Source organism: Lepidochelys olivacea, assembly GCF_965140295.1.
Source record: "Lepidochelys olivacea isolate rLepOli2 genome assembly, chromosome: 3".
NCBI lineage: Eukaryota > Metazoa > Chordata > Testudines > Cheloniidae > Lepidochelys > Lepidochelys olivacea.
Genome location: NC_140413.1, coordinates 184,821,768 through 185,110,125, shown reverse-complemented (window position 1 = coordinate 185,110,125; position 288,358 = coordinate 184,821,768). Strand labels below are relative to the sequence as shown.

At 44.2% G+C, this 288,358-nt stretch overlaps 2 protein-coding genes and 1 long non-coding RNA gene across 9 annotated transcripts; 2 read left to right on the top strand and 1 right to left on the bottom strand.

The window, feature by feature from the left end:
• Positions 1 to 73,321: 73,321 nt before the first annotated feature.
• FOXN2 (forkhead box N2) lies at positions 73,322 to 209,820 on the top strand. 4 transcript variants are annotated; one of them, XM_084623297.1, is made up of 7 exons: positions 73,417 to 73,538; positions 96,232 to 96,320; positions 135,312 to 135,862; positions 176,787 to 176,911; positions 196,087 to 196,151; positions 204,811 to 204,879; positions 205,447 to 209,820. In XM_084623297.1, exons 3-7 carry the CDS (start codon positions 135,326 to 135,328, stop codon positions 205,962 to 205,964), a joined length of 1,314 nt encoding a protein of 437 aa, XP_084479423.1. In that variant the 5' UTR covers positions 73,417 to 73,538; positions 96,232 to 96,320; positions 135,312 to 135,325; the 3' UTR covers positions 205,965 to 209,820. The 4 variants fall into 4 exon arrangements, with proteins under 4 accessions (XP_084479424.1, XP_084479423.1, XP_084479425.1 ...); XM_084623298.1 differs by lacking the exons at positions 73,417 to 73,538; positions 96,232 to 96,320 and adding an exon at positions 73,322 to 73,340; XM_084623299.1 differs by lacking the exon at positions 96,232 to 96,320 and having other exon boundaries at positions 196,090 to 196,151.
• LOC311517961 lies at positions 167,533 to 171,155 on the bottom strand. Its single transcript, XR_014710840.1, has 3 exons — positions 171,013 to 171,155; positions 168,643 to 170,728; positions 167,533 to 167,877 (listed from the first exon to the last, which is right to left on the bottom strand). It is a non-coding gene; the product is annotated as an uncharacterized lncRNA (long non-coding RNA).
• Positions 209,821 to 226,304: 16,484 nt separating the features above from the next.
• PPP1R21 (protein phosphatase 1 regulatory subunit 21) lies at positions 226,305 to 288,129 on the top strand. 4 transcript variants are annotated; one of them, XR_014710837.1, is made up of 23 exons: positions 226,305 to 226,421; positions 240,032 to 240,100; positions 240,562 to 240,708; positions 244,619 to 244,720; positions 245,965 to 246,129; positions 246,235 to 246,293; positions 247,537 to 247,631; positions 250,968 to 251,020; positions 252,252 to 252,401; positions 257,748 to 257,849; positions 257,936 to 258,024; positions 260,684 to 260,820; positions 261,652 to 261,744; positions 264,219 to 264,346; positions 267,114 to 267,266; positions 269,209 to 269,301; positions 271,646 to 271,882; positions 275,625 to 275,660; positions 279,091 to 279,207; positions 280,547 to 280,645; positions 284,190 to 284,315; positions 284,865 to 285,024; positions 287,501 to 288,129. XR_014710837.1 is itself a non-coding variant. In XM_084623295.1 (22 exons), the coding sequence occupies exons 1-22, from the start codon at positions 226,490 to 226,492 to the stop codon at positions 287,528 to 287,530; spliced, it is 2,340 nt and encodes a 779-aa protein (XP_084479421.1). In that variant the 5' UTR covers positions 226,350 to 226,489; the 3' UTR covers positions 287,531 to 288,129. The 4 variants fall into 4 exon arrangements, 1 of the variants encoding a protein (XP_084479421.1); XR_014710838.1 differs by having other exon boundaries at positions 226,350 to 226,549; XR_014710839.1 differs by lacking the exons at positions 284,865 to 285,024; positions 287,501 to 288,129 and adding an exon at positions 282,893 to 283,054 and having other exon boundaries at positions 226,350 to 226,549.
• The last annotated feature ends 229 nt before the right edge of the window (positions 288,130 to 288,358 follow it).

Sequence of the window (288,358 nt, the reverse complement as noted above, 5' to 3'; positions counted from 1 at the left end):
AATCGGGGAAGGTCCCAGACAATTGGAAAAAGGCAAATAAATATAGTGTCATCTTTAAAAAAGGGAAGGAAGAGAATCCAGGGAACCACATCTCAGTCCCTGGAAAAATCATGGAGCACGTCCTCAAGGAATCCATTTTGAAGCACTTAGATGAGGAAGGTGATCAGAAACAGTCAAGATGGATTCACCAAGGGCAAGTCATACCTGACCAATCTGATTGTACCAAAAGCTTTGCTAAAGTCAAGATATATCCCGTCCACCGCTTTCCCCATATCTCATCATAGAAGGCAGTCTCCCACAGTATTCTTGCCAGCAAGTTGAAAAAGTATGGATTGGATGGAAGGATAATAAAGGTGAATAGAAAGCTGGCTAGATTGTTGGACTCAACAGGTAGTGATCAACAGCTCGATGTCTAGTTGGCAGTCCTGAGGCTAGTTTTGTTCAACATCTTCTTTAATGATCTGGATGATGGGATGGATTGCACCCTCAGCAAGTTTGTGGTTGACACTAAGCTGGGGGGAGAGGTAGATATGCTAGAGGGTAGGGATAGGTTCCAGAATGACCTAGACAAATTGGAGGATTGGGCCAAAAGAAATCTGATGAGGTTCAACAAGGACAAGTGCAGAGTCCTGCACTTAGGATGGAAGAATCCTATGTACTGCTACAGACTGGGGACCGACTGACTAAGCAGCAGTTCTGCAGAAAAGGACCTGGGGATTACAGTGGACAAGAAGCTGGATATGAGTCAGCATGCCCTTGTTGCCAAGAAGGCTAATGGCATATTGGCCTGCATTAGTACAAGCATTGCCAGCAGATCGAGGGAAGTAATTATTCCCCCCTATTCAGCACTGGTGAAGCCCCCCACGACAGAAAGGATGTGGGCAAACTGTAGAGAGTCCAGCCAGGAAAATAAAAATGATTAGGGGGCTGGGGCATATGATTTATGAGGAGAGGCTGAGGGAACTGGGCTTCTTTAGTCTGCAGAAGAGAAGAGTGAGGGGGGATTTGATAGCAGCCTTCAACTACCTGAAGGGGGATTCCAAAGAGGATGGAGCTCAGCTGTTCTCAGTGGTGGCAGATGACAGAACAAGGAGCAATGATCTTGGTCTAGGCTGGATATTAGGAAAAATTATTTCACTAGGAGGGTGGTGAAGCACTGGAATGGTTTACCTAGGGAGGTGGGGGAAATCTCCATCCTTAGAGGTTTTTAAGGCCCAGCTTGACAAAGCCCTGGCTGGGATGATTTAGTTGGGGTTGGTCCTGCTTTGAGCAAGGGGTTGTACTAGATGACCTCCTGAGGTCTCTTCCAACCCTAATCTTCCATGATTCTATGAAAGTGTTTTATTGACTATCAAAAAGTGCTAAAAGAAAATTATCCACGCTTGGGGCTCCAGCATTGACAGAGCAGTGCACTGTGTGTAGCTATCCCACAGTTCAGCTCGCCACCTTCTGGTGCTTGGTCTTGTGGGAAGGTGGAGTGGATTGCAACACATCATGTATCCAGGCTTAATGTCCCATGATGCATTTCTTGCCGTTCTAGCATTGCATGTGCTTCCATCTTCATGGCATTTTTCAACGACCCTTGTTTGCTGTTTGCCCTGCCCTCTGTGTGAAAGAATGGATCCTGCACAATTGTCCAATGCTCTGCTAGCTGTCAGTAACCCATCACGAATGGCAGTGCAGTTCATGGTGAAGTTCCTAACTCAAAAGGATTCACAGTTGTCTGACATAGATAGGAGCAACATTAGATTACTTTTGGCATTCACTGAATAGCTGCACACGGTGGACCATCACTTTTGGGCTCAGGAAACTAGCACTGACTGAGTGCTGGGATCTCGTTGTCATGCATGTCTGGGATGATGAGCAGTGGCTACAGAATTTCTGAATGAGGAAAGCCACTGTCTTTAAAATGTGTGCAGAGCTTTCCCCTGCCCTGCAGCACAAGGACACCCAAGTGAGAGCTGCTCTCTTGGTGGAGAAGCACGTGGTGATCGCAGCGTGGAAGCTGGCAACTCCAGACTGCTACCAGTCGGTCGCAAATCAGTTTGCAGTCGGGAAGTTGATCACTGGGGCTGTGTTAACACAAGTGTATAGAGCCATTAATTGCATCCTGCTATGAAGGACTGAGACTCTTCGCAATGTGCATGAAATAGTGGATGGCTTTGCAGAAATGGGCTTCTTGGACTACAGAGTGGTGATAGAGGGCACACATATTTAAATTTTGGTAGTGGACCATCTTGCGACGGAGTACATCAATAGGAAGTGGTACTTCGATGGCGTTGCACGTGCCTGTGGATCAACACGGGGTGGTCTGGAAAGGTGCATGATGCATGTATCTTCAGGAATACTGGCCTTTGCAGAAAGCTGCAAGTGGGGACTTTTTTTCCCCGACCAGAAAATTACAGTGTGGGGCATGTTGAAATGTCCATAGTGATCCTGGGAGACACGGCATACCCATTAATGCTGTGGCTCATGAGCCCTTACATGGAAAACTTGGAGCACTTCAACAACAGGCTGCGTAGGTGCAGACAGACTGTGGAATGTGTGTTTGGCAGATTAAAAGGTGCATTATGGCGGGTTAGACCTCAATGAGGATAATATTCCTATGGACATAGTTGTGTGTTGTACGTTGCACAATATTTATGAAGTTAAGGGTGAAAAGTTTGCTCAGGGGTGGACTGCTGATGCAAACTGCCTGGCTGCTGATTTTGAGCAGCCAGATACAGGGCCATTAGAGAGGCACAACGGGGGGTAATTCAAATCAGGGAGGCTTTGAGGAACATTTTGAAAAAGAGAACTGGTAATGTATATTACTATGCTTGGTACTGCATTGCTTAATGAAATCAAGTTTTGCTAGGAAGCACTTGTGATTTTTGTGGCCTAGGATTCTATGTAAGCAAATGATTAACTGCTTGTTTATGTGTTGCTGCCACCAGCTATCACAATTTGCAGGACAATTTTCACACACACACACACACACACACACACACGAGACTCTTAATCTCAGCGTCATGGGTTCAAGCCCTACGTTGGGTGCTTGATTGGCTGCCATAAGTGTAGTCTGAGGGGGGGATTTGATAGCTGCTTTCAACTACCTGAAAGGGGGTTCCAAAAGAGGATGGATCTAGACTGTTCTCAGTGATAGCAGATGACAGAACAAGGAGTAATGGTCTCAAGTTGCAGTGGGGGAGGTTTAGGTTGGATATTAGGAAAAACTTTCATTAGGAGGGTGGTGAAACACTGGAATGAGTTACCTAGGGAGGTGGTGGTTTTTAAGGTCAGGCTTGACAAAGCCCTGGCTGGGATGATTTAGTGGGTGTTGGTCCTGCTTTGAGCAGGGGATTGGAGTAGATGACCTCCTGAGGTCTCTTCCAACCCTAATATTTTATTATTCTAAGGCTGGGAGGATCACAGCCACTGCTCCCAGGAGGAAATGTAGGGTAGTGGTGGTTGGAGACTCTTCTGAGGGGGATGGAGGCACCCGTCTGTCGCCCTGACATGGCATCCTGGGAGGTATGCTGCCTGCCAGGGCCCATATCTGAGATGTTACGGAGGGATTGTCAGGTATCATCCAGCCCTCCGACTACTACCCTATGCTACTCCCCTGGGATAATTTAGTTGGGGATTGGTCCTGCTTTGAGCAGGGGCTTGGACTAGATGACCTCCTGAGGTCCTTTCCAACCCTGATATTCTAGGATTCTATGCTTTGTGGGAGAGGAGGTACCGGGGAGGGCTGCCTTTTAGAGGTGTGTGTAAGTCCAGCTATCATTTCAAAAGGTGTCCATGGGATGGCATGAACGGGAAAGCGAGAAGTCCCAGAAAGTAGAAAGGAATACATAGGTGGAGTTTGGGGAGGGTATGGGAAAGAGTTCTGAATGTGCTGAAGAGGAGGGTGGACATGCATCTGCTGAGTCTGGAGTGTTATGAGAGACTTCAGCATCTTACTTTGCTTAACTTTAGTCATCCTCCCAGTAGCATTCTTAATGAAGGCCTCATTTTCTTTTCTGTCTTGCCATTTGGTTTCTCTCCACTGCACATGCTCCCTCTTTTCCACATCTGAGGATTGCAGCAGCTCCCGGAACACGTCCTCCTTGCTCCATCTCAGGCACTTTCTTATCTGGTGAAGGTGCTCCACTGGTGTGTAGGAGGTTCCTCCGAAGGCCACATCTTCAGAAGCACAAGGAACACCACAGAAGCGTACACAGCATTGAAACAGTATAGTAAAATACACCTCTAATAATATACCAATCACTTTCTCATTGAGCCTTGACAAGCACACGTGTTGGTGAACACCCCAAGCATGGTGAGTTTACCTCAGATCAGGGGCCATTCTGTTCTGCCGTACTAGTTAGCTGCACAGGGAAATGTCCAGCACACAGAAACACAGCCAGCCATGTACATTTTTAGGTCCTCAGCCCGCCTCTGCACTACACAAAGCAAAACCACTTACCAGGGTCTCCTCTCCTGCTTCTTGCTCAGAGTGCGACTGCCAAGACTGGCTAGACACCTCTGGAGTGGAGAACAGTTACTGACTGGATGCACCACCAGGCAACCCCGCCGTGGGCTCCACATAGCCATTTATCTCCACCTCTTCATCAGTGACTTCATCCTCTGGGTTAGGTCCACTTTCTCCTGGCTCCATCCCTTCCAAAGTATCCATGAGGCTCGTGGAGGTGGGGGTCACTGCTGTGAATAGCATCCAACTCCTTAGAAATGGCAGGTCTACACAGTGTCCCAATCATAGCCCTTTTCGCACAAGCTTCGAGAAATCTGCCTATAGGTATAGAAATTCCTACAGCTGGAGCGCAGCTGGGACTGCTCAGCCTCCTCTCCCCAAATACTGAGCAGACCCAGCAGCGGTCCAAACAAGAGAGTGTTTGCCGCCATTGTTAGCTAGGAAGATGTGATGTGAGCTCGCCATGCCGAGCAAACAGGAAGCGAAATTTAAAAAATTCCCAGGGCTTTAAAGGGAGACAGGTGATGGTTGTTTACCTGGCTGCAGGGCAGCAGAGTTGAAACTGCTGACCAGAGTGGTCAGGATGGGCACTGTGGGACACCTTCTGGAGGCCAATTAAAGCAATAAAATCAAGCACTTTGTCAACAAAAGTTTTGCCCCAAAAGCCATGTCTCTTATCGAGGTGGTTTTACTTTGTTTCTGGCTTAGTATATCTAATAATAGAATAACCACCAGTTTTGGGGTGAGCCTGTCCTATTTCTTAGCAGTTTGTCCTGAATCTGGTATTCTCAGCTGTGACCCACTCAGTCATGGCTGACAGTCATACAAAATCTTTAGGTCAGTTATGAGTTCTTTGTAGATGTCTCAGCATGCATCATTCTGGGATGTCACAGAAAGCAGAAAACAGCTCCTGAATTGATGGTCCCATTAATCCAATTGGCAACAGCACAAGGTGTTTGTGCAAAGACGCTCCACATGTGGGAATTCCAGAATAACCCCTTCCCTTTCAACCATAGCTTCAGCAAAATAAGAGACCTAGCTGGTCAATCATGGCTGCTGACCTGAGCACTTCTCAGTACAAGAAGCTAGCTTCCTATTTTGCTGAAAAAATGACTGAATTTAAGATAGTCCCACAAGTAGTCAGATTGGAGCAGAGAGAGGGAGGATCATTCCACCTCCCTTTGTAGAATTTGGCCCAAAAAGCCAGATGAGCGAGAAGAGCTGAAAGACATCCAAAACACCACATGTAAAGCAGACCGTTGTCTCTCTTAACTGTCGAAAGCCTTTGAAAAGCACCTCGGGCGTGGCCTACAACTGAGGAGGCTAATCAGACCAAACTTAAAGAATGTGAAAGTCCTACCTATTCTCTAGTAGTCATCAAACTCACCAGCTACCACAAACTGGTAGCAAACTCACCAGCTACCACAAGTCTCCAACCTCCCCTTCCTGGACAAACTCATTGAGAACATAACGGAGTGGAAACTTCAGCAACACCTGCTTACCAACATTCTACATTCTTCACTATCAGGATACAATAGCCTTCAACACAATCAATAGCAAGATGCTACTCCCTTGCATACCAAACCTCTCCAGTAGTGGACAATGCAGCAATAAGATGGTTATGCTTGCATCTCCTCTGCTTTTTTAATCACATGTAAGACCTCTAGGAGATGTCATGAGATATGAGCTCTCGTGCATCTATATACAGTAAAAGCTGTGTTATCCGACACTTTACCAACCCGAAAGCTCTAGAAATAGGCATTTCTGATATCCATAAGTCTGGTTGGTGCGGGGCCGGCAGCCTCCCTACGTGGCTCCGTGTGGCTCCCCAGAAATGGCAACATGTCCCTGCTGCTCCTATGCAGATGAATGGCCATGGGGGCTCTGTGCGCTGCCCCCGATCCAAGCTCTGGCTCCGCAGCTCCCATTGGCTGGGAACCTGAACCATAACTGCAAGAGGACAATAGAGTAATTGGTTTATCTGCAGCAAGGAGATCTAGGTTAGATATTAGAAAAAAGCTTTCTAACTATAAGAATAGTTAAGTACCAGAATAGATTCCCATAAAAGGTTTTGGAATCCCCATGACTGGAGGTTTTTATGAACAGGGATGGTCTAGGTCAGTGGTGGGCAACCTGCTGCCCGCAGGCCGCATGGTAGCCCATTAGGTTAATTCACTGGCGGCCCGTGAGACAGTTTGTTTACATTGACTGTCCACAGGCATAGCTGCTTGCAGCTCTCAGTGGCCATAGTTCGCCATTCCTGGCCAATGGGAGCTGTGGGAAGCGGTGCGGGCCAACTGCCAGCGGATTACCCTGATGGGCTGCAGGTTGCCCACCACTGCTCTAGGTATTGTAGCAAAGGGGCGTGGCCTCCCACAGAGACTGATCGAGAGAGAGAGAGAGCCAGACGCCCCATGGGCGGAACCAGGAAGACCTCGGCCACCATGCTGGAAGCAGAAGGGCGGGACAGGAATAGAAAGTATAAGAGGCAGCCCTGCAGCTCAGTTGAGCAGGAGCCACAGAGGGAGCCAGATGCCCCCAGCCCACTGCTAGAGCCAGACCACAGAAGACTTGATATCCTAAGGACACATTCAAGATACCAGAACTGCCAAACACATCAAATGCTGAGGAGCTGCTGGGATTACAGCTGGCAGTGTACCCCTAGGAGATGGAGGGCAACCCTGGGTTCAGGTACAGCCTGAAGGGAGGGTAGAAAATGGCACAGAGGGAGCCAACTCCTGTCTGGCTTTGTTGCTGGCTGACTCTAGGTCAGTGTGTTGCAACTGAATCCCTACTGACCCAGCAGACCGCTCTGCTACTGTTAGGGCTCTGGGCTGGATGTGGTGGAGTTGAGTGGGCCCACATCCTCCTACCCTCTGCCACCCCACCCCTGGGGTGGCAGCCTCCTCACCTTAGGCCAGAAGACCTAGGCTAGTCTACTGTCCAAAGAGCTAGGACCATAGATTTTCTTGGGGCTCAACCCCTCCCTGAGCCCTAGATGCTTTGTGTGGTGCCCCATCCTGGCTGAGGGCCAGGGCCCCTGAACTATTTGTAGCTACCCTGCCTATAGGGTTGGAGCCAGAGACTGCTCACTTCTGCCTTGCTAAGACTGTTTCATGAGTGTATCAGCAAAGGGGCATGGCCTCCCTCAGAGACTGACAGTGAGGGATAGCCATATCTGTCTACACAACTAGATGTGGTGGAGAATGCAGGCATCATCTGCCCCCTGATGAAAAGGGGATCACACTCATTGTTGATCCAGCAATAGCTGGAAGCCACCATGGATCTCGAAGTTGCTGAAATGGTGGGTGGAGAGTTAACAGCAACAAGCTGCCCAGCTCCAGCAGCAGCAACTGCTACAAACTTTGGGGGCCCAGCAGCAGCAGCTCATATGGCAGTTAGCAGCCCAGCAGCAGGAGGAACAGCAGTAGTATGTTCAGCAACTGGCCACTTTACTGCCTGGCACTTCTGGCACCACTACCACAGTCGCAGCGGAGCCAGCGACCCTCTTGATGCTGCTTTGCCTGATGGAACTGGGGCCCAAAGACAATCCAGAGGCTCTCTTAATTACATATGAATGCATCACCTTGGCCACAGGTTGGGACCCGACTCAGTGGGCCACCAAGCTTGTTTGCTTACCTCAGATCATGTAAGAGCAGAGGAATATCTGGCCACTAAACATGAAAAATAATAAAGTGGTCTTGGTGGTGGTTATAGCATGACAAATCTCAGGTTTCAGAGTAACAGCCGTGTTAGTCTGTATTCACAAAAAGAAAAGGAGTACTTGTGGCACCTTAGAGACTAACCAATTTATTTGAGCATGAGCTTTCGTGAGCTACCGCTCACTTCATCAGATGCATACCATGGAACTGCAGCAGACATTATATACACACAGAGATCATGAAACAATACCTCCTCCCACTCCACTGTCCTGCTGGTAATAGCTCATCTAAAGTGATCATCAAGTTGGGCCATTTCCAGCATAAATCCAGGTTTTCTCACCCTCCACCCCCACAAACTCACTATCCTGCTGGCAATAGCTCATCCAAAGTGACCACTCTCCCTACAATGTGCATGGTAATCAAGGTGGGCCATGTCCAGCACAAATCCAGGCTCTCTCACCCCCCCCCCCTTTTTTTCCCCTTTCTTCGGGACACACACACACAAACTCACTCTCCTGCTGGCAATAGCTCATCCAAACTGACCACTCTCCAAGTTTAAATCCAAGTTTAACCAGAACGTCTGGGGGAGGGGTAGGAAAAAACAAGGGGAAATTATGCAAGGTAGCCTATTTCCCCTTGTTTTTTCCTACCCCTCCCCCAGACGTTCTGGTTAAACTTGGATTTAAAAACTTGGAGAGTGGTCAGTTTGGATGAGCTATTGCCAGCAGGAGAGTGAGTTTGTGTGTGGGGGGGTGGAGGGTGAGAAAACCTGGATTTGTGCTGGAAATGGCCCAACTTGATGACCACTTTAGATAAGCTATTACCAGCAGGACAGTGGAGTGGGAGGAGGTATTGTTTCATGATCTGTGTGTATATAATGTCTGCTGCAGTTTCCACGGTATGCATCTGATGAAGTGAGCTGTAGCTCACAAAAGCTCATGCTCAAATAAATTGGTTAGTCTCTAAGGTGCCACAAGTACTCCTTTTCTTTTTTTATGACAAATCTGTTATCTGTGGGGATTTGGCAGAACATGGTCCTCAAATTAGACCTTTCCTTTGCCGAGGATCCCAATTGAATGATCAAGTCAGTCCTATGGTATGTATCTGAACAGCCTGTTTGTCTTGAACATTAGTGTTGCTAATTGCAGCTATTACTCCATTGTTATTTCAGCCAATTAGCTCGAGAAATTCCTGTTCTTAAAGTGACTTGGCCTTCCCAGGGTTTGTTATTGTACAAACACAGGCAACATGCACTAGTAAAAGCTGCTTTTTGTAGTAAGGTAGTCAGTAATGTACTTAATACCTTGCAATGATAATTTTCATTACTCAGCTATAATGCATTCTAACTCCTATACATTTCATCATATCAAAGATTTTTTGAAACCTTTATCGGTTTTATGCTTTTAATTGAAAGCTGTATTTTATTTATTTGTTTGCTGAGCATAAAAGACAATGGGATGGATAGGGCCAAATCACTCTTTTGGACACAAGATGCTAATTGTCTATAGACAACAGATCATTCAAGACCAAGGGAGACTAAGGAGAGTAACAGATGCATGAATATACAAAAGTGCCTACTGTTAAGGCCACAGCTTTAAGTGTTTAAAACCACATTCCCATGTGAGATTTAAATTTATAGAAAGAACATACACAAGAGTTCGTGTTTTATGTAAGTTTCATCTGACATCTCAGGATATTCATGATCACAGCATATTTGAGCCCAGGGAAGGAGCAACTTGCTTTCCCCACTATGTGAAACTAAATGTTAAAGTTTGTTTGGGTGGTTTTTTTGTTTTTGTACTGTGCAATAGTAAATAGAGGAGCCTATCATATCTAGGCTCTGGTTTTAAGATTGTGAGCTTAGTTCTTGGCTTGCAATTCTATTGTTGTTGGATCCTTGCCTCAAACTGATGGGCTTAGATGTGGAGAGGAAGAGGAGGAACCAAGCTAAAAACAAATGCTGTTTATCGCTATCGAGTAGATAACACTTTCCTAGATGCCTTAGCAGTAGCTTACTTGCAGACAGATATGACTAGCATACTTTGATTTCACAGGCAAAAATTATAATTTGCATCTTGTACTGTGTTCTTAATATTCTGATTTGCTTCTAACAGTACTGCTCAACACAGTCACAACATCAGCAATAGAAATGGGCTCCATTTTCCAATACACAACAGACAAAGAACAGCATTTCACAGCACAGGCGTAAGTTGCAGATCAAATTACTCCTTTGAGGTACTAAATGTTATTGGATGGGTGCTGTGATAGGTTTCAGTTGGTCCACCGAGCCACTGGGGGGCAGTGGGGAGCTACTGCCTCACCAGTAGGCCTTGGTCACACCTTTCTTTCACTAGGGGAATTAGCAGAAGGAGGTGTGCTGGCCAGAGTCTGCGGCGTGCCCCTCGGGCAGGGGAGCGCTGGCCAGAGTCTGCGGCGCGCCCCTCGGGCAGGGGAGCGCTGGCCAGAGTCTGCGGCGCGCCCCTCGGGCAGGGGAGCGCTGGCCAGAGTCAGTGGCATTCGGGATTCTGCTACCCAGGCGGGTTGGCCGGGGTAGTGGAATACAGGCCCACCCAACTCCACTGCGTTCCAGCCCAGGGCCCTGACAGTGGCGGGAGGAGAGGGTCCCGCCACTGGGTCAGCGGGGAGCCATCCGCACCATGCTGACCAAATACACCCACCCCACTGTGCAGTTCTGCCCCGGGCTACTTCCTACCCGGTCTCTCAAGCGGGCCACTCCGGTCCCTCCAGCTTGTCCGGGTATTCAGCTGCTGGCAGCTCCCCCTCTGGGTCAGGCTCATGCTGGCCCGGGTTACTGCCTGGCTCCTCCAGTTCCTCCAGGTATTCAGCGGTTGGCAGCCCCAGTCCTTCCTCCAGGTCAGGTTTCTCCTGGCCCAGGGCCTCCCCTAGGGTCTGCAGCAGGGTCTGGAGGGAACAGCCTGTGTCTGTTTCCCTCTCTGGTGCTGCTCTCACTGAGCAAAGGGCCCCACCCCTTGTACTTCCTGTTCCACCCCTCCCCTTCCGGGGGTTGGAGTAAGCTTGGTCTGGCCCCACCCACTCAGGCTGAGAGGGTGGGTCTTTACCCTCTGGTTCGGAGGGAAGCCACCCTGGCTCCCTACAGGTGCCCATTGCAGAATTATATAACTATTCTGATATCAGATGCTGTGTAGCATATATATATAGTCAAAGTATGCTAGTCATATCTGTCTGCAAATAACACTTTCCTAGATGCCTTAGCTGTAGCTTATCTACAGGTTATATAGATATGTCCATTATGTGTATATCTATCTACCTACATATTGTGGCAGAGCTCCAACTTTGTCCCTGTGGGTCCTGTGCTTCCAAGTGGTTTATGCTAGCCTCAGAGGCTCACTGTGACCCTCCACATAGCCCTTCTCTCTCTCTAGGGCCAGGGTTACAGTCTCCAGAGCCCTTTTCATCATAAGCCAGACTGTTGGTGAGAGAACTCCCACAGTCTCTGTTGTCCCAACGGGCTTATTCCAGAACAGTTTAGCCTCCTGTACTGACAGGGGCCTGTCTTCCCCTCCGAGGAGGTGTTTCTGTAGTGGCGAGTTGGGTAGAACCCCAGCACACCCTCTAATCCAGGTTCCAGCCCAGGGACCCTAATGGTAGCAGCTGTTGGCAGCCAGCCTTTCGTTGCCAGAGTTGCTATATTTCCCTGGGCCACTTCCCCACAGCTCTCCCACTTCTCTCTCTTAATGCCTTCTTCACCCTTACCTGAGGGCTCCCTTTCTAGTGGTTTGAGGGTGTCTTTATTACCCAGCCCTTCAGCTGTATTTCCTCTCCTCTGGCTTCCTGGAGTGAGCCCTTTTATAGTATCAGAGGGGCCTTAATTAGAATCAGGTGCTCTCATTAGTCTAACGGCTTCAACTGACTCTTTGCAGGCTAATTGGAGTAATATGTCCACCCTAGCCCAGAGCAGCCTCTGCTCTGGTCATTCAGGGAACAGAAACCTGTTCATCCAGTAGATCTGCTTTTGACTCCTCTGCTGAATCCAATTGGCCTGGAGGGAGGAGGGAGACTGCTACCGCTCCAGCTGCTCCCCTGGCTGGACCGGACACCACCCACCCCCCTTCTCTGCTACCTAGCTGGCTAGCTGCTGGATTCCCCCGCCCTTGGGTACTGCTACTGCTCCAACTACAGCCCCTTGGGGGGGGGGTGTTGGCCCACTCCCCAGATGCAGGGAGTGAGGGATCCCTACCCCAGCCATTGCTACTGCAGCTGTGGACACCACCACCACCACCTGTGAGGGGTCCTTTTCTGCCTGCCTGGCCACCCGGCGGCTGCTGCTGCCTTTGCTGCTTGGAGCTGCTGGACTCCAAAGGAGGAGGGGAAGAATCATAGAATCATAGAATATCAGGGTTGGAAGGGACCCCAGAAGGTCATCTAGTCCAACCCCCTGCTCGAAGCAGGACCAATTCCCAGTTAAATCATCCCAGCCAGGGCTTTGTCAAGCCTGACCTTAAAAACCTCTAAGGAAGGAGATTCTACCACCTCCCTAGGTAACGCATTCCAGTGTTTCACCACCCTCTTAGTGAAAAAGTTTTTCCTAATATCCAATCTAAACCTCCCCCACTGCAACTTGAGACCATTACTCCTCGTTCTGTCATCTGCTACCATTGAGAACAGTCTAGAGCCATCCTCTTTGGAACCCCCTTTCAGGTAGTTGAAAGCAGCTATCAAATCCCCCCTCATTCTTCTCTTCTGCAGGCTAAACAATCCCAGCTTCCTCAGCCTCTCCTCATAACTCATGTGTTCCAGTCCCCTAATCATTTTTGTTGCCCTTCGCTGGACTCTCTCCAATTTATCCACATCCTTCTTGAAGTGTGGGGCCCAAAACTGGACACAGTACTCCAGATGAGGCCTCACCAATGTCGAATAGAGGGGAACGATCACGTCCCTCGATCTGCTGGCTATGCCCCTACTTATACAGCCCAAAATGCCATTGGCCTTCTTGGCAACAAGGGCACACTGCTGACTCCTATCCAGCTTCTCGTCCACTGTCACCCCTAGGTCCTTTTCCGCAGAACTGCTGCCTAGCCATTCGGTCCCTAGTCTGTAGCTGTGCATTGGGTTCTTCCATCCTAAGTGCAGGACCCTGCACTTATCCTTATTGAACCTCATCAGATTTCTTTTGGCCCAATCCTCCAATTTGTCTAGGTCCTTCTGTATCCTATCCCTCCCCTCCAGCATATCTACCACTCCTCCCAGTTTAGTATCATCCGCAAATTTGCTGAGAGTGCAATCCACACCATCCTCCAGATCATTTATGAAGATATTGAACAAAACCGGCCCCAGGACCGACCCTTGGGGCACTCCACTTGATACCGGCTGCCAACTAGACATGGAGCCACTGATCACTACCCGTTGAGCCCGAGGCCATCAGCTGCTGACCATCAGCTGCTGGGGGAGAGCACAGGGACTCTGCAGACCACTCTGGAGGGGGCCTTAAGGCTGAGTAACATTTGAACTGTGCTCTTGTGGTGGGGGTCTTGTCTGTGTTTGTGGGGACACAGGGGGTGTGGCATGGAGCCTGCCCCCCAGTCCATCTGTGTGTCGTCCCCCCCAACCTCCACCACCACAGTCATCGCTGCCCCCTCCACCACCTTAGTGGACACTTACCATCTGCCTCAAGCTCCTGCCTCTGGGACTCTGCTGCTTGCTTGGCCTGCCCTTTCACTACCTGGTGGGCCTGAAGCAGTAGCCAGCCCACACTGACTCTTTGCAAGCCACGTGGGCACACGTGCCCCCTGCCCTCCCCCGGACTGGCCCCCTTCAGCAAGCCCCCAGCTTTGTCCCTTGCTACCTGCCCCATTTTGCCCCTTGCTGCCTTTTTGCCCTCCCTTTTACCCCAGCACCTCACTAGCTTCAGTTTGTTTGCCTGCCCTGCCCTGCCCTTTTCCCTTTGTAGCATTTGTTTGTTTGCCCCGCCCCGCCCTGCCCTGCCCTGCCCTCTGAAGCTAGCTCCTTGGTTCCCTGTCCTACCCCCAGCCTGGTTCTCCCCTGTCCCCACGTAGTACCCCTGCCCTGATTGGCCCCTTACTCAGTGCGCCCAAGCCCCCTCCCATTCGCTTGTGCCCTTCCCCTGTTTGAGTTTGCCCCTATCTCACTGCACCCCCCTAATGTTGTCATGATTCCCCTCCCTTAGTGCAGCTAGAGGAGCCAGATTTCTATCCTGAGTCGGTGACTGTCCCCTACAAGCCCTTGATAGCCCCCTGTCCAGCCCACCCCTTTTGGCGCCCTCCACCCCTGCCTGCAGCCTAGTGGGGAGGTGTGGTTAACCTGCCTCCCTTTTCCCCTCCCTCCCTGCTCATTATGGTGGGGGCCACAGCGGGTGGGGCCCTTCCAGCAACCCCAGATGCCCCTCCCCACCTGCCACTCCCTCACCCCCCCCAGCCTCTACCTCAATTGCCGCTGCCAAACCACCTGCCACCAGCCCCGCTGGGGCGCTGGCAGCGGTGGGCACCGGAGTAACCTCCACTGCTGCCATGTCCCTTGCCCCCTCAGATTCTGGGGGAGCCCCCCCAGCCGACAGGAAGGGCCAGGGTAAGAAGAAGGGGAAGGGCCCCGCCAAAAAGACCAGGCCCTCCATGGCAGGGACTGCCCCCGCTGCCATGGCCCCGCCACCGGCCGCGTGTCCCTACCCGCTGCTCCCTCCACCAGCTCTGCGGGTGTCCCTCCCCAGGCCCCCAGGGCGTATGCCCAGGTGGCAGCAGCCCCCCCACCTGCTGCTATGTCATCTCTCCAGCCCACCGCCTCTACTACCATCTATAGCGGCCATGTGGACGTTGGCGAGGGTGGTGGGGCCCACAGCCATTGTGGCGGCCTCCAAAATGTACGGGAAGGTGGTCTTCTTCCTGGCATTGGAGGCCGCCACCCAGGAGGTAGTGGAGAAGGGCCTGGCAGTGGGGGGCATGTTCACCCCCCTGGAGCCTCTGGATGACCTGGGCGTCCGCCTGGTCCTGACCTCAGTCCCTCCCTTCCTTCCCAATGCCACCCTATTACCCGCCCTTTTGACCCTGGGGAAGCCCGTTTCTGTCCTGAGCCCTCTCTCACTGGGCTGCAAGGACCCCGCCCTCCGTCACATCCTCTCGTTCCGCCGACAAGTGCAGCTTCAACTGCCGCCGGTGGCACACGACGGAGAGGCGCTTGAGGGGTCCTTTTTGATCCCCTACCAGGGGGCCCACTACCGGGTGCATTATTCAACGGGGGAGGCCCGGCGCTACCTCTGCTGGGCGATGGGGCACGTCTGGAGGGACTGCCCCTTGGCCCGGCAAGGAGGGGCATCCGGGACCCCCGAGCCCTGGCGTGGCACTGGGCCCATCATCACCGGTGCCCGGAGCTGCCCCTCCTCCTACTCAGTCCACCACTGCTCCTGCTCGGTCCCAAGGGGTGCTTCCTCCAGCCCGCCCAGACGAGCGGGAGAGCCCTGCCTTTGCTGCCTGCAATCTGGCGGGGCCCCTAGAGGAGGGTGTGGCAGGGATACCGCCGAGCATGGGAGAGGGCCTTCCCCAGGGGGAATCTTCCCTCCCTCATGCCCCCCCACCGCTGCCTCCCACAGGCCCTGAGCCATTGCCTCTGCCCCCCAACCTGACCCCTGTTAGCCGGCCCCCCGATGATGCCATGGAGGGCTGAGCCCTAGCCCAGGGGAATCAGGGCAAGCGGAAGGCTTGAGCTCCTCTCCTTTCCACCGATGTGGAAGCCCCCCGGAAAACCAGAAAGGGGGGCACCGATGCCAAGCCCTCTGCCTTGCCCGCGAGTGCGTTCCATCCCCTGGTACCAGCTGGGGAAGATGTGGCAGCACGGGAGGGCAGTACCGTCCCTCCATTGGAGTCCCTTCCCTCCAAGGCCCCCAATGGAGCCCCTCCTGCCCTGTTGCCATCCGGAGCTCCTGTGAGCCCCGAGGTGAGTGTCGCTTCGGGCACTGGTGGGGAGGCCTCCGGGGTGGTGGAAGGAGAGCTCCCTTCCATCTACGAGGAGATCGAGGCCCTGGGTCTGACCCCGGTCACCCAGGGGGAGGACGACCCTCTGCCAGCGGGCCTCGATCTGAGTGACCTCACCCCAGCCCCCCCTTCTCCATGCTCCCTCCCACTAACCGCTGCTTCCGCTCCGGCCTCCACGGATTCCCTGGGCTCCTCCATCTGCCCAGCCACAGGTGGCACCCTGCTGTCAGCCGCTGAGCCCACTGAGGCGACGGCCGGTGTCGTGTGGCTGGGACCCGAGCCCCATGGGCTGTCCCTCGTGGGCGTGGGACAACTGACCTCCTTCCCAGGCAGGGACCCCACTGAAGATGCCGTGGCTACTACACCGGCCGCGGTGCCAGAGCCCAGCATCATGGAGGGCCCACTTCCCACCCCCCAGCTCCCTGAGCTTGATCAAGAGGGGCCATTTCCCAGTGGCCTGGGCTACTGAGGCCCAGGATCTTGCCTTTGCCCCTCTCCCTGACTCTGCTCCCGACCCCTGCCCTGCTCCTACCCTGGATCCCTGCTCTGCCCCTGATGTCATCCCCGTCCCTGGCCCCTCCACCTCCTGTAATATCATTGCCACCCCTGGGGCCATCATCTCCTCACTCCCAGAGGATAGCCCCCAGGGAGAGGCCTCTGTATTTCCCAGTCCCGACTCACCAGGGGCTGCTATCTTCCCTCCACCGCCCCCAATTGAGCTGGGGTTTGAGGGGGGCTGCGTGGCACCAGCCTATCGGGTGCCACGTCAGGGATCTGTCCCTTGCCTGCCCGTTTCGGTGGGCCACGGGGCTCTGTCAGTGGTCCCTCCGGAGGAAAGCCGGGGGCTAGTGACCCCGACCCCCCATACACTGCGAGAGGAGGTGCGGGAGTTCCTTGAGGATGTCCGTGGCTCCTGTAACAAGGTGCAGCTCGCTCTCCAGCGATGGGGGGATTTCCGTTAAATCTTCCGGGCTGTGAGTGCCCTCGTGGGGGAGGGTAAAAGGACCAGGAAGCAGGCCGCCGTGGCCTACCAGTGGGTCCGCCTCTTCCGTGACTCCTTATGGGGTAGGTCACGGATTGTTGCGCGGCGCGTTGAGAGCCGCGAGCATCCCTGCCGGCGAGGATCCTCCCCAGCCCTCCTCATGGCACCTCTCACCATCGCAACATTGAACACCCGGGGCTGTAGGATGGGTCTCCGCAGGTGCCAGGTGCTCTCCTTCCTTTGGGGGGAGTACTCTGTGGTTTTCCTGCAGGAGACCCATAGGGGTCCGGCCGCCGAAGACAGCTAGCAGCTAGAATGGGGGGACAGGGTCTACTTTAGCCATCTTACAGTTCATACGGCTGGAGTGGCGACCCTGTTCCGACCGATCCTAACACTTGCAGAGTGCTGTGGGACGAACTCCCAATGGTCAGCACGGGCAACCGAGACCAGCTAGAGCTTCCTCTCACTCTGGCCGAGTTCTTAGAAGCCCTCCGCTGCATGCCCACCAATAAATCTCCGGGCCTGGACAGGCTGACCGTGGAGTTCTACCACGTGTTCTGGGACATTCTCGTCCCAGACCTCATCACCGTCTGGGCCAAGTCCTTGAAAAGCGGGGTCCTCCTTCTCTCATGCAGATGAGCCATGCTCGCCTTATTGCCGAGGAAGTTGGGACCTCTGCAACTTATGGAACTGGCATCCTGTCTCACTCCTCAGCATGGACTACAAGGTCGTAGTGAAGGCCGTCTCGCTGCGGCTGGGGTCTGTGCTGGTGGACATGGTCCATCCTGACCAGACCTACACTGTCCTGGGCAGGACCATCTTTGATAACTTGTACTTGGTCCGGGACCTCTTGCAGCTGGGGCATAGGGATTGTCTGTTGTTCACCCTTCTGTCCCTGGACCAGGAAAAGGCATTCAACTGAATGGACCATGGGTATCTCCTGGGCACTCTGTGGGTGTTTGGCTTCGGGCTCCAGTTTGTGGGCTTTTTCCAGGTGCTGTACGCTGGGGCAGAGTGTCTGGTCAGGCTCAACTGGACCCTGACCGAGCTGGTCAGCTTCAGGCGGGGAGTACAGCAGGGGTGCCCCCTCTCGGGCCAGCTGTATGCTCTGGTGATCAAGCCCTTCCTCTGTCTCCTCTGCCGGCAGTTGACGGGGTTGGCACTTGGGGAGCCGGAGTTGCGGCTGGTCTTGTCAGCGTACGCCAATGATGTGCTGTTCATGGTCCAGGACCCGGGCGACCTGGTGCGGGTGGAGGCCTGCCAGGCCATTTACTCGGCGGCAGTGGTGAGCTGGAGCTGGTTCGCACGAACTGGTTGTTTAAATTTTGAAGCAGTTTTAGAACCAGTTGTTAACCCGCTCCCCTGCAGGGGGCGCTGAGGCTTTGATGGGCTCCTGCCAGGAAGTGATGTAATTCCTCCTCCGGCTACTGGGGGCGCTGCGCTGGGGGAGCCATGTGGGCTGCCGCCCGGCCCTGAGCACAAGTCCTATTGCTGCTGCTGCTCCCCTGGCCCTGGGGCTCCTGCTGCTGCCTGGGGGGTCCCCAGCTCCTCTGCTGGGTCTGGGCTGCGTCCTGCTGCTCTCCCCGTGAGTACCCACCCCCCTGCCTGCAGCCAGCCCCTGCCTTCAGCCACCCCCGCATCCCCTACCCGCAGCCAGCCCCTGCCTTCAGCCATCCCCGCATCCCCTGCCTGCAGCCAGCCCCGGCCGCACCCCCTGCCCTGCCTGCAGCCAGCCCCTGTCTCCACCCACCCCCGCAACCCCTGTCCACAGCCAGCCCCTGCTGCACCCACCCCCGCACCCCCTGCCCTGCCTGCGGCCAGCCCCTGCCGCACCCCCTGCCCTGTCTCCAGCCAACCCCTGCTGCACGCAGCCCCTGCCCTGCCCGCAGCCAGCCCCTGTCTCCAGCCACCCCCGTACCCCTCTGCCCTGCCCGCAGCCAGCACTCTCCTGTCTCCAGCCAACTATGCAGCCCCTGCCTTGCCCGCAGCCAGCCCTTCACCCTCTGCCTCCAGCTAGCCTTACCCCACGCCCATGTCTGCAGCTGGCCCCATGTCCACTGGTGCCCTGCAGTTCCCAGGGCAGTAACCCTGCACACCTGCTTCAATGAGGGGGGCAGGGAGCAGCTGGGACCCACACATGTGCACACCCTAGGATGACCAGACGGCAAGTGTGAAAAATCAGGACAGGGGGTGGGGGGTAATAGGAGCCTATATAAGAAAAAGAATCGCCCCTCCTCCTTTCCAGCCCATCATTGCTCCCATTCAGGCCCTAGAGGCACCTCCCACAGCGCGCCCAGACTGTAGAGGTAAAAATCCTAAGGCCATCTTGGATCCTCTAAAGGACAACTAGGCATCCATTTTGTAAACCCTTCTTGTCCCCTCCTCACTCCGAGTTTGGCGCCTTTTTATGTTTAGGCAGGAAATGGTAGTTACGTCAATCAGCCTAGCAACCCAATGTCTATGTAAGGCGGTGCTCAGATTAGATCGGGGCTGCCCACCTGAGTGGCAGAGTCTTGTTGCTGTCTGTTTGAGACAAAGTAAGTGACTGAGGGTAGGTCATTCACCCCAACAGGGTCATCTTAGCAGGGGATATACTCACCTATACGCATCTAGGTGATTGCTTGCTCCACACACGACGATACAGGTGAAGGGAGGGGGAGGGATTCAATTACCTGAATACTCATATCTTACCCAAGAAGATGCTCATCTGCTCCTGCCCTGAGGTCCTATTCACATCTGAGGGATCCGGCTGCCCAGCCGTGCTGCATCCATCTTGAAGAAGAGAAGACATAATCAGATCAAGCTGCTAGAGATGGTAGAGCCATTGTCATTTTGATTCCTGTATACAAATCCCTATTGATACAGCCTGCCTTGTTTTATTTGTCTCACCTTGTTATTTGGGGAGTCCTTGCCACCCCATTAAATAAACTTCTTGTACCTTTATCCTGTCTGAGTCATATCTGGGAACATAAACCCGCCACTGATAGATACGGGAAGGGAGGCAAACCTGAGACCGAGACTCCTGCCATTGTTAATTCTAGCTCCTGTTTCGATCAACAAAGTGGGAGAGCCCCGCCTCCGCTGCATGCAGTCTGGAGGAGCCTATGGAGGAGGGTGCGGTGGGATTATCACTGGACATGGGAGAGGGCCTGCCCCAGTGGGAATCTTCCCTCTCTTGTACTACCCCACCGTTACCTCCCTGAGTACCTGTACCAATGCCCTTGCCCCCCGACCCGACCCCTGCTGTCCAGCCCACAGATGATGCCATGGAGGACTGGGTCCAAATACAGGGGAAGCGGGGCAAGTGGAAGGCTCAAGCTCCGCTCCTCCCAGCTGATGCAGAAGCCCCCCCGAAAGACCAAGAAGGGGTCCACCGACATCAAACAGCGGAGAGGCTAACAGAGGGAGTTTGCCTGCGATCTGTCCAAGAGGAGGTACGCTAAGTGCTGCATTAGGGGGTCTGTGGTGGTGAGTATCTGAGTGTCTGTTGCGGGGACAGTTTGTCAGTTTGACCATGTGCTTGATTGTTTGAAAAGTTTGAATTGGGAGTGCTTTGTTCCAGGTGAGCCTTGAGTGAACCTGACTGTAATAAAAAGCCAGTCAGCTGAACGGCGAATAGTGGAGAGGCTAACAGAGGGAGTTTGCCCAGGGAGAGCCCACTGAGGTTTTCATCTTGCTGGCTTCTCTGAGTAGTTACTACAACTTCTGAGGAAGCTCGTAGAAGGAAGGTAAGATGGATGGTGAGCGTTCAGCTGTTACCTGCACAGGATGTGCCATATTTGTCTCTCTTCCACAGGACAGAAGTGTACAAAGTGCAAGCTGGTCTCCATATTGGAAGAGAAGGTTCAAGGTCTGAAGCAACAGGTATCAACCCTGCGTTGCATAAGAGAAACTGAAGATTTCCTGGACAGACGTCAGGATATGCTTCTATGAACACAACATTCTGAAGATTCAGAGCAGGCTGCGCAGCGGGGATAGAAGGACAGTGAAGAAATTTGGCAGCATGTGACCTCCAGAAGAAGAAAGGGGAGCGTCCATATACCAGCAATGCAGATACAGGTAAGCAACCGTTTTCATGTTCTCTCCACAGGTACTAATGCAGAGAGTGGACAAGATGATACATCTGAGAGAATGGAGCAGAAGGAGACGCCGCCGATTGGAAGGCATGAGATGCACTGTCCTAGGGATGGGGATTCCACGACCACCGCTCCCAAGAGAAGGAGGCGGGTGGTGGTGGTGGTCGGGGACTCCCTCCTCAGGGGGACTGAGTAATCTATCTGCCATCCCGACCTGGAAACTGAAAGTCTGCTGCTTGTCAGGAGCTAGGATTCACGATGTGACGGAGAGACTGCCGAGACTCATCAAGCCCTCAGATTCCTACCCCTTCCTCCTTCTCCACGTGGGCACCAATAATACTGCCAAGAATGACCTTGAGCGGATCACTGCAGGCTACATGGCTCTGAGAAGAGGGATAAAGGAGTTTGAGCTGCAAGTGGTGTTCTCATCCATCCTCCCTGTGGAAGGAAAAGACATGTCGAATTGTGGAAGTCAACGAATGGCTACGCACGTGGTGTCGGAGAGAAGGCTTGAATTCTTAGACCACGGGATGGTGTTCCAAGAAGGAGGAGTGCTAGGCAGACACGGGCTCCACCTAACGAAGAGAGGGAAGAGCATCTTCGCAAGCAGGCTGGCTAACCTAGTGAGGAGGGCTTTAAACTAGGTTCACCGCGGGAAGGAGACCAAAGCCCTGAGGGAAGTGGGATACCGAGAGGAAGCACAAGCAGGAGAGCGCAAGAGGGGAAGACTCCTGCCTCATACTGAGAAAGCGTGATCATCAGCGTGTTTTCTTACGTGCCTATACACAAATGCAAGAAGCCTGGGAAACAAGCAGGGAGAACTGGAAGTCCTGGCACGGTCAAGAAATTATGATGTGATTGGAATAACAGAGACTTGGTGGGATAACTCACATGACTGGAGTACTGTCATGGATGGATAGAAACTGTTCAGGAGGGACAGGCAGGGCACAAGAGTTGGGGGCGTTGCATTGTATGTAAGAGTTACACTGTATGACTGCTCAGACCTCCAGTATGAAAATGCAGAAAAACCTGAGAGTCTCTGGATTAAGTTTAGAAGTGTGAGCAAGAAGGGTGATGTCGTGGTGGGAGTCTGCTGTAGACCACCAGACCAGAGGGATGAGGTGGACGAGGCTTTCTTCCGACAACGAACGGAAGTTACTAGATCACAGGCCCTGGTTCTCATGGGAGACTTCAATCATCCTGATATCTGCTGGGAGAGCAATACAGTGGTGCACAGACAATCCAGGAAGTTTTTGGAAAGTGTAGGGAACAATTTCCTGGTGCAAGTGCTGGAGGAACCAACTAGGGGCAGAGCTCTTCTTGACCTGCTCCTCGCAAACCAGGAAGAATTAGTAGGGGAAGCAAAAGTGGATGGGAACCTGGGAGGCAGTGACCATGAGATGGTCGAGTTCAGGATCCTGACACAAGGAAGAAAGGAGAGCAGCAGAATACGGACCCTGGACTTCAGAAAAGCAGACTTTGACTCCCTCAGGGAACTGATGGGCAGGATCTCCTGGGGGAAAGGAGTCCAGGAGAGCTGGCTGTATTTTAAAGAATCCTTATTGAGGTTACAGGAACAAATCATCCTGATGTGTAGAAAGAATAGTAAATATGGCAGGCGACCAGCTTGGCTTAACAGTGAAATCCTTGCTGATCTTAAACACAAAAAAGAAGCTTACAAGAAATGGAAGCTTGTACAAATGACCAGGCAGGAGTATAAAGATATTGCTCAGGCATGCAGGAGTGAAATCAGGAAGGCCAAATCACACTTGGAGGTGCAGCTAGCAAGAGATATTAAGAGTAACAGGAAGTGTTTCTTCACGTATGTTAGCAACAAAAAGAAAGTCAAGGAAAGTGTGGGCCCCTTACTGAATGAGGGGGGCAACCTAGTGACAGAGGATGTGGAAAAAACTAATGTATTCAATGCTTTTTCTGCCTCTTTCTTCTTGAACGAGGTCAGCTCCCAGACTACTGCACTGGGCAGAACAGCATGGAGAGGAGGTGACCAGCCCTCTGTGGAAAAAGAAGGGGTTCAGGACTATTTAGAAAAGCTGGATGAGCACAAGTCCATGGGTTTGGATGCACTGCATCTGAGCATGCTAAAGGAGTTGGCAGATGTGATTGCAGAGCCATTGGACATTATTTTTGAAAACTCATGACGATTGGGGAAGGTCCTGGACAACTGGAAAAAGGCTAATGTAGTGCCCATCTTTAAAAAAGGGAAGGAGGAGGATCTGGGGAAGTACAGGCCAGTCAGCCTCACCTCAGTCCTTGGAAAAATCATGGAGCAGGTCCTCAAGGAATCAATTCTGAAGCCCTTAGAGGAAAAGAAAGTGATCAGGAACAGTTAGCATGGATTCACCAACGGCAAGTCATGCCTGACTAATCTAATTGCCCTCTATGACGAGATAACTGGTTCTGTGGATGAGGGGAAAGCAGTGGACCTGTTATTCCTTGACTTTAGCAAAGCTTTTGATATGGTCTCCCACAGTATTCTTGCCAGCAAGTTAAAGAAGTATGGGCTGGATGAATGGACTATAAGGTGGATAGAAAGCTGGCTAGATCGTCTGGCTCAGTGGGTAGTGATTAATGGCTCCATGTCTAATTGGCAGCCAGTATCAAGCGGAGTGCCCCAAGAGTTGGTCCTGGGGCCAGTTTTGTTCAGTATCTTCATTAATGATCTGGAGGATGGTGTGGACTGCACCATCAGCAAGTTTTCAAATGACACTGAACTGGGAGGAGTGGTAGATACGCTGGAGGATAGGGATAGGATACAGCGGAACCTAGACAATTTAGAGGTTTGGGCCAAAAGAAATCTGATGAGGTTCAAGAGGGACAAGTGCAGAGTCCTGCATTTAGGACGGAAGAATCCCATGCACCTCTACAGACTAGGGACCGAATGACTAGGCAGGAGTTCTGCAGAAAAGGACCTAGGGGTTACAGTTGACGAGAAGCTGGATATGAGTCAACAGTGTGCTCTTGTTGCCAAGAAGGCAAATGGCATTTTGGGCTGTATAAGTAGGGGCATTGCCAGCTGATCGAGGGACATGATCGTTCCCCTCTATTCGACATTGGTGAGGCCTCATCTGGAGTACTGTGTCCAGTTTTGGGCCCCACACTACAAGAAGGATGTGAAAAAATTGGAAAACGTCCAGCGGCGGGCAACAAACATGATTAGGGGACTGGAACACATGACTTTTATGAGGAGAGGCTGAGGGAACTGGGATTGTTTAGTCTGCGGAAGAGAAGAATGAGGGGGGATTTGATAGCTGCTTTCAACTACCTGAAAGGGGGTTCCAAAGAGGATGGATCTAGACTGTTCTCAGTGGTACCAGATGACAGAACAAGGAGTAATGGTCTCAAGTTGCAGTGGGGGAGGTTTAGGTTGGATATTAGAAAAAAAATTTTCACTAGGAGGGTGGTGAAGCACTGGAATGCGTTACCTAGGGAGGTGGTGGAATCTCCTTCCTTTTGAGGTTTTTAAGGTCAGGCTTGACAAAACCCTGGCTGGGATGATTTAATTGGGGATTGATCCTGCTTTGAGCAGGGGGTTGGACTAGATGACCTCCTGAGGTCCCTTCCAACCCTGATATTCTATGATTCTATGATTGAGCCTTCTGCTTTGCCCCCAGGTGAATCGCATCTGCCAGAGCCGGCTGGGGACGATGTGGTGGCAATGGAGGGTAGTACTGCACCTCCTCTGGAGCCCCTCCCTGGGGTGGCACCAGATGGATCCCCTCCTGCTCCCTTGCCACCTAAGGCCCCTGCTAGCCCCGAGACGAGTGTCACTTTGGGTGCTGGCGAAGATGTCCTAGGGTGGTGGTTGGTGACTTTCCTTCCATCTTCAAGGAGATCGAGTCCCTGGGTCTAACACCAGTCATCCATGGGGAGTACGACCCTTTGCCAGCGGGCCTCGATCTGGGTAACCTCACCCCGGCCCCCTTGTCCCCACCCAACCATGCTTCTGCTCCCATCTCCGAGGGACTCCTGGACTCTTCCACCAGCCCAGCCATGGATGGCACCCCACTATAAGCCGCAAAGCCCATGGAGGCAACGGCTATTGCCACACGGCTGGGCCCTGAGTCACCAGGGGCATCCCTTGCTGATGCAGGGCAGCCGACCTCCTCCCCAGACGGTAGCCCCACTCCTGATTCTCCACGACACCTGCCATGGAGCAAGAGCCCGGCATCACCAAGGGCCCACTCCCCAGACCCCTGCACCTGACCGAGAGGCACCCCCACCTGGCAGCTTGGCTGCTAGGACTCCCGATTCTGACTCTGCCCCTCTCCCCGACCCTGCTCCTAAGCCCTGTCCTGCCTCTGCCCCTGATGTTGACCCCGCCCGCCTCCCCTCCACCTCCTATGCTGCTGTTGCCGCCCCTGGGGCTGTCTCCTTTCCCTTCCCAGAGGATGACCCGCCCCCCCCAAGGAGCGGCCTTCATGTTCCTCTGTCCTGACCCCCTAGTGGCTCCTATTTTCCCTCTACCGCCCCCTACTGAGCCGGGGTCTGAGGTGGGCTGTGTGGCACCAGCACATCAGGTGCCACGCTGGGGGTCCGCCCCCTGCCTGCCCGTCTCGGTAGGCCATGGGGCTTCAACAGGGGCCCCACTCGAGGATGGCGAGTGGCCTGTAACTCCGCCCCCTGATAGGCTGCAAGAGGAGCTGTGAGAGTTTCTCCAGGACACCCATGGGTCCCAGAACAAGGTGCAGCTGGCTCTCCAGCCATGGGGGGACTCTTATCAAATCCTCTGGGCAGTAAGGGCCATTCTGGGGGAGGGTAAAGGGACCGGGAGGCAAGCCGCTTCGGCCTACCAGTGGGCCCACTGTTTCCGTGACTCTTTGCTCACCTATGGAGTAGGTCACGGTTTGCTGTGCGGCCCAACGGGAGCTGTGAGCGTCCCTGCCAGGGAGCATCCCCCCAGCCCTCCCCATGGCACCCATCATCTTCGCAACGTTAAACACCCGGGGCTGTAGGATGGGTCTCCGCAGGTGCCAGGTGCTCTCCTTCCTTCGGGAGGGGGGGTACTCTGTGGTTTTCCTGCAGGAGGCTCATACAGATCCAGCCGCCAAAGCAAGTTGGCGGCTGGATTGGGGGGACAGGGTCTATATTAGCCACCTCACAGTTCGTACGGCTGGAGGACCCTGTTCTCCTCCGACCTATGGCCCGAGGTGCTGGGGGTTGCTGAGGCTGTGCCGGGCCGCCTGTTGCACCTCTGGGTCCATATGGAGAGGCTAGTGGTCAACCTCGTCAACGTTTACGCCCCGACATCAGGCCCTGAGCGGCTGCGCTTTTATCGGCAGGTGTCCGCCTTCCTCAGCTCTTTGGATCCTCGTGAGTGCCTGGTCCTGTGTGGGGACTTTAACACCACCCTCAAGGAGCGGGAGCCCTTGGGGACCGAGCAATGCCTGGCTGCCACAGACGTCCTCCAGTAGATTGTCGACCATCACTCCCTGGTGGACGTCTGGTGCGATCACGACCCAGACAACGTCTTAACATTCACCTTCTTCCAGTTGGAGGCCCATCAGTTGTGCCACTCTCAGTTGGACTGCATTTACTTATCACACTGTCACCTTTCATGGGCCCACTCCTCCAGCATCTGGCCAGCCCCGTTCTCAGATCACCACCTAGCAACTGTGATAGCCTCTCTCTGCGCGGAGAGGCTGGGGCTGGCTTATTGGCACTTTAATAACAGCTTTTTGGAAGATGTGGGGTTTGTGGCATCCTTCCAGGAGTTCTGGCTGGCCTGGTAAGGGCAGAGGAGCTCCTTTCCCTCAGCGCGGTGGTGGTGGGATATGGGGAAGGTGCACGTCCAGCTTTTCTGCCGCAATTACACCCAGGGTGCCAGCCGACGGAGGGATGCGATGATAGAGCAGTTAGAACGGGAGGTCTTAGAGATGGAGAGGCATCTGGCTGCCAGCCCCGAGGATCCATCCCTCTGCAGAGTGTGCTGGGAGAAGCAGGAGGAGCACTGGGCCCTTGAGGACCATCAGGCCCGGTGTGCCTTTGTTCGGTCCCACATCCGACTCCTTCGGGAGATGGATGATGGCTCCCGCTTCTTCTATGCCCTGGAAAAAAAGAGGGGGGCCAAGAAGCATGTGACCTGCCTCCTAACAGAGGACTGCACCCCCCTCACGGATCTAGAGGAGATGCGTGGGAGGGCCAGGGCCTTCTACACGGGCCTTTTCTCCCCAGATCCAACTGATCCTGAAGCTTGCAGAGTGCTCTGGGATGGACTCCCAATGGTCAGTGTGGGCGACCGGGACTGGCTAGAGCTGTCTCTCACTCTGGTTGAGTTCTCAGAAGCCCTTCGCCACATGCCCACCAATAAATCCCTGGGCATGGACGGGCTGACCGTGGAGTTCTACTGCGTGTTCTGGGATGTCCTCGTCCTGGACCTTGTCACTGTCTGGGCTGAGTCCTTGGCAAGCAGGTTTCTCCCCCTGTCATGCAAGCGAGCTGTGCTCACCTTGCTCCCAAACAAAGGGGACCCCTGTGACCTTCGGAATTGGCCTCCCGTCTCGCTCCTCAGCACGGACTACAAAGTGATAGAGAAAGCCATTTCGCTGTGGCTGGGGTTCGTGCTGGTGGATGTGGTCCACCCCAACCAGACCTACGCTGTCTCGGGCCGTACCATCTTTGACAATCCATATCTGGTCCGGGATCTCTTGGAGCTCGGGTGTAGGGATGGTCTGTCGTTCACCCTTCTGTCCTTGGATCAGGAGAAGGCATTTGACAGGGTGGACCACGGGTATCTCCTGGGCACTCAGTGAGCGTTCGGGTTCAGGCCCCAGTTTTTGGGGTTTTTCCAGGTGCTGTACATCTCCAGGGAGTGTCTGGTCAGGCTCAACTGGACCCTGACTGAGCCAGTCAGCTTCGGGCGGGGAGTACGGCAGAGGTGCCCCCTCTCGGGCCAGCTGTATGTTCTGGCGATCGAGCCCTTCCTCTGTCTCCGCCACTGGAGTTTGAGAGGGTTGGTGCTGCAACAGCTGGAGCTGCAGCTGGTCCTGTCAGCGTAAACCGATGACATGTTCCTTGTGGTCCAGGACCCAGGCAACTTGGTGCGGGTGGAGGCTTGCCAGGCCATCTACACGGCAGCCTCCTCCACCCGGATCAACTGGGTCAAGAGCTCTGGCCTGGTGGTCGGGGTGGGTGGCAGGCAAGCTCCCTCCCACCCACGGTTCAGGCCATCCAATGGAGAGTGGGTCCGCTGCTCTATCTTGGCATTTACCTTTCTGCCATGCATCCATCTCCGCTGGAGAATTGGCAAGGTTTAGAGGACAGGGTGGCAGAGCAGCTCCGGAGATGGACAGGACTACTCCGGTGCCTCTCGCTCCGAGGGAGGGCACTGGTGCTCAGTCAACTAGTCCTGTCCATGCTCTGGCTTTGGCTTAACACCCAGGTCCGAGCCCCAGGCTTCCTGGCCAACCTCCGGACATTGGTTCTGGAGTTCTTCTGGCCAGGACTACAGTGGGTCTCTGCAGGGGTCCTCCATCTGCCCCTGGAGGAGGGAGGACAGGGCCTGAAGTGCCTGCGCACACAGGTCCATGTCTTCCGCCTCCAGGCTCTACAGAGGCTCCTTTATGGTGCAGGCACTCCAGAGTGGAGTGTACTGGTACACACCTTCCTGCGCCGCTTCCACGGGCTCCAATATGACCAGCAGCTCCTTTATCTCCATCCGAGAGGTATTCCGCGAGACCTCTCCGAGCTGCCGGTCTTCTACCAGTACCTCTTCCAGACCTGGAAACTGGTTTCAGCCACCAGGTCCGTGGCAGCCGCCGAGGGGTTGGATCTCCTCACAGAGCCCCTGCTACACAACTCCCAGCTCTGTGTGCAGGTGCCAGAGTCCCCCTTGGTGTGCCAGAGGTTCATCCTGGCAGAAGTCACCAGGGTCGGACTGGACCTCCTGGACTACGACCGGGGAGACTGGCTGGATCCCCTGATGCTCGCTCAGCACATGGGGCTCTCCAGGCCTGGTACTTCCTGGCATGTACTTCAGGAGGTGAGGGTTGCTTTACCGCCCACTGCTTGGGTCTTCCTCCACCAGGTCCTGCGAGAGGTCACGCCACACCCATCCTCCACCCCAGGCCCTCCGGACCTTTTCATTGGGCCCCATGGACCTGCCAGGCCATCCCACCCCTTTACTGTGAGCTGACTGCACAACTTGCAGCCAGTTCGGTTCCAGACCATGCCAAGAAAACATCTGTACACACTCGTGCGCCTCGCTCTTGTGTCCTGCCCTACCCTGGTCCCAAGGCCCGCCAGGGACATCAGCTGGTGGCTCTTTTATAGAGCTGTGAGCACAGGTGTGTACTTGGTGCGGTTCACTCCCCTCCTGGACACCTGCCCCTTTAGCGGCATGAGGGAGACCTTGGTGTACGTATATCTGGAGTGCGCCAGGTTGCAGCCCCTATTCCGGCTCCTCCTAGATATATTATTATGGTTTTGGTTGCACTTTTCCCCTCACCTTCTCGTCTATGCACTCCCTATCCATGGCCTCACAAAGTCGAGGGACCTCCTTCTCAACCTCCTCCTAGCCCTGGCCAAAATGGCCATTTTCAAAACCAGGGAGAGGAGGTTGGCCGACGGGGTTTCCTGCGACTGTGGGGCCTATTTGTGCTTCTCAGTCTGTTCACGCATCCGGGCAGAGTTCCTCTGGGAGCGTCTGCTGCCTCCCTTGACACCTTCAAGGAGCAGTGGGCGCTGTCCAGAGTTCTCTGCTTGGTGTCCCCATCCGGTTCCCTTCGTTTATCCCTGTGACCTCACTCCCGTTCCTGTTATCTCCTTAGCTGTCCCCTGTAATTATTGTAATCCTGAACCTGTAGATCCTCCCCTTAGGCTGGGGGAGGTTCTTTAGCAGTGGGCGGGCTTCCACCTGCCCACTTCCAGGATCCCAACAGGACTACTCTGCTGTACCCAACTGGCCTGGGTCTATCACTATATACATATATATGTTAAAGGTGTGTGTGTGTGTGTGTGTATATATCTATATAGATATATCCAAGCTCTACCTTGGGAAACTCCAGTCATTTTGTTTCCACTTTTCTTTTTCCTGGTTTTTGTTTTTGATTCACAGCCTGTAGCTGTAGCAATATGGATCCTTTCCTCTGCTCACTTATGACAGACTCCAGCTAAAATTCTAATTAAATTTATATTTTGTGTGTGTGTGTGTGTGTGTGTATACATACATATATGTATGTTATAACAGGTTTTTTTCCTGAACGTTAACTTGTAGTTAATTTTGCTAAGAAATCCAACACTTACATTTAGGGCTGGCTAAATAATAAAAAAAATTGTAAATAAACTACTCCACTGATTGCCAAAAAAAAATTATGAATAATTCAATTAATAGTTTTTGATCTTCTAAATAGAGCTGATTGAATAGGGGAAGGTACTGATGACTAACTAGACAATCAATGGAAAACTGTCTAACTGAAGACTGTTATTCAGTCAGATATATTTATGTTGTCCAAGAAAGTTTTATAATTTAAAAAAAAAAACAAGTTTTAGAAATTATTTATGGTTATGTGTTTAGAATATAGCAGTTGTCAAAAAGCAAACAATAAATAAAATGGTATAGAAAACAATAAAGATTGACATATTATAAATCACTGGAACACCTTCAACCTGAGTGCTGTGATCAGTTCTGGTCAAACCAGCTCAAAAGAGACAACAGAAATTAAAGTGATCAGCAGCTAGGTAATAAAAATTACTAGCCACATTGAAAGGTTTCTGTTTGAAGAGAGAGAGAAATAGCCTGGGACTTAAGTTTAGAAAGGAGCTAAAATAAGAGGGGACACAACAATGGGAGAATGTAAATGGCCACTATTATTTAGCTGCTCCTATATACCCTTTCCCATCCAATGAAAGTTAAGGGCTACAAATTTAACACTGATAAAGGAAATACTTTTTTTACACAAAACACAATTTGCAGAACTCATTTCCACCAACTAACATCTGATCAAGAGCTAAGCAGAATTTATAAAAGGATTAGGGCCCAATTTTTAAAGGTATTTAGGCATTGCTGCTCTCAGCATAGCAATACCTAATTGATTTAGGAGTCTAAATCTCATATTCAAAAGGGATTTAGGTACTTGGGAATCAAAATCGATTGACAGTCAATTGGATGTAGGCTCTTAAATCAGGTGTTGCAATGCTGAATGGAGCATTACCTTGAAAATACTTTTACAAATCTCAGCCTTAGACATTTATTTATATGGATAATAAAAACATCCACAGTTACATTGGACAAGATACATGTGAGGGGGTGTCCACCCCACAACAACCCTAAAATAGTGAAAGAAGCTCAAAAAGGGCCAATTAATATGATAGGGCCCACATGAGGGGATTAGGCTGGCGGTACAACTCCTGATTGAAAGATGAAGCTCACCTGAGCAGGCATGCGCTGGGCTAGTATAAAGCCAGGAAGCTAGCAACAGAAAGGGCTGAAGTGAGGAAATCTGCAGCCATCCTCTGTGCATTAAAGTGGGAAGAAGGGATCCCAGAAAAAGAGTAGGAGCCTGGCCCTGGGGGAAGGGTATACCTTAAAGCAGGGGTGGGCAAACTTTTTGGTCTGAGGGCCACATCTGGGTGGGGAAATTGTATGCAGAACCATGAATGTAGGGCTGGGGTTGGGGTGCGGGAGGGAGTGCAGGGTGTGGGATGGGGTGTGGTGTACAGGAAGGGGCTCAGGGTAAGGGGTGTGGAGTGTGGGAGGGGGCTCAGGGCAGGGGGTTGGGGCACAGGAGGGGTGCGGCAGGGGGCTCAAGGCAAGGATTAAGGGGCTCAGGGCAGAGGTTTGGGATGCAGGACGCAGGAGGAGCTCGGGGCGCGGGTTCCAGCCCAGTGCCACTTACCTTTAGCAGCTCCAGGGTGGTAGCCGCGCGCAGCAGTGCCAAGGCAGGCTTCCTGCCTGCCCTGGCCTTGCACCGCTCCTGGAAGTGGCCAACATGTCCGGCAGTGGCCCCTGGGTGGTGGGGTAAGGCAGGCAGCTCCGCCGCATGCTTCCCTTGCCTGTGGGTACCACCCCTGAAGCTCTGATTGGCCATGGTTTCCTGTTCCCAGTCAATGGGAGCTGCAGGGGGTGATGTCTACAGGCGAGGGCAGAGCAGGGAGCCCTCTGGGGGTTGGACTAGATGACCTCCTGAGGTCCCTTCCAACCCTGATATTCTATGATTCTGTCCCCTGTCCGCCACCAGGGGCCGCAGGGATGTGATGCCGGCCACTTCTGGGAGTGGCATGGGGCCAGGGCAGACAGGGAGCCTGCCTAAGCCCCACTGCGCCAGGGGGCTGGCAATCCTGTGGGCCGGACTGAAAGCTCTGACAGGCTGGATCTGGCCCGCGGGCCGTAGTTTGCTTTCCCCTGCCTTAAAGAGAGAAGGGTGGAGAAGAGAGCCTGTGGGAGGTGAGTAGGAAGCAGCCCAGGGCCTGAGCAGCAAGGTTGGAGACTGAACAGACCTTGGCTTCATATTTCAGGGTCCTTGGACTGGAAGCTGGAGTAGTGGGTGGGCCCAGGTTCCCCTACCAGCTACTGATGGAGAGGCATTGCCTGGACATCAGGTCCAGTGAGATGCTGTACCCTGGAAGAGGAAACCACATAGTGACCTGGCTGAGTCATGAAGAGGAAGCTGCAGCTCCTGGAGTGAAAGGGACAGGAGAGAAAGACAGAGGACAACAGGTTGAAAGACCGCAATTGGCGGAGGGGTATGGCTCTGGAAGAGAGCTATTCCCCAGAGCAGCCAGGCGGAGGTGTCATCTGTGGGAGTGACTAGCCTGTGACAATACAACATATAAGAGATCAAACCCTCATGCTTCAGGACATAAGGCAATTGCAAACTGTCAGGGGTTAGGAGGAAAGTTCCCCTTTATGCAGGCTATTTGACAATTGTTCATTATGGGGGTTCTTGCACTTTCCTTTGAAGTGGCTACTGGCCACTTTCAGAGGGAGGGTACTGGACTAAATACACTGGGTTAATTCAGTGTGGGAAGTCTTATGTTCCAGTAGAGATACAAATGAATTTACAATTGATAGATAAACGTTTGAAGCTCTAAGCATTTAGAGTGGAAGCAAACCAGATAGCTCTGACCCAATATAAATGTCCATCAACAGCCATACAACTTTAAAGTCCAAGTTCTGCACACAGGTATAATGGTGGCCAAGAGACGCTCACGCAAACACATCCTCTGCCTGTCGAGTCAGAACCACAGTGGGGCTGCACTGATGAGATAGTGAAGGAGATTGCAAAGTTTCAAAGAGCTGGATTAGGGGTTTCTTTTGGAGATATGGTCTTATTTTAATCATTGTAAATATTTTTGTGCACTGTAGCTAGCATGTTACATCTTCAATTTATTGAAATAAATGTAATAAACATTTCTAACTCAAACGTACTTGGAAAACACTAAAAAGAATAAGGCACAGAGACTCAATAATGAGGTACATACATATACACGTGAGATTATGTACAATTATTTCTTCTCTGTGTGAGTCAATATACATCACTGGCTAAACGCCTATATCTTTGTCCCAATATGCACTGGCCTTAGTGCATAAACTGGGATAGATTATATGTCTCTGGTGGCCGATCGGTGTATTTTAGGAGGACTAGAACTTTACCGTGCATTCTCATTTAAATGATTGTTTAGGTTCTGTTATATTTTTGCTTTCAGAGTAGTGTATATAGTATTTTAATGGCAATAGTGGTGTTGCCCCTGTCCAGGGCCTTGCAGGTCAATTTCCCTTTGGAGCAGTCATGCAGCCAGGTATTCTGTGGTGTAACCTGTTTGTTTATAAAATGCACACTAGTTCTGTTTCCTTAAACAAGGAAGGAAACCTCAACCAGGGACTGCTGCCCCACACCAGAAGCAGTTGTGTTACCCCACTAGCTTTGTCTTCACTGCCAGAAAAGGGGTGTGTGTGTGTGTGGGCGGGGGTGTGTGTGGGGGAGGGTTTACAGCAAGATAACTGTGTGCTAGCCATCTCACGTAAAATCCTAAATCGAAAGCACTGGAGTTTTTACCCTGAAAGAGTGAGGCAAGCTCTATTGCAGGTGAGCTGTCTAATCTAGTTACATCTCAATAACAAATACATGTGCATTGTCCCTGCTAGCATCATCTATTATATGGCAAGTGAGTTGATTAGCAACATTCAAATAACCAAATCCGAATTAGTGAGCCAGTGACTAGCTTCAAAAGTGGCTTTGTGTAACTCTGAGATGCCACTAGCAAATGATCAAAGCAGAGACTGATTTACAATGTGGTCTCATCTGGAGTACTGTGTCCAGTTTTGGGCCCCACACTACAAGAAGGATGTGAAAAAATTGGAAAAAGTCCAGTGGAGGGGAAGAAAAATGATTAGGGGACTGGAATAGATGACTTATGAGGAGAGGCTGAGGGAACTGGGATTGTTTAGTCTGTGGAAGAGAAGAATGAGGGGGGATTTGATAGCTGCTTTCAACTACCTGAAAAGGGGTTCCAAAGAGGATGGATCTAGACTGTTCTCAGTGACAGCTGATGACAGAACAAAGAGTAATGGTCTCAAGTTGCTGTGGGGGAGGTATAGGTTGGATATTAAGAAAAACTTTTTCACTAGGAGGGTAGTGAAACACTGGAATGCGTTACCTAGGGAGGTGGTGGAATCTCCTTCCTTAGAAGATTTTAAGGTCAGGCTTGACAAAGCCCTGGCTGGGATGATTTAATTGGGGATCGGCCCTGCTTTGAGCAGGGGGTTGGACTAGATGACCTCCTGAGGTCCCTTCCAACCCTGATATTCTATGATTCTATGAAAGTGTGGGCCCCTTACTGAATGGGCGAGGCAACCTAGTGACCAAGTATGTGGAAAAAGCTAATGTACTCAATGCTTTTTTTTTGCCTTCACTAACAAGGTCAGCTCCCAGACTGCTGCACTGGGAAGCACAGCATCGGGAAGAGGTAACCAGCCCTCTGTGGAGAAAGAAGTGGTTCAGGACTATTTAGAAAAGCTGGATGAGCACAAGTCCATGGGGTTGGATGCACTGCATCCGAGCATGCTAAAGGAGTTGGCAGATGCGATTGCAGAGCCATTGGCCAATATCTTTGAAAACTCATGGCGATCAGGGGAGGTCCCGGATGACTTGAAAAAGGCTAATGTAGTGCCCATCTTTAAAAAGGGAAAGGAGGATCCTGGGAACTACAGGCCAGCCAGCCTCACCTCAGTCCTTGGAAAAATCATGGAGCAGGTCCTCAAGGAATCAATTCTGAAGCCCTTAGAGGAAAAGAAAGTGATCAGGAACAGTCAGCATGGATTCACCAACGGCAAGTCATGCCTGACTAATCTAATTGCCTTCTATGATGAGATAACTGGCTCTGCAGATGAGGGGAAAGCAGGTTATTCCTTGACTTTAGCAAAGCTTTTGATATGGTCTCCCACAGTATTCTTGCTAGCAAGTTAAAGAAGTATGGGTTGGATGAATGGTCGATAAGGTGGATAGAAAGCTGACTAGATCGTCGGCCTCAACGGGTAGTGATCAATGGCTCCATGTCTAGTTGGCAGCCAGTATCAAGCGGAGTGTCCCAAGGGTCGGTCTTGGGGCCAGTTTTGTTCAATATCTTCATTAATGATCTGGAGGATGGCGTGGATTGCACTGTCAGCAAGTTTGCAGATGACACTAAACTGGGACGAGAGGTAGATACGCTGGAGGGTAGGGATAGGATACAGAGGGACCTAGACAAATTAGAGGATTGGGCCAAAAGAAATCTGATGAGGTTCAACAAGGACAAGTGCAGAGTCCTGCACTTAGGACGGAAGAATCCTATGCACCGCTACAGGCTGGGGACTGACTGGCTAAACAGCAGTTCTACAGAAAAGGACCTGGGGATTACAGTGGACGAGAAGCTAGATATGAGTCAGCAGTGTGCCCTTGTTGCCAAGAAGGAGGGAAGGGCTAGCTCAGTGGTTTGTGCATTGGCCTGCTAAACTCAGGGTTGTGAGTTCAATCCTTGAGGGGGCCATTTAGGAATCTGGGGCAAAAATTGGGGATTGGTCCTGCTTTCAGCAGGGGGTTGGACTAGATGACCTCCTGAGGTCCCTTCCAGCCCTGATATTCTATGATTCTATGATGATTCTAAGATGACATGGTACTTCTGTTACATGTTGTTGATTAGCACAACAAATGTCATCAAAAGACTACTGGACATCAATTTGTCACTCTCCGGGTATGATTATCAACACAAAATTTTAGAGTCCCTGTCTGGGACAGCACCAGAGAACCATAGGACCAACTCTACGTATTTACCAACCCAGTGTTGAAGCTCTCAGTCTGCTGCAAGCTAACTGTAACTATATTTCAAGAGTTCTTAAGGTGCATAACATTGACTTTATTGCTCTACAAGAAACACATTCTGCAGATGATAACACTACTTAGGATTTTACAGTGAGCTCATTAGCACATGGTAATTATCTCACTGTAAAAGAACATCTTTTTTGGCAATGAGGACAACTCTTCTGTCTCTCTCTAGGACTTCACGTCATACTGCTTAACAAACTGTGCCCCTTTTCCTCCCAGACCTGGCACACTTTACCTGGGGCTGCTCACCAAGATCACATGACCTAGTCAGGTGGCCCTGGGTATCTATCCACCTTTTGTGCAGCTACTATGCAACACAAAAGAACCTCAGCTTCAACTCCCCAAGAAGAGAGCTCTAACCCACCCAATACCATTAATGGCTTAAAGCTCAGAGCACTTACTGCTTATTATTTTAATCCCTTTTATGGGGAGAAGGTATCAGAGGGGTAGCCGTGTTAGTCTGGATCTGTAAAAGCAGCGAAGAGTCCTGTGCCACCTTATAGACTAACAGTCGTATTGGAGCATAAGTTTTCGTGGGTGAATACCCACTTCGTCAGATCCGACAAAGTGGATATTCACCCACGAAAGCTTATGCTCCAATACATCTGTTAGTCTATAAGGTGCCACAGGACTCTTTGCCGCTTCTATGGGGAGAGTCATTTTGGGCAATCCATAACAATAGTTACATGCAACAAAGGGAGATGGCAGAATCTTAAGTGGCTCTTTTGTTGTGGTTGTGAGGGATGCAGGTGTGATGTTCCCCTCTGGTATTGTCTGGACCGGTGATCTGCTATGCCACTCAAATCCTTGATTCTGGGAGCCAGCCTTACCCTGCTCTGCTGTGAGAACCCCCTCTCCTGGGCTGTTCACACACAGCGTCTAGCATGTTAGCTGCTCCCAGCTACTAGCAAGCAAATGTCACTAGCCAATATCTCCGGTCCCAGGAACAACCCGAGGAACCTCCGTCTTGCAGTGTCCAGTTATGCCCACTGGATGCTGCAAGCTTATATAAGTTAATCAATTTAACAAAGAAATTGATATGTACCAGGCTTCTTCTCCCAAGGGGAGTCTCTGACACACTGCAAACCAAATGCACTGCTTCAGGTAGAATAAACAAACAGATTTATTAACTATAAAGATAGATTTAAGTGATTATAAGTCAAAGCATAACAAGTCAGATTTGGTCAAATGAAATAAAAGCAAATACATTCTAAAATTATCTTAACACTTTCAATGTCCTTACAAACTTAGATGCTTCTCACCACAGGCTGGCTCTTCAGCCAGGCTCACCCCTTTGATCAGTGGTTCAGTCGCTTGGTAGTGGTGGTGTCTGTAGATGTACGTGGAAGAGAGAGAGCATGGCAAAATGTCTCTCCCTTTTATCATGTCCTTTCTTTCCTCCTGGCTTCCCCCACCCCCCCTTCAGAGTCAGGTGAGCATTACCTCATCGCAGTCCCAAACTGCCCAAAGGGAGGGGGTGACTCCCTCAAGGGTCTGACCGATTCTTTTGTTGCTGTCAGTGTCCATTGTTCCTGTGAGGCTGGGCTGGGTTTGTCCCATCCATGTCCTGACAAGATGTGAACTGCCTCTCAGTTCTTGGAGAGTTTTTGCATGGGCTTGCTTTAAGCCACGAGGATACATTTTCAACCTCATAACTATATACATGAAATTATAACCTATAACCTTACTATAACATCACTATAACAACCATGCTCAGTGCATGTTGAGCCTTCTGAAGACACCCAGCATGATAAACTTTGCATTGGATACCACACAATCATTTTATAAAGATGAACATGGGGGTGTAGGGTGTTCTCCTGAGGTACCGAGTGTCAGAGCAGGTTATATGGTTAACATCATCAGCACACCACCCAGGTAAGATGGTTGGTAGCTACCAGAGGATATTTCTAAAAATGGAGCTTGATTCTGATCTCTCACCGGCCTTACATTCTTTTATCTCTATTGAATACAATGGAATTACTCCTGATATACACTACTGTGAGAGGAAAAGCAGGCCCTTTGTTATCTAGGGATTAACCCTAATTCTGAAATTTGAATTGATGTCAAGAATTGGGAGTAGTAATTTAGGGCCAAATCCTTAGAGTATATAAATTATCAGAACTGCGATGACTTCAGTGAAAGTATGCCAGTTTATATGTGTAAGGGGACTGTTGCCCCCTTACTAACATTCAGTGGGGGTATTTTAGTTGCTAGCTCCCAGTATTAAAAGGGGGAAGGGTAGATGGGGAATCAGGACCCTGAGACTGACAGCCCCCAGGAACACTGAGGAGAGGCCAATGCTCCAGGTCAGCCTGAATGATGGGTGGGCAGGCTAATCAGGGAGTCAGGAGGCCAGGGAGGTCCCATACTCCCTGTGAGCTGGAATTTCCTGGGTCAGACAGAGTGGGGCCCAAGCTGAGCTGGGGAGCAGAGCTGTGTCAGATCCAGAGGGACCAGAAAAGCAGCCCGGAGAGAGCAGACCCTGTCCTGGGAGCAGAGCTGCAGCCCCAAAGCCAGAGGCACAGCCCAGAGAGAGCAGACTTGCCCTGGGAGCAGAGCTGCAGCAACCAGAGCCAGAGGGGCCAGAGAAGCAGCCCAGGAAGCAGGTCAGTGCTGGGAGCAGAGTCACAGAAGCAGCCTGCAGAGCAGACCTGTCCTGGGAGCAGAGCTGCAGCAACCAGAGCCAGAGGGGCCAGAGAAGCAGCCCAGGAAGCAGGTCAGTGCTGGGAGCAGAGTCACAGAAGCAGCCCGCAGAGCAGACCTGTCCTGGGAGCAGAGCTGCAGCAACCAGAGCCAGAGGGGCCAGAGAAGCAGCCCAGGAAGCAGGCCAGTGCTGGGAGCAGAGTCACAGAAGCAGCCCGCAGAGCAGACCTGTCCTGGGAGCAGAGCTGCAGCAACCAGAGCCAGAGGGGCCAGAGAAGCAGCCCAGGGAGCTGGAGGCAGAGCAGCAGCCGTGCTGGGGCAGAGTGGAGCTGGGGCTGGGGCTGGAGCAGTCCGGAGCCGGGTGTCGTGAGCAGCCGAGGAGAGCGAGGGGGGACCCTGGGCAGTGGGCCCAGCACAGGGAGCTGCCTCAGCCAGGAGGCTCTGCAGGCTGGACTCGAAAGGGGATTGGTAACCCTGACAGGGTGGGGGCAACACTTGGAAGAAGGGCCCTGCCACCTAGAGCCTGAGGGCATGTGGCCACCACCAGAGCGAGTGTCCAACCCACAGCATCCCTGCAGCACAGCCAGGGCCTGAGCAGGAGGCCTGGGACTTACAAGGAACAGACTGTGAACTGCCCTGACATTCGAGAGATGCTGTTTGTGATGTTCCCTGCCACGGAGCGGGGTGATGTGTTTCCTTTAACCTTTCTCATTTTCCCATATTCTTTTTTAAATTAATTGTTGATTAAATAACTTGCATTTGCTTTCAATTGTATCTAATGATCAGTGGGTCAGAGAAGTGCCTAATGCAGAGAGAGCACCCCGGAGTGGGGACACCCTAGCCCCTGTCCTAGGTGACCACAGCAGGGTTGGGGGTCGAGCCCCCCAGGAATCCTGGGCCCAGCCTTGTTGGGGTTATGAGGACTCTGCCAGACAGGAGAGTGGAAGGGGAGTCCTCAAGGGCAGGGAGGCCCCGGGTAAAGGAAGTGGGAACGAGGACTCAGATCCTTTCACTAGCCCACTTCACCGGGGTAGTGCAGAAGCCAGGAAAGTTCCCCACAATAGTGGGACTATTCCCCCGCTTACATATGTACTAGGTGAGGATCTAGCTCACAGCTTCTAATCATAGGTTGGTATAGGAACACACGCTCCTCATTGCTTCATTATGAAAGGGAGAAATTGTATTTGTTTTGGTTTGTTTTTTTTAAACAAACACCAAACCCAAACCAAAAATTTGGGCCAAGGTCCTGTCCAGACAAGAAAAGTGGCTGCACATATCACCCCTCCAATGCTCAATAATCTCTAGGATTTTTGGGGTCAGAATGCACAAACTGAGCTCTGCACAGTCAACTGCAGTGTAGCCTGGTATGAAATGAAGTAGTCATTGAATAGCCACTCCATGACGCATTTTCCCTACATCTTAAGGCTGCTGCTCTGGGGGAAAGACGCTAGCTGATTGGGCCAGCTAATGGCAAGGAAAGCTTATACTGACTGATCTCTTTGACATGGCCAAATTGTTCCCTCCAAACTTACTTTCTGTAAGACTTGGCGGCCAGGTTCCTTGACTGTTTCTGTGTCCAGGAGAGATAACACATTGGAACAGAAGTTGTCTAAGAACCACAGGTCTTTTTAAAGTAAGCTCTCCTCTTCTAGGCATTCTTGTATGGGAACAAGGGAGGTATTGGTTATAGTTCAAGTGTGATAAAGTTTGAAAATGTATGCTGCACCTCTCTGAATTGCCCATCATATGCTAAATTCTCAGCCAGTGTAAACTGGCATAACACTGTTGAAGTCAATGGAGCTAAATTGATTTACACCAGCTCAGGATTTGGCATAGCACCTCCTAACTACTCCTACCACAAAGCTAGGTACCATGAGCCATTACAGCACTATGGGCCAAACCATGCTGCCCTTTCAGGAATGGCTAAGAACTTCATGACCCAAAAATAAAATGACTAGGTTAAATTCATCCTTAAGACAACTCCATGGCTTCATTAAATCCATTGCATTATACACCATGGATGAATTTAGCCCTTTTTTTTTATAGCTGTCCGCCTCCACACAAAAAGACTGATACAAATCCCAATGTTTAATTAAATATTGCAATGTTGTTACTCAAATTAGTACTTTTTCCCTGAAGTGACTGTATTAAAGAAAAATCTATTTTTCCATAATTCTTCTTGCTCTCCTTTCAAAAGGGAATCTCATCAAACCTCTTCCTTGTGTTTTATTATAAAAATGTCATTACAAAAGGTGATACAGGATTTTTAACTGGCAGCTACAAAAATATCACTTTTAATACACAAACTGTGTGGTGAAAATCAAGAGTACATTACATTAGTTGTTTGCTCTGCTTGATTTGTGTGGCATAATTAATATAATAACAACTTAGCAAATACATTAATTATGACTGTGCTTTGTGTTATAGTAACAGTAATAAAAGCTATTTTATCATGTCAAAGCTGCAGTTTCTCATGTTCTGTAGTTTGCAATGTTCAAACCAATTATGCATATCAATGAAAACATTAACTTTTTTGCTTGTTTCAGTCATTATTGAAAAAACATGTTAAATATGCTTTCTACAAAGCCGTTAACCCACAGTTTAGTAAATACAATAAAGATTTGTTCAAAGGAAACCTTGCAAATTTCTTGAAATATGCAATAGCTAGTCACTACAATGCTGATGTTTATAACCATGTGATAGGCAAATACTTTATTACAGATACAGATACAGACTAAGGTCCCATCTACACTGGCAAGTTTGTGCGCAGTAAAGCAGCTTTGAGCGCTGTAACTCCCAAAGTGTAGACACAGACAAGCCACTTAGTGCACAGAAACTGCGCAGATGCAGCGCTCTAAAAAAACCACCCCAAAGAAAGGCGTACAGCTTTCTGCACCGGGGCTACAGTGCTGTGTAGCCTATAGTACTGTGTAGCCAGTGTAGACACCGTGGTGATTACAGCGCTGCAATTGGCCTCCAGGACACAATGCCTGTTCTCACATCTCTGGCCATCAGTTTGAACTCTACTGCCCTGCCCTCAGGTGACCAACCGTCAGCCCCACCCCATACATTCCTTTTCAAATTTGAAAGTCGCCTTCCTGTTTGCTTGGTGATGCATGCATTGGTCTCAGCACATCTTTCCAGGTTATCCCCCACTTGGAGCAATGCCGACCTGCTGGACCTCATGGGCATTTGTGGAGAGGAGGCAGTGCAGTTACACCTGGGCTCCAGACATCGGAATTATGGTACTTACGGACAGATTTCTAGATGCATGATAGAAAGGGGCCATGACCAGGACACTTTGCAGTGCAGGGTCGAAGTGAAAGAGCTGCAGAACGCCTACCACAAGGCATGGGAAGCAAACCGCTGCTCCGGTGCTGTGCCCACATATTGCCGGTTCTACAAAGAGCTGGACGCGATACTCAGTGGCAACCACACCTCCACTGCGAAGGACCCTGTGGATACTTTGTTGGCTTGCATGCCAGTTGAGAGTGCACTGAGCCAGGAGGAAGCAATCTTGGATGAAGAAGGGGAGGGGGACCCAGAGGCAGAGGATGACTCAGAGGCCAGAGATGCATGCAGTCAGGAGCTCTTTTCTAACCTGGAGGAGCCTAGCCAGTCGGAGATTGGCACAGTGCAAACAGGAGAGGAGGCCCCTGGTAAGTGGATCTGATTTGGGGAATTGCTGAAGCGAGTTGTTGGGGACAGGAGGGTTGCAGAAAGCAGGCTTGTCTCCCACCTCATGCCTAGCCTGAGTGGTGGAACAGGCTGTTGACACACTCCCGCACTTCACGGGAATCTCCCTCAGAGATTTCCAGGAAACTCTTGTGGAGAGACTGGGCAATTTGCTCCTTCAGGTTCCTCGGCAGAGCTGCTTTGTTTCTTGCCCCATTAACGGTAACTTTCCCGCGCCACTGTGCCGTTATGGGGAGGGTGAGGAAGGGGGGACCATTGCTGCACACAGGCTAGCCACATAAGTGCAAGGGTGGAAGCCACAGGCTTGGAGAAGACCCTCCCTTGAATCCCTGCTCACCCTCAGCAGCGAGATATCTTCCATAATGATCACCTCCTGTAGCAAGTGTGGGGACAGGAATGGTTATCAGACCCCCCTACAGTGCTGGCTCTCCCCAAGTGCATAAGAGCCACGTTCCCAGTGTACAGCAGGTCCTGGAACAGTGATTTACCCTGCCCCTACGACTACTCACCGTTGTGGGGGTCTTGTGGCTCATGTGTGCTTGCCTGGGTCAGCCAGTTAGGGGCAGGTGTGTGAGTACTGGCTGTGTTTTAAAGCACTGAAACAGTGTTGTCTGTGTTGCAAACAATACCGCTTCTGTAAAATGTTGCATTTAAACTTCACAGAGATTACTTTGGGAGCACAGCCTCCCTCTTTGTTATCGGTGGCAGAACAGCTGCGTAGAATTAGAAAAGGTCCAAGAAAAACTGAGGAGGACTTTATGCATGAGGTTATGATGCACTCCGCCACCAAGAAAAAAGAATTGAAGGAGTGGCAGGACAGCAAGAAGAGGGACTGAAAGGAGAACACGGCACACCAGAAAGAAGCCACGGAGCGGCTCTTAACAGTTATGGAGCGCCAAGCGGACACGCTCCAGGCGATACTAGCTCTTCAGACCGAGCAGCTCCGCTCACACCATCCCCTGCAGCCGCTATCGCAAAACTCTTCCCCCAGCCCTGCACCAACACACTGTTATCAACCTCCTGACTCCACTCTCTACTCGCAGCATTCCACTACTCCTCCTCACAGTCCAGCACTATGGATTCCCACTACCCACTGCACTCAACACCCATCCCTCTGCAGTTTGGCCCTGCTGCATCGTACTCTAAAGGAGAAGTTTGGGTATGATCCCTGGACATACACAAATCTTTAGCTGTCCCGGGACCTTCCCTTCCTCCATCACCCTCCCTGCTGATGATTTTTTTGTTTGACTCCCTCCTCTGGTTGTTGTCTTTCTATACAAGAATTAGCAAAAGGAAAAGGAGTACCTGTGGCACCTTAGAGACTAACACATTTATTTGAGCATGAGCTTTCGTGAGCTACAGCTCACTTCATTGAATGCATCTCTAAGTCTCTAAGTTAGTCTCTAAGGTGCCACAAGTACTCCTTTTCTTTTTGCGAATACAGACTAACACGGCTGCTACTCTGAATACAAGGATTGTGTTTGTTTGAAAGCAATCTTTATTCTATTAAGTGAAAGCAAAAAGAGCACTGCAAAGCAACATACAACTATGTTAAGGGCCCTTCTTGCATCATGTGCACCAATCACTTCTAGCATTACAAGCATTGCAATCCCGAACATAGCAACAAATATTCGTGGCTTTCAGCTTCAAATTGCTACCTCAAAGCATCCCTGATCCTTACGGCCCTGCGTTGTGCTCCTCTAATAGCCCTGGTCTCTGCATGTTCAAACTGAGCCTCCCAGTGCTGAGCCTCTGTGGTCCAGCCCTGAGTGAAGCTTTCATCCTTCCCTTCACAAATATTATGGAGCGTACAGCACGCAGCTATAAGCATAGGAATATTGTCATTGGCCATGTCCAGCTTCCTATAGAGGCATCACCACCAGGCTTTTAAATGGCCAAATGCACACTCCACAGTCATTCTGCACTTGCTCAGGCTGTTCAACTGCTCCTTGCTGCTGTCAAGTTGCCTTGTGTATGGTTTCATGAGCCACGGCATTAAGAGGTAGGCGGGAACTCCCAGGATCACAGTGGGCATTTCAACTTCCCCTACGATGATCTTCTGGTCCAGGAAGAAAGTCCCAGCTTGCAGCTTCCTGCACAGGCCAGTGTTTCGAAAGATGTGTGAGTCATGCACCTTTCCGGACCAGCCTGCGTTAATGTCTGTGAAACGCCCACAGTGATCCACAAGCACCTGGAGAACCATTGAGAAATACACCTTGTGATTTATGTACTCGGTGGCTAGATGGTCTGGTGCCAGAATTTGAATGTGCATGCCATCGATCACCCCTCCAGAATTAGGGAAGCCAATTTGTGCAAAGCCATCCACAATGTCACGCATGTTGCCCAGAGTCACGGTCTTTTGGAGCAGGATGCGATTAATGGCCCTGCACACTTCCATCAACACGACTCCAACGGTCAACTTTCTCACTCCAAACTGGTTAGCGAATGATCAGTAGCAGTCTGGAGTAGCCAGCTTCTACAGTGAAATCACCACACACTTCTCCAATAGCAGGGCAGTTATCATTCTCATGTCCTTGCGCCGCAAGGCTAGGGCGAGCTCATTGCACAGTCCCATGAATGTGGCTTTCCTCATCCAAAAGTTCTGCAGCCACTGCTCATCATCCCAGACGTGCATCACGATGTGATCCCACCACTCAGTGCTTGTTTCCCGAGCCCAAAAGTGGCATTCCACTGTGATCAGTACCTCCGTGAATGCTACAAGCAATCTCGTGTCATAGCTACTACGTATGGCAATGTCGCACTCCTCTTGACTTTATAGTTTAAGGAATAACTGCACTGCCACTCGTGATGCGTTGGTCAGTGTGAACAGCTTTCTGGTCAACAGCTCGGGATCCATTCCTGCAGCCTGAAAGAAGCAGGGCAGGGTGTGCAGTTGAAAGATGGCGCCAAATGTGGATGGAGGCACAGAGATTGCTGGGATTCGAAGCAATGCATCATGGGGCATTGGGACAGGACCCAGGATGCCCCATGAGCTCTTCTGCCTTCCCACAAGTCTTAGCAACAAAAGAGAAAGAGGTGCTCTGTGGGATAGCTGCCCAGAGTGCACCGCTCCAAATAGAGTCGCAAGTGCTGCAAGTGTGAACACACTATTGCGCAGACAGCTGTCAGTGTGAACACACAACAGCACTTTTCCTTCTGTGCTCTTTGAGTGGCGCTGAACTGTCGGTGCTGTAACTTTGCAAGTGTAGACGTGCCCTAACACGGCTACTCCTCTGATACTTGCAAATACTTTTGTTTTCCATGTTAGAGGTTCAGTCCTACTCTGTTACACCAGCGAAAATCAAGAGTCTCCATTGACCTCAAATGACTTTCTCCAGGTTCACACTTATGTGAGAACAGGATTTGACTCAATAGGTGTGAAAACATATTTAAACCCAAATCCTGTCCCATACCTGCACTGTTGTATAAAGAAGGTAAGAAGCGAGAGGTATAGAGAGCCTCTTTCTTACCCTACAAAACCAGGGGCTGAATTTCAGCAGAACATTCATGAAAGTGGTGGTAGAGAGGGTCACTGCTTTCATGCCCCGCGGTATTTTCTGTGTTTTAGGGAGCGTCCAGACCCATAGCTGACTGACAGCGCTGTCAGCAGAAAGTGCTGGCAGAGGCATATACTGCTCCCCTTCAGAGGAGCGTCCACGTGCATTCCAGGGTGCATTTTCACTCAGCCAACCCAAGGTAATCCAGCTGTGGCTGGCAGGCTTTCTGTAGCAGAGAGGCTGCACTATCCAACATCTGTTTGGTCTTGCTGAGACCACCAGCACAGAATTTAGCTCTTAATCTGCAAAATATGCTTATTGATAGGATGGATCTTAATAAACCCTATTCTGAGTATTACAGAGAAATTCAAGTACTTTTTCTTAGTAGCTTTAGGTTTGTGCTTTTTTTAGTTCTTCATTTAAAAAAAAATACACAGAAGCTGCTACCAAATAAGATAAAGTTCCTTTGAGCCTTTTTACAATTAGTGTAAACCACCGTATAAGAAGACATTGCATATGTGGTGTACTGTTAAATAACTTAAAATGCTTTGCACTTATATAGAATTATTTCACCTGAGAAACTCAAACGTGACTTTAATGAAGTTATTGTGGCTTTACATTAGTATAACTGAGAATGTGGAATCCTGTGGTTCAAACTGGATATTATTTTAACTATAATTAAGGGTTGCACCTTGTTTTACTTATAAAACTTAATGAAACATTGTTAGGTGTTGTCATCAAGGTGCTATAGGGCTGCTGCTGGCCTTCATTGTACTATATAAAATTTTAGAATGCTTCTTCACATTTAAAACTTTCATAGGGAGAGTCCTAAGAGACCTGCCTCCCTTGTAATAGTTAATTGTTAAGCACTGACAGCAGGGTTAACGCTGTACAAAACATGAAGGAAGTCAAGATGAAATTGAGAGGTGACATAAATAGGCGTATGTTATACATTGATCAGAAAACTGGTGCAACTGGCAAAGAAGTGACTTGTATCCATTCTGTGGGTGTACAAAATGAGTCTGACTTTCACCAATGGCAAATTATGTTCTCCCTGATCTTAATGGCAAAACTCACATTGAGTTCAGTGTTAACAGGATTTGGACCCAACTCTCTATTTTGTAGAGAGCAAATTTAGCCTCTGAAATTATTGGATGCAATTCCCACTGATGTATGGAGATGTCTACTTTGATTTTTCTCTGTAAACACCTCCCCCTTTATTTTATTTTTCCATTTAAAATGATACTGAAACTGAGTTAGTTTATTTTAGGAAGGCTCTGGGATGACGATGCACAATGCTATGGGAACCATTTTATTGACACTAGCTCTGAATTTGGTCCTATGTGTCTAGTATTGGAAACATTTCTGCTCACTCCCAGTTTATATAGAAAAATGTGTTATTTTATCAGAAGGCTTGTTCTAACTATTTATAGCATATGTAGTACACAATATACAAACTAACAAGTAAACATGTTCAAGAAATTAATTAAGGAACTTTGGAGACATAAACATGAAGCACTCACTCCATTGACTTCAGTGGCATTACATACAGCATTTACGCCAGCAGGGAATTTGTCCATCTGCCTTTTGTTCAGAACAGCTGCTTTGCACTGGTTGCTGGCAGCTTGTTTTTAGTACAAAAGCTCAGTTTCTCTTCTCAGTGTTCAGACAGTAGATGAGGTATGAGACCCAGAATATATGAAGGCCATGTCTATGGTATAGACTTCTGCTGGCCTATGTTGATCATGGATATCAACCTATGTTCAACCTATGTTGATCATGGATATGAAGAGATGTGATCCCTGACCAATGTAGTTGTGCTGGCAGATGCCCATAGTGTAGACACAGTAATACTGGCAAAACTGCACTTTGACTAGTCAATCTTGTTTCATTCACAAATGTCACAGTATGGACAGTATCGTATGATGGCCCCAGAAGGAGCAGGAGGAGAGCTGTGGTACTCCTCACCTAAGGTGTTGGTGCAGGGGAGCCTATGGGAAGTATAATGCACAGGCCTAGACAGAGGGCTGTGGGATCCCTAAATCAAGGGGAAACAAGGGTTGGACTTGTGTGGCTAAAAACTAACTAATATTCTGTAAGAGTCTTAATAAATGAAACTCCTTACAGGGAGAATCTCAGTTTAAAATATTCTGGCTTGGGAGTGACAATAGTGTCAAAACTGTATGCTAATTTTGAGTGCCCAATGTGAGATATCGATTGCCTGATTTTTTCAGAGAACTTTAGCATTATAGGGTCCTTTATATATTCAAAGCACAGTTCCCATTGGCTTCTGTTGCAGCTGTGAGTGCTCAGCACTTTTGCAAAGCAAACATGGTGTCTCAAATTGGGGCACCTAGAAAATGAGTACCACACAATCAATAGCTACCTGTGAAAAGTCTGAGTTAGTAGTTTGCGTAGCATCACATAGGAACCCTTTTGCAAAGCCAGATTAGAATCAGTTTTCCAGTTTCCCCAGAAGACTGTCCTGTAAGCCCCCTCCTTGTTCATGAAACACCTTCCAACTTCTTCAGGTAGTGATTCATGAGTCCTACAGACAATAGCCTCCTTCACTACGCAACCCTGATTCATTCCATGCACAGGTCTATCCTGTTCAATGAATGAGGCAGGGGGTCCTGTGGAAAAGCTAGTATGTGATGAGTGTCTGATTTTCAGTTTTAACTGATAAAACACCCCCAATACAAAAAAGAAATCTGTGTCTATCCAATAAACATAGGACAAACATGAGAAAGATACTTTACTTGTATCTAAGGGCTTGTCTACACACAACAGCAATGAAGACTACAGAGATATGGTTTCTAAAGCACACTAATGTATTGTGCATTAACAGGTCCATGTAGACCTTGTTGGTATGCACTAAAGTTCCCTAATTTGCTTTAATGTGCTACAGTGCACTACTGAACCTTACAAAGAGATTACTTATTATGGTAGAATAGCCTGTAACAAGTAATGTTACTCATCACAGCATATATAAAGAGAGAACTCCAAAACTCCCTGATTTTTTGACATTTACATAACACTCAAAAATAGCTAAAAATAAACCCCAAAAAACAAATTTAATATCCTAAAACAGAAGCCCTAATCATTATACATATGCACAAGGGGGCTAAATTACAGGTACATGGGCAACATTAATTCTAGCATGTCCTAATTTTTAAGTACTTGACTTTGCAACCTTAACATTGTCTTAATTTAGGTTTTTTGTATGTAATATGGTATATATTAATCTGTCTTTATTAATAACCTAGTGTGATGGGTATACAAACTAAACACAAGAAGTAGTTAAGGAGCAACTATGGACTCAGGCAGCCCTGCCCTGCCAAACCTGTGAAGCTTGCCATACCTGGATGAAATGCCTTAGAAGAGAGAAGCCCAGCTAAAAGGGCAGTTCTAGGAGGTGGACAGACCTCTCATTTGCTGCTCTCAAGCTGCTTTAGGTATCCTGCAAATGCAGAGCCATAGTACAGATGACCAAAGGGCCCTTGCGGGTCAAAAGGCCTAGTGCAACTTTTTATTTCTGTTGCTTGTACTTTTCTTTCCTTTGCCACATTGGACCCAGAGACCTGGCACAGAACAGAGCCCCGCTGACAATGCATGCTTCCTGAGGAGAAGGTGAACTGACATATGAAGTAGCCGAAGAAGAAGTAAGAGGGCTGAGGCAGATGTTAACTGCTTGCAAAAAGCCCATGGTAGAGGGAGGGATTTGGTTCTTCTACTGCCTCACTGAGAAGGCTAGCATGAAGACGCCAGACACAAAGACCAGAGGGAATATCAGGCCTTGATTCAGGCTGATGACCTAACATACAGTCATGGGACTACTGTTGATTTGAATGCTGGTTTACCTTGGAAGGGGTGGGACTGAACGTGACCTGGCTGGAGGGCTAAGTCACAAGACAAAGGTGTGAGAAAGTGGGAATTTCTGTAATTTTTAAATGAAGCTGGTGTTTCCCTCAGTTTCCCCTATGTGCTGCAGTGTTACCTAGGGGGTTAAAAGGGTTGTTTATTCTCTGCAGATGATCAGAAACTCAGGTGTGAATGGCTCCTAGCTGTCTGGGGCCTTAAGTCCCACATAGTGGAGCTCTTGAGAAGACAATGGCAAATCCAATTGCCTGGACATGGACACCTAGCAACCAACAACCCAGAGAGAAATGGATTTCCCTACCTCTCAGCAGGGCGGCTGAGCCGCATCTCCTCAACTCAGGAACAAAGGACTGGGGAGTGTGAGGTGGAAGTTAAGTGTTGGCTTTGGGAAGCAGTGGGGAGCACACCTGAACTTGGACAGAGAGGTCAGAGGGCCAAGGCTTTGGGCTCTGTGTTGACCAGGATGGACTATGCTGTAACTTTCTTTTCTCTATGCTAACTACAGACTTCCTGTGCTGTGTTCCAATCAACTAATAAACTCTTCTGACTGAATGTCACCGCAAATGCTGATGGAGGAGGTGCATTGCTCCCTAAGGTATACAAGTCTCCCTGGAGGTCTGCCTCAGTTGGACTCATTGATCAGAGCTCACAGTGTGAAGCAGGGGTGCTGAAGGATTAGAGAACCAGTGTACATTGGCAGTGAATCTCCCTGGCTTACCCTGGAGGAAGAGTGAGGCCCTTAGGGGGTCTGGCACACTGAAGGGGTCCTCCCAGAGGCTGTTCCAAAGATGGGGCCATAGCAGCAGTCCTGTGGATCCATGACAGAAGGGGACTGTGATGTTACACCCCCATATTCTTCATTGAAATATTGTTATGATATGAATACGGCATAACTAATATATGTTTTATGCAAGATGGGTCCTGTCAGGTGTAAGCAGAGTCAGGATGAGCTCCACCCTGACATCTGATGGTGAGGTGTGGCAAGTTGTGGAAAAGAACTTCAGGGGCCGATCTCATTTGCATAGGCCCACCCTGCCTAGAATGAGGCCATAGCTGCCCAAATGGTCACTTTGGCTGCTGTGGGATCCCCAGTGTCTTTGTTATTGGGGCAGGAAGAATAAATTGTTATTACCCTGATTATGGGAACTGTGCTTGGAACTGTACTTAGCCTTTTGTTATGATGGAGGGACTCACCATCAACTAAGTAGCACTCGCTAGGCAAGGGTCATAGGTTACAAAACTCTGTGAATTGAGAGACACTGGGGATAAGTATTAATATTTGGTGGCATGGGCCCCTTGGTGAGGGTCTTACATGCTAATTGCACTTCCTCCTCTCTCCACTGTGGGATATCAGAGCTAATTTTGATTCTATTAGGAGTCTAGTCACAGGCTGCTGAGCTCACTTTGGGGCTAATGGTGCACTAGCACTGAGGCTCCCCTATTACAAGCTGAATTCACCAAAGAGCTGAACTGACAAAGAGCTGAAATCACTGAGCGTTGTGTTAAGTAGTGGGGAAGCCTGAAGATATATTGTGGAGCAGTTTGCGGGACGGCTGGAGTGCCTGGTGGACAGGCTGGTGGAGCAGTTCATGGGACGGCGGGAGCTGCTTGTGGGACGCGGAGTAGAGCAGTTCGTGGGACGGCGGGAGCTGCTTGTGGGACGTGGAGCTGGTGGAGCGGAGCGGAGCCCTCTGGAGCTGCGGGGCAGTCAGCTTCAGATCATGTAAGGTGCCCCTTACCTCTCTTCCGCCCCCCACCCCCTCGATCTCCACCCAGGTTGGGAGGTAAAGCTCTGCAGATAAACTTTCGAACTCTGGGGCTGCCCTGACTAGGGACAGAGACTTTTGGGTCATTGGACTTTTGGGACTTTGGGTGATTTCGGGTTGCTGGACTCAAGAACCAAAGGAAAAGGACACGACCCAATTTGCTTGGCTTGGATTTTTGCTCATGGGTTGTGTTATGAATCCTGTTCGTGGTGTTTCCCCAACATAATGCCACATTGTTTCTCTCTGTTATTAAAAGGCTTTTTGCCACACTCAGACCCTGTGCTTGCGAGAAGGGAAGTGTTGCCTCTTGGAGGTGCCCAGCGGGGGTGGTATATATTTGTCCCAGGTCACTGGGTGGGGGCTCGAGCCGGTTTTGCATTCTGTTATTGGAATGGATCCCCTAGATATTGAACTCGGCCCTTGTTGCTGCCAACTCTGACGGGCAGAAGGGTTACACAGGTATCATTGGAAAGGTTATGATTTACTGAATGTAATTATCCAATTTGTATGCATGTATCATTTCTGTACCTGAAGTTAGGAATATTGACTATGTAACAATTACAACTGTGGGTGTTCTTGAGGAACGCCCACCAGACAGTATGCAATCAGCCTGGATGAGCCATTAGGAAAGACCATGGGTCTTTGAAGATGCTGATCTCCCATCTTCCTGAAGTTCCTTCCTGTGGACATTACAAATAAGCCTTGTCTCATGGTTGCTTTAACACTGCAAGGTCATGTGATGATATCACCCGGTATGAAATACCTCCTGGGACGCTGCTGTTACTTTTCCATTGAAGGAGGTGGGGATCAAACAGGGAAACAAAAGATTTCTGCCTTATATAAACCGTAATTAAGGCTGGAGAGTAAGTTAATTAAGGTGACTGGTTCTTCACTGAATCTCCACCCAGGATGACTGCTGTAAACACCTAAGACTGATCTGGGGAGAAAGGACTGGGATCCACACTGAGACAGGGGTCGAGCCTGTGAAGAGAAATACCTGGAACTCTAAGCTGCAGAAACTCTGCAACCTGCCTAAAACAACATTTAGGATGAGAAATTACTATTTGTAACCAGTTTCTTTAGTGAATTAAGCTTAGGGTTCGTGTTTGTTTATTTTGCTCAGTGATCTGTTCAGAGGTCAGCAGCTTCCAGTCCGGACTGTTACGGCATTTGCTTCTGGGAAACAGTGAAAAGCAATGAATACAGCTACAACTGACCTGAGAATCAGAAGCATTTGGAGTAATAAAAAGATTCATGACAGAGTTTTGCAGTTGCAAACCAGCCAAACCTTGAACTGGCTTCATTCTCATCAACAGGTATCACTAGCTTCCTTTGGAATAGAGAGTGGGCATTTCGGGACACTGATATTATTGTCCTCCCTTCTCAGACAAAGCATAAACAGAAACTGGAAAACAAATGAACATTTTAACGTCTGATAGAATTGAACATATTATGAAATCTACATTTATGGTGACTCAGAGATCATATGATAAACATTTAACAAGAGGAACTCTCTTTCCTTTCCAAACTAATTTCTTTATGTAATTCTTTTTCAAAGAGATAGGCACACCCTTTGTTTCCCTTCATTGTGAGCCTTGTCCTGAGAGAGAGTGACTGGTGATAAATCTCTAGGTCCCTTTTTCTCCATTCTTCTTTTCTGAGCTGGTCATCTTTTTTCAAGTTAGCTGATACTCCTTTTCAATACTTTATTTTTTGTCCTAATCTAATTGATTTTTAATTTGATTCCTGGATACTGAAAAACTAAACTGAAATGTTTGTGATATATTTAACAAAATATCACCCCCCAAACAAAATAAATTACCAACTAAAGATCTCCACGTATGTAGGTCACCATGCTGAGGCAAGGTTGCAAATCCCATTCACATGCGGTAATGTTGTTCATTTGCCTTAAATTTACCAACCTCTTGAACTAATGTGTTTCAAGGTAAACACATTTCAGGTGCACAGCCAATAAATAGCTCTGTTGGTGTAAACAAAGCCTGCAAGATCTGAAGGTTACAACATACTCAGTGAATTTCAGCAGCATGTGTTTTCTTGGATCTTTCCATTTTCCAAACAGACTAGCAATTTTCTCAGAACTGTGCAGCTTTAATCTGGTAACATATGTATATCACCTTCAAGAAGAATAGCCAGAGAAAGATTGTACTCATGTAGTAAGTACTTTGGAGCACTGGCTATCTTTTTGTTAATGTGTGTTCAGTGAATAACAAACTTGATTGGAGCCTCCAGCTGCTACCAGAATACAAATTGTTATTAATTTAGTGATCTCATAGGGCAGATGCATCAAGACTTTGAATGGTGCATAGACAGGAGTGCATTATTTCCATCATCTCCAGGAAGTGTAGTTATTTGCTCCCGTGACTTCACTCACAAGCCTTCTATTCCTTATTCCTCAAATCAGAGGACTCTGTGGCCATGCCCTCTGCCTTCTTGCAATGTGTGTTACATGTATGTCTTGGATTCTCAGCATGATTTGCATCAGCTGGCTAAATGGTTCTTTGGCAGGTTATTTGGTTTGGCTTCCTTTGCAATGACTTGCATGAAAGGGAACTCATGGCTCTAACTTCAAGAATATATCAACACCCAACAATAATGAGTTATAATTAAATTTGAAAGAATTTTTTCTAAATTGATAAATAAATTCATTACTGTTTAATTACAAGTCGTATTTTAAAGTAATTTAACTAATACAGTATTGTTAGTCATTGCTGGTCGTTGTACTCATTTTAATTACAGTGTTTATAAATAAAGATCTATTGAACAGCCTATCTAAATGCTTTCATAATAATTGGACTGAGAAGAATGTGCAGTTAATACTTATATAACATAATGTTAGTGCAGGACCCCCAAATAAGCTAACGAATCTGTGGGCAAGGCCCTGTGATTCTGCCTGAATCCAAGCTTTGCTTAGGGAAAGGAAAAATAAAATAAAAGCAAGGACCATCTCTCCACCTCATTTAATTTGGCAGAGCTTCCTTGACTCCAACAGAGTGACATTGATTTACACTGGTTGAGGATTTGGCTCTAAGTTTCTACCCCAAATATGAATTGGCCGTAAAACCATTATGGCAGGTGGGGGGGGGGGAAGGGGGAGGGAGAGGGATACTGTGTTGCTTATGTTAATCATGATCTAGCGCTTCACTAAACAGCTCACTAAAAAAATTACCTGGAACTTCCACAGCTTTTCAAGTATGATGCACCAAGCATCTCAGGGTCTGTCTATACTATGGTGATTATATGAGCATAGCTACTTCCACTGTAATCTACCCCTCAAATACTCTTTTTGAGTAAGTGTCACTTTGTTTGCCTGGTTTCCACCTAAAACCTTGAACTGGGAACAACATCCCCATATGTAATACACAGCCATATACCCCCAAACCTGTAGAACTCTCTGTCCCTTATAAGCCTCTTGGGCTTTTTTTTTTTTTTAAGGGTCTATAAACTCCCACTTAGATCTGAAAACATCTTCAGTCCGTAGACATCTGCTATCCATCCTTACATACCATGGTGATAGGTACCATAGAAAAAAATAAAATGAATTGATTTGGCTCCCTGCCTAGGTTTTCATGGGTGAGCTTTCTACGCCATACTTCTGTCTTATGAGGGCTTCCAAGTGAAAGCATATTCCTGCACCAAGTAGTAGCAGCAGCAGCTTCCTTAAAAGCTCTACCGTGTCCTTCTGCTGCTGTGACTGTACAATGGCCACTTTATCACAATCTAAGAATGTAAACATGCCAGACTGCAGATCCTAAGTGGCAGTGTTGCTTAGGGGGTACAGTGACAGATTGGGAGTCAGGACTCCTCAGTGATGATCCTCATTCTGCCAGTACCTCAATGCAGAATTTTAGCTGAGTTACTTATGACCTGATTTTCAAAGGTGACGAGCACCCACACTTCCCATTGTAATTAATTCTCAATCGTTCTCTAATTCAATTTACCTACCTGTAAAATGGGTATAATAAGATGATGACCAGCTATCTCAAAGGGGTATTATGAATATTAAATATTTGCCAAGCACTATGAAATAGTTGGATTAAAAGTAGTCTAAAGATACTATGGGCTGGATCCAAAACCCAGTGAAGTCATTGGCAGTCTTTCAGTTGACTTCACTGGTCTGTGGCTCACACCATATGTTTTTAATAACTTTAAAGCATCAAGTTATATTTGATATAAACAGAATCAAATATTGTTTCCCTTCAGTATAGCAATGAATCTTTTTAAATTCAATAAAAATATTTTAAAAGAACCCTAATTCCATTTAAACCAAATAATGTGTCTATTTTTCCAGATCAGAAATTTAACTATATCCATCAGCTTTCAAGTGACTCAAAATTTTTAAAGACAAACATAAAATGAAGCAGCAATGAAATAATTTTAAGTGCTGTGGAATATACTAATATAACGAATTAAAGAATGATTGCTAAAAAAACAAATAACCTGCTTACAATAACAAAGAAAATCACTGTAATGCAAAATGACAATAACAGAAAGCAAGTAGAACATGCCATTAATGGAGTCCTTCATTATCTAGTATAGCCTTTAATAGAGGAACTTGCATGTGCCATTGCTGTTATCTTACCATAAGCAGTATGCACACACTGTAAAAATCAGTGTCTTCATTTTCTGCTTGAAAAGATCATTGTTAAAAAAAAGTGCCAGGGACTGTCATGTTGATTTATTGGCAATTAAATCTGCAGGATTTCTGCACTCCCTTCAAAACAAAGTATCTCTGGGTAATTCAGCCTGGTAGATTACAGAGTGAGCTATCTACTAAACTACATGAATCTTTCTGTTTGCGCCAACAGAAACAATTGACTTCATTTTATTTAGAAAATGGCTGCCATTTTCTGTTAGGATACTTGTATCTTCCACAGTTTTAGGGAGATGAGAAAGTTATTTCTTTATTCAGTGTAACAATGCAAATTCTTACCAAATATTAAAATCGTATTTTTACTCACTCCATTGTTCAGGACAGAAACTTCCTTTGGACTAAGTGTACGTAGACAACAGTGCAAAGCATGAAGACCAGATACATTTCTAAAGCACATATTGTATGCATCAGTTCCTTTTACATTTATCCATTCCTGATAAATATTTTGGTGAGACACTACCAAATGAGGATTCTTAGGCCTGACACTACCAAATGAGGATTCTTAGGCCTGGGGAACACTTAATAGTTTTGCTGGAATAGGTGCGTTGGGTAGGAGTATGAAAAAAAAAATCACACTGACATAACTCTGCCAGCAAAAGTGTAGTGTAGACATAATTATACCAACAAAATAGTCCTTTTGGATACATCTTATTATGTTCATGGAATTGGTATATAAACTATACCAGCAAAAGCACCTTTTGCTAGTATAGCTGCATGTCTGCTAAAGTTGTTTTCCGATACTGGGGGCACGTCTACACTGGCAAAGTTACAGCGCCGGTAGTTACAGTGCCACTCAGAGACTGCTGAAGGGAAACCGCTGTTGTGTGTTCACACTGTCAGCTGCCTGTGCAATATCGTGTTCAAACTTGTGGCACTTGCAACGGTATTCACAGAGCATCTCTTTCTCTTCTGCCGCTAAGACTTGTGGGAAGGCAGAAGGGCCGGTGTCAAGTGGAGTGCCCCAGGGGTCGGTCCTGGGGCCGGTTTTGTTCAATATCTTCATAAATGATCTGGAGGATGGTGTGGATTGCACTCTCAGCAAATTTGTGGATGATACTAAACTGGGAGGAGTAGTAGATACGCTGGAGGGCAGGGATAGGATACAGAGGGATCTAGACAGATTGGAGGATTGGGCCAAAAGAATTCTGATGAGATTCACTAAGGATAAGTGCAGGCTCCTGCACTTAGGACGGAAGAACCCAATGCACAGCTACAGACTAGGGACCAAATGGCTAGGCAGCAGTTCTGCGGAAAAGGACCAAGGGGTGACAGTGGATGAGCAGCTGGATATGAGTCAGCAGTGTGCCCTTGTTGCCAAGAAGGCCAATGGCATTTTGGGATGTATAAGTAGGGGCATAGCGAGCAGATCGAGGGACGTGATCGTTCCCCTCTATTCGACATTGGTGAGGCCTCATCTGGAGTACTGTGTCCAGTTTTGGGCCCCACACTACAAGAAGGATGTGGATAAATTGGAGAGAGTCCAGCGAAGGGCAACAAAAATGATTAGGGGTCTGGAACACATGAGTTATGAGGAGAGGCTGAGGGAACTGGGATTGTTTAGTCTGCAGAAGAGAAGAATGAGGGGGGATTTGATAGCTGCTTTCAACTACCTGACAGGTGGTTCCAGAGAAGGATGGTTCTAGACTATTCTCAGTGGTAGAAGAGGACAGAACAAGGAGTAATGGTCTCATGTTGCAGTGGGGGAGGTTTAGGTTGGATATTAGGAAAAACTTTTTCACTAGGAGGGTGGTGAAACACTGGAATGCGTTACCTAGGGAGGTGGTGGAATCTCCTTCCTTAGAAGTTTTTAAGGTCAGGCTTGACAAAGCCCTGGCTGGGATGATTTAATTGGGGATTGGTCCTGCTTTGAGCAGGGGGTTGGACTAGATGACCTCCTGAGGTCCCTTCCAACCCTGATATTCTATGATTCTATGATTCATGGGGCATCCTGGGTCCTGTCCCAATGACCCGTGCTGGATTGCTTCGCATCCCAGAAATCCCTGTGCTTCCATCTGCATTTGGTGCCACCTTTCAACGGTTTGTGTACTGTGAGCTCTGCCTCTTTGGTTTTCAGGAATGGATCCTGCACTGTTGACCAATATGCTGCTCGCTCTAACACGTTTCTTTAAACTACAAAGGCAAGAGGAGTGCAACATTGATCTCGCCATGCATAGTAGCTACAACACGAGATTGCTTGTGGCATTCACGGAGGTGCTGACCACAGTGGAATGCGGCTTTTGGGCTCAGGAAACAAGCACTGAGCAGTGGGATCACATCGTCATGCACATCTGGGATGATGAGCAGTGGCTGCAGAACTTTTGGATGAGGAAAGCCACATTCATGGGATTGTGTGATGAGCTCGCTCCAGCCCTGCTCCGCAAGAACACAAGAATGAGAGCTGCCCTGCTATGAGAGAAGTGTGTGGCAATTGCATTGTGGAAGTTGGCTACTCCAGACTGCTACCAATCATTCGCTAACCAGTCGGAGTGGGAAAGTCGACCGTTGGACTTGTGTTGATGGAAGCGTGCAGGGCCATTAATCTCACCTTGCTCTGAAAGATTCTGGGCAACGTGCGTGACATTGTGGATGTCTTTGCACAAATGGGCTTCCCTAGCTGTGGACGGGCGATAGATGCATGCATATTCCAATTCTGGCACCAGACCACCTAGCCACCAAGTACGTTAATCACAAGGGGTATTTCTCAATGGTTCTCTAGGTGCTTGTGGATCACTGTGGGCGTTTCACAGACATTAACGCAGGCTGGTCCGGAAAGGTGCATGACACACACATCTTTCGAAACACTGGCCTGTGCAGGAAGCTGCAAGCTGGGACTTTCTTCCTGGATCAGAAGATCATTGTAGGGGAAGTTGAAATGCCCATTGTGATCCTGGGAGATCCCGCCTACCCCTTAATGCCGTGGCTTATGAAGCCATACACAGGGCAACTTGACAGCAGCAAGGAGCGGTTCAACAACAGGCTGAGAAAGTGCAGAATGACTGTTGAGTGTGCTTTTGCCCATTTAAAAGCCCACTGGCGATGCCTCTATAGGAAGCTGGACCTGGCCGATGACAATATTGCTATGCTTATAGCCATGTGCTGTATGGTCTATAATGTTTGTGAAGAGAAGGGTGAAAGCTTCACTCAGGGCTGGACCACAGAGGCTCAGCACCTGGAGGCTCAGTTTGAACAGCCAGAGACCAGGGCTATTAGAGGGGGACAGTGCGGGGCCATAAGGATCAGGGATGCCTTGAGGCAGCAATTTGAAGCTGAAAGCTACTAATATTTGTTGCTATGCTTGGAATTGCAGTGCTTGTAATGCTAGGAGGTGACTGGTGCTAGGAGTGACATGATGCAATAAGGGGGTGTCAAGGTTCCTTCCCCACTATGAACTCTAGGGCACAGATGTGGGGACCTGCATGAAAACCTCCTAAGCTTATTTTTACCAGCTTAGGTTAAAACTTCCCCAAGGTACAAACCATTTTACCTTTTTCCCTCGGACTTTATTGCTGCCACCACCAAGCGTCTAACAGATATATAACCGGGAAAGAGCTCACTTGGAAACGTCTTTCCCCCCCAAATCCTCCCCAAAACCCTACACCCCCTTTCCTGAGGAAGGCTGGATAAAAATCCTCACCAATTTGCATAGTGAACACAGACCCAAACCCTTGGATCTTAAGAACAATGAAAAAGCAATCAGGTTCTTAAAAGAAGAATTTTAATAGAAGAAAAAGTAAAAGAATCACCTCTGTAAAATTAGGATGGTAAATACCTTACAGGGTAATTAGATTCAAAACATAGAGAATCCCTCTAGGCAAAACCTTAAGTTACAAAAAGACACAAAAACAGGAATCTACATTCCATTCAGCACAGGTTATTTTCTCAGCCATTTAAACAAAACAGAATCTAATGCATATCTAGCTAGGTTACTTACTAAATTCTAAGACTCCATTTCTGTTCTGTCCCCGGCCAAAGCATCACACAGACAGAGAGAGCCTTTGTTTCTCCCCCCCTCCAGCTTTTGAAAGTATCTTGTCTCCTCATTGGTCATTTTGGTCAGGTGCCAGCAAGGTTATCCTAGCTTCTTAACCCTTTACAGGTGAAAAGGTTTTTCCTCTGGCCAGGAGGGATTTTAAAGGTGTTTACAATTCCCTTTATATTTATGACAGGGGGTTTATCATAGAATATCAGAGTTGGAAGGGACTTCAGGAGATCATCTAGTCCAACCCCCTGCTCAAAGCAGGACCAATCCCCCATTTTTGTCCCAGATCCCTAAATGGCCCTCTCAAGGATTGAACTCACAACGCTGGGTTTAGCAGGCCAATGCTCAAACCACTGAGCTATCCCTCCCCCAACATTAACAGAATTAATATTATTGTATGTTGCTTTGCAGTGCTCTTTTTGCTTTCAATTAATAGAATAAAAATTGCTTTCAAACCAACACAATTCTTTTTTTAAAAGACAACAACTGGAGGAGAGAGTCAAACAAAAAAATACATCAGCAGGAAGGGAGATGGGGGAAGGGAAGATCCCAGGAGAAGGAGGGGGTCCCAGGACAGCTGAAGATTTGTGTATGTCCAGGGATCATATCCAACCTTCTCCTTTGGAGTACAATGTAGCGGGTACTGTACTTCAGCAGGGCCAAACTGCAGAGGGATGGGTATTGAGTGCAGTGCGTAGTGGGAGTCCACACTGCTGGATTGTGAGGAGGGAGGATTGGAATGCTGCAGCAGAGTTTGGAGCCAGGACATTGATAAGAGTGTGTTGACGGTGTCTGGGGGGTGCGTGGGAAAGAGTTTTGGGACAGCGGCTGCAGGGGAGTGCGGGTGTGGAGCTGCTCAGTTTGAAGAGCTAGTATCATCTGGAGTGTGTCCACTTGGCACTCCATAACCTTTAAGAGCCACTCTGTGGCTTAATTCTGGCATGCTGCGTTCTCCTTTCAGTCCCTCTTCTCGCTGTCCTGCCACTTCTTCAATTCCTGTTTCTTGGCGGCAGAGTCCTCACGCAGAAAGTCCTCCTTAGTTCTTCTTGGCCTCTTTCTAATTCTGTGCAGCAGTTCTGCTGCCGATAACAAAGAGGGAGGCTGGGCTCCCAAGGTCATCTCTTTGAAGTTTAAATGCAAATTTTACAGTAGCAGTATTGTTTGCAACACAGACAACACTGTTTCAGTGCTTTAAAACACAGCCAGTACTCACACACCTGTCACCAACTGGCTGACCCGAGGCAAGCACACGAGACCCCCAAAATGGTGAGTACCTGCAGGAGCAGGGTAAATCACTCTTCCCGGACCCTGCTGTACACTGTGCATGTGACTCTTGGGGAGACCCAGCACTGACCCCACACTTTCCACAGGATGTGATCATTATGGAAGATATCTCGCTGCTGAGGGTGAGCAGGGAATCAAGGGAGGGTCTTCTCCAAGCCTGCAGCTTCCGCCCTGGCCCCTTCGTGGCTCGCCTGTGTGCAGCAATGGTCCCCATCTCGTGACAACACAGTGATGTAGGAAATTTACTGTTAATGGGGCAAGAAACAAAGCAGCTCTGCTGAAGAACCTGCTGCAGCGGATTGCCTAGTATCTCCATGAGAGTTTCCTGGAGATCTCTGAGGGAAATTCCTATGAAGTGAGGGAGTCAATCAACGGCCTGTTCCACCGCTCAGACTAGGTATGCAGTGGGAGACAAGTCTGCTTTTTGCAACCCTCCTGCCCTCTTACCCCCAACAACTTGACTCAGTGATTCCCAAAATCAGGTCCACTTACTAGGGGCCTCCTCTCCTGTTTGCATGTCGCCAATCTCTGACAGCTGTGACTGGCTAGGCTCCTCCGGGGTAGAAAAGAGCTCCTGGTTGCATGCATCTCTAGCCTCCAAGTCATCCTCTGCCTCTGGGTCCCCCTCCCCCTCCACATCCTCGTCCAAGATTTCCTCCTCCTAGATTACTTACTAAATTCTAAGACTCCATTCCTGTTCTGTCCCCGGCAAAAGCATCACACAGACAGACCCAGACCCTTTGTTTCTCCCCCACTCCAGCTTTGAAAGTTTCTTGTCTCCTCATTGGTCATTGTGGTCAGGTGCCAGAGAGGTTATCCGAGCTTCTTAACCCTTTACAGGTGAAAGGGTTTTTCCTCTGGCCAGGAGGGATTTTAAAGGTGTTTACCCTTCCCTTTATATTTATGACAGTGGGATAACTCACATGACTGGAGTACTGTCATGGATGGATATAAACTGTTCAGGAAGGACAGGCAGGGCAGAAAAGGTGGGGGAGTTGCATTGTATGTAAGGGTTGCATTGTATGACTGCTCAGAGCTCCAGTATGAAAATGCAGAAAAACCTGAGACTCTCTGGATTAAATTTAGAAGTGTGAGCAACAAGGCTGATGTTGTGGTGGGAGTCTGCTATAGACCACCAGACCAGGGGGATGAGGTAGACGAGGCTTTCTTCCAACAACTAACAGAAGTTACTAGATTGCAGGCCCTGGTTCTCATGGGAGACTTCAATCACCCTGATATCTGCTGGGAGAGCAATACAGCAGTGCACAGACAATCCAGGAAGTTTTTGGAAAGTGTAGGGAACAATTTCCTGGTGCAAGTGCTGGAGGAACCAACTAGGGGCAGAGCTCTTCTTGACCTGCTCCTCGCAAACCAGGAAGAATTAGTAGGGGAAGCAAAAGTGGATGGGAACCTGGGAGGCAGTGACCATGAGATGGTCGAGTTCAGGATCCTGACACAAGGAAGAAAGGAGAGCAGCAGAATACGGACCCTGGACTTCAGAAAAGCAGACTTTGACTCCCTCAGGGAACTGATGGGCAGGATCTCCTGGGGGAAAGGAGTCCAGGAGAGCTGGCTGCAAATGCGGTTCTATCGCAGAGCTTGGCTGTAGACGATGGATCGTGTGGTGCGGTCAGGGTGAAAGCTGGAGCCATGTAGGTAGGAATAGCGGTCAGTAGGTTTCCAGTATAGGGTGGTGTTTATGTGACCATCGTTTATTAGCACTGTAGTGTCCAGGAAGTGGATCTCTTGTGTGGACTGGACCAGGCTGAGGTTGATGGTGAGATGGAAATTGTTGAAATCATGGTGGAATTCCTCAAGGGCTTCTTTTCCACGGGTCCAGATGATGAAGATGTCATCAATATAGCGCAAGTAGAGTAGGGTGTTAGGGGACGAGAACTGAGGAAGCGTTGTTCTTAGTCAGCCATAAAAATGTTGGCATATTGTGGGGCCATGCGGGTACCCATAGCAGTGCCGCTGATTTGAAGGTATACATTGTCCCCAAATGTAAAATAGTTATGGGTAAGGACAAAGTCACAAAGTTCAGCCACCAGGTTAGCCGTGACATTACCGGGGATAGTGTTCTTGATGGCTTGTAGTCCATCTTTGTGTGGAATGTTGGTGTAGAGGGCTTCTACATCCATAGTGGCCAGGATGGTGTTATCAGGAAGATCACCGATGGATTGTAGTTTCCTCAGGAAGTCAGTGGTGTCTCGAAGGTAGCTGGGAGTGCTGGTAGCGTAGGGCCTGAGGAGGGAGTCTACATAGCCAGACAATCCTGCTGTCAGGGTGCCAATGCCTGAGATGATGGGGCGCCCAGGATTTCCAGGTTTATGGATCTTGGGTAGTAGACAGAATATCCCAGGTCGGGGTTCTAGGGGTGTGTCTGTGCAGATTTGATCTTGTGCTTTTTCAGGGAGTTTCTTGAGCAAATGCTGTAGTTTCCTTTGGTAACTCTCAGTGGGATCAGAGGGTAATGGCTTGTAGAAAGTGGTGTTGGAGAGCTGCCGAGCAGCCTCTTGTTCATATTCCGACCTATTCATGATGACAACAGCACCTCCTTTGTCAGCCTTTTTGATTATGATGTCAGAGTTGTTTCTGAGGCTGTGGATGGCAATCACCCTGATATCTGTTGGGAGAGTAATACAGCGGTGCACAGACAATCCAAGACGTTTTTGGAAAGTGTAGGGGACAATTTCCTGGTGCAAGTGCTGGAGGAACCAGCTAGGGGCAGAGTTCTTCTTGACCTGCTGCTCACAAACCGGGAAGAATTAGCAGGGGAAGCAAAAGTGGATGGGAACCTGGGAGGCAGTGACCATGAGATGGTCGAGTTCAGGATCCTGACACAAGGAAGAAAGGAGAGCAGCAGAATACGGACCCTGGACTTCAGAAAAGCAGACTTTGACTCCCTCAGGGAACTGATGGGAAGGATCCCCTGGGAGAATAACATGAGGGGGAAAGGAGTCCAGGAGAGCTGGCTGTATTTTAAAGAATCCTTATTGAGGTTACAGGGACAAATCATCCCGATGTGAAGAAAGAATAGTAAATATGGCAGGCGACCAGCTTGGCTTAACAGTGAAATCCTTGCTGATCTTAAACACAAAAAAGAAGCTTACAAGAAGTGGAAGTGACCAGGGAGTAGTATAAATATATTGCTCAGGCATCCAGGAGTGAAATCAGGAAGGCCAAATCACACTCGGAGTTGCAGCTAGCAAGAGAAGTTAAGAGTAACAAGAAGGGTTTCTTCAGGTATGTTAGCAACAAGAAGAAAGCCAAGGAAAGTGTGGGCCCCTTACTGAATGAGGGAGGCAACCTAGTGACAACAGATGTGGAAAAAGCTAATGTATTCAATGCTTTTTTTGCCTCTGTCTTCACGAAGAAGGTCAGCTCCCAGACTGCTGCACTGGGAAGCACAGCGTTGGAGGAGGTGACCAGCACTCTGTGGAGAAAAAAGTGGTTCAGGACTATTTAGAAAAGCTGGATAAGCACAAGTCCATGGGGTCAGATGCACTGCATCCGAGGGTGCTGAAGGAGTTGGCGGATGTGATTGCAGAGCCATTGGCCATTATCTTTGAAAACTCATGGCGATCGGGGGAGGTCCCAGACGACTGGAAAACGGCTACTGTAGTGCCCATCTTTAAAAAAGTGATCCAGGGAACTACAGGCCAGTTAGCCTTACCTCAGTCCCTGGAAAAATCATGGAGCAGGTCCTCAAGGAATCAATTCTGAAGCACTTAGAGGAAAGGAAAGTGATCAGGAACAGTCAGCATGGATTCACCAAGGGCAAGTCATGCCTGACTAATCTAATTGCCTTCTATGATGAGATAACTGGCTCTGTGCATGAGAGGAAAGCAATGGACATGTTATTCCCTGATTTTAGCAAAGCTTTTGACACGGTCTCTCACAGTATTCTTGCCAGCAAGTTAAGAGTATGGATTGGATTAATGGACTATAAGGTGGTGGTTAGAAAGCTGGCTAGATCGTCGGGCTCAATGGGTAGTGATCAATGGCTCCATGTCTAGTTGGCAGCCGGTATCAAGCGGAGTGCCCCACGGGTCGGTCCTGGGGCCGGTTTTGTTCAATATCTTCATTAATGATCTGGAGGATGGTATGGACTGCACCCTCAGCAAGTTTGCAGATGACATTTAAACTGGGAGGAGTGGTAGATATGCTGGAGTGTAGGGATAGGATACAGAGGGACCTAGACAAATTAGAGGATTGGGCCAAAAGAAATCTGATGAGGTTCAACAAGGACAAGTGCAGAATCCTGCACTTAGGACAGAAGAATCCCATGCACCGCCACAGACTAGGGACCGAATGGCTAGGCAGCAGTTCTGCAGAAAAGATCCTAGGGGTTAAAATGGATGAGATGCTGGATATGAGTCAACAGTGTGCCCTTGTTACCAAGAAGGCTAATGGCATTTTAGGCTGTATAAGTAGGGGCATTGCCAGCATATCGAGGGATGTGATCGTTCCCCTCTATTCGACACTGGTGAGGCCTCATCTGGAGTACTGTGTCCAGTTTTGGGCCCCCCAGTTTGGGTCCCATTCCAGAAGAATGTGGAAAAATTGGAAAGTGTCCAGCGGAGGGCAACAAAAATGATTAGGGGACTGGAACACATGACTGATGAGGAGGGGCTGAGGGAACTGGGATTCTTTAGTCTGCAGAAGAGAAGAATGAGGGGGGATTTGATAGCTGCTTTCAACTACCTGAAAGGGGGTTCCAAAGAGGATGGATCTAGACTGTTCTCAGTGGTAGCAGATGACAGAACAAAGAGTAATGGTCTCAAGTTACAGTGGGGGAGATTTAGGTTGGATATTAGGAAATCCTTTTTCACTAGGAGGGTGGTGAATTACTGGAATGCGTTACCTAGGGAGGTGGTGGAATCTCCTTCCTTAGAGGTTTTTAAGGTCAGGCTTGACAAAGCCCTGGCTGGTATGATTTAGTTGGGGATTGGTGCTGCTTTGAGCAGGGGGTTGGCCTAGATGACCTCCCGAGTTCCCTTCCAACACTTTTATTCTATGATTCTGTGATTCTATGAATCTATAAGCAGGATTGAAGACAAAATGTAGAAGATGCAGCTGCCTTTTATAGTCTCTTGCCATGTGGACTGTGCTTCCTTTGTTCCAAACACAAGCTGCCCAGCACATGGCTTGAAAGCCTTAGAATCCTCTCTGTAGGCATGCCCCTGCATGCCTTGCTGAGTCATAAGGTGTATCTGCCATGTCTCAATGGGTCAGCTGTATAGCTGATAGACTTTAATGGGCCATCAAGCAGGTCAGGGAGTGCTGATGCCAAACTGTCTGGGGTGTCACCCAGAAGCATAGCCCAAGTTTGAAATAGAGACAGTATAGAGCCAATACTTATAACTTTAAATACAAAAATGATACATGCATATAGATACCATAGTCATAACCAGCAAATCGTAACCTTTTCATAGACACCTTATTTGACCTCCTTTGTGCAAGATTTGGTGCCCCTATAGGACCTTGGTTGCAACAATACAGTTCCAGTTCATGTCAATTACATCACAGAAGTGTAAAGTGAATACGTATTGTGGGGTGTGGTCTCAGAAATGCAGGTATTACACAGAAAATTTTGAATAAAAATATATATTGTAAGTGTACTGAAGGAAGGACGTAAGCATAGATATGAAGATGAGCACAGGAATGCAGATTCACAGGCAAGAAACTTTTCAGGGCAAAGATGGTGTGTCAGTATTTGTTTGGACAGCACCTAGCACAATGGGACTGTGATCTCTCAGCTGCAGACTCTGGGCGCACAGAGGGGGCAAAGGCCTGTATATCAATGTATGTATTGGTTCACCAGATATAGATAGAAACTAGCACAGAAAGTGCACATATATCATTACTGGAGATGCGACAGAGCAAATTAAGCAGCAGGATAGTTGAAGCAGAAAATTAGTCCCAGAAGAGATACACTGCAAGCTCTTTCTTTTGGCTTTGTTTGTGGCAATGAAAAAGATCAGACACATGCCACGTATGCAGCAGTTGAGAGCAAATCAGCAGATGTACAAAGACACAAATTGCAAGCAAAGCATTACCTTTGACAACTAGATAGGCAGACACATTAACTTGGAGAATGAGTTCACTTTGAAGTTGTCACTTTTCAAAGCACTTACCAATCAACAGAATTACAAATCTAAGATGCCACTTGCAGTAAAGATCCCGAAGAAAGCAAATGTCCAAACACCTTGTGGTTGGTGGCTAAGCATTTTTCTGAGTATAAATAGGGGTGTCCAGCACTGCCTTTCCTCTCCTTGGCGCAAGAGTGCAGGTTGAGCACAATCCTCAGAATATACAATGGGCATACCAATTTGTTTACAGCCTGCTTACTGGTGCCATACGATTGCAATGGTCTGTGTAACCAAGCTTACAGGAGGTACTGCTGTTTCTGTGTGTCTTAACCTGAATTATTTACTTTTCTTAAACATATTTTCAGGTGATATAGTTATGACAAGGGTGTGAAGAAGAACGTTATTGTGATGAAAACCTGATTATGATACAAAGCAGAAAGATTAAATATTAAAATCATTACAGGTATCCTCCCAGGTCCTTTCTAATTTCACCCTCCACCATCAAATTATCCCCCTATTGCTACAAGTGATTCAGTTCCTGCAATGGTACCAATAGCATAGACAGTGCACTTGACACTTGTCGTTTTACCACCAAAGGAGTGATTAAAAACACAGGCTCCAAAGGACAACACTAGTGCTCCCATAATTGGTATTAGTGATGGAGCTGAATTAGTGGTAGCACCGAAGTGGAATTTTGGGTCAAAAAGGCAAGTGTGGACAGAACCTCAGTGGTTAAGAGCAGAACTGGTTAGAAAAAAGTAAGCATATTTTGTGACAATTTTCAAAAGAAATTAAAATGTTTTGTTTCAGTTGAAATTTTCTTTATTTTTTTGTTTCAATGAAAAATTTAAAAATGTAATGGAATTTGTATTAAATTGTTTTAGTGGGGGAAAAATACATTAAAAAAACCTCTCTTCTTTCACATTCTACTTTTTTCCCACAGGAAAAAGATAGAAGTTTTTTTCCTACTGAAATCAAATATTTATAAAAAAAGTTTTAATGGAAAATTTGTGAATAGCTAAAGTTAAAAGGTCAGAACTGAAATGTATTCAAGCAACAAGTAGGTGAGAACTGTTCAGATAGCTGGTGGCCCAGACTGGAGCCCTAACTGAAACAGAATTCAAATGGATATTGAATTTGTAATTGAATTCAAATGGGTTTCCTTTAGTGTTGCGGAGTGGCTGGACAAAAGGGTGGTCAACACACCCTGATTCAAATGGCCAAACAATACTCAGTATTGAGAACAAAAGACCCTATGTGATAGGGAAGGTGTGGCTTTGGGCAGACTGGAAGACCTTTTATTACACCATAGTCATGTGTCAAGCATGTTTATGCACCACCATGCCTTCCTTTTTGCCAGTGGTTCTCAAACTTTTGTACTGGTGACCCATTTCACACAGCCAGTCTCTGAGTGAGACCCCCCCCCCACCTTATAAATTAAAAACATATTTTTATATATTTAACACAATTATAACTGCTGGAGACAAAGCAGGGTTTGGGGTGGAGACTGACAGCTCGTGACCCCCTGAGGCGTCCCAACCCCCAGTTTGAGAACCCCTGTTTTATGCTATGAAGTTCTGAGCAGCCATCCCATAGTGCCTCTGCAGGGGGAGAGTGCCTGGAGGACATGCGCACAGAACAGCATTACTGTCATGTGGGAATTTTTCTAATGCTCTCTGTATTGCCACAGTTGTGACCAGCAGAAGTGCTCAAGCATTAGCTCCTTGATCTAAAGGCAAGGGCGAAAGAGTGTTTTTTGAGGGAGTTCTCAGCTTTGGAACTACTCCTCCCTTGATCTGATATAGTCCAGGTTTGTTGGCGTGCTTGGGTTAAAGCCTACTTACTTGAGCCTTGTGGGAAGGCAGGGCTTGATGGTGACCAATATTTGTGGGCAGGGGAAGGGCAAAGTGTTGTTGCATTTGCTAGTTTTAGTTTTGATTAATTGTTTTTGGTGTCAAAGATGCGAGAGTGTTAGCTACTTTTAATAAAATAATCAATTAATAATAAATAATTATAATTAAATGTAAGTGCACTTCCCTTACCCATCTGGGGGAGGAGAAGCCACAGAAAAGTTGGCTGAAGCAGCAAACCAGGGAAAAACAAATCATAGTGCATTAGCAAGTGATAATCAGGGCCAACCCTAGGCATGAGCAAACTAGGATACTGAGAGTCTGGACCTTCAGTCTGGTGCAAACTCTGCAGCTCACAAGTCAACCCTATTTATGAATCTGGTTCTGCTCCATGAGTGTGGGGGAAGAAATCTCTGTGTGCTGCTGACAGGTGGGCAAAAACCTCAGTGCTGCTAGATCTGACCTCTCTTCCCAGAAGGAATGTCCTGTGAATCATTAAGACTGGCCCTGAATCATCCAAACCACAGAAAAAAATACATACAGTAGAACCTCGAGAATGGAGGTTGTTCATAACTTTGAAATGTTTGGTTTCAGAGTAACAGCCGTGTTAGTCTGTATTCGCAAAAAGAAAAGGAGTACTTGTGGCACCTTAGAGACTAACCAATTTATTTGAGCATAAGCTTTCGTGAGCTACAGCTCACTTCATCGGATGCATACTGTGGAACGTGTAGAAGATCTTTTTATACACAGAAAGCATGAAAAAATACCTTCCCCCCACCCCACTCTCCTACTGGTAATAGCTTATCTAAAGTGACCACTCTCCTTACAATGTGTATGATAATCAAGGTGGACCATTTCCAGCACAAATCCAGGGTTTAACAAGAAATCTCACAAATCTTGGGAGACAGGCCACTCCTTGCCTACAGACAGCCCCGCAACCTGAAGCAAATACTCACCAGCAACCACATACCACACAACAGAACCACTAACCCAGGAACCTATCCTTGCAACAAAGCCCGTTGCCAACTGTGCCCACATATCTATTCAGGGGACACCATCACAGGGTCTAATAACATCAGCCACGCTATCAGAGGCTCGTTCACCTGCACATCCACCAATGTGATATATGCCATCATGTGCCAGCAATGCCCCTGTGCCACGTACATTGGTCAAACTGGACAGTCTCTACGTAAAAGAATAAATGGACACAAATCAGATGTCAAGAATTATAACATTCATAAACCAGTCAGAGAACACTTCAATGTCTCTGGTCACATGATTACAGACATGAAAGTTGCGATATTACAACAAAAAAATTTCAAATCCAGACTCCAGCGAGAAACTGTTGAATTGGAATTCATTTGCAAATTGGATACAAGTAACTTAGGCTTGGGAGTGGCTAAGTCATTATGCAAGGTAACCTATTTCCCCTTGTTTTTTCCTACCCCCCCCCCCCCGACGTTCTTGTTAAACCCTGGATTTGTGCTGGAAATGGCCCACCTTGATTATCATACACATTGTAAGGAGAGTGGTCACTTTAGATAAGCTATTACCAGCAGGAGAGTGGGTTTGTGTGTGGGGGGTGTGTGAGAAAACCTGGATTTGTGCTGGAAATGGCCCAACTCGATTAACATACACATTGTAAGGAGAGTGATCACTTTAGATAAGCTATTACCAGCAGGTGAGTAGGGTGGGGGGAGGTATTTTTTCATGCTTTGTGTGTATAAAAAGATCTTCTACACTTTCTACAGTATGCATCCGATGAAGTGAGCTGTAGCTCACGAAAGCTTATGCTCAAATAAATTGGTTAGTCTCTAAGGTGCCACAAGTACTCCTTTTCTTTTTGAAACGTTTGTAACTCTGAACAAAATGCTATGGTTGTTCTTTCAAAAGTTTACAACTGAACATTGACTTAATACTGTTTTGAAACTTTACTATACAGAAGAAAAATGCTGCTTTCCCTTTATTTTTTTTAGTAGTTTATGTTTAACACAGTACTGTACTTTATTTGCTTTTTTTTTTTTTGTCTCTGCTGTTGCCTGATTGCGTACTTCTGGTTCCAAACGAGGTATGTGGTTGACTGATCAGTTCGTAGCTCTGTAGAGGAACAATTTCCTGATTAGGAAATTATTTAACATTAAAAACAGAAACAACTAATGCGGAATGAGAGAATTTCCTAGGATTCCCCCGTACAACTACATTATTGTCCTTCCCTCAAATAAGTGACTGCAATGCATCAGAGGCCAAGTGCCCCTCTGCAATAAGGGAAACCTTAGGGAGGGGATGGGACACCTTCCTACCAAGGAGTGGGGGGATCGGAAATGCAAAATCTCTCCCTATTCCTTACAACTAGTTTCCCAGATCCTATTATGATGTTGTAAAACTGCAAGTGTACACAGCATTGTAAACCCTGCTCAACAAATAACAAAGTTCCTGCCCTAAAGAGCTTAAAGCTAAAGGCATGAGTGAGCACAAAGCAGTACAACACAAAACAAACACAGTGGCATGTGGTCTTTACAGCTGGAAACCTTATTATCTCTCCAGAGGGATAAAAAATAAATAAAGCAGATTTCATCTCTTTGGAAATGGAGCATTTTATGCTGCCAAAAATATCCACTTTACAAAACAAAACATAAGTAACTAAGTTGCTAGCATATAGTTAGGTCCTGGGGAACGTGGGACTGCAGAGGGATTGGGGGTAAGTGGGTACAATTTCCTGGATTTGCTGTCCTAGTCCTTTACAGGAAAATCCTATAATCCTTTATATAAAATTATATATTTTCTGTTGATTTTCCAGACCATATTAAGAATAAAGATTTATATCACTATTATAGAATTGTATAGGATGGCCCAGAAAGCCTAAGAGAAATGGTGTATTCTACCGGCTTTTGAGAGTAACTTCTATAGGACCCTATTATATTTCTATAAGAACACTGTTGGCTTCATCCCTTTTAAATTCTACAGGACTTTTCCAGAAAGGGGTATCTCTATGATTGACCCTGTTTGGTCAGGGCCACACACATTATGCTGAAGGATGGCTGGCTGTGTGTTCCCAAAATCAGTTCCAGGGCCCATGCTGGTTTCACACCACGGGGCAACCTTTCAAGGCAAGGTCATGGTGCTGCCACACCATCTCTCAATGGATGGGTTTGAGGACAAAAAGTTGCAGCTTTGGTACAAAGGCAGTCTCAGTTCAATATAAATGGATGGAGGGAGATTGTGGAGCACAGTCCTTATGACTATAGTCTAAACCTCAGGCAGAAGGTCAGGAGCTACATTAGTGTCTGTAGTGACTGATCCCGGGAGCCTCCTTCCTCCCACATAGTACAACGGAACCCCCAGTCAGAGACACACACTGAACTTGGCAGGGAGGGGAAGTCACCCCCTTCCCCTTTGCAATGAACTACTCAGAAGCTATTCTTCATTCCCCTCCTGCCCTCCACAGCAATGGACTCGTCTCCTGCATATGACAGCAGGAGGGGAGGGGGCCAGCCCACTTGGACAGGGGGAGGAGAAGGCTGTGTGGTAAGTATAGGAAGGGGGGGAGGGGTTAGTGGCTTGGGTGCCGTGTTGCTATGGGGAGACCGAGAGACTAGAGGGAGGTGTTGCCGCTGCGCAGGGAGAGAGGGAGCAGAAGCTGCTGCTGATCGCTGCCACATACCCCTGCGGGCCTGCTGCCATATTGTGTCCACTCTCCCCCAGCCGCACAGCTTCATGACTACTGTGAGTATGGACCCCATTATTAACTGGGAGGAGGGGGGGATTTTGCTCCACCCCCCAGCAGAGAGATTCCCAGCCTATATTTGCGTGTGTTTTATTTTAGAATATCTGCATCTACAGAGAACATACATGTGGTTAAAGGATGAGCGTGTTTCCTGCTCTGAGGGGTGGCAGCACGGGGGGGATCGCTGCCGTCTCTCAGAGGTGGGATGTATAAAGGGGGTTTGTTCTTAATTGGGGCTGGAAGGAAATTGTGATTCAAAATAACAAACGTGGGCAGGGAGAGGAAGTTTAACACGGACAGGTGGGCTGTGGATTGGGGTTTGTCCCGCTCACGCGGCCGCACAGAGGACAGTCAATGTTTTAAAAGTGCTGTAATAAATATGGAGGGAGATGAAGCAGTTTGCTCAGGGGGCTGGTGACTCTGGAGAGCTCGAGTGTGACTCGTGAGGGGAGGGAGCCTTGTTTTGTTTTCGCTGCCAGGGTCTGGGAAGAGGCCGGGGGCCGCGTATGTGTGATGAGAGGGAGAAGGAAGGGCTGCTCGGCGGCGCGCGTGAGCAAGCGCACATGGATAGCGCGCAATGGGGGAGAGGGTAAATAATGGAGGAGGCGAGGAAGCTGATGCAGATGACTTGGGGCTGCCTGGGTCGGTGTTCCGCATGGGTCTCTTCCAGAGAGGCTGGGTAAGGTCCGGAACCCTCGCGCCCGCTCTAAGACAAAGCATGTGCCGAGATCGCCCTCCGGGTTTGACATGAGAAGGGGACGCTCTCGCAGCCCCCCAGCACTGAGGACGCGTGCCAGGAGTGCAGATCTGAAGTCAGCGCTGAGTGACTCCTGCGCAGCCCCCCCGGTACAATCATCCCTCCAGAGAAGAGAGACTTGCCGTAAAATGACTCCCCCAAAGCAGGGATGCTCTCCTCCCTGTTGGAGAGTGAGGTTGGCAGCTGGGCTGCGTCCTGCAACTCTCTTATTGTTGTTGAACTGGTTCTTCCTTCCCCATATGCCCCCGTTTTCCTGGGGGAGGGGGAGGGGAAGAGGCTCTCTAAGGAGCATGTGGCTGGGAGAAGGTGGTGCGCCCAGAATAGCACCCACTGCAGTTCCTTATAGGTGCCTTTCCTGCTTGAGCCAGCCCGATGAGGAGAGGAGGTGTTAGCCCTCTTGCCCGTAAAAACATAACCCTCCCCAACTGCAGAAAGGGCCTCTGGCCTCCCCTCCCCACCCCGCGCGGCTCCATTAGCGAAGACAGCAGCTGATGCATGCAAGGTGAGTTTCACGCACCCGCCCCGGATCATGTGCACCTCCCCCATTTTGGTTGGGGTTGTGACAGGCACGTGGCCAGGAGAGCTGAGACCAGCCCAGCAAGTCATAGGCATTTCTGGGAGAGTGTGTGTCTGTAACAGCCCCGACAAAGAGCCAGAAAGTGCCACTCACCGGTTCCCATGAGCTCCAGAGAGAGGGAGCTCGCCCCCCAGTCTGCTGCTGCCGCCGCTGCTCACCGACTCTTGGCGCGGCACCTTAGCCCTTGTTCTAGGTGTCTTCTTTTTTCTCTTGCGCTTTTGGATGAAGTACTTGGCTCACTGCTGAGATCTCTGCAGTGTTAGTTGCTCTTACGAGACATTAGTGTGTATGGAGTGGGCTTCCTACTGCCCAATCCCCCTTTTCTACTAGGAATTTTTTTCCTGGATGTGATGCAGGAGAGTGAGTTTGTGTGTGTATGGGGGTGGGGGTGTGTGTGAGAAAACCTGGATTTGTGCTGGAAATGGCCCACCTTGATTATCATGCACATTGTAGGGAGAGTGGTCACTTTGGATGAGCTATTACCAGCAGGATAGTGAGTTTGTGTGTGTGGTTTTTGGGAGGGGGGTGAGGGGGTGAGAGAACCTGGATTTGTGCAGGAAATGGCCCAATTTGATTATCATGCACATTGTGTAAAGAGTTGTCACTTTGGATGGGCTATCACCAGCAGGAGAGTGAATTTGTGGGGGGGGTGGAGGGTGAGAAAACCTGGATTTGTGCTGGAAATGGCCCAACCTGATGATCACTTTAGATAAGCTATTACCAGCAGGACAGTGGGTGGGAGGAGGTATTGTTTCATATTCTCTGTGTATATATAAAGTCTGCTGCAGTTTCCACGGTATGCATCCGATGAAGTGAGCTGTAGCTCACTAAATAAATTGGTTAGTCTCTAAGGTGCCACAAGTACTCCTTTTCTTTTTGCGAATACAGACTAACACGGCTGTTACTCTGAAACCAATCAAACTTTTGAGAAACCTAAAAACATATTTCTTTTTGTCAGGGTTTTCAGATGTTTCTCTTAATCTGTTTTTAGGTATATAAAGGGGCTTTAAAAGCAGTATTGTGTATGTATATATATGTACACAAATTGTGTGTATGCATTTGTGTGTGTTTATGATAATAATGTTTGCATTGGTTGTTGTAATGAAAATGTTAGCCACCGTGTCTTAAATTAACCCAGAAAACTGACTGGCAGTTGATCAGATTGCCATGTTCTTCTGTGTTTTGTATCCCATTGAATATGCTTTTGGGCACATTATGAATAATACAGTAGTAGTAAAATGGATTTCAGTTTTTCTTAACCCTCAGCTTTTCAACAGAAATAAATTAATGCTGTTTATATTAAATTAAGGGTTTTACTCAAAACAAAATGAAAAAATATAACACCATTTTACTGCACTGTGATGTATCCTGCTTTTTGGTGAGAATGGGAAAATTCTTTGACAGAAGTGGGTTGGTTAAGGCTATGGTGCAGCTATGTTTAAAAAAAAAAAAAAGTACAGAGGGGAGGGAACCAGGAGAAAGAATGCAATAGTCCTATACTGAGGAGGACGTTGATATGAGAGTTCAAAACTAAATTGATAAATTGGTGAGTGGGGATAACATGCCCTCAGCATCCCATCTGAGCCATAACATTGGGGGTTGTAGACTGTGAGTCAGAGATGTTACACTGAATGATTTTGATGGTGTAGGAAAAAATGTAACATCGCAATTCTGATCTTTGTTCCAGTTCAAACTTAACTAAATTATATGATGATGGAAAGTTTTGTTTTGTTCCTATAACTATATAAGCAAACTTAAGAGGGTATGGATTATTTTTTATAGCCAGTAGTGAGTCGGAAACTTTTCCTTGGTGTCTGGTTGTAGGTTACTTACAAATATCTGCAAAACTGATATCTAATTAACAGCTAGAAGTGCTAAATTATATTTTATTTTATGGCTGTGAAGATAACCTGATTATGAACTGGTACAGTACTGTGTAATTGAATCAGCAGACAGACAGCATGAAAGAATGGCTTGAGAGGTGTGAACTTCCCCTGTTCTTCTCAGGGGTAGTTAACTTGCATTCTCTGGTCCTGAATATATACTCTACCCTGATTCTGCGACCTACTGGGGATACTAGTTGGTGGCTCCTCCATGGAACTGAAAGCATGGGTGTTTGCTTGGTGCAGTTTACAAATTCCCCCAACACCTGTCCCTTTTGGGGCATGAGAGAGACCTTGGCACACATCTGTGTAGGGTTCATCAGGTTGTAGCCCCTCCTTGCATCATCCAGAACCTCTTACTGAAGTTCTGACTGCACTTTTCCCTGCATCTTCTGATCTTTACACACTGTATCTGTGGCCTCCACAATCATGGGACATCCTCCCCAGCCTCCTCTTGGCACTGGCCAAGGTGGCTGTCCATCGCTCCAGAAGTAGGAAGTTGGGTGGTGTGCTCTGTGACTTTGGGGCCTATTCCTGGTCCCTTATCCAAGCATACTTCTGGGCAGAATTCCTCTGGGCAGTGTCCACTGACTCCCTAGACACCTTTGAGGAGCAGTGGGAACTGCTGGGGGATTCTCTGCTCGTTGTCCCCCTTCTGGATCCCGGATTTTCAACCTTCGACCTCACTCCTGCTCCCACTTTTTTTTCATCTGTTGTCCTCAGTAATCTATTGTAGCCTGGGCTTAACTGATGGTGTGGGCCTTTAGTTATGGGCAGGCATAGACTTGCCTGTCTCAGTAATTCAAATAGTACTGCAGCTCCCACTGGTGCTACTACTTGTGCAACCTTAGTGTAGCACTAGGGGGAAATTCTTTACCTCCCTGCTCCCTGTGGGGAAAAAAAAATCTTTAGTGCAAGCACAGTTATTGTACCCATACACACTAGTAATGCAGTTGTATTGGGGAACTTGGTTACAAAACCGCTATCCCAAACATAGCTAAAGCATGGTTTGGTCTAAACCAAACCATGCTTTGATGTGTCAGAGGACAGATATACAGTAGTTGAGGCCCCAACATACTTTCACTGTACCCCATAGCTAGGCTTTTGAATTTCTTCTTCAAAAATGCTATGTATTTGAAATTTCTGGGATGCTTCAACCATTCACTGCACTCACTTTGAATGCTGGCAGTGAGCATATCTTCTGGCCAGTGACTTTTCAAGAGTTGATCTTGGGCCTGTGATAGCTTAAAAACATTGAGAGCAAGTTTTATAGGATTTTCAAAAACTCTCTCTCCTACTTTCAAGAAAGACACATGATTTATTAAACTCCTATTGCTTCAGAGTATCAGCCACTGTTAGCACATCTGAAGGTTCATCAAGATGTACAAGTGAATGTAGACAAATGAGAGCCATTGCACTGAGCTCTGCTTCTCAGTGAAATAGTATTCCAAACAAACAAAAAGAAACCTAAATTTTCAGAGAAAGTGGGTGATACACAGGTAGTCAGCTGGGGAAGAGCACTGTCATGCATGAAATGATTACAAGTAGATAGACTTTAAATCATTTTCCCTTGTGGGACCCAATTATCTGCAATTGGAGCTGCTTTTATCCTGCAGGTAGGAGAATGGAACCCTTAATAATTATCAGTAAGTCCCAAAAGAAGCTTGCAGAAATATATACACACACAAAGTATTTAAGTTGTTTTAAACAGTTCATCTTTATCCCAAACCCAAAAGGAAAGAGACAGAGGTAGTCTGAGGTTTCATTGCAGACAGATGAGAGAGGAAACAATGTTGGAAAAGCTTTCAGAATTCTTCTCACCTCTCTCTCCCCCCAGAGATTTTAAGTTCCTTCCACACAGACAATTAAACCATGCTTGCTGAATGAGTTTTAAATATGGTTTGCATAACCTATGTAGACAGTGGTCCTGATTCTCCACTGCCTTGCATCAGGGTGATTTAAATCACTAGTCAGGAAGACTTGATTTAATCATGGATTTCTACATAAAAGTACATTCTTGTTGGTGGTTATAACCTTAATACATATTCTTCACAACTCAGAGAAAGATGTAGGTTTCATTTTTAGAAGGTACACACTATACATTTTTAAAGTGATGTATTTTGAAAAAAAATCAGATTAGTTTTAGAGCTATATCAGAAAATGAATGATTGTTTAGTTATTTCATTTACCAAAGGTAATTGAAGCAGATATTCATGAAGTCATTGGGAGGTGAACTATCTCTAATTCAACAGGTTACTCATTAACATTTGGAGGATTTTCTTGCCATGCTGTATTAGGAGGAGAACATCACCAGACAGACATTTAAATTATTTCATTTAACTAAAACAACAACATTCTGTATTCTGGATTTTTTTCTTCAACAGCAAACGTAATATAACAAAACAAGCATATGAATTTTTGAATTTAGTTAAACATTCAAGTTTTTTAAAATCAGGTTTGTTTTTGTTAAACTTGTTTTAAACTAAAATAGTTAAATGAAATATTTTTAAAAAACAAAACAAATTAAATTGACTATGTCAGCGATGTCAACATGAGAAACTTAAAATATTGGCTTCTGCAGCTAACTCAGTCGTCTTCACCTTCATTTTCCTGTTTGTTCATAATCTGGAAAAGAAAAGCAAGCTTTTCTGTTTTTTTCAGGTCCCAAATGATTTCTCTATTTGGAATGAATTAGTCCAAAGGAAGAAAATATTCTTTCTGCACTGGCAGAAGAAGCTGCTGCTGTTAAAAGTGAGATTATCACTTCAGTCTCTGAATCCAAGTGCTTAAGTCACTTCCACCAGTTCACGGGTGGGACTTTCTTTAAAACATCATCAGCAAACATATATTTCTTGAATCGTTCATATTCCCAGACTGGGTCTCTTTTACATCCTGCTGCCATTATAGGTTTTCCCTTCTAGTGAGAGAATGGTTTGGTAGATTTCAAATCAATGCAGGCTACACTCAGAAAGACCTCAAGACTTCTGGAATATGCTGCTCAAACAGTTTCACTTTTGTTTCTGCTGCCTGTCGCTCATTTCTCACATTTATCTCCAGACTTCTTCTCCTTGTCCAGATCTATTCCACCCCCAACAATCTTCTATTCACTGAACTTTTAGAAACTTTGCACTTTTAGAGAGAGGTAAGGGATTGACTCTGTGTACACAAATTTGCAGAGGGAAAATAAGGTTGAGGTCTGTTATTTCTCACCTCTATTTCTTTCTTTCTTTCTTTCTTTCAAAACATTTTTGCTGTTAACAAACATGTTATCTCTGGACAAATCCACAGTTTGAGAACTGCAAAACTAAACATCTCTGATCGTATCTTCTAGACTGAGCACTGAGTCATAGAATCATAGAATATCAGGGTTGGAAGGGACCTCAGGAGGTCATCTAGTCCAACCCCCTGCTCAAAGGAGGACCAATCCCCAACTAAATCATCCCGGCCAGGGCTTTGTCAAGCCTGACTGTAAAAACTTCTAAGGAAGGAGATTCTACCACCTCCCGAGGTAACGCATTCCAGTGTTTCACCACCCTCCTAGTGAAAAAGTTTTTCCTAATATCCAACCTAAACCTCCCCCACTGCAACTTGAGACCATTACTCCTTGTTCTGTCATCAGCTACCACTGAGAACAGTCTAGATCCATCCTCTTTGGAGCCCCCTTTCAGGTAGTTGAAAGCAGCTATCAAATCCCCCCTCATTCTTCTCTTCTGCAGACTAAACAATCCCAGTTCCCTCAGCCTCTCCTCATAAGTCATGTGTTCCAGACCCCTAATCATTTTTGTTGCCCTTCGCTGGACTCTTTCCAATTTATCCATCACGTCCCTCGATCTGCTCGCTATGCCCCTACTTATATATCCCAAAATGCTATTGGCCTTCTTGGCAACAAGGACACACTGTTGACTCGTATCCAGCTTCTCGTCCACTTTAACCCCTAGGTCCTTTTCTGCAGAACTGCTGCCTAGCCATTCAGTCCCTACTCTGAAGTGGTGCATGGGATTCTTCCGTTTTAAGTGCAGGTTCTTGTTGAACCTCATCAGATTTCTTTTGGCCCAGTCCTCTAATTTGTCTAGGTCCCTCTGTATCCTATCCCTATCCTCCAGTGTATCTCTCCTCCCAGTTTAGTGTCATCTGCAAACTTGCTGAGGGTGCAGTCCACACCATCCTCCAGATCATTTATGGAGATATTGAACAAAACCGGCCCAAGGACCGACCCTTGGGGCACTCCACTTGATACCGGCTGCCAACTAGACAGGGAGCCATTGATCACTACCAATTGAGCCTGACAATCTAGCAACTTTCTACCCACCTTATAGTCCATTCATCCAGCCCATACTTCTTTAACTTGCTTGCAAGGATACTGTGGGAGACCGTTTCAAAAGCTTTGCCAAAGTCAAGGAAAAACACATCCATTGCTTTTTCCTCAACCACAGAGCCAGTTATCTTGTCATAGAAGGCAATTAGATTAGTCAGGCATGACTTGCCCTTGGTGAATCCATGGTGAATGTTCCTGATCACTTTCTTCTCCTCTAAGTGCTTCAGAATTGATTCCTTAAGGACCTGCTCCATGATTTTTCCAAGGACTGAGGTGAGGCTGACTGGCCTGTAGTTCCCCGGATCCTCCTTCTTCCCTTTTTTAAAGATGGGCGCTATATTACCCTTTTTCCAGTCGTCCGGGACTTCCCCCAATCGCCATGAGTTTTCAAAGATAATGGCCAATGGCTCTGCAATCACATCCGCCAACTCCTTTAGCACTCTCGGATGCAGTGCATCCAGCCCCATGGACTTGTGCTCGTCCAGCTTTTCTAAATAGTTTCAAACCACTTCTTTCTCCACAGAGGGCTGGTCACCTCCTCCCCATGCTGTGCTGCCCAGTGCCAGTAGTCTGGGAGCTGACCTTGTTCATGAAGACAGGGGCAAAAAAAGCATTGAGTACATTAGCTTTTTCCACATCCTCTGTCACGAGGTTGCCTCCCTCATTCAGTAAGGGGCCCACACTTTCCTTGTCTTTCTTCTTGTTGCTAACATACCTGAAGAAACCCTTCTTGTTACTCTTAACATCTCTTGCTAGCTGCAGCTCCAGGTGCGATTTGGCCTTCCTGATTTCACTCCTGCATGCCAGAGCAATATTTTTATACTCTTCCCTGGTCATTTGTCCAATCTTCCACTTCTTTTAAGCTTCTTTTTTGTGTTTAAGATCAGCAAGGATTTCACTGTTAAGCCAAGCTGGTCTCCTGCCATATTTACTATTCTTTCTACACATCGAGATGGTTTGTCCCTGTAACCTCAATAAGGATTCTTTAAAATACAGCCGGCTCTCCTGGACTCCTTTCCCCCTCATGTTATTCTCCCAGGGGATCCTTCCCATCAGTTCCCTGAGGGAAGTCAAAGTCTGCTTTTCTGAAGTCCAGGTTCCATATTCTGCTGCTCTCCTTTCTTCCTTGTGTCAGGATTCTGAACTCGACCATCTCATGGTCACTGCCTCCCAGGTTCCCATCCACTTTGGTTCCCCTACTAATTCTTCCCGGTTTGTGAGCAGCAGGTCAAGAAGAGCTCTGCCGCTAGTTGGTTCCTCCAGCACTTGCACCAGGAAATTGTCCCCTACACTTTCCAAAAACGTCTTGGATTGTCTGTGCACCGCTGTATTACTCTCCCAGCAGATATCAGGGTGATTGCCATCCACAGCCTCAGAAACAACTCTGACATCATAATCAAAAAGGCTGACAAAGGAGGTGCTGTTGTCATCATGAATAGGTCGGAATATGAACAAGAGGCTGCTCGGCAGCTCTCCAACACCACTTTCTACAAGCCATTACCCTCTGATCCCACTGAGAGTTACCAAAGGAAACTACAGCATTTGCTCAAGAAACTCCCTGAAAAAGCACAAGATCAAATCTGCACAGACACACCCCTAGAACCCCGACCTGGGATATTCTGTCTACTACCCAAGATCCATAAACCTGGAAATCCTGGGCGCCCCATCATCTCAGGCATTGGCACCCTGACAGCAGGATTGTCTGGCTATGTAGACTCCCTCCTCAGGCCCTACGCTACCAGCACTCCCAGCTACCTTCGAGACACCACTGACTGCTATATTGATGACATCTTCATCATCTGGACCCATGGAAAAGAAGCCCTTGAGGAATTCCACCATGATTTCAACAATTTCCATCTCACCATCAACCTCAGCCTGGTCCAGTCCACACAAGAGATCCACTTCCTGGACACTACAGTGCTAATAAACGATGGTCACATAAACACCACCCTATACTGGAAACCTACTGACCGCTATTCCTACCTACATGGCTCCAGCTTTCACCCTGACCGTACCACACGATCCATCGTCTACAGCCAAGCTCTGCGATACAACCGCATTTGCTCCAACCCCTCAGACAGAGACAAACACCTACAAGATCTCTATCAAGCATTCTTACAACTACAATACCCACCTGCGGAAGTGAAGAAACAGATTGATAGAGCCAGAAGAGTTCCCAGAAGTCACCTACTACAGGACAGGCCTAACAAAGAAAATAAGAGAATGCCACTAGCCGTCACCTTCAGCCCCCAACTAAAACCCCTCCAATGCATTATTAAGGATCTACAACCTATCCTGAGGGATGACCCAACACTCTCACAAATCTTGGGAGACAGGCCAGTCCTTGCCTACAGACAGCCCCTGAACCTGAAGCAAATACTCACCAGCAACCACATACCACACAACAGAACCACTAACCCGGGAACCTATCCTTGCAACAAAGCCCGTTGCCAACTGTGCCCACATATCTATTCAGGGGACACCATCACAGGGCCTAATAACATCAGCCACACTATCAGAGGCTCGTTCACCTGCACATCCACCAATGTGATATATGCCATCATGTGCCAGCAATGCCCATCTGCCATGTACATTGGTCAAACTGGACAGTCTCTACGTAAAAGAATAAATGGACACAAATCAGATGTCAAGAATTATAACATTCATAAACCAGTCGGAGAACACTTCAATCTCTGGTCACGCGATTACAGACATGAAAGTTGCAATATTACAACAAAAAAACTTCAAAACCAGACTCCAGCGAGAGACTGTTGAATTGGAATTCATTTGCAAATTGGATACAATTAACTTAGGCTTGGGAGTGGCTAAGTCATTGTGCAAGGTAACCTATTTCCCCTTGTTTTTTCCTACCCTCCTCCCCCGACGTTCTTGTTAAACCCTGGATTTGTGCTGGAAATGGCCCATCTTGATTATCATACACATTGTAAGGAGAGTGATCACTTTAGATAAGCTATTACCAGTAGGAGAGTGGGGTGGGGGGAGGTATTTTTCATGCTTTGTGTGTATAAAAAGATCTTCCACACACATTCCACAGTATGCATCTGGTGAAGTGAGCTGTAGCTCACGAAAGCTTATGCTCAAATAAATTGGTTAGTCTCTATGGTGCCACAAGTACTCCTTTTCTTTTTGCGAATACAGACTAACACGGCTGTTACTCTGAAACATGAGAACCAGGGCCTGCAATTTAGTAACTTCCGTGAGTTGCCGGAAGAAAGCCTCATCCACCTCATCCCCCTTGTCCAGTGGTCTATAGCGGACTCCCACCATGTCATCACCCTTGTTGCTCACACTTCTAAACTTAATCCAGAGACTCAGGTTTTTTCTGCAGTTTCATACTTGAGCTCTGAGCACTCATACTGCTCCCTTACATACAATGCAACTCCCCCACCTTTTTTGCCCTGCCTGTCCTTCCTGAACAGTTTATATCCATCCATGACAGTACTCCAGTCATGTGAGTTATCCCACCAAGTCTCTGTTATTCCAATCACATCATAATTCCTTGACTTTGCTAGGACTTCCAGTTCTCCCTGCTTGTTTCCCAGGCTTCTTGCATTTGTGTATAGGCACTTGAGATAACTCGCTGATCGTCCCTCTTTCTCAGTATGAGGCAGGAGCCCTCCCCTCTCGCGCGCTCCTGCTCGTGCTTCCTCTTGGTATCCCACTTCCCCACTTACCTCACGGCTTTGGTCTCCTTCCCGCAGTGAACCTAGTTTAAAGCCCTCCTCACTAGGTTAGCCAGCCTGCTTGTGAAGATGCTCTTCCCTCTCTTTGTTAGATGGAGCCCATTTCTGCCTAGCACTCCTCCTTGTTGGAACGCCATCCCATGGTCAAAGAATCCAAAGCCTTCTCTCTGACACCATCTGCGTAGCAATTCGTTGACTTCCACAATATGATGGTCTCTTCCCGGGCCTTTTCCTTCCAAAGGGAGGATGGACGAGAACAGCACTTGCACCTCAAACTTCTTTATCCTTCTTCCCAGAGCCACATAGTCTGCAGTGATCTGCTCAAGGTCATTCTTGGCAGTATCATTGGTGCCTACGTGGAGAAGGAGGAAGGGGTAGCGATCCGAGGGCTTGATGAGTCTCGGCAGTCTCTCTGTCACATCGTGAATCCTAGCTCCTGGGAAGCAGCAGACTTCTCGGTTTTCCCGGTTGGGATGGCAGATAGATGACTCAGTCCCCCTGAGGAGAGAGTCCCAGACCACCACCACCCGCCTCCTTCTCTTAGGAGCGGTGGTCGTGGAACTCCCAACCCTAGGACAGTGCATCTCATGCCTTCCAATCGGCAGAGTCTCCTTCTGTTCCCTTCCCTCAGATGTATCATCTAGTCCACTCTCTGCATTAGTACCTGTGGAGAGAACATGAAAACGGTTTTACTTACCTGTATCTGTGTTGCTGGTACATGGACGCTCCCCTTTCTTCTTCTGGAGGTCATATGCTGCCAAATTTCTTCACCGTCCTCCTGTCCCTGCAGTGCAGCCTGCTCTGAATCTTCAGAATGTTGTGTATGTAGAAGCATATCCTGACGTCTGTCCAGGAAATCTTCAGTTTCTCTTATGCAACACAGGGTCGATACCTGTTGCTTCAGACCTTGAACCTTCTCTTCCAATATGGAGACCAGCTTGCACTTTGTACAGACAAAGTCACTTCTGTCCTGTGGAAGAAAGACAAACATGGCACATCCAGTGCAGGTCACAACAGCTGAACTCTCCCCATCCATCTTACCTTCCTTCTACGAGCTTCCTCAGGAGTTGTAGTAACTACTCAGAGAAGCTGGCAAGATGTAAGCCACAGTGGGCTCTCCCCAGGCAAACTCCCTCTGTTAGCCTCTCTGCTGTTTACGGCTCAGCTGGTTCACAGCTGACTTGCTTTTTATAACAGTCAGGCCCACTCAAGGCTCACCTGGAACAAAGCACTCCCAATTCACACTTTTCAAACAGCCAATCAAGCACATGGTCAAACTGTCCCCACAACAGACACTCAGATACTCACCAACACAGCCTCGTCAATGCAGCGTACCTCCTCTGAGGCAGATCCCAGGCAAACTCCCTCTGTTAGCCTCTCTACTGTTCTCTGCTCCCATTGGATAGATAGAAAGATTAACCTAAATGATCTATACAGAAGCCCCTGGAACTATATAAGATTGGGTCCCTATTCCATGGACTATTGGAACACATTTACAAAACTTTTCTTAAACTTTACATGAATATATTGTTTCATACTATAGAATTAGAATTTATAATCCCTCTTATGTTATAGCTCAAAGATATCTCATCATGGATCTTAATTAAAACTATTTTTAGATAGGCTTTTTTCCTCAAAAAGCATTTTATCAAAAAAATGTAATGTAAATTAAAAAAATCATGGATTTTTATCCACCCTGCCTTGCATCCAGTCTAATCATTTTACACTTGTGAAGAATGGATGTTTAAATGCTATTGAATCAGAATGACAGGGCTTGATTCTCCTTCACTTACGCAGGTGCAAATCAAGAATAATGCCATTGGAGTTACACTGTTGTTAATCAGAGGAGAATCAAGTTTGTAGTATCTGGCCAGGTTAGCATGGATCTTTGTCAAATACATATGATCTTAACATCATTTCTGTTTTTGTTTTGTAGTTTAATCCCACTTTAAAAACACATTTAGTCATAAAGAGGAAACTCCTTTGTGCCTGAACTAGTTTGTAACAATGTTTGGTCAATATGGATGGGGACAAATGGTGGTTTTTAAAGTGTTTAATACTAAGCCCTGATTCCCTGTTGACTTGCACCATATCATGTACGCTGGTGCAAAAAGAGTGTAAATGCTGCCATTTGAATAATGGCTCACTTTGCACTGTTGAAAATGACTACACAAGGTGCAGGGCAACAGAGAATTGGGCCACGGTCTCTGGCTTTGGTAGGGAACTGCAGTGGTATTGGCAACACAGAGCACTAGTGTAGAAAAGATTCCTGCCGCTTCAACTGTTTTTAACATGGTGATGTTTAGACTTACCCTGGGTAGGTTTAAATAACTGTGAGGCTGTTGCCATAGGCAACTGTGCCTGACTCGGGTGCTCAGACCTGGTCTATATTAGAAAACTTGCACTGGTTTAACTGAATAAATTTTAAATCAACCTAGCTCAACCAGTGCAAATCCCTAATAATACAGAGGCAGTGAAATTAAACTTATTTGAGCAAGAGTTAGCTTGCAATTTACGGACACAAGATAAACTGATTTAAACCATTTTAACTTCTACTTATGTGTATCTACAACTGGGGTTTACACCAGTCTAACTAGATCAATATATTTATATTTGGTGCAGTTTTTCTAATATAGAAATGCTCATTGTCTTGCTACTACTGGTCGAGCAAGGAGGGGAATTTTCACAAATCCCTGGTGTACTAGTCTCTGTTCTTTCACGACCCAGCTGTAATATTTAAAAACATTGACATATATTTGCTTGGCTGAACATGCACAGTGTACTAGTCGGGATTATTTTATTGCTTTGATTGTTCATCTCTAGTGAGAGCATTTAGAAATCTCTGATAAGGCCTCTGGAGAGTTTGTGTATGTGATGAGTGGAAGAAGTTCTTGCTGTACAAGGTACTTGGGAGTGTGGGAGTTCTGACATAATATCCTGACTCTAGCCTCTCCCACTCTTACACAAACGAGAGGCTTTTGGTTTCTTGCTTTTTATTTTGTATTACATTTGAACTACCTAGAAAGTCTCAATTTTTTCCCCTTTTTTAATGCAATTATAAACTTAGCTATAAAATTATACCTCACAGTTTCAAAACACTTCATAAACACAGAGCCTGATTCATGGTAGGTGCTGAGCATCCTCAGCTCCCACTGGAACTATTGGGAGTGAAGGATACTGAGCACAGTTGACTCATTGGCAAGGCTGTAAGAAAGTTTTTTGATTTATTTGTTTGTTTTTTGTTCAAAAATTGCAACCACTGTTTGTTGAAGTTGTGGTTTTGGTGTGGTCAGTTCAACCTGGCTCATGGGGTTGTACCACCATTCAAATTTGGCCTGGCTGTGCCTCCATCATGATGGGCAGGTGTATGTAGAGGTGCCCTCAAAGCAGAGATGTAGTGTAGTAGCAGGGTAGGGAGCCCCTCAGGACAGAGAGATGAAGGGTGCAGGTGTGGGTGGGGTGGTGGGGAGGTGCAGGACCTAAACTCTTGTTTTGTAAATTCAAGAGGGGCAACCATCTGATGTGTTGTGGTATAGACCTACAGGCCTTTCATCCCCCCAAAATAAAGATTATCAGCTTATTGGGTGCAGCAGTGTATATTACTTAATTTATATTAGCTTTTAGCATCAGTTTAAGTTTCATCCATTTTATTTCATTTGGCTGCACAGGTTTGGGACAGTTCTTAATCCATGTGGTAGTATGTATATTTTGGTATAAATAAGATATTATAATTAACTGTCTTGTATTTCCATGTCTGATTTAGCAATTGGTGAGCACATTAACATAGATAGATCTGCTTTGTGTGCTCCCTGCTTGACGGTTAATAAAATGGTGTTGTGTAACTTCCTGTGCAGAAATTGTATTGTGCTTTTTCACTTAGTGAATCATATAGCATATCTGCCAGTCTTTACAGTTTATATGCAAGTATGCACTTGTATAAGTCCTGTCCATAGCCAGACTTCACAAATTATGAATTTTTATTTTCGAACGGTTACACAAAGCTTCCCTGTATCAAGAGAAAGATCCACAATGAAAGCAAGAAGCAGCTAAGAGACTTTTTTCATTTAGAAGTGGATATTTACATATCATGTATATCCCTATATTACAATAAATCCACTTCCCATCATATTTTCAATTTTGCATTGTGGATGTAATCATACTATATAACACAGTACATTATATGTCAGGGGTTCTCAACCTTTTTCTTTCGGAGGCCCACCCAACATGCTATAAAAACTCTATGGCCCACCTGTGCCACAACAACTGTTTTTCTCCATATAAAAGCCAGGGCCGACGTTAAGGGGTAGGAAGCAGAGCAGTTGCCCGGGGTACCACGCCACAAGGTACTAAGTTGCTCAGGCTTCAGCCCCATGTGTTGGGGCTTGGTGCCCCGGGCTGCAGTCCTGTGCAGCGGGGCTTCAGCTTTCTGCTGTAGGCCCTAGTGAGTTTAATGCTGGCGATGCTTGGCGGATCCCCTGAAACTTGCTTGCGGCCCTCAGGGGGCCCCGGACCCCTGGTTGAGTACCATTGATATATGTGATGAGAAGTGTCTGATTTGTCTTTATCACATTAGGTAAAAGTGTATAGTGATATCCCAGGGTACGCACAAAGTATAATTTAAGTCAGGTGAGATAGAATTGGCATGTGGTAGTAAATTACTCACTACAAAAAAAAAAAATGCTGCCTGGTGTCCAATGGTGTCCTTATGACCTTTGAGTACTTTGTCTCCTTTCTCTACAACATCATAGCTTCAGAAGCACAAACATACTGGAACATATTTTGTCTTGAAAAGAACTGATGAGTACTATTTAATGCTGAGTGCCCAGATGTCTATGACTTGGTAACTTGGAAAGAGTAGCTATTGTGTTGTAAAGGGTGGACATGTTCATGTTCCGCATGGTGAGTATTGTACAGGAATCATTTTAGAGAAGTTAGAGTCAGAGTATATGGGAAGCTTTATACCAGAGATCTCATCACATGATCTTACAATAGGTTTTCTTTCCCTTTTCTTCCTATTGTATGAAGTTGTTTGGCTTTCAGATCAGTAGAAACTAGCTCTCTTTCAGCCCATAGCTCAATTTTTATATGAGGTTAAGACTCTTTTTATTAGATGGCGGGTATCTTATTGCTTCAGTATTTTTCCAGACTTTTGTGTTCTCTGCTGAGATTAAATTTCAAATTCTTCTAATACAATGGGGTTTCAAATCAGTTCTTGCTGTTAGCAAAGTGCTAATAAGGTTTCTCTGGTCAGTGTGGACAGGGATGACTGAGCCATCTTGTAAAACAGTCATCCCCGTCTACACTGTCCAAAGAAACTGTATGCATTCCTTATTATAGGGGTAGTCAGTTATTTTTTGTCAAGGTCCAAATTTCTTGGTCAAGGTATAGTCAAGGCCCAGACTCCAGAGAAAATAATAATAAAACCAATAATGATGATAATCAGTAAATAAAAAGATTTCAGGGTCTGTTCAAAAGTGTCTCGCAGTCCAGATTTGGCCCACGGTTCGCCTATTGACTACCTCTGCCTTATTAGCTGAAATGTCTTTAACATGATTTTAATTTGGGTCCATGAGGGGGCCTAAGGATTCTTAATTCCTATGATTAGCCTTTTCAGCAGTCTTTGACAACTGTTATCGTGCTTTAAGTGGTGTTGAACTTGGTTTGCCCACATTAGTGGGACAGGTCAACACAGTCCAAAATGTCTTTCAGCAACGTCATTGACTATGCTTTGATTTTAAATTGGAACTACTGTAATCCATTAACAGTGTTGCCTCTGGTTATATCAGGATTTGCTCCTTGATCCTTGTACTGTCAGATATCTATGCTCACACATCACTTTCTGTGTAAGCATTCCACCATTGCATCTGATGCTGCCTTGCTACTATGTTCTTGCTGTGGTGGACCCTATAGTGTGTAACTTGCTCTGTCCTCCTATAAAACATAATCTTTTGTACCTTCCCACTGTAGCACCTCTAAGCTTTGTTTTTTCAACGTTATTTTTAGTGCATTCCCTATATTTACTACCTAACTTTAGTTTCCTATTTAAAATGTGGGCCTCTCATTTGTTGTTGTGATTGCAGTTTAGCAGGATGGTATTTTATTATGTTGTTTTTGTATGCTATTATACAGCCGCCAAAATGATTTTAGGATACTTTCTAAAGAAAATTCAGTGATTTAAAACCCACACCTAGTGGGATTAGAGTGCAGCAGCAGCTGGTGGGTACAAGTAAGCCTGTTGCCAAACAGCATTGATAGCCTCTACCACAGTCAGTTTGACCAAAAATAGTCAGAATGGTAATAGGCAGCTTTTCATTCTTTTCAGAGTTATTTAATCCAAATACAAACTATATTCTTCTCTTCTGCTTTGGTGCCTTTTAACCATGTTGTATGAGAAGTATAGGATATCATTTTGTATTTTCATAGCTTAGCTTGATTAATGCAAGTGCTTTTCTCTTTGCCTTGAGAATACTGTATTTACTATATCTAGCTTTCATTCTAAATTGAGATAGCGTAACTATGTGAGGCTTCATCTCCATTTTACCCAGAATGTAGTGGCACTGGTGGAACTGTTTCCTCTTATAAATAATTTGGTTTATTATTTGACTGGCATAGCTATTTAGTTGGGGATTAGGTCCTACTTTGAGCAGGGGGTTGCACTAGATGACCTCCTGAGGTCCCTTCCAACCCTGATATTCTGTGATTCTATTCTGGAGTAGTTTTCCCCATGTGGACACTCTGTTCTGGAATAATTATTCCACTCACAAAGTGGAGTAATTATTCTGGAATTAAATCACTTTTATTTTGGAATAGATGTCCACATGGGGGAGTTATTCCAGAATAGCTATTCTGGTCAATTTCTCGCATGTAGGCAAGGCCTAAGCAAAGTTACAATCTGAAATCAAGAGAATTTAAATCATTAGCTGTATGAAAATCCTATTAGTGCTAAACAAAACAAAAAAAAGGTGAATTTTTCTCTAACACCAGCACCATTTCACTTTAATCATAGTTCTTTAGTCTGTTCACCTATGTTAATATATTTCTGATACGTACTTTATTTTGTACGCATGCGACAAAGAGGCCCATTGGTGATTCAATACTGTGTCAGCAACTCTTGTGGTTCTTGACTTATTCATCACACCTAAATACTATTGCCATAATCTATATCTACAAGGTGTGATGTAAGATATTATTAGAAAACTAATTGTGTAATGTATGTATGGGGTGCGTACAATGTTACGCATATGTGCTAAAATTATGTTCTCAATTTTGGCAAGCAATGTATGAGCACAGTCTGCCTTGGACAAAGGAATGTGTATTTGTTTGGCTGACCAATCTTGTAGTTAGGCAGTGGCCATGAAGGCACATTAACATGAAAGATAAGCAAAGCTGTCAGCCTAACAAGTGAGGGAGGTTGCTTCTTAGCTATAAAAATGGGGTCTGAACCTCAAATAAATAACTGAGTGTACACAGTATTACTGTATTATAAAAGTACATCAAGTAAGATCTTTTATGAAAGCTGATGACACACTGGTGATCAACATCATTGTAAAATGCATGTGTAAACACTATGTGAGGAATTATGAATACTCAGAGATAGGCATTAAAGCAAAGGTAGCAATTATTTTTTTGTCAAAGTCCAAATTTCCTCGTCAAGGTATACTCAAGGTCCAGACTCCAGAGAAAATAATAAAATAAGAACAATAATAAGTAAATAAAAAGATTTCAGGTCCATTCAAAAGCATCTGGCGGTCTGGATTTGGCCTGTGGTCCACCTATTGACTACCCTGCCTTAAAGTCTGTGAATAAAGTGTTTAAACCAGGCACATCAGAGGGAGTTAGTGAACAGGTTTTCTCCCAGACAATAGGGAAGGTAGCTGTCTATCTGTCTCCAGTGAAATTAAGCAAGGAGTGACCTGAAACAATGGAAGTTCTATTTACATATGAATCAGCAGGGAGATGGGATGTCCACAGGAAGGAAAGAACAGCATGAGATTATCTTGAGTCTGGGGACAAAACAGTGAGTTTTGGAAGATAATATAATGAGAGAGAAGATACCATCTTGGCCTCCATCACTTGAGGGAATGAAGAGGCCAGAGCTCTTGAGATTGCGGAAAGATGAATTCTTTAGCCAAGGTGGTTGAAATCTCCGGAAATTGATTATAGATGAGAAACCTGCTTAGGCAAAGATTGTAATGGGCTGAAATTAAGTTTTAGTCTTAGTAGTGTATTCCTTCTTTTGTTTGTTTGTAACAAGGGACATAATGGTTAGTCAGCTGGCTGTTGGTGTCCAGGCTGTGAGCCACAACAACAGAGCATTCAAGACACCCAAGGTTACAGGGCAGGCAGTGACACAATGACATACTGATCTAGATTGCACCCCCAGAGCATGACACTGGCTACATTACCATTGTGTGCCATAGAAAGCAATCTGTGGTAGAGCAAAGTTCTAGACAGATAAACAGTGTTCTTGACACTTACATTGATAGTAATACTGTGCACTAGGAAAAATACTAGCTTGAATCAAAACATGTCTAAGGATGTATCAATACTAGTGATATAAGTGCTGTTGTCTATGTTTTTAGCTGTTTTCTATTTATGAAACTTTCAAAGTGCAGTCTGAAGCTGAATGAAGTATAAAATTTAGTTCAAAGAATTTGTAAAAGAGAAATCCAAACATATATCCTGTCTTGGAATCAGAGGTGTTTGGAATGATGTGATTAAAAATGTAACTAAAGGAAGACCACAAAGGATAGGAAGAAAAATTATGCCTGTATAGCAGTCATTTGAAAATGGAAACCAATGCAATCTTTGTGGTCTCAGTAAGCTCTGTTTGTAATGCCGTAGTTTTTTCTGGTATTGTTAAAGTGCTACTTAAAAAAATTATTCTCACTGCAAGGGCATTTCAGATAAAATTAGAGCTTCATGCTTTCAGATAAGGTTCAAGTGGAGTTCTGATATCTGTGTTTAAAAAGGCTTACAAGCTGTTAGCAAAAGAGATAGTATGACATTTTGTAACATTGGGCAATTGTTATTGCTACACTTCAGCTGAAATATCAACAAAAGAATATTCAGTATTGTTTTGAGGCTATCCTGGAGAACTGTGTATGATAGGGGAATCTTGGAAATGAAATTAACAGTATTTTTTTTTTCAGTGCAATGCGCTCAGGTGGCACAGTTATATAACTATATCTATGGCACCCATCTTTTAGTTTTTATTCTTTTACTGTGGGACATGCAGAATTTAAGAAAAGTGACTACTGTAGTATCTTTTCAAATGTCTTTTTCTGTTACAAAAAAAATCAAAATTATTTGTTTTTATAGTAATTTAGTTTTAATTGCTTACTGTTTATGGTGTTTGCTTATTCTTTGCCTTTTTAGTTTCACTGTTCAATCTGATAGTCCATGTCACTTTTCATTCCAATCAGTTACATTTTCAGGTTTTAATGCACATGGAGCCTGATCCAAAACTAGTTGAAGTCTATGGGAAAACTCCTGTTGACTTCAGTAGGTTTGAATAAGGCTATGGGCAATTTTAAAATAAATAGCCCTGATCCTGCAATTCGTGTGCTGCTTCACTATGATGTTGATCCGCACATAACAAATTACAGGATTGGGCCAATGTTTGCAGCTGAAATGTTGTCAGGGAATGTTTATTTAAAATACCAGTTTCATGGACATTATTATTTTGCCTTTTAAATCATGGAAACATTTATATTTTGTTTTGATTTGTAAAAATAAACATACAAAACCTAAATCTTGGGCTAAATTTGAGCTGCCTGTGTCCCTGTAAGGTCTCTCTTTCTGATGCAGAATTTTGTAATCATTTCATGCATCTCTCCTGATACTGGTTCTCTTCCAATTTTGTGCTCAGTTTCTCAGTTTTAATTTTACATCAAGGAGTGGAAGAAGACTGGGAAGAGACATTAAAAATGAGAGAAATTTGAAAATATTTTAGTGAATAACTGGAAAACCTTTATTTTATATAATATCCAGTAAATTATGGGAAGAAAGAGTTCCTCCCCACATACGTGAGTCAGAAATGAATATTGCAGAGGTTTTGTACAGTCACAGGGAGACATTCAAGGCCCCTCACCCCCCAAAATAGACTTGGTTGTCTGATTCTAAAACATATTACAAACTGATTTTAATAAATTGTATCTCCATCTTTAAAGTACCTGATATGCCTTTTTATTTAAAAAGAAAATATCTATTTTGTCTCTGTATGCTGTCCAATGAGAACAATTATTTGGACCTTTTGTTGTAATGTGTTTTGCTGAAGAGTGCAGCTGCATACATTTTTCATTTGGAGACAACGGATCAGTCACATGCCGGGGTGCCTAAATCTATTACCAAGAGATAGTTTTATCCCTAGGAGACCATAATGCCTTAGTTGTCTTGGATACATGACATCATATAGCACTGTAATCAAATATAGACCTTCTGCAGTGCATTTGGGATTTAAATCTGACCTCAATCTGAACAGCAGTTCTTGTGAGATGCACAATACATTGTGTAGACAAAGGAAAAGGGGAGGGGAGAAGGAAATCAAATCAATTAATTAAATAATTAACACACACACACCCATGTTGGGCTTTTGAAATACTTTGATCAGAAGAATTCATTGTTTTAACTTTTCCAGCTTTTAAAAATAATGTTTTACATAGCTATGCAGAGATTTTTTTTTGACAGAACTGTGACTCGTCTGTCTATTTGTAATGAAGGAAGATATTAATTGAGTTTGTCCTCTGCTATTTGCATGTATTTCCAAGTATAGGGGTTGTGAGTAGTGTCACTTATTCCTACAAGGCCTTATCTACACACAGTTTTTGTACTGCTTTAAGGATGGCTATTTGAAACGAGGATAGTTAAAGCAGTTACAACCTTTTGTGTGGACACAGTTATACCAATAAAGTTAGGGGAATAAGCAATAATAGTACACCTCTACCCGATATAATGCGGTCTGATATAACACGAATTCGGATATAACGCAGTAAAGCAGCTCTCCGGGGAGCGGGGCTGCTTTACCTTGTTATATCCGAATTCGTGTTACTGCAAGCGGTTCCTCTGCCCCCCCCCTTAATTGCTGTGGCCCCCCCGCCTCAGCTTACCTCTGCTCCGCCTCTGCCTCCTCCCACGAGTGCGCCGCTGCTATGCTTCTCCCCCTCCCTCTGTCCCTCCGTCCCAGGCTTGCTGCGCCAAACAGCTGATTCGCGGCAAGCCTTGGAGGGAGAGAGGGAGAAGCGGAGCGGTGGTGGCACGCTCAGAGGAGGAGGCAGAGTGGAGGTGAACTGAGGTGGGGGGGCGCGGGGAGGGCTGCAGCAAGTAACTGGGGGGGGAGGGCGCAGAGGAATCGCTCCCCACCCCAGCTCACCTCTGCTCTGCCTCCGCCTCCTCCCCTGAGCGTGCTGCTGCCGTGCCTCTTCTTCCCCCCACTGTCCTTCTTTCCTTCCTTCCAGGCTTCCCGCACCAAACAGCTGATTGACGAAGCAAGGCTGGAAGGGAGGGAGGGAGAAGTGGAGCGGCGGTGGCGCTCTCAGAGGCGGAGGTGAGCTGGGGCGGGGAGCGGTTCCTCTCCCTACCCCGATATAACGCCGTCTCACCTATAAGATGGTAAGATTTTTTGGTTCCTGAGGACCGCATTATATCGGGGTAAAGATGTATAAAGATGTCTTATACTGGTGTAATTGCTTCCATGCTAAGGGTTATACTGATTTATCTATTAAGGTAAAAAAAAAATAAAATAAAAAATCACATCCCCTCACCAAAGAAACTTCATAGACCATGCCTAAGAATAGTGGTGTAAGTTAGGCTTCATGCACTCTTCAGCTATAAATGAGTCCAGGGCATGGTTAAAATGCTGCCGTCCTTTAACACAGTTACAACATGGTTCAAATTCTAGCCGATCTGGGATCGAACTATATCCTCATTAGGCTAAAGCCTTGGATGATATACAGTAGAATTTTTAACTTTCAGGGGACAGCTGCATTGTAACCAAGTCTCTTGACTCATTTACATTAGTAGTGTACATGGGGCCTTACTCGCATCAGTAGTTCCATAGGAATAAGTGAGTGTACTCAAAAGGTTTCCCTACCCTTGGGTGTAAGTATTCTCATAGACTCCTAGATTTTAAGGTCAGAAGGGACCATTATGATCATCTAGTCTGACCTCCTGCACAACCCGGGCCACAGAATCTCAGTCACCCACCCACTCCTGTAATAAACCCCAAACCTATGTCTGAGCTCAAATCATGGTTTAAAGACTTCAAGGTACAGAGACTCCTCCAGCAAGTGACCCATGCCCCACGCTGCAAAAGGTGAAAACCCCCCAGGGCCTCTGCCAATCTGCCCTGGAGGAAAATTCCTTCCTGACCTTAAATATGGCGATCAGCTAAACCCTGAGCATGTGGGCAAGACTCATCAGCCAGACACCCAGGAAAGGATTCTCTGTAGTAACTCAGATCCCACCCCATCTAACATCCCATCATAGGCCATTGGGCATATTTACCGCTAATAGTCAAAGATCAATTAATTGCCAGAATTAGGCTATCCCATCATACCATCCCCTCCATAAACTTATCAAGCTTAGTCTTGAAGCCAGATATGTCTTTTGCCCCCACTGCTCCCCTTGGAAGGCTGTTCCAGAACTTCCCCCCTCTGATGGTTAGAAACCTTCATCTAATTTAAAGTCTAAACTTCCTGATGGCCAGTTTATATCCACTTATATTGTTCTTGTGTCCACATTGGTAATGAGCTTAAATAATTTCTCTCCCTCCCGGGTATTTATTCCTCTGATATATTTATAGAGGGCAAATCATATCTCCCCTCAGCCTTCTTTTGGTTAGGCTAAACAAGCCAAGCTCTTTGAGTCTCCTTTCATAAAACAGGTTTTCCATTCCTCGGATCATCCTAGTAGCCCTTCTCTGTACCTGTTTCAGTTTGAATTCATCCTTCTTAAACATGGGAGACTAAAACTGTACACAGTATTCCAGATGAGGTCTCACCAGTGTCTTGTATAACAGTACTAACACATCCTTATCTCTACCGGAAATACCTTGCCTGATGCATCCCAAGACTGCATTAGCTTTCTTCACGGCTATATCACATTGGTGACCCATAGTCATCCTGTGATCAACCAATACTCCGAGGTCATTCTTCTTCTCTGTTACTTCCAACTGATGAGTCCCCAGTTTATAACAAAAATTCTTGTTATTAATCCCTAAATGCATGACCTTGCACTTTTCATGATTAAATTTCATCCTATTACTATTACTCCAGTTTACAAGGTCATCCAAATCTTCCTGTATAATATCCCAGTCCTTCTCTGTATTGGCAATACCTCCCAGCTTTGTGTCATCCGCAGACTTTATTAGCACACTCCCACTTTTTGTGCTGAGGACAGTAATAAAAAGATTAAATAAGATTGGTCCCAAAACCGATCCCTGAGGAACTGTACTAGTAACTTCCCTCCAGCCTGACAGTTCACCTTTCAGGATGACCCGTTGTAGTCTCCCCTTTAACCAGTTCCTTATCCACCTTTCAATTTTCATATTGATCCCCATCTTTTCCAATTTAACTAATAATTCCCCAGGTGGAACCGTATCAAATGCCTTACTGAAATCGAGATAAATTAGATCCACTTCGTTTCCTTTGTCTAAAATATCTGTTACATTCTCAAAGAAGGAGATCAGGTTGGTTTGGCATGATCTACCTTTTGTAAAAGCATGTTGTATTTTGTCCCAATTACCATTGATCTCAATGTCCTTAACTACTTTCTCCTTCAAAATTTTTTCCAAGACCTTGCATACTACAAATGTCAAACTAACAGGCCTGTAGTTACCCAGATCACTTTTTTTTTCTTTCTTAAAAATAGGAACGATGTTAGCAATTCTCCAGTCATACGGTACAACCCCTGAGTTTACAGATTCATTAAAAATTCTTGCTAATGGGCTGGCAATTTCATGTGCTAGTCCCTTTAATATTCTTGGTTGAAGATTATCTGGGCCCCCCGATTTAGTCCCATTAAGATGTTTGAGTTTGGCTTCTACCTCGGATGTGGTAATCATAGAATATCATAGAATCATAGAATAAATCAGGTTTAGAAGGGACCTCAGGAGGTCATCTAGTCCAACCCCCTGCTCAAAGCAGGACCAATCCCCAACTAAATCATCCGAGCCAGGGCTTTGTCAAGCCTGACCATAAAAACTTCTGAGGAAGGAGATTCCACCACCTCCCTAGGTAACGCATTCCAGTGCTTCACTACTCTCCTAGTGAAAATGTTTTTCCTAATATCCAACCTAAACCTTCCCCACTGCAACTTGAGACCATTACTCCTTGTTCTGTCATCAGCTACCACTGAGAACAGTCTAGATCCACCCTCATTGGAACCCCCTTTCAGGTAGTTGAAAGCAGCTATCAAATCCCCCCTCATTCTTCTCTTCTGCAGACTAAACAATCCCAGTTCCTTCAGCCTCTCCTCATAAATCATGTGTTCCAGTCCCCTAATCATTTTTGTTGCCCTCCTTTGGACGTTTTCCAATTTTTCCACATCCTTCTCATAGTGTGGGGCCCAAAACTGGACACAGTACTCCAGATGAGGCCTCACCAGTGTCGAATAGAGGGGAACGATCACGTCCCTCGATCTGCTGGCAATGCCCCTACTTATATATCCCAAAATGCCATTGGTCTTCTTGGCAACAAGGGCACACTGTTGACTCATATCCAACTTCTCGTCCACTGTAACCCCTAGGTCCTTTTCTGCAGAACTGCTGCCTAGCCATTCAGTGCCTACTCTGTAGTGGTGCATGGGATTCTTCCGTCCTAAGTGCAGGACTCTGCATTTGTCCTTGTTGAACCTCATCAGATTTCTTTTGGCCCAATCCTCTAATTTGTCTAGGTCCCTCTGTATCCTATCCCTACCCTCCAGCGTATCTACCTCTCGTCCCAGTTTAGTGTCATCTGCAAACTTGCTGAGGGTGCAATCCACACCATCCTCCAGATCATTTATGAAGATATTGAACAAAACCGGCCCCAGGACCGACCCTTGGGGCACTCCACTTGATACCGGCTGCCAACTAGACAGGGAGCCATTGATCACTACCCGTTGAGCCCGACAATCTAGTCAACTTTCTATCTACCTTATAATCCATTCATCCAGCCCATACTTCTTTAACTTGCTGGCAAGAATACTGTGGGAGACCATGTCAAAAGCTTTGCTAAAGTCAAGGAACAACACGTCCACTGCTTTCCCCTAATCCACAGAGGCAGTTATCTCATCATAGAAGGCAATTAGATTAGTCAGGCAAGACTTGCCCTTGGTGAATCCATGTTGACTGTTCCTGATCACTTTCCTCTCCTCTAAGTGCTTCAGAATTGATTCCTTAAGGACCTGCTCCATGATTTTTCCAGGGACTGAGGTGAGGCTTGCTGGCCTGTAGTTCCCAGGATCCTCCTCCTTCCTTTTTTTAAAGATGGGCACTACATTACCCTTTTTCCAGTCATAGATCCAGGACTTCCCCGGATCGCCATGAGTTTTCAAAGATAATGGCCAATGACTCTGCAATCACATCCACCAACTCCTTTAGCACTCTCGGATGCAGTGCATCCAGCCCCATGGACTTGTGCTCGTCCAGCTTTTCTAAATAGTTCCAAACCACTTCTTTCTCCACAGAGGGCTGGTCACCTCCTTTCCATGCTGTGCTGCCCAGTGCAGTAGTCTGGGAGCTGACCTTGTTTGTGAAGACAGAGGCAAAAAAAGCACTGAGTACATTAGCTTTTCCCACATCCTCTGTCACTAGGTTGCCTCCCTCATTCAGTAAGGGACCCACACTTTCCTTGACTTTCTTCTTGTTGCTAACATACCTGAAGAAACCCTTCTTGTTACTCTTAACATTGCTTGCTAGCTGCAACTCAAGGTGTGATTTGGCCTTTCTGATTTCACTCCTGCATGCCAGAGCAATATTTTTATACTCTTCCCTGGTCATTTGTCCAATCTTCCACTTCTTGTAAGCTTCTTTTTTGTGTTTAAGATCAGCAAGGATTTCACTGTTAAGCCAAGCTGCTTTCAACTACCTGAGAGGTGGTTCCAGAGAGGATGGTTCTAGACTATTCTCAGTGGTAGAAGAGGACAGCACAAGGAGTAATCGTCTCAAGTTGCAGTGGGGGAGGTTTAGGTTGGATATTAGGAAAAACTTTTTCACTAGGAGGGTGGTGAAATACTGGAATGCGTTACCTCGGGAGGTGGTAGAATCTCCTTCCTTAGAAGTTTTTAAGGTCAGTCTTGACAAAGCCCTGGCTGGGATGATTTAATTGGGGATTGGTCCTGCTTTGAGCAGGGGGTTGGACTAGATGACCTCCTGAGGTCCCTTCCAACCCTGATATTCTATGATTCTATGATTCCTGGCCTATTTACTATTCTTTCTACACATTGAGATGGTTTGTCCCTGTAACCTCAATAAGGATTCTTTAAAATACAGCCGGCTCTCCTGGACTCCTTTCCCCCCATGTTATTATCCCAGGGGATCCTGCCCATCAGTTCCCTGAGGGAGTCAAAGTCTGCTTTTCTGAAGGCCAGGGTCTGTATTCTGCTGCTCTCCTTTCTTCCCTGTGTCAGGATCCTGAACTCGACCATCTCATGGTCACTGCCTCCCAGGTTCCCATCCACTTTAGCTTCCCTTACTAATTCTCCCTGGTTTGTGAGCAGCAGGTCCAGAAGATTTGGTTCCTCCAGTACTTGCACCAGGAAATTGTCCCCTACACTTTCCAAAAACTTCTTGGATTGTCTGTGCACCGCTGTATTGCTCTCCCAGTAGATATCAGGGTCATTGAAGTCTCCCATGAGAACCAGGGTCTGCGATCTAGTAACTTCTGTGAGTTGCCGGTAGAAAGCCTCATCCACCTCATCCCCCTGGTCCGGTGGTCTATAGCAGACTCCCACCACCACGTCACCCTTGTTGCTCACACTTCTAAACTTAATCCAGAGACTCTCAGGTTTTTCTGCAGTTTCATACTTGAGCTCTGAGCAGTCATACTGCTCCCTTACATACAGTGCAACTCCCCCACCTCCATATCCTCATTCCCATTTGTCATCCTGCCATTATCCCTAAGCTCCTCATTAGCCTCATTAAAGACGGAGGGAAAATATTTGTTTAGATATTGGGCCATGCCTAAATTATCCTTAACCTCCACTCCATCCTCAGTGTTTAGCGGTCCCACTTCTTCTTTCTTTGTTTTCTTCTCATTTATATGGCTATAGAACCTTTTACTATTGGTATACTATTACTGAATGAGGGAGGCAACCTAGTGACAGAGGATGTGGAAAAAGCTAATGTACTCAATGCTTTTTTTGCCTCTGTTTTCACTAACAAGGTCAGCTCCCAGACTGCTGCGCTGGGCATCACAAAATGCGGAAGAGATGGCCAGCCCTCTGTGGAGATAGAGGCGGTTAGGGACTATTTAGAAAAGCTGGACGTGCACAAGTCCATGGGGCCGGACGAGTTGCATCCGAGAGTGCTGAAGGAATTGGCGGCTGTGATTGCAGAGCCATTGGCCATTATCTTTGAAAACTCGTGGCTAACCGGGGAAGTCCCGGATGACTGGAAAAAGGCTAATGTAGTGCCAATCTTTAAAAAAGGGAAGAAGGAAGATCCTGGGAACTACAGGCCAGTCAGCCTCACCTCAGTCCCTGAAAAATCATGGAGCAGGTCCTCAAAGAATCAATCCTGAAGCACTTGCATGAGAGGAAAGTGATCAGGAACAGCCAGCATGGATTCACCAAGGGAAGGTCATGCCTGACTAATCTAATCGCCTTTTATGATGAGATTACTGGTTCTGTGGATGAAGGGAAAGCAGTGGATGTATTGTTTCTTGACTTTAGCAAAGCTTTTGACACGGTCTCCCATAGTATTCTTGTCAGCAAGTTAAGGAAGTATGGGCTGGATGAATGCACTATAAGGTGGGTAGAAAGCTGGCTAAATTGTCGGGCTCAACGGGTAGTGATCAATGGCTCCATGTCTAGTTGGCAGCCGGTATCAAGTGGAGTGCCCCAAGGGTCGGTCCTGGGGCCGGTTTTATTCAATATCTTCATAAATGATCTGGAGGATGGTGTGGATTGCACTCTCAGCAAATTTGCGGATGATACTAAACTGGGAGGAGTGGTAGATACGCTGGAGGGGAGGGATAGGATACAGAAGGACCTAGACCAATTGGAAGATTGGGCCAAAAGGAATCTGATGAGGTTCAATAAGGATAAGTGCAGGGTCCTGCACTTAGGACGGAAGAACCCAATGCACAGCTACAGACTAGGGACCGAATGGCTAGGCAGCAGTTCTGCAGAAAAGGACCTAGGGGTGACAGTGGACGAGAAGCTGGATATGAGTAAGCAGTGTGCCCTTGTTGCCAAGAAGGCCAATGGCATTTTGGGATGTATAAGTAGGGGCATAGCGAGCAGATCGAGGGACGTGATCGTCCCCCTCTATTCGACATTGGTGAGGCCTCATCTGGAGTACTGTGTCCAGTTTTGGGCCCCACACTTCAAGAAGGATGTGGATAAATTGGAGAGAGTCCAGCGAAGGGCAACAAAAATGATTAGGGGACTGGAACACATGAGTTATGAGGAGAGGCTGAGGGAGCTGGGATTGTTTAGCCTGCAGAAGAGAAGAATGAGGGGGGATTTGATAGCTGCTTTCAACTACCTGAAAGGGGGTTCCAAAGAGGATGGCTCTAGACTGTTCTCAATGGTAGCAGATGACAGAACGAGGAGTAATGGTCTCAAGTTGCAGTGGGGGAGGTTTAGATTGGATATTAGGAAAAACTTTTTCACTAAGAGGGTGGTGAAACACTGGAATGCGTTACCTAGGGAGGTGGTAGAATCTCCTTCCTTAGAGGTTTTTAAGGTCAGGCTTGACAAAGCCCTGGCTGGGATGATTTAACTGGGAATTGGTCCTGCTTTGAGCAGGGGGTTGGACTAGATGACCTTCTGGGGTCCCTTCCAACCCTGATATTCTATGATTCTATGATTCTATGGTTTTAATTCCGTTTGCAAGGTCTAACTCTACATGGCTTTTGGCCTTTCTCACTTTTATCCTTACATGTTCTGTCCTCAATAAGGTAGCTTTCCTTGCTGATCCCTCCCATCTTCCACTCCTTGTAGGTTTTCTGCTTTTTCTTAATCTCTTCTCTGAGATGCTTGTTCATCCAGCTTGGTCTACAACTCCTGCCTATGAATTTCCCCCCCCTTTCTTGGGATGCAGGCTTCTGATAATTTCTGCAACTTTGACTTGAAGTAATTCCAGGCCTCTGCTGCCTTTAGATCCACAAGTTCTTCAGTCCAATCCACTTCCCTAACTAATTTCCTTAATTTTTTAAAGTTAGCCCTTTTGAAATAAAAAACCTTAGTCACAGATCTATTTTTGTTTATCCTTCTATTTAGTTTGAACTGAATTAGCTCATGATCGCTCGAACCAAGGTTGTCCCTTACAACCATTTCTTCTATGAGGTCTTCACTATTCACCAAAACCAAATCTAAAATGGCATCCCCTCTTGTTGGTTCAGCAAATACTTGGTGAAGGAATCCATCAGCTATCGCATCCAGGAAAATCTGAGCCTATTATTATTACTAGCACTTGTCCTCCAGTCTGTATCTGGGAAGTTAAAGTCTCCCATGATCACACAATTCCCATTAGTATTTACTTCTTTAAAAACATTAAAGAGGTCTCTTTCCATATCCAGTTCAGATGCTGGTGGTCTATAGCACACCCCAAGCACTAGCATTGGGGAGGCTCTAGTAGCTTTCTTCCCCAGTGTGATTTTTGCCCAGTCAGACTCTGTCTTATCCATTCCATCACTTCTTACTTCTTTACAGTCTACCTCATCATTGATATACAATGCTACTCCACCACCTTTACCTTTATTTCTGTCTTTCCTAAACAGCACATACCCATCAATACCTGTACTCCAGTCATGACTACTGTTCCACCATGTTCCTGTTATTCCTGTAATATCTGGTTTCACTTCTTGCACCAGTAATTCTAGTTCTTTCATTTTGTTACCTAGGCTCCTCGCATTGGTGTACAAACATCTTAATTTTTTCTGTTTGGCTTCGCTCACATTCTTTACCCGATAAGGCGCAGACATTCTGCTGCCAGTATTACCTATTAGACTGGTATGTACACTACTCTTCCTCCTTATGTCCATTTTCCTACCCACAGCTGTATCCTTTCTTACTTCGTTTTCTTCCCTCTCAGTGTTAAAATCCGGCATGGAGATTACCTGGACATCTCCCAACCATCTCTCCCAAATTCCTAGTTTAAAGCTCTCTTAATCAGTTGTGCCATCCTCCATCCTAGAAGTCTATTTCCCTCCCTACTCAGGTGAAGTCCATCTCGAAAGAACTGTCCTCTGTCATGAATGCCTCCCAGTGGCCATACATCCCAAAGCCCTCCTTATAGCACCACTGCCTGAGCCATCTGTTGATCATCATAATCTTGTTATACCTTTGTTGCCCTTCTCTAGGAACGGGCAGAATCCCCCTGAAGATCACCTGAGCCTCGATTTCCTTAAACGTCTTCCCCAGCCTGGCATAGTCTCCCTCGATACGTTCCAGCGAGAATCTAGCCGTATGATTTGTTCCCACCTGAAGGAGAATCAGTAGATACTTTCCCGCTCCCGTTAGGATCCTCTTCAGCCTCAGGTCCACGTCCCGTATCTTAGCACCCGGCAGACAGCACACCCTTCTGTTCTGTGGATCAGCTCTGGTTACAGGCCTGTCTATTCTTCTCAGTAAGGAGTCTCCAATCATGTAGACCTGCCTTTTCCTGGTGATGGTGCGATTCTCCGGTTTATCCCCTGTTCCCTCTGGCTGCAAGTCCTCTCGATTCCTATTCTCTCTTGTAATCCTCTGCAACCCATCCTGTATCCTCCTGGGGCTCGTATTTGATGTTGTTATCTCCATTGACTCTTCCCCTCTTCCTACAGAACTAGCTGATCCTCTCTTCTTCCTTGCCCTCCCACCTTCAGTGACCACCTGCTGTGCTCCTTCTTCATTTTCCAACTCCGCAAACCTGTTCCTTAGCTCTATTTCTCCTTCACTAGCCTGTCTTTTCTTCTGCCTGGTTCTTTTAATCACATGCTTCCACTATCTACTTTCCTCACCCAGCAGTCTCCCCTCAGAGTTCTTTGGTCTTGCTTCCATCTGCAAGTCTGAGCTTTTCTCTTCAGTCTCCTCATGTCTTTGCTCCATCATCTGCTCAAACCCCCTTCCAATCTCAACCAGAGTTTCCACCTGCATCTCCAATCCTCGGATCTTTTCTTCCATCAAGTCTATCAGGTGGCACTTCATGCAGATTAACCTCTTTTCAGGTACCCCCTCCAGGATCATGTATATACCGCAGCTTCCACTATCCAGTCATCTTCTTTGTGCCTTCTACTACTTGGGTCTCTACCACTGCTGCCTCTGTGTCTGTCATCGCCTTCTCAGCTAAGTCCTGTTAGTCTGGGAAACACAAACCAAACCAAAACACCACCACCCACAGCAAAACAAACCCCCAACGAGCACCACAACACTGCCAGAACACCACACACTCCCTTCACTAGCCTGTCTGTTCCTCTGCCTGGTTCTCCTAGTCTTCCCCCAAACTCCCCTTGCAAACTCCCACTCAAACTCCCCTGTTTACAGCTCTGTTTGCTGGCTCCTTTGCCACTGCAGCTGTCTTTTTTAATATTAAAAAGGATAGCAAAGAGATAGACAAGTTACAGCTCTGTCAAGAAAATGTGTCAACACAAATCTGTAAGTTTTTTTTCTTTTGTTTTGTATTTTTTAAATCCTACAAATGTTAGGCCTTGTCTACACTGCAGAGTTTTGTCGGCAAAACTTTTGTTAATGATCAAAAAGCGCTAAAAGAAAATGGATGCTGTGTGTTCACACTACGCTCCCTCTGTCAGCACAGTGCATCCACACTTGGGGCACTAGCATCGACAATGAGAGCGTTGCACTGTAAGTGGCTATCCCACAGTTCAGCTTGCCATCATCTGTTGCTAGGTCTTGTGGGAAGGTGGAGTGGATTGCAGCACATCATGGGTCTGGGCTTAATGTCCCATGATGCATTGCTTTCTGTTCCAGCATTCCATGTGCTTCCATCTTTATGGCATTTTTCAGTGGCCCTTGTTCGCTGTTTGTCCTGCCATCTCTGTGTGAAAGGATGGATCCCACACTGCTGTCCAATCTCTGCTAGCTGTCAGTAACCCATCGCGAATGGCAGTGCAGTTCAGCGTGAAGTTCCTAACTCAACAGTATTCACAGTTGCCTGACATGCTGTCTGACATGGATAGGAGCAACATTTGATTACTTTTGGCATTCATGGAACAGCTGCAAATGGTGGATCGTCGCTTTTGGGCTCAGGAAACTAGCACTGAGTGGTGGGATCGCGTCATCATGCAGGTCTGGCGTGATGAGCAGTGGTTACAGAATTTTCTGATGTGGAAAGCCACCTTCCTGGAAGTGTGTGTGGAACTCGTCCCTGCCCTGTGGTGCAAGGACACCCAAATGAGAGCGGCTGCTCACGGTGTAGATGTGCGTGGTGATTGCAAAGTGTGGAAGCTGGCAAATCCAGTCTGCTACCGGTCGGTTGCACATCAGTTTGCAGTCGGGAAGTCTGCTGATGGGGCTGCATTAACACAGGTGTGCAGAGCCGTTAATTGCATCCTGCTATGAAGGGCTGTGACTCTTCGCAATGTGCATGAAATAGTGGATGGCTTTGCAGAAATGGGCTTCTCTGACTGTGGAGAGGCAACAGACGGCACGCATGTTTAAATTTTGGCCCTGGACCATCTTGCAATGGAGTACATCAATAGGAAGGGGTAAGGAGGGAGGGATAGCTCAGTGGTTTGAGCATTAGCTTCCTAAACCCAGGGGTGTGAGTTCAATCCTTGAGGGGGCCATTTAGGGCCCTGGGCCAAAAATTGGGGGTTGGTCCTGCTTTGAGCAGGGGATTGGACTAGATGACCTCCTGAGGTCCCTTCCAAGCCTGATATTCTATGAAATCTATGAAAACCACAAGCGTTTCGCTGACCTCAATGGGGAGTGGTCTGGAAAGGTGCATGATGCACGTATCTTCAGGAACACCAGCCTGTACAGAAAGCTGCAGGCAGGGACTATTTTTCCAGACCAGAAGATTACAGTGGGGGATGTTGAAATGCCCATAGTTATCCTGGGCATACACCTTAATGTAGAAGCATGACTGTTAAGTACACGCCCAGCATTAAAACAGTATAGAAAAATACGCCTCTAGTAACATACCAATCACTTTCTCACTGACTCTTGACAAGCACACATGTTGGCGAACACCCCAAGAATGGTGAGTTTATCCCAGGGCATGAGGCATTCTACATGAGGAGAAAAGCAATATGAAAAGGTTGTGGTGCAGTCAACTTGGGACAATATTCTAAATTTTCCCACCCTTTTCCATCGGTGGGGGTCATTGTAGCAGATACCTCACTCCTGAGAGGAAGCAAGGGTGCATCTACTGCATGCTTGTGGCTTCGGATCCGGTCCCTATACTGCTTGCCTGTGTGCTGCTTCGGTCCCTGCACAAGTGATTGCAGAATGGTGCAGGACAGTTTCCTTCAAAGGGAGAAGGAACAAAGTAGCTCTGCCGAAGAATCTTTGTTAGAGTTGCCGAATACCTCTAGGAAAAAGTTTCCTAGAGATCTCTCTGGAGGATTCCCATGAAATCTTGGTGTGCATCAACACCCTGTTCTTCCATACTAGTTAGCTGCACAGGGAAATGTCCAGCACACAGAAACACAGCTAGCTATGTACATTTCTATGTCCTCAGCCCACCTCCGCACTACACAAAGCAAAACCACCCAATTTGTACAAGTGAACACAGACCCAAATCCTTGGATCTTAAGAACAATGAAAAATCAACCAGGTTCTTAAAAGAAGAATTTTAATTAAAGAAAAGGTAAGAGAATCACCTCTGTAAAATCAGGATGGTAAATACCTTACAGGGTAATCAGATTCAAAACATAGAGAATCCCTCTAGGCAAAACCTTCAGTTACAAAAAGACACAAAACCAGGAATATACATTCCATTCAGCACAGATTATTTTACCAGCCATGAAACAAAAGGAAATCTAATGCATTTCTATCTAGATTACTTGCTAACTAACAGTTTTCAGAGTAGCAGCAGTGTTAGTCTGTATCTGCAGAAAGAAAAGGAGTACTTGTGGCACCTTAGAGACTAACAAATTTATTTGAGCATAAGCTTTCATGAGCTACAGCTCACTTCATCAGATGCATGCAGTGGAAAATACAGTGGGGAGATTTATATACACAGAGAACATGAAACAATGGGTGTTACCATACACACTGTAGCAAGAGTGATCAGGTAAGGTGAGCTATTACCAGCAGGAGAGCAGTGGGGGGAAAAACCTTTTGTAGTGATAATCAAGGTGGGCCATTTCCAGCAGTTGACAAGAATATCTAAGGAACAGCGGGGGTGGAGGGGAATAAACATGGGGAAATAGTTTTACTTTGTGTAATGACCCCGTCCACTCCCAGTCTTTATTCAAGCCTAAGTTAATTGTATCCATTTTGCAAATTAATTCCAATTCAGCAGTCTCTTGTTGGAGTCTGTTCTTGAAGTTTTTTTGTTGAAGAATTGCCACTTTTAGGTCTGTAATCAAGTGACCAAAGAGATTGAAATCAAAAATATTTATTTTCTCCCCTGCCCCCCACTGTTCCTCACACGTTCTTGTCAACTGCTGGAAATGGCCCACCTTGATTATCACTACAAAAGGTTTTCTCCCCGCCCCTCCCCCCCCCCCCCCGCCAGCTCTCCTGCTGGTAATAGCTCATCTTAAGTGATCCACTCTTGTTACAGTGTGTATGGTAACACCCATTGTTTCATGTTCTCTGTGTATATAAATCTCCCCACTGTATTTTCCACTGCATGCATCCGATGAAGTGAGCTGTAGCTCAGGAAAGCTTATGCTCAAATAAATTTGTTAGTCTCTAAGGGCCACAAGTACTTCTTTCCTTTTAACTAACAGTTGTAAGGCTGCATTCCTGATCTGTTCCCGGAAAAAGCATCACACAGACAGGCAGACCCTTTGTCCGCCCCGCCCCTCCTTCCTCCCCCCGATTTGAAATTATCTTGTCTCCTCATTGGTCATTTTGGTCAGGTGCCAGCGAGGTTATCTTAGCTTCTTAACCCTTTACAGGTGAAAGGGTTTTGCCTCTGGTCAGGAGGGATTTTACAGCACTGTACACAGAAAGGTGGTTACCCTTCCGTTTATTTTTATGACATGCCCCCCAAATCACAGATAGGGTGAAAACACTGTCTGTGATTTCTTCCTGGAGTGCTAGGAGAAAACAGAGTTAATAAGACATGTGCACCTCTAAATATACTACCAACTGTATAAAGACTAACAATATTTTCCACATCTCAAGGACAATTTTAACCTGTTGATTCTGGAAAACTTTCACGGGAGAGTGCATCAGCCACTTTGTTAGAAGCTCCTGAGATGTGTTGTGTTATATGTCGAAATCAAAATCTCGGAGAGCTAAACTCCACTGATTAAGTTTTTTGTTATTTCCCTTGGCGGTATGAAGCCACTGTAGCGCAGCGTGGTCGGTTTGCAGGTGGAAATGCCATCCCCAAACGTATGGGCATAGCTTTTCCAGAGCGGAGACAATTGCATAAAATTCATTTTCACTGACTGACCAGTTGCTTTCCCTCTCAGACAGCTTCTTGCTGAGAAACATGACAGGATGGAACTCTTGATTCGGTCCTTCCTGCATTAAGACTGCTCCCACACCACGCTCGGACGCATCTGTGGTTACTAGGAACGGTTTGTCAAAGTCTGGGGCCCTTAGCACAGGATCAGATAGGAGTGTCGCTTTAAGCTGGTTAAAGGCCTTCTGACACTCTTCAGTCCACTGAACTGCATTTGGCTGTTTGTTTTTGGTTAGGTCTGTCAGTGGGGTGGCAATTTGGCTGTAGTGCGGTACAAATCTCCTGTAATATCCGACCAAGCCTAAGAAGGATTGAACCTGTTTCTTTGAATTTGGGACAGGCCATTTTTGGATAGCATCCACTTTGGCCTATAGGGGGTTGATAGTTCCTTGACCCACCTGGTGTCCAAGGTAAGTCACTCTGTTTAGGCCTATTTGACACTTCTTAGCCTTAACAGTTAGTCGTGCCTCCCTTATGCACTCGAAGACTTTTTGTAGATGTTCCAGGTGTTCTGCCCAGGAATCCGAAAATATGGCCACATCGTCAAGGTAGGCGACTGCATATTCTCCCAGTCCTGCTAGGAATCATAGAATATCAGGGTTGGAAGGGACCTCAGGAGGTCATCTAGTCCAACCCCCTGCTCAAAAGCAGGACCCATCCCCAATTAAATCATCCTAGCCAGGGCTTTGTCAAGCCTGACCTTAAAAACTTCTAAGGAAGGAGATTCCACCACCTCCCTAGGCATCTAGGAGACCATCTACAAGTTTTTGGAAGGTGGCGGGTGCATTTCGCAGCCCGAAAGGGAATACATTAAATTCATACAGCCCGATGTGTGGTGAAGGCTGACCTTTCCTTGGCGGATTCATCTAGCGGTACCTGCCAGTACCCCTTGGTTAAGTCCAAGGTAGAGATGAACTGGGCCCGTCCCAATTTCTCGAATAGTTCATCTGTGCTTGGCATTGGATAGTTGTCTGGGCGAGTTACAGCATTTAGCTTATGGTAGTCCACACAAAAACATATTTCCCCATCTGGTTTGGGAACTAGAACCACTGGAGATGCCCATGCACTGCCAGAGGGGCGGATTACACCCATCTGTAGCATACCCTGGATCTCCCATTCTATAGCAGTTTTAGCTTGAGGAGACATTAAGTGTCTAACACTGGCTCTAATTGGGTGAGCATTACCTGTGTCAATGGAGTGGTATGCCCATTCAGTCAGTCCTGGGGTGGCTGAGAACGTCGGTGCGTAGCTAGTGCGCAGCTCCTTGATCTGCTGTCGCTGCATACACCCAAGGGTCATGGAGAGGTTCACCTCTTCCACGCCAGCATCACTTTTCCCTTCGTAGTCGACACCTTTAGGCCACTCAGCATCATCTCCTCCCTGGGCTGTAAACTGACAAACCTTTAATTCTCTGGAATAAAAGGGCTTTAGAGAATTAATATGGTACACCTTAGGATTTCGGTTGGAGGTGGGGAATGCTATGAGATAATTAACAGCTCCCAGGTGCTCTTGGACTGTGAATGGCCCTTCCCACGACGCTTCCATTTTATGGGCCTGGAGCACCTTTAAGACCATGACCTGGTCCCCTACTTTGAAGGAACGTTCTCTGGCATGTTTATCATACCAGGCTTTTTGCTCTTTTTGAGCATCCTGTAGGTTTCCTTTAGCAAGGGCTAAAGATGTTCGGAGGATGTTTTGTAGGTTGGTTGCAAAGTCCAGAATGTTAGTTTCTGGAGAAGGTGTAAACCCCTCCCATTGCTGCTTCACCAACTGTAATGGCCCCTTAACCTCATGGCCATATACAAGTTCAAATGGTGAAAACCCTAAACTGGGATGGGGTACAGCTCTGTAGGCAAAGAGCAACTGCTGCAACACTAGGTCCCAATCACTGGAATGTTCATTTACGAATTTTCTTATTATGGCCCCCAAAGTTCCATTAAACTTCTCCACCAGGCCATTTGTTTGATGATGGTAAGGGGTGGCAACCAAGTGATTCACCCCATGAGATTCCCAAAGGTTTTCCATAGTTCCTGCCAGGAAATTAGTTCCTGCATCTGTGAAGATGTTGGAGGGCCAACTTACCCTGGCAAAAATGTCTGTTAGTGCCTGGCACACACTTTTAGCCCTGGTGTTGCTTAGAGCTACTGCTTCCGGCCATCGGGTGGCAAAATCCATGAAAGTCAGGATGTACTGCTTTCCTCTGGGTGTCTTTTTCGGAAAAGGACCCAGAATATCCACAGCTACTCGCTGAAATGGAGAATCAGTGATGGGGAGTGGCTGTAGAGGGGCTTTGACCTGGTCTTGGGGTTTTCCCGCTCTTTGGCACACCTCACAAGACTGGACATAGGTAGAAACGTCCTTGCCCATTCCTTCCCAGTGGAATTACTTTCCCAACTGGTCTTTGGTTCTGTTCACCCCAGCATGGCCACTAGGATGATTGTGGGCTAAGTTCAAGAGCTTTTTCCAATACTTAGTTGGAACTACCAACTCTTTTTGAGGATGCTAGTCCTTTCTGCTGGGCACAAGGAGGGTTTCCTTGTATGAGTCCTCCTTCTACAAGAAACCTGGACCTATTGGAAGAGTTGAGAGGCGGTGGGTTGCTCCGTACCACCGTCGAAGTTCCCTGGAGGCTTCCATCCACTTCCTGCTTCCTGGAACTGTTCCCTTGATGCTGGAGACATTAGTTCCTCATTGGATTTTGGACCTAGGCTTGGTCCCTCTGGAAGCGATGCAGGTGATGGGGCTGTTTCTGTTGACTGTGAACCGCTCTCCGCTGGTGCACTATGTTGGGGTTCAGGCTGAGCCTCTTGAGTAGGGTTGTCTGCTGCTGCTGGTACAGGTTCGGTGGGGCCCTCTGGTTTTGGGGTTGCAAGTACTGGATTCCGTGCTGGCTATGGTTCTGGTGCTGGTTGTTCTGCCGGTTTTGGTCCTGAGACTGGCTCTGTCTGGGTCTCTGGGACTGGATCCACTACTGCTGTTGCAGATGTTGCCGTGGGGTCCGGTTCCATCACCTCTGACCGGGTCCTGGTAGAAGTTTCTGGAACAGAGCTAGGTGTGACAGCTTGCTTAGCCCGGCTGCATGTGACCATTCCCACCCTCTTGGCTAGCTTCACACGATTGGCCAAGTCTTCCCTCAACAGCATGGGGATGGGATAATCATCATAGACTGCAATCATCATAGACTGCTGGTCCACGTTCCTGACCAGCCCTTGTACTGGACCGGCAACTTGGCTGTAGGCAAGTCAAAAGAGTTTGACTTGAAGGGTTGAATCGTCGGTTGGACCTCTGGGTCGATTAAATTGGGGCCCACTAAGGAAGCATGGATAGCCGACACTTGTGTTCCGGTGTCCCTCCACACGGTGACCTTCTTCCCACCCACACTCACAGTTTCCCTCTGCTCTGAGGGTATGTGGGCCGGAGGACCTCTGGTGTGATTCCGGTGCAATGAACTGTAATCTGTTGGGGTTCTTGGGGCAGTTGGCCTTTACATGCCCCAGCTCGTTACATTTAAAACATTGTCCAGCTGACGGGTCATTGGGGCGAGGTGGGTTGCTGGAGAATGGTGTGGTGGGACGATAAGGTGTCTGGAGTGTTCCTTGGTGTGTAGTTGGGGCCTTGGGCTGCCCCCGGTAGTAGGGTGTAGTCTGAGCTTGTCCCTTCTGGTATCCGCTCCAACTGCGACCAGGGTTGTTTCTCTCTCCTCCCTCCACCCATTCTGTTCCGGTTTGCCTCGCCTCTCTGGCGGTCTGGGACTGCTCGTATCGATCAGCATAAGAAGCAAGACTTTCTGCTGAGTCCATTTTCTTATCCCATAAACATTGTTTTATATCCTCCTTGGAGATATTCAGGAATTGCTCCTGAGTCATCAAATCACACATTCCTCCAAAGTTAGTTACACCCCTTCCTTTGACCCATTTATCTAACAGATCCTTCATCTGGTTTATATAAGCCACATTACTTCTTCCAGGTCCTCTCTTAAGGGTTCTAAATTTTACTCTGTAAGTTTCAGGTGTAACTTGAAATTGCTTTAAAACCAAATCCTTGAATTTATTATAGTTAGAAGCCTCATCAGTAGGCATCTTATTGAATATGTCCAGAGCCCTTCCAGTCAATTTTGCGACCAATGTGGTCATCTTGTGAGCTTCAGGAATTTGATAGAGTGTGCACAGTCTCTCAAAGGTGAGAAAATATTCAGCAATATCACTGGATTCATCATACTGTGGACATAGTCGCTCCCATTTGTAGATTGTTGGGTAAGGATTGTTAGGGTTATCCGGTATATTCTGCTGAGCCTTTACCTTCTCCATCTCCAGTGCATGCTTCTTCTCTTTTTCCTTCTCCTCCAGTTCTTTTTCCCTTGCCTCCATAGCTCTCCTGTGGGCAGCCTTGTGGACTTTTTCTGCCTCTTTCGCTGCCTCCAATCTGGTTAACTCCAGTTTGTGTTGTGCCTTGGTTTCTGTAATCCTAGCCTCTCTGTTTTTTACTAACTTTACATCCGAGAGTTAGAAAGAAAACCGCAAAACAAAACCAAAAAACCTGACTTGTAAAATTTTGCTGTGCTGTAATGTGATACCTATATTCTCTGGTAGCTCTTCTCAGTGTACAGAAAAATCCTTTAAAAAAAACCCTAACACCTCTGTCTCCAGGCAAATAGACAGAAAACCCTCTAGCTGCTCTGAGCTTAAAAAAAAAACCCTCTTCAGGTTTGTGAAAAACTTGTGAATTTCCCTGCAGGAGGTTAACTACCCTGCCTTTAGGTAGAGAAAACTCCAGCTCAAAAAAGAAAAATCCCTTTGTTATGCCTGCTGCTCTGTCCCCCAGGCAGAGACACAGAATTTACAGCTGCAATCCTCCTTTACAAAACCTTTTAAAATCCTGTTGTGCTTCTGGTTCAAAATGATCTCAAAATGATCTCAAAAAAATCTCAAAATGATCTCACCGCTCTGCCACCATGTCAAGGTTCCTTCCCCACTCTGAACTCTAGGGTACAGATGTGGGGACCTGCATGAAAGACCCCCTAAGTTTATTCTTACCAGCTTAGGTTAAAAACTTCCCCAAGGTACAAACTTTGCCTTGTCCTTGAACCCTATGCTGCCACCACCAAGTGTGTTAAACAAAGAACATGGAAAGAGCCCACTTGGAGACATCTTCCCCCAAAATATCACCCCAAGCCCTACACCCCCTTTCCTGGGGAAGGCTTGATATAAATCCTCACCAATTTGTACAAGTTTGAACCCAAACCCTTGGATCTTAAGAACAATGAAAAATCAATTAGGTTCTTAAAAGAAGAATTTTAATTAAAGAAACGGCAAGAGAATCACCTCTGTAAAATCAGGATGGTAAATACCTTACAGGGTAATCGGATTCAAAACATAGAGAATCCCTCCAGGCAAAACCTTAAGTTACAAAAAGACACAAAACCAGGAATATACATTCCATTCAGCACAGATTAATTTTACCAGCCATTAAACAAAAGGAATTCTAACGCATTTCTAGCTAGATTACTTACTAACTAACAGTTGTAAGGCTGCATTCCTGATCTGTTCCTGGGAAAAGCATCACACAGACAGACAGACCCTTGTTCAATATCTTTATTAGCGATCTGGAGGATGGAGTGGATTGCCCCCTCAGCAAGTTTGCAGATGACACTAAACTTGGAGGAGTGGTAGGTATGCTGGAGGGTAGGGATAGGATACAGAGGGACCTAGACAAATTAGAGGACTGGTCCAAAAGAAATCTGATGAGGTTCAACAAGGACAAGTGCAGGAGAAAGACTTAGGACGGAAGAATCCCATGCACCGCTACAGACTAGGGACCGAATGGCTCGGCAGCAGTTCTGCAGAAAAGGACCTGGGGGTTACAGTGGATGAGAAGCTGGATATGAGTCAACAGTGTGCCCTTGTTGCCAAGAAGGCCAATGGCATTTTGGGATGTATAAGTAGGGGCATTGCCAGCAGATCGAGGGACGTGATCATTCCCCTCTATTTGACATTGGTGAGGCCTCATCTGGAGAACTTTGTCCAGTTTTGGGCCCCAAATTACAAGAAGGATGTGGAAAAATTGGAGAGAGTCCAGCAGAGGGCAACAAAAATGATTAGGGGACTGGAGCACATGATTTATGAGGAGAGGCTGAGGGAACTGGGATTGTTTAGTCTGCAGAAGAGAAGAATGAGGTGGGATTTGATAGCTGCTTTCAACTATGTGAAGGGGGATTCCAAAGAGGATGGAGCTCGGCTGTTCTCAGTGGTGGCAGATGACCGAACAAAGAGCAATGGTGTCAAGTTGCAGTGGGGGAGGTTAGGTTGGATATTAGGAAACACTTTTTCATTAGAAGGGTGGTGAAACACTGGAATGGGTTACCTAGAGAGGTGGTGGAATCTCCTTCGTTTGAGGTTTTCAAGGTCAGGCTTGACAAAGCCCTGGCCGGGATGATTTAGTTGGGGATTGGTCCTGCTTTGAGCAGGGGGGGTTGGACCAGATGACCTCCTGAGGTCCCTTCCAACCCTGATATTCTATGAGTCTATGCTTTCCTGCAGTCTTGGTCGGTGCGCATGCTCTCTGACAGTGCAAGCGTCAATGCATTCAGCTGGGTCCTGTCAGTCTCAGAGGAATGCATCAAATCACAGAACATTTCTTCCCTTGTCTGCTTTTTTCGCCTTCTAATCTGGGACAGCCTTTGTGCTGATGTGGAAGAAACGCTCACAGAGAATGTTGCAGCTGCAAGGGAAAACATACATCGTTGAAAACACAAGGTTAACTCTTGCAATGAATGAAACACCTCACAGCAGTAAATACATTCCCTGAGGTACACGGCCACATTTTGTCTTTTAAAAGAAGCGTCTACCAGTAAGGTACAACACATGGCAGAGCGCTGGGCAGCAGATTTAGGTTTGCAGGCAGGCATGGTAAGCACACAAGAAAGGATAGGCAGTGTGAGGGCACACCCGAGGACATTTTTTGGTGTGGAAACTCTTGGGACATAAACAGGCTTTTCCGGGAACACCCTTTGCGTGGCTGTACTGGCTGCCACTGTATTCCAATTGTTTAGTTCCAATTAAACATTAACCACAATTGCATTTAACCTCTGTCGTATGATTACAAGTGTGCACTCACCAGAGGTGCTTTCCCCGCCATCACTCTCCTGCAACAGTAGGTCCTGGGAGGGGATTGGCTCCAGAGTTAGGAAAAGGTCCTGACTGTCGGGGAGAATGGCTCCTCCGCTTGCTGCGCATTCTCCCTCTCCTTCTCCTCCTCATCAACAATGTCCTCCTCGTTGTTGCCCGTGGCCGCCTGGGGCCCCTGGGAGGTATCCATGGAGAGTGTTGGGGTACTGGTGGGGTCCCCTCCTAGAATTGCATGCAGCTGCTCATGGAAGCGGCATGTCTGTGGCTCAGAACCAGAGTGACTATTCGCCTCCCTTGTCTTCTGGTATGCTTGCCTGAGCTCTTTTATTTTCACATGGCACTGCTGTATGTCCCTGGTATAGCCTTTGTCCCCCATGCCCTGGGCGATTTTGGCATAGATGTCAGCATTTCTTCTGCTGCTTCGGAGCTCTGCCTGCACAGACTCTTCTCTCACACATCAATCAGATCTAGTGTCTCCTGTATGCTCCATGCTGGACCGCATTTGTGGCCCTGGGCAGTGATGGTCAGCTGTGGTGGTGAGCTCTCCACGCTGATCAAACAGGAAATGAAATTCAAAAATTCCCGAGGCTTTTCCTGTGTACCTGGCTGAAGTGCAGTGGAGTTGAAAGTGCTGTCCAAAGCAGTCATATTGGAGCACTCTGGGACACCTCCTGGAAGCCAAACCCATCAAATTACACAGCGTTGTGTCTATACTACCCCTAATTCGACCCGGGAAGGTCGACTCTAGCGCTACTTCTCTTGCCGAGGTAGAGTATGGGTGTTGATTTTACAAGCCCTTTAGGTTGGCGGAAAGGGCTCGGTAGTGTAGACATGTAGATTATATATTCAACCTAATGCAGCAAATGTTGATCTAATGCCATAGTGTGGACCAGGCCTAGGTCAACCTAAGTTTTAGGTATAGACCAGACCTATGTTTGATTCAGTCTCTTGTACCTTGTGCTAGAAGTATTGCAGCAGCAAGTAGATTTAGTCTGAGGAAAAGCCTGTGAGACTAACAGTGAAGACTGAACCAGTGGAGTAAAGCCACTTTAGGTACCAGTGTTGCAGTGTGTCCATACTGTAAAGATGTTTTAGTTGCAGTTTTGGCCCATGTCCATACTTACACTGTACTACTGCCTTCTGAGTACCCGTGACACAGCAAAACCAGCACAGCTTCCTGGAGCAGTGGCTTCTGGGACATCTTGAAAGCCTTCTTTGACCTTTTCTTCCATAATTGCCCTGATTTCCAACTCCCAGAATTCTCTCAGTACTGGTGCCATTTCCTAGCCGTCTTCTTAAAGTAGAGGATGGAGTGAATTCACTGTTCTTGCCCTTTAGGGAGAGGGTTTCTGTTGGAACTTTTGGAAAGCTGTCACAAAGCTACTTAAAAAAAAAATCTCAGATTTCTAGAATTTACTATGAAACTACTTTGAAAGTTTCTAGTTTCCGGTGCTTTCAAAAGGGAAATCTGACTCTCTCTCCTAATTTGGGTTATATTGGGTCTCTGCTGGGAAGTATTTTTACAATGCAAAGAGAGCTTCAGTTGTTGAATGGAGATCCTGAAATAGTGACAGCAGGGGGTTGGACTAGATGACCTCCTGAGGTCCCTTCCAACCCTGATATTCTGTGATTCTATGACACACTAAGGATCTGCCAAGGATCCAATTTGGGGATATATCGTCTGTGACCCTTTGATATTATAGTCTGTTCCTTATTTGGTGGCAGGTTGCTATATAATGTAATGGTATATCTACTTTATTTTTCTTTTCTGTTATGGTCACACACAATTTTTCTTCACTGCTTTTTTTTAATGGAGAGTCTTTTATAATTTCTGATAATTGGAGGAAATGACTTTCTTAAACTCTCCAATATTTTGGACATTGGAATGGAAAATATGTCGTCTTCAGTTTCTCCTCTGTTGCATTGGTTACACAGATTTTCATTTCTTTTCATGCTTCATTTTGTCTTCCATTTTCCATCTCTAGAGGAATAATTCTATATTTGGTAAAAGTCTGCCTTAGTTTTTCACATTTAACTGGTGAGATTGGGTTGTGTAGCATTCTGTTTTGTTTTCAGTAGGGCTGTCAAGCGATTAAAAAAATAATCATGCTGTTAATAATAAAGTACCATTTATTTAAATATTTTTGGATGTTTTCTACATTTTCAAATATGTTGATTTCAGTTACAACACTGAATAATATTTGCATTGTAAAAAAGAAACAAAAGAAATAGTATTTTAATTCAGCTAATACAAGAACTGTAGTGCAATCTCTTTATCATGAAAGTTGAACTTAACAAATGTAGAATTATGTACAAAAAACTGCATTCAAAAATAAATCAATGTAAAATTTTAGAGCCTGCAAATTCACTCAGTCCTACTTCTTGTTCAGCCAATTGCTCAGACAAACAAGTTTGTCTACATTTGCAGGAGATAATGCTGCTGGTTTCTTGTTTACAATGTCACCTGAAAGTGAGAACAGGTGTTCGCAGGGCACTGTTGTAGCCAGCTGTGACATTACGCTCCATATTCTTTATGGAAATACGCTTATGATATGGATATAACATAACTGAGATGTACTTTATGCAAGATGAATCATGTAAGGTATCATTGGAAAGGTTATGATTTACTGAATGTGTTTATCCAAATTGTATGCATGCATCATTTTTGTATCTGAAGCTGGGAATACTGACCATGTCTCTGTGGGGACGAGGGATAGCTCAGTGGTTTGAGCATTGGCCTGCTAAATCCAGGGTTGTGAGTTCAATCCTTGAGGGGGCCATTTAGGGGTTGGTTCTGCTTTGAGCAGGGGGTTGAACTAGATGACCTCCTGAGCCCTTTCAACCCTGATATTCTATGATTTCAAATGTGCTATGTTGGATGAGGCTTATTGAAAAAATGCACACAAGCTTAAGGATTACCACAGGAATTGTGTGCAATAGAAACCTCTCAGAGATAGCTCTACACAGTAGGAACTGTTTGACCAAGGTCACAGCAAAGAAACTTTTCAGCAAGTGGGGGAAAGATATAAAAGAGGGACAATGACAACATGAAGGACCTCACTCTTCCTACAACAACATACTTGAAAACACCTGAGGAACAAAGACGGAACTGTTGGAAGTGATGGTCCCAGACTGGAAGGATTTTTAGCCTGTGTAAGAAAACCTGGGAAAGCCAAGGCAATTTATGCCTTAAGAATCTGCCAGCCTGTTTGTCACTCAGAGTGAGAATTTGCTAATTTGTATCCTACCTATCTAGTGTGTTAAGATCAGTTTGTGGCTTTTGTTTATTTACTAAGGTAATCTGCTTTGTTCTGTTTGCTATCCCTTTAACCACTTAAAATCTACCCTTTGTAGTTAATACACTTATTTTGTTTATTATTAAACTCAGTTTATGTTATTTCTAACTCGGGGGGGGGGGCAAGAAGTCGTGCACATCTCTCTTCACATTGAGGAAGAGGGTGGATTTCTATGAGCTTGCGCTGTGTAGATTTTCTATACAGTGCAAGACAGTATTATTTTGGGGTTATCTCCCAAAAGGGGTGTGCACATGAGTGCTGGGGGAGTCCTCTCACACAGAGCTGATTTCAGTCTGTGTCTGCAACGGCGTGTGGCTCTACCTATATGTGTGTGCTGCAAGAGGCCAGAGACCTTAATTCAGCAAAGCAGGGAGTGGGAACCTAGGCTGCTTGAGCAGGAGAGGCTCAGTGAAATCCCAGTATATCAGATGGCATCCCAGAAGGGGGTGGGGTCCAACCCGTCACACCAGCATTGCAAGATATTTATGTGCCAGATGCGCTAAAGATTTATACGTCCCTTCATGCTTCAGCTATCATTCCAGAGGACAGGCACCAATGCTGATGATGGGTTCTGCTTGATAACGATTCAAAGCAGTGCAGACTGATACATATTCATTTTCATCATCTGAGTCAGATGCCACCAGGAGAAGGTTGATTTTCTCTTTTCGTGGTTTGGGTTCTGTAGTTTCCACATCGGAGTGTTGCTCTTCTAAGACTTCTGAAAGCATGCTCCACACCTCATCCCTCTCAGATTTTGGAAGGCACTTCAGATTCTTAAACCTTGGGTCGAGTGCTGTCTCTGTCTTTAGAAATCTCACATTGGTACCTTCTTTGCATTTTGTCAAATCTGCAGTGAAAATGTTCTTCAAACAAACGTGCTGGGACATCTTCGAGACTGCTAAAACATGAAATATATGGAAGAATGTGGGTAATACAGAGCGGGAGACATATAGTTTTCCCCCCAAGGAGTTCAGTCACAAATTTAATTAATGCATTATTTTTTTAATGAGCGTCATCATCACAGAAGCATGTCCTCTGGAATGGTGGCCGAAGCATGAAGGGGCATATGACTATTAAGCATATCTGGCACGTAACTACCTTGCAATGCTAGCTACAAAAGTGCCATGCGAATGTCTATTCTCACTTTCAGGTGACGTAAATAAGAAGCGAGCAGCATTATCTCTCCTAAATGTTTGTCTTAGCAATTGGCTGAACAAGAAGTAGGACTGAGTGGACTTGTAGGTGCTAAAGTTTTACATTGTTTTATTTTTGAGTGCAGTTATGTAGCAAAAAAAGTCTACATTTGTAAATTGCATTTTCACAACAGATTAATTAAAAATTACTATTTATTTTGTTCATTTTAACAGTGCAAATATTTGCAATAAAAATAATTTAAAGTGAGCACTGTACACTTTGTATTCTGTGTTGTAATTGAAATGAATATATTTGAAAATGTAGAGAAAAAATATTTAAAATAAATTTTAATTGGTATTCTATTGTTTAACAGTGCAATTAAAACTGTGATTAATCACAGTTAATTTTTTTGAGTTAATCACGTGAGTTAACTGCGACTAATCGATAGCCCTGTTCTTGCATGTGACTTGTACTTTTATGCAGTAGATCTTTAAGGTCTAACGTTCATTTATTTCAGTTTCCGAGGATCACTTCTATCTTTTATGATCCTGCATCTGCTTGTGAAACAATGATGGCTACAATAATCTTTCTTACAGGATCTGGAAAACGTCATGTGGCAGCGTGGGTTCACGGTATGATGACATTTTGATACATCATCAGTTGTTGATGCAATATGAATCATGCTGAATTTGTCTCATTGCAGAAACTGTAAGAAATGGCTGTGCTAGGAGTGAGTTTTAGTCTCCATAATGATTAAATCCATGGCATCTTTGAGATTTTCAGTAAAGCTATGTTGTCTACTGTGAAAGTCAGGTTGTATGGGTTCAAGAGGGTGCTAAAAGGCAGATATATTAGTCCCAGAATGTTAAAGGCCCTCTTCCCTACTAACTGAGAAGCGGTTACCAAAGGTCAATTAGGGACAACTGAATCCAATTAAGGGCTGCCTGAAGCATTTAAAAACCCTCCTCCTCTGGTGAGAGAAAGGGAGAAGAGAGACAGAAAAACGGCTGCCAAGCTAGTGCAGCAGGGAAAGAAGCTGTTCTAGGCCATGTCTACACTACGAAAGTACTCCGATTTTACAGAAGTCGATTTTTGGGAACAGACTGTATAAAGTCGAGTGCATGCATCCACACTAAGCACATTAATTTGGCAGTGTACCGTGACAGTACCGTGGCAAGTGTCGACATTCCGAGCGGTGCAGTTCCCACAGTTCCTGTAGTCCCCGCTGCCCATTGGAATTCTGGGTTGAGCTCCCAATGCCTGATGGGGCCAAAAATTTGTCGCAGGTGGTTATGGATAAATGTCGTCAGTCAGCCCTCCCTCCCTCCCTCTGTGAAAGCAACAGCAGAAAATCATTTCGCTCCCTTTTCCCTGGATTGCCCGCGCAGATGCCATAGCACGGCAAGCATGGAGCCAGTTCAGCTCACCGCAGCAGTTATGACCATTGTAAACACCTCGCGCATCATCGTGCAGTTTATGCAGAACCAGCACCTGAAAAACCAGGCGAGGAGGTGACGGCAGCATGGTGATGAGGACATGAACATAGATTTCTCTAAAACCGCGGTCCCTGGCAATTTGGAGATCATGGTGTTACTGGGGCAGGCTCATACCGTGGAACACCGATTCTGGGCCAGGGAAACAAGCACAGAGTGGTGGGACCGCATAGTGTTGCAAGTTTGGGATGATTCCCAGTGGCTCCGAAACTTTTGCATGCGTAAGGGCACTTTCATGGAACTTTGTGACTTGCTTTCCCCTGCCCTGAAGCGCAAGAATACCAAGATGAGAGCAGCCCTCACAGTTCACAAACGAGTGGCAACAACCCTGTGGAAGCTTGCAATGCCAGACAGCTACCGGTCAGTCGGTAATCAATTTGGAGTGGGCAAATTTACTTTGGGGGTTGCTGTGATCCAAGTAGCCAACTCAATCATTGAACTGCTGCTATCAAAGGTGACTCTGGGAAATGTGCAGGTCATAGTAGATGGCTTTGCTGCAATGGGATTCCCTAACTGTGTGGGGCTATAGACGGAACCCATATCCCTATCTTGGGACCAGACCACCAGGGCAGCCAGTACATAAACCGCAAGGGGTACTTATCAATCAGTGGTGGATCGGAAGGGACGTTTCACCAACATCAATGTGGGGTGGCCTGGAAAGGTTCATGATGCTCGCGTCTTCAGGAACTCTGGTCTGTTTAAACGGCTGCAGAAAGGGATTTACTTCCCAGACCAGAAAATAACTGTTGTGGATGTTGAAATGCCAATAGTTATCCCTGGGGACCAAGCCTACCCCTTAATGCCCTGGCTCTTGAAGTCGTGCATAGGCACCCTGGACAGTAGTAAGGAGCTGTTCAACTATAGGCTGAGCAAGTGCAGAATGGTGGTAGAGTGTGCATTTGGACATTTAAAGGGTCGCTGGCGCAGTTTACTGAGTTGTTTAGACCTCAGCGAAATCAATATTCCCATTGTTATTGCTGCTTGCTGTGTGCTCCACAATCTCTGTGAGAGTAAGGGGGAGACGTTTATGGCGGGGTGGGAGGTTGAGGCAAATCGCCTGGCTCTGAATACGCGCAGCCAGACACCAGGGCGGTTAGAAGAGCACAGCAGGAAGTGCGATGCATCAGAGAAGCTTTGAAAACCAGTTTCATGCCTTGGCAGTGTACTGTGTGACACTTCTATTTGTTTCTCCTTGAGGAAAACCCGCCCCTTTGGTTGCCTCTAAATTCGCTGTAAGCCACCCGCCCTCCGCCCTTCAATCACAGCTTGCTTGCAAAGGAAATAAAGTCACTGTTGTTTAAAAACCATGTATTCTTTATTAATTGATTATAAAAATAGGGAGATAACTCACAAGGTAGCCTGGGTGGGGTGTGGGAGGAGGGTAGGAGGGAAGGAAAAGGCCACTTCAAAACTTATTGAATGACAGCCTTCTGTCCACTGGGGTGGAGAGCCCGGAGCCTTAATTCCCGCCCCCCCCCCCGCATTCTTGGGTGTCTGGGTGAGGGGGCTATGGAACTTGGGGAGGAGGGAGGGCGGTTAAACAGGGGCTGCAGCGGCAGTCTGTGATCCTGCTGCCGTTCATGAACCTCCAACAGACGCCGGAGCATGTCCGTTTGATCCTGCAGTAGCCCCAGCGTTGCATCATGCCCCCTCTGATCTTCCTGCCACCACCTCTCCTCACGTTCATCGGCCACTTCCCTGTACTCTGCTATTGTGTCCCTCCACACATTCTGCTGAGCTCTGTCAGTGCCGGATGACTGCATGAGCTCAGAGAACATTTCATCGTGCGTGCATTTTTTTTGCCGCCTTATCTGAGATAGCCTTTGGGACGGAGGAGGGAGACTTGAAACATTTGCAGCTGCTGGAGGAAAAAAAAAGGGAGTGAAGTATTTAAAAAGATACATTTTACAGAACAATGGCTATATTCTTTCATGGTGAACAACACTATTCACATTACATAGGACATGTGATTTTGGTACAAGATCGCATTTTGTATCTTATATTGAGTGCCTGCGGCATTGGTGTTAGAGATCACACACGCAGTGCCGGGCAGCAGAATTCGGCTTGCAGGCGGCCATGGTTAGCCGTAGTCTTTTGGCTTCTGCAACCTTCATAACATCAGCGCCCTCCTCTCCCATACCAAGCAAATCACGTTGAGTTGGCCATTTAGTGCTGCGGTTTTCCTGTTAACGTGCAGCAGCAGAAACCAAACTAACACCCCCCCCCATCCAATTCTCTGGGATGATTGCTTTACCCCTCACCCGACTGCGTGGCTGGTATCAGGGAAGATCCCTGCTAGCCAAAAGCAAACAGCTCAGCGCCAATGCCACCCCTTCTCCCGCCCACTGCTTGGCTAACCGCGAGGAGGATTTCTTTTCAGCCCACAGGCAAACAGCCCGGTAGGAACGGCCGCCTCTGAATGTCCCCTTAATTAAATTCCTCTATTTCAACCAGGTTACCATGAACGATATTACTCTCCTGAGGATAACACAGAGAGATAAAGAACAGATGTTGCTTGAATGCTAGCAAACACCGGGACCATACGCTGCCAGGCTTTGTCATGCAGTGATACCCAATTACTTGCTACTAGCATGGCATGGTAAAGTGTCCTACCATGGAGGATGGAATAAGGCTGCTCTTCTTCCAGAAACCTTCTGCAAAGGCTTTTAGAGTACCTCCAGGAGAGCTTCATTGAGATGTCCCTGGAGGATTTCCGCTCCATCCCCAGACATGTTAACAGACTTTTCTTGTAGCTGTACTGTCCATGAATGCATCCCAAGTCCTCAGGGCTACTTAATCATTAAAAAACACTTGCTTTTATTACATGTATTATATTTACAAAGGTACACGCACCAGAGCTCCCTTCTCTGGCTTAGTTGGGTTGGGAGGGTATTTCAGTCAGGGTGAAAAAAAGATCTTGGCTGTCAGGGAGAACAGTGTGCTGTGTGCTCTCCTCAAGCTCGTCTTCCGCCTCCTCATCTTCCCCGTCCACAAAATCCTCAGGCATGGCGGAGAGTACCCCATCATCGGAGTCCACGGACAGGGGTGGGGTAGTGGTGGCAGCCCCCCCTAGAATTGCATGCAGCTCAGCGTAGAAGCGGCATGTCTAGGGCTCTGTCTCGGAGCGTCCGTTTGATTCTTTGGTTTTCTGGTACGCTTGTCTGAGCTCCTTAAGTTTCATGCTGCACTGTGTTGCGTCCCTGGTGTAGCCTCTGTCCCGCATGGCCTCGGAGATTTTTTGAAATGTTTTGGCATTTCGTATTTTGGAACGTAGTTCTGATAGCACGGATTCCTCTCCCCATACAGCGATCAGATCCAGTACCTCCCGTTCGGTCTATGCTGGAGCTTTTTTTCAGTTCTGGGACTGCATGGTCACCTGTGCTGATGAGCTCGCTTGGCCAAACAGGAAATGAGATTCAAAAGTTCCCGGGGCTTTTCCTGTACAATGGCAACGTCGATTTCAGCGCTAATCCCCTCTTTGGGGAGGAGTACAGAAATTGGTTTTAAGAGCCCTTTATGTTGAAAAAAATGGCTTCGTTGTGTGGACAGGTGCAGGGTTAATTCGATTTAAAGCTGCTAAATCCGACATAAACTCGTAGTGTAGACCAGGCCTTAGGGTCAGAGGCTATGCTCCTTTCCATAGGGGAAAGAGTGAAGCCTGAGTGCCTGTTGGGGGAAGGACTTACACCCCAGGACAACCAACAGGATGACACCCTGCACCAGTGGGGAGGCAGGGTAAGGTACCCCCCTGGGTTTTTTTGGTTTATGAGACTTTTTTTCCTTTTTGGTTGGTGAAGGATCACCTTTAGGCCTACCCTGAGGCCTACCCTGAGAATATGACCAAGGGAGCTCAGAAGGGGGAAGGCAAAACCTTGCCTGGGGTGGGGTTGATTACCCCAGGCCCACCATTGCCAGAGGGAGAAGTGCTAAGTCTGACGAGACGAAGGAGGTGTCTTGCCACGCTACACTTAAAATGCGACAGTAGCATAGCTGTAGCACTTCAGTGTCAACACTTACTACAGAGATGGGTGGGGTTCTTCCATCGCTGTAGGTAATCCACCTCCCCAGAAGGTGGTAGCTTGATCGACAGAAGAATTCTTCCATTGACCTAGCGCTGTCTACACCAGGGGTTAGGTCAGCTTAACTACATCTCTCAGAGCAAGGGTGGGGAGTGGGGTCGGGGGCTTGCTGGTCGGATTAAAAGGCTTGATGGGCTGGACGTACGGCTCCCAGAAGCAGCGGCATGTCCCCCCTCTGGTTCCTACATATAGGGGCAGCAGGGGGCTCCACACTCTGCCACCGCCCCAAGCGCCGGCTCTGCAGCTCTCATTGGCCAGGAACTGCGCCCAATGGGAGCTGCAGGGGCAGCACCTGTGGACGGGGCAGTGCACAGAGCTGCCTGGCCGACTCCGCACCTCTGCATAGGAGCTAGTGCGGGGACATGCTGCTGCTTCCGGGAGCTGTTTGAGGTAAGTGCCGCCCGGAACCTGCATCCCTGACCTCCTCCCGTGCCCCTGCCCCAGTCCTGATCCCCCTCCTGCCCGCTGAACCCCTCAGTCCCAGCCTGGAGCCCCCGCCTGCACCCCAGACTCCTCATCCCCAGCCCCACCCCAGAGCCCGCACCCCCAGCTGGAGCTCTCATCCACTCCCCCAACACCCCAACTCTTCTGCCCCAGCCCAGATCCCCCTCCCATATTCCGAACCCCTCTGATCTGACCACAGCCCCCTCCAGCACCCCAAACTCCTCATCCCTGGCCCCTCCTCAGAGCCTGCCCCTTCAACCAGAGCCCTCACCCCCTCCTGCACCCCAACCCCCAATTTCATGAGCATTCATGGCCCACAGTACAATTTCCATACCCAGATGTTGCCCTCAGGCCAAAAAGTTTGCCCACCCATCCCAGAGTGTGGATTTTTCACATCCTTGAGAGACATAGCTATGCCAATGTAACTTTTAAGTCTATATCAGCCCTAAGAGTACTGTTTGTCTGTTGGTTTTGGTGACGTCTATACACTTGCCCACTAAGAACTAGACTAAGGATTTATATGCACTATAAAATTTTACCAAGTTTGTAACCAGGTTTTCTCTTGGTTATCTTGATGCATGGTTCATTTCCAGACACACAGTTCCTAATTGCAGGTGTGGAGTGTTACAACCCCACTGTCGAGCAGGAATGTAGCAGGATTGTTGAGGTGGAACCACATTCTAATATGACTTTGGAGATGGGAGTAGATCTGTAACAGAGCTGGCCAGCCCTGTTAGTTCCTAGGTTGTCTTTGGGGGAGTACATCCCAGGTGCATTGAATGATGTGTTACAGGAAGCACTCTGGTCATTCCAGAGACTAACCAATTTATTTGAGCATAAGCTTTCGTGAGCTACAGCTCACTTCATCGGATGCATTCAGTGGAAAATACACTGAGGAGATTTATATACACACAGAACATGAAAAAATGGGTGTTTATCATGCACACTGTAAGGAGAGTGATCACTTAAGATGAGCTATTACCAGCAGGAGAGTGGTGGTGGTGGGGAGAAAACCCTTTGTAGTGATAATCAAGGTGGGCCGTTTCCAGCAGTTAACAAGAACGTCTGAGGAACGGAGAGGGGGGAAGGGGGAGGAATAAACAAGGGGAAATAGTTTTACTTTTTGAATTGACTCAACCACTCCCAGTCTCTATTCAAGCCTAAGTTAATTGTATCCAATTTGCAAATTAATTCCAATTTAGCAGTCTCTCGTTGGATTCTGTTTCTGAAGTCTTTTTGTTGAAGGATAGCCACTTTTAGGTCAGAAATTGAGTGACCAGAGAGATTGAAGTGTTCTCCAACTGGTTTATGAATGTTATAATTCTTGACGTCTGATTTGTGTCCATTTATTCTTTTACGTAGAAACTGTCCGGTTTGACCAATGTACAAGTCAGGGGGCATTGCTGGCACATGAAGGCATATATCACATTGGTAGATGTGCAGGTGAACGAGCCTCTGATAGCGTGGCTGATGTGATTAGGCCCTATGATGGTGTCCCCTGAATAGATATGTGGACACAGTTGTCAACGGGCTTTGTTGTAAGGATAGGTTCCTGGGTTAGTGGTTCTGTTGTGTGGTGTGTGGTTGCTGGTGAGTATTTACTTCATGTTGGGGGGCTGTCTGTAGGCAAGGACTAGCTTGTCTGCCAAGATTTGTGAGAGCGATGGGTCGTCCTTCAGGATAGGTTGTAGATCCTTGATGATGCGTTGGAGAGGTTTTAGTTGGGGGCTCAAGGTGACGGCCAGTGGCGTTCTGTTATTTTCTTTGTTGGGCCTGTCCTGTAGTAGGTGACTTCTGGGTACTCTTCTGGCTCTGTCAGTCTGTTTCTTCACTTCCGCAGGTCGGTATTGTAGTTGTAAGAATGCTTGATAGAGATCTTGTAGGTGTTTGTCTCTGTCTGAGGGGTTGGAGCAAATGCGGTTGTATCGCAGAGCTTGGCTGTAGACAATTTATCGTGTGGTGTGGTCTGTGTGAAAGCTGGAGGCACGTAGGTAGTAGTAGCGGTCAGTAGGTTTCCGGTATAGAGTGGTGTTTATGTGACCATCGCTTATTAGCACCGTAGTATCCAGGAAGTGGATCTCTTGTGTGGACTGGTCCACGCTGAGGTTGATGGTGGGATGGAAATTGTTGAAATCATGGTGGAATTCCTCAAGGGCTTCTTTTCCATGGGTCCAGATGATGAAGTTGTCCTCAATGTAGCGCAAGTAGAGTAGGGGCATTAGGGTACGAGAACTGAGGAAGCGTTGTTCTAAGTCAGTCATAAAAATGTTGGCATACTGTGGGGCCATGCGGGTACCCATAGCAGTGCCGCTGATTTGAAGGTATACATTGTCCCCAAATGTGAAATAGTTATGGGTGAGGACAAAGTCACAAAGTTCAGCCACCAGGTTTGCCGTGACATTATCGGGGATAGTGTTCCTGATGGCTTGTAGTCCATCTTTGTGTGGAATGTTGGTGTAGAAGGCTTCTACATCCATAGTGGCCAGGATGGTGTTTTCAGGAAGATCACCGATGTTATCACCGATGTTATCACTGATGGATTGTAGTTTCCTCAGGAAGTCAGTGGTGTCTCGAAGATAGGCTGGGAGTGCTGGTAGCGTAGGGCCTGAGGAGGGAGTCTACATAGCCAGACAATCCTGCTGTCAGGGTGCCAATGCCTGAGATGATGGGGCGCCCAGGATTTCCAGGTTTATGGATCTTGGGTAGCAGATAGAATATCCCAGGTCGGAGTTCCAGGGGTGTGTCTGCGGATTTGTTCTTGTGCTTTCTCAGGGAGTTTCTTGAGCAAATGCTGTAGTTTCTTTTGGAAACCCTCAGTGGGATCAGAGGGTAATGGCTTGTAGAAAGTGGTGTGGGAGAGCTGCCGAGCAGCCTCCTGTTCATATTCCGACCTATTCATGATGACAACAGCACCTCCTTTGTCAGCCTTGTTGATTATGATGTCAGAGTTGTTTCTGAGGCTGTGGATGGCATTGTGTTCTGCACAGCTGAGGTTATGGGGCAAGTGATGTTGCTTTTTCACAATTTCAGCCCGTGCACATCTGCAGAAGCACTCTATGTATAAGTCCAGTCTGCTGTCTCGACCTTCAGGAGGAGTCCACCTAGAATCCTTCTTTTTGTAGTGTTGGTAGGAAGGTCTCTGTGGATTAGTATGTTGTTCAGAGGTGTGTTGGAAATATTCCTTGAGTCGGAGACGTTGAAAATAGGATTCTATACAGAACTGTATCATGTTCGTGGGGCTGGAGGGGCAGAAGGAGAGGCCCCGAGATAGGACGGATTCTTCTGCTGGGCTAAGAGTATAGTTGGATAGATTAACAATATTGCTGGGTGGGTTAAGGGAACCAATGCTGCGGCTTCTTGTGGCATGCAGTAGTTTGGATAATTTAGTGTCCTTTTTCTTTTGTAGAGAAGCAAAGTGTGTGTTATAAATGGCTTGTCTAGTTTTAGTAAAGTCCAGCCATGAGCAAGTTTGTGTGGAAGGTTGTTTTTTTATGAGTGTATCCAGTTTTGAGAGCTCATTCTTAATCTTTCCCTGTTTGCTGTAGAGGATGTTGATCAGGTGGTTCCGCAGTTTCTTTGAGAGCATGTGACACAAGCTGTCAGCATAGTCTGTGTGGTATGTAGATTGTAATGGATTTTTTACCTTCAGTCCTTTTGGTATGATGTCCATCTGTTTGCATTTGGAAAGGAATCATAGAATCATAGAATATCAGGGTTGGAAGGGACCCCAGAAGGTCATCTAGTCCAACCCCCTGCTCAAAGCAGGACCAATTCCCAGTTAAATCATCCCAGCCAGGGCTTTGTCAAGCCTGACCTTAAAAACCTCTAAGGAAGGAGATTCTACCACCTCCCTAGGTAACGCATTCCAGTGTTTCACCACCCTCTTAGTGAAAAAGTTTTTCCTAATATCCAATCTAAACCTCCCCCACTGCAACTTGAGACCATTACTCCTCGTTCTGTCATCTGCTACCATTGAGAACAGTCTAGAGCCATCCTCTTTGGAACCCCCTTTCAGGTAGTTGAAAGCAGCTATCAAATCCCCCCTCATTCTTCTCTTCTGCAGGCTAAACAATCCCAGCTCCCTCAGCCTCTCCTCATAACTCATGTGTTCCAGTCCCCTAATCATTTTTGTTGCCCTTCGCTGGACTCTCTCCAATTTATCCACATCCTTCTTGAAGTGTGGGGCCCAAAACTGGACACAGTACTCCAGATGAGGCCTCACCAATGTCGAATAGAGGGGAACGATCACGTCCCTCGATCTGCTCGCTATGCCCCTACTTATACATCCCAAAATGCCATTGGCCTTCTTGGCAACAAGGGCACACTGCTGACTCATATCCAGCTTCTCGTCCACTGTCACCCCTAGGTCCTTTTCCGCAGAACTGCTGCCTAGCCATTCGGTCCCTAGTCTGTAGCTGTGCATTGGGTTCTTCCGTCCTAAGTGCAGGACCCTGCACTTATCCTTATTGAACCTCATCAGATTCCTTTTGGCCCAATCTTCCAATTGGTCTAGGTCCTTCTGTATCCTATCCCTCCCCTCCAGCGTATCTACCACTCCTCCCAGTTTAGTATCATCCGCAAATTTGCTGAGAGTGCAATCCACACCATCCTCCAGATCATTTATGAAGATATTGAATAAAACCGGCCCCAGGACCGACCCTTGGGGCACTCCACTTGATACCGGCTGCCAACTAGACATGGAGCCATTGATCACTACCCGTTGAGCCCGACAATTTAGCCAGCTTTCTACCCACCTTATAGTGCATTCATCCAGCCCATACTTCCTTAACTTGCTGACAAGAATACTATGGGAGACCGTGTCAAAAGCTTTGCTAAAGTCAAGAAACAATACATCCACTGCTTTCCCTTCATCCACAGAACCAGTAATCTCATCATAAAAGGCGATTAGATTAGTCAGGCATGACCTTCCCTTGGTGAATCCATGCTGGCTGTTCCTGATCACTTTCCTCTCATGCAAGTGCTTCAGGATTGATTCTTTGAGGACCTGCTCCATGATTTTTCCAGGGACTGAGGTGAGGCTGACTGGCCTGTAGTTCCCAGGATCTTCCTTCTTCCCTTTTTTAAAGATTGGCACTACATTAGCCTTTTTCCAGTCATCCGGGACTTCCCCGGTTCGCCACGAGTTTTCAAAGATAATGGCCAGTGGCTCTGCAATCACAGCCGCCAATTCCTGTCGATTCCCAGGAAGATGATGTCTGTCTGTATCTGTACGAGTTTTTTCATGAAGTCTTCTGCTGGTAATAGCTCATCTTAAGTGATCGCTCACCTTACAGTGTGCATGATAAACACCCATTTTTTTCATGTTCTGTGTGTATATAAATCTCCTCACTGTATTTTCCACTGCATGCATCCGATGAAGTGAGCTGTAGCTCACGAAAGCTTATGCTCAAATAAATTGGTTAGTCTCTAAGGTGCCACAAGTACTCCTTTTCTTTTTGCGAATACAGACTAACACGGCTGCTACTCTGAAATCTGGTCATTCCATCACACTGTCCCCACTTTGCTATTGCATTGAATTCCCTGATACAAGGGGTGAATGGAATTCTTGAAAATTCTGGCATCATGGAATTTGCCAGGCCAGCCTGTGTTAACTCATTTAAACAATATTGGTATGCTCAATGCCAAATATCCACAGGATAGAAAGATTTGAGGTTGTAGAATACAGTGGTGTTTTGTAGGGAACAGAGAACAACCAAATAGGCACTGCACTATTGGTGGAATCTAGATTAGTACAAAATTTCCAGAACCCTGTGTGCCGTGTGGTTCGGAATGATCTTGAAAATCATCTACAATCCTATATCGCCTGGTGCCAACATCTGAGGCGATATGGGATAGCTGACCAGATTTTCCTAAAATATACTGTTGCAAACACTTTGTGCATCTTGGTCATGTGGACAGGCAAACACCACTGGATTATGGTTGTGCTAAATTGTATTAACTGAAACCATGTCTGATGGGTGCATCAAAACACCGATTCACTGGACATGATCCCATCTGTAGTGTAGAGGGGCCATAAGATCACAACTTCACTTTATAGATAGGGCTTTTTGCAATTTAAGTCCTAAGGGGGGAAATCAAAACATTTATAAGGAGGGTTAATTATAAAATATATGTAATTAAACAGTTAATGGGAGAACTGAACATATTAGAGACCACTTATTCAGACCGCTTCTCTCATTTTGTTGTGCAGAGCCACTTTACAGAAGTTGATCTCAATGTAGCCACTCCTGTTGTATCTAATAAGGTATAGCAACTTCCAAATAGTTAGCATAAGTTCAGTAATGAGTACCCAGTCAGAAACTGGTGGGAGTTTAACACCTGGTTGAGACAATTTCACAAAGATTCAGATGGTCCCAGGCTTTGAATAGCTATATCCCAACACATTTATAAATGTATTATAGTTAAGGTTGCATGTCTGTCATGGAAGTCATGGATTCCATGACTTCCTGTCACCTCCATGACTTCTGCAGCCACCGGTGCGACTGGCTCCGGGGCTTCCCAAGCAGATCAGGCAGCTCCTGGGCCAGCTTTACTGGCTGCTGCTGGGGCAGTTGGGTGTGGAAGGGGGCTCAGAGCAGGAGCAGGGGACTGGGGTGCGGGGTGACGCTTACCGAGGGGGAGAGACTCCTCGGAAGCGGTTGGCATGTCCCTGCAGCTCCTAGGCGGAGGGGCCAAGGGGCTCTGCACACCGCCCCTGCCAAGAGGTGCATCCCTGCAGCTTCCCTTGGCTACAGTTCCCCGCCAATGGGAGCTACGGAGCTGGAGATTGTGGCGGTGGCAGTGCACAGAGCCCACCCTGGCCTTCTCTCTCCTTAGGAGCTGTAGGGACACGACGGAGCTGGTAGGGAGCCTGCCAGTGTCGCTGCCCCCCCTCCCAGCACCAGTGGGGGTCCTGGGCTGTGCGTCGCTCTTCGCGGCGCCCCCAGACCACCACCCCAGAGCACTTGCAGCCCCCTCGGCCCAAGTTTTAGTTTGAGGTATATAGTACAAGTCATGGACATGTCACGGGCGGTGAACTTTTGTTTACTGCCTGTGACCTGTCCATGATTTTTACTAAAAATACCCATGACTAAAATGTAGCCTTAATTAAAGCTACTGAGCAGGATAGAGGAGATACAGTACTGAATTTCCTTTGGTTTTGTTGGCTTAGTGGCTGCAGTTGGATAAGATTTTTAAGACTTATATTGATTTATAATTGTTTTCTTTGTTATAGACAAGTAAAATTAAATGGGTCCAGTAACTGGGATGACTCCAGATAAGAAAGCTGAAGCACCTGGAGCAGAAAAGGCTGCAGGATTAAGACAGATTTACAGAATGGGAAGCTTGCCTGAAGCAGTTGATGCTGCTAGGCCGAAGGCCACGCTAGTGGACAGCTATGATGATGATGATGAGCTCACAAATTTGAACTGGCTTCATGAAAGTACTAATCTTCTAACATACTTCAGTCTTGGAAGTGAGGGTCTTCCAATTGTTAGTCCTATATATGACATTGAGGGTGATAATGTGCCATCTTTCTCATCATCCTGCTACCAGAATCTGGAAAAAAAATCAGCCACTTCCAAACCTCCTTATTCCTTTAGCCTTCTCATTTACATGGCTATTGAACATTCTCCTAATAAAAGTTTGCCAGTCAAAGAAATCTACAGCTGGATTCTGGAACGCTTCCCATACTTTGCCACAGCACCCACAGGGTGGAAGAACTCTGTTCGACACAATCTTTCCTTGAATAAATGTTTCCGAAAGGTGGAGAGAAGCCATGGCAAGGTGAGACGTATGGAAAAAATGTTTTTAACAGATATAAAGTGTATTAGGAAATAGGCTGTTTTTTTTATTTTTAAGGAATTTTGGGTGGGGGTGTACAGTACTAATATTAGATATACTTGTATATTGAAATAATATTTTACATGTATAGCTTTTTCTTTTTGCAACTCCAAATGCAACTTGGAAATGTCACTTGTGATAAGGTACATTTTATTTCATACAGTATTTTTATTTAGCAATGTCATAAGCAGAGCGGGCAGTGACAGCTGTAGTTAAAGTTGCCTAGCACTCTCCTTAGACGGCCCTGTGTTCAGTTGCCTATAACTTTGCCTTACAAGTTTGGGCTAAAGTTTCAGGCTCAGGATGTTTTTTGTTTGTTTGTTTTAAATTTCAACAAAAATAGCTCAGTTGTTTCTGAAAACTAGGTTTGGAAAAAAAAATGTTTTGCCTATGTCAAAAAATTCTTGAAATTCTCATGCTTCCAGGCTTTGGAATCTTTAAACTGGTGAGGGGGCTTCCTTGGTGCTGGAGAGATGCGTTTTGCTGTCCTTGTGAAAATCCACCCAGAAGTAGCTGAGTTATAAGCCCCTGAGAAAAAAAATCACTTGTTTGCATGTGCTCAGTTGGGGATTATTAGCGTATGACAGCTAAAATCTGTGAAGATTCTGTTTATAGTGAGCATGGTCTGTCTTAGGAGCAGGAGTTTCTTGCAGTTGATGCTCCCAGGAACGAGGGATGACTGTGGTAACCTCTAGAGCAGGAATATTGTTTCTTTTATCTTCTCTATGCTCTTCCTGCTGACATTCAAACAGCGTGGGGGAAACTGAAGAAACAGCCTAACTGATGTAGAGGGGTGAGGAGCAGAGAGAAGAACCAGAGGCAGGCTGGGAAAAGGGGACAGGACCTGGCAGGAGGAATAATAGTGACAGGTTGGCAGGCACAAGAGCCAAGGGTTTAAGAGCAGAGCCTACAGGAACAGAATGGGACAAGACACAAGAGTCTGTGACTACTAGACTGCATTGTCCTCCAGAACCTGAAAATAGAACCTAGGATTCCTTATTCTGAACATTCTTCTGTAGTCTAGCAAATAGCTGTGAACCTCATGGTAATGTGAGTATTACATCCTTGTCTACCAAGCGGTAGAGGTCTGTGCTGTGGACCTAAACGTCTGAACTCTATTGATAAACCATGTGGTTAGTATGGCTTCACATGATGGAATTTCTGTAGTCAGAGGTCCTGTGGGAGGGAAAAAGGGAGCTAAATTAAAGTTGCCCAGTCAGTCTTAATTCTGGCATTTCTTAATTTGTCAGTGCTTGACTTTGCAACCTTGTCATTCTTTTAACATAGCTTTTTTTGCATGTAGTCATATGATTTACTAACATTCATTTTCAGATAAAACGTCTCTTGCTCAAATTAGTTTGCCTGTGTTTTTTGTTCTATGCTTTTATTTCTCAGCTTTCATTTATTTCAATATCTGCATCATTTTCTCCTTGTTCAAGTGGAACACCAAGAAATATTTCAGGTTGCTTCAAATCTAGTTTCAGTGCAGTCTTAAATGACGAAGTGAATTAGTAAAGTTTCAATATTTTCTTACTGCTAATACTAATAGAAACCCTCCCCCCATAATTGAAGATGCTGTCATTTTAATGAAAAAATTAAAAATCCCTGAATTAACACATTTTCTCTATAAAAGCCAAATCAAAACATAATTGCCATTTACACTAGGAATAGTGTCAAGTAATCTAATGCACAGAACAGTAAGTAAGGGTCCACTTTTCTTTATTTTTTGAAAAAAGGCAGTAGGAGAATAGGCATTATTCAGAAAAATGTCTGTCCTGAGCCATGTGACCAGTGATTTTTGTTCCACACGGAGCCAGCTCTTGACTAGAGAATTATCCTCTATTTACTGGACCAGGGGTTCTCAAACTTCATTGCACCCCGACCCCCTTCTGACAACAACAATTACTACATGACCTCAGGAGGGGAGACCGAAGCCTGAGCGGGCCTGAGCCCCATTGCTCCAGGTTGTGGGGGGACAAAGCCAAAGCCTGAGCCCACCGTCCTGGGGGACCAAAGCTGAAGCCCAGGGGTTTCAGCCTGAGTCAGGGGACATGTAGTCTGAGGCCTGCTGCCCAGGGTTGAAGCCCTCAGACTTCAGCTTCGGCCCCAGGTGGTTAGGGCTCGTGCTTTGACTTTGGCCCTGGGCTCCTGTAAGTCTAAGCCAGTCCTGGCAACCCCATTAAAATGGGGTCGCAACCCACTTTGGGGTCCCAACCCACATTTTGAGAACTGCTGTACTAGACGAGAATAGTCTATGTCACAGAATTTACAATGTTGAAATCCACATTGTGACAAACTATCTGGCATGGTTAACAATCTCTGCTTGGAAAAGGCCTGTACTTGAATAAGTAGTGATGCTTCAGACAAGTACTGAAGTATGTTGAAGGAACTGTATTGCATGAAGAAGCTAGAACATCATCTGCTCCCACTATGCCTGACTTTAATTAAAGTAGTCCTTCACTTTCACAAGCACCAAATTTGCATTTAAAAGACATAATTAAAAAGTTCACTGATTCATTCCTACCATGCTGTGCTGTGATATTACAATCACCACAGAGTGCTACGAGAGAGCTTAGACTTGGACTGTATATATTGTGTCAGGTGAGTGATTGCATTTACTACTGTGGACTGTACCTAGTTGAATGTTATATACATATATGCAAACAACCGCCTCCCATAATTCAGTAGTGACTGTGATGTTACCAAATGGCACATGGAGGTAGATTGCTTGGGGAGCCAGCTGGTTGTGGCAGAGAAGGGTGTCATGCATTTCAAAAGAAGAAAAAATAATCAAGTCCATCTACTGTTTGCTTCTTAGACTAGTCATTGGAAGCATTAAGAACATATGTTTAAGATTATTGTCCTGTTATATTTTAAACACATACATATCAACTTTAATCATAGCAATCAAACATGGAAGGGGAAGCTTGTGTCTAATTTCTCTTCAGGAGATCTAAGATGAAGGCCTACAGGTCATGCTAACTAAATGTTGACATATTACAAATGGAACTAGAGGTGACTGACAAAATAGTAAGGTACTTAGGATTCTGGATGCTTCTTTGATTTCTGTCCATCAGCTCAGCAAAGTTGATGGGGCTAAATGAAGTCCTCCCACCACTTTCTGTCTTGTACCAGCTTCATGGCTTCATTCATCTTTAAACCTTTTTCTGTGTCATTCTTCACCGTTTCTATCCAGTGCATCCTCGGTCTTCCTCTATTTCTAGTTCCTTGTACTTCGGTATGTATTGCCATGCCATGGTATCCTTTCCAGGACCATTCCTGACATGTGTCCAAACCATCTCAGTAATCTTTCTTGAATCTTCTGTAACCGCGTTATTTCTTGCCCTAGCCATTTCCTTATCACTTTTTTATTTTGTTCTGTCTTGAAACTCACAGTATTTTCTCCTCAGCTAGATCATTTGTGCAATCAATATCTTACATTCATTGGCTTACCTCATATTTCAACGTTCTGACCCATATGGCAGTGTCAGCATGACAGTTGTCTCATAGACACTTATCTTTGTCTTTATCAAAATGTCTTTAGTCTTCCAGATATTACAGAATTTTCTCAATGCAGGAGCAGCTAGTTTGATTCTTATTTTAATATCCTCTTCGCAGTTCTGATTCTTTGATACTAATACTCTAAGGCACACAATTTTTTCCACTTGTTCTAGTTCTTTTTTGCTGGCATTAATTTTTACCTCTTACTCTTGTCTTCCAGTTGCATAGTTTTAGTCTTATCTGTTGATCTTCACTCCAGATTTTCTGCTATCCAAGTCTACTTTGTCAGTTATTCTCTGTATCTATTACTTAGTCAGTGCTATCAGTTCTATATCATCTGCAAATCTAAGATTGACCTTCCACATACCATGACTCCTCTTATTTCATCTCTCAGTGCTATAGCCATTGCTGCTTCCAATACCATGCTGAACAAATCTGGTGTTCATCCGTGTCTCGCTCCTGTGGTCAACCTGAACCGTTCCATTAGCTTCCTGTTTACTTTAATCATACTCATTGACTTTCTCTAGATATTTTCTATCAGCTTGATCATTTTCTCAAGGATGTCCTACATTCTCAAGACTTAGAATGTGGAGAAAAGGGTTATGGCATCGAAAGCCTTTTTACAGCAACTTTGGCATCTATAATATGTTTAGTTGTGTTCAGTGTACTACTGTGGTATCCGTCTTCATCTTGGTCTAAATACAGCCTGTTCCTCTGCAAGCGCAGCATACAAATACCTCTTAGAGTAACTCTACACTGCAGTATAAGCCCATGCTTGAGTCCGGGCTTAAGGCTAACCTCCCTTGCATCTACACTGCAATTTTGCTAACCCAGAGCTCGGACCCAAGTTCCCAGGACCCTGCAGGGCTGGAGAGTCCAAACTGTGTTGCTTTGCAGTGTAGACATAGCCCTGCTTCACTCAGATCTCAGGAGTCATCCAGAAGTATCCAGCAATTCCATGGGACAACTTCCTTAGTCCTCTCTATCCCAACAATCTGCAGTCCACACTACTGAAAATGGAAGTCACACCCCCCTTTGCAAACGGCAGAAGCTCAGGTCAACATTAACCCATTCTGTTCTGATCACCGATCTGCAAGCACACGATCAAACATCCTCCTGGGTTTGCAATGGAGAGAGAGCTGATCAAGTCCTTTGTAAAGTGATCTGCTTCCTGGTAAATGGCAGGGCGGGCAGTAAAGTTTTCCCACAGTGCACCACAGTCCTAGTGCTAGAGTGGTCACATTCTGGGGAATAGCACTAGGGAAATGGATATGGTTACTTTGACTCAGGTCTGAGCACTGCAGTGTGAATGCCAGAGCCCTAGTTCAAGCATGGGTCAGAAAATTCTTAACCTAGAGTTAAAATACAATGTAGATGCTCAAGCCCGGTATTTCCCTAACATGGATCAGCTTACTACAGTCCCATTAACCCTGGGCTTACATTGCAGTGTAGACATACCCTTATTCTCCTCTGCAGTGTCTTGGTGAAAGCTTTTCCTGGCACACTCAATAAGTTGATTCCTTAGTAGTTCTTTGACACTCTCATTATCACCTTTTTTATAGATCTATACTATTATAATTTCCCCCATGTTTGGCACTTGTTCTTGCTTGTAAATCTTGTTGACTTGCTTGTGCATTGCCCTTATCATGTATTCCTCACCTGCTTGCAACAGTGCTGCAGTATGTTGTCACTTCCTGGCACCTTTTCCTTTTTTCAAACTTCCTGTTGAGATCTTTACTACTACTAAGAATTCCAGTTTCCGCTCTCCCTCATTTATAGTGGGAAGCTTTTCCAGGACAGTTTCATCTACAGTTTTATGCATGTTGCACAGCTCTTCAAAGTATTCTTTGCATCATTTATACTGTTCTTGTTCATCCTCAATTTTTTGCCCCGCCTATCTTTCACTGCTGACATCTTCCACTTGTGTCCCACTCAGTTCTCTTATCTTGCAATACAACCGCAGTGTCATGATTCTCTTTACATATTCTTCTGCTTCTTAGCATTGTTAAGTTATCTAGTAATTTCTCTCTCAGCTTTCTGTTTTATCTCTCTGGTCAACCTATTGTATTCAGCTTTTAGATTTGAGTCTTCCTTTTTATTTTCCTTCAGCTTCCTATGCTTGTCACTCACCTGCAACTCAACTCCATCTATTATACACCTTGTTTTCATCATTTAGGCCTTATAGCCCAACACTTATTGATCTGCTCTTGTAATCCCATCTTTTACGCCATCTCTTCAACGTTCATTTTCCACATGGCTGCTTTGTATTTTCCCCCTCATATCTGGCTCTTTCAGTTTGTCCACACCATAGATCTTAGTTCTTCGTACTTTTTCAGTTGCTCTCAGCCTCAACCTCATTGATGCCAACAACATATGATCTGATAACAGTGGCAAATGATATATACAACACACTCAATTTCCATCTGTGATTCACACGTGCAAAGTCTATCATGTTCTTTGTTTGGCCATCAGATATCCAAGTCCAGTTTCTCTGAAGCTTTCTTGTTGAAAAAGTGTGTTAGTTATCACCAGGCTGTTACTTAGGGAGATATTTAGTAGCCATTCTGCACTTTCATTTTCTTGAACATATCAGAATCTGCCTATCGTTCAGAAATTCCAATTTGATCCACTTTCTCATTAATATCTCCCATAACCAACAATACATTTTGTCTTGAAACCTGTTGTATTGTTTTCTGTAGCTGTAAAATTAGTCAGTTTCTTTCTTGCGCGCTGCTGAGGTCGGTGCAGATACTTGTACTATTATGACTGCACTGGATTTGATTCTGAATATTGCCTTTAGCATATGAAGAATTTGCGGGTTAAATGCCATAAGATCCTGGCTTTCTTTGGCTTTAGCCCAATGCAATTCCATCCTATGTCTTCCATCTTCTTTTCCTGAAGTCAGTATCCTGTGTTAATCATGGTAGAATTCTCCTTGCCTTCCCATCTCGTTTTGAATCAACTGATGATTTCCCACTCCTGTCTTTTCAACTCGTGCATCATTACCCTAAGTGCTCCAGCTTTGTATAATGTTCTTACATTCTATATTCTGATCAAGGCTCAGAGCCTTTGGGTTCATCACGTAATTCCATATTCTGTGTATTTTTTTTTTTATTGCATACTCTTTACCCCTGCTTTTGTTTCTGCATTGAATGCAGACTTGGTTTGTCCGAATGATTACTGAACTGGCATGCTTTTGTTTTCTTTTCCATTCGTCATTCAGTTTCTATGCTCCAGTATTCAATAGGTGTTTGACCACATCTCCTTGATTTTTTGTGGTTGACTAATGTATCATAATCTGTCTGCAGTGCTGCTCTAAAGCTATTCACTAGCATGCTCCAGCACTGTTTCTGCCAATGTTATATTTTGGAAGTTGTATTACCATCTTTGTTGTAGGAGACTTCATGCACTTGGAAGGCCATACACACCCTTTCATTAGTGATCACACTAGGTTTAGTATGCCAGTTGAGGTAAGATTCTGGGGTGTGGTACTGCAGGGCACATAAGAACAGCCATACTTGGTCAGACCAAAGGTCCATCTAGCCCAGTATCCTGTCTTCCAACAGTGGCCAATGCCAGGTATCCCAGAGGGAATGAACAGAACAGGTAATCATCAAGTGATCCATCCCCTGTTGTCCATTCCCAGCTTCTGGCAAACAGAGGCTAGGGACACCATCCCTGCCCATCCTGGCTAACAGCCAGCTAATATCCTCAATGAATTTATCTAGGCTTTTTTTAACCCTGTTATAGTCTTGGTCTTCACAACATCCTCTGGCAAGGAGTTCCACAGGTTGACTGTGCATCGGGTGAAAAAATACTTCCTTTTTTTTGTTTTAAATCTGCTGCCTATTTGATTTGGTGACGCCTAGTTCTTGTGTTATGAGAAGGAGTAAATAACACTTCCTTATTTACTTTCTCCACACTAATCATGATTTTATATACCTCTATAATATCCCCCCTTAGTTGTCTTTTTTCCAAGCTGAAAAGTCCTAGTCTCGTTAATCTCTCCTCATATGGCAGACGTTCCATACCTCTAATAATTTTTGTTGCCCTTTTCTGAACCTTTTCCAATTCCAATATCTTTTTTTGAGATGGGGCGACCACATCTACATGCAGTATTCAAGATGTGGGCATGGATTTATATAAAGGTAATATGGTATTTTCTGTCTTATTAGCTATCCCTTTCATAATGATTCCAAACATTCTGGTCACTTTTTTGACTGCCACTGCACATTGAGTGGATGTTTTCAGAGAACTATCCACAAATGACTCCAAGATCTCTTTCTTGAGTGCTAACAGCTAATTTAGACCCCATCATTTTATACGTATAGTTGGGATTATGTTTTACAATGTGCATTACTTTGCATTTATCAACATTGAATTTCATCTGCCATTTTGTTGCTCAGTCACCCAATTTTGTGAGATCCTTTTGTAGCTCTTTGCAGTCTGCTTTGGATTTAACTATCTTGAGTAGTTTTGTATCATCTGCAAAATTTGCAACCTCACTGTTTACCCCCTTTTCCAGATCATTTATTCATATGTTGAATAGGACTGGGCCCAGTACAGACTTCTGGGGACACCACTATTTACCTCTCCATTCTGAAAACTGACCATTTATTCATACATTTTGTTTCCTCTTTTAACCAGTTACCAATCCATGAGATGACCTTCCCTCTTATCCCATGACTGCTTACTTTGCTTAATAGCCTTTGATGAGGCACCTTGGCTTTCTGAAAATATAAATACACTGGATTCCCCCTTGTCCACATGCTCAGAGAATTCTAGTAGATTGGTGAGGCAAGATTTCCCTTTACAAAAACCATATTGACTATTCCCCCAACAAATTATGTTCATCTATGTGTTTGACAATTTTGTTCTTTACGATAGTTTCAACCAATTTGCCCGGTACTGAAGTCAGGCTTACCAGCCTATAATTGCCGAGATCACCTCTGGAACCCTTTTTAAAAATTGGCGTCACATTCACTATCCTCCAGTCACTTGGTACAGAAGCTGATTTAAATGATAGGTTGCAGACTACAATTTGTAGTCCTGCAATTTTACATTTCAGTTCCTTCAGAACTCTTGGGTGAATACCATCTGGTCCTGGTGACTATTACTGTTTAGTTTATCAATTTGTTCCCAAACCTCCTCTAATGACACCTCAATCTGGGACAGTTCCTCAGATTTGATACCTAAAAAGAATGGCTAAGGTTTGGGAATCTTCCACACATCCTCAACTGTGAAGACCGATGCAAAGAATTAATTTAGTTTCTCTGCAATGGCCTTGTCGTCCTTGAGTGCTCCTTTAGCATCTTGATCATCCAGTGACCCCCCTGGTTGTTTAGCAGGCTTCCTGCTTCTGATGTACTTAAACAAATTTTTGCTATTACTTTCTGAGTCTTTGTCTAGCTTGTTCTTCAAATTCTTTTTTGGCCTTCCTAATTATATTTTTACACTTCATTTGCCAGTTTATGCTCCCTTCTATTTTCCTAACTAGGATTTAACTTACACTTTTTAAAGGATGACTTTTTGCCTCTCACTGCTTCTTTTACTTTGTTATTTAGCCACGGTGACTCTCTTTTGGTTCTCTTATTATGTTTTTTAATTTGGGGTATACATTTAAGTTGAGCCTCTATTATGGTGTCTTTAAAAAGTTTTCATGCTTGCAGGAATTTTACTTTTGGTGCTGTATCTTTTAATTTCTATTTAAGTAACCTCATTTTTGTGTAGTTCCCCTTTCTGAAATTAAATGCTACAGTGTTGGGCAGCTGTGGTGTTTTCCCCGCCACAGGGATGTTAAATTTAATTATATTATTGTCACTATTGCCAAGCAGTCCAGCTATATTCACCTCTTGGACCTGATCCTGTGCTGCACTTAGGACTAAATCAAGAATTGCCTCTCTGCACGGTTCAAAGACTAGCTGCTCCAAGAAGCAGTCATTTAAGGTGTCAAGAAACTTTATCTCTGCATCCCATCCTGAGGTGATATGTACCCAGTCAATATGGGGATAGTTGAAATCCCCCATTATTATTGATTTTTTTTTTTTAATTTCAATAGCCTGTCTAATCTCCCTGAGCATTTCACAGTCACTATCACCATCCTGGTCAGGTGGTCAGTAATATATCCCTACTGCTATATTATTATTATTAGAGTATGGAATTTCTGTCCATAGAGATTCTATGGTACAGTTTGGTTCATTTAAGATTTTTACTTCATTTAATTCTATGCTTTCTTTCACATATAGTGCCACTCCCCAACCAGCATGACTTGTTCTGTCCTTCCGATATATTTTGTACCCTGGTATTACTGTATCCCATTGATTATCCTCATTACACCAAGTTTCTGTGATGCCTATTATATCAATATCCTCATTTAATACGAGGCACTCTAGTTCACCCATCTTATTATTTAGACTTCTAGCCTTGGTATAGAAGCACTTTAAAAACTTGTCACTTTTTAGCTGTCTGCCACTACGTGATGTAATGGAATGAGACTTTTTTTAATTTGACTGTTTCTCATAAGATCCTACCTGTATTTTATCATCTTCCATCCTCTCCTCCTTACTAGGACATGGACAATCTCCTTTAGTAGATCCTCCCCTAAGGGATGTCTCTGTTCGAACCACGTGCTCCTCCACACCTGTCGGCTTTCCCCCAGCCCTTAGTTTAAAAACTGCTCTACAACCTTTTTAATTTTTAGGTGCCAGCAATCTGGTTCCATTTTGGTTTAGGTGGAGCCCATCCTTCCTGTATAGGCTCCCCCTTTCCCAAGTTTCCCCAGTTCCTAAGAAATCAGAACCTCTCCTCCTTACACCATCGTCTCATCCACGCATTGAGACCCTGCAGTTCTGCCTGTCTAACTGGCCCTACGCGTGTGTGGCGGTTCAATACAAGACAGGACACGGCTTTAGGCAAGCAAGCAGGCTGGTCTGCTGATGGGATTGCCCCTGTCAGCTTTTCCACCTCTCTTTTATTTCTCTCCCCCCTGCGCATTACATACTCCGACCGCAAAAGGCATCAACAAAGGAAAAAATATGACTTTGATTAATATTCTTATTTACCAGCCTCTATCTACTACAATCTTTGTTCTCAGGCCTTGAGCCTAGGCCAAGGAAGCTTCCCACAGTTGATGTCCTTATTTTGACTTCCCAATGGTCCATGTTCCCATGGTCCATGTCCTTGGACAGAGCAATGTGTGCATCGCTCCTACACAACAGTCAGGGTGTGCCCTGACTGTTTCCAGGTGCATGAACGTTACATGAACTCTTCACGCGTGGAACTGGAAGCATTTCAGAGAATGCTACCATGGAGATCCTGGACTTCAGTCTCTTACCCAGAAGCCTAAATTTGGCCTCCAGGACCTGTCTCCTATCCCTCCCTATGTCTTTGGAACCTATATGTACCATGATCACTGGCTCCTCCCCAGCACTACACATAAGCCTATCTAGATGTCTTGAAAGATCCACAACCTTCGCACCAGGCAGGCAAGTCACCATGCAGTTCTCCTGGTCATTTCAAACCTAGCTATCTATGTTTCTAATGATCGAATCACACATTACTAATACCTGTCTCTTCCTAATAACTGGAGTTCCCTCCCCCAGAGAGGTATCCTCAGGGGGAAAGGATACCACAACATCATCTGGAAGGAGGGTCCTAACTATGGGATTGTTTCCCTCTGCTCCAGTTGGATGTTCTCCTTCCCTGAGACTTTCATCCTCCTCAACAGCACAGAGACTGTCAGACAGGGAGTGGGACCATTCTACTGTGTCCCGGAAAGTCTCATCTATGTACCTCTCTGTCTCCCTTAGCTCCTCCAGCTCAGCCACCCTGGTCTCCAAAGCCCGTACATGGTCTCTGAGGGCCAGGAGCTCCTCGCACCGAATGCACACCTATGCTACCTGCCCATAGGGCAGGTAATCATACATGCTGCATTGAGTGCAATAAACTGGACAGCCCCTACTCTGTTGTTGGACTTCTGCCTGCATTATCTTTTTACTCCTGAAGTTAGTTCCTTTGTTGAGGTTTTTTTTCTATCGAGGTTTTTTGTGTGGCTTAAGTTTAACGAATGTAATGTGTATCTAGCCCCCCACTCCACCTGTAAACTCCCTTGCAAAACTCCCCTGTTCGCTAGCTCCTCTGGTGGCTTAGGAGCAGGCTTTTTAAAGCCCTGGTCTTCCTGAGTAGCCCTGGCCCCTGGTTAAGGGCTGATGGATGCTAAAAGGGCTTAAGGGATCAAGGCCTCATTAAGAAGCTCTCAGCCTTGCCTAGCAGACTGTTAGGCTCAGCACCCACACAGTCAACACATGGTCCGCCAAACTAACAGACCACACAGTATAGTTCAGTCCAGCAGCAAGCACACCACAACACACATACACACAGACAGACAACAAACTTACCTGACGGGTCACGTTATCGCTCCTTGGAGAAGTCCCTTGAAAAACTCCCCTGTTAGCCGCAGCTACTTGGAGCCACTAATGAGAGTTGAGGTAGTCACCGTAACCAACTGCAAGCAAACCATCACTTGAGGGTATGGTTGTCTAATATGCAGAGGTACTATGTTTTGAACTCACCCCATACACCCCTTGTGTACCTTGTGCCTAGTATGTGGTTTTTTTTCCTTAAAACAAAGATGTCTCCAATCTGGAAAATCTCTCACTTCAGTAGTCACCAGTCACACCGTGAATTGCTTATTGGCAGCAGGAACTGCAGATGGTCTGATTCTTCTCTTGCCCTTTTGCAAATCAGGAGTAATTCCATTGTGTCAATGGAGTCATACTTGTGTAAAACTGATGTGAGAAGAGAATCAGAATTGTTTTCACCAGTTGTGACCTGTCTAGTTGGAAAGATGAGATTTAAAATTCAGAAAAGATTTTATCATTCCCCAACAGAGAGAGCATACAAATGTATTCCACAGGAACATTTTCCCCAAGTTCCTATGAATTCCACCGTTTAGTAGTCTCCAGAGTAGTGAAAGCATTTAAAAGAACAGAACAGGATTTTCAAAAGCATCCACTTTCCAACAGTTATCCAACGGTAAGCATTAAAACTACAGCTGAGAGGGGAAATGATTTTCCTGTCCCACAAATATTGAGACATCAAAAATGTTTCCCATCCCAGATCAGGACAAAAGTCAATCTTGAATTTTTTCACAAATTACTGATGAAAAAAAATTCCTAATCAGGCCAAGCAATATGTTTTGTTTCCATAATTTCAAAATGTTTTGTTTTCAGTCATTTTAAGTCTTTCTGAGTGTAGATTAAGTAACATTTTGAAATGAAAAGTCATGGTACCTCCCCAAAATGAAACATTTTGTTTTGAAAATGTCAAAATGCCCTGTTTTGACAATCTCAAAACGTTTTTGATTGGGAGATTTTATGAAACCAGCTGTTTCCTGCGAACAGTTTCAGTTTTGACAAAATGACATTTACGGATGAAAAAATGTTTTGAGTGGGAAAAATCCCGACCAGCTCTAATTAAAACTCTTATTTTCTTCTCCTCTTTATGCTGGGGTCATACTGTGTGCGGTTGGGGGAGAAAACTATGGTGGTACTCTTCCAAGTTCCTCCCTCCAAATAAGCTCCACCAATGAGAATTGCCATTCTCCGTATACTGTGCAGATGTTCAAAATATGATCATGCACACTGGGCTCCTTCATCTCATTGTTCTTTTCGTAGGCTACTTACGCTTGGCTTTCCCGTGGGACATTTCATACCAGGCTACCCCATGGTAAGGCCACTGGGTACTACTTGCGCTTGGCTCCATCTGGGAGACTTCACCTGTCTTGTGGGTTCTGCTAGGCACTTTGGACTTGGCTCCTTTTTGACTGGTGGGGTGGTGAAAAGTGGTATCTCCTACGCCCACTCACTGACAGTGCCAAAATGAGGTGTCACACACAGTATATTGTGCAGATCTTCAGAATAGAATCCTCCCTCTCCTTTTGTATGTGCTTTGATGACCAGTGAAATAGTTAATATTATAGTTAATATAATAACGTTATCATCACTGGGTCTCTGAGTTAGGACCCCCAGAGATGTTTCAGATACTGCAAATGCAAGCAGATATCATGGCATCAGTTACATTCAGTTCATGTTTTCAAGGCTATTTCAGCAACCAGAATAGCTAGAGACTCTTTTTTTTAAAATGGAAGGCTTACATTCTGCAGAATAAGAAGGTAGCATGAAAGAGGTGCTGATATGCAATACCAGTGTGTACCCTCAAAATTTGAGCCCCGCCTTCATATCCCAAAATCTTCACAGTGGGCTCTTCTTCCTCTTGTATATGCTTGGAGACAGACCAGGCTTAGATTATATAGCTTGGGCTCAGCTATATAATCATTACTTTCGGAACCTTACCCATTATTCTTTCCAACAAGGTTTTAACTGCAATGCTGTGATTCTTTTTTTTACAGAATTTATGTTCTTCTAATGGAGCAAGAAGCTGCTTTTTCTTGATTTGTTGTCTGACGCCTTTCATTTCCTGCCTCCCACTCTTCACAAAATGTTGCACTTCCACAAACTCCCTGCAGCCCTGTATAGAGAACAAAGTCTGTGTCATCTGCTGAGACCCTTAGCTGGCTCATGAGACCTCTGGCACATGGAGGAAGGCACAAAATTGCCCAAAATTGGTTAATGGAGCATCTGAATTAGACATCTGGCTTCTACTGGGGTTCTCTTAGCAGTGGTTCAAAGAGTAGTGGCCCTACTGTTACCACTTACTCAACCAGGAGTGAAGAGAAAGCAGCACACCAGCTTCTCTCTAGGGGCAAGTGATTTATCAGGACTCAAGGGCACCTGTATTCCTTCCCAACTAGCCAGAAGGAATTTCTCTTCCTCCTTCTGCCTCAAACATCATGTGGTGTATATATTTGTTTTTCTAGGTACAAACTGGAAATATGCCTCTATTCATGCTTTCTAATTTAGGTGTGACTATTCCAGCAGCCTGCTCAAACAGTTCTTCATCACCTAGTGGAGTCATAGTGTGCCTTTTCTGTGGCTGGTAGTTGATGCTGTGGGGATAGGTTAGCAGTCCTATTGCATCTGATTTGGTGACTCATAAATGTATGTATGTATATGAATAAACAGAAGAAGTTGGGTAGATATTTCTGCTTTTCATTGCTCATGTTCTGCCCTGGCAGCCATCCAGATCACTCTTTGAGAAACATTGCCTGCTCTAGGATAGCACTGCAAAGTATATTGTGGGATGGTTGTAATTGTATGTTATGCTTTTCTCAATCTTTGAAATTGGAAGAATTGATATTGAAAGTTGTGCAGTTAGGGGACAGTTAAGTGTCTGCAGTATGGTTTCAAATAACAGCCTGGTTTGTGTTGCCGTGGCAGCATTTCCTTTCTCTTGGTGTGCTCATGAGCTGTTAGTAAAATGAGACAAGGCTATTTTCTTGCTGATCTGGAGGGGTGTGTGCATTCTGATGTTTGCAAAGAAAAACCATCTACTTCCTCTGCCTTTATTTACTCACCACTGAAAACTTGAGTGTTTTAGCACATTCATGGTGATATAATCTAAATTAGTTGAAGTATATTGGAATGAAATTAACTACTTTTGAGTTGCAAAGACTCCTGTGGCACCTTATAAGATGTATTGGAGCATAAGCTTTCATGGGTGAATACCCACTTTGTCAGATGCATGCCTTCTGAGTTGTTTTTATAAACCAGATTTGCAGTATATAAGAGGAACTATTCAAGGCTGTGGAAAGAGGATGTATGTATTTCAAATCTGCTCTGCTAAAATATATTAAACATTTTTTGGGGTTTATTCTGATGATTTTACGTAAAAAGTTGTCTGTCTTAGTTGAGCCGAGCGGATGGATTTCTCAACTGAAATATATTTGGCTTAATTTGATTACAGTTGAGTGTCTTCAGTTTGCAGTTGTGGCTCCGGGCTTGATGCTCCTCTCATGCCAGTGGAGGGGGAGCTAAAGCTGGTAAAGAATGGGGAGGGTGCTGTAACAGATCACTGGGCAAGGGATTTCTCCACACCTGTCAGGCAGCAGGCCTGAGAGGGCGACTTTGACAGAGAAGCCGCAATAGGGAAGGGCTGTGAAACCCTGGAAGAAGGCCAGAAGACAAGGGCTAGACATTAGGGTATATCTGCACTGTAGCTAGGAGGTGTGGTTCCCATCTTGGGTAGACTTGGCTAGCATACTAAAAATACCAGTGTGGATGTTATGGTACTAGCAGCAGCTCAGGCTAGCCACAGGAGTAAAAACCTTCTTGTCTCCCATGGGTCTGAGCCCTGGAGTTTAGCCCCAGCCAGTGCTGTAGCATTTACACGGCTACCTTGGCTGGGAATCACACCTCCCAGCTGCAGTGCAAACATACCTTATGGCAGGGGTTCTCACAACAAATTTTTTGGTGGCCTCAGAGTGCTGCGATCAACTCTCACCGGTGACCGCCTTGACACTTTTTTCCTAAAATACTTAATTAACTATAGGAAAAACAATTAAATATCCAGACTCACATCCAAATCATTGTAATTCATATTTGTAGGGTTTTTTGGCAAACTAATGCTTCCTCCCTCGTTGCCTCCCCATCTAGGGTTTAATGGGTCCTGGGGCTTGCTGTGAAAAGTGATATTTGTATATTCGTAAATGTAACAGCACACTTAGCCCTGGTCGACACTACGAGTTTAGGTTGAATTTAGCAGTGTTAGATCGATTTAACCTGCACCCGTCCACACGATGAAGCCATTTACTTCAACTTAAAGGGCTCTTAAAATCTATTTCTGTACTCCTCCCCGAACGAGGGGATTAGCGCTGAAATAGACCTTGCCAGATTGAATTTGGGGTAGTGTGGTCGCAATCCAACGGTATTGGCCTCCGGGAGCTATCCCAGAGTGCTCCATTGTGACCGCTCTGGACAGCACTCTCAACTCAGATGCACTGGCCAGGTAGACAGGAAAAGGCCCGCGAACTTTTGAATCTCATTTCCTGTTTGGCCAGCGTGGCAAGCTGCAGGTGAGTGCAGATCTCATCAGCAGAGGTGACCATGATGGAGTCCTAGAATCTCAAAAGAGCTCCAGCTTGGACTGAATGGGAGGTACGGGATCTGATTGCTGTATTGGGAAGACGAATCTGTGCTATCAGAACTCCGTTCCAAAAGACGAAATGCCCAAACATTTGAAAAAATCTCCAATGGCATGAAGGACAGAGGCTATAACAGGGACCCGCAGCAGTGCCGTGTGAAACTTTAGGAGCAAGTTTGGCAAGCCTACCAAAAAAACAGAGAGGCAAATGGCCACTCGGGGTTAGAGCCCCATACATGCGGCTTCTATGATGAGCTGCATGCCATTCTAGGGGGTGCAACCACCACTACCCAACCCCTGTGCTTTTGCTCCATCAGTGGATTATCATGCAACAGGGATGCGCATTCTGGAGACGAGGAAGACAATAGCGCACAGCAAGCAAGCGGAAAAACCATTTTCCCCAAGAGCCAGGAACTGTTTCTCACCCTGGACCTGGAGCCAGTACCCCCTGAACCCACCCAAGGTGGGCTCCCGGACCTGCCAGGCGGAGAAGGGACCTCTGGTGAGTGTACCTTTGTAAATATAATACATGGTTTAAAAACAAGTGTGTTTAATGATTAATTTGTGGCCAGTACAGCTACTGAAAAAGTCTGTTAACGTGTCTGGGGATGGAGCAGAAATCCTCCAGGGACATCTCCATAAAGCTCTCCTGGATGTACTCCCAAAGCCTTTGCAAAAGGTTTCTGGGGAGCGTAGCCTTATTTCGTCCTCCATGATAGGACACTTTACCACGCCAGGCCAGAAGCTTGGCAGCGTATGGTCCCAGTGTTTGCTGGCAGTCAAGCAACATCTGTTCTTTATCTCTCTGTATTAGCCTCAGGAGAGTGATATCATTCATGGTCACCTGGTTGAAATAGGGGAATTTTATTAAGGGGACATTCAGAGGTGGCCATTCCTGCTGGGCTGTTTGCATGTGGCTGAACAGAAATCTTCCCCACTGTTAGCCACACGGTAGGGGGAGGGGTGAAGCCATCATCCCAGGGGAATTGTGTGTGTGTGTGTGTGTGTGTGTGATGGGGGTGTTAGTTGGGTTTGTGCTGCATGTTAACCCGAAAACCGCAGCCCTTCCTTTTCAATTGCCAACCCATTTTAAATGGCCAACCCAATGGCTGTTTGGTATGGGAAATGAGGGCGCTGCTGTCTGAAACATTCCCACATGTTATGAAGGTTAAAGAAGCCAAAAGACTGTGGCTTACCATGTCTCCTGCAAGCCAAATTCTGTTGCCCACCAGCCCTGCGTGTATGATCTCTCACACTAAACCGGCAGACCCTCAATATAAGAGGCAAAATGTGACCTTGTACGTAATGCACATTTGCTATGTACTGTTAACAGGAAGGTTCACCCTGAAAGAGTCTACCCGTTGTTCTCTAAAATGTGTCTTGTTAACTAGTATTCTCCCTCCTCCCCCCACAGCTGCAAATGTTTCAGCGCTCCCCCTATCATCTCCATCCCAGAGGCTAGCAAAGATTAGAAGGCGAAAAAAAGGCACTCGCAATGAAATGTTCTCTGAGCTCATGCAGTCCTCCCACACTGAAAGAGCTCAGCAGAATGCGTGGAGGTAGACAATGTTACAGTCCAGGAAAACACAATATGAACGCAAGGACAGGTGGCGGGTTGAAGATAATAAGTGGTGAGTTGAAGATGATAGGTAGCGTCAGCTTGCTTACAGAAGGCAGGAGTCAATGGTGAGGCTACTGGAGGATCAAACTGATATGCTCCGTGTATGGTTGAGGGGCAGGAAAGGCAGCATGAGCACAGACCCCTGCTACAGCCCCAGTATAACCAACTGCCCTCCTCCCCAAGTTCCATAGCCTCCTCACCCAGACGCCTAAGAACACGGTGGGGGGCCTCTGGTCACCCAACCACTCCACCCCAGAGGACTACCCAAGCAACAAAATCTGGCATTCAATAAGTTTTGAAGTGCAGTGTGGCCTTGTCCTTCCGCCCTCCCCTCCTCCCTCACCCCACTTGGTGCTTCCCTCCTCCCCCACCCCTCCTGGGCTACCTTGGCAGTTATCCCCCTATTTGTGTGATGAATTAATAAAGAATGCATGAATTTGAAGCAACAATAGCTTTATTGCCTCTGCAAGCAGTGATCGAAGGGGGGGAGGGGAGGGTGGTTAGCTTAAAGGGAAGTAGAGTGAACCAAGGGGGCTGGTTTTCATGAAGAAACAAGCAGAACTTTCACACCATAGCCTGGTCAGCCATGAAACTGGTTTTCAAAGCTTCTCTGATGCGCAGCGTGCCCTGCTGTGCTCTTCTAACTGCCCTGGTGTCTGGCTGCTTGTAATCAGCGGCCAGGTGATTTGCGTCAACTTCCCACCCCGCCATAAACTTCTCCCCCTTACTCTCACAAATATTGTCGAGCGCATAGCAAGCAGTAATAACGATGGGAATATTGGTTTCGCTGAGGTCTAAATGACTCAGTAAACTGCACCAGTGCGCTTTTAAACGTCCAAATGCATATTCTACCACCATTCTATAATTCTATATTCTATATATATTCTATATTCACCATTCTATATTCTATTGTATGAGTAGGGGCATAGCGAGCAGATCGAGGGACGTGATCATTCCCCTCTATTCGACATTGGTGAGGCCTCATCTGGAGTACTGTGTCCAGTTTTGGGCCCCACACTTCAAGAAGGATGTGGATAAATTGGAGAGAGTCCAGCGAAGGGCAACAAAAATGATTAGGGGACTGGAACACATGAGTTATGAGGAGAGGCTGAGGGAGCTGGGATTGTTTAGCCTGCAGAAGAGAAGAATGAGGGGGGATTTGATAGCTGCTTTCAAGTACCTGAAAGGGGGTTCCAAAGAGGATGGCTCTAGACTGTTCTCAATGGTAGCAGATGACAGAACGAGGAGTAATGGTCTCAAGTTGCAGTGGGGGAGGTTTAGATTGGATATTAGGAAAAACTTTTTCACTAAGAGGGTGGTGAAACACTGGAATGCATTACCTAGGGAGGTGGTAGAATCTCCTTCCTTAGAGGTTTTTAAGGTCAGGCTTGACAAAGCCCTGGCTGGGATGATTTAACTGGGAATTGGTCCTGCTTTGAGCAGGGGGTTGGACTAGATGACCTTCTGGGGTCCCTTCCAACCCTGATATTCTATGATTCTATGATTCTATGATTCTGCACTTGCTCAGCCTACAGTTGAACAGCTCCTGACTACTGTCCAGGGTGTGTGTGTATGGCTTCATGAGCCATGGCATTAAGGGGTAGGCTGGGTCCCCAAGGATAACTATAGGCATTTCAACATCCCCAACGGTTATTTTCTGGTCTGGGAAGAAAGTCCCTTGCTGCAGCTGTTTCAACAGACCAGAGTTCCTGAAGATGCGAGCATCATGTACGTTTCCCGGCTATCCCATGTTGGTGAAACGTCCCTTGTGATCCACCAGTGCTTGGAGCACCATTGAAAAGTACCCCTTTCAGTTTATGAACTCACTGCCTTGGTGCTCTGGTGTCAAGATAGGGATATCGATTCCGTCTATCACCCCACCACAGTTAGGGAATCTCATTGCAGCAAAGCCAGCCACTACGACCTGCACATTTCCCAGAGTCACTACACTTGGTAGCAGCAACTCAGTGATTGCGTTGGCTACTTGGATCACAGCAGCCCCCGCACTAGATTTGCCCACTCCAAATTGATTCCCGACTGACTGGTAGCTGTCTGGCGTTGCAAGCTTCTAGAGGGCTGTCTCCACTCCCTTGTGAACTGTGATGGCTGCTCTCATCTTGGTATTCTTGTGCTTTAGGGCAGGGGAAAGCAAGTCGCAAAGTTCTATGAAAGTGTCCTAACGCATACAAAAGTTTCGCAGCCATTGGGAATCATCCCAGACCTGCAACACTATGCGGTCCCACCAGTCTGTGCTTGTTTCCTGGGCCCAGAATCGGCATTCCACTGCATGAACCTGCCCCATTACCACCATGATTTCCACATTGCCGAGGCCGTACTTTGAGAGAAGTCTGTGTCCATATCCTCATCACTCTCCTCACTGCGCTGCCATTGCTTACTCGCCTGCTTTTGCAGGTTCTGGTTCTGGTTCTGCATATACTGCTGGCTAATATGCATGGTGTTTAGAACAGTCATAACTGCCTGTGGCGATCCGAGTGGGTTCCATGCTTGCCGTGGTATGGCATCTGCAGGAGAGCAGAGCGGCAGCAGAAGCGGTGGGTGGATGATGATGCTGACAGCAATATGGCGTCTGCACAGAAAAAGGTGTGAAAACGATTGTTGGCCGTTGCTTTCATGGAGGGGGAGCCTGATGACATGTACCCAGGACCACCTGCGACAACGTTTTTTGCCCCATCAGGAATTGGGATCTCAACCCAGAATTCGAATGGGCGGCGGAGACTGCGGAACTATGGGATAGCTACCACAGTGTAACGCTCCGGAAGTCGACGCTAGCCTTGGTACTGTGGACGCACTCCGCCGACTTAATGGTCTTAAGTGGGGACACACACAATCGACTGTATAAAATCAATCTCTAAAAAATCGACTTCGATAAATTCAACCTAATTTCGTAGTGTAGACATAGCCTTAGTAGCTACGTGGAAGGCTATGAAAAGTGACAAGTGATATTAACAAACATACAAGTATCACTTTTCACCAACAGCTAGTAAGTCTGCTGTAAAAAAATTATACTTGCATGTTTAATATCAGTTTTCTCAGCAAGCCCCAGGACCCATTAAGCCCTGGATAGGGGGGGCCAAAGGGGGAGGCAGCAGGGACCAGTGGCAATGGTGGGATGGATGTGGGGCCGGGGGAGGAAGCAGGGGCCTGGGCAGGGGGTGGGGGGGCTGGGTGATGAGCCCCAATGTCACATGGCCAGAGCCCGGGCCTGGTGTCTGTTGCCAAGCGGCCAGGGGTGGGGCTCAGTGCCTAGAGCTAGGGACAGGAACTGCGTGGCCAGAGCCAGGGATCAGAGCCCACTGCTGCACAGCCAGAGCTGTGGGTCAGCGCCCAGGGCTAGTGCCTCCCGCTTCATGTTTAGAGCCTGGAGCTGGGTCCTGGAGTCCAGGGGTGCATGGCTGGAGCCTGGAGTCAGCGCCTGGGGCCAGCTCCCACCACCGCATGGCTGGAGTCCGGGAACAGAGCTGTGGGTCGGTGCCTGCTGCCGTGCAACTGGGGCAGGGGATAAGCACCAGGGGCTAGGGTCATGTAGCTGGAGACCAGGGCCAGCACCCACCACTACACAGCTGGAACTGGGGGTAAGAGGCCGACTGAAGCTCCAGAGCCAGGGGTTAGCACCCAAAGCCCTGTGGTTGGAGCCCACTGCTGTGCGGCTAGGCTGGGGATTGGTGCCTGTGGCCAGTGCCTGCCACTGTGTGACTGGAGCCAGTGCTTGCAGCCATACAGCTGGAACCAGGGGCTGGAGGCTAGTAGCCGCTGCCCTGAAGTCTCGTCGTTGAAGCCTTCCATCCAAACCCCCCCCCCCCCACCCAACATAGGTCAAGAACTCACCTTGCTCTTGCCACATTGTGCCCCCCCTCTCTCCAGAGGCGGTGCAGGGCAGTGCATCTAGGAGCCACAAGGAGGGAGGGGGAGGGGCCGATGCTTCCCCATCACCGCCCAGGAGGCTGTCATGGCCACACGAAAAGCCTGTGATGGCTGCATTTGAGAAAAGTTGCCGTTGAGACTGACTGGGGTGCATTGTTTTGAATCATTGTTAAACAGAAAGTGTCTGAGAAGAGGACTGGAACTGTGCAGTCATTTGGAGCATGATTTCACAATCAGATTGCAGTTGTGCTTCAGCCACAGAAGACAAAAACCAGTGGTAACTTACAGCTGTGAATTCACAGGAGAAAAGGCCCTTTTGATGAGAGATTCTATTCTAAGGTCTTAAGTTATTCCAGAATAGTTATTTCTGATTAATTCCACATGTGGACACTCTTATTCCGGAATAAGAGTGTCCACATGTAGAATTAATCAGAAATAACTGTTCCGGAATAATCAGAAATAGTTAATCAATTTTAAATGTACACCCTGTTTTATCCCAGATTATTTTTTATGTGTAGACAAGCCCTAAGAAACACTGTTTTATCAATGAGGTGCTTTGGACAAGAAAAGGTATCCCCTGGTATGATATTACCATCAACCCAAGGAGTCTCAATACTGTCCTGAAATGTGCAGACTGGCCTGGGAGATTTTTGCCATTATAAAAAATCCAAACATTGGCAATTTTAAAAGCTTTCCATTTAGTTTGCTTCACCCTGCTACTATGGCGATTTGAATTATAAAAGTGACAAATGTCACTATTTTTAAAATTTTTTTTGCACACATGCCTTTTCTTTTTCAGACTGCCCATCCTTATTTACCCCAGACCTTAAAATGAATCAGCAATTCATTTGTTTGTTTACACTGACAATAACATTTTCCATTTTGGTAGTTGTGAAATAAAAGTTATGATCACATTTCAACAAACATAGCTATAGCCTCAGCAGAGGTGGAAAGTTACACACATCCTCCTCCTGCAGTGGAGTGTGACCATCACAGCCTAATTAAGACCTAAGACCTTTTAGGGTTTGTCTTGACTAGGAAACGTGGTCAAGTTTAGATAGGATTTAGGTAACATATGTATATGCTCGCTAAGTCTGACCTAAACTCATCCTTTTTCCTAGTATAGATATAAAGTAACATCTTTAGCTTAAGTTTTATCTAGTTTGTGTTGTAGCCTAGGCAGGAGGAAATAACTGTAGATGTATCTTGGTGGTATTGGTTAATGCTGAATGCTACTATGTACAGTCCTCAGGTTTTACAGAAGTTTTCTTTTGCGCTGTGCAGTTAATGTGCGTGTCTTTAAAAGGCCAAGATCTGATTTCATTGACCTGCATTCTAAAAGCTAAGGAGTACTTGTGGCACCTTAGAGACTAACAAATTTATTTGAGCTTAAGCTTTCGTGAGCCACAGCTCACTTCATCGGATGCATTCAGTGGAAGATACAGTGGGGAGATTTATATACATAGAGAACATGAAACAATGGGTGTTACCATACACACTGTAACAAGAGTGATCACTTAAGGTGAGCTATTACCAGCAGGAGAGCGGAAGGGGGCGGGGGGCGGCGTACGTTTTCTAGTGATAATCAAGGTGGGCCGTTTCCAGCAATTGGCAAGAACGTCTGAGGAACAGTGGGGGGGCGGGGAGGAATAAACATGTGGAAATAGTTTTACTTTGTGTAATGACACATCCACTCTCAGTCTCTATTCAAGCCTAAGTTAATTGTATCCAGTTTGCAAATTAATTCCAATTCAGCAGTCTCTCATTGGTGTCTGTTTTTGATGTTTTTTGTTGAAGAACTGCAACTTTTAGGTCTGTAATCGAGTGACCAAAGAGATTGAAGTGTTCTTCGACTGGTTTTTGAATGGTATAATACTTGACTTCTGATTTGTGTCCATTTGTTCTTTTACGTAGAGACTGTCCAGTTTGGCCAATGTACATGGCAGAGGGGCATTGCTGGCACATGATGGCATATATCACATTGGTAGATGTGCAGGTGAACGAGCCTCTGATAGCGTGGCTGATGTGATTAGGCCCTATGATGGTGTCCCCTGAATAGATATGTGGACACAGTTATCAATGGGCTTTGTTGCAAGGATAGGTTTCTGGGTTAGTGGTCTGTTGTGTGGTGTGTGGTTGCTGGTGAGTATTTGCTTCAGGTTGGGGGGCTGTCTGTAAGCAAGGACTGGCCTGTCTGCCAAAATCTGTGAGAGTGATGGGTCGTCCTTCAGGATAGGTTGTAGATTCTTGATGATGCTTTGGAGAGGTTTTAGTTGGGGGCTGAAGGTGATGGCTAGTGGCGTTCTGTTATTTTCTTTGTTGGGCCTGTCCTGTAGTAGGTGACTTCTGGGTACTCTTCTGGCTCTGTCAGTCTGTTTCTTAACTTCAGCAGGTGGGTATTGTAGTTGTAAGAATGCTTGATAGAGATCTTGTAGGTGTTTGTCTCTGTCTGAGGTGTTGGAGCAAATGCGGTTGTATCGTAGAGCTTGGCTGTAGACAATGGATTGTGTGGTGTGGTCTGGATGAAAGCTGGAGGCATGTAGGTAGGAATAGCAGTCAGTAGGTTTCCGGTATAGGGTGGTGTTTATGTGACCATAGCTTATTAGCACCGTAGTGTCCAGGAAGTGGAACTCTTGTGTGGACTGGTCCACGCTGAGGTTGATGGTGGGATGGAAATTGTTGAAATCATGGTGGAATTCCTCAAGGGCTTCTTTTCCATGGGTCCACATGATGAAGATGTCCTCAATGTAGCGCAAGTAGAGTAGGGGCATTAGGGTACGAGAACTGAGGAAGCGTTGTTCTAAGTCAGCCATAAAAATGTTGGCATATAGGTACCCATAGCAGTGCCGCTGATTTGAAGGTATACATTATCCCCAAATGTGAAATAGTTATGGGTGAGGACAAAGTCATGAAGTTCAGCCACCAGGTTTGCCGTGACATTATTGGGGATAGTGTTCCTGATAGCTGTATTTCAAGGAATCCCTGTTGAGGTTACAGGGACAAACCATCCCGATGTGTCGAAAGAATAGTAAGTATGGCAGGCGACCAGCTTGGCTTAACAGTGAAATCCTAGCAGATCTTAAGCATAAAAAAGAAGCTTACAAGAAGTGGAAGGTTGGACATATGACCAGGGAAGAGTATAAAAACATTGCTCGGGCATGTAGGAATGGAATTAGGAGGGCCAAATCGCACCTGGAGCTGCAACTAGCGAGAGATGTTAAGAGTAACAAGAAGGGTTTCTTCAGGTATGTTGGCAACAAGAAGAAAGCCAAGGAAAGTGTGGGCCCCTTACTGAATGAGGGAGGCAACCTAGTGACGGAGGATGTGGAAAAAGCTAATGTACTCAATGCTTTTTTTGCGTCTGTCTTCACGAACAAGGTCAGCTCCCAGACTGCTGTGCTGGGCATCACAACATGGGGAATAGATGGCCAGCCCTTTGTGGAGAAAGAGGTGGTTAGGGACTATTTAGAAAAACTGGACGTGCACAAGTCCATGGGGCCGGATGAGTTGCATCCGAGAGTGCTAAAGGAACTGGCGGCTGTGATTGCAGAGCCATTGGCCATTATCTTTGAAAACTCGTGGCGAACGGGGGAAGTCTCGGATGACTGGAAAAAGGCTAATGTAGTGCCAATCTTTAAAAAAGGGAAGAAGGAGGATCCTGGGAACTACAGGCCAGTCAGCCTCACCTCAGTCCCTGGAAAAATCATGGAGCAGGTCCTCAAAGAATCAATCCTGAAGCACTTGCATGAGAGGAAAGTGATCAGGAACAGCCAGCATGGATTCACCAAGGGAAGGTCATGCCTGACTAATCTAATCGCCTTCTATGATGAGATTACTGGTTCTGTGGATGAAGGGAAAGCAGTGGATGTATTGTATCTTGACTTTAGCAAAGCTTTTGACACGGTCTCCCATAGTATTCTTGTCAGCAAGTTAAGGAAGTATGGGCTGGATGAATGGACTATAAGGTAGATAGAAAGTTGGCTAGATTGTCGGGCTCAACGGGTAGTGATCAATGGCTCCATGTCTAGTTGGCAGCCGGTGTCAAGTGGAGTGCCCCAGGGGTCGGTCCTGGGGCCGGTTTTGTTCAATATCTTCATAAACGATCTGGAGGATGGTGTGGATTGCACTCTCAGCAAATTTGCGGATAATACGAAACTGGGAGGAGTGGTAGATATGCTGGAGGGGAGGGATAGGATACAGAAGGACCTAGACAAATTGGAGGATTGGGCCAAAAGAAATCTGATGAGGTTCAATAAGGATAAATGCAGGGTCCTGCACTTAGGATGGAAGAATCCAATGCACAGCTACAGACTAGGGACCGAATGGCTAGGCAGCAGTTCTGCGGAAAAGGACCTAGGGGTGTCAGTGGACAAGAAGCTGGATATGAGTCAGCAGTGTGCCCTTGTTGCCAAGAAGGCCAATGGCATTTTGGGATGTATAAGTAGGGGCATAGCGAGCAGATCGAGGGACGTGATCGTCCCCCTCTATTCGACATTGGTGAGGCCTCATCTGGAGTACTGTGTCCAGTTTTGGGCCCCACACTACAAGAAGGATGTGGATAAATTGGAGAGAGTCCAGCGAAGGGCAACAGAAATGATTAGGGGTCTGGAACACATGAGTTATGAGGAGAGGCTGAGGGAACTGGGATTGTTTAGTCTGCAGAAGAGAAGAATGAGGGGGGATTTGATAGCTGCTTTCAACTACCTGAGAGGTAGTTCTAGAGAGGATGGTTCTAGACTATTCTCAGTGGTGGAAGAGGACAGGACAAGGAGTAATGGTCTCAAGTTGCAGTTGGGGAGGTTTAGGTTGGATATTAGGAAAAACTTTTTCACTAGGAGGGTGGTGAAACACTGGAATGCGTTGCCTAGGGAGGTGGTGGAATCTCCTTCCTTAGAGGTTTTTAAGGTCAGGCTTGACAAAGCCCTGGCTGGGATGATTTAATTGGGTATGGGTCCTGCTTTTGAGCAGGGGGTTGGACTAGATGACCTCCTGAGGTCCCTTCCAACCCTGATATTCTATGATTCTATGATTCTATGGCTTGTAGTCCATCTTTGTGTGAAATGTTGGTGTAGAAGGCTTCTACGTCCATAGTGGCCAGGATGGTGTTTTCAGGAAGATCACCGATGGATTGTAGTTTCCTCAGGAAGTCAGTGGTGTCTCAAAGATAGCTGGGAGTGCTGAGGAGGCCCTACGCTATCAGCCCACCTTGATTATCACTACAAAAGGTCCCCCCCTCCCCAGCTCTCCTGTTGGTAATAGCTCACCTTAAGTGATCAACTCTCCTTACAGTGTGTATTGTTTCATGTTCTCTATGTATATAAATCTCCCCACTGTATCTTCCACTGAATGCATCCGATGAAGTGAGCTGTAGCTCACGAAAGCTTATGCTCAAATAAATTTGTTAGTCTCTAAGGTGCCACAAGTACTGCTTTTCTTTTTGTGAATACAGACTAACACAGCTGCTACTCTGAAACCATTCTAAAAGCTGGAGTGGATGAAGTGATCAGTAAAGCAAGGATCAGTTTCCTTCCTATTGGTGAGATAGTATACAGTTCTTTCAACTGGGTCTTTCACATCTGTACCCCATAGATGCAGCGCCAGATTGAAATTCACATTGATTAGCACTGAGTCGTGAATCTGAGCACAGTAGTTACTTATTGCTCCACAGGCAGTGCCATAAAGAAACTAATTTAGGTCCTTGTTTAGCACAAGTGAAGCACAGGTAAAGTTATATCCTATTCAGAATAGGAATACGGTATTTAACAATTGAATGATAGCTAGGATGAGTTTTCAGTGCTCCATGAGTGAAGGAGTGAGAGCCCTCAAGGAAGGAAGAGGAATCCAAGTAGGTGGGCCCTTTGAGGAGTAGGATGGAATGGAATGAGCCAGCAAGCCAACCCAGGAGCAGTTCTCAAGAGATGAGCCCCAGAAGAAAGCTGGGAAAAAGAAGAGGCACCTAGCACAGTTGTTGCAGAAAGCCAATTTTCAAATAAAATTATGGCGCAATATCAGGGTGGATTTGATTTAAATCACTCGTTAGGAAGACTTGATTTAATCATGGATTTCTACATAAAAGTACATTCTTGTTGGTTGTTATAACTTTTATACATATTCTTTACAACTCAAAGATAGATGTAGGTTTCATTTTTAGAAGGTACACGCTATATACATTTTTTAAGTGATTTATTTTGAAAAATTTTCAGATTAGTTTTATGGCTATATCAGAAAATGAATGATTGTTTGGTTTTTTCATTTACCAAAGGTAATTGAAGTAGATATTTATGAAGTCATTGGGAGGTGAACTAGCTCCAGTTCAACAGGTTACTCATTAACATTTGGAGGATTTTCTTGCCATGCTGCATTAGGAGGAGAACATCACCAGACAGACATTTAAATTATTTCATTTAACTAAAACAACAATGTTATGTATTCTGGATTTTTTTCTTCAACAGCAAACATATAATATTTTAACAAAACAAGCATGGATTTTTGAATTTAGTTAAACATTCAAGTTTTTTAAAATCAGGGTTTGTTTTTTTAAAAATGTTTTTTAACTAAAATGGTTAAATGAAATATTAAAAAAAAAAAACCACCCAAAATTAAATCAACTATGTCAGCCAGGTCAACATGAGAAACTTAAAATATTGGCTTCTGCAGCTAACTCAGTTGTCTTCACCTTCATTTTCCTGTTGTTCATAATCTGGAAAAGAAAAACAAGCTTTCCTGCTTTTTCAGGTCCCAAACGATTTCTCTATTTGGAATGAATTAGTCCAAAGGAAGAAAATATTCTTTCTACATTGGCAGAAGAGGCTACTGCTGTTAAAAGTGAGATTATCACTTCAAAAGTGTCTGAATGCAAGTGGTTAAATCAGTTCCACCAGTTCACTTGTGTGACTTTCTTTAAAACATCTTCAGCAAACATATATTTCTTGAATGGTTCACCCTTAGCTCTGAAGTTTATTATAGTTGGCATTATGGAAGGATGATGGCTATGATATGGACATCAAGCAAACTCCTCCTCTTCAGCAGTTAAGGTTTGACCCTGGCATTGAGAATATTTGCAAGAAAATGAGCTGGAGATAGTGCTTGTCCCATTTGTTTTTTCAATGCTTGTAATTTAAGGGTATGTCTACACTATGAAATTAGGTCGAATTTATAAAAGTTGAATTTTTAGAAAGCAATTTTATACAGTCGATTTTGTGTGGGTCCCCACTTAAGACCATTAAGTCGGCGGAGTGCGTCCACAGTACCGAGGCTAGCGTCGACTTCCGGAGTGTTGCACTGTGGGTAGCTATCCCACAGTTCCCACAGTCTCCGCCGCCCATTGGAATTCTGGGTTGGGATCCCAATGCCTGATGGGGCAAAAAACATAGTTGCGGGTGGTTCTGGGTACATGTCATCAGCCCCCCCCCACCATACCTCCCGCCTTCCGTCCGTGAAAGCAATGACAGACAATTGTTTCGCACCTTTTTTCCTGGGTTACCTGTGCAGACGCCATACCACGGCAAGCATGGAGCCCGCTCAGCTCACCGTCACAGTACGTCTCCTGGGTGCTGGCAGACATGGGACTGCATTGCTACACAGCAGCAGCTCATTGCCTTGTGGCAGCAGATAGTGCAGTACGACTAGTAGCCGTCCTCGTCGTCTCCTGGGTGCTCTTCGCCAGCCTTGGTCAGGGCGCCTGGGTGGACATGGGTGCTCCTGGCAGACCTCGGTAATGTCTGTCAGGGGCGCCTGCACATAAATGGGAGTGACTCAGGTCATTCTCTTCTTTAAGTTTTGTCTAACAGAGATTCAGTCCTGCCTGGAATATTGGCAGAGGGATAGCTCAGTGATTTGAACTTTGGCCTGCTAAACCCAGGATTGTGAGTTCAATCCTTGAGGGGGCCATTCTGCCTCAGGATGCTCTCCCAGCCACCAGCACTGTCTGCTGCCTTGCTCCCCTCTCCCTCTGTGAAAGCAATGGCCGACAATCATTTTGCGCCTTATTCCGTGCGGGCGCCATATTGCTGTCAGCATCGTCATTCACCCACCACTGCCACTCTGCTCTGCTGCTCACGCCATACCACAGCAAGCATGGAGCCCGCTCAGATCACCGCGGCAGTTGTGACCACTCTATACACCATGCGCATTATCCTGCAGTATATGCAGAACCAGAACCTGCAAAAGCAGGCAAGTAGGCGACGGCAGCACGGTGAGGAGAATGATGAGGACATGGACACAGACTTCTCTCAAAGTACCGGCCCCGGCAATTTGGCCATCTTTGTGGCAATGGAGCAGGCTCATGCCGTGGAACACCAATTCTGGGCCCGGGAAACAAGCACAGACTGGTGGGACTGCATAGTGTTGCAGGTCTGGGACGATTCCCAATGGCTGCAAAACTTTCATATGTGTAAGGGCACTTTCATGGAACTTTGTGACTTGCTTTCCCCTGCCCTGAAGCGCAAGAATACCAAGATGAGAGCAGCCCTCACAGTTCAAAAAGCGAGTGGCAACGGCCCTCTGGAAGCTTGCAACGTCAGACAGCTACCAATCAGTTGGAAATCAATTTGGAGTGGGCAAATCTACTGTGAGAGCTGCTGTGATCCAAGTAGCCAATGAGATTACTGAGCTGCTGCTATCAAGGGTGACTCTGGGAAATGTGCAGGTCATAGTGGATGGCTTTGCTGCAATGAGTTTCCCTAACTGTGTTGGGGTGATAGACGGAACCCATATTCCTATCTTGACACCGGAGCACCAAGGCAGTGAGTACATAAACCGAAAGGGGTACTTTTCAGTGGTGCTCCAAGCACTGGTGGATCACAAGGGACGTTTCACCAGCATCAACATGGGATGGCCGGGAAAGGTACATGATGCTCGCATCTTCAGGAACTCTGCTCTGTTGAAACAGCTCCAGCAAGGGACTTTTTTCCCATGCCAGAAAATAACCGTTGGGGATGTTGAAATGCCTATAGTTATCCTTGGGGACCCAGCCTACCCCTTAATACCATGGCTCATGAAGCCATATGCAGGCACCCTCCTGGACAGTAGTCAGGAGCTGTTCAACTACAGGCTGAGCAAGTGCAGAATGGTGGTAGAATGTGCATTTGGACGTTTAAAAGCGCACTGGTGCAGTTTACTGAGTCATTTAGACCTCAGTGAAACCAAAATTCGCATAGTTATTACTGCTTGCTGTGCGTTCCACAATATCTGTGAGAGTAAGGGAGAGAAGTTTATGGCGGGGTGGCAAGTTGAGGCAAATCACCTGGCTGCTGATTACGCACAGCCAGACACCAGGGCGGTTAGAAGAGCACAGCAGGGTGCGCTGCACATCAGAGAAGCTTTGAAAACCAGTTTCATGACTGACCAGGCTATGGTGTGCAAGTTCTGTTTGTTTCTTGATGAAAACCAGCCCCCTTGGTTTACTCTACTTCCCTTTAAGCCAACCACCCTCCCCTCCTCCCTTTGATCACCGCTTGCAGAGCCAATAAAGTCATTGTTGTTTCAAATTCCATGCATTCTTTATTAATTCGTCACACAAACGGGGGAATAACTGCCAAGGTAACCTGGGAGGGGTGGGGGAGGAGGGAAGCACCGGGTGGGGTGGGGGAAGAGGGGAGGACGGAAGGACAAGGCCATACTGCACTTCAAAACTTATTGAATGCCAGATTTTGTTGCTTAGGTAGTCCTCTGGGGTGGAGTGGTTGGGTGCCCGGGGGCCCCCCACTGTGTTCTTAGGCGTCTGGGTGAGGAGGCTATGGAACTTGGGGAGGAGGGCGGTTGGTTATACTGGGGCTGTAGCAGCGGTCTGTGCTCCTGCTGCCTTTCCTGCCCCTCAACCATACGCCAGAGCATATCAGTTTGCGTTTTTTCCAGCTTCTAATCTTTGATAGCCTCTGGGACAGAGATGATACGTGGAGTGATGAAACCTTTGGAGCTGCAGGAGGGAAAAAAGGGAGATTAGTCTTTAAAAAGAGACATTTTAGAGAACAGTGGGTAGAGTCGTTCATGGTGAACCAAGCTGTTAACATTATATAGCATGTGTGCTTTCTTTATAAGGTTGCATTTTACCCCTTATATCGAGGGTGTGCCGGTATGGTGTGAGAGATCACACATGCAGGGCTGGCAGGCAACAGAATTCAGCTTGCAGGAGACATGGTAAGCCACAGTCTTTTGGCTTCTTTAACCTTCATAACATGTGGGAATGGTTTCAAACAGCAGCGCCCTCATTTCCCATACCAAGCACCCATTGGGTTGGCCCTTTAAAATGGGTTGGCCATTTAAAAGGAGGGGCTGCGGTTTTCGGGTTAACGTGCAGCACAAACCCAACTAACCCTCACCCCCCCCCCACACACAGACACCCACCCAATTTTCTGGGATGATCGCTCCACCCCTCCCCCCACCGCATGGCTAACAGCGGGGATGTTTTCTGTTCAGTCACAGGCAAACAGCCCAGCAGGAACGGCCACCTCTGAATATCCCCTTAATAAAATTCCCCTATTTCAACCAGGTGACCATGAATGATATCACTGTCCTGAGGATAACACAGAGAGATAAGGAACGGATGTTTTTTGAATGCCAGCAAACACCGGGATTCCAATCGCTGTACTGGCCGTGAATGCATCCCAAGTCTTCAGGACAAATTAATAAGTAAACACGCTGGCTTTTAAACCGTGTATTATATTTACAAAGGTACACTCACCAGAGGTACCTTCTCCGCCTTCTGGGTCCGGGAGCCCGCCTTCGGTGGGTTGGGATGGTACAAGATCCAGGGTGAGAAACTGTTCCTGGCTGTTGGGGAAAACAGTTTCTCCTCTTGCTTGCTGTGCTTCAACCTCCTTCTCCTCATCATCTTCCTTGTCTCCAAAATCCGCATCCCTGTTGTGTGAGAGTCCATTGACGGAGTCCACGCACAGGGCTGGGGTAGTTGTAGGGAACCCCCTAGAAAGGCTTGCAGCTCTTCACAGAAGCGGCATGTCTGGGGCTCTGACCCGGAGTGGCCGATTGCCTCTCTGGTTCTTTGATAGGCTTGCCTGAGCTCTTTAAGTTTCATACTGCACTGCTGCGGGTCCCTGTTATAACCTCTGTCCTTCATGCCCTTGGAGATTTTTTCAAATACTTTGGCATTTCGTCTTTTGGAACGGAGTTCTGATAGCACGGATTCGTCTCCCCATACAGTGATCAGATCCCGTACCTCCCGTTCGGTCCATGCTGGAGCTCTTTTGTGATTCTGGGACTGTATGGTCACCTGTGCTGAAGAGCTCTGCATGGTCAACTGTGCTGATCAGCTCGCCATGCTGGCCAAACAGGAAATGAAATTCAAAAGTTCATGGGGCTTTTCCTGTCTACCTGGCCAGTGCATCTGAGTTGAGAGTGCTGTCCAGAGCAGTCACAATGGAGCACTCTGAGATAGCTCCCGGAGGGCAATATCATCGAATTCCATTCACACTATCCCAAATTGGACCCAGCAAGGTCTATTTCAGCACTAATGCAGTCGTCAGGGAGAAATACAGAAACCAGTTTTAAGAGCCCTTAAAGTCGGAAAAAATGGCTTCGTAGTGTGGACAGGTGCAGGGCTAAACCGATCTAACGTTGCTAACTCTGACCTAAAGTCGTAGTGTAGACCAGGGCTATGTCTGGCATTGCATATTTCTCTTTTTAAGATCTCACTCAGTTCCTTCCAAATTTCAACAGCATCAGCAATAAAACAGCTATTTCCCAGCATTTTGTTCAAGGCTACAGAAATAGGCTTCAGGGTACACGGCATGTGTTCAACATTTCTCTTAAGCCGAATGTTGAGAACTTTGGCTGTAACAGTGTCATCTATTTTTTCACGATTTTGTTCACAAACTATCATCAGATTAGGCCAGTTCTTGATATAGTGCTCAAAACAGTCCACTACTGAGTTCCATCCCATGTCTTGTGGGAGAGTTAGCTTCCTCTCACTTTTTTCAGAGCAGCTGCTGCAAAGTGGTTGTTACAGAAGTATTTTGCAATTTCAAAAACATTAGCCTTTATTTCTGGAACACTGAAGTCTTTGTCTAAGAGGTGCATCAAATAAGCAATGCTACCACATGTTATTAGCTTGCAACTCTCTTCTAAATTTCTTCTCATCTTGGATACATTTGCATCATTGTCTGTGACCAAACTGCGTACTAGATATTTGAATTTTTTTTCACAGTTTGTTATAGCGTTTACTGCTACTTCTTGTAAGTATTCTGCTGTGTGTGCATTTCCTGATGTATCAGTTGTTTCTGTAAGGAAGACATTCCCTTCTTCTGTTGTCGCACAAGCACATACAACAGGATCATTGTGGACATTGCTCCACCCATCAAGACTCAGGTTAACAATTTCACCCTCTAGAGCTTTTGCACACTGCTCAATTTCTCTTTCATACACTTCATCCAACCTGCGACATCTGCGCTGTTGGGTAGACTGTATCCTGGTCTTAATGACTGAACCATGTTAATGAAGTGTGAGTTCTCAATCATATGGAAAGGAGAGTTTGTTGCATAAACAAACGGGGCAATTTTTTCATCAGTTACCTCTTTTTGTAATCAGTAATGTATTTTTTTGTAATCTGCTGGTTCTTATCACAAATTTATTAATGGTTGTTTCTGGATGATGGAGATTTTTTTTCTTTTTGCTACAGGTGATATACTGTGGCTATGTGACATACATAATGTGACTGAAACACTGTCTTTGGCAGATAACTGAAACTATAGAAGATGATGGTGATCTTGAAGGTGAATAGTTTTGAGAATCCTGTATGTTGAGGATGGATTCTCCTAAACAAAATAAGTCAATGCAGTTATTTAATTATTATTACCATACTACTCATTTAGTATTACTCATTGCATTCGCTGACACTCAGTACTACTTTAAAGGTGAAATTGTAAAAGAAAGATCTGCCTATTTCGGCCATTTATTTCTATTTATTTTTTATCACAACTGCATCTAAAATGATAGTACCAACTATATTTTTTCCTCAAACATGAGAATTCAAGAATAGTCCAGAAGGAAGACAGGTAGTCCTTAAGGAAGAATTATGAAATAAAAAAAGTTGACCAACCTGAAGATCCTGCGTGTTCAGACGTGTTCCTTTCATCATCTTCAATGCAGCTTCCTCCTGAGAAGGAGCACTTCTCGTGATGATGTTTCATTCGGGCAACCAGGCCTTGCATTTCTTTGTTGCACTGTTTGCATTTTGCACGCATGCCTGTCTTACCCACAGGTAGAGGAACTTCATTAAAATATTCCCAAACTGGGTCTCTTTTACGGCCTGCTGCCATTATAGGTGTTCCCTTCTAGTGAGAAAATGGTTCGGTAGATCTTAAATCAATGAAGGCTACACTCAGAAAGACCTCAAGACTTTTGGCATATGCTGCTTAAACAGTTTCACTTTTGTTTCTACTGCCTGTCCTTCCCTTCTCACATTTATCTCTAGACTTCTTTTCCTTGTCCAGATCTATTCTGCCCCCAACAATCTTCTATTCATTGAACTTTTTGAAACTTTGCACTTTTAGAGAGAGATAAGGGATTGACTCTGTGTAAGGAGATATCTTTGAGCTATAATGTATCTTAATTAAAACTATCTTTAGATAGGTTTTTTCCTCAAAAAGCATTTGATCAAAATAATCCGGTGTTTTTTTTTTAATTGATTTTTATCCACCCTGCGCAATATACTCATATTAAGAGGGTGGGTTCAGCGAGTTAGGGTAATCATAGCTGTGGTGGGGTTAACTGGCTAATAGTCTATTTAAATACAAATATCTAAAGAAAAAAAGTTTGTGTATTTCTTATAGTTTTCCCACTAAGAATTGTTGCAGGGTAAAGAATAGTATCCAATAAAAAAGGAATTTTACAGAGAGCAACGTTCAGAGGCATCTGTTTGTAGGGCATTTCAATAACTACTAAATAACAGTCAGTTTTATTTCTGATTTTTTTTCCCTAATTCATAGTTCAAGCTCTTTTTATAACAAAATATTTCATCTTATGAAAAAAGCCCAATAACTTAGATCCCTCCATGAGTGGATGCTACACTGGTGCTTTCTAAGCCTTGACAATATTTAATTGTCAGGAAACATCGGGTCATAAAAGCATAGGAGTGGATCCTCAGCTGGTGTAAATAGTTATAGGCCCACTGAAGTCAGCAGGCATATGACAATTTACAAATGCTGAGGCTCTATCCCATGAAGTTTGAATCTTCATTCTGAAACATTTTCCTCATGTATTGACAAGATTACCTCTATTTTCTCTTCTGTCCTAAAATCTAGAACTGCTCTAATGCAAATATTTAATACCCAACATGTGAGAATGGCTGTCTGGTATTATGCATTTTCTGTTCTTCTTTTTACAAATTAATACAGAATCATTTATATTTGTTATCTTTTATTTTTTTTGCTTTATCCACCTTCCATCGTCCATATAGAATCATAGAATCATAGAATATCGGGGTTGGAAGGGACCCCAGAAGGTCATCTAGTCCAACCCCCTGCTCAAAGCAGGACCAATTCCCAGTTAAATCATCCCAGCCAGGGCTTTGTCAAGCCTGACCTTAAAAACCTCTAAGGAAGGAGATTCTACCACCTCCCTAGGTAACGCATTCCAGTGTTTCACCACCCTCTTAGTGAAAAAGTTTTTCCTAATATCCAATCTAAACCTCCCCCACTGCAACTTGAGACCATTACTCCTCGTTCTGTCATCTGCTACCATTGAGAACAGTCTAGAGCCATCCTCTTTGGAACCCCCTTTCAGGTAGTTGAAAGCAGCTATCAAATCCCCCCTCATTCTTCTCTTCTGCAGGCTAAACAATCCCAGCTCCCTCAGCCTCTCCTCATAACTCATGTGTTCCAGTCCCCTAATCATTTTTGTTGCCCTTCGCTGGACTCTCTCCAATTTATCCACATCCTTCTTGAAGTGTGGGGCCCAAAACTGGACACAGTACTCCAGATGAGGCCTCACCAATGTCGAATAGAGGGGAACGATCACGTCCCTCGATCTGCTCGCTATGCCCCTACTTATACATCCCAAAATGCCATTGGCCTTCTTGGCAACAAGGGCACACTGCTGACTCATATCCAGCTTCTCGTCCACTGTCACCCCTAGGTCCTTTTCCGCAGAACTGCTGCCTAGCCATTCGGTCCCTAGTCTGTAGCTGTGCATTGGGTTCTTCCGTCCTAAGTGCAGGACCCTGCACTTATCCTTATTGAACCTCATCAGATTCCTTTTGGCCCAATCTTCCAATTGGTCTAGGTCCTTCTGTATCCTATCCCTCCCCTCCAGCGTATCTACCACTCCTCCCAGTTTAGTATCATCCGCAAATTTGCTGAGAGTGCAATCCACACCATCCTCCAGATCATTTATGAAGATATTGAATAAAACCGGCCCCAGGACCGACCCTTGGGGCACTCCACTTGATACCGGCTGCCAACTAGACATGGAGCCATTGATCACTACCCGTTGAGCCCGACAATTTAGCCAGCTTTCTACCCACCTTATAGTGCATTCATCCAGCCCATACTTCCTTAACTTGCTGACAAGAATACTATGGGAGACCGTGTCAAAAGCTTTGCTAAAGTCAAGAAACAATACATCCACTGCTTTCCCTTCATCCACAGAACCAGTAATCTCATCATAAAAGGCGATTAGATTAGTCAGGCATGACCTTCCCTTGGTGAATCCATGCTGGCTGTTCCTGATCACTTTCCTCTCATGCAAGTGCTTCAGGATTGATTCTTTGAGGACCTGCTCCATGATTTTTCCAGGGACTGAGGTGAGGCTGACTGGCCTGTAGTTCCCAGGATCTTCCTTCTTCCCTTTTTTAAAGATTGGCACTACATTCGCCTTTTTCCAGTCATCCGGGACTTCCCCGGTTCGCCACGAGTTTTCAAAGATAATGGCCAGTGGCTCTGCAATCACAGCCGCCAATTCCTTCAGCACTCTCGGATGCAACTCGTCCGGCCCCATGGACTTGTGCACGTCCAGCTTTTCTAAATAGTCCCTAACCGCCTCTATCTCCACAGAGGGCTGGCCATCTCTTCCGCATTTTGTGATGCCCAGCGCAGCAGTCTGGGAGCTGACCTTGTTAGTGAAAACAGAGGCAAAAAAAAAAAAAAAAAAAAAGCTATGCATTAGTAGCTTTTGTAAGATTCTGCCAGATTTCTCAACAACAAAACTTGGCACTGCTACCCTCCTAGCTATGACATGTTAGCTCACTGGGATAGGGTTGCTTTAACTCTGACTATATGATTTGTCTCTTCTATATTACAAGAAGCAACAAGCCTAACTAATAGCTTTCCCCTATATGCAGTCAGTGGGCAAAGAAGCTTTGGGAGGAGTAGAGCGTGTTCTCTCCTGCTTAGTTTTTTGATATGTCAATTTGAATAACCTGGAATATATAACAAAATAGTGATAACACTGCTGGGCTTATGGGTACTGCCAAGTAGGATACACCAAGTTGTCAGGATTTCAGGTTGGAAACATGGGACCACAATAATCCACGGAGTAGTTGGTTTCCAGACATGATACTTTGTCACTAAACTATAAGCCACAGGGAGTCATTGGCCTTGTCTGATTGAAAAAAAAACCCCACCTTTTTTTCCTAGTCCAAATTCAATCAAGATAGATTAACTCAATTGAATTAACATCAGTATAGGCTCAGTGTGATGGGCTATAAAAAAAAAACCCCGGGCAAGGAAAGGGTTAACGTGCTGCTGTGGGTGTGCCATAGGTATCAGGTTTGGAGGAAGAGGTTAAAAAGGTAGAGTCCAGCTCATTTGGGAACTGGCTGGAAGGAAGAGCAGACCTTCAGGTCTCTCTGCGAGAAGCCTTCTGGGGTCAGAAACTGCTTGAGATTGCTGCCAGCCAGTCTTTCTCTGAGGGAAGATAGGCCTGATGGAGGACTTTTATTTTGATTTGCTACCAGTGCCTTCCTTGTCATTGCTGGGAAAGACTGCTGCAGGTGTTCCCCCCATTCCCGCCCCCCAAAAAGGGGGTGACAGCCTAATAAAACACTTTTGTCTTGTACATCTGACTGGGGACCAGCAGTGGTTGTCCACAAGCTTAAGTGCAACTCTGTTGCACGAGGTTGAACCCCTTTAGTGATTTTAGATGGTTGAGTTAGTCTAATTTGATCTGCTAAAATCTAAACTGTGTCTATATTGATGTTAAATGGCGGGTTCATTCAAGCTAAGGTCATTTGACTGAAAAAAGTATTTTTCCCCAGTCTTGACAAGGGCATGGACTTCAGTGTAGAAGAAACTGGATGTTCACATTTTTGATTTATTGTAAAATACCATTCCAACCAGAAAGCAAAGATGGGGGAAGATGAGACCACAATGTCATCAGAGTATTACTGAAGAGTCCTAAGAGATGCAAGAGCCTTCAGAACTGAAACATTAATGCAGAAGCAGTTATTCAAATAAAAAGAGGAATGGGGCCTGGGGTCAGTTTGACAGTGTTTGTGTTTCTGACTTCCTGGAATTCTTAATTTCCAGCCAGACTCTGTGGTGGTTGCCGTGGTTGCAGGAGCTACTCTATCTAACCTAACCCTTGCTGCTTTCACTTCATTTAAGGTTTCAGAGTAGCAGCTGTGTTAGTCTGTATTCGCAAAAAGAAAAGGAGTACTTGTGGCACCTTAGAGACTAACAAATTTATTTTACTTCATTTAAGGACATGTCTACACACTGAGGCTTGGTCTACACTTAAAAGTTAATTGCTTCATCGGGCAGAGGTGTGAAAAACCCCACCCTTGCAAGTGACATAGCTATGTCGACAAAACCCCCAGTGCGCACACAGCTATGTGGATGGAGGAGTACTTCTGTCAACATAGCTAACATCATTCAGGAAGGTAGTGTTCCTACATCAGCAGAAAAAACTCCTTCTGTAGGTATCAGCTGTGTCTACACTAGAGTGCTATGCAAGTATAGGCTGTGGGATGTAGACGTAACCTGAAAATAAACTATTCTGATATAAGCACCTTTTATATTGCTGTAACTACGTCCCTTATAATTGGGGGATTGTACTGTTTTAACTCTGTTTCTAACCCGTATAGGAGTACAAAAGCTGTGTGTAGACCAGTCCTTACACTCATGCGCACTCCTGGGATGCTGACTTCCCTTGCACCTGTCAACCCAAAAATGATTTTGTTTTGAAGGTTAAAAGAAAACTGAAAAGCTTTTCTCAGTTATGGAACTGTTAATTCACACATTTGTTTTTCAGAGTTCTTTCTCTCTTTTCTCATGTGATAAATCAAACATGACTTGTTTTTGGAACTTCCAACATGCTATGCATTTAGTCCTCACTAAGACCATGTGACTTGGATGAATTTGAAAAGACTGGCGAAAACGAAGAAAGTTACAAACACATTAAACCCCCGTCCTTTTTGGATACTTATCTTGCAGTTTTTGCTAATGTGATTCTACTAATATGTACATTTACTCGCCTTCCTCATGCCAGCCTCTTCTGACATACTACCTGGGCTCATTTCACACAACTCCTACATCGCTAGAGTGCAGGGGAGAAAGGAGGGAATCCCAACTTTGGGACCCTATTTCTGGACTGAGGATAGAAAGGGGGCCCATATCGCTGCCCCTCAAATGGCTGAACAGCCTTTCTTCAAACATACAAAAATATTTAGCATGGACTGAAATAAAAGTTTACAAGTTCTAGCTGAGAAAATGGTGAGGGAAAACGGGTTTAGAATGGAAATATCTTAGCCTATAGTCAGTGTTGTTGATACAATGGATGTTTAATATTAGTATTGTAACAATGGAGTCCTCTATGGCTTGTTTACTAATTTCTCCTAAATCTTCTAATTCACACTGCTATGTTTCCCCCCTCCAGGTGAATGGAAAAGGTTCATTATGGTGTGTTGATCCGGAATATAAGCCAAATCTTATACAAGCACTGAAAAAGCAACCTTTTCCCTCAGCACTTGCATTTTATACCCCACCGGCATCACGACCGAGGTAGGCAAATTTTCCGTTACAAGTATAGCATTAAGTTATGGTAACCTTTCCCCAAGAACACAACAGCCTGGGCAACTGATGACCCCAAAAAAGTCGTCATTTGAAAGAAAAATGGGGTGACCAGTCATGCCCCCCAAATTCTATTGTTTCCTGACATGGGAGTGGAGAAGAATGGAGGTTGAGGGTTGGGAGAAAGAGACAAAATACTGCATGGAAGGGAGGCTAATAGATTGAAAATGACTAGTGGAGAGAAGGAGCTGAATGGGGCTCAGAGAGGGAAGTGGGCAGAATGGACAAGGAAATGAGAATCTAGTGAGTCTAGATTTTCAGGCTGATACATCAGGACACCTGTCTCATGAGAAGCATTTGATATCTGTGGGGAAGGAGGGAAAGTGTATGAAGCAAGTTGGCAGGAAGGAGGGCTCCCTCTCCCGAAAAACTGGGACACCTTTAAGAAATGGGGGTGGAGAAAAACATTTTTAACCCTGTGTATTCTGTTCTCCCCTAAACTCAACTCATAACTATGTTTTCTATCCCATTCTTGCAAGCCCAGCATCTTTTTTGGGGGGGCGGGAGGGACGGCAAGGGACAGAGGTTAAGGAGGGTGAGAGGAAGGCTGGGGCCGTTGGTTGTTTGCCTCCTGCTCAGTCCTAACTTTTATTTTTTGCTCCACTCCCTCTGTCTGTATGTCCTTTGTTCTTAATCTCCTGGGCTTTCATTTGGGTTGGTTTGTTTGTTTTTACTGCTTGTCTTCTGCTGATTCCTCTTCCCTTTATACACACCCTGTTCTCTCTCTTTCTCCTTGTTCTTTCTTCCCAATGTGACTCTACCAGGGACGTAGCTAGGAGCAGCACAAAGAGGAGCTACTGCTATTAGCAAGTCTTTGGGCTGCCTCTCAGCTTTTTTCAGGTTTGTTGGGAGTGGATATCCCTTCTTTTCTCACTAACAGCTTGATGTGGGGGTGAGTAGCTGTCTGAACATCTGTGGATAGCAGTGCTGCAGAGTGCTTTGGAGAACAAGCAATCCTGGGTGACTAGATACCCTGGGTTTTGTGTAAGTGGAACAAAATCCCAGTTTCAATGGAACTAACCATGACTAGCCTGGAATGTCTGGGCATTTTAAACTTAAAGAAAAGAAGCTAGAAAACATAGTGACTTATTGAAAACACTTATTTGCTGACATATCTACAAAGGAATAATCCATAAAGAAACTATTTCCATTCATGGTGGAGGACTTTTGTATGTTCAGACTATTTTAAAAAGTAAAATACTTAAAAAAATTAAATTGGGAAAATAAAAAATTATATTTAAGTGTGTAAATTAAGCTGAGGATGGTAGATGGTTCAACTCTAATGAAAAAAGAGAAATATTTCAATATTACTTTCTGGTAGAACTTATAATTGCTAGGTCTACTACAAAACTCAACTTTTTACTTTTTATTTTTACTGGTATTTTACTTTTAAATGAAACTGCTACACTGACCCTTGGATTTAACAACCTAATGCAAGCATTTAAAAACATGGCAGTGAATAAAAAGCTTTGCACAGCTTCATGGCTTACTCTTGGGTTTTGTATTCTCTTATTTACAAAAGTGGTCTCTAACCTTCTAGCTGAGTTAAGCCATATGTGATCATTTTTCAGTTTGAAAGAGCCTAGGGGAAGAATTTGAAGCTATTGTAAGGCACTTGAAAAGTGTATTTGGCACTTTGATTATTTTTAACAAGTTCAGAATACCCCAATTTTAAAGTCTACTTTAAAATATGTAAATGCAAAGCACTTTATAATCTATAGCTGCATTTATTTAGAAAGAAATCACTATTGGAATAAAAACATTAATAAAAATCACTGCAGAAAATTTGAGTACTATTTAAATATTCAAAACTAAGTGTCATAATATGGTTAAAAGAAAAGCAACATTTGTGGCACCTTAGAGACTAACAAATTTATTTGAGCATTAGCTTTTGTGAGCTACAGCTCACTTCATCGGATGCATGCAGTGGAAAATACAGTGGGGAGATATATATACACTGAGAACATGAAACAATGGGTGTTACCATACACACTGTAACAAGAGTGATCAGGTAAGGTGAGCTATTACCAGGAGGAGAGCGGAAGGGGGCGGGGGGCGGCACCGTTTCCAGCAATTGACAAGAACATCTGAGGAACAGTGGGGGGCGGGGAGGGGAATAAACATGGGGAAATAATTTTACTTTGTGTAATGACACATCCACTCCCAGTCTTTATTCAAGCCTAAGTTAATTGTATCCAGTTTGCAAATTAATTCCAATTCAGCAGTCTCCCATTGGAGTCTGTTTTTGAAGTTTTTTTGTTGAAGAATTGCCACTTTTAGGTCTGTAATCGAGTGACCAAAGAGAAAGAAAATAACAGAATGCCAGTAGCCATCATCTTCAGCCCCCAACTAAAACCTCTCCAACACATCATCAAGGATCTACAACCTATCCTGAAGGACGACCCATCACTCTCACATATCTTGGCAGACAGGCCAATCCTTGCTTACAGACAGCCCCCCAACCTAAAGCAAATACCAGCAACCACACACCACACAACAGAACCACTAACCCAGGAACCGATCCTTGCAACAAAGCCCGTTGACAACTGTGTTCACATATCTATTCAGGGGACACCATCATAGGGCCTAATCATATCAGCCACACTATCAGAGGCTCGTTCACCTGCACATCTACCAATGTTATATATGCCATCATGTGCCAGCAATGCCCCTCTGCCATGTACATTGGCCAAACTGGACAGTCTCTACGTAAAAGAATAAATGGACACAAATCAGAAGTCAAGTATTATACCATTCAAAAACCAGTCGAAGAACACTTCAATCTCTTTGGTCACTCGATTACAGACCTAAAAGTGGCAATTCAACAAAAAAACCTTCAAAAACAGACTCCAACGAGAGACTGCTAAATTGGAATTAATTTGCAAACTGAATACAATTAACTTAGGCTTGAATAAAGCCTGGGAGTGGATGTGTCATTACACAAAGTAAAACTATTTCACCATGTTTATTCCCCTCTTGACCTCCCTCCACTGTTCCTCACATGTTCTTGTGAACTGCTGGAAATGGCCCACCTTGATTATCACTACAAAAGGTCCCCCGCTCCTCCTGGTAATAGCTCACCTTAAGTGATCACTCTTGTTACAGTGTGTATGGTAACACCCATTGTTTCATGTTCTCTGTGTATGTAAATCTCCCCACTGTATTTTCCACTGCATGCATCTGATGAAGTGAGCTGTAGCTCACAAAAGCTTATGCTCAAATAAATTTGTTAGTCTCTAAGGAGCCACAAATACTCCTTTTCTTTTTGCAGATACAGACTAACACGGCTGCTACTCTGAAACCTATAATATGGTTAGTGGCCTTTTCAGGCTTCTTGTTGAAACAATGGCAACTGAAACGATGGTCATTAGATTCTAGAAGGTGATGTGTTTTACAAGAGCTAGTATTTTTGCATAATGGGCATGAGCTTCTCTGTAGATAAAATTTGAAGTGAAGGCTCTGTCCTAAAAAACCTTTATTCATGAGGGTTTTTTTTTGGTCTTTGTCAAGGTTCCTCCCCCACTCTGAACTCTAGGGTACAGATGTGGGGACCTGCATGAAAACCTCCTAAGCTTACTTTTACCAGCTTAGGTTAAAACTTCCCTAAGGTACAAATTAATTTTATCCTTTGTCCTTGGAATAACTACTGCCACCACCAAACTCTAACTGGGTTTACTGGGAAATGTAGTTTGGATAAGTCTTTCCCCGCAAAATCCTCCCAACCCTTGCACCCCACTTCCTGGGAAAGGTTTGGTAAAAATCCTCACCAATTTGCATAGGTGACCACAGACCCAAACCCTTGGATCTGAGAACAATGAAAAAGCATTCAGTTTTCTTACAAGAAGACTTTTAATAGAAATAGAAGTAAATAGAAGTAAAGGAATCACCTCTGTAAAATCAGGATGGTAGATACCTTACAGGGTAATTAGATTCAAAACATAGGGAATCCCTCTAGGCAAAACCTTAAGTTACAAAAAAGACACACAGACAGAAATAGTCATTCTATTCAGCACAGTTCTTTTCTCAGTCATTTAAAGAAATCATAATCCAACGCATACCTAGCTAGATTACTTACTAAAAGTTCTAAGACTCCATTACTGGTCTATCCCCGGCAAAAGCAGCATATAGACAGACACAGACCCTTTGTTTCTCTCCTTCCTCCCAGCTTTTTAAAGTATCTTGTCTCCTCATTGGTCATTTTGGTCAGGTGCCAGCAAGGTTACCTTTAGCTTCTTAACCCTTTACAGGTGAGAGGATTTTTCCTCTGGCCAGGAGGGATTTTAAAGGGGTTTACCCCTCCCTTTATATTTATGACACGCCCCCCAAATCTCAGCTAGGGTGAAACACTGGCTGGGATTTCTTTCTGGAGCTCTGGGAAAAGCAGAGTTAATAAGACACATGCATCTCTAAATATACTACCAAGTACATAAAGACTAACAATATTTTCCACATCTCAAGGACGATTTTAACCAGTTGATTCTGGGAAACTTTCACGGGAGAGTGCATCAGCCACTGTGTTAGAAGCTCCTGAGATGTGTTGGATGTCGAAATCAAAATCTTGGAGAGCTAAACTCCACCAAAGAAGTTTTTTGTTATTTTCTTTGACGGTGTGAAGCCACTTCAGTGCAGCATGGTCGGTTTGCAGGTGGAAACGCCGTCCCCAAACATATGGGCGTAGCTTTTCCAGAGCGTAGACAATGGCGTAACATTCTTTTTCACTGATTGACCAGTTGCTTTCCCTCTCAGACAGTTTTTTGCTGAGAAACACTACAGGGTGGAATTCTTGATCAGGTCTTTTCTGCATTAAAACTGCTCCCACACCACGCTCGGATGCATCTGTGGTTACTAGGAACGGTTTGTCAAAGTTTGGGGCCCTTAGTACAGGGTCAGACATGAGTGTCGCTTTAAGCTTGTTAAAGGCCTTCTGACACTTTTCAGTCCACTGAACGGCATTTGGCTGTTTGTTTTTGGTTAGGTCTGTCAGTGGGGCGGCGATTTGGCTGCATTGTGGTACAAATAGTGTGTAATAACCGGCCAAGCCTAAAAAGGATTGAACCTGTTTCTTTGACTTTGGGACAGGCCACTTTTGGATAGCATCCACTTTGGCCTGTAGGGGGCTGATAGTTCCTTGACCCACCTGGTGTCCAAGGCAAGTCACTCTGTTTAGGCCTATTTGACACTTCTTAGCCTTAACAGTTAGTCCTGCCTCCCTTATGCGCTCGAAGACTTTTTGTATATGTTCCAGGTGTTCTGCCCAGGAATCCGAAAATATGGCCACATCGTCAAGGTAGGCGACTGCATATTCTCCTAATCCTGCTAGGAGACCATCTACAAGTCTTTGGAAGGTGGCGGGTGCATTTCGCAGCCTGAAAGGGAGTACATTAAATTCATGCAGCCAGAGATGTGTGGTGAAGGCTGACCTTTCCTTGGCAGATTCATCTAGCGGGACCTGCCAGTACCCCTTGGTTAAGTCCAAGGTAGAGATGAACTGGGCCCGTCCCAGTTTCTCTAATAGTTCATCTGTGTGTGGCATTGGATAGTTGTCTGGGCGAGTTACAGCATTTAGCTTATGGTAGTCCACGCAAAAACGTATTTCCCCATCTGGTTTGGGAACTAGAACCACTGGAGATGCCCATGCACTTCCAGAGGGGTGGATTACACCCATCTGTAACATATCCTGGATCTCCTGTTCTGTAGCAGTTTTAGCTTGAGGAGACACTCGGTAAGGTTGGACTTTAACTGGGTGAGCATTACCTGTGTCAATGGAGTGGTATGCCCATTCAGTCAGTCCTGGGGTGACTGAGAAAGTTGGCGCGTAGCTAGTGCACAGCTCCTGGATCTGCTGTCGCTGCATACGCACAAGGGTCATGGAGAGGTTCACCTCTTCCACACCACCAGCACTTTTCCCTTCGTAGTAGACACCTTCAGGCCACTCAGCGTTGTCTCCTCCGTGGGCTGTAAACTGACAAACCTTCAATTCTCTGGAATAAAAGGGCTTTAGAGAATTAATATGGTACACCTTAGGCTTTTGGTTGGAGGTGGGGAATGCTATGAGATAATTAACAGCTCCCCGGCGCTCCTGGACCGTGAATGGCCCTTAGAATCATAGAATATCAGGGTTGGAAGGGACCCCAGAAGGTCATCTAGTCCAACCCCCTGCTCAAAGCAGGACCAATTCCCAGTTAAATCATCCCAGCCAGGGCTTTGTCAAGCCTGACCTTAAAAACCTCTAAGGAAGGAGATTCTACCACCTCCCTAGGTAACGCATTCCAGTGTTTCACCACCCTCTTAGTGAAAAAGTTTTTCCTAATATCCAATCTAAACCTCCCCCACTGCAACTTGAGACCATTACTCCTCGTTCTGTCATCTGCTACCATTGAGAACAGTCTAGAGCCATCCTCTTTGGAACCCCCTTTCAGGTAGTTGAAAGCAGCTATCAAATCCCCCCTCATTCTTCTCTTCTGCAGACTAAACTATCCCAGCTCCCTCAGCCTCTCCTCATAAGTCATGTGTTCCAGACCCCTAATCATTTTTGTTGCCCTTCGCTGGACTCTCTCCAATTTATCCACGTCCTTCTTGTAGTGTGGGGCCCAAAACTGGACACAGTACTCCAGATGAGGCCTCACCAATGTCGAATAGAGGGGAACGATCACGTCCCTCGATCTGCTCGCTATGCCCCTACTTATACATCCCAAAATGCCATTGGCCTTCTTGGCAACAAGGGCACACTGCTGACTCATATCCAGCTTCTCGTCCACTGTCACCCCAGGTCCTTTTCCGCAGAACTGCTGCCTAGCCATTCGGCCCCTAGTCTGTAGCGGTGCATTGGATTCTTCCGTCCTAAGTGCAGGACTCTGCACTTGTCCTTGTTGAACCTCATCGGATTTCTTTTGGCCCAATCCTCCAATTTGTCTAGTTCCTTCTGTATCCTATCCCTCCCCTCCAGCGTATCTACCACTCCTCCCAGTTTAGTATCATCCACAAATCCTCCAGATCATTTATGAAGATATTGAACAAAACCGGCCCCAGGACCGACCCCTGGGGCACTCCACTTGACACCGGCTGCCAACTAGACATGGAGCCATTGATCACTACCCGTTGAGCCCGACAATCTAGCCAGCTTTCTACCCACCTTATAGTGCATTCATCCAGCCCATACTTCCTTAACTTGCTGACAAGAATACTGTGGGAGATGCTTCCATTTTGTGGGCCTGGAGCGCCTTTAAGACCATGACCTGGTACCCTACTTTGAAGGAACGCTCTGGCATGTTTATCATACCACGTTTTTTGCTCTTTTTGAGCATACTGTAAGTTTTCTTTAGCAAGGGCTAAAAAGGTTCGGAGGGTGTTTTGTAGGTTGGTTACAAAGTCCAGAATGTTAGTTCCTGGAGAAGGTGTAAAACCCTCCCATTGCTGCTTCACCAACTGTAATGGCCCCTTAACCTCACGGCCATATACAAGTTCAAATGGTGAAAACCCTAAACTGGGATGGGGTACAGCTCTGTAGGGAAAGAGCAACTGCTGCAACACTAGGTCCCAGTCATTGGAGTGCTCATTTACGAATTTACGTATCATGTCCCCCAATGTTCCATTAAACTTCTCCATCATGCCATTCGTTTGATGGTGGTAAGGAGTGGCATCACCTCTGACTGGGTCTGGATAGAAGTTTCCGGAACAGAGCTAGGCCTCACGGCTTGTTTAGCCTGGCTATGGGTGACCATTCCCACCCTCTTGGCCCGCTTTACATGATTGGCCAAGTCTTCCCCCAACAGCATGGGGATGGGATAATCATCATAGACTGCAAAAGTCCACATTCCTGACCAGCCCTGGTACTGGACAGGCAACTTGGCTGTAGGCAAATCGAAAGAGTTGGACTTGAAGGGTTGAATCATCACTTGGATCTCTGGGTTGATTAAATTGGGGTCCACTAAGGAAGCATGGATAGCTGACACTTGTGCTCCGGTGTCCCTCCACGCAGTGACCTTTTTCCCGCCCACACTCACAGTTTCCCTCCGCTCCAAGGGTATCTGGGAGGTATCTGGGCCTGCGGACCTCTGGTGTGATCCCGGTGCAATGAACTGTAGTCTGTTGGGGTTCTTGGGGCAGTTGGCCTTTACATGCCCCAGCTCGTTACATTTAAAACGTCATCCAGCTGACGGGTCATTGGGGTGAGGTGGGTTGCTGGAGAATGGGGTGGTGGGACGATAAGGGGACTGGAAGGTTCTTTGGGAGGTAGGTGGGGCTTTGGGCGGCCCGCGGTAATAGGGTGTGGTCTGGGGTTGTCCCTTCTGGTCTCCGCTCCAACTGCGACCAGTTTTCTTCTTCTCTGCTACCTCCACCCATCTGGCTCCAATCTCTCCTGCCTCTATTACAGTTTTGGGCTCCCATCTAGGATGTATCTTTCTATTTCCTCAGGAACACCCTCTAAGAATTGTTCCATTTGCATTAGGAAGGGCAAATTTACTGGAGATTCAACACATGCTCCTGATATCCAGGCATCCCAATGTTTCACAATGCGGTAGGCATGTCGGGTAAATGACACGTCTGGTTTCCACCTTAGGGCTCTGAACCTCCGACGAGACTGCTCGGGTGTTATCCCCATTCTGACTCTCGCCTTGGATTTAAACAGTTCAGACTCATTCATGTGTTCTTTAGGCATTTCAGCTGCCACCTCAGCTAAGGGTCCACTGAGCTGCAGCCTCAGCTCTACCATGTATTGGTCGGTAGAGATGTTGTACCCAAGGCAGGCCCTTTCGAAGTTTTCTAGGAAGGCCTCAGTATCATCGCCTACCTTGTAGGTGGGGAACTTTCTGGGATGGGGAGTGGTACCTGGAGAATGATTGCTAGGGTTTGTTGCAACCCTAGGGTTTGTTTCTGTGGAGATAGAGGCGGTTAGGGACTATTTAGAAAAGCTGGACGTGCACAAGTCCATGGGGCCGGACGAGTTGCATCCGAGAGTGCTGAAGGAATTGGCGGCTGTGATTGCAGAGCCACTGGCCATTATCTTTGAAAACTCGTGGCGAACCGGGGAAGTCCCGGATGACTGGAAAAAGGCTAATGTAGTGCCAATCTTTAAAAAAGGGAAGAAGGAAGATCCTGGGAACTACAGGCCAGTCAGCCTCACCTCAGTCCCTGGAAAAATCATGGAGCAGGTCCTCAAAGAATCAATCCTGAAGCACTTGCATGAGAGGAAAGTGATCAGGAACAGCCAGCATGGATTCACCAAGGGAAGGTCATGCCTGACTAATCTAATCGCCTTTTATGATGAGATTACTGGTTCTGTGGATGAAGGGAAAGCAGTGGATGTATTGTTTCTTGACTTTAGCAAAGCTTTTGACACGGTCTCCCATAGTATTCTTGTCAGCAAGTTAAGGAAGTATGGGCTGGATGAATGCACTATAAGGTGGGTAGAAAGCTGGCTAAATTGTCGGGCTCAACGGGTAGTGATCAATGGCTCCATGTCTAGTTGGCAGCCGGTATCAAGTGGAGTGCCCCAAGGGTCGGTCCTGGGGCCGGTTTTATTTAATATCTTCATAAATGATCTGGAGGATGGTGTGGATTGCACTCTCAGCAAATTTGCGGACGATACTAAACTGGGAGGAGTGGTAGATACGCTGGAGGGGAGGGATAGGATACAGAAGGACCTAGACCAATTGGAAGATTGGGCCAAAAGGAATCTGATGAGGTTCAATAAGGATAAGTGCAGGGTCCTGCACTTAGGACGGAAGAACCCAATGCACAGCTACAGACTAGGGACCGAATGGCTAGGCAGCAGTTCTGCAGAAAAGGACCTAGGGGTGACAGTGGACGAGAAGCTGGATATGAGTCAGCAGTGTGCCCTTGTTGCCAAGAAGGCCAATGGCATTTTGGGATGTATAAGTAGGGGCATAGCGAGCAGATCGAGGGACGTGATCGTTCCCCTCTATTCGACATTGGTGAGGCCTCATCTGGAGTACTGTGTCCAGTTTTGGGCCCCACACTTCAAGAAGGATGTGGATAAATTGGAGAGAGTCCAGCGAAGGGCAACAAAAATGATTAGGGGACTGGAACACATGAGTTATGAGGAGAGGCTGAGGGAGCTGGGATTGTTTAGCCTGCAGAAGAGAAGAATGAGGGGGGATTTGATAGCTGCTTTCAACTACCTGAAAGGGGGTTCCAAAGAGGATGGCTCTAGACTGTTCTCAATGGTAGCAGATGACAGAACGAGGAGTAATGGTCTCAAGTTGCAGTGGGGGAGGTTTAGATTGGATATTAGGAAAAACTTTTTCACTAAGAGGGTGGTGAAACACTGGAATGCGTTACCTAGGGAGGTGGTAGAATCTCCTTCCTTAGAGGTTTTTAAGGTCAGGCTTGACAAAGCCCTGGCTGGGATGATTTAACTGGGAATTGGTCCTGCTTTGAGCAGGGGGTTGGACTAGATGACCTTCTGGGGTCCCTTCCAACCCTGATATTCTATGATTCTATGATTCTATGTTGGTATATTCTGCTGAGCCTTTTCCTTCTCCATCTCCAGTGCATGCTTCCTCTCTTTTTCCCTCTCCTCCTCCACATGCTTCCTCTCTTTTTCCTTCTCCTCCTTCTTCAGCCACATGAGTTCTATCTGTGTTTCATGTTCCCTTTGTTTTTCCTCAGCCTGAAATCTGGCTAATTCCAGCTTTTGTCGAGCCGTGGATTTTGTCATCCTGACCTCTCTGTTTTTAACTAAACTTTACACCCGAGGTTTAGAAATAAACAAACAAAAGTCAGCTGTAAAATTTTGCTGTGCTGGAATAGAATACCTATTCTCCGATAGTGATTGTCAGCCTACAGAAAAAGACAATTCCCTTGTCTCTGCTCTGGCCCCAAATCAAAGCAAAAAACCTCCAACTACTTGGAAACCTGCTTACCAGCAGCCCAAAGGAAAAAAAAATTCTTTTTCAAACTTGTGCTCCTTGTAAAAAAAAAAAAAAAAAAATCAAAATCCTAAAAAAAAAAAAGCCCCTGCCACTTTTGTCTCCAGGAAAATGGGTAGAACACCCCCCCCCCCAATTTACTTTTAGTAAAAAAAAAACTTCTGGTTTACCAAGACTGTGAATTTCCCTGCAGGAGGTTAAGTACCCTGCCTCCAGGCAAAGAAAACCTGCAATTCACAAAGATAATCCCCTTTTGTCTCTCCTCTGGCCCCAAAGCAGAGAAAAAACAAGCTGCTTTCAGTTTCAGCTGCTTTCTGGACCTCCTTTCCAGCAGCCCCAAAGGAAAAAAGAATTTCCTTTTTAAAATCTGTATTTCTGGTTCAAAAAATCTCAAATTGATCTCAAAATGATTTCAGGTTAATCCCACCACTCTGCCACCATGTCAAGGTTCCTCCCCCACTCTGAACTGTAGGGGACAGATGTGGGGACCTGCATGAAAACCTCCTAAGCTTACTTTTACCAGCTTAGGTTAAAACTTTCCTAAGGTACAAATTAATTTTATCCTTTGTCCTTGGAATAACCACTGCCACCACCAAACTCTAACTGGGTTTACTGGAAATCGTAGTTTGGATAAGTCTTTCCCCCCAAAATCCTCCCAACCCTTGCACCCCACTTCCTGGGAAAGGTTTGGTAAAAATCCTCACCAATTTGCATAGGTGACCACAGACCCAAACCCTTGGATCTGAGAACAATGAAAAAGCATTCAGTTTTCTTACAAGAAGACTTTTAATAAAAATAGAAGTAAATAGATGTAAAGGAATCACCTCTGTAAAATCAGGATGGTAGATACTTTACAAGGTAATTAGATTCAAAACATAGAGAATCCCTCTAGGCAAAACCTTAAGTTACAAAAAAGACACACAGACAGAAATAGTCATTCTATTCAGCACAATTCTTTTCTCAGCCATTTAAAGAAATCATAATCTAACACATACCTAGCTAGATTACTTACTAAAAGTTCTAAAACTCCATTCCTGGTCTATCCCCGGCAAAAGCAGCATATAGACAGACACAGACCCTTTGTTTCTCTCCCTCCTCCTAGCTTTTGAAAGTATCTTGTCTCCTCATTGGTCATTTTGGTCAGGTGCCAGCAAGGTTACCTTTAGCTTCTTAACCCTTTACAGGTGAGAGGATTTTTCCTCTGGCCAGGAGGGATTTTAAAGGGGTTTACCCCTCCCTTTATATTTATGACAGTCTTGTTTGCAGAGTCAAACCCTAAATTCATAAGGACCTGATCCTGCAGACACTGAAGTAGGAGTAACTTAATTCACAGTCCTCATTGACAACAGGGGGGACCACATAAGTGAGAAACTTTACTCCAAATGCATAAGTATTTGCAGGATCAGGTCCTAAATTTGTAGCACTTTTGTTGTTTTTAGTTTTTCTTTTTCATTGAAGCCAGGCATCAGTGACACACTCATTATGTTAGTTATTGCACATAATGTGAAATACTGGCCCTATTGAAATCTATGGCAAAATTCCCATTGACTTCAATAGGTCCAGGATTTCACCTCAGGCTTTATTATTGCATATTTTCTTTTCTATTAACAAAATGTTTGACATATTTCCTTCTGTCTTTTAGCATTTTTTCTTTTTAAATTCCCTTTAAAAAAAATTACATTTCTAGGCCTCTGACCTGTGCATTCATCCTTCCTTTTTTCTTAGCCTAAGTTTTGGCTATGTCTACATTACAAATTTAACTCAGCTTAAGTTATGTTAACCTACAGCCACTGCTGTAATTAAGCCACCTTGCATGTCCTCACTATGCTCCTTGTATTGGCGGAGCACATCTCCAGTAGCAGCTCTTGCATCAACACAGAGAACTGTGCACTGTGCGTAATTAGCCTTCTGTGCAACTGGCACAGGATGTTTTGGGAAGGGTTTTTAATGCCTCATGGGGGAAGGTTCAGTGTCACATGGTGCAGGTTTCTCAATTCCATCATTCCAGGGGTATTCTACTAAATTGCCAGCTACTTTTCAAATGCCCTGGTAACCTGCAAGCCAACCATCTCTGTTAGAAAGTATGGATCCTGCATTGCTCTTCAATATTGTGTTGTGTGTTATGAACACAAGGCTATAAGAGGAGCTCAATGGGGGACTATTTGGCTGAGGGATGTGTTATACCAATAAAATAAAAACCAGCAGGATCTTGTTAAGGGGGAAAGGCAAAATGCCACATTTATTGTGAATACAGAAAGAATCATAGTAAGCAGTCAGTTATAGCTATAACATTCCATTCAATTTCATATTTATTTACACATTCATTCATACACACACACACAGGTTCTGCAAGGTTATTATCATAGTTACCAGCCTTAGAGTTGCTCATGCCAAGCCACTGGCCAGGTGGCCTGGACACGAGGAGGGAGCAGGGCCTTGTCAGATGCTCATCTGATGCTCCTGGAAGTTGGGTTGCAGAATCAGACCCCAAAGTTCTCAATTTCTAGAGTCCATTTTTATAGGAATTTATTCCCATGCCAGTCTATGGGAATTGCTTCATCATGCTGTTGCTGAATCAATCAGCCGATGGCACATTCCTGACGGCTCTGTGCTGCCAGATGTTATCTTGTTCTTTGGTTCTCCTATCCTTGAGTCTGTTGGGTGGATTCCAGTCTGCCCTCCGGGGGTCCTCTGGTTGTTTCCACTTGATGCCTTCTTCCGCAGATGGACACTGAATTCTTAGGCTGGCACCTCCCTGATCATTCATTTATTATCCACACCAAGCATCTATCCACATACATCCTCTATTTCTATTTTAATCACAATTGTTAACAAAGCGAGATAAATACAACAAAAGGGCGGGGAATCTCTGTGTGCTGTTTCTGTTGTTACAAAGTATTGCTTTGAGAACAGACTCTGTTTTAGGATGTACTGTCACAATTAGCAGCTTGCAGGTTTCACACAGAGAGGGAGAGAAACAGTACCAAAAACCAAGAGACCACTTAAGTTAGTAATACCCTGAAATTTAAACTATGGCGAATCAAACTCATTTGTGATTTTAATACAGAACTTCTTTAATATGATCCAACAGATGCTGTGAAGGAACATTTTAACACTGACGCAGAGTAATGTGTGTTCCTGTAGTATGCCGAGCCTGGCATTGTTTGTTTGCACCCCGCTATAAACCTTGTATGATTGCTGTGTGTGCCCAACTCTTATAATGCGTGTGAACCTATTGCTATTGTCTTGAATGTTAGCAGCAGCCACGATGTGATGGAGAATAATAAAGATAAATTCAGTTTCCAAAAGTAGATTTTTATTCCACACCCATGCAAACATACCTATGTAATACTGAGGTAAACTTCGTACATGCAGGGGAAACTTTCGTATCTTTAAAGGGGATGGAAGAGGGAATTCACAAGCACATACACCCAGCTGTGAGAGCCTCCTTGGGGTATGTGCAGCTGTCCTGTTTAATCTCCCAGGGGGTGGAGTGCCTTAGGTATTTCTGTGGCCCCAGAAGATACATGGAATGGGCAGGTGGGGATGGGGGGAAGGGGAGTGTAGGGAGGTCCTTGCGATTCTTTCCCCCAGCTTCCCTGCAGTGATTTCTCCCCACAGACTCACGAAATCCACCTTCTGTGTACTCCAGGCAGCACCATGTTTGCTGCATGGAGCTGGCATGCTCATGTGCAGAGCCCTGCAACTCCACGGATATCCATTTTATATCTTTTTTGTGGATCACGGATTGGATGTGGATACAAATTTTGTATCTGAGCAGGGCTCTAGCTATGTGAGCTCTTCACACTGAGCAAACAGGAAGAGCAATGTCAAAACTCCATGGGGCTTTAAAAGGGGAGGAGCACATATCTGTGTACCTGACTGCAGGGCAGTGGCGATCAAAACAGTGATCAGAGCAGTCACGGTGGCCATTGTGGGATACCTCCTGGAGGCCACTTACGGTGACGTAAGCAATGCAGTATCTACACTGACGCTGCGTCATTCTAACTAGGTCGTGCTACCCTCTATGCTGCTCGCCAGCATAGCAAGAAAGTTAAAGCAACAGGAGGAGCATTGCAGTGTGTACAACTCCGTAGTTCAACGTAAGCTGCCTAATGTTGGCTTAACTTTGTAGCGTAGAGAAGCCCTTAAATCTTAATCCAATAGTTCTTACGGAGCCATGGTTTAAGGCATAAGTAAATATTACTCTTAAGTTTTATTGTGAACAGAGTAATTCAGATATTTAGCTTCAGCTGTTATTTCAGCAGTAGTGCAGCAAGGAAGCAGTTTCTAAATAATAGCAATAATTAATAAACATATATATGGCATTAGTGAGACTAGTTCTTGAATAATGAGTACTGTTCAGGTGTTGGCATTTTTAAAAGGATGTGGAAAAATTGAAGAGGGTGGAGAAAATGTCTTACAGTGAGAGACTTTGAGAGCTCACAATCTATTTAGTTTATCAAACAGAAGATTCAGAGATGACTTGATTACAGCATATAAGGACCTTCACATGGAGAAAATACCAGGTACTAAAGCGCTCTTCAATCTAGCAGAGAAAGAGGCAACAAGAACCAGTATCTGGAAGCTGAAACCAGACATATTCAAAGAAAAAATTAGGCACAAATTTTTAAGTGTGTGATTAATCATTGGAGAAAACTAACAAGGGAAGTAGTGGATTCTCCATCACTCGATGTCTTCGAATCCAGATTAGATGCCTTCTGGAAGTTATGCTTTAATCAAACACAAATTGTTATGCTCAGTACAGGGGTATCTGAGTGAAATTTAATGGCCTCTGGTACCCAGCAGTTCAGACAAGAAGATCAGATCATCCCTTCTGGCCTTTATGAATCTAATTGCTACTTTTATTAGTGAACAAAATATACATCTATAGTAATGCCAAACAGAATGCTATTCTCCCCCAACCCCCACAGCTTAATCCTATCCTCCTATGAAGAGAGAGAAAATTATGGTTACTGTGCCAGAGGAAGCCCCAGATTTCATCAAGAGGGCTTATATTTGTAGTCAGTAATATTTTAGCATTGTTCACTTGTAGTCCCAAAAAACATAATTGTTGCCTTTTAAAATTTTCGTCAACTTCTGATCTGCAGAACCTGTTTTTAGACATAAAACTTTGGTACAGTAAATGATTGGTATAAATGATGTACTTTGTTTCTGTGAAACCTGTTAAGCAAGTTGAGAATACTGAGCATGGCCAGGCTACAGGTTTCAATATGTGCATTTTGCCTTTGGGTTGATGATCACCTAGATCCTGATCCTGCAAACACTTAAGCATGTGTATAGCTTTTCTCGTGTGATTAGTTCCATTGAAGTCAAATTATGTGTGGACATAGTGTTTGCAGGATCTGAGCCCATGTGAAAGGACAGGTTGCTATATTTCTTGCATACTTGCCACTTCATCTTTATGTGAAGGACTGTAAATCAAACAATGTTGTGTAGATCCCTTATTTTCCTGCTGATAACAGTTGTGATTTTCCATTCTTTGAATAAATTCTCCTTGTTCATCCTCTCCCGCCCCACAGCAACCCACCCAGACAAAAAATTGAAATAGCTGTGTTTGTTTATAGAGCTAAACGATTATGTTTTCTTCTATGGTGAATGTGACAATTTTAAGTGCCAATGAAAATGAGACTGATATCAGTAACTACAGCCAAATATAATGCAGGCTAGCAATGTACCAGTTTCCTTACACACCTCAATTAGTGCACTTTTGTCCCTGATCTGCTGCACCATCGCTATTCTAGTTTTGAAACCCTCCTCAGCGGAGACCATTAACTATGCCAAATTGAATTATGGTTATATGATAAGGATGAATCCGCAGTGGTAATTGGACTAATAACAAAAATATCATGGGCAGTGGCAGATTACTGCACATGCCCAAGGGTCTATGCCTAGGGGCGCCAGCAAATTTGGGGCCACTGGAAAAATCTACCCCCGCCACAGCCCCAGGGGTAGTGGTGATGGAAAGAAGAGAGCAGGGTCATGGGGGAAGAGGTAGAGTGGGGCGGGGCCATGTGCGGAATCGGTGCAAGGCTGCGGAGGGAACGGGTGGAACGAGGCGGGGCCATGGGCAGAGCAGGGGCAGGGCTGCAGGGAAAGGGTGAAATAGGTTGGGACTATGGGAAAGGGGTGGAACAGGGGTAGGGCTGCAGGTGGAAGGGGTGGGGCAGGGTGCCAGGGTCCCCCCATTTGCTCTGGTCCAGGGCCCTATGAGACTTTAATCTACCTCTGATCATGGGCATGCCACACGAACAGATGATTCCAGAGCTGTAAGGACGTGCGCAACCAAAGGAATGAGACAGTCATAAATAAAAACATTAATGTCAGCCAAAGGATTCAATTGAAATTAAGCTCAATTCGAAGAAATAAATACATTTTTAAAACAAAAATCTCAGATAGAACCTGTAAAATGGAAAAAACCCTAGAGAACTAACAAAATTTAACACAAACTCATCTAAACATTATGGCCAAGATTTCCCAAACTAGATGCCTAAAGTAAGGTCTTAAATCTGTAGTTAGCTATCTAAAATTGATTTTTAAAAGTGCTAAGCAACCAGCAATTCCCATTGATTTCATTAGGATTTGTGGGTGTTCAGTACTTCTGAAAATAAGGTTGCTAACTATGGATTTAGAAGTACTTCTGAAAATAAGGTTGCCTAACTTTTTAGGCACCCAGGTTTTTTTAATCTTTAATCATGGCCCATGCTCACTGCAAAGTTCTGATTATACACTGGGCTTGAAAAATCTATCATTGCCTACTAACCTGAGTTCAAATCCTTCTACGATGGTAAATAAGACCAATGCTCCATGCAATTTGGAGGAATAAAACAGTTGTGCACTGTTTGTTGTATGCGGTATTTAATTGCAACATATTGCTAATCAAACTTCTTTTGTATAAATTTTTAATGAAATTTAACATACTACAAGGGCTGGTTGAGTATCAAAAATATTTTCTGAATATACGACTTGATTAATTTCACTTTATGTATTTACTTGATTAATTTCACTTGTATGTATTGAATAATGTATTCACAGAATAGTATAGGGCCAGCTTTAGAGCTGGTCAGATAATACAAAAAGTATCTGTCAAATAACTGTATTTGACAAATACTTGTGAAATTTGTAAATTAATGTATGAGTCAAGTCCTGTTTAAGCAGCTCTGCTTACTACATATCTTCCCCCCCCCCCCCCACTCCTTTTCTTCCCTGGTTTTTCTCTCATTTTTGTCTTTTCTGTAATATTACAGTGTATCGCTTCCTGCATTGTCTTCAGTGTCTGAGACCAATATGAAAGATGGGGGTGGAGGAGTGCACAGTCGCCAAAGGCAACATCTAGGAGACAAGCCAACCTCCCCTCACCTGTCCATGGACCCCATTTGAGGGTTTACGTGTCTGATTACATTTGAAGGCCCTCTCCTCTGCTCTCCGTTTCCTTTGGAAAAAGAAGTCTCTCTGTTCCTTCCTTCCACTGTAGTCTTCTGGCTATTAGTGTGTCTGGGAGTCCTTTGCTTTGCCCCACTTCCAAGCCTCCTGGCTGCTGTGAAGGGAAGAGGCACATATCTGTGTTGCTTTACTGCTCCCCAAGTCTCAGGTTTTGAATCTTCCTCCCCAGTAAAAAGTTCCATTGCCTGCTTTTACTTCTGTTCAGAGCTTTCTCTAGCAACTGCAGAGTGAGATTGACTTAATTCGTCATTGACCACTGCATTTTGATTAGCAGCAATGAAACCGACAAAACTCTTGATAGTCTTTATTTAGCTGCAGCCTGGCAAAATCCTTAGCAACAGTAGAGGCACCTGGGTTCTGGACATCACTGCACTGATTTACACTTATGTCATATTTAGAAAGTTTTCTTCGCAACCATAAAGGCTAGAGCTTTTTTAAAAATGTTAATGAACACCTAGAATCTGCAGAAGTTGATGGCTGGCCAAGCAAAGTTTCCTAATCACCCCAAAGCGAGTGGGCTTTTTTGAGTCCTGATTATAAATCTATATAATACAGTAATCAGACTGGCTTGCTTACCACCTATCTACCAAAAGTAGTAGAAATTGTGGGGCTTCCTTGGCTTACCTCTCCTATTTTAATGACTTTTTTCTTTTAACTTTTTGTGGTATAGAAATTTCTTCACTTCATCTATTCACAGTATATTAAATTTAGTACTATTTATGGCTTTAGTAAAAAAATTTTTCTTTTCAGTAGGTCATCCTGTCCTCATTACTTAACCTCAGTACTTAAGCAGAATCATGGCCGGTCTTTCAAAGGTAATTATGGCATTAATTTTCTGTATGTTTTGCCCTCCCACAATGCTATTCATATTAAGAATAAATTCTAGACTGAAATGTGCAGATGGACGTTTTTCAAAGTGTACAAAGACTCTTTCAGAAAAGTCAGTTAATTGAGTGCTCCTTAGTTGTACTAGTGTGTCTTTGGTTTAAACTGATTTTGTTCTTTTAGTAAATCCATCACAAGAGCTATTTTTTAAAAAAAGTTTACATTTTATACCTTGGTGTAATTACACCAATGTGTGCACTGTTATAGTGATATGGGCATATGCTGCGCCTTTATGACACAAGGATGTCATGGTGTAAATAAATCTAGAGTAGCCTGGTTAACGCTGCCATCCCACCTCATAAATGCTCTGTGCAGGATATCCTGCTTTATGGCTACTCTTATGGCTATGTCCTGCAAAGCTTTGTGTATTAAATTCTGCTTGTCTGTTCTCCTTGTTTTCTATTCTCTATGACAGTGGGAGAAAAACTCTTCTCTGGTATAGCCCTGAGTCTGGTTATTTATGTTGTAAGGTACAGAAGTATCTGAAGATTTATGCCTAAAGTCATGATGATTAATGTGGTAGCCAGAAGAGCCCTATGGCTGCACCATGGGCCAGCACATCTCTCTGCAATGTCAAAAAATGTTGGCTTTTACCTTTCAGAGAGGAGAAACTGCATTTGGATAAATCATGGATCTATCCCACAAGGCAGAGGTGCAGGATTACAGTTTCCTATGGTCTACTCATGAGATCCATAAAATACTATGGGATCCAGATGTGAGTCTCACAGTTATGCAAAGGAGGAAAAATAGCATGTCTATCTTTTGCCATCCTGGTGCTGAGAAGGGGTTCCACTGTTCGAGGAGCCAATCCTCCTTTATGGCCTTCTGTGCTCCAACAGCCAGTAAGGGCAGAGGGTGATTTGTAATAAAAGCATGTGATGGTCCCCCTTGCAGTCTGAAGAGTACAGGGCTCTGTTAATGATATGACAGATTATAAAGATTCCCCTCCCTATGTATCCGAGACACGCCATTTCCTCTGCACCACTCCTTAATACGGGTTGTCCTTCTTTCAAAAGGTCTCTTCCCTTCTCCTTTATTTTATTTTCAAGGGAAATTTCATTTGCCTTCAGATGAAGCAAATTCTAACAAGAAGCTGACTTTTGTGCCTGTCTTTACTGTGCAATATCTGGGGGTTTTGCCCCTCCCCTCTTTTTTTTAAAGAGAGGATTGTGCATCAGTCTTCATTGACAAGTGGGTGTTAACCATGGTGAACCTGTGTGACACTTACTACATTTTCAAGCCAGCCTCAAGGGCATAGGAGGCTACCATCCCTTTTATTCAAGAAAAAGTTTACTCCATTGTCTTGTTTTTTGTTTCCATTGGTACCATAGAACCTGTCACCAGATCAAATAGGTTTTAATGTATTTATTGGCTTTAGATACAACTGTTGACATCTTAGTATGTAACACTTTCCCATATCCAGATTATAGCTCTGTTTTCCCAACTGAATTAGTAATAAAATAAATATTAGAGCACATAACCTTCCTTGCAATCAGTAGCTCTTATAATATAGATCGGGGTCAGCAACCTAGGGCACGTGTGCCAAATCGGCACGCAAACTGATTTTCAGTGGCACTTTGCTGCCGGGCTGGGGTTCTGTCTGCCGTACCCCTGCCAGCTGGGGTTCCGGCCACTGGCCCCACTCAACCCGCTGCCAGCCTGGTATACCAGCCACCGGCCCCGCTCAGCTCGCTTCCGGTCTGGGGTTCCAGCCGCTGGCCCCTTGCCAGCCGGGGTCCCGGCCGCTGGCCCTGCTCAGCCCACTGCCTGCGTAGGGACATTGGAAAACTCAGCAAGGAAAAGCAAGGGCAAGGATCACACTAAACTGATAAGATCTGCATTTTAATTTAATTTTAAATGAAGCTTCTTAAGCATTTAAAAAACCTTATTTACTTTTCATACAACAATAGTTTAGTTATATAATATAGATTTAGAGAGAGAGACTTTCTAAGAAGGTTAAAATGTAATATTGGCACGCGAAACCTTAAATTACAGTGAATAAATGAAGACTTGGCACACTACTTCTAAAAGGTTGCCGACCCCTGATTCATAGATTCATAGATATTTAGGTCAGAAGGGACCATTATGATCATCTAGTCTGACCTCCTGCACAACGCAGGCCACAGAATTTCAGCCACCACTGATATAGATACACCTTTAAATCATCCCCAAAAAAGGTAATGGAGAGAGATTGGAAGGGCCTGAATGAGTACACTGTTAAGGATTAACAATATGTTTAGCTGCTGTTAGGGCTCAACAGTGTAATACAATTTTTTTCCCTTTCCCATGAGGACATAGAATTTTTTTTGCCTCACAACCCTGTTTAAGCATAGTTATTTTTGTAGAGCACTAAAAGACTAAAAGACACTTCAAAATGTAGTCATCCTTCTGTGTGATTTATGGCTGTTATGAGAACTTCAGTCACTAGTGGCTCGAAGTCTGAAAAGATGTAAGCTGTACTGCTACTGGAAGCTAATGGAAATTCATTTTAAGTTGTGTGTATTTGGATCTGAAAATTCTCTGTTCAAGTCCCTGCAGAGTCCGAACCTTCCTGTTGATATACTCAGTTATTGATCTGAACTGCACTGTCTTGACTCTAATACATCTTAATGTGTGTCCATCCGACACAGAATGTACGCCAAGTATGCAGTGCACTTCAATAGCCCGGTCATTTATAGAAGACTCTCTCTGATGCTGAAGTGAAGTATTTTATCATCACTAAAACACATTGTGATTTGTTCTGCAATGGTAGCGCTAATAAAGTCACACTCTCATCCTCACTACATAATGTGTTAATTTTTGGTCATATAACAGTCATGTAGGTTTTGGATTCTTTACCACATGGACAAAAAAGAAATGTTAGTTAACTATAAGTGCATATTATGCCTTTCTGGTAGCCATTTCCTCATCCCAGCAGGTTCTATCTAATCAGTCCATCCAGGTTTTGATGAGTGCAGTATAACAAGGGTTTGGGATCTTGCAGTCGCCCTAACCTGTAGACTTCCTGTTCTAAAAAATTAGCCATTAGGGTAATCCAGCTTTCACATTCAAAGGTAGTGTTATTGTTACATGTAAATGGTACATCTTTCACCTTAGTTTATCTCCATCTACAGCCAAGTATAATGTTGGCACTTCATTTCTCCCTAGATAGGGAAAGCGGCCTCTGATTTCAAAACATCGTATTCTGTACAGTGGTTCCAGAAATATACTAAAACCACCATATACAACAGGCTCTCTCTGTAGGAATCCTAGTACCTGAACTAGGATTCGTACAGAGAGAGCCTGTTGTATATGGCTGAGTTCAGGGCTTGACTGATCAATAATAAGGCATATTCCACCAGAGGTTTAGTGTCCTGAGCAAGAAGGAAATGTGTCTGTAGAGGATCTCTGCTGATTGCAGTTTTGGATGGGGGAGGGGTGTTAAGTGACTTATCCTGGATCTTGAACTGGCTGGCTGCCAAGAAAATATGTTGGTTCTTAATTTTTTTTTAGCTATAAACCTTAAGTGCTCGTCTCAAATTCCAGTATGAGGCACAACTGACTTAATAGAATCTAAGCAGGAATTTAGTGATGTAGCAGACTGGGGCAGATTAAATAATCCATTTTTTCAGTTCTGTGGGGGGCTTTAGGCAAATGAAATGGGAGGTTAGTTTTAATTTTCAACCACAGACCACCAGAAAAGTTAGTCCGGACTTTTGAGGATAGATCAGCTATCAGCAGGCAGCATTAAATTCCATTCATCCAAACCAGGTTTTTGGTTGTCTCATGATGCTGTACAAAGGATGTTTCCTTGTCTGTCTGCTGAACAGCTGTTGAGCCTTTTCTGCGCACCTTCTCTAGCACAGTGGTTCCCAAACTTGTTCTGCCGCTTGTGCAGGGAAAGCCCTTGCCAGGCCAGGCTGCTTACCTACTGATCCGCAGGTTCAGCTGATCGTGGCTCCCAGTGGCCGCGGTTCACTGCTCCAGGCCAATGGGAGCAGCAGGAAGCGGCACGGGCCGAGGGACATACTGGCCACCGCTTCCAGCAGCTCCCATTGGCCTGGAGCAGCAAACCGCGGACACTGGGAGCCACGATCGGCCGAACCTGCAGACGCGGCAGGTGAACAAACTGGCCTGGCCTGCCAGGGGCTTTCCCTGCACAAGCGACGGAACAAGTTTGGGAACCACTGCTCTAGGGAATAAAAGATAGACATGTTTGCTCTAAGTATCCCAAGGGCTTGCTGTAGAATAGAATTCTGTATCTCACTCTTTTTTAAATGACTGTTCTGATGTGCCGAATACAGGTTTGGGATTGCTAGTAAGAGACAATGAAAACTGTTGATGGGGGGATGACGTATTTTGACCCACACCCCCACAAAAATAAACAAACTCTGAGAGAAATCTGGGGGCGGGGGGCATGTGGCCCCGCTTTCTCCCCCCCAATGCATCACCTCTGATTTTAGTCATTCCAATTTGATTTTAGTCATTCCAATTTGATGTATCAAGGATTTGTATCAGTTCTAATTGAATTTCTACATATCGTACAGCAGTTCAGAAAATCCTCTCTGTTAGAGGCAAGCCATTAGTGTTCCCTGGGTCTTAGGAGGCAGCTGTTGTTGAGACTGAAGACTTCTTTTAGTGTGTTCTTTAGCCATGGTGCTGGGGAAGCATAAATTTGGGAAAGTATATTGCAGCAAGACAGAGCAAGCCAAAATACGTTAGTGGTGACCTGAAGAGCTGCTTGCAAGGTGAAAGAAAGAACTGCGACTCATGAGTTCTGCACTGGGGTACTGAGATGCAGAAACCATGCTCGCAGGTAGTTCTGTCTTGAACTGTCTTGTTCTGTCTTGTTTATAGCTCCTTGTAATTTAATAAAGTGGTTTTTATATACCAACATCATATGCTAAAAGAAAATGTCTGGCAACAAGTGATAATTCTGAACATTTCACTTCCTGATCAAGATAATGGAGCAAAATAATAGTTCACAACTTTTTTTGTCTGTTGGTTTCATAAGATCTGTAAATTCAGTGGTTGTGTTGCTGCCAGCATCATTTTGGAAAGGAAAAGAATAAAAATTTCATGAGCAGTAGGCAGACTGTACAGAATTTTGTTTTAGCATTCTCCCATTTTAAATGGGAAATGTATTTTAAGTGAAAAATGTATATGTTCTATAGTTAGCACTGAAAACAGAAGCTTAATCCCCCCTTCCTGAAATAGTATCAGGCTGGCTTTCAGGGCCTTCTGTGAAGTGAATTCTAAGAAAAGCTTTGTAAATGCATAGACATCTTAGTAATTATCCAAATTGTTGTACGTGATCCCAAACATGACTATGTTCTTCCTAAAAATTAAGCTGAATTCATCACTGGTCATGGAGAAATTTGACCCAATGTGATAGTTTATTTTCCTCTTGAAATGTAAATATATAACTCCCATGTCTAAGGATGATAGCTGTTCATTTAATAATAATTAGTAATAGTATTGCCATCAGGAAAAACAAAGAGCCATATGAGCTGCTGTGTACCACCAGTTCAAACTTCAACAGATGGTTAACAGGGGAAAACTCTGAGTAGCCAGCTTCTCTTCTCTTCTCCCCCATAAAGGTTCCTTTCCCAGGCATTGCTCCCAATACATTTCTCAGTCCACCACTCCCCATACATGCTTACACTATGTGTTCTCCCTCTGTGAGACACCCAGGGTACTTCATAGGGGGTTCCCACCTTCGAAACACCTTGTAAACCTCATACTATAAACAGGTGCTGATAACCCCTCATACACTTTGAAACCCTCATACCATAAACAGGTGCTCTCCTTTTGTCTGACTCGTGCGCCATACAAGAGAAATGTGTTTCTGATTCTGTTATGCTGCTGAAAAAAGATCAGGGAGAGAATGTCTGTAAAAGGCTCATTTATTGCTTTCCTCTGCTTAAAAAACATTTAAGATGCCCTGAAATAGCATAGAATAGGACAGACATACAGAAACCTTTTCCACTAAATATTTGGTGGAAAAGCCATTAGAGCCATTGGCCATTATCTTTGAAAACTCGTGGTGAACGGGGGAAGTCCCGGATGACTGGAAAAAGGCTAATGTAGTGCCAATCTTTAAAAAAGGGAAGAAGGAGGATCCTGGGAACTACAGGCTAATCAGCCTCACCTCAGTCCCCGGAAAAATCATGGAGCAGGTCCTCAAAGAATCAATCCTGAAGCACTTACATGAGAGGAAAGTGATCAGGAACAGTCAGCATGGATTCACCAAGGGAAGGTCATGCCTGACTAATCTAATCGCCTTCTATGATGGGATTACTGGTTCTGTGGATGAAGGGAAAGCAGTGGATGTATTGTTTCTTGACTTTAGCAAAGCTTTTGACATGGTCTCCCACAGTATTCTTGTCAGCAAGTGAAAGAAGTATGGGCTGGATGAATGCACTATAAGGTGGGTAGAAAGCTGGCTAGATTGTCGGGCTCAACGGGTAGTGATCAATGGCTCCAGGTCTAATTGGCAGCCGGTGTCAAGTGGAGTGCCCCAGGGGTCGGTCCTGGGGCCGGTTTTGTTCAATATCTTCATAAATGATCTGGAGGATGGTGTGGATTGCACTCTCAGCAAATTTGCGGATGATACTAAACTGGGAGGAGTGGTAGATACGCTGGAGGGGAGGGATAGGATACAGAGGGACCTAGACATATTGGAGGATTGGGCCAAAAGAAATCTGATGAGGTTCAATAAGGATAAGTGCAGGGTCCTGCACTTAGGACGGAAGAACCCAATGCACAGCTACAGACTAGGGACCGAATGGCTAGGTAGCAGTTCTGCGGAAAAGGACCTAGGGGTGACAGTGGACGAGAAGCTGGATATGAGTCAGCAGTGTGCCCTTGTTGCCAAGAAGGCCAATGGCATTTTGGGATGTATAAGTAGGGGCATAGCGAGCAGATCGAGGGACGTGATCGTCCCCCTCTATTCGACATTGGTGAGGCCTCATCTGGAGTACTGTGTCCAGTTTTGGGCCCCACACTACAAGAAGGATGTGGATAAATTGGAGAGAGTCCAGCGAAGGGCAACAAAAATGATTAGGGGTCTGGAACACATGAGTTATGAGGAGAGGCTGAGGGAACTGGGATTGTTTAGTCTGCAGAAGAGAAGAATGAGGGGGGATTTGAAAGCTGCTTTCAACTACCTGAGAGGTTGTTCCAGAGAGGATGGTTCTAGACTATTCTCAGTGGTAGAAGAGGACAGGACAAGGAGTAATGGTCTCAAGTTGCAGTGGGGGAGGTTTAGGTGGCTATTAGGAAAAACTTTTTCACTAGGAGGGTGGTGAAGCACTGGAATGGGTTACCTAAGGAGGTGATGGAATCTCCTTCCTTAAAAGTTTTTAAGGTCAGGCTTGACAAAGCCCTGGCTGGGATGATTTAGTTGGGGATTGGTCCTGCTTCGAGCAGGGGGTTGGACTAGATGACCTCCTGAGGTCCCTTCCAACCCTAGAGACTAACACATTTATTTGAGCATAAGCTTTTGTGAGCTACAGCTCACTTCATCGGATGCATGCAGTGGATGCAGTGCATGCATCCGATGAAGTGAGCTGTAGCTCACGAAAGCTTATGCTCAAATAAATGTGTTAGTCTAAGGTGCCACAAGTACTCCTTTTCTTTTTGCGGATACAGACTAACACGGCAGCTACTCTGAAACCTTCCAACCCTGATATTCTATGATAATAATAGCTCTTGCATTGTGAGCAGGGAGCTAATTACTAACCCAGCTAATTCTGATTCCAGTTAGTAAGTTTAGTGGTTTTACAATACTGTCCAGTGTTGTGGTTGGGCTCTTCAAGAAACTGATGATTTCACCCTGCTGTCCATAGGATAGAATTTCTACAGCTACATGTGTAATTTTGAGTTAAAGCAATGCTGTTTATCTAATTATTTTTAGGTCTTCAATTGCCCATTTATTCTTTATACCTTCATGCTCCGTAGATTGAAGAATTTTATAATTTTTTTCCTTTGGTATCTCTGCTTGGGTGTTCCATTTGACTTGTGGGTAACGTGATGGATATTGCAAGGAAAGCTCTTTGTGTTGCAGTAATATAAAGATGCTACTCATCCATGTTGAATCTCAGTGCTGCATTTAACTAATGCAATTCTACAAACATGTAGTTTGTAGAATACGTTCCAAGGCTGCTTAAGGCAGATCTCTGTTGTGGCAGATGGCTAATCTTTTTCTTTGTATTGTTATGAATAGCAATTATTCATAGATAAATATAACATTGCAGCCTGATCATACGTATAGAAAAATGCCTGATGTGAGGCTACTCTTCCTTGACTTCAGCTCTGGTAATGTACATTAGAAATGTACATTATAATATTGGTTTCACCACTAAAATACACTGTGATTTGTTCTGCAATGGTAGTTCTAATCGAGTCACATTCACTCATGCTCATGAGCTAATTTTTAAGCATACAGCAGTCATGCCTATTTGGGATTCTTTGACACATGATTCCAATTTCTTGGGTGTCCAACTATAAATGCATATTATTGTTGCTGTTGTTACTTTTTAACAGGATTCCTTGTTCTCCACTCCACCCCAGAATGAAACCTAACTTTTTGCTACCTCTCCTTTACAGAATCTGATATTGATGCTGCTACTGCAATGATGCTGTTAAATACTTCCATAGAACAAAGGATTTTAGACTGTAAGCATAAACAGTTTTACGCATTGTTTTTTCCTTCATTGAAAGCTAAAAAAATTATAGCTGAAAATTTCAGAAGTGAGGTATATTCTAGCTCAGTGTTTCTCAACCTTTTCAATAGCAGTGAGCGGCTTGCTGCCTTCCTATACCGTGTCAGGAAGATCTCGGGGACTGATGCTGGTCCACGGACCAGTTCTTGAGAAACTCTGTGGCTAGCTTATAAATGGTAGGGAGGCAGTAGGGTGGCCATCCTGCAGATTCAGCCCCTTCTGCCAACATTCCCCAGTTTTACAGGGACCCCATTTCTGCTTTCTTACATTAGTCTGGTTGCTTTCTGCCACTCCATAGTTAGAGACACTATACTTCTAGCCCGCTTCTCTACCACTACTATTCATATTCAGGATTTGCTGAATATCAAGATCTTCTAGTATTCAGTGTTTGTTAAATGGAAACTATGTAAACTAAATACTCAGTTTAGAAATCTAACCTTTGCACATCAGTCGGACAGACTGGGATGGTAGATTTTAGTTTGAGCTATTTTGCTTACTTATACATCTTTGCTTTCAATAGGTGAGAAGGCCCAACCTCTCGAGGCGCCCAAGAAGAGGAGTTATGGCAGTGCATTTAATCATCACAATTCCATAAATCTGCAAGAAAATAATTCTCCAGCCACTAATATTGATCCAAAGGAGGATCACAATTACAGTGCTAGCAGCATGGCTTCACAATGTTGTGCATCTAGGTCCAGTATGTCTTCCTTGTCCTCTGTTGATGAAGTGTATGAATTTATCTCAAAGACCAGCCATGCAGAAAGCGATGGCAGTGAAGGATTTCATAGTGAAGTGGATACGGACATTGACTATGAAGACGACCCTCTTGGAGACAGTGGCTATGCATCACAACCTTGTGTAGATACCTCTGACAAAAGTAAGCCTAGCAAGAAAGCTCTCAAGGAGTTATGTCAAGAAATTGACGAGGAGCTGAAAGAGGCAGCTGGGTCTCTGCTCCACCTGGCTGGAATCAGCACATGCTTGGGTTCCCTAATAAGTACTGCAAAGACCCAAAGTCAAAAGCAGAGGAAAAAATAGTAATGCTTGTTAGTGTGAATATATACATATATTTTTTTTAAGTGTGGCAATACTCTTCTACTTTTATCCTTCACAAGGAAGATCAAAGCCATAAGAGGACTTTTTTATTTTTTGATGCTAATTATAGTTTGGCCCTTTATTTTTAAATCATTGCTTAGAAAATGTTTTATTTAACTGTTTCAAATTGGGAGAGATGCAAGACATGTGAAAATCTAACTGTATACTTTTTGATGACCAGTGATTGAATATTTTACCATTTACAGAGGGATGCATAGGTTCAGTTGCATGTTATGGGTGAAATTTACCTCTGTGCAGGCCTACTCCACATAGGAGTGAATTTCACCCTATGTGAGGGGACACAATTTCGCCATCTCCCTCTCCAAGACACAAATAACTTTCACTGGTGTATCAAACAGTGAGAAGCTGCCACTGCACATGTGCCACTTACCATTTCCCCCAACTATTGAATACACAGTAGCTGTTAGCTAAAGGTTTTTGCTGTTTTTGTTTTGTTTTTCATGTGTAAAAAATACTTGTTAAAAAACAAAGTTCATGCTGTCTCAATCCACAAATGAAGTGGAGATTCTAGATAGCTAAATTGTAAATGACTGCTGGAAAGAACTTCGGTTTATGTTTAAGAAAAACATAATATAAAAGTTTCCTTTAAGATTAGGAAAACTGAGTTAATTACATTAATTTCTAAATACACTTCGTGCATTTTAATATCTGCTACCGTAACTTTGGTCTAAGTCTACTGATTACTGTGCTTCTGCTTCATGCTGTATTTACCATTTTAGCCTCCTTTGAACTACAGTGTATGTCCAATAGCATGGCATTCTTAGGGATACACTGTGCCTCATGGTGGTCTCTTCATATTTGGGGGTGAAGCTCCTTAAAATTCATCACCTTTGCAATAATAATCTTTAGAACCCAAACATGTTGTGGACAAGAATGTTATAGTAATCGAGTGTAATGGATTTTTTAAAAAAGCTCAGTCTTGACTGCTTAAATCTTAATGTAGATGGTGGCAATCTTTTAGTATTTTGTGCAAAAGAAATGGGTACACAGACATGTTAGAATAAGTTTATCAGTAATAATAAGTAAGTATAAGAATGCCTTAAGTATGTTTCAGCATGGTATAAAACTTAACAGAGGTCATTTTACCTGTGTTTGAGAGGCAGTGTGATGTGCCATGAATCTGTTTAGCTCATATGTTAAGCTACTGCTTTCAATAAGTGTTGGTCAAGATGGCTTAGAATTAGAATCAAATACTGTATATCCATATATGAACCGTGTCCAGTGTTTGGTTGTCCAGAACAATGCTGGATTCAACAAAAAGAAATGAAGCTAAACTGTTACTAATGGGATGATGTTTTTCTGGCCACTTGGATCCAAGGTTCTTAGAGTTTGGTGTTTTCTTATTTGTCAGTTTCTCCGTGTATCCTGCCCGTATAATTATCCTTTCCAATTTAAGTATTCATACAGCCATGCTGCTGAAGGCCTTCTGTTCTAAGGTTCTGTTCCAGTGCTTGTTGAAGATAATGGAGATACTCCAATTGACTTAATGGGCTTTGGATCAGGCCCCAAGATATTCAAGCATCTACATAGCGTTTCTTTGGTATTTAAATCCAGTGGCTTTAAGAGGGCTCCACTTTTACTTTTAAGCATAAAAGTAAAAAGAAAAAAAAAGAAATCTGTCTCTCTGGCACTGTGACTGTGTGCACACAGCCCTAGTCCACCTTTACTGAAGAAAAAATGGTATACAAATGTGCTCCATTTTGCATCTCATTTGCATCTCTTTAGATGTCTTGAGCAATGAATTAGCTGACCGTACCTGTTATTGATCAGATAATGGGTGAAATTAATTATCTCACAATTGAAAAACAAACAAATGATTAATTACAAACATGGGATTTCTTAACACTGAGATGTACGTGTTGATGCTTGACATTTCTTTCACTAGTGTTTGCCAATATACTTTTTAATAGAGTTCGATACATGTTCAGTATAGCAGTGTAAAAGTAATGATTATTATATCAATATAAAAATAATGATTCAATTATGAAGAAGCATCATTAATATCCCCTTGAAATTCATTTAAGTTTTGTATATCTCAATTTTTTAAAATTCAGCACTATGGAATAAGTGTCGTATTAAGCTCCTGATAAAGTCAATCACAGCCTTTCTGTTAACCCTAAATATTCAAATATTGGAAATTGTATTCATACCCATTTTCTTGCTGTTTGCCTTGGTAAGACCGTTAACCTGTTCAACTCTTATCCTTCATTTCCCAACAGAATCAATGTTTTCAAAATAACGATTCCATACTAAATAGGGACCTGACTGTACCACTTTTACACTGGAATCAGTTGTGCTATTCAGCATGAGTGAGGGTGTCAGAATTGGGAGATAAGTTTATAATGTATTTTAGTCTCCATATGCAAAGACAGAGCAATAAAATCATTCTGTAATTAACAAAAAGTTAAGGGTGCAATTTGCACCTTTCACATAAAACCTAAATGAATGAACTGGGAGAAATGGGGGATTGGAATCCTCCCTTCTGAGCAAGCAGTAGTAGGGCACAGGACACTTGTACAACTGCTTTGCACCCATTGCTACAGTCTGTGCTGCACTCCCCACCAAGTGCAAAGGCAGATGGATCTTTACTTTACTCACCCATTGACCACATTCCCACATGTCCTTGTATTAATCTCAGTGCTGTATTCCAGCAGACAGAAGGGCTGTGGTGTCCTCCTGCAATCTCTTGCTTCTCAGATCTCAACATCTCCCGCTGCAGGGGATGTGAATGTCATCCTAACTGTTCAGTTGTGGATTACCCTTCTTTTATATTCTCCTTGGATAGTTTCATATCCTTTCACTTACACACCTCAGGGTCTGAGTTAGACCATGGTGTATATAGTATAAATTGAAGGGTGTTTTAACTGCTTTCTCAGTGACATTATATAAAGAGTTCATACCAAATGGTCAGTTTAACTATATTTTAGCAGCTGTTAAAAGGGTAGGGAAAGTGTTAATGTCACTTGCAATTTTTAATTAAAATGAAGAAGTGTATGAGACCTGTTTATCAGGGAGGCTATCCTATTAAATACTGATGTGAATACTGTACAAAGCTGAATCAGTCTTTCAAATTCCAGTACTAAATTATTGCTTCTGTGAAAATCACAGCAAATGTTTTAAAATCCAACTTTTAAAAATGGAAGTTGCAAGTCATTCAACTTCTTTTAGGCTAAAAAGTGAAAGCTTTGGTTAAAGCAAAGCATTCATACATGTTAATAATGGGGTAGTCAAAATATTTATCGAAAGAAAAGGTAGAGTACCTGCCATTATCTTAAAGCACATTTTCGCATCTAACTGCCAGTGCCATTATCAAGACTGTTTTATAAATGTACATTTCTTCAAACTAAGTGCATAATTTAAAGTATTATGTTGCCATCATATAGTGATATAAGACATTTTATAATTGCCAATTCATTGTAACTATTATTTATTTAAAAGTGAAATTGTAAGAGTGCTTTCTGATCAAAGCAACTGGAGTTGTTTTAAAATACTTCCTTTAGCTTGTTTTCTAATGTAGCATAAGAAATGTCTTGGGTTTATTTAGAATAACTCTGCCAGTAGATGACCAATCCGAACCCATTTCTCCTACACACACACACACACACCTTCTCTCCCCCCCCCCCCCCGGTTCAGTCCTTTACTGATTTTAAAGACAATTTACAGAAGTTTAGGTTTTTGTATTCTAACCTCTGTTAATTAAAATGTTTATAAAGTTTATTTTTACCAAAGAGATGCAATTCAATATAAAACATTGCAGAATAAACTTTGTTTTATAACATTTGTGACTGGTCATTTTCTGCACATTTTTTATGTATGTGATTGAAGGGGCTTATATACAAATAAACAGCATTAAGAATGGGAAGCAGGCCCAGTATTATCTATTTTTCCACAGAGATACAGGGCCTGTTTTCATGAGGGGCTGAGTGCCCTTGACTCCCATTCAAGTCACTGCCTCACAGGATTGTCCCATTTAAAAAAAATCTTTGTAATTCAGTCTAGGTCTCTGCTTAGTTATGAGTCACTCTCATATGGAAATAAGTTGTACCACAAGTGAACTCTGCCAACACATTAAAACATCCACTGTCTGTCTAACTCTTCCTTGATAACTGGACCAGTCTGAATCCACTCCTGTGGTGAAATCCTGGCCCCACTGAAGATTATGAGAATATTGCTATTTGACTTTGAGACCAGAACTTCACCCCTAAATTCTGGAATTTAAGACTATTTTGAGGTCACTGGTCACTGCAATGAGTATCACTTCATCCCTTTCCCTGCTCTACTGCTATGCCTTGCTCAAGAGGTGTACGTTTTGCTTTTGTACACAAGGTATTTGTTTAAAATATTTACTTAATTTTAAAAATATTTGCAGATAGTAGCAATCAGATGATCCACACAATTATGAAATAAATTGAATATCCCCAGTTGGCTATGCTAGTTACTCACAGAACTGCCATTGAGTGCTTGGAAGACACATTATTCCTTAATAAAACAATTCAGTTTCTCCAAGGGTCATTGATTTATATCCCCCTCAGGGTTTGTGATTTTTGTTTTGTTTGGTACTTTTCCAGTTTTATCTAATTTTTCTTTCAATATGATGATGTTCAAACTCTGGCATGCCCTACTTTTCATGGGGCCCTGTGCAAAGCAATATGCAGTAGCTCACTCCTTTTTCTCCTTCCTGCTGTCCCAAACCACTTACTCCTTTGGGCTCTGACTCCTTACTAAAATAAAAAATGGATTCTTACTCTGCCTGACAGCAGGGGTGTGTTTTGTGAATAGGGTGAGGCCCAAAGAAAGAGTGGTCTGCACCCATAACCAAGCTTCTCATATATGCATTCAACCCTGTTGATTCATGCCCTGAACTCTGAAATGTATTGTCCCCTCTCCCTAATTGAATGTCTTACTGCATGTTCCATTTTTATTCTAAGACAGTGCTTCATACCACAAGATGAAATCAAAGTTGCTAATGTATTAATTTAACTTACTCCATCTTAATATTTCCCCCTTTAATCTACAAGAGACTAGCTTGCTTTTTTTATTAGAATTGTTTTATTTTTGAACTGTGCTAATAAATGTGAAAATTTCATTAAGCAAATCAACTAGAAACTTGGGTTACATCATGTAAAGAAACTGGTCTTAGAAACTATAGTAGGATGGGATCTTAGCTTAAGAGTGAACTGCTTCAGCACCATCATGAAAGTCTTGGATCTAAATGTTATAATTAAAAGCCTAATGAGATACTCTGAGTTATGAGGGTCTGGTACTATCATGGATTCCATCGACATCCTAAACTTCAGGAATGCCAGAACTTAATGATGGATTTTTTTTTTCTCTTGCAGACATTGGTTTATCTCTTTTCTATTTTCCTCCCTGCATGTAATTTATTAAATCCCACAAATGAAATTAAAGCTCTACTGTCTTTAGAAATGTTTTATTCTGATATTTTAAAGGAGTGATATGCAATAAATGTGAGTCTTAATTTAATCTAGTAAACCAAGAGAGATGTTCAGACTCTAAATCACAAATTACACAACATCCCAGTGCCAATAATTCTTGTTGAGCTGTAGTGTTAAGTTATCTGTTAGCTGACAAGAGTACTCCTTATATTTTCTAATTAGCTTAGGTGAAACAACAATTACATATAAAGTATTAGTGGTGTGTGTGTAATTGTCATTCGGTGGTATTGTAGAAAAGAACTTTAACTTCACTCTTAAATTTCCCAGGGTCTTTTTCCTTGGGTTTAGTTGTAGATTATGCTCCAGTCTAAATAATCACAACTTTTTAACCATTATACAAGGTGTGATTATGAATATTTATCATGAAAAGGTGATTTATTAGTTTCTTAACACAATGAATCTTAACCTGGAATCTAGTAGTTCGAGTAGTGTTCCTAGGGTGCTCCACTGTAGGTTTTTCTGCACCTCTACGCAGAGATTTTGGGTAGCAGTGTCTGTTTGACCCACACATGCATTCTCTCTCCTTTGTGGTCTGCCTTGAGACTATCTAGCAATGTGTGGCCACCTTTGGTCTTGAATGGTACGAGCAGTTGTCCCTTATCTGCATCATTAGTAAAAATAGTAGTTATTTGCACTCTTTTAGTTTAATAATTAGAATTTTTGTTTCCCCTATTGGGAATAAAAATAAAGTAAAAAGAACTTTTCGTTCATGTTTCCTGCCCTTTCAGGGAGGGGGGAGAATCACCCCTACAGGGGTGCTAGCTAGTCCGGACTTTCTGTTTTTTCCATTTAAAAAAAAAAAGGGAAAGAAGACAAAAAAGAAGAGTGGACTTTTCTTTTGCATTTCTCGCTTTTGGAGGTTGATAACCCCACCAGGGGCATGCCTGGCTCCCCCAGTTTCACGAGGTGCCTCTCCTGCAAGGAAGCAATTCCGGTAGCAGACACACACTCTCACTGTGTCCGGTGCCTGGGAGAGTCACATATCCCACAAAAGTGCACACTCTGCCAGCAGCTGAAGACAAGGTCGTGGGGGAAAAAAACAAGCTGAAGTTAAAACTCCTTCTGATGGAGAGTGCATTTCAGCCACCAGCTAACTCTGGTGCTGAACTTTCTCCAGGACGCACATCATCCCCAGATCCTTCAATTTCCAAGGGCGTAGAATCACGAAAAAAACCCAGCAGATTCCCCCCATAAAGGCTCGAGAAAAAGGTCTCCAAACCCCCAAACAGAGTCTTTGGCCAGTCAGAGGGTTCCCCGGCGCATTCAGCCACTTCGATAGCAATGGCACCAGCGGCTCCGAAGCGCGGTACCCAGAAGCATCAGGGTCCCTCCACTATCTGCTCTGCCACAACGCCTAAAGACACCAGGGGCTCAGGCTCCAAGGCAGCGGTGCCATCTCCTACTGAAGAGGATAAAGACCACACCACCTCAGAAAGACCAGCACTGGTGAAACCATCAGTACCGAGTGCAGCAAAGCTTCTCACACCAGAGTGTTCATCATATAAGCAACTGGCAGTCCCACTCAACACCGACACTCCTCCATGGTAATGAGTGAGTTGACAGTACTGAAAGATTTCTGGGACCTGGTGATCGAAATCCCCATTACTTTGTACCAGGGCCCCATACCAAGCAGATCCCTAAGCCCAGAATCACCCATGGCACCGGGCCATTTACTACAAACACCCTGGTCAGCACCACCCTTACATACTGATATGTCTGACAGTGACCAGGAGGATGTTATTTCCCTGGCTTCTCACCGTGGCCCGCCGTCACAGTACCAGGGACCTCCACAGCTCCACCCTCATGCCGACCCTCAATCTAGGTACAGGCCTACTTGGGCACCCTCACCATCCATGCCCTTCCTTCTCCAGTGGCCGTATTGAGATCCTGGGATGATGTACAGATCACACATTTCATGGGCGTCCAATGTCTCTCTCAGAGTTAACCAGACCTTATCCTACAGCTGCATGTCTAGAGCCCCTGAACCGGAGGAGGAGGAAACTTTTGAAGGATATGAAGAAAGGCTCAAAAAGGAGGCTACCCTCCACCAAACTTCTCCTTCTTGTCACCAGATGAGGCTTTAATGCCCCCCACCCCTCACCCCACCACTAGCTGATGGTTTTTAAACTTTCAAGATCTTACTAAGAGGGCGGTGGATGAGCTGCAAATTCCCCTGCAGGAGGGAGCAGATACACATCACAAGCTGGTGATATTCTCCACATTGCCTCCTCATCCAAAATCACTCTCCCAATAACAAGTTGCGTCTAGATCCTGCCAAAATCATCTGGCAGACACCAGCCTCCATCACACCAACCTGCAAGAGAGCCGACAAAAATACTACATCCCTCCCAATGAGGCAGAACTGTTGTTTCAACACCCTCACCCCAGCTTGATCATAGTAAATGCAGTTAATGCATGTGGCAAGAAACACCACGCCAAGTTGACTCCATATGACTGAGATTGGAGAAGGCTAGATCTCTTTGGAAGGAAGGCGTCTTCGTCAGCAACACTGAAATTCAGGATCATGAATTACCAAGCTAAATATGATTTTATTAATTATGGGAAACTCAGTGCTTTCACTGAAAATTTACCAGAGGTGCAAAAAGAGCAGTTTCTGTCCATTCTCAGAGAGGCCCAGTTAGTGACCAGAACTGCACTACAGATGGCATTGGATGCAGCAGATACAGTGGCCCGCTCGGTCTCCATGGCAATGGTAATGCGGTGGGCTTCCTGGCTACACTTTTCCAGGTTAGGACAAAGGACAACAGACAATGGTTGAGGTTCTTGCATTGGAAGGGCCCAAGGTCTTTGCTGATAAGACCAATGCTCTCTCCACACCCTAAAGGATTCCTGGGCCACATTATACTCCCTGGGAATCTATTGTGGGACAAAAGAGAAGATATGGCTCTCAACCACAGCCCAGGTCACGACCTCCTCAGTACCCACTGTCACAGTGCTACTATGAGCCACAGCGTTAGAGGTCCAGGGTACAAAAGTGGAAGCAGTCAGCATCCCAATTTGTGACCCCTCCTACTGCCTCTTCTAGGCATTTTTATGGGTTGGCTGAGGGCCCAAAAGCTAGTCTTTGCATCACCAGCTACCATCTATCCACCTACCATGTCCCTTCGGAAATCGCCTGACCCTCTTTCACAGCAATTGGCAGAACATCACCCCCGACAGATGAGTCTTAAAGATTATTTTGGAGGGTCACACCATTCAATTCACATCCCTCCCCCGTTCGCACCTTCCTTCCCTGTCCCTCTTCAGGGACCTTTATCACAAGAACCTCTTTTGCCAGAAAACAGATCACCTGTTATGCCATAGAATAGGTCACATCGCAATTTAGGGACAAGAAGTATTACTCCCATTATTTCCTGATCCCCAAGGCAAAGAGAGGTTGGAGGCCCATCCTAGATCTAAGGACATTAAACAGATACACAAAGGCACAGAAGTTCAAGATGGTCATCTAGCTGCCAATATTCCAGCTCTAGAGCAAGGAGATTGGTTTTCAGACCTCAACCTACAAGATGCCTACTTCCACATCTCAATATGACTGTCACACAGGAGAGTCCTAGGATTTACCTTTGGGCGGGACCATTATCAATACAGGGTGTCATATTTGGCTTCTCGTCCCCACCCAGGGTATTCTCCAAGTTTCTCTCCAGCGTAGCAGCACACATGCAAACATTGGGCATTATCTACCCAAACTTAGATGACTGCCTCCACAAGGCTCCCACATTACAGGACACCATATGTGCCACCTAATGATCATGCGCACGTTTGCGCAACTGGGCCTACAACCCAGAAATCAACACTCACTATGGTACAGAGACTGGAGTTCATTGGAGCACATATTTACCACCCTCACAAGTCTAGAGACAGTCCAGGACAGCACACAAACATCGGCCAGGGCCTGCCTACAGCTGCTCAGCAAATGGCAGCATCCACCTCCGTCACCCTGCACACCCAGTTGTTCATGAGGTGTCTACAGATGCGGCTCAGATCTGTCTATTCCCTGAACAAGGACAGGCTAAGCAAACCGCTATCAATACCTTCCACTGTAAAGCACTCTCTGAACTGGTGGAAAGACCCCTCCAATATCTGAGGTGGTGTTCCATTCATGCTGACTCTAATGATAGATGCCTCCCTAATAGGCTTGGTAGCCCATCGACAATACATCAAGGTTCAGGGCAAGTGGTCTTCCACAGAAGCAGCCTTCCATATCAATCTGTTGGAGTTAAGAGCTGTGCACACTTTCTCCTATTCATCAAGAACACAAAGGTCATGATGGACAAAATAACCTTTATGTTTTACATCAATCACCAAGGGGCACCAGATCTGCCTCCCTCTGCACAGAAGCACTAAAACTTTGGAATTGCTGCATCCAACAAAACATGCTCATCTCAGCTGTCTACCTATCTGGGATACAGAATGTGATAGAAACTTTTCTCACAGATTCACAAATGGGAACTGAACTCAGAGGTGCTTTGCGCATATTCTCACTTTGGGGAACCCCGACTATAGATGTCTTTGCTACGTACCAGAACAAGCAATGTCCTTGCTGTTGCTCCAGAGCAAGCCTGGGGAAACAGTCCCATGGGATAGGGACCTTTTATACACCTTTCCCCTGTTTCCTCTACTATCTAAAGTCACGTTGAAAATACGAGACAAAGTGAGAGTTATTCTGATTGCCCCTCCTGGTCAAGACAAGTTTGGTTCCCCTACCTGGCACAGATGGCACTATGTCTATGGTTCCTCTTCAGCCCCATTCCTCACCTTCTCTCTTCACCCAAACATGCAGGTCCTCCACCTCCAGGTTTGACTCCTTCTTGGTTCCAAGACTTAAAGGAAGAATGCTTTGACAAGGTGAAAGATGTGTTGCTACACAGCCCAAAATTGACCATTCGGCATATTTACCTGCAGAAATGGAAGTGATTCCAAATTTGGTGTGATTCTAAGCACATAAACTCAACATTGTCGTCTCTCCCTCTCATTTTAACCTTGAAGTCAAAACTCTCTCTGAGCTCTCTTAAGAAGCAGCCATGCATCTTGCAGCTGTAATGGCCTTTCACTGTCATGTAGATGGATACTTGGTGTTTGCCCACCTACTGACGCACGGATACCTTATGGGCATTGAAAATCTCTTACTGCAAGTGAGAAGACCCACTCTAACATGAGATGTTAATCTAGTTCTCAGAGCCTTGACTAGACTAGACTGCCCTTTGCACCCAGGGTGACTTGCTCTCTCTTCCACCTGTCCACGAAGACAGCATTTTTGATTGTCATCTCTTCAGCTAGATGCGTAGGAGAAATAGCGGCCCTGATGGCACACCTGCCACTCATGGTCTTTTAAAAAGACAAAGTAACACTGAGGCCGCATCCCAAGTTTCTCCCTACAGTAGCCTCTGTCTTCCATATGAATCAACAAATCACCTTCCTGGTTTTTTCCCAAAACCACATCATGACAACAGGGAAGCAATTCTGCATATGCTAGACATTACAAGAGCGCTAGCAAGCCCTGTCCAAGTAAACTTTAGGATGTCTCCTAAACTCTTCCTTTCATTTGCGGAAAGATCCAAATGTTCTGCGACATCGGCTCAAAGATTATCCAAATGGGTCTCTGGTTGCATTAATCACTGTTACCAGGGGCGCAACCTGTTGCTTCCATCTGGAGTCTGTATATACTCCATGAGGTCAATCTCTACCTCAGTCACATTCCTTAAAGATGTCCCTATCTCCAAAACTTGCAGAACAGCGAGTTGGGCCTCTGCCCATACTTTTGCAGAACACTATGTGATCACCGGAGACTTGGCCTCTGATGCTGTCATAGATATAAAGGGAAGGGTAACAACCTTCCTGTATACAGTACTATAAAATCCCTCCTGGCCAGAGGCACAACATCCTTTTACCTGTAAAGGGTTAAGCAGCTCAGGTAACCTGGCTGGCACCTGACCAAAAGGACCAATAAGGGGACAAGATACTTTCAAATCTAGGGCGGGGGAGAAGGTTTTTGTCTGTCTGTTCTGTGTGCTTGCCAGAGAGAGTTCAAGAAAGCAAGCAATCCAACTGCATTAGAATTAGTAAGTACTAGCAAGGAAATGCGTTGGTTTACTTTTGTTTTTTGTTTTTACTTTTGTTTTGTTTTTTCTGTGCTGAGGGGAAGGTGTATTCCTGGTTTTCTTTTTGTAACTTTTAAGGTTTTTGCCCAGAGGGAAATCCTCTGTTTTAAATCTGATTGCCCTGTGAGATTAGCTTCCCTTCTAATTTTACAGAGGTGCTGCTTTTAACTTTTTTCTTTCTAATAAAGTTCTGTTTCTTTTAAGAGCCTGACTGATTTTTCTATTGTCCTAAGATCCAGGGGTTTGGGTCTGTGATCACTTTGTAACCAATTGTTTAGGATATTATTCTCAAGCCTCCACAGGAAAGGGGGTGTAAGGGTTTGGGGAGATATTTTGGGGGAATAGGAACTCCAAGTGGTCCTTTCCCTGATTCTTTGTTAAATCACTTGGTGGTGGCAATGTACCCTCCAAGGGCAAAAAGTTTGCGCCTTGGGGAAGTTTTACCCTAAGCTGGTAGAAATAAGCTTAGTGGTCTTTCATGTGGGTCCCCACATCTGTACCCTAAAGTTCAGAGTGAGGAGGGAACCCTGACAGATGCCATCTTCGACTCCACAGTACTCTCTGTAATAACAGACTATACTCCAAAGCTCCAGCCCCCATGGGGGATACTGCTGTGGAGTCACCTACAGCGAAGCACCCATAGCGACACTACTTGAAGAAGAGGAGGAAGTTACTCACCTTGTGCAGTAACAATGGTTGTTCAACATATGTGCCCCTAGGGGTGCTCCATGACCTGCCCTTCTACCCTCTACTTTGGAGTTCTCAATATGGAACTCTGTGGTAGAGAAGGAACTGAGAGTGGTGTGCTCACGCAGCACTAGATAGCCTCGAGGCGGACCATGAGGGAGGGAGAGCGCATGTGTGGGACGAACGGACCCTGCTACGAAAAATCTCCAATTAGAGGCACGGGCGCAGACACAGCTACAGTGGAGCACCCATGGGGACACACATCTCAAAGAACCATTGTTACTGCACAAGGTAACTTCCTCATACTGTTTTAGACCTCAATCCTGCAAACATTTAAAAATATGCTTAATTTTAAGGACATGAGTAATCTGAGTTCACTCATTCAATGGGACTGCTTCCATGCTTAGAGTTAAGTATATGCATCATGCAAATATTTATTATCTGGCACTTATACTCTAGTACTGTGACAAAAGATCAAATAAGCAACATACTAGGTTAAATCAAATACATAAAACTTATGTATCCATTCATAAAAAGCTGATACCAAGTAAACATGTTTTGGAAAAACACTAAGGGCCAGATTTTTAAAGGTATTTAGGCACCTAGCTGCTTTTTAAAATCCAACTAGGTGCTTATTGTTAGGGGGCTTATTCCTTCACCCACTTACTTCCCTGGTCCTTCTTGCGTGAACAGAGAGCAACAATACCCGAAGTCCAAAGGTGCAAACAGTTCAATGTTTATTGGGGTGAACTTCCAGCAAGCATGATTCCAGTTTCCTTCCTTAGTATCCTCCTTCCCAGCTCTGACACCACAGAGCCTTACACCTGTGTGTCCCTGTTCCCATTCCTGCCCTTAGCAAAACATGATTCCAATTTCCTTACCCCCATTCCCTGTTCCCATTTCCCCTTTTAGCAAAACATGATTCCAATTTCCTTACCCCCATTCCCTGTTCCCATTTCCCCCGCCCACTCACTTCCTCATTGACTACAGATTATATAGTAAAACTTGAGTTCTGCTTAGCTATACCTTAACCAATCGTTTTCCTGAAATTTAACTAACCAATCCTAACATATTGTAACATGACTATGTACCCAATTATATCCCACCACCTTAATTAGTTTACACCCAGCAAAATTAATTATACAGCAGACAGGAACAATCACAGAACCAGACAGATTATACAGACAATAGCAAAGTGGAAACTATAATGACAAAACAATACAGAAGTGAGGATTTCACATCCCAGCTATTGATAAGTGAGTTCTTGCCAGACAGGATGCTGTTTCCTTTTACATTTTCTAGGCACTTCCCTTTCTCTGGAGGTGATAGGAATACAATCCTGTCCTGATAGTGCCTAACAGCCCAATAGCACCTTATTTCAATGTGACTAGTTTGGAATGTGAGGATGTGACTATTCACTTCCTAGCTTATGGCTGCCTCTGCTGCTTAGCCAAAGGCTTTAGCCTAAGAACAGGGCCTCAAACTGTCACAGTAAGAGAAGGCCCTTACACCAGCAGACAGTGATTTTGATTCTTTCTTTTATACCTCTAGAACTAGCCAAGTGATAAGAACACACCTAAATTCTTAAAGTACAGGCCTTTGCAGACAGGCCTGAATATCTATATTCTAACACTTATCTGTATATTTGGGTGTGTAAATATCTTTAAAATCTCCCCCAAAGTGCTTTGCATAATTTTTAAAGGCATTAAAATAAATTAAAGCTTCAATTTGTGTTTCTTATTAGTAAAAGGTATTAATGGGCTCCTAATAGCTTTCCATCTTCAAATCTGCACCAACAGAGTTATTTCCAACAGCAATAGGTTTCAATTATCTGAATTCTATATCTCCATCTATGGATCTGCTAGTCAGAAAGCTGCAGCCTCCAAACACATTGGAAATCCACCTCAAAGAGTAAGAAATATACCTTTTATTGGCTATGTTATAGGTAAATTGAAAAGATTAAAAATACCCCTTGAGTTGTTAAGGATGGACGTGGAAGATTGCAAAATGACCCAATCTTTTAAATGTTTTGCCCCTCTTAGTGTTAGCCCTTTCCAAAAGCAAACAATGCTTGGGTGACGCTTTAAATTAAAAAAAAAAAAAAAAAAAAAGAGAAAAAAATTATTTCCTTATACCTACAAATATAACAATCTTGGCATTAATTTCTGTTACATAAAGTGCTGCCTTAAAAAAAATCACGATTCCATTGTGCAGCATGATGTCACCTCAACCCAATCATAACCTGTTTTCTCTGAACATAATGTTAACTCCCCAGAGAAGTATCCAGTGAGTGACAGCAACATCCATGCAGCAGTTGCTGGGCAACAAGATTCAGCTTTCAGCAAGATCTCATTCTAAAGCATTTAACCCTAGAACTGTCAGGGCAAATTATTTCTGATGTGGTTATTATTCTCTGCTGATTGGTTCTTTTAGAGGGTGTCCTAAGAATTCCATCTGTAGAAACAAACTCCAATTCTGATAGAATTGCTCTTCAATTAATAATTTCAAGCATCTCTTGGGAAGTATTCTAAAAAGCCTACCAAATGGATTTTGGTATGGAATTTCAACTTCAAAATCTTACTATGCAATCTTCCTGTCTTCTTTATTGTCATTGGACCAATGGTCAGAAGCACAATTTCTAAGGAATCACATTTTTAAAAACAATAACTGGGTATGAATAATAGTAGCTGGTAATAAAATTCATATTTAATTATTTCTAATTAATGTTACTGTGTCTTCTCAATCCTAAATTAATTTTGGTACAAATAAACTAAAGATTAAATAGCCTCTCATATAAAATCATTCAAGTGAAAATTTGAAATACAGTTTTGTATTCTGGGTAATTGTAATTATCAATAGGCTGTAATTAATACACACTGCATTTGCTCTATAGCTCAAAAAAAAAAATGGAATTGTCCACTAACTCTCAGTGAGCATTCCTTTATTTCACCCAAGTTTGTTAACCTTAATGTCTTTTCACATTAATACAAAACTGCCCGTTGGAGGTGGCCTTGAAGGCTGCTGTCTCATTTAACAGAGAAAAATACCTCCCAAATATGACTAATCTTATTTTCTCTGGGCCAGTTATTCCATACCTAAATGTAGGTGCACTCTTTTGGTTCTTAACTGCATATGGTATATCATTCATAAGCTCAAATGATGTAGCTTTTGGAGTTCAGTGCCAAAACTATGGTCATGAGCTTTAACATCAGATACATATTGCTGCGAACTCATAAAAAAATGCAGAAGTTGTTTCTTAAAAAATACACAAAGGAATTACTGGAGGTTGAACTGATTGCTTAAAAAGTATTTAAAATTGTATTTTCTTAGCTTTGAGACTCGCTGTTGTGAAGACTCAAACCCAACACTGCATTGCTTTTGATGCCATGTTTCCCATGATACTAAGCCTTTATCGACAAAAGCATACTTACCTATTTAACCCCCTGAATTGCAATGCTACCCTTGCCCCCTTCAATCTCCCCATTGGCTTCCCCTCTTCTATTGCATCAAGTTCATATTTCTTGTTACCGATTTCAAAGTTCTACTTGACACTGTCTCTCCTTATTTATCTGCTCTTTTCTGATTCCATGTTGTTCCTGCTCCGTGTTCCTTTAATGAAACATCCTTCTCATGCAAACATCTCTACGTTTGTACACGTAGGCTCTATGGAACACTCTATTTGAGCTCCTCCAAAAGGTCCCCTACCCTTTCCATATTCAAGTCCCTACTTGAAGACCATGGGAGTGTCTATGGAAAACTTACTAACAATGACAAACTAGAGTAATCTGGGAACAGTTTACATGTCCTATTTAACATACATATATATATTCTGTTAATGCAAAATATATATTGTATATCCTTTGCCCCTTCCCTCTCACTGTTTGCTTATTTGTCTCTTTGGATGGTGAGTAACTTGGAGCAGATAAGATGTCTACTTTCCTGCTTAGAAAACCCTACCATGTTGTGAATGCTATCAAAAAGACATAATTAAATAACCCAGATGAGTAAAGATTACTCACACAGGAGTTTGTAGAATGGGGTCCACAGCTAAAAGAATGTTCTATTAACAAACCATATTGGTTTTCAATGAATCATAGAATATCAGGGTTGGAAGGGACCTCAGATCATCTAGTCTAACCTGCTGTGCAAAGCAGGACCAATCCCCATTTTTTGCCCCAGATCCCTAAACGGCCCCCTCAAGGATTGAACTCACAACCCTGGGTTTAGCAGGCCAATGCGCAAACCACTGAGCTATCTCTCCTCCCCCAATGAGATATTCCCTCTTTATCAAAGAACATTTCAAAATTGGAGACATCAATTTTTATAACATTTCTCCTTTTTGTTTTTACCTCACCCCATGAAACTGGGTGACTTGTCTCACTGAAAATAATAAAAATCATGTAGGATTGTTGTACCTCTTTTCCTATCGCCAACGAAGCTAATGAGCTGGAGATTTTGAGTGCAACTGGCATCACTAGTATGTGTTTCCCAAAGTGTGAGTGTACCCTTCAAGGGGAAGGGCATGAAAGACGAGCAGGGGGTGCAGAATATGTATAAATGGAGATTGGTAGGCCTTTAACAAAACATGATGGGGCTACAAAGCAAGGGGAGGCTAGAGGCACATGACTGGTTTCAATTTCCTGAGAGGAGGTCAGGGGCAGTGGAGACAGCTTAGCTTTCACAAGTTTGGGAAACACTGACTTCTGCAACTGTTACAGTTTTTGTTGGTGTCTCAAGATCTCAGTTGCCCCCTCTGCACCACAACCCATGCATTCTAGTGGAATAATGAAACTGTTCAATGGAGAGGAGTCCTAAGTGCTGGACAAAAAATACTCTTACATGAGCTGTGAAATCAGATACAAATCACCATGGGCAGTTTCATGATCAGAATTGAATGCAAAAGTCATTTGTTCATCTTGTCTTTCCCTGGTAATTTCTTTACACACAGACACAACTCACTCAGTCAAAAACATACCAACACCCTGTATAAATGAATCAAACTATTTCTCCTATAGGCTGGAAAGAAAGGAAGGAGCAAAGTATTTACAAAGTGTGAATGTATGTGTGCATCATACTTATATTTTTAAAAGCACGTGGCTTGATTTTATAAAAACAGAATGATCGGGTTGGGAAAGACGTAAAAGGCATTACTCAACAAAAGATTTGTTTTAGATTCATCATGAGAAAGTGCACATATCCTGCTGTTCAAACTTGTTGTTGCTAAGATAACAGAAACAAAACATGAGTTTAGGGTGTTTGCTGCATCTGTGGATGTAGCTTGTGCATTTTCTTATCATAGTCTGATCACCGAAGATAGTATGTTTCCAATAATTTCTGGAATGATTATTGACTTGCATTACCTACTTTGTCTCAAATCTGGAGATCTGAGTGTAGTAAAATGAGCTCACCCACAATCTTTGTAAATAGCTGCTGTTGCTACTGTGGAATGGGTTGAACCAATCACTTATTAAAGTGCTTGTATATTTTCTCTTCCTGTTCTGAAAATCAAGTTGCCAAACGGCTCCCCCTAGTGTGCTAATGCTAAAAGTAGACTGTACAATTTATAGGACAAAATGCATGTTTAAATGAGAGTTTTTTCATTTTTATGCCTTGCTGTAGATTTTGACTAAGGTTTTACATAATAAATTAATTTTATTGAGGCAAAAATATCAGTGAGACTTAATGGAATACACAGTGTGACATTGCACTCCATATGCTTTATGAAAATATGCTTGGAATGTGAATATAATGTAACTGGAATATGCTTTATGCAAAAGGTCTCTTCTAAGGTATCATTACAAAACTTACAATCTACTGAGTGTGTCCATCCTATTTGTATATATGTATCATTCTTGTATCTAAAACTAGAAATATGAAGTTAACTCTGAGGTCCTATTGTAATTATGCAAAGTGTGGGCCATTAATAGTGGTTTAGAATCTTGATGGCATCCATTGACTAGGACAAACTAGATGGTTTATTTACCTGCAAGCCTTCTTGTGGACGTGGGGGCCAGCCTGTGGGTAACGAAGAATGAGGTCCTACAGTGACATGTGACCATGTCACCTGATATTGGAATCCATCTTAAACCTGGTGCTTTTCCATTTAGAAGGGAAGGGTGGGAACCCAGAGAAAGTCAAAGGATTCCCGCCTTGTGCCAAAGCGATAAAAAGGAGTGGAACATAACAAAGGGGGCGGCAGTTATGAGAAATCCCCTAGTTACCACCTGAGCTGGAACTAACAAGAACTGTACCAGGGGAAAGGATTGGACCCAGACTAAGAAGGAGTCTAGTCTGTGAAAGAAGCTTATTGGAACATGTCTGAGGGTGAGATTTACCGCTATTCAGTTTCTTAATATATTAGACTTAGACTTGCGTGTTTTTGCTTTACTTTACTTGGTGACTTACTTTGTTCTGTTATTACTTGAAACCACTTAAATCCTACTTTTTATACTTAAAAGTGATTTTATTGTTTATTAATTAACCCAGAGTAAGTGATTAATACCTGGGGAGCAAACAGCTGTGCATAGCTCTCTATCAGTGTTATAGAGGGTGGACAATTTATGAGTTTACCCTGTATAAGCTTTATACAGAGTAAAATGGATTTACTTGGGATTTGGATCCCACAGGGAGCTGGGTGTCTGGGGCTGGAGACAGGAGTACCTGCTGAGTGGTTTTCAGTTAAAGCCTGTGGCTTTGGGGGCATGGTTCAGACCCTGCGTCTGTGCTGCAGCAGGCTAGCGTGTCTGGCTCAACAAGGCAGGGTTCTGGAGTCCCAAGCTGACAGGGAAAACGGGCTCAGAAGTAGTTTCAGCACATCAGGTGACAGTCCCAAGGGGGTCTCTGTGACCAAACGCGTCACACACAGCTCTTTGTAATTAAACATACATATTTGGTGTTGAAAATACACATCTAATTTGTTCATACCAAATATTTTCCAAATGATGGTGTGATGTGTTCCCTATAAATATATATTTATTTCACACATGGTGACAGTATCCATGGGTTAAATTCCCTTATTTCTGCACCAATATCATAACCAAATTTATGTTATGGTGGTGATGGTCTCATATGCACCCTCCCCACTGATTCTTCTCACCTAAGACTTAATTTCACATCTAATCCCTGAGGATTGTTTAAAAAAATGCTTGATTTTTCAAAGAACCTCCCTGTCAAAAAGGTTTTCATCTTTCTCCGGACATGCAGATGAGGTAAGGCAGGGTTGGTTCTCTGCAGGCCAGGAGAAGGGGTAACTTTTTGTGCTCTCTGCCGCCCCTGGCTACGACCACCTGGGGCCAGCCAGGAGCCCTTGGCTCCAACCACGGCCATATGCCAGGTGAGAGAATGAGCCCAGCCTACCGACCCTGATTTTGGACATTTTAAAGTAGTGTCTAACTAGCAGGCCCCACGGCTCCAATTTCACCGTGTGACAAAACTGGGATCTCTTGAACTTGGTGCCCTTGTACAATTGCCTCCCTCCTCTGGTCAACCCAGTATATTTCCCCCCTCCCTGCAGTGGCTGAAACATGCTGCTGCCCAGGTCACGGGGATTGTGCACACGCAACTGAGGCGCTGCCCCACAGGCCCGTTCATTACGGGATGGGGGCCTCGACTACACCCGGTACCCTCCCCTCAGCGGTTTTATCAATGGGAGCTGGTCGGCTAGATACCGGTGAGAATCCAGCCCCCACACACCCCCACCCTCTAACACTGAACCCTCTCAAGTCACCCACTGCACGCTCGCGGGCTAGCTTCAGCTCAGCGTTGGGATGGATGCGCGGCGTTAGAGCCCTCGGGCCTCGCCGCTCCGTTGTCTATCCTTGGTCGGGCTCCGTAGCCCCGTTACGCGTTACCTAGGGGCGCGTGTGAGGCTGTTGCCATAGTAACGATGGAGCGCTCGTACCTTCCCGTGTCACGTGACCCGCACTCCGGTTTCCCTGTCTGTTGTAGCCAAGCTACGGAAGGGAGAGGGTAGCTCGTGATCCGCCCTCGCTCCGCCATCTTGGACTTTGCGTCAAGATGATGGTGTCGAGGAGGGAAGTCGGCCTCACCGCGTAGTCTAGTGTGAGATTGCGTGGTGACGTTAGCGCGTTCTCATGTCTAAACGCGGAAGTGTGTCGGTACGGACGGGGCGTGGTTCAGCCGGGGCGACCGTGGGCAGTGGTAGCTACTAAGGAGTTGTGGGGCAATGGCGGCGGGTGCGGAGCTGCCCGGGAAGTACCAGAAACTGGCTCAGGAGTATTCGAAGGTACTGGGCGTGAGACACCGTGATGCCGATACTCCTCCTCTATCGCGATACTTTCCAGATGCCAGCACTGATACTGGGACGGTAGTGCGAGAAACTGCTAGCAGTTACTCGTATGTAAAAAAACTGCTATTTGATGTAATTTGTTACCAGTAGCAGCTAATTGTTACCATTAGCAGTTACTGATACCTAAGGTGGTTCTTATTTGCTGACTTGTCCTAATTTGCTAAAATTTGACAATAGAGTGGGATGGAAGCATAAAGTCTTTGGCTTCTAAATGACCCTGCTTGGTGTACATATCAATTATCTCTTAATAGAGGATTGTAAAAAGTGGTGAGGTCATTTAAACATCATTTATTTTGTAGCTTCATTTATGGTGCTAACACTGTAGCATTCTGATATTGATACTTATGCTCTAGTGACCTGTGGGTTCTGTTCATTTTAGTGGGACGCGGGACATCTGGAGGAGAATTTAAACTCTTAATTTCCTTAGGGTTTGCTTCTTTAGGGGGGAGGGATAGCTCAGTGGTTTGAGCATTGGCCTGCTAAACCCAGGGTTGTGAGTTCAATCCTTGAGGGGGCCATTTAGGGATCTGGGGCAAAAATTGGGGATTGGTCCTGCTTTGAGCAGGGCGTTGGACTAGATGACCTCCAGAGGTCCCGTCCAACCCTAACCTTCTATGATTTAGTATACTTCTGTGCTGGGTGATTTCTGACCATTACAGTTCATCAAGTCAGCAGGCACAGGCAGTAATGCACTTGTCCTGTTGCCTTGACTGAGAGGTTTCTAATCAAAGGGAGTGTAGCTTCCAGGAAGCTCCTGGGGTAATATCTTGTTGGAGATGAAAGGGCTTGTTCAGAAAGAGATTTTGGAGTCTGTAGTGTAAAGATGAGCCAGATGGGTTTGTCTCCATGCAGGTATATTTTAGTCTTTGGGGACTGGGTAGAAAGGAGTATTTTGAATTTCCTATTTCCCTTACTTAGGGCCATCTATGCTCACCTGAAATTTTTCCTGGCAGAAGCAGTTCCTATCTATTTATTACAGGATCAAAATATGGCTGCCATCACACAGAGGCATTATTGTTGGTGGAGGTGAGAAGAGGGCCAAGAAGTCTTTTCCCTCCCACACACACTCCCATACATGCAGAAGCCATACTGTTGCTGCTGCCTAAATACCCTGATGGCAAACAGGTAGGAGCAGAAGGCACTGCCAGCTATACTGAGCACCCCAGAGGAGCCATGCACTGTGTGGAGTGTATTCTGCTACACCTATTCTGTAGTGGTGAGGGAAACCCTCATTCCTCAGTGGTCCTGGTGGCACCAGCGCTCAAGAAATCATAGAATATCAGGGTTGGAAGGGACCTCAGGAGGTCATCTAGTCCAACCCCCTGCTCAAAGCAGGACCAATCCCCAATTAAATCATCCCAGCCAGGGCTTTGTCAAGCCTGACCTTAAAAACTTCTAAGGAAGGAGATTCTACCACCTCCCTAGGTAACGCATTCCAGTGTTTCACCACCCTCCTAGTGAAAAAGTTTTTCTTAATATCCAACCTAAACCTCCCCCACTGCAATCATAAGTGACGCTTTAGCTGTATGACCAGATTCTTAGGAAACATCCTCACAGTACTTAATAGATAACACTTGATACCAAACACATTTCTGAAGGAGAGAGGACCAGGTCCACATTCCTATCTTTACAGGACTGTTTAAAAAGCATTTTACAAGCTGAATTTTAAGGCTATTGCATGAAAAACCCTTAATGAGCATTTAAAAATAAATCTCTATTAGTCCCTTTCCACTACATAGTAGGTCATACAGTCTGTTGGTAAAGAAACATTGAATGCACACACAACATTGAGAGTAGTGCAAACCATTATAAATAGTATTTAAAATACTTATAAATTCCTTTTGAAAGCAAGCTCATAGGCAGAAAATCTACCATTGTGCTTTATATAGACTTCTGCTTTTGTCACTGTTACATTTATTAAGCAACAAGATACCACCACAAAAATTACACTCAGGACCATGGTGCTCACATCACCTCATTGCTCTCTGATTTAATTTTTGAGACATTTTCTTGAACCTTTTCCCTCACTGTTAAAACCTAACTTGTCTTGTCTTGATTGTGTTGTCACTTCTCAACAGCTCAGTCACCCTTATTACTGCAAGGTTATTACAAAAACAAACCAGATTTTTTAACAGCAGGGTGGATTTGATTAAATCACTAGTCAGGAAGACTTCATTTAATCATGGATTTCTACATAAAAGTGTTTGGGCCTCAGAGTACAATGCCAAACCGAAGCTCCCCAAAATACAGTGCAGTGGACAGTGATGAGTTGCACAGCGGTATATATATTCATGGTGCATCACACCCTGAATTGATACAAGTGCTTTTGGTGAGTACACTCACTGCCAAGACAAGGAGTCCAATAGGCATGTGCACAAGTGACATAGTAACCGTAGTGAGTCTATGTTGACATAATTTGAGTTAACATACCCTTGTAGTGTAGATATGGCTTTAGGTATATGAAATGTTTGGGAGAGGTAACAGGAATTTCCTAAGGTGCCACAAGTCCTCCTTTTCTTTTTGCCGATACGGACTAACATGGCTGCTACTTTGAAACCTAAGTATGAGAGTAGACCAAGATTCGTTCAGGTGTTTAGGCTCCAGCTTTTTGGAACTGGCCTTATTGCACTCTAAAAGCTCAGGAACCAAGAGGCACATAAGAACAAAATATTATGTATTCATTAAAATTTCTTGACTTCAGGGTGTATAACTCATGTTTTTAGAATTTTTGTGGTTGTCAAGCTATCTGGGGTTGTAGATGTGTTCATTATGTTTTGAAGGCCAAAATTATAAATGGGTTCAACAAAGAATTAGATCAGTTCCTCAGGATAGGTGTGTCTGCTATTAGCCAAGATAATCAGGGATGCATCCCCATGCTCTGGGTCTCCCTAAACCTCTGACTGCCAGATGCTGGGAGTGGACAATGGGATGGTTCGCTCAGTGATTGCCTGTTCTGTTCATTCCCTCTGAAGCACCTGGCACTGGCTGCTGTCAGAAGACAGGATACTGAACTAGACAGACTATTGGTCTGATCCATTATGGCAGTTCTAATGTATAGCAAAAATTACAGTAGATTTTTGCCTTTGAGAAAGATGTTACATGAGATAGTATACTGCCTTTATTGAATATTTGAGAATCAAGTTCAACACACAAGCAATGGCATGCAGGAAAAACATTAAGGGAGGTTTTTTTGAGAGGCAAAATAACAGTTACAAAAGGCAATCACCATTCGTAGATTAAATGAAAACAAAGTTTTGAGACCAGGCCAGAAATTCAGTCAGACTGGAAGTCAGATGATCCAATAGAATAAACTTCTCTAAAAATAAGAAGAAAAAGTTACTTATAAATTCGAAATTAGAAAGCACAGTAAAAAACCTAATGCAATAATAAAAAACATAGTGCGATAATAGAAACACAGATGTCATTGCTAAAACTACTAGCAAGTACTTATTGAAAATATGTATAAGTATTTGTTATTAAAATATAAATTAAATAGCCCAATGACATGCATTTGCACAATAACAAAGTTAAATGGTGAAGTGCTAAGAGGAATTCAGGGAATCCCAGCAGCAGATAAGTCAAATTTGTGAACTGCTATGAGACTTTATGCAATCAGGTACACTGATAAGGGATTCTTTATTTCTGAGGGGTTATATGTAAAATGTTTCACTGAATTAAGTCTCTTGCAGCACCTCAGTAGGTTACATCAGACAGAGAGCAGCTGCAGTGACTAGGCATTGCCTGTGCCTTTAAGGAAAGGGATGTCATTGGGATGCCTGTGCCTTTAAGAACACAGCCCTGGGAAGCCCATGCTAAGAGGTACTGTTTGTGGGAGGGGAAATAAAAAAGCCCCTCTGTCCCCCCACCCTATTTTGTGTAAACACTGGTGTCTAAGTTCATCAGGGTAACTGTTACCACCTCTGCTGGGGTTTTTGCCCTCTGGCAGTGCCTCACTCCTGGGCTTTACCCTGGCTCCTCTCCCCCCATCCCTGATTTTGCCCGTCAGCCCCTATCTTAACCCTGTCTCCAGCTGTTTGACCCCCCCCCATACCAGTCAATTTCCGCCCCCTGCTCAGACCCTGGCCATCCCTCTCCTCCGATTTGCCCCCTTTGCCCCTTTTAACTCCTTTAAAAAGTAGTCTGCAGAATCCTATGCCAAGTAAGAGCAGGGTGAAGGCCAGTGGCTTCAGCAGATGTTACTGAGCATACTCAGTGCACCCTAAGTAGCAAATTCCTACAGATAGCAATGGTGTAGTGCGAGAAATGGCTGTTGTAACCTCCTGATCTGAAAATAATATGCAGCTCTCACATAGCAGATTGTCACATTTTCTAGTACTGATACTGTGGCTCATGCTCCAGCACTGGCCCACTCATAATCTTCCTGGCCCTTCCTGATGCCTTGGAGCATGAGGGAGAGTAACACTGCAGTCAGGGACTGAAAAATTCATTGCTGTGATATGGACATTTCTCTTTAGCGTCTATGAGTTTGCATTCCTTGAAGGAGAGGAAGAGCTAGAGAGGGCTGGGAAGACACAGTCCCTTTTTTCTCTCAGTTTCCTACAATTTCTCAAAGGGCTGTCCTGCTTCCTGGAGAGAGAAGCTAGGGAGCCTTGCCTGCAGGAGAAGGGAATGGTAGAGCAAAGCCCAGGCTGCTGGTTATCAATGGCAATGAAACTGGTTGTAGCACTCCTTCCTTCTCCATTCCCCACCCATTCACCTGTCATAGGTATTTATTTGATGGGGTGTGCTTGTCTTCAATCCCCACCGCCATACTTACCCTTAGTTGGATGGACTGAGCTTCCTTTCTGCTCAGGCTGGCAGTGGTGGGTATTCACTATGAGTGTTTGTCCTGCTCCACCTTTTTGCAGCACTTTGGAGAGAACTTTACTTGATTCCACCCCTACTCCAAGGAGGATATAGGGTGCCCTTAGTGTTTTCTTCTGCCTTACAGCTGCCCAAGTAGTTACTCACTGTTACCTCTTTTCACCTTCTCGCCTCCACTGCTGCTAACGTGAGGGAACTCTAGGGAGCTCTTTTAGACATCCTAAGGAGGAATGGTACTCATTTTCTAAGGTGCATGCAGGTACTCCAGTTAGAGAGAAATCCCATATTGGGTTAACAGCACTGAGCCTCCATTCTGTGTAAGAAAGGACAATTGGGGGAAAGTGGATGCTGCAGTTCACGTGCAGGTTCTGGTAACATCTATATAGGAAGCAGCAGTGCTCAGATATTGTGCTTCTTAGCAATAGAAGTGTTTGGCAGCATATTCTTGCCAGGTTTGACAGTTCGTCTCTAGATTCCATTGCTGCTGTCCTTCTGAAATCACACTGCTTTAGTGGCTGCTGTGAGCAACCATGAGCTGCAAAGAGTCTAAACCAGTCACAGACAATGTTCCTTCTAATTTTTTACGTCCATGTGGGGAATGAATTTTGTTATGTGCATCAATATTGAGGTGATGAGGGGGCTGGGGCAGAGGGTTGGGTGCAGAAGGTGAGGGCTCTGGCTAGGGGTGGGGCTAGGGATGAGGGATTCGGGGTGTAGGGGGGGCTCAGGGTTGGGGTGAGGGGGGTGTGGGCTCTGGGGTGGGGACAGGGATGAGGGGTTTGGGGTGTAGGGTGCTCCGGGGCTTTGGCGGGGAGAGAGGACCCCCCCCCTGCCCTCTCTCACCGCAGCAGCTCGGGGCCAGGGAAGGGGCGCCTCTCCCTGGCAGCTCTGGAGGGCCTTGGCTGGGCTGGGGGACGTGCATGGCCCTAAATAGCCTGCTGCGTGGCCGCACAGCTTATAGGGAACTTAAGTCACAGATCTGTGACCTATTTCCTTATGATGCTCTGTTCCAGAAGTGCTGCAAGATGAAATTAGCTTCAGAATTGTACCCCTTGCAGAAGCATTTTAGTCTTACCATCTTCTACTGCTGTCCTACTGTATCTTAGAAATTGCTCAGGGAGATATCGTAGGGAATTTAGTGCTTTGAACCTCAATTTTTTAGGTTCTAGTTTGTTTTGTGAAAGAAGCTGATAAGTTGAATGTTTAAAAAAAGGAGGGGAACAAAACATTCCAGCTACACTGGAGTGGTTATGACTAGAGTAGGGTGAAAGTTTTTTGTTCTTTAGATTTATAGTTTATTTGCGAAAACATGCAGTATTGGGTCAACAGAAACTGTTTGGCCTTTTTTTCTTTGAGACTTAAATGCCATTCACAAAATGACAGGAGGAGAAGGAGGTGCCCTCCTTTCTAACCTTACCAGGCCCAGTGATGATTCATTGTCATTCATAGTGGCAATTCATAGTCATTTTAGTGTAGTAGTTAGGGCACTCACTTAGGATGTGGAAGACCCAAGTTCAAGTCTCTGGTCCAAAGACTATTTGGACGTTGTCTACATACAGAATTTTGTCGACGTAAGTTACGCTGATGATCAAAAAACGGAAAAAATTAAATGGCTTGTGCACGTTCACACAACTTTCCTTCTGTTGGCGGAGCACGTCCACAGTTGGTGTTCTAGCATCAACAGTGAAAGCAGTGCACTGTGGGTAGCTATCCCACTGTGCTACTCGCCACCTTCTGCACCTAGAAGTTGTGGAAAGACAGAAGGGATCGCAGTGCATCATGGGTGTGGGTTCAATGTCCCATGGTGCGGTTTCATGTGTTCCATGGGCTTCCGACTGTGTTGCATTGTATTTTTCAACAGCCCCGGTTTACTATGTGCCTGCCAGCTCTGTCTGACAGGATGGATCCTGCACTGCTCTTGACTGTTGTTGTCACTGTTATGAACGCATCCCAGCTGGTTATGAAGTATATCATGAGCACCCACTCTCAACAGGAATCAGAGGTGCATGACCTGCTGTGTGCCATGGGAAGAAACAACACCAGATTACTTTTGGCATTCATGGAGCAACTGCACACAGTGTACTGTCTCTTCTGGGCTCCATAAGCAAGCACTGAGTAGTGGGATCCCATTGTTAAGCAGGTCTGGGATGATGAGCAATGGCTGCAGAACTTTTGGATGCGGAAAGCCATTTTCCTGGAACTGTGCTCACTCCAGCACCGCAGCCAGGGACACCAAAATGAGAGATGGCCTCTCGGTAGAGAAGCGCATGGCAATCAGTGTGTGGAAGCTGGCAACTTCAGACTGCTACTGGTGAGTTGCAGTCCCTAACTGCGACAGGGCAATAGATGGCACACAATTCTCAATTTTGGCCCTGGACCATCTTGTGACAGAGTACATCAATAAAAAGGGTTGCTTCTCTATGGTATTGCAGGCACTTATGGATCACAGTGGGTGTTTCACTGACATCAATACAGGGTGGTCCAGGAAGATGCATGATGCACACATTTTCAGGAACACTGGCCTGTACAGAATGCTGCAAGCAGTAACTTTCTTTCCAGACCAGAAGATTCCAATGGGGAGGGGAGTGTTGAAATGCCCATAGTGATCCTGGGAGACCCAGTGTACCCCTTACTCCCATGGCTCATGAAGCCTTATACGGGAAACCTGGACAGAAGCAAGGAGCGCTTCAACAATAGGCTGAGCAGGCGTGGGATGACCATAGAATGTGCCTTTGTCAGATTAAAAGCATGCTGGTTCTGCCTTTATGCCAGGTTAGACCTAAATGAGGAAAATATTCCCATGGTCATAGTTGCCTGCTGTGCTCTCCACAATATTTGTGAGGCTAATATTTGTGAGGTGATAAGTTTCCCCAGGAGTGGAGCGTGGAGACTGATTTTGAGCAGCCAGATACCAGGGCTATTAGAGGGGCACAACAGGAGGCTATTTGAATCAAGGAGGCTTTGAGGCACCATTTTGACAATAAGCACCGGCAGTGTCTCGTTCTGTACAGCACTCTGCCATGCTTTGTTAACTTGCTGCATTGCATGAGAATTTTGATGATTTCTGACCGTGATTTGTAGTCAGCAAATGATCATATTCCCACCATTACTTCCACCAGCAACCACTGTGTGTAGGAGACAAAGATTGGGGTTATCTTTCAGAGTGTTTTTATTAAATACCAATTAACAACACACACACAAAAGGCTTGATGGGAAGGGAGATAACAATGAAGGTCCGTGTGGGCTCCAATAGCTGTGTGCATCATTTTCGAAACTGTCCGAAGGGGTGGAGTGAACAGTGTACCGAGATGGGCTGAGAAGTTTCAAGGAATGTGTGGGAGGAGTTTGGGGAGGGCATGGAAAGCAGTTCTGTATCAGCTGCACAGGGGGCCGAACACAAATGTATTCTGCCTGCTGCGTGATTAGAGACTTCAACATCTCCGTTCGCTCCTCTGTCACTTTTATCATCCGCTCCTTGCCCATTAAAATTCGATCCTGGCTTTCCATTCAGTTCTGTCTATTTTCTTTTAAAGTCTCTCTCCCTGCTCTAAGAAAAGGAGGACTTGTGGCACCTTAGAGACTAACAAATTTATCTGAGCATAAGCTTTCGTGAGCTACAGCTCATGCTCAGATTTGTTACTCTCTAAGGTGCCACAAGTCCTCCTTTTCTTTTTGTGGATACAGACTAACATGGCTGCAACTCTGAAATCTCCCTGCCTGCATTCTTGTTTTTTGGTCTCTGAGGATTGGATCACCTCTCGAAACATGTCTTCCTTTCTCCTCCTTGTTTGCTTCCTTATATGATGGAGGTGCTCTGCCAGTGTGTAGGGCGTTCCCCTCAAGGCCACCTCTGCAGAAGCACAAGGAACAGTAAACAGAAGCATGATTGTTATGCATGCACAGCATCGAATCATTATAGTACGATGCCCCTCTTCTAAAATATGACTCAGTTTCTCACTGTCCCTTGGCAATCACACAACTCGGTGAACATCCTAAACATGGTGAGTTTGGCTTGGGGGAGGGGAAGGGTGCTCAAGAAGAGGCAAAGGGTCTAAGTGGTTTTTTAAGGGCATCAGTACAGGCGACTAGGGACAATACTGTAAATTCTGCCACCATTTTCTACAGGCGGGGGTCACTGAATCATAGAATATCAGGGTTGGAAGGGACCCGAGAAGGTCATCTAGTCCAACCCCCTGCTCGAAGCAGGACCAATTCCCAGTTAAATCATCCCAGCCAGGGCTTTGTCAAGCCTGACCTTAAAAACCTCTAAGGAAGGAGATTCTACCACCTCCCTAGGTAACGCATTCCAGTGTTTCACCACCCTCTTAGTGAAAAAGTTTTTCCTAATATCCAATCTAAACTTTCCCCACTGCAACTTGAGACCATTACTCCTCGTTCTGTCATCTGCTACCATTGAGAACAGTCTAGAGCCATCCTCTTTGGAACCCCCTTTCAGGTAGTTGAAAGCAGCTATCAAATCCCCCCTCATTCTTCTCTTCTGCAGGCTAAACAATCCCAGCTCCCTCAGCCTCTCCTCATAACTCATGTGTTCTAGACCCCTAATCATTTTTGTTGCCCTTCGCTGGACCCTCTCCAATTTATCCACATCCTTCTTGTAGTGTGGGGCCCAAAACTGGACACAGTACTCCAGATGAGGCCTCACCAATGTCGAATAGAGGGGAACAATCACGTCCCTCGATCTGCTCGCTATGCCCCTGCTTATACATCCCAAAATGCCATTGGCCTTCTTGGCAACAAGGGCACACTGCTGACTCATATCCAGCTTCTCGTCCACTGTCACCCCTAGGTCCTTTTCCGCAGAACTGCTGCCTAGCCATTCGGTCCCTAGTCTGTAGCGGTGCATTGGGTTCTTCCATCCTAAGTGCAGGACCCTGCACTTATCCTTATTGAACCTCATCAGATTTCTTTTGGCCCAATCCTCCAATTTGTCTAGGTCCTTCTGTATCCTATCCCTCCCCTCCAGCATATCTACCACTCCTCCCAGTTTAGTATCATCCGCAAATTTGCTGAGAGTGCAATCCACACCATCCTCCAGATCATTTATGAAGATATTGAACAAAACCAGCCCCAGGACCGACCCTTGGGGCACTCCACTTGATACCGGCTGCCAACTAGACGTGGAGCCATTGATCACTAAGCCGATATCTCACTTCTGAGGGATGCAAGAGTGCATCTTCTGCATATGTGTGACTTCAGACCGGTTACCTATGCTGCTTGCCTGTGTGCTGCTTTGGTTCCTGCACAAGTGATTGCAGATTGGCGCAGGAAAGTTTCCTACAATGAGGGAAGGAACAAAGCAGCTCTCGCCAACAAAGCTTCAGCATAGGATTGACGACTACCTCCAGAAAAGTTTCCTAGAGATCTGTCCAGAGGATTCTCATGAAATCTTGGTGTGCACTAACACTGCTCCACAGGGCCCCTACTGTGTAGCTGCACAGGGGAGTGTGAAGTATACCCAAACAGAGCTAGTTTTGTACATGTCTATCCCATCTGCTAGAATATACAAAGCAAAGGACAGCTCTACCCCATATAACCGAGCAGCATGAACTGAAAAAGAACACTTACTAGAGCTCTCCTTTTCTTCATCATGCGCACCAGAGATGGACTGCTGGGATTGGCTACAACCCTCCAGAGTGGAAAAGATGTCCTGACTTGCCATGCCACCAGGTCACCCTGCTGTGTGCTCCACGTCGTCCTCCAACTTACCTCCTCATCCACGGCTTTGTCCTCTGTGTTGAGGCCACTGTCTCCAGCCCTACCGAAGTATCTACAGGGCTCTTGATGGTGAAGGTGGGGCCGGCACCGAGGGTGGCATCCAGCTACTTATAGAAGTGGCAGGTCTTTGGCCCATTACCAGAGTGACGGTTTGACTCCCTTGCCTTCTGGTACGCCTGCCTCAGCAACTTTATCTTTGCACGGCACTGGTGTGTGTCGTGTTCGTAGCCCTTACCCAACATGCCATGAGAAATCTGACTATAGATATTGAAGTGTTCCTACGGCTGGAGCGGAGCTGAAACTGCACAGCCTCCTCTTTCCACAGTGTCAGCAGATCCAACAACTCGGGTGTGTTCCAAGCAGGAGAGGGTTTGCTGCATGGACCTGCTGTGATCAGCTGGGAAGCTGTGATGTGAGCTGTCCACACCAAGCGAACAGGAAGTGGAATTTCAAAAATTCCTAGGCCTTTTAGGGGGGGAGGGTTGGATGTCTATGTACCTGGGTGTAGGGTAGTGGAATTCAAACCACTGACCAGAGCAGTCAGGATGAGCATTGTGAGACACCTACTAGAGGCCATTTACAGTGACCTAACCAAGCGCAGTGTCTACACTGTTACTTTGTCAATACAACTTTGCTGCAAAAAGCTTTATGCCTCTTGTCAAGATGGTTTTATTTTGTGAGCAAAGCAGGAGAGGTTTTTGTAGGTGGAAGAAGCTTTGTAGTTTGTACGCCTCTGTTTTGTCGATGAAAGCTGACTTTTGTCGATAAAACTCTGCAGTCTAGACAAGGCCTTATTTATAAAAAGTGGAACACCTTCAAGAGGAGTGATTGAGGGCTTGTTTTCACTATGGCACTAAGTCAATGTAAGTTACGCTGCTTCAGTTACATAACTGAAGTCGCCGTAACCTACATCGACTTACAGCAGTGTCTACACTGCTCTCCCATTGGCATTGCTTCTGCCTCACGTTGAGGTGGATTACAGAAGTCGATGGGAGATCACTGTCCTATTGACTTAGCACAGGGGTAGGCAAACTTTTTGGCCTGAAGGCCACATCGGGTTTCTGAAATTGTATGGAGGGCCAGTTAGTGGAGGCTGTGCCTACCCAAACAGCTGGGCGTGGCCTGACCCCTGCCCCATATCTGACCCCCCACACACACTTCTCACCCCCTGACGGCCCCCCTCCCAGGATTCCTGCCCCATCCACCCCCGCTTGCTCCCTGACCGGCCCCGGCCCTCTGCCCCTGACTGCCCCCCAGGACTCCTGCCCCCATTCAACCCCCCTGCCCCATTACCTTGCTGCCTGGAGCACCAGTGGCTGACGGCGCTACAGCCGCGCCGCCTACAGCACCAGGACAGGCAGCTGTGCCGCCCAGTTGGAGCCAGCCACGCCACTGTGCAGCACAGAGCACCAGGTCAGGCCGTGGCTCTGCAGCTGCGCTGCCCGGCAAGAGCTTGCAGCCCTGCTGCCTAGAGCATTGCGCCGGCGGCTCAGTGAGCTGAGGCTGTGAGGGAGGGGGAACAGCAGGGGAGGCTAGCCTCTTAGGCCCAGGAGGGTCCCGTGGGCTGTAGTTTGCCCACCTCTGCTATAACTTATATTTGACTAAAGCACAACTTCTGTCAGCTGTCAACTTCTGTCAGCTCGTGGATCATACTTCAGTTAAGGATAGTAGACATGCTCCCTGTGCCAGTAGCTGTGAGGAGGGAGGCATACGAACCTGTTATATTGGCCCTACACCTGCTGGGACTCCCTGTGCTTGGGAAGTTCCCGGTAGGCAACTTGCAGGTGGCTTCCTCTCTCTTTTGGCCCCCTAAGCAATTCAAAGGGAGCAGAATAGGCCCACGGTATTAATTGTTGTCTCTTGATCTTTTGAAATGTTCGGCTGTCAGACAAAAGTTTAGACATCAGTATTGCTTTATGTGAATTCACCCCTTTTGTGCTTCAGCCAGTGACTTTCTCAAGTGCAGTGCAGACCATTTTAATTCATGTCTGCAGCTGTTGGACTCAGCCATGTCAAATTAATAAAAACTACTGGTGAACAAACCTGAATCAGAGCCGTTATCAAGGAATGGAAAGATGGAACAATCAATGCCTTCATTATTAATGCTTGAGAGGTGATACTCTAAAAAGTGAGTAGAAAAATGTCATTGTGGAGCTCCATCTTTGTCTCAATGATTTCCAGCTCAAACTAGCCAAGGTCCTAGTAAAAAGATGGGAGTTTTTTGGCAGTCTGCAAACTCATCCTGAGATGTTAAGTCAAGCTGTGTTCTCTCTGGCTTATGCTTCATTACCAGTGTCACAGGTTTTGTAATCAGAATGTAGTTAACAATTCTGTGGAAACATGAGGTGGCATAGAATCCTGCTGACTCTGTTAGCTGTGGTGGTTCTGTGGTGTGAACAAAAATAAAGTTGTTTAAAAAAAAAAAAGAAAAAAGGGCAAAACAAAACTTATTTCTGCTTTTTCAGGACAAAAATATATACAGGGAGTATATTTCTTTAGTAAAAAGGTGCCATTTTTGTATAGTTGCTCTTCAGACCATAACCACGCTTTAAAATTGTCCTGTTACTAAGATGTATATTTCTTGTTTAAGAACAGTTTGGTTGAGAGTGAAGTTCGTAGAACGTAAAATGACTGACTTGTTTTCCAAAATGTAAAACAATAGAATTGGGTTATGCTGGTTTTATACTTTTTTCAATATTACAACAGTATATCTGTAACAGAACTAATATGGCCTGCTTAGAAATGCACATATTTACTATTTTCCTAAACAAAGATAGGTACTCTTGCAGGTTGTTAATGAACACTTTGTATGTTTGTTGATTCCTGGCTGGATTAATAATTTGCACCTCTTGTTTTCAGCTTCGAGCTCAGAATCAGGTGCTGAAAAAAGGTGTTGTGGATGAGCAAGCAAATTCTGCTTCTCTGAAGGTAAAAGTTAAAAAGTCTTGTCAAACTGTATGATCAGATGCTGAAGTTTTGCAGATCTGCTTTGTGGTTAAGTGGATGTCACTAATTGTGACAAAGGATTGATTTAGTAAGAATTTCCCATCTGCAACTATTCTGCTTCTGATGCTGTGTGGTGGGCATTTACAGTACAGTCACCAGGAAGTGTCCATCTGACTCTGTAAAAGGAAGAAGTACCCACTTGCAGCAAGTTTTGAGTAGACTTAAGGAAGCTAAACTCTTTTGCTAAAAACAATCCATATGTGCCTTTAGGTTGTATACAAAAGAACAAAGCAATTTGTGTTGAATTTTTAGATTTTGTATAATTACTGTTATTCCTTTGTGGGTGGTTTTTGTTTGTTTGTTTGTTTTTTAATATTAGTCACACTTTTATAAAGCTTGTGCTGAAATCATAGTGGATTGTTGAAACTTTTATGCTAATTCAGGAACAACTGAAGATGAAGGACCAATCGTTGAGAAAACTGCAACAAGAAATGGACAGTTTGACATTTCGAAATCAACAGCTTGCAAAGAGGGTGGAACTGCTTCAGGATGAACTTGCCTTAAGTGAAGTCAAGGGCAAGAAGAACAAGGTAGGCTTCAAATTAAAACAATTTACTTAAAGAAAAATGTCCTGGCTTTCCATCTCTGATCTTGTTTTTAGCAGCATCTTAGTAAGAAACATAAAACAATGTCCTTCACTTCTTCTTTTCTACCTTTCTATCCCCATGTATATTTTTGCACCATGTACTTTATGGGAACTTTATAGCGGTAACAAATTGGTAGAACGTTGCTGCACAACTTGATAGTATCTAATAATAAAGACATTTAATTTAAAATAAATGAACATACGTTGTAAAACAAGCAGTAGAGAATGCCCTGCATTTAGTGCGTATACAATACAAACGTAATGTTTATCAACTTGTCTCTCTCTCTCGTCCCTTCTAACCCTGTGATTCTATGCAAATCTGTAAACTGTGTGGACCGTGGTTTCCCATGATTTGAAGAGTAGGAATTTATACTCCAGTCTATCTGGTCTAGTATCCTGTCTTTGACAGCGGCCAATACCAGATAATTCAGAGGAAAGTGTAAGAATCCTGAAATAGATAAATGTGTAGGAATCTGCCCCCTCTGCAGGTTATATCTCCGACTGATTTTTAGTAGATTTACTTAATCCCTGAAGCATGAGATAAATATCCTTTCCAAAATTTTTATCATTAATTGATAATTCTGTATGAGTATCAAGAATATTCAAGTTGATATCTTGAGTTGATACAGTTTACTTAGAATTCTGTAAGGTGTATGAATATTTAATTTTTTCCCCTCCAGTGTGCATTGTACATTTGTCAGTATTAAATTTCACTTACTTATTCCCTTTCCACATCTTTAATAAGTATATTAAACAACACAGAACTTAGTACAGAACCTTAAGTCACCCCACTCTGAACCTTTTGCATGATAACTGACCTTTTATTCTTATTTGTATCTTTCTGTTTCCTAGCCAGTTTTTGATTGAAGACAGTACTTTGACTCTCACCCCATGACTATTTAGCTTCCTTGGTAGTCTCTTCTGCCAGGATGGATTGACTGAAGTCATCTGTTTTGTATTTGTACTTTAGTTTATTTTCTAAACAAAAGTTAATTCTCATTAGTTGGTAATTATTAAAACATGTTGATTTGCACCTGAATATAGCCTTTTCACTAAATTTGGTGCTGCTTTTTACTAACCAGGATACACTATATTATGCACATTTATTTAAGCAATTATATAGCTTAACTTACATTTATTCAGAGTGTTAACAGTTACACTTGGGTGGGTTCGGGGGGTACTGGGTCCAGGGTGAGAAACAGTTCCTGGCTGTCGGGAAAACCGGTTTCTCCGCTTGCTTGCTGTGAGCTATCTACAACCTCATCATCATCATCATCTTCTTCGTCCCCAAAACCTGCTTCCGTATTGCCTCCATCTCCATTGAAGGAGTCAAACAACACGGCTGGGGTAGTGGTGGCTGAACCCCCTAAAATGGCATGCAGCTCATCATAGAAGCAGCATGTTTGGGGCTCTGACCCGGAGCGGCCGTTTGCCTCTCTGGTTTTCTGGTAGGCTTGCCTCAGCTCCTTCAGTTTCACGCGGCACTGCTTCGGGTCCCTGTTATGGTCTCTGTCCTTCATGCTCTGGGAGATTTTGACAAAGGTTTTGGCATTTCGAAAACTGGAACGGAGTTCTGATAGCACGGATTCCTCTCTCCAAACAGCGATCAGATCCCGTACCTCCCGTTCGGTCCATGCTGGAGCTCTTTTGTGATTCTGGGACTCCATCATGGTCACCTGTGCTGATGAACTCTGCATGGTCACCTGCAGCTTGCCACGCTGGCCAAACAGGAAATGAGATTCAAAAGTTCGCGGTTCTTTTCCTGTCTACCTGGCCAGTGCATCTGAGTTGAGAGTGCTGTCCAGAGCGGTCACAATGGAGCACTCTGGGATAGCTTCCGGAGGCCAATACCTTTGAATTGTGTCCACAGTACCCCAAATTCAAGCCGGCAAGGTCAATTTAAGCTCTAATCCACTTGTCAGGGGTGGAGTAAGGAAATCTATTTTAAGAGCCCTTTAAGTTGAAATAAAGGGCTTCATTGTGTGGACGGGTGCAGGTTTACATCGATTTAACGCTGCTAAATTCGACCTAAAGTCCTAGTGTAGACCAGGGCTCAGATGAAGAAAATATTATCTCTGCACTTGCAGAAGAGGCTATTGCTTTCAAAAGTTGGTTTAGCAGATCAACAAACTTTGTTTCCAGGTGCTTAGCCCACCAGTTTAGTGTTTGTCTTCCTGTAAAGTTTTACAGCAAACATCGCTTAGTATTTTTGTATTTAATTTACATAATCTTAATAGATTTAGGCTTTACCTTATGCTGTCAGTTTTAAAAACCATTGGCTTTTATCCACCCTGTCTTGTATGGAACCTCGTCAAAGGCCTTTTAAAGTCTAAATGAACTACATCAGCTAGTTTTCTTTCAGCTGTTACTTTTTGGACACCTTCAATAAATTCTAAAAGTTTAGTGAAACATGATTTTCTTTGCTAAAATCATATTGCTTAGACCTATCATACCATAATCTTCCAGATGTTCTTTTCTGCTTCTAATTATCATTTCAACCAGTTGGCCAGGTACAGATGTAAGGCTTTACTGGCCTCTAGTTCCTCAGATCACTCCAACAGCTCTTCAAAAACCTTTCTTATCCTCCAGTCTTCTGGAACAGTAGCTGTTTTTTAATAGCAGCTTAGCCATTTCATTGTTAAGTGCCTTCTTATCTTTCGGATATATACAGTCTATGCCTATTGGCTTATCGCTTTTCAAATTATTAGTTTGCTGGAGTAACTCTTCTGAAACCTGAATTTCTGAGAGTAGCTGATCTTCATAATCAGAAAAGAGCAGGTCTGGGGTAGGTGTCTTCTCAGTGGTGAAAACTGAGACAGAGAAATCACTTAGCTTCTCATCAGTGTCCTTTTTGTCCATAATTGCTCCATTTAGCTCTGGTGATTCAACAGACACACCAATTCTTTCACAAGCTCTGTACTTCTGATACACTTAAATAATCTATTTTTATACCTCTTGTTGTTTGCTCCTCAAAATGCATTTTGACCCTTCTAATTTCCCTTTTACTTATTGCCAGGTGTGATTTATGGCTTCCATCAGTTCAGACTTCCAAATTTTGAAGGATTGCAGTTTGGTTCTACTACCTTCTCAGACCTTACCATTTACGTTGCCTTCCAGATTCCCTTTTTGTTCAACAGGAACGTATTATGACACTCCATTATTGTTTGGTTAAGTAGCATCCATACCACTTCTTAAGGTTTTTACTTCCCTTACTTTTAAAGCCATTTTGATTAAATACATTTTATTGAAATCTTCCTTTCTAAAGTTCAGTGTCACTGTCACTTCTTGGTAACCTGTCTGCCCCAGGATATAGCACTTAATTGTGTTGTAGTCACTGTTACTCAATAGCTGAGATACTGTCACTATTTGGATTAGCTTTTGTGTCAAGAGTAGCCTCACCTTGTGTGCTCTAGTTGTTCCAAGAAGCAATCATTTAGTGTTAAGAAACTATTACGTGAAACTTTGTCTGAGTATGCCATTTCACCCGATTAGGACTATACGGTTTTACAGATGCTGTGACTGAATTTTTTGAGTAATGACCAACTCGTTTGGTGTCTCCTTACCTGTACAAATAATATATTTAATGCAATTTGTGCATGCAGTTTGTCATTGTCCAAGTTTAGAGATCTGGTACTGTCTTTGAACTTGTGTTTTAATATAAGTGATATATGTAGTTAGTAAGAAATATTTGGAATAACTGAATTTTAGAGATGTTAATTATAGTCTGTGTGCTTCTATTACTGTGGAAATGTGAATAGACCCAATTCTAAGCTGTGTAAAGTATGCTTACATGTTGGGAATGGGTGCCCTGTAAAACTGCATGCAATACATGGAAATTTCTTAATTTTTGTCAGAAAAGTGGAGAATCTTCATCTCAGTTGAGTCAAGAGCAGAAGAGTGTCTTTGATGAAGATCTTCAAAAGAAGATAGAGGAGAATGAACGATTACATATACAAGTGAGTAATTTTTAAGGAATTTCTCTTCTGAGGTTAGAAAGCTGGTTATATGTGAACTGTAACGGAGAAAATGAGTAGTAAAGCATCCAAAAACCACTCTGTGTGGTAGCTCAGATCTCAAAAGTGGCCTGTGAGAATAGTGGATTAAATTGACGTTTTTTAATGATCCTTTGAAGCATCAGACCACACTAACTGGGACTGCTGTGCATGTGTTTAAATTCACTTTCAATTGCAAAATGGCAGAATAACTTAATTCTGCGTCAGATTATTTTACTCCTGGAGTAATTCTCTGCTACTGCACAATGCAGAATTTTACAGAAATGTTTTTTGCACAGATTCTGCCCCCGCCCAGAAGTGGGCTGCAGTGCTGCTGGCCACCACTAGGGGCCACTGGACCTGGCAGAGCCCAGCTCACATATAAGACACTGTGGGGGATGGGTGGGGAAGAGTAGAGGGTTCCTAGCAGCTGCAGTTCCTCACATGCCCTGAGGGAAGAAGACCGAGGTGCGCACTGCAGGAAACCCCCCACAAGCCTGGGACTGAGCATTAGACTATTTCCATCTCTGGATCCCTGGGCTTGGGTGGGGGGGGGGTGAGGAGGTGGGAGGAGAGTGGGTGTCTGGGCTCTGGGGGGGTAGGGAGGCTGGTGTGTGGGCTGTGGAGGGCCACAACTGGGATCTGCGGGGGAGGGCTTGTGGGTGTCTGTCTCCCTGGCTGGGTTCTTTCGGGGGGGACATAAAAACAGGAATTGGGTTGTCAATAAGGGTTCCTTTAACTTTCTATTCCTGGGGGAATTTTTGTGTGTTTATATTGTCACAGACATACTTGCTGACAGGTATTTTGAAATAAATTACCTAAATAATTGAAACTGTTGTGATTAAGTAGTGTTATTCTGACAAATAAGATTTGCAGAATTTTAAAATATTGTGTGCAGAACTTTTAATTTTTTGTTGCAGAATTCCCCCAAGATTATTATTTAAAGCTGCTACATTCTGAATAGTGTATTACAATACAGTGGACAATGGTCCTTTGGTGTTCCAAGATTTATAGTCCTCATATAGTCTGATGCTATGTTGATGAAGGCCACATAAGTAACTACAGAGTAAATCGGCATAGGAACGTGCAGCTTGTAAAAATCTGCCATCACTAGTAAGAGTCTATGGTGTCCATATGAATTGACATAATTTACAGTATTGGATTAAAAGGGCTATTTCAGATAAGAAAATTCCTTTTCTCATTTGTAGTTCTTTGAAGCAGATGAGCAGCACAAACGTTTGGAAGCTGAGCTGAAAAATAGACTTGAGATTTTGGAAACAGATGCTGCCCAGCATCAAGCAGTGGTGGATGGTTTAACCCGGAAATACATTGATACCATAGAAAAACTGCAGAATGATAAAACCAAATTAGAAGTAAGTTTTACAATCATACTTACTAAAATGCCTAAAGTTTTGGAAATAAAACATTTTGCATGTATTAGTACTTACATTATGGGGTTCTGTTCTTTTTACATAAAGATCAAATCTCAGACACTAGAAAGAGAAGCTAAGGAGTGTAGATTTCGAGCGGAAGAATGGTAAGTTCTTATCATATGTTAAAAATTTTCTTTAATTTTTCTTAAAGTAAACTAACCAGAGAAGTGATTGCTCTGCATTCCTACAGCAATCTTACACAGCTGTTATATACTCATTGTGGTAAAACTGAGAGTTACTTAGTGCTCTGTTAGTTTCATGTCACAAGTAACAGTAGTACATGGCTATCAAGGCCACTTTGATTTTATCTAGGAAGAGGAAATAAATTGATCTCATCTCTACATGTTGATCAGCTACTGTGTTCTCCTAGAGAGCTCTCTATCCATTCTCCTTGATATCTGACAAGACAGCAGCTCTTGCACATGTTGTTAAAATCCTGTTCCGTAGAGCTCTTTAGTTCAGTGTTCTTTTTTTCAGCAAAAATGCTAGGTAGTTGTGAAAAATTGTGGAATTGTTGTTATTTTAGAGGGATATTGTCATCTTAGAAGAGACACTTGTCTGAAATGTTGTAACTCGTATAGTTACAAGTAACACCTGGAAATAAGTTTTTACAGAAATTAAGTTATTGATGGCGTGTGTGTACAATGTCTGAGTAGAATCTTTTACTGTACGGTATTAGCAGTGATCAATGTTTGTCTCATAGACTTGTCTTTGTTAAATTCATAACAGCTATTACATTTCAGTTGAACAAAATACAGGTGAAGGCTCATCTGAACTGAGTAGAAATATGAATAATTATTTTTACAGAGCTCTTTGCTTTGCAGTAGAGGCTACTAGATTATGGGCACTAAATATAGGATTCTGAAATTCTTGTGGCACTTCTGTAACAAGTATGCAACAAATAAATATATTTTGTAGCTACCTGAATTATCCACTACCCACTCAATGTGGGATGAAATAATGCAGGTTGTTTGATGACTTGGAGAAGTAAAAGGATTCTAAACATGACATACTTTGGAACTGAATTAAGTTTTCATATAGTGTATGTAATACAGTTTAGAAATAATTTAAAGGTTACTTTGACAATAAATTGACTCTTGGAATGCATTATTCAGCCCTCTGGCTTTCTGTGCATCTCTCATTGTATTGGGAGGGGGAAATCCTGATCACGTTAAATGTCAGTCCTGCTGTGCCTATCCTGTGTCTCCTTACTCATATTTCGCTCTTTTAAAAACTCTGGAAAAATGTGGACAGTAGTTGAACACGGGACCACAGCTTAAGGTATAACTGAAATGTTGTTGTTTTCCTTAAACAAGGTTTGTAATGTAAACCTGTTTTTCTACCCAGCCAGCAGCAGTTAAAGAACCTTCATGCAGATTTGGGTATGCGATTGGATGACTCTTTATGCATAATCAATGAAAAAGTACCTTTCAATGACACAAGTAGGTATTTCATTGGTTCCCCCCACCCTGTTTAACATTCAGTCTTAATTTGGGCATTCCTGTGGAAAAAGTGACCACCTTGTGAATTAAACAGCTATTAGGCCCCAAAAAACCAGGAAGCTGAACCGTCTCCCATTACAGCTACTTGTAGTGGTGCTTTATATGTTCGATATATGTAATGTTTAGATGGCACTTCTGTTCAAACTTAGTGGTCTTTAAATATATAAAGCCATTAACTGTGTTAAATACAACTTAAAGCTCTATATAGAGGGTGTCTTAAACTCTCCTATAATCTACCATCTGATCAACTTAATTTGGACAGAATATTATAAAAAGAGAGGATAATTCTGTTAATTTAGCAAGGCCCTCCCATAGATGGCTCTTTAGGCAGTCATATTCAAGAGGGTTCTATTAGGCAAGGAGAGTACAGTTGTTAACATAGGTCATTGCTTAGATAGGAGGAGAGTACTACCTGGAAAAAAAATCTCAATGTCAAGTGGCAGTTTCTCAAATGCATAATGGCCTGGCTTGAGGATCCCCCAGAAAAACTTGATTCAATAGTAGTGGGCAGTGTCTCAGCATCCATCACCCCCAGTGACATGCTAAGCCACTCTTTTGCCAGGATATGTCCTAGCTGGAAGTACTTACTGGTGTTACTAACATACAATTTTTAAGCACATAACAAATGAAACACCCAATGAATTAACAGTTGTAAATGTAGACTTCCTTTCCCCATAAATAAACTGTCCTTGCTTAAAGCCCAGCAACAAAGGCAAATCTAAACTGAACTCTGCATATGCCAAGTAAGGCCCTGATTTCTCACATTCTCTAGCATATCCAGCAGTGGGTTTCTTCCTTTCCCCTTGAGTGTGAAGACTGGACTAGGCAGGGTTAGGAACCTGGACTTGGCAAGGTTAGGACTACATTTCTCTCTTGACACTACCCACAATTCGCTGCCTCCCCGTAGAGCAAATAGCAGGAAACAGCCCTCTGTTTGTAGCAGACCCTTTTTACTTTTTCAGATGGCTTCACAACTGTACCTTTTTACCCCTCCAGGTCCAGATATTCAGCCTAACTCTCTTTGCTGAAAAAATATTTTGGGATTTTGACATGGAATTTGACCTGAGTCAGCCTTCCCCTTCTCTTCCCTTCCCTTCCCTCACTGCAAAGTGGCCAAAAAGAAAAAGGACAAAGTGTGGGTCAGAAAGTGCTCAGCTTCTGCATCTCTCCTGTAGCTTCATGCTGAAGGGCAGTTGGCATGCTTTACTAGGCTCCCCAGCAGAAGGGGAGTAATGGTCTCAAGTTGCAGTGGGGGAGGTTTAGGTTGGATATTAGGAAAAACTTTTTCACTTGGAGGGTGATGAAACACTGGAATGTGTTACCTAGGGAGGCGGTGGAATCTCCTTCCTTAGATATCTTTAAGGTCAGGCTTGACAAAACCCTGGCTGGGATGATTTAGTTGGGGATTGGCCCTGCTTTGAGCAGGGGGTTGGACTAGATGACCTCCTGAGGTCCCTTCCAACCCTGATATTTTGTGATTCTAAGGGAGAGAGCCCAGGCAAGCAGAGGAGAGCAGAATTGTCCTAGAATGTTTTGGAGGATTCTCACCCTATCCTAGGCAACGTATGGTCTGGGTCACAAAGGGCTTCTTGGTCAGGCAGCAGGTTACCCTCTGTTCCCCATAGAGCAGGTCTTGGTGCCTGAAGAGAGTGAGGAGAAGAAGCAGCAGCAGTAGTAACAGAATTGCATTGAAGGGCTTTTGCCTATCCTTTGAGCCATCATCCACAGTGGAACAAGTAATGGGCTTAGTAAAGTTAGCTTCCCAAACCTTGAAGTCGGGCTCTGGCTCCTCAGCAGCCTGGTGGGAAATTTGCTGAGGAACTGGTGACCTGGCTGCTCCACAGCTGTGTTTGTCGGTTGCCACAGGTTAGTGGAATGCCCAGGAGATGGGAGCCCTTGCTTCCAGGATGCCCAGCAGCTTGTCTGGTGTGTTGCCATGAAGCCAAAGTTCTCAGGGAACATATTTTGTTTTGGAAACATCAAAACGTTCACTTAGTGGGGACATTTTGGTGGTCTTGTAATGAAATATATTACAGAAATTAATTTCCTGCAAAAATTTTCAGTTTTTGGCGGACACATCTTTTCCCCAAAACCTTAGATTTTTTTCAGAGGTGAAATTCACTTTCCTGCCCAGTCTGCTGCTAATTCACCATCTCACGCTTTGAAAACAGTTCTGGCCTTGCTCTCCCATGTCAGTGTTGCCTAAACTGAAATCAGTTGTTGCTGTCTTTAACATTTGGACATGAGATATATTTGTCATGTGTTTCTCTTCAACGCATGCATGTTCTTCTTATTGAGGTCTGTGATATCTTTGATGGTTGGGCTTCCAAAATGTGACATTAAGCCTACAAGGGGAGCTTAGAGTTTTTCCCTCATGATTTCTCTTTTCTCATGAGATTAGGTCAATTGGCACAAATTGCCAATTTGTATCCCACAATCTGGCACATAAATACCTTGCAATGCTGGCTACAAAAGTGCTGTACAAATGCCTGTTCTCACTTTCTGGTGACGTTGTAGATAAGAAGAGGGCAGCATTATTTCCTGTAAATGTAAACAAACTTGTTTTCCTTAGCGATTGGGTGAACAAGAAATAGGACTGAGTGGACTTGTAGGCGCTGAAGTTTTACATTGTTTTGTTTTTGAATGCAGTTACGTAACAAAAAAAGTCTACATTTGTAAGTTTCACTTTCACAACACAGAGATTGCACCACAGTACTTGTATGAGGTGAACTGAAAAATACTATTTGTTTTGTTTCACAGTGCAAATATTTGTAATCAAGAATAAAATACACTTTGATTTGAATTACAATACAGATTATTATATAATATATATGAATAAAATATGTAGAAAAACCATCCAAAATATTTAATAATTTCAATTGGGATTCTATTGTTTAACAGTGTGATTAATTGCGATAATTTTTTTTGAGTTAATCACATGAGTTAACTGTGATTAATTGACAGCCCTATTAAAAATCCAGAATTAGAATGGAAGTGCCATTTCAGCCATAACTTGGTCACAGTAATGATGCTAATGTTGGGGACATTCAATGTGACTCCTTCTAAAATCAAATGATTTTTTGTTCAGGTATATACTGTTTGGTATCCACTACAATTTTTGTTTAAAATAAACAAATTTGGCAAACTCAGCGATGTTGCAGTAATGCAAACTAAACATTAAATTTCGCAGATTTCATTGTTAGACGGTCACAAGAAGTTAATGTAAAAACATGACTCCATTATTTGTTTGTGTAACTGTCAATTTTTGGCTTGTAGGATCTAGTCAATATAATGCTCTTAATGTACCATTACACAATAGAAGATGTCAGGTAAGTAATACCCTTACATGGCTTAACCTGTAAAAGTCTATTTTTTTTTTTACATAAATGAAATATGACTGTTGAAGACAAAAATGTAAATATCCTGTTGAGCCTGACGCTGGGCAATAAGCCAGCAGGCTATTTCGACTGCACTGTTTTTATTATTACACTTCAGTGCAATTCCCTCCTCAAATCCTCTTCATTTTACAAAAACACAGGTCATTCAAGTTCCGCTTCTGTGCTCTGAGCAGGCCCAGTGGAGGAGTGCTATCTTGCCCAGAGGCCCCACCCTCATGTATCATAAAGTTCTGGATCAGAGCAAGTCCACTTGCAGTTGACTGGTGGTTATACTGCTATCGTTTTTGGGTGGTGCTTTTGTTGAGGGTGTGGGTTGATGCTGCTTCCATGGCCCTTCTAGGGTCATGGAAGGGAAGAGGAACCACTGTATGTAGTATGAAGGTTCCTGATTGCAGCATGCAGGGATTCCTTTAGAAAGATTGCTATGACTGCCCTCTGCTCTTCAGGAGCATCTCTGAAGAGAATGGGCTCACTCACTGTCTCTGTGGCCATAGCCAAGCTGGGAGTGAATAGATGGCTGCCACTGGCCTGTTTTGTGATGGAGATAGTCTAACGCCGGCAATTGCTGAGTGGTAGGGCCTGGCTGAACTTGAAGTGGCCTGTGGGAATATGGTGTCAGTCAATCTCTGACCCTGCCTCTGGTACAGAAACAGATCCATATTGGTTGGTCACTAATCTACAGTCTTGAAAATCTGTTTTCAGGGCAGATTTTTGCACCTGTAGTTTTACTGTGTTAATGAGGTTCTGCTGTAATTGCACTGGTTGAAATATGCAGGGGACACCAAAATAGGAGGTGGAGAGGGGAGTGTTTGGGGTAGGTTAGGGAAATAGACAATAAAGAAATGTATGAGGTACTATATTTGGGGAGACTCAACAAACAGCGACATTTTATAACCTAGATTTTGTCTAGACAGGACAGAATAAGAAAAAAAAAATGGGGTGGTTGGTAATGAGTTCTGAAGGTAGGATCACAGGACACATCTACAGCAAAGCACCACCAGGAAACTAGGTTACATGAAAAGGAATATACTGTCTTAAGTTAAACACTTTCTAAAGCTATTCTTGAGATATTTTGTGCAATTTTGTAGTTTTAAGGTCTCCATTTAAATAGATTGTATTTGTTGTAACTGAAATATACCAACTGTAACTGTTTGTGTTAAAGCTGAAGTTGCGAGACATTGCTGGTCAGGCTTTAGCTTTCATTCAGGATCTTGTGGCTGCTCTTCTGAACTTTCATACTTACATGGAACAAAGAGTCCAGATTTTTCCCATTGATTCTGCCACGGATACTATATCGCCATTAAATCAGAAGGTAAACTTGATTTTTCAGTTAATATTGTACAGAAACTTGATTATCTTTTATACTTTGGCCTGTTCCTGATCAGAGGACATCTCCTCGTGGGAAACACCTTATCCTTCCCTTATTAGAGCAGCATTAAGAATTTCTGAATTTCTGAATTTCAGTCTTTCTTCAGAGGGTCACTGCTTTGACAGGAATCCTTTGGGTGCAAGAGAGGGGATGGTTGTAAAGAATCCTGTTTTCCTCCTTCTTGTGCCTTTAGTACATGAGCAATACAATAGTCAAAACAAGGCTCTGCTAGAAGCATAGAAGCCAAACTGAATTGCATTTATGAAATGAGCCAACCTTCAAATATCTAAGTATTACATTACCTGAGAGCTGTCCATTCCTTTTAATAGATGCTATAAGAATATTTTGAGAAATGAAGGAACATGAGGATGAGAAGAATGTGAGGACTGAGAAAGGCCTAGTTAATTGTATGCATTTACATCTCAGTAATAGGAAACTAAAAGGGAATAGAATTTAGAAATGTTAGAGGTACAAGTGTTTTGGTTCACATAAGATTAACTTTTGGACTCTGTTCCCAAATTATTCATTGTCTTACTCTCTGATCTTGGGCTACCTGTCTGTTTAACCATCCTTATGTTCTAGAGGGATTATAAAGCTTTGTGTCCATACAGTGCTTTGAGCTATTCTTGGGACTTGTCTACACTGGCAATTTACATTGCTGCAACTTTTTCTCGCTCAGGGGTGTGAGAAAACACCCCCCTGAGCGCAGCAAGTTTCAGGGCTGTAAAGCACCAGTGTAGACAGTGCACCAGCGCTGGGAAGCCACACCCCTTGTGGAGGTGGGGGGATTTTTTTGGGGGTTGTTTTTTTTTGAGACCACACAAGCCATGTTAAAGCTTTAGCATTACCAATGTAGACTAGCCCTTAGATGGAAGGGGCTGTATAGAAAAAACTACTACTACCTTCAATGAAATCTTTTCCTACAGCATAATACATTGTTCAGAGTTGTTGAGCATATTCCATGTGATTTGTCTGTTTCTTTCTATGGGACAAAGCTCAGAAAAGAACTTTGTCTACCACACTTTGCTGTAATCCAGAGCTGTCGTGGCTCTGAGATGTTGGACCTAGAACTTCAGTGTCTAGAATAGCACTTAAATGGTTGGACAACCCAGTTTACTTTTGACTACTGTAATTGTGGAAGGTTTTTCCGTTCTTTAGCCTTCTTATCTAATAGTTTTGGATTTCTAATATATTCCAAATTATTTAGCTTGGGTACGAAGATAAGTTATCAACTTCTTCACTCCTAAGGTCGCTAATACTGTTGCTAGTACTGTTAATTAAATAGCTCTGCACTTCGACGTACAAGAATTAGCTTTTTAGTAATTGGTTCTGTGGTAGTTTTCAGGAGCATAACAGAAAATAGATTACAAAGTCAGACACTTCTAATATCAGATTTACTTGCATTCCTCTATGTATAGTGCAGTGGTAATTTAACTTCCAAAGTGCAGTTATACTCTGAAAAGTGACTGTCTAGTAACAGCACAATCTTACATAAATGATATGCTCCCTTTGTATGTTCAGTGCCATATTTACTGACTTAAATGACAAATTCTTCTTTTTTACAAATCCTTACACCGCTGCAGAGGCAACTCAGCTGAGTGTGTAAGCTGTTTGTACTTGGTCTTCTACATCCCAAGAATTGTTGACATTCCAGTCACTTACACCTGTTCAAACACACTGAAGACCAGGGCACTATACTGATATCTTTGGGGGCCTAGTGCCCCACAGAACCTTTCTTGGTGGTGGTATGATGGCAGATAAGACCCAGCTTGACTCTGAGTCCATGGTGAATTTGCAGAGCTGACTATTGGAAAAGAAACTCATTTTTACTTGTGAATTGAACACATTTGGTTTGAAAATCATTGAAACACAAAATGGCATTTTGCAATGGCCCCTTGTCTAAAATTGCTGTGCAGAGCAGGTTTGCATAATTCAATTTAAGTGAATTTAGTAGTTGTGTAAGTTTCCAGCTGGACAGTTATGAAGCCTGATATTTTTTTATTTATCCACAGAACAGACATGGTGTGGGCAATGGCGATGTAAACTATCTCAAACTGGTTTCAGAGTAGCAGCCGTGTTAGTCTGTATTCGCAAAAAGAAAAGGAGTACTAGTGGCACCTTAGAGACTAACCAATTTATTTGAGCATAAGCTTTCGTGAGCTACAGCTCACTTCATCGGATGCATTCAGTGGAAAATACAGTGAGGAGACATATACACACAGAACATGAAAAAATGGGTGTTATCATACACACTGTAAGGAGAGTGATCACTTAAGATGAGCTATTACCAGCAGGAGAGCAGTCTCTCTTTGGAGTCTGTTTTTGAAGTCTTTTTGTTGTAATATTGCTACCTTTAGGTCTGTAATCGAGTGACCAGAGAGATTGAAGTGTTCTCCGACTGGTTTATGAATGTTATAATTCTTGACGTCTGATTTGTGTCCATTTAGTCTTTTATGTAGAGACTATCCAGTTTGACCAATGTACGTGTCAGAGAGGCATTGCTGGCACATGATGGCATATATCACATTGGTAGATGAGCTGGTGAATGAGCCTCTGATAGCGTGACTGATGTGATTAGGCCCTATGATGGTGTCCCCTGAATAGATATGTGGACACAGTTATCAACGGGCTTTGTTGCAAGGATAGGTTCCTGGGTTAGTGGTTCTGTTGTGTGATGTGTGGTTGCTGGTGAGTATTTACTTCAGGTTGGGGGGCTGTCTGTAGGCAAGGACTGGCCTGTCTGCCAAGACTTGTGAGAGTGATGGGTCGTCCTTCAGGATAGGTTGTAGATCCTTGATGATGCGTTGGAGAGGTTTTAGTTGGGGGCTGAAGGTGATGGCTAGTGGCGTTCAGTTATCTTTGTTGGTCCTGTCCTGTAGTAGGTGACTTCTGGGTACTCTCCTGGCTCTATCAATCTGTTTCTTCACTTCCACAGGTGGGTATTGTAGTTGTAAGAATGCTTGATAGAGCTCTTGTAGGTGTTTGTCTCTGTCTGAGGGGTTGGAGCAAATGCGGTTGTATCGTAGAGCTTGGCTGTAGACAATGGATCATGTGGTGTGGTCTGTGTGAAAGCTGGAGGCACGTAGGTAGGAATAGCGGTCAGTAGGTTTCCGGTATAGGGTGGTGTTTATGTGACCATCGCTTATTAGCACCGTAGTGTCCAGGAAGTGGATCTCTTGGATGGACTGGTCGAGGCTGAGGTTGATGGTGGGATGGAAATTATTGAAATCATGGTGGAATTCCTCAAGGGCTTCTTTTCCATGGGTCCAGATAATTAAGATGTCATCAATATAGCGCAAGTAGTGTAGGGGCATTGGGGGACGAGAGCTGAGGAAGCGTTGTTCTAAGTCAGCCATAAAAATGTTGGCATACTGTGGGGCCATGTGAGTACCCATAGCAGTGCCGCTGATTTTGAAGGTATACATTGTCCCCAAATGTAAAATAGTTATGGGTGAGGACAAAGTCAAAGTTCGGCCACCAGGTTTGCCATGACGTTATCGGGGATACTGTTCCTGACGGCTTGTAGTCCATCTTTGTGTGGAATGTTGGTGTAGAGGGCTTCTACATCCATAGTGGCCAGGATGGTGTTTTCAGGAAGATCACCGACGGATTGTAGTTTCCTCAGGAAGTCAGTGGTGTCTCGAAGATAGCTGAGCGCGCTGGTAGCTGGGAGTGCTTCAGATGTCAAGAATTCTAACATTCATAAATCAGTCGGAGAACACTTCAGTCTCTCTGGTTACTCGATTACAGACCCAAAGGTTGCAATATTGCAACAAAAAGACTTCAAAAACAGACTCCAAAGAGAGACTGCTGAATTGGAATTAATTTGCAAACTGGATTCAATTAACTTAGGCTTGAATAGAGACTGGGAGTGGATGTGTCATTACACAAAGTAAAACTATTTCCCTATGTTTATATCCCCACCCCCCACTGTTCCTCAGACATTCCTGTTAACTGCTGGAAATGGCCCACCTTGATTATCACTACAAAAGGTTTTCTCCCCCCCTCCACCCCCTCGCTCTCCTGCTGGTAATAGCTCATCTTAAGTAATCACTCTCCTTACATTGTGTATAACACCCATTTTTTCATGTTCTGTGTGTATATAAATCTCCTCACTGTATGTTCCATTGAATGCATCCAATGAAGTGAGCTGTAGCTCACAAAAGCTTATGCTCAAATAAATTGGTTAGTCTCAAAAGTGCCACTAGTACTCCTTTTCTTTTATCTCAAACTGTTCACAATTGGCACCTCTGGGTACAACTGCAATTCTGTGACCGGGGTCCTAGTGGGGAGCCAGCTGTGGTCACTCAGTTAGGTTGAACTGCGAAGAATGGGGCAGACAATCCCAAAAAAACTGGTGGATATTCCCAATACCTAGATTCACCAAAGTAGCACAAACAGCTTCTTTAGTACCTTACTGGTTACTCAGAAGTCCAAACAACACAGTTCCCTTATAGTGATCCAGCCTCAGGCCCCCATCCATGTACCCACGTCAGATATGATGAAAATTTCTGTAAATCTTATTTCATCATATAAAAGAACAGGTTCTACCAATCCCAAAGGATCGGACACATTATCTCCCAGGTTATGTTTCAGATCTTACCCAAATACATGCTACTGCCAATTCTTATTAACTAAACTAAAATTTATTAAAAAACAATAGAGAGAGAGCATGGTTAAAAAGATCAATATACTTACATACATGAGTTCAATTCATTGAGGTTCAGATTCATAGCTTGAATTACCATGGCTTCAGTCAGAATTTGTAGAATAAATTGCTTAAAAATTCTGTGTTGTCAGTACAGGTGAAAGCCAGTGTTATTCTTATGCATCATAATGGGTTCATAACCTAATAATGCACATCTTAAAAGCACTGTTCTAAAGGAGACCTCTTTGAAGGGGAAGTTGTCAGAACACCTTTTTTTAAAGGGTTCTTAATGAAGATTTGCTTTTAAGGCAGCTCATTACTTTTCTGTAAGTGAGCTTTAGGGAGATAGAGGTTCTGACTACTGTGCGTAGCCATTTAAAAATTCCATCTTCCTTTTCTAAGGGATTTGCTCCAGTATCCCTGACCAGAATTTGCTTCCAGTGTCATTTCCTCCCCAAAATAGTCAGGGTATGGTGCTTTTCAGAGATGGCTGCCTATCAGTAGGGGTGTATACCTTTGTGAAGGATCCCAAAGTGCTTCACAAATGACAAGTGCTATATTAATGTTAAATATTCATCTGTCAGCTTTGAGCAATTTGTAATCTTTACTAGCAAGCACCACTTAAACATCTTTGTATTCAGTTCTCACAGTATCTTCATGAAAATGCATCCTATGTTCGCCCTTTGGAGGAAGGAATGCTTCATTTGTTTGAGAGTATTACAGAAGATACTGTTACTGTGCTGGTAATATTTTTGATCATATTTTTTCCAGATGAAAAGTAAACCTTTACTGTGCAAATAGCTCTTTAATCTGGTTATCTTTTCCTTAGGAAACAACTGTGAAATTGAAGGTCTTTTCTGAACATTTAACTTCCTACACATGTTTTCTCAGGAAGATTCTTCCTTATCAATTAAAAAGGTATTTTCCTCTTGAAATCTGTTAAGAGTTCTAGCTTGTATTACCAACCCCAACGCCTGAAAAGTCATTAGCCCACCCCCAAAACACCATGTAATTGGCTTAAAAAACATGAGATTAAAAAAAATATATTTTAGGGTGTTCTGTGCTTTCTGACTTTTGAGGCAGTAGGCAGCATTTGGGACACTCTTGCCAGGTTTATTCTGCAACCATGAGGCCTAGAAACTTACATTTGAAAAAAGAAAGCTGAAGTTCTCATAGTTGCAGCCGCTGTGAGTTTGAGAAAAATAACAAATATTGTGAATCTTGTGATTAAATCCGTGAGACTTGGTAACTGTGGAATCACTTCATGAGGTTGTTTACTGAAATCATTGATTTCCTGGGTCTGCCCCAGGCTTGGATATTTGTCATGCAATACTTATGGCATCTTCGAATTTGTACCTGTAAAACAAAGCCACATGCCTGTCCCCTTTGCAGTTTGTCTTCTTTCTCTCCTTATTCCTGTGAAGATCTTATTTCCTGCCCCATTGGGTGGGTTGGAAGGGATATGGATTGTGCCGTCAAAATAATGCTCAAAACTGGGGTATGGGCTAGGAGGTATAGAAAGGAGGAGATGGTCTTGTCCTACCCCCAGCCCCTCCCCAAAAACACCCTTGATCACTTTGTGGGATAGGGGAAGGGACAGATGGATTATCTTCAGCTTGATAGTTGACAGTCCTCTCCCCACTGATAGTTCTGTAATTTGTCTTCCCGAGAATGCATTTTCTCATTGTTTCCTTGTACTCTCACATCTATCTGTATCCATCTGTTGTCTCTTGTTTTATACTTAGATTATAAGATCTTTGGGGCAGGACTGTCTCTATTCTGTTTGTACATTGCCTAGCTCAGTGGGGTCCTGGTCCATGCCTGAGGCTACTAGATGCTAAGATACTACAAATAATAAATAAGTCATTAACAGCAAAGAAAATGAAGTACCAATATGGTGGGTATTGGAATGGAAAAAACCTCTTTTTTCCATTATTCATAGGTTATGACTAATCTAAAATTGTCTAAAGTACTCCTCGTTGATCCATGTGCTGGGGAAGATCAACACAGCCCTTGTAAAGGGAAATCATGCCTCATCAGTCTATCAGGATTCTTTGAGGGTGTCAGCAAGAATGTGGACAGGAATGATCCAGTTGATATGGTGTACTTGGACTTTCAGAAAGCCTTTGATAAGGTCCCATACCAAAGGCTCTTGAGCAAAGTATGCAGTCATGAGATAAGAGGGAAGGTCCTCTCAATTATCAGTGACTGTTAAAACATAAGAAACAAGGGGTAGAAATAAATGGTCAGTTTTCACAATGGAGAGAGGTAAATAGTGGGCTTCCCCAAGGAGCTGTACTGGGACCTGTGCTATTCAACATATTCATAAATGATACCTGGAAAAAGAGGTAAACAAAGAAGTGGCAAAATTTGCAGGTGATACAAAATTACTCCAGATAGTTAAGTCCAAAGCTAACTTTGAAGAGTTACAAAGGGATTTGACAAAATGGCAGATGAAATTCAGTGTTGATAAATACGAAGTAATACACATTGGAAAACAACATCCCAGCTATGTGTACAAAATGAGTGGTAACAACTAATTTAGACCCCCATCAAGAAAGAGATCTTGGAATCATTGTGGATATTTCTCAGAAAACACCTGCTCAATATGCAGCAGCAATCAAGGTGTCCCCTTCTCTCCCCCCCCGCCCCCCCCCAAAAAAACAAAACCAAAAACAAACTCAAAAACCTAACAATGTTAGGAACCATTAGGAATGCTATCTATAATAAGACAGAAAATATAATGACACTATATAAATCCCTTGTTTTCCCATGCCTGGAATACTGCATGCAGTTCTGATCATCCCATCACAAAAAAGATATATTAGAATTGGAAACAATCTAGAGAAGGGGAACAAAAATGATTAGGGTATGGAACAGATTCCATATGAAGAGAGATTTAAAAAGACTTGGAATGGTTAGTTTAGAAAACAGATGACTAAGACGGGGATATGATAGAAGTTTATAAAATCATGAATGGTGTGGAGAAAATGAACAGGCAAGTGTTATTTACCTCTTTATGTAACACAAGAACTAGGGGGTAACCCAATGAAATTAATAGGCAGCAGGTTTAAAACAAACACAAGGAAGTACTTCTTCGCACAGGCAACCTGTGGAACTTGTTGCCAGAGGATGTTGTGAAGGCCAAAAGTATAACTGGATTCAAAAAAGAATTGGATAAGTTCATGGAGGATAGATCCATCAATGGTTGTTAGCCAAGGTGGTTAGGGATGCAATCCAGGCTCTGGATGTCCCTAAACCTCTGACTGCCAGAAGCTGGGACTGGATGAGAAGGGATGGATCACTTAATTGCCCTGTTCTGTTCATTCCCTCTGAAGCATGTAGCATTGGCCACTGTTGGAAGACAGGGTACTGGGCTAGACCATTGGTCAGACCCACTATGGCCCTTTTTATGTTCTTATAAAGAAATAATATTCTCAGCTCCTTTTTCTTTCTCGTTGCTTCTCTGACTCAAAATTTAAACAGCAGCTGAAATGTTTATCCTGTTGATTATGAAAATTATGCATTTGTTTGGCAAGATACTCACTACTTTAAAAATAAATTAATATATTCCTAGTTTGGAAGAAGAGTGTGAATCTTCTCTTTGCACAGCTGCTTTAAGAGCCAGGAATCTGGAGCTCCACAATGATATGAAGAAGATTACTGCAGTCTTTGAGAAGTTACACGTATACATTAGTCTTATTGTCTTACCAAGTAAGTGTCCAATCTACTGGAATATAAAGGATGCTAATGCTTCCTGGTTTTGAACCAACAATATGCAAATATGAAACAAAAAAATAGGTCTTCACGGGACATAATAATGCACTGGCTAAGCTATAGGTGTTGCATGTTAAATGCTGTTTACAGAACAAAGATGAAATGGGCTATGAGCTTTTGTAGTATAATTATCATTTGTTCCTTTATGTCTTCTGTAGGCTTTTTAAGCCAGTATGAGAGCATTCAGTCTTCAATTATTAGGTCAGAACCTTCTTTCACTTCCTCATCACCACCAAAACAAACGGCTTCCCCTCTCACAAACAAAATACCTTATAAGTTTGTTTGGATTGTATCTTTCTAACTATCGTAGTATGTAAGTGAAACACAAAAAATCACTTAACCGTCAGTTTAATGCTGTAAAATAAACATTGAAATATATAGTGGCAAAGTAAAAGAAGCCGCAAATGAGGTGTAACTGATCACTGAATTGACCCTAACATTTAGAGACACAAAAAGGCTCCTGGTAAAAATAACCATTATCTTGGATACTAACAGATATTGCAACAGCTGTGTAGATTTCACACTACATATTGAATTGATTTTTTCCAAACCAAAATACTCTGGTGTAATTGCAATGTCTGAGCAAAATCTAAAAAGTTTAGACGTCTGACTTGCTTGGTTCAGTTAACAGAAGTCTTGCTTCCTCAGTGCTAAATATAAAACCTGCAAATATTTCCACCATCAAACCCTGAAAGTAATCTGGTTTCTGAATATATTTTAAATTGATCATTGAATGTAGACTTGTCAACTTTTTTCCTTGGTTTTTAGGTATAAAACCAGAAGGGCTGCTTCAGCCAAATTACAGTTCAGTATTCACACACATTGCTGCAGGTCTTCATGGATTTCATAATGTTATGAAAGGTGAGAATAAACGAGGGGTAAGCAATTTAAAATGGGCTATATCTTAATTATGTTGGATGCCTGGTTTTGAAAGTAAGGCTAAATATATCTACATCCAGTAATTTAGCTTGTAAAGGGTTACGTTAAAGGCCGAAAGACCTAAAATTAGACCACCCAACATAATTTTAGTTTGCAGGTTTGTGTACGCCTATTGAGGTGCCTCCACTGTTCTGGCTGTCGCCTTCATTCTTGTTAGTAAGCAGGGTATTAAAATAGACAATAATAATGCTCTGGGTGCTTCAGAGAGCAGGTTTCTTCTGGTTTCAGTGCTCTGCTCCTCTAATGAAACTGACATGCAGAGTGGAAGGACAGTGAAATGTACATGTTTTCTCCTATAGAATCATAGGACTGGGAAGGACCTTGAGAGGTCATCTAGTCCAGTCCCCTGTATTCATGCCAGGACTAAGCATTATCTAGACCATTCCTGACAGGTGTTTGTCTAACCTCTTTAAAATCTCCAATGATGGAGATTCCACAACCTCCCTAAGGAATTTGTTCCAGTACTTAACCACCATGACAGGAAACTTTTCCTAATGTCCAACGTAAACCTCCCTTGCTGTAATTTTAAGCCCATTTGCTTCTTGTCCTGTCCTCAGAGGTTAAGAACAATTCTTCTCCCTCCTCCTTGTAACGACCTTTTATGTACTTGAAAACTGTTATGTCCCCTCTCAGTCTCCTCTTTTCCAGACTAAACAAACCCGTTTTTTTTTCAATCTTCCCTCATAGGTCATGTTTTCTCAATCTTTAATAATTTTTGTTGCTCTTCTAATACATCCCAGAATGATGTTTGTTTTTTGGTTTTTTGCAACAGTGTTACACTGTTGACTCATATTTAGTTTCTGGTCTGCTATGGCCCCTAGATCCCTTTCTGCAGTACTCCTTCCTAGGCAGTCATTTTGTATGTGTGTGATTGATTGATCCTTCCTAAATGGAGTACTTTGCATTTGTCCTTATTGAATTTCATCCTGTTTACTTTAGACCATTTCTCCAGTTTGTCCAGATCATTTTGAATTTTAATCCTATCCTCCAAAGCACTTGCAACCCCTCCCAGCTTGGTATTGTCCGCAGGCTTTATAAGTGTACTCTCTATGCCATTATCTAAATCATTGATGAAGATATTGAACAGAACCGGACGCAGAATTTATCCTTGTGGGACCACACTCGGTATTCCCTTCCAGAATGACTGTGAACCACTGATAACTACTCTCTGGGAACAATTTTCCAACCAGTTTTGCATCCACCTTATAGTAGCACCATCTAGGTTTGTTTATGAGAAAGACGTGCAAGATAGTATCAAAAGCTTTACTAAAGTCAAAATATTCCATGTCTATTGCTTCCCCCCCATCCACTCCCATATGAAATGTATGTGTATGTGCATGCTCATCGTCATAAACATCCCAGCTGATGGAGAGTCTCAACCATCTGATACTGGAATTTTCCTAACAGTTTTCTCCGTGGAGGGGATGGAGCTGGGGGTTTTCTCTGAACTAGAATATGTATAATAAATGAGAAACTTGAGAGGTGCTCAGCTTTGACACTGTTCCGCTGACTTTTTCACAGAAGGTATAATTTAATGATGTATAGAAGACATCGCTATATTGTGCAAACAAACTGTATTGTATTTGACTTTTTTTATTAGTACTAGTTGGTAACTAATCGGGGGGGGATTAATTAAAATTTTTAAATGCCTTTACAAAATGCCAAACCTGTTAGAACTCTTTCTAGAACCAAGACGATTGAGATTATTGGTGCGAAAGGAAAGAAGGTAAATTTAGTTGATTTATTTTTATACTGTAACTCTAGTCAACTGTATAAATATTTTCATTCTATAATTGTCAGAGATATTTCCATTGTTCAGTCTGTTAGCAATATTTCTGCAGTTTATTACTACATACTGCAGTTCCTGTTTTTAAAGGTTGGTTCTACTGGAGATCATTAGTTCAATCGTAATTTTATTTTTGTTTTCAATACGCACTTACAAAATGGACAAATTATCATTGAAGCAATGATGGACACAATAGGTTTACTGGGCACCAGAGGATATGTTATTGAAAGAGACTAACCTGAAGATTCCTTGCTGAACAAAAATAACCACAAAGAGGAGGAGAAATTGTTGCACCATTAGGATGGTGAAAAGCTGCTGAAATGTTTTGGGTTTCATATCTATCTATCTAGTTCATAAAAAGTAGCTAGGTGTTGAAATTGGAAGAGTCTTTTCTAGCATGTATTTTTTTTCCATGGCACAGATTTGTCACAACAGTCCCTCTTTCTAGTGCTCGTGAGCTGCTGCAACCTTGAGCAATTCATTTAGGGTCAGATTTTCAGAAGTGCCCAGCATCCACTAGCTCTTAATTGATAGCAATTAAGGGTGGAGTATAGGAAAGAATATTATGTAGTATTTAGACAATTAACACAACGTAATTGTTTTCATTTAGAGATTTCCAAGCACTACAGTCAGAAAGCTGCCTTAGAATATGAGCTTCCAACAGCCACACAGAAACTTATAACAACAAATGACTGCATCTTGTCCTCAGTAGTGGCTTTAACAAGTGGAGCAGGCAAGGTAATTTGTTTCCTAGCCAAAATCTAATGGTTTCAACCTAAATTAGTGTTTAAAATCTCTCACTTTTTCTCAAAGATTTAACTCGTGTGGTATCTTGAGGTCTTTATAAAGTATGTAAAGATTAAGGCTGTCGATTAATTGCAGTTAACTCACGCGATTAATTGTGATTTTGAAAATTAATAGTGATTAATCACAGTTTTAATCGCACTGTTAAACAATAGAATGCCTATAGAAATTTATTAAATATTTTGGATGGTTTTTCTGCATTTTCATATATTGTATTCTGTACTTTAATTGAAATCAAAGTGTATATTTTTATTACAAATATTTGCACTGTAAAATGATAAACAAAGGATAGTATTTTTCAGTTCACCTCCTACAAGTACTGCAGTGCAATCTTTGTTGTGAAAGTGCAACTTACAAGTGTAGATTTTTTTTTTTTTTGGTTACATAACTGCACTCAAAAACAAACAATGTAAAACTTCAGAGCTTACAAGTCCACTCAGTCCTCCTACTTGTTCAGCCAATCGCTAAGACAAACAAGTTTGTTTACATTTACAGGAGATAATGCTGCCATCATCTTATTTACAGTGTCACCCGAAAGTGATAACAGGCATTTACATAGCACTTTTGTAGCTGGCATTGCAAGGTATCTACTGTGACAAAGCTCTGTCCTTGCCTCCGTGGGTCCCGCGTTTTCTGGCAGATTTCGCTAGCCTCAGAGGCTCACTGTGACCCTCCACGTAACCCTTCTCTCTCTAGAGACAAGGGTCACAGTCTACTGAGCCATTTTCATCATAAGCCAGCGAGGGAGGTGAGGAGAAGTTATTCTTCCTTGCACAGTCTCTGTTGTCTCCCAGTCTCAGTGATTAATCAGGGGGCAAAGGTGGGTGGGCGGGGAGCCCGGGCCCACCCTCTACTCCGGGCTCCAGCCCAGGGACCCTAATAGTATCAGCTATGGTAGCTGACCAGGGAAACATGTTATGTTTCTAAAAGGGCTACTTCCCCCTCAGCAGCCCTCACTTCCTCAAGCTCCACTTCACCCTTACCTCAGGGCCTCCTTCCTTGTGCCTGATATGGTGTGTACTTCTCAGCCTCTCCAACAACGCAACTTCCTCCCACAGCTCCTGACATGCACACCCACCTGACTAACTGGGAGGCTTTTAACTAGTTTCAGCCAGCCCCTGAATGGCTTCAGGTGTCCCAATCAACCTAGCCTTCTCCCTGCCTTCTGGAAAGTTCTTAATTGGCCCCAGGTGTCTTAATTGACCTGGAGCAGCTGCCATTTCACTTATCCTGGTACCAGGGATTTGTTTAGCCTGGAGCTAATATATGTATATCCCACTACTTTTCCATAGCCATCTGGCCTTGCCCCATCACACTACGTGCTAATATGCTAAACATTTGTGTGCCCGTTCATGCTCTAGCCACCATTCCAGAGGCCGTACTTCGATGCTGATGACACTTATTAAGAAAAAAATCGGTTAATTAATTAAATTTGTGACTGAACTCCTTGGGGCAGAATTGTATGTGTGCTCTGGTTTTACTCACATTCTGCCGTATATTTCATGTTATAGCAATCTTGGTTGATGACCCAGCGCATGTTCATTTTAAGAACACTTTCACTGCAGATTTCACAAAAAGCAAAGAAGGTACCAATGTGAGATTATGAAAGATAGCTACAGCTCTTGACCCAAGGTTTAAGAATCTGAAGCCTCTTCCAAAACCTGAGGGATGAGGTATAGAGCAGGATTTCAGAAGTCTTAAAAGAGCAACGCTCCAATGCAGAAACTACAGAACCTGAACCTCCAAAAAAGAAAATCAACCTTCTGCTGGTGGCATCTGACTCAAATAATGAAATTGAACACGTCAGTCCGCACTGCTTGGGATTGTTATCAAGCAGAATCCATCATCAGCATGTCCTCTGGACTAATGGTTGAAGATGAAGATACATATGAATCTTTAGTGCATCTGGCACGTAAATATCTTGCAACGCCAGCTACAACGCCTGTTCTCACTTTCTGGTGAAATTGTAAACAAGAAACGGGCAGCATTGTCTCCTGCAAATGTAAACAAACTTGTTTGTCTGAGCAATTGGCTGAACAAGAAGTAGGACTGAGTGAATTTGCAGGCTCTAAAATTTTACATTGTTTTATTTTTGAATGCAGTTTTTTGTACATAATTCTACATTTGTAAGTTCAACTTTCATGATAGAGATTGCATTACAGTACTTGTATTAGGTGAATTGAAAAATACTATTTTTTACAGTGTGAATACTTGTAATAAAAAATAAATATAAAGTGAGCACTGTACACTTTGTATTCTGTGTAATTAAAATCAATATATTCAAAAATGTAAAAAAATCCATAATATTTAAATAAATTGTATTTTTATTGTTTAACGGTGCGATTAATTGCGATTAATTTTTTAATTGCTTGACAGTTCTTGTAAAGATCTGATATATTCTAAAATTTCTAGATCCATTTTTAAAAAGCTATTTGCATATTAGTTTGCTAATGTTGTGATACATCGCAGTACTGCCAAAGATACATACTTAATAGGGGAGCAGGCACAATAGCGAATGATCTTTGTTTAGTTCATGCCTGTGCAATATGTAAGTTTTGTAAAGCCCCTAATAAATTTGTACTTGTAATTTTACTATGAACTTCAGTTCCATGACTGTTTTCTCTTTTGAAGTAGCTCTTTTGTTGTTTCTGCCATTTTTTGTTTTTTATTTAAAGTAAAAAATCTTTCTTGACCTGTCTAGATTGCCTCATTCTTTAGCAACAACTTAGACCACTTCACTGCTTCATTGAGCTATGGGCCTAAGGGAGGGACAGAGTTCATGAGCCCTCTATCAGCTGAATGTATGCTCCAGTACAAGAAGAAAGCAGTTGCCTACATGAAATCTTTAAAGAAGGTGTGTGTGTTCAGCTAACATTTACATTCAAGGAGAGAAGGCAAAGGATAGTGTCTAATTCAGTTACCTTAGACAATAGAATCCTCTTAATCAGGATGCCATATGGAATGGACTTTCCTCCCCCATGAAACAAGAATTAATGGTTATCAGAACCATTTTAATATTACAGTAGAACCTCAGAGTTGCAAACTCCAGCGTTATGAACTGGCCAATCTCATTTGGAACTGGAAGTACACAACTGAGCAGCATCAGAGACCAAAAATAATAAAAAAGCAAATACAATACACTACTGTGTTAAACATAAACTGCTAAAAAAATAAAATAAAGGGAAAGCATTTTTCTTCTGCATAGTAAAGTTTCAAAGCTGTATTAAGTCAATGTTCAGTTGTAAACTTTTGAAAGAACAACCATAATGTTTTGTTCAGAGTTACGAACATTTCAGAGTTACGAACAACCTCCATTCCCAAGGTGTTCGTAACGCTGAGATTCTACTGTAATGCTGTTGTCTGATGGGTGCGGGTGGCAGACCACCCTGGGTTGAGAGCAAGTTCTGATCTTAACTGTTTGCCCAGTTTCACCAGTAGGATCAGCTGCAAGGCTGCTAGAAAGGTAGCCCACCTGTGTATGTGGTTTGTTCTTTCCATATGACTAGCCAGGAACATACATGTGGAATGTGAAGTTTAACCATTGCCAGTCCCTTCAAAGAAATACAGTAGAGAGGGAAACTGACAAAAACAGTATAAAGTGGAAACACAAAATTTGTATATAAGGATGAAAAAGTGCTTTGCAAATAATGACAGGTTTCAGAGTAACAGCCGTGTTAGTCTGTATTCGCAAAAAGAAAAGGAGTACTTGTGGCACCTTAGAGACTAACACATTTATTTGAGCATAAGCTTTCGTGAGCTACAGCTCACTTCATCGGATGCATACTGTGGAAAGTGTAGAAGATCTTTTTATACACACAAAGCATGAAAAAATACCTCCCCCCACCCCACTCTCTCCTGCTGGTACACATTGTGTCATACACATTGTAAGGAGACTCCTTACAATGTGTATGACACAATGTGTACCAGCAGGAGAGAGTGGGGTGGGGGGAGGTATTTTTTCATGCTTTGTGTGTATAAAAAGATCTTCTACACTTTCCACAGTATGCATCCGATGAAGTGAGCTGTAGCTCACGAAAGCTTATGCTCAAATAAATGTGTTAGTCTCTAAGGTGCCACAAGTACTCCTTTTCTTTTTGCAAATAATGAACCCTGCTAAACAAAAAGATTCAAGTACCATTGAATCTCCCAAAAAAGCTTACATTGATTCCTTGGGGGATGTCCCAGTTAAGCAGACTTCAGACATGTCCTAAGTGGCATGTGTACTGTACTAATCATCTTGCCTTCCTTGGAGACCCAAGTGGTTTGTATTAGCAGATAGGGAAACCAAATGAAAGAAATTTTAAACATGCGAAGCAGAACTCTTCACCTTGTTTTTAGCAAGGTGGGGGGATTTGATAGCTGCTTTCAACTACCTGAAAGGGGGTTCCAAAGAGGAGGGATCTATCCTATTCTCAGTGGTCTCAGATGATAGAACAAGGAGTAACGGTCTCAAGTTCCAGTGGAGGTGGTTTAGGTTGGGTATTAAGAAAAGCTTTTTCACTAGGAGGGTGATGAAGCACTGGAATGGGTTACCTAGGGAGGTGGTGGAATCTCCTTCCTTGGAGGTTTTTAAGGTCAGGCTTGACAAAGCCCTGGCTGGGATAATTTAGTTGGGGATTGGTCCTGCTTTGAGTAGGCGGTTGGACTAGATGACCTCCTGAGGTCCCTTCCAACCCTGATATTCTGTGATGATTCTAAGGACAGTGGGGAGGCAGGGAGGAGGAGAACAAAAAAAGAACATGGAAAATATATAACCTGATTTACTGTGAAAGTTTTTGCTGTTTCTTTGGCTATAGCCCTGTTCGGATTCAGTGCCTTATGAAGAGGCTTTGGCCAATCGCAGAGTTCTTCTGAGTTCCACAGAAAGTAGAGAAGGTCTTGCACAGCAGGTATTGTTGTATATATGTTGACAAATATGTGTTTGCACACTGTTTTTATTAGAAAAAAGTGTTATGTCTAAAGGTCACACAGACTAACTCAAATTAGTACGTTATAAATACATCTAAAATTTCATTTTTTTTATCTGTAAACACTAACAGATTATACTTCACCATTTCTGTAATTAGTTGCAAGCTGATGTATAAAATCTGTTCTTATTAGGGAGAACTTGTCTTGAGCCTTCTTCATTTGAATGTCTAGTTCACATTCCTGTAGTAGGAAGACAGTCGTAACCTCTTAGTAAAGAGAATTCTGGAATTATAGATGTGGGATGGAAAAGGGAATTTGATTTGGTTTGAGCCTAGCACAAACTACAAAGATGGAAACTTGTGCCTGGTCACTAAAATGAAGTTTGCGTGCGCTTCTGAGAAGGAAGAACTGATGAGACAACCTAATTACTTATCACCCACCTGAAGTTACATTTTTAATTAGAATGTTGTCATTGCACCACCAAATACTGAAACCCATTTGACAAAGTAAATAAAGAGCTGTACAATACTTTGATTCAGGATGAGTACCTTATTCCTCAGAATGATACGCTGCAGTGTTATGCAAGAAATTATCAGAGGGGTTGTTACTTGATAAAACAAATGTCCCTCCTCAGTTTGAGACTTCAGATTGGATTGTAGATTTCCCATTTGTTCACTTTACAGTGAACAGTAGGTTTCTGTATTACAGCCAAACAGTATCCAGAAAGAGTGGAGTTTTCTTTCCCATAACACAATACTTTAGGATAGGCCACTTCAACGGCAGCATTATGCTAATTTTCCATTGTAAACATGAGATCAGATTATTTTTTACAGAATACTTAATTTGGCAAGAAACGCAAAATGTATGCAATTTCGTCTAGTATGTGTTTAGCATTTCCTGTTCAATTTGGTCATTTCTTGCTCTCTGTTTTTTAAATAAATGATATTTTGGACATTGTACTATTTCTCATAACTTTACTTTCCAGTCAACTGTGTCCTCCTTCAGTTCACAAATGTGTGTTTAGCTCTTATTCTCAGATGTATGGTGTGTTTGATCTGGCATTACCATTCTTACTGTATTCCTGCATTCAGGAGGTAAGATTATGTAAAAGTATATTTATCTGCAGGGATTCTTAATTCCATCTACTATTTGATTACTTGGAATTTAAAATATGCATTCTATGCATCTTAAATGGTCACTAGCAGGAAAAAATGAATTATGAAGTGTCATAGAGGATCTGTAAGCTGGGAGAAGCTCTGGGGCAAGAGGAAGCTAAACAAAGTTTAATTTGTTCTCTTGAGATCCATATGCTGAGTATATGTCAAACTTTAGGGATTAGGTAGTGGCTAAGTTTGGATAGACTGGGGCCAAGCTAAAGCAGAGGCTAACCACATTAGATCAACAGTTCTCAAACTGTGGGTCAGGACCCCAAAGTGGGTCGCGACCCCATTTTAATGGAGTTGCCATGGCTGGTGTTACACTTGCTGGGGCTGAAGCCCTAGGTGGCAGGGCTCAGGTTTTGGTTTCAGCCCTTGAAGGCGAGGCTCAGGTTACAGTCCCCATTCCCCAGGGCTGAACCCCTTGGGGTACAGCTTTGGCCCCCTGGCCTGGGGCACCGGGGCTCAGGCAGGCTCAGGCTTCAGTCCCCACTCCTGCGGTCTTGTAGTAATTTTTGTTGTCAGAAGGGTGTCGTGGTGCAATGAAGTTTGAGAACACCTGCTCTAGATATTAACTACCTGATCAGTTCAGAGAAATCTGTGGGTTGTTAATGAGCTTTTAACAAATGGAAAAGATCTTGTTTAGAGTGTACTAGGGAAGAGGCGTTTAAATGAAATGTATGTGGAATTTTCCAAGACTAAATATTTTTCTATGGCTCTTGAGGGATTGCAGCCCATAAATTTAATTTGTATTTTGTTTATTGCCTTTATTTTTGCAATATTTGTTATCAGCTCGCAAATCTTAAAGCTGTGAAATGGCTGGCTGGAGCCAGGCATGCTGCTGTTCAAATTTCCACACACAGTTCTTCTAATCCTGACCTACAACTACTCTGCTATTCTAGCCCTGGATCCCCCTTAATAGAAGATTGCCAATTGTGCCAAATATTGTGATGTGAACATTTATCCAGTAGGGACCAGTTGAAACAATTAAACACATTCTACTTGTGACCTAAGCATATTAAACCTAAAACTTTGGGCCTTTAGGCATTAACCTGCTGTACCATCTAATCTCATTCGTTTACTTAGACCATATGTCTTCAGGTAATTCTTAATTTAATTCCCAACACTTCACATTCTACAGTTCAAACACTGTTAACTTTTCCTTAAGGTCCAGCAAAGTTTGGAGAAGATTGCAAAACTGGAGCAGGAAAAGGAACATTGGATGCTTGAGGCCCAGCTAGCCAAAATTAAGTTAGAGAAAGAAAACCAAAAGCTAAAGAGCTCACTTAGTGGACAGTTGATTGAGCCTATGCCAGAAAATTCTGTTCTGCTGAATGCAGCTGAACAAGAGAAGGAAGAAGCCATAAAAAAGACTTCAAGGGAGCCTGTTAAAAGAATGAGTCTGGTAAGTGACTTTTTCCTCAGATCCTTTTATTTCTCAGTGTGTGGTAATGTTTGATCAATGGAACAATATCATTGGAGGTTTTAATTATGAAATCATCTAAATTAAATTTAAAGCAGTTTTGAGTCCAAATCAAGTTGACAGGTGATGTCTCCTGCAGAGTGGAGACCTTAGTGATTGTTTTTTGTATTTTTGGTTTTTTTAGACACACCTGTCTTGTTCTGCAACTTCATTAATATTACTTACAGGTCCACAAAAGTCACATTGGCAGGAGATGTAAAGAACTGACTTTGTATACTTTTGATTCTGATTTTTAGAGAGCTGATATCCTGCAACAGGTAACTTACTTAGAGTTGTCCTGAAATATTTACATTTCTCTTACAGACAATATTTTTAGACTACTTAAGCATAGTTGGAAGATACAAATGCTGCTTAACCTGTAATATATCAAATTCATGATCTGCTAATAAATTGTAACTAGGATAGCTTCCTTGAACTGATGATGTATATTTGTTATATTGAATAACGTGGATCTGTGATTACTTATAACAGAATTAACTTTCTTTGCTTTTGGCGTGTCCTGTTGTTCAGTGTCGGTGGCTCATGTTCTTTATCTCCAAGCATTCTTGTCAAGTGTCTTCCAAGCTGAAATTAACCTTTCTCATGTTCTCCTTCAGTGTCTTGAGCCACCTTTTTCTAAGTCTTCCTTGTGGTCTTTGTCCCATAACTACTAGCTGTTGTACTCTCTGGCAAACATCTCACATGATATAGCTATCTCAGTCAATACTCCCTGACCTTTTCCACAATGGTGGCTACCTGCATCACTGCTTGTACCATTTTATTGCGTACCCTATCAGCTCTTGTCTTGCTCTGCGTCCATCTGAGTATTCTCATTTTGGCAGTGTAAAGTAGTTTTTCTCTTCCTCATTGGCCAGCATTCTGACCCATGCTTCAGGGCTGGCCTAATCATAATCTTATACGCTTTGGCCTTTAATTTACTTACAAAATTCCTACTGCAGAGAATTCCTGTCAACTTGGTCCATTTATACCAAGCACTCTTCATGTGGCTTCCAACATCTGCATCCACATTGCTATCATGGCCCAACACTGAACTGGGGTATTTAAATTATATATATAATAAAAGATCTCTTCCTTTAGTCAGGAAGTGATTTGATCTGGTACTTGTTGGCACCGCTTCTCTATGTAATTAAGTCTCCCTCTCTCTTGACAATCAGGCCATGGATTCTGGCTAAACCTAAGGTGTCCTCAGCAGCTTCATTTGTGGTTCCAAAGCCTCATCCTCTGTGATGGTTGTCATAGCCTTCACTATGTTCTCCCCCATGTCTGTTGAGATCTGCTCCGATAATCAAATACTCAGCTTGTGGTATTTCATTTATTTGGTCCATCTTGATCTGGAATTCCTCCTTTTCCTCAATCATAAAACTGACCTGTGGCACACATCCACATATAACATTAAATATTTATTCTAACTTTTATTAGCTGGTCACTCTTCCTTTCGACCCTCTCCATTTTGTCTCTTGGATACAAGCAATGTGCACTCTTCTTCTTTTCAGTGTCTCAGCTTCTTCTCTTGATTTCACATTCCTTATTCCCGCATCTAAAGAAGCCATATGTAAATCTTGGGCTCGCTTCTTTAGCCCCGTGAGCCCAGAATGCTGTAGCCTTTTCCCATTTTCCACAGCCGTTGGGCAAAGTGGTTGCATGCTACTTCTGGGGGATGCCCTAGCATTTTACTGATATACTACTTACTTGAAGATGAAGACCCATAAAGCATGTGTGATAAGTAGGCTTGGCAGAATTCCGGGGTTTTTTTTAAATATAATTTATAAGATCAGTTGACTTTCTTTAAACCATTTTTATCAATTTAAATTCAGTTGTGGGAAATTGAAGGGTGTCATGATGGGATGGAAAATTTATTTAATGACAGTTTGAGGTTCAAAAAGTTAAAACTTGATGACCTTTAAAACACACATTTTGACATGTGACGCTGACAATAAGTAAATGTGTATATATTCCAGGCACAGTTTTGTTTGGCCTGTAGCTTCTGGGAACATTTCTGTGAGCCTTCTAGTTTCTTTAAAGGTGTGTCATTGGCTCTAGAAGTTCCATCTTTATCTTTGCCAGAAAGAACCTTTCCTATGTAGCTGGGTTAGCATGGGTTAAAGAAGATGTTTAAAAGCAGAAAGTAACAATTAGGAACATCCTCTGGAATCTGATATGGAGGCCTGGTGCATCTTTATTGGGACAGAACTATGGGGAAAGCAACAAGAGAACAACCTCCAAGATGCTAGGGCTCTGCAAAATAGAAGAGAGGACAAACAAGTAGGCTTAAAAGTTACCCTAAAAAAAGTTAAGCAGATGCATGCTCTGTGTTGTGCCCAAATGGAAGAAGCTCTGCATTCATTACTTTTCCATAGCGGTCTCCAAGTTTCACTGGTTTTCCCTGTCCTTCAGCCTTATCTGTGTAAAGTATGTTCCTAAACTGCATTTGCACCCTAGAATAAGCCTATCTGTGCTCATGCCAGCTTTTGAACACTTAGCTCAGTGGTAAAGGGGAACAGTTTAGAAATACTCATTTCTGCAATGTTTAACTCTCGTCATTAGGAAACAGTAGCTGACAATTGAAATAATTGCTATTGGAGAGTTGGGTGATAAATATTCATCAATAGACTTCTTCATTTCATTTTCACCACCTACCTACCACAGCAGTCTCATCCAGCATGTCAGCCTTGTTAACAGTAGAAATAACAAATTTAACAAATTTCCACTTTACAGTTGTGGACAGACTCAGTCATGGATACAACACAGAAGCAGACTGAAGTGAAAAAGGAAACCTAGAATTTTGTGTGCTGCAGAGGAAAACGTGGTTTCATGTTACTTTAAAAATGGTTGTATATGGAGTACTTAGTGAGTAGGAAGAAGAGAAACTACTTCCAAGATGAAGTAATTATGAAACCAGATGTTGGTCCAATAAAAGACTTCACCCACCTTGTCTCGCTAATACCCTGGGTCCGGGACAGTTACAACTACACTGCATACAACAAATTGCATTGGCAGTTTGTTTGAATGAGAGAGATCACAGAAAAAAATATATTAATAGGAGTTCTAAGAAATTCAAGATGGACTTCATTGTCACCTAAAGAAGGCGCTAAGGAAGTATCTTAGTACAGTGGAACTTGATTTGTCTATTTCTTGCAATAAATTGTGAGAGATAATCACTCTCTCAGTGATAATCAGTCTCACTAGTAGTATTGGCTAATGTTAGGTGGGATCATTCTTCGCTTGATCCTTGGTCTGTGTAAAGGAAAATTAAAAAAATTCATTAGTTCCTTGGCTAGTCAGCAGCTAGCTTCATAACTCTGCACAAGGTTTCCATAAGTATTTGGTTTAGCCTTTATCTATACTGAAGGGAAAAATCCTTAAGTATCCTGGATACTGTAACTATTTGTAAATTCTCACTGTGAAATATTAGTAAATACTGTGCATCTAGTACTCTGGTATAATTTAATTAGAAAATTTTACTTCTAAAAAGTTAGTTTAGTGTTGCACCCTCACGAATTGCTCATGTATGAGCAAAGTCTCATAACTTGTAGCAGTCTTTGAGATTTTAAATTTAAAAAATTTAATCACCTTATTGCTTTTCTTTATAACTAGGTGTCAAAGTGACCTAGTGGAGTGGAGTCTTGTTTTACAGTTGAGTTTTTTATTTTCTCCCTTGTTCTAGATTGGAATGTTGACCATGACTACTGACAACGAAGAGGTACTTTATGACTGTTTATTACATATAATGATATGTAATAAAGATTTATACTATGTATAATTCAGAAAGTACTAAAACTTGTGCATAACCAAGTTACTCTGTCAGTTACTTGGAGACCCCTGGAGTAATTTAGTACAATGTGGTAAGAATGAATTCTTGCGCAATAACTTTTCCCTAAGACTATCTGAAACTCATCATTTCCAATTGGTAAGGCTAAGATTTAGTCATGGGTATTTTTTAGTAAAAGTCATGGACAATAAACAAAAATTCATGGCCTGGTGTTCTGTCCATGACTAAATCTTGGCTATTCTGGGAGGCTCTGTGGGGAGAGGGAGCAGCTCTGGGGTGCACGCTGGTGCCAGGGTGTGTGTGTGCGCACATGCGTGTGTTTGGGGTGCCTGCTGGTGCTTGGGGCAGGGTGTCAGCGGCCCTGGAATGCCGCTGGTGGTGGGGGACGAGTGGCCCAGGACCACTGCTGTTACTGGGGGGCCCGGTGCGGCTGGCCTCAGGGCCACCCAAGGTGCTCAGGCAGCCCTGCGGTCAGGCACACCAGCAGCCTGCAGAAGTCGGAGATCCCAGAAAGTCACAGAATCCGTGACCTCCGTGACAGGGAGGGAGGGATAGCTCAGTGGTTTGAGCATTGGCCTGCTAAACCCAGGGTTGTGAGTTCAATCCTTGAGGGGGCCATTTAGAGATCTGGGGCAAAAATTGGGGATTGGTCCTGCTTTGAGCAGGGGGTTGGACTAGATGACCTCCTGAGGTCCCTTCCAATCCTGATATTCTGTGATTCTGTGACAGACTTGCAGCCTTACCTATTGGTGGTAATCCATGCTTCATTCTCCAATTTGATCTAACTCTGACAATAGCTTATGGCTCTGGTTTTATTCAACAGACGTGTTCAGATAAGGAATTAAACAAGATGTGAGCTACACTCTCAAATTATCAAGTTCTCTGTAGCTTTAGAAAGCGTAGCTCTGTATTCATGTACTTCAGTGACATGAGCTGGATTCCAAACCTCAGATTGATTAATAATCAAAGGAGGGTTGAAGCAGCAAAAAACCACACATTTATAGGCCTCTCCTAACTCCTTCCCTTTCCTTTCTCCTTTGTCTTTCAGTCCAATTTATGGGGAATTTGCCTGGATAACCTCTTCCTTACTGCTCTAGTATGCATTTTAAGTGCCCTAAAAATATACTATTCTTTATTTCAACAGGTGATTAGACCAAATAAAACATGACTGGCAGTCACACCAAATGTTATGTTTTAGTGGTACTAAAGAAGTAAAGTTAGCATTTCTTATCACAGCATGAACATTGGGCTAAGATGAAATGTTTTCCCCTCTCTGTGATCCTTCAGAGAGCAATTCCGTTGACATGAAATGTAAGAAGAAAAGGCGTACTTGTGGCACCTTAGAGACTAACAAATGTATTTGAGCATAAGCTTTCGTGAGCTACAGCTCACTTCATCAGATGCATTCAGTGGAAAATACAGAGGGGAAATTTATATACATAGAGAACATGAAACAATGGGTGTTACCATGCACACTGTACAGAGAGTGATCACTTAAGGTGAGCTATTACCAGCAGGAGAGCGGGAGGGGGACGGGGGACCTTTTGTAGTTATAATCAAGGTGGGCCATTTCCAGCAGTTGCTGTCTGGGGAACAGTGGGGGGGAAGGAGGGGGGGGTAAATAAACATGGGGAAATAGTTTTACTTTGTGTAATGACCCATCCACTCCCAGTCTCTATTCAAGCCTAAGTTAATTGTATCCAGTTTGCTAATTCAAATTCAGCAGTCTCTTGTTGGAGTCTGTTTTTGAAGTTTTTTTGTTGAAGAATTGCAACTTTTAGGTCTGTAATCGAGTGACCAGAGAGATTGAAGTGTTCTCCGACTGGTTTTTGAATGTTATAATTCTTGACGTCTGATTTGTGTCCATTTATTTTTTTACATAGAGACTATCCAGTTTGACCAATGTACATGTCAGAGGGGCATTGCTGGCACATGATGGCATATATCACATTGGTAGATGTGCAGGTGAACGAGCCTCTGATAGTGGCGCTGATGTGATTAGGCCCTATGATGGTGTCCCCTGAATACATATGCGGACACAGTTATCAACGGGCTTTGTTGCAAGGATATGTATTCAGGGGACACCATCATAGGGCCTAATCACATCAGCCACACGATCAGAGGCTCGTTCACCTGCACATCTACCAATGTGATATGTGCCTAATATCTCTATTAGGCTTGAATAGAGACTGGGAGTGGATGGGTCATTACACAAAGTAAAACTATTTCCCCATGTTTATTTCTTCCCCCCCCCCCCACTGTTCCCCAGATGTCAACTGCTGGAAATGGCCCACCTTGATTATAACTATAAAAGGTCCTTCCCCACCCCCACCCCCCCGCCAGTTCTCCTGCTGGTAATAGCTCATCTTAAGTGATCACTTTCGTTATAGTGTATATGGTAACACCCATTGTTTCATGTTCTCTATGTATATAAATCTCCCCACTGTTTTTTTCCACTGAATGCATCCGATGAAGTGAGCTGTAGCTCACGAAAGCTCATGCTCAAATAAATTTGTTAATCTCTAAGGTGCCACAAGTACTCCTTTTCTTTTTGCGAATACAGACTAACACGGCTGCTACTCTGAAACATGAACTGTAAGGTTACTGTAAAAGCTGTTGGAAGATGAGATGGGGTTTAAGTGCAGTGAGTGTTTCTTTATAAAAGACATATTAAGCCATTAGACTTAGCTGTATAAGAATTCTTCAAAATAAGTCTCTGTCTAGTGTGAACCTCAAAACTTAAATGAAAGAGGGTGCAAATGTAGTATGACAGTTGCCCCAAGCTGGTAATTCATTGTAGTCTACAGGAAAGTGTGGCATTTCTGCAAAAATTTAAAGTCTGATTTCTTTAATCAAACTTCTGAAAATGCACATGCAGTTTTGAAAATGTGGCTCCTAATGTCCATGGGCTGCTAATGTCCTGGCCATCTTTGAGAATTCCATCTTTGCTGGAGAATCCAAGATGATAATTGTGTGGTGAGAAGGGGACAGTAGGTAGTCCTCAAGGATTTGCATCCTCACTAGAAATCCTTTAATGTAAATTGTCTGTTGTATATTCTACTCATTGCTCAACTCTCTACATAAAATATAACCTTGAGTTTTAGCATTGTTTTTCAGAAGACTCAAGTTAGTAGTGTTGCACAATATCTGATAAGACTGCTTTTATTTTATAAATGTGTCTGCTCTAAGAAGTGGCAAGCTCAATCAAATTTTACATGCTTTATATATAGTCTATCCGATTTGGACAACTTGCCACTTAGAAAAAAAACTTTTTCCTGTATAAAGATCTAGGTTATGGCTTTAGTTCTAGTAAAGATAAAGTCATGTTAATTGTTTGATCACATGAGCTCTCACTCTTCAGGCTCTAGATGATAAGTCCCGTGAAGACTTGATAAAAAATCACTATATGGCAAGGATAGTCGAACTTACGTCTCTCCTACAGCTGGCTGACAGCAAGTCAGTACATTTTCATGCTGAGGTGAGTATCCAGTCAATCTTCTGTACTGAAAAGTCACTCCTTTCTGAACTTTCTATAGATCAATGTTGGGAACGGCAGACTCCTACCAAAACACCATGGACAATCTATCCGATAATTTGTTCCTGCAGTTTGGTTGGTTTTGGGGTAGTATTCATAAAAGGCTGTATTTGCTGTGTGTTGCATCAGTTTCTTAATTTTTAATAATTGCTCACTTGTTAATCAGTTGCATTTGGTAATAAGAAAGCACATTGGTTTTAAGTCGCCTAGATATAGGTTGTTGTTATACACCTGTTTTATTGCTGGTTTAGCTACCAAACTATATAGAATTGAATTTAAGTCCTTGCCTTAATGCCAGGTGGGGCAGGGGGAGATACTGAGACTTGGGCAGGAGAGGAGAGAAGCTGGCTCCAGGCTGGGAAGGAGATTACTGAGGTTCCTACCTGGGCCTTATCCAGCCCCTCTGGGTCCCACTCCCCAACCCAATCCCTGCACTGCAGCAGCTGCTCCCTGTTCCCCAGCCCAATCCTGGTCCCCGCAGTGGCCGCTCTAGCCCCTCTGGGTCCCGTTTTGACACGCCTTCCTACTTGGCATGTACGAGTTAACTCAATATTTCTATTGCAGGGGTGCTAGCCCCTGCATGCTGTTCCACTGCCCTGGCTTAATGTGACAAACTACAGTAATTTCAAAGAATTTAGCAATTTGATAATGAAGTACTAGAACTAACCTCTCACCTAAAAATTGCAGAATGTTGTACAATTTGGCTTGCTTGACTTCTTTGCAAGCTGAGAACTGTTTTCAAGCATTTGTTGCATTTAATTTTAGAATCCGATAAATGCTCCTCAGTAGGATGAGCAATTTTGCCAGAAACACCTGCAGAACATGCCCCATGTTTGGTTAGATTTGCTTTGTCAGCTTTAATGTGCACAACTGTTATTGGCATGGCAGATAATGAGATAATGTGAAAGAACCATCCTTCCACACTGACATTTAAACAATATGTGCATGTGCATGGCATCTTGAGATCTCATTCGTTTTTCTTTTTATATTTTCTTCAAACAAAATTAATAGATCCTTCTGATCTCAGATATTCTTTTCTACCAATAGTGCTAAAATGTAAGGTGCTTGTCTATAAAATAAATAAAACCTGAAACTTTAGTTTTTTATAACGTTAAATTAGTGTTTAGCTTGTGAAGTTTTGTATAAAAGCTTATTTCTGTAAACCAAAAACTTTACATTTTGAAAGGCCCAAACATTTAGATTTTAAAAAACCCTGCCTCAAATAATTTGCTATGTACAATACTCTCCTGACTAACTGATTTATTTTTGTTTTCTTTGATAGTGCCGAGCGCTTGCCAAAAGATTATCATTAGCTGAGAAGTCTAAGGAATCACTAATGGAGGAGATGAAATTAGCTAGTCAAAGCATCAGTAGATTACAGGCAAGTGAAATGTTAGCTAAGCAATTTGATGGACACACTCCATAAGATAGTTGTGGGTGGAAAAACATAAAACCCAATGTACGTCCCATGCTAAGTGTGAAAACTGTCATGGCATGCGAGTAGAATTGCAGACCAAACCCACTAATGCACATGTTTAAAATTATCAAAGATTGAGTATTAAATGGGGTATATCTATTCTAAAAAATAGAGAAAATACTTAGAGTAACTGAGATACCATTTTAATGTAAACATATCTCGTGCAAATATTGTCCCTTTTACCCTTTATTATCCTTGTTTGTTTTTTGCTTCCAAAACTATGGTTAAATCCCAGCTGCTTGGCTGGGGGCAAAACATTATAATGTATATGCATCTACTGTCCCTTCTCTCCTCTTGCCACACTGCATTTTAATAGGCTGGCTGAAGAGGAGAAATTGACAGGGCTCTTGCTCAATGAGCGCTTTAAAATAGAAAAGTCAATTTCACTTCATACAAGAACTTAGCTAGCAGAGAGGCTGTGAATATATGTAACTGCGTCTCACACTTTCCCAGTAAAACCCAGAATCATAAATGTACATTGGGGCATCCTCCCTAGCAGCTGGGATTTTTAAGACTATTTCAGCCTTTACTTTTTTTTTTCCCCTGGAAGACTGATGGTGTGTTATTATAAAACCCACATGGCAACTTAATAAAATAAGTAATTTTTAACCATGGTTATCAGACTGTGGACGTGTCAGTTTTAGTTCCTTGAAAAACTGCTCTGCGAAAATGCACCGCGCACCATTTGCACTTAAAATCCAGAGAACTGAACCAAGATAGTTGAGAGAATGAGAAAAGAGAAAATTGTAAATACATAAGTAAACAGGAACTTAGAGAGGTTTAACTTTCTGACCCCCCTCTATATTCAGTGAGTTCAAACCAGTGCTAACTGTAATGAGAAGATGATTCTTTACTTTTTAAACAAACCAACATTTTTGGCTTGGAAAAGTTTGAGGAAGGAAGCTATTTTTCCATATGAGTGGCAGTTGCCACTGTGTAGTATTCCTTCTGGCTTTGAACCATCTCATTTAATTTCTCCTTCACATCATCATAGTCCTCTTTATCATTGGGTAAGTTGGGAGGCTTCTTAATTGAAATGTGGAATGTAAAATGAATCCCATAATTCCCTTTTTAGATACTTCATCAGTAAACTCACAATTTTACTAAAAAGCAGCTTTGTGATTGAGACCATCTAGTAATATAGAACCATGAAAGGGGGTGACAGTTTGTCAGGGTTGCCAATGCAGGACGCACATACCCATGACTCAAGAGATGGTCAGGACCTATTCAGTAGTGCAATGTGAGGCCTTTGCATTGAACAATGTAACCACGCTTTTCAATACAAGTATTAAAGATAAATGAATTATCTATGAAACATTTTAATTCTTTAAATCCCTTGAATTTGTACTGAGAGCACAGTAAGTAGCCATCACTTAAAACAGTGGTTCTCAACCAGAGGTATGTGTCATACCCCTTAGGGTACTCAGAGGTCTTCCTAGGATTACATCATCTCATCTAGATATTTGCCTAGTTTTACAACAGGCTACATAAAAATCACTAGCGAAGGCAGTACAAACTAACACTTCATACAGACAATGACTTGTATATAGAGCAGTATAAACTATACATTGAGATGTAAGTACACTATTTATATTCCAATTTATTTATTTTGTAATTACATACTAAAAATAAGAAAGTAAGCAATTTTTCAGTGTGTTCTGTGATGCTTTTTTGTATTTTTGTCTGATTTTTGTAAGCAAGTAATTTTTAAATGGGTGTAACTTGGGGGATACGCAAGACAACTCAGACTCCTGAATGGGGTTCAGTAGTCTGGAAAGGTTGAGAGCAACTGATTTAAAATAATAATAAGCACGTGGCTGTTATCAGGCTTTCAGTTAATGATGACAATACTGGAGTAGAAGAATAGGCTCTCTAACATTTGTGGTTACCCTAGGAAATACTTCATGCCACCTTGTTCCCAGTCCTAATATTGACATTCCTAAAGTCATTAGGCCATAGCTATAATTTTTTTTAAATGCACCTTGTTCTATAAGTAATGCACATCTTATTCTCTCAAACTTGCAAAGGTGACTTTGCACAAGTTTTATGATAGTGACGCCTATGAAAAAATACTTTCTTTTAGCTTTTTGAATGTCACTTTATATGCCTCTATCACATCTGAAATATAAAAATATCTTTCGTGTATTTCAGATTGATGTCAAACTGATGATGTACATCTGAAACAGCCTTACATTGATCTTTGGCATTCACTGCAGCAAGATAAGATTTTTAAATAAAATTCCATTTGACTTAGTGCAGTCCTCATTTACTACTACTTGAAGATTACATCACATATAAAAGGAGAACAATATGGTAATATTGTCAACTAGCTGCCCATTTAGTGTTCTTTGGCATATGGCTAGTGGACTGCCATTTTGCCATCCATTGGAGTAATGATTACAATGGTAGACTTTTATTAGTAGCTGTTAAAGTACTTGACTTCTGATGCAAAACTTTTTTAAATTGCTAGTACTATGCCTAATCTCCGTAAACAAGACCAGTAGGATAGAAATTATCCACAAATTCTCCAGTGACTTAATGAATCACTGTATGATTTCAAGGTATTAATGATGTGACATGATTGTGCAGCCCAGACTCCCATACAGATAGTTCCCTTGAATTCAGTGAGCATTCTCAGCATGAGAGAGGATATGGTCCTGCAGTCCTTAATCTTTAACTGTTACTTTTCTTACGTATTCAGATACCATACTGAAGACTCTGTATATACAGATATTTAATATTACTGTCCTTCAGGGCCCAGTTCTATCTTCCCATGTTCTTAATGGAGGTTTTGGATCACCTATTTGCGTTTATTAGGATTTCTATGCATGGTATATTTTCAAGACCAGGATTTATGTAGTGTTTATCTGAACTCTTTTCATTGTGAAGTTCTTGTAAGATGAAATTTGACCATTTCTCTGGTGGTGGCAAATAGACATAATTATAAAACTGAATTTCTTCTAAAACAGTGCACCCTCAGTACATATCTGTAAAGATCCATATACCTCCCCAAAAAACCTCACACAAACTATTCATCCACAGTTATCTAACAAATTGTTGTTTTTTTAAAAAGTATACTGGCTGGCGCACAGTTATTTTTAAACATATAGTCCTGAATGTTAAGCAGAACTTGATAAATAAAAACAATTGCACCTGGGCTGGAAACTGGGTTTTAGCCTCAGTGATTTTTGTCCCATGTTGTTAAACCCTTAGTTAGATGATCTATAAAATAGTGTAATAAAATAAGTTGTGGGGGAGAGATAAGAAAACTACCGAGACTTTTTTCCATTTAAAATTTTGCATAGTTGCTTTTCTCCATAAAGAAATTGCTTAAGCGCACACGTTTGGTCAACCTAGCAGCTTTGTTGGACAACTTACATGTCTGCATGAGCAATATGCTACTGTAATATTGGGCAAAGCTGAAAGCTACTGTTCATTCACTCCACAGGATGAGTTGACAACCACCAAAAGAAGCTATGAAGATCAGCTAAGTATGATGAGTGACCATCTATGCAGTATGAATGAAACCTTATCTAAACAAAGGGAAGAAATTGATACACTAAAAATGAGTAAGGTAAGTTACCAAGTGTTGTATTTTACTTTGGGCATGGTCTGCAGCCTGGGTTTCTGCAGGCTGCAGTGATATAAGCAGTAGCAAGTAGAGTGTGAAGTTACTAGCTCATTTTTATTCTGAGCCACTTGACATGAAAACCTCAAGCCCTATCCCTACTGATCCAGGTGAGTGAGAGTTTTAGAACCTAACTTGGAATCTGGAAATGACTGGTAGTTATAAACTGTCGTTCCCTGCACTCTTAACTGTAGAGAGCTTATTACATCTTCCCCACACCAGATTAGGCTTCCAAAGGGGACTTCTTATAAGAGCAGTACCATTTTTCAGCTACCTAAAAATAAAACATACTGTTAAAAAAAAATGCACATGGAGGGATGATCAGGAAGGTGGAGGAGATCAGAGAGTCACACTGTAAGCATTCATTTGGGATATTCTTTATGGTCACTCCTCCATAGTTACAATATATTGTGTTAAAATTGCTATTCTTTCTCTCATCCCAATGATCCAGTTGAAAAGTTAACTGCTCTTGTTTCTCATTGTTTTCACACATAGAATCATAGAAGATTAGGGTTGGAAGAGACCTCAGGAGGTCATCTAATCCAGCCCCCTGCTCAAAGCAGAACCAACACCACCAACTAAATCATTCCAGCCAGGGCTTTGTGAAGCCGGGCCTTAAAAACCTCCAAGGATGGACATTCCACCACCTCCCTAGGTAACCTATTCCAGTGCTTCACCACCCTCCTAGTGAAATAGTGTTTCCTAATATCCAACCTAGACTAGGTAACCTATTCCAGTGCTTCACCACCCTCCTAGTGAAATAGTGTTTCCTAATATCCAACCTAGACCTCCCCCACTGCAACTTGAGGCAATTGCTCCTTGTTCGGTCATCTGCCACCACTGAGAACAGCCAAGCTCCATCCTCTTTGGAACCCCTCTTCAAGTAGTTGAAGGCTGCCATCAAATCCCTTGCCTCACTCTTCTCTTCTGCAGACTAAACAAGCCCAGTTCCCTCAGCCTCTCCTTTTAAGTCATGTGCCCCAGCCCCCTGATCATTTTTGTTGCCCTCCGCTGGACTCTCTCCAATTTGTCCACATCCTTTCTGTAATGGGGGGCCCAAAACTGGATGCAGTACTCCAGATATGGCTTCACCAGTGCCAAATAGAGGGGAATAATCACTTCCCTCGATCTGCTGGCAGTGCTCCTACTAATGCAGCCCAATATGCCGTTAGCCTTCTTGGCAACAAGGGCACACTGCTGATTCATATCTAGCTTCTCGTCCACTGTAATCCCCAGGTCCTTTTCTGCAGAATTGCTCCTTAGCCAGTCAGTCCCCAGCCTGTAGCGGTGCACGGGATTCTTCTGTTCTCAGTGTAGGATTCTGCATTTGTCCTTATTGAACCTCATCAGATTTCTTTTGGCCCAATCCTCCAATTTCTCTAGGTCACTCTAGACCCTATCCCTACCCTCCAGCATATCTACCTCTCCCCCCAGCTTAGTATCATCTGCAAACTTGCTGAGGGTGCAATCCATCCCATCATCCAGATCATTAATAAAGATGTTGAAGAAAACCGGCCCGAGGACCAACCCCTGGGGTACTCTGCTTGATACCGGCTGCCAGCTAGACATCAAGCCGTTGATCACTGCCCATTGAGCCTGACAATCTAGCCAGCTTTCTATCCGCCTTATAGTCCATTCATCCAATCCATACTACTTTAACTTGCTGGCAAGAATACTGTGGGAGACTTATCAAAAGCTTTGCTAAAGTCAAGGTATATCATGTCCACCGCTTTCCTCATATCCACAGGACCAATTATCTCATCATAGGAGGCAATCAGGTTGGTCAGGCATGACTTGCCCTTGCCCATGTTGACTGTTCCTGATTACCTTCCTCTCCTCCAAGTGCTTCAAAATGGATTCCTTGAGGACCTGCTCCGTGATTTTTTTCGGGGAGAGAGATGAGGCTGACCGGTCTGTAGTCTAAATACCAGAAAGTGAGATTTTAATCCATTTCAATCTAAAACAAAAATAAAATTAGTCTGCTGAGCAAAAAGTACAAAACAGATCTAAAATGAACTTAAGCTATTTTAATTTATCTAAGATCTCACTGTTAATACAGGTAAATCTGTTTTAAATATAAATTGTAACAATAGTGTCCCTTTAACAATGTTACTTTAATAGGATCTGAAGTCATAATACCATCATAATACAGAAGCACAGGGATGCCCTCTTGGTTGTCTCTCCTTTCGTGGAGACTATTTGTGCCATTTTATAACTTTAAAAAATCCCTGTGGAAAATAGTCACTGCACAAATGCTGTAATTTGCTTATTAAAATAACAATGTCTGAAACATTTGAAAAGTAAAGAACACCCTCCTTCCCCCATAACCATAGGTCCTCAAGCAGTAACTTGACAATTTCACTTAAAATGAGGCCCTTTTAAATATGGAAGCATGCCAAAGTGAAAGTTATACATTTGGGGAGGGTTTTGTTTCCCAGTCAAAGCAGCAAGAAATAACAAAGCATCAAACTCTGTGCCAACATTTAACCAGTTCTGCTTAAAACAATTAAAACAATTAAATTATGAACTCCTGCAAATAGACATGCATTTTGAAATTACTGACATCCTATTAATGGAAAATGATACATTTAGAACTCTTCTCCAGACTGTGCTGTAAATATCCTGTTTAAAACCAGCTAAAATATGATAAGGTCGCTGTTTTCTTAAGAAAAATTGATACAAAATAATTCCCAGTATTTATTCCTTTGGATAATTATCCTGTACGGTTTTTATTAGAAACAAGTACCATTTACTGGTAAAAACTCACTTGCCTTCACAGCATTTGAATAATGGTATAATCCTGAGAACATGGACACAATTCCAGTGCCTTTCTTCTAGCTTTTAATTAGAATAAAATATTTGTGGTTTTGATGACTATGAAAGCTGTAATCCTTTCTTCCCTCAGTTATAACAAGTGTAATGGGAATTTATAGAGTAGATACAAAATTTTAAATACAGAAGCTTTCTTTTCTTCTTTCTCTTTGAAATTTAATGACTTTTTTTCTCCTATGTTTCATTTTCTTTTGTAATGTTTTCTCTGTATAGGTAGTGATTTAGGCATCAGATTTGCTCCTGTTTGTTATTTTCATATGAATTATGTTCTCCCGTGCATTATTTGTTTTTCACTACAGGGAAATTCCAGAAAGAACAAAAGTCGGTAGTTTACGGTCAATCAACTGTCTTTCGGATGTTGCTACTGCTACACAGAATTGTAGATGCTGAAAATTCAATGTCACCCTCTTGAGCTAGCTCTTAAAAGGAAACAGAGATGGTTTTGACCTAGTAATAAGTCATTTGGTGCCATATATGAATTTGACACGTTTAGAACTTGTAACCAGTAAAACAGACAAAATTTAATGTTGACAGTTAAAACAAAGAATTTTCACTCCATGATTAACTTGCATCAGAATTCCCTTAGGTTGTTTTTACTGTGCACTTTTTGAAATTAGATTTTAATGTAATCTAATAAAGTTTATGTATATTTTCAAATTCAAAATATGGGTTAAACTTGGTATCCGTGCGGAAGTGTGTTTCTGGATAAAATGTTTAAACTGTCAGCATTCATACATGCCATTCTTTGCTGTTCTTTTAAAAAAAAAAAAAAAAAGTATCCAGATTGATTTGAAAATGTAACGTTTCTGGCCATGCAAGGTGTGCATTTTGTGTAAATTTATTGTTACCTCCTGTTCTCATATCTTCTGAATTAGTTGGGATGGTTGCTTAGGGAAGCTGATGTCAATAAACTCAAACTTAAAGTGAACTGGCTCAGTCTTGTTTGGGGTATATGCAATATTGGAAACTTCAGTTTCTCGTACTTGGATTTTGAACTCGAGAGGACAAGTAGCTCAATCAAGAAGTGCTCATGAAACTGCATTAAAGACTTGTTGGGGAATTTTGTTTGTATTTTAAAATGTGCTGGTATAAAAATTTGCTTGTAAAATCTAGAGCAAAAAATGAGCATAAAATGTTGTAAAGGAACAAAGATTTTT

Bases quoted from the DNA above. Each gene is read 5' to 3' on its own strand.
- FOXN2 (XM_084623298.1), top strand. From the start codon at position 135,326: ATGGGTCCAGTAACTGGGATGACTCCAGATAAGAAAGCTGAAGCACCT. The intron at 176,912-196,086 runs GTAGGCAAATTT...TTTTCTTTTCAG, and splicing joins CCACCGGCATCACGACCGAG to TAGGTCATCCTGTCCTCATT. The intron at 196,152-204,810 runs GTAATTATGGCA...TCTCCTTTACAG, and splicing joins TCATGGCCGGTCTTTCAAAG to AATCTGATATTGATGCTGCT.
- PPP1R21 (XM_084623295.1), top strand. From the start codon at position 226,490: ATGGCGGCGGGTGCGGAGCTGCCCGGGAAGTACCAGAAACTGGCTCAG. The intron at 246,130-246,234 runs GTAAGTTTTACA...TTTTACATAAAG, and splicing joins ATGATAAAACCAAATTAGAA to ATCAAATCTCAGACACTAGA. The intron at 275,661-279,090 runs GTACTTTATGAC...CTCACTCTTCAG, and splicing joins TGACTACTGACAACGAAGAG to GCTCTAGATGATAAGTCCCG.